Here is a 286717-nt window from a genome sequence, read left to right as displayed (position 1 = left end):
CTTTAATCCCAGCACTCAGGAGGCAGAGCCAGGTGGATCTCTGTGAGTTCGAGGCCAGCCTGGGCTACCAAGTGAGTTCCAGGAAAGGCGCAAAGCTACACAGAGAAACCCTGTCTCGAAAAACCAAAAAAAAAGAGTTGCCTTGGTCATGGTGTCTCTTCACAAGCAACAGAACACAGAATAGCCTTGGAGAGCACTCTACCATTGGTGATATTGTACGGCACACAGGAGAAAGCTGCTACCTTCAAGATAATGAAATGAATTGAAAAAGGCTGGAATTCGATGGAAATCTGGGGAAAGGATGGGAGAAATTTCTTCTTCCAAAAGGGAAGCACGCCCAGGAGGCCGGGTCATCCTCTTCTTTGATAGCTTACAAGAATTGAAGTGAGGTGGGGAGGACCAACAAAATGAAATATGTATGGAAACCTATTGGGTTTCGACTTTGAAACATAGAATTAAAAACAATAGAGAGGGCTGGAGAGATGACTCAGAGGTTAAGAGCACTGACTGCTCTTCCAGAGGTCCTGAGTTCAATTCCCAGCAACCACATGGTGGCTCACAACCATCTGTAATGATGCCCTCTTCCGGCCTGCAGGGACACATGCAGGCAGAACACTGTATACATGTAAATAAATAAATAAATAAATAAATAATAATAATAATAATAATAATTTTAAAAAATAGAGAAAACAGAGGAAGAACATTTTCTAATCCATTCTAAGAGGCCAGTACTACCCTAATTGCAAAATCTGGGATGAAGCCTCCATCTTTCTATGCTAAGACAGGGAAGGGAGACAGGAAGGGCTAGACCTGGCCTGGTCTTCAGAGTCTCCATCAGTGAGTCCTCAGGTTTTTGGGGGCTTGCTGAAGGCAAGCTTGTTGAAGAAAGACCCCAAGTTCAATGTGAGGAAGATTGCCGTGTGGGACAGGGCTTGCCTTTTTCTGCAGTTTCTCTCAGGCTGTTGCTGCCACCACCACACTAGCCCAATCAGGGGCAAAATCCCCTCCCTTCTCTTCCACTCCGTGTCTCAGGTCTTGGTTTCCTTAGATCTATCTAGTTCTTCTCAAGATCCTGAAGTAGCTCCACAGGGTCACACAAGTGCTCCACAGCTCTGCAGACCCTTTGCCCGCTGCCTTAATTTCTGTTTTGCCTGTGAAAAGAGGCAACACAACACTTCATCCATCACTTAGGAACAGCCTCAAAGTCATCTTGACCTCCTCAGGTTGCTATGGCATCCAGTGGGGAGTTAGAAAAAGGCCTCTTTATCTGGTGATAGGAGAGAGCACACTTTCCTGTCCTCCAGTGCAGCCCCACCACAGTGTGCCTACACCCAACACAACCACAATCCATGACCTAAACTCCAGCATCCCAGTTACATGGGTCAGATGTCCCACGAGGCCTCTTGCTGACTTGTGCTAAGCAGGCCTTGCTAGGAGCAGAATGGCACAGTATAGGAATTTTGAACCCACTTTGTTCTAAAGGGGGGAAAAAACTAAGCATTTGCTTACTATCTGTTTCTGTTTTGTTTATTTGTTGTAGTTGATTGAGTTTTGTTTTGTTTTGAGACAGGGTCTCACATAGCCCAGGCTTGCTTGGAATTCGATGTATAGCCAAGGATGGCCTTGAACTTCTGAACCTCCTACCTCTACTTCTCAAGTGCTAACATCATACCCAGTTTATATAGTACTGGGGATAGAACTCAGGGTTTCATGCATGTAAGGGGAGCATTCTACCAACTTAGCTACAACCCCCTCATCCCCTCATTATATATTCTTATTCTGTTCTTCAATGAATATGTTTTTAAAGCCAAGCATGATGGGACACATTTGTAATCCTCCCACTTGGGAGGAGAGGCAAGCGGATCAGGAGTTCAAGGTCATGACAGATACTTAAGGAGTTCAAGGCCAATCTGGACTACATGAGACCCTGTCTTAACTCATTTCCAAATAGAAATACTATATATATATTTTGATGAAAGCCGACTCAATGAGCCTGACTTTCAACTAGATTAATAAAGGCAGGGCCCCACCCATTTCCAAGACAAGAAAGAGAGGAGTATAAAGGTCAAAGTCCAATCAGCCTGGGTATAAATCAAAGGGAAAAAAACCACTCAGATTATACTTAGATTATAATTGGGCTATTAAAGTCCATGTGTTTTTGTCAATGCCCTGCACCACACCCTCCTCTCAGCAGCCTTTTAAATTTGAATATATTTCTCTGGCTTTCTCACTTGTACCTTGGGACTAAATTAACATCTTCTTCATAGAAAGCAATGAGCAATCAAGACAGAGAGCTGGCACATAGTAGATGCTCAACAAACAGTACCTACTGTTGCTGGTAGAGTGCGGTGCAGTGCAGACGTTCCAAGGAGCCAGGGCTTTGTTGACACAAAGGTTGGAGCCACATACAGTGCAACAAGGGAGAGAGGGAATGACCAGGAAGAGAGAGACCTCTTCCTGTGGAGAATGTTATCATTCCTCTCTCACTGCTAGGTAGGCCATTGTTGTCTCTTTGAGTGGAGAACTAGGAAATTGTGAGACTTTTCCCATTCTTCCAGTGTCTATTCTTTCCATGAATGAACAACCTTTGAATCTTTCAGCCTCTACGCTTGATATGTCTGGTCCCTGGAGCTAGGTGCGCCTGTCTGTTCTCATGGTCTGACACTCAGTATGGACAGAGGTGGGTCCTGTGAGACTCATTATTAGCAAATGCCACACCTGGGGACAAGGAGTCTAAGGGCTCCATAGAACCCTGTCCACAGGTGATGGCGAAGGGTGTACGTCTATCTTCTACTCAGCACTGGGGACAAGGAGACTAAGGGCTCCATAGAACCCTGTCCACAGGTGATGGCGAAGGGTGTAGGTGTATCTTCTGCTCAGCACTGTAAGGAAAAGCCAGATAGATGTCACTCCTAGACTTTCCCTCGCAGATGGGCCCCAAGTGGGACCAGATGTTGCCGCTGGTCACAGTGTTTGTAAGTTTATAGGTTTTAAAAGGTCAGGATCTTTGGCAGTGAAAGTTTTACAGACCAGTAAAGTTTTACTATGGAAGATGGAAAAAACACAGCTGCAAGGGAAAATGCTGGGCCAGGAGCCTGGAGAGCCTGGAGGAACTTAGCTCTATCCTAAACCAGCTGTGGGGATTGAGGCAAGTGCACATGCCTCATCTAAGTTCTGTTTCAACCAGAGAAATGGGTGCAAGCACATGCCTCACCTAAGTTCTGTTTCAACCAGAGAAATGGGTGCAAGCACAGTGATCAGTGGTCTGAGGGTACATGACGGCATCTCTGGGTGGGTGACAACATTCTCCAAGCACGTATGCGAGTCTGGTCCTCTTCCTCCAGTGCCGGGAATATTGGACACAAAAAGTCAGCCCAGGCCTGTGGGTCCTGCACTCTTAGAGCTTTTCATTAAGCAGACTGGCTCCCTGCCATAGGCCATCTGCGTGTCTGCTCCCATTCCCTGGGAGGAGCCTGACAGTCTGAAACAGAGCTCAGGAATCAAATTAGCCAGGCCTCTGCTGTTCCCTCGTCCCCACTGGCCAAGGCAAGTTCATCAAGGCCTCACGCTAATTCTTATCTTGTTTAAAAGGGGCAAAAGTGACTCCACAGTTTCATCTGAGGCAATTTACACCCTGCCACTGGCCGCGGCTCCAAGTTCCCTCTGTGTGTTGTGCCATCAAATCCATTATTAGGACATTTCTTCAGGGGAAACTTGATTGCTGCTCCATCAGAGAGGCTCCCGGGCAATCCATCTCCATCTGAGGCCTTGGCCTGCCTGGCTCCCTCTAATCCTGTTACCTAAGGATTAATTCTCTAATGCACACGCTGCATACGATACATCCTCTTTCCTCCTAACCCAATTGGATGCCCCAGAGGATTCCAGTACTGAACACAGAAATGAAGGCTTAGGACCCATGGGACTGGGTCTCCAGGTTTTTTTCATGATATTCTTTTTTCTTTTTTATTTTTTTAAAACTTATTTTATTTGCCTTGGTGTTTTGTCCATATGTATGTCTGTGTGAGAGCATTGGATCTCCTAGAACTGGAGTTTTAGACAGTTGAGAGCTGCCATGACGGTGCTGGGAATCGAACCTGAATCCTCTAGAAGAGCAAGCAGCCAGTGCTCTTAACCACTGAGCCATCTCTCCAGCCATTCATGATATTCTTTAATTCTCAATGTTGAAGATCAAACCTAGAGCAACAGTTCTCAACCTGTGGGTCATGACCCCTTTGGGGGGATCAACTATCAAATATCCTGCATATTAGATATTTACATTATGATTCATAACAGTAGCAAATTCATAGCTATGAAGTAGCAATGAAATAATTTTTGGTTGGGGGTCAGCACAACATTAGGAACTGTATTAAAGGGTCACAGCCTTAGGAAGGTTGAGAGCCACTGACCTAGAACCTGACCCATGCTACCCACGCCCTCTTCTACTGAGCTATGTTCTTAGCCTTCCTAAGGCTCTAAATATTTTTAATTTAATTTATAGTTTGGAGGGGTTTTCTTTGAGACATAATCTTATGTAGCTCAGGCTAGCCTCAGATTCTCATGTAGATTGATCTGGCCTTGAACTCTTTTTTTTTTTTTTTAGTAATTTATTTAACTTTATTTCATGTGCATTGATATTTTTGCCTGCATTCATGTCTGTGTGAGGGTGTCAGACCCCCTGGAACCAAAGTTACAGATAACTGTGACCTGTCATGAGGGTGCCGGGAATTGAACCTGGGTCCTCTCTCTGGAAGAGCAGCCAGTGCTCTTAACCACTGAGCCATCTCTCTGGCCCCCAGCCTTGAACTCTTGCTCCTGTTGCCTCCACTTCCCTCACACTGGGATCACAGGCATACACTCCTACATCTGGAGGGTTGTTGTTGTTGTTGTTTTAGTAGTTTTTAATTTTGAGATATGGTTTCACTAAGGTTCCCAAGCTAATCTTAAACTTTTTGCATGCCTGCATGTTTGTTTGTTTGAGACAGGGTCTTGTGTATCTCAGGTTGGTCTTGAACTCACGATGTCATCGAAGGTGACCTTAAAGTTCTGATCTCCCTGCTCCCCGGTGCTGACATTACAAGCGTGCACCCCCATGCCTGGTTTTGTGAAGTGCTGAGGACAGAACCTGGAGCTTCTTGCGTGCTAGGCAAGCTCGTTATGAACTGAGCTATTTATCCTCAGCCATGCTTGAACCTTGGTCCCCTCCCTCAGCCTCCCAGCTGGGATTACAGGTGTGTGCTACCATGGCCTCCCTCCTCCCTCTTAACAGGTCCTGATGCACATACACAGTGGGTACCCCACTTTACGGTGTGGAAGGCCCACTTCCCAGAGGAGGGTGATGGGAAGGGGCAGTCCACACTCCACCTCCAGCTGCTTCCTATGCCCCCTCTTCCTTCCTTCTCTCCCTCTCTCTCTCTCTCTCTCTCTCTCTCTCTCTCTCTCTCTCTCTCTCTCTCTCTCTCTCTTTCCCTCTCTCCCTCTCTCCCTCTCTCCCTCTCTCCCTCTCTCCCTCTCTCTTTCCTCCTCCTTGCCTGGCTCCCCTCAGTCTCCAGCCCAGCTTCCCTTCTTATCTTCTCTCCCTTTTCTTCTTTTTCTTTCTTTCTCTTTTCATTTTTTAAATCTTCCTCTTCTTCTCTAGATCTCCCAGTAGCTTCCATTTCTTCTCTTCTCACTCCCACTGTGGTGCGGCCCCTTTTAGACAACAGGGGGCTCTTGATGCTTCCTCCTGACCTTCTGTCTTCAGATGGCTGCCATGGCTTGGGTGTGCACTGGAGCCCCACGGCGGAGCATCTAAGCAGGGTGATGAGGCTGTGGGAGTTGTCTGCTCCTTACTGATGAAACAGCTTCAGCAGTGACCCCAAATTCCTATGTCTGCTGAAGGCCCAGCCCTGGCTTATTGCCCAGTGAGGAGATGCCATCAGTGAGAGGCAGCATGCTGTCTGCAGACCTCACCATGCACAGGAGTGAGAGGAGAGATCCTGCAGCCATCTGCAGCAATTTTGCAGATGCAATGGTTCCCAAGCAGAGGTCAGAGGTAACCTAGGAGTTTTAGCTGGCCTCGGGGGAGGGCTTGCTTCCCTGCATCATGGCGTTTTTTTGAGTCCTCGGACTGGAAACCCAGGAGGCACCCTGGATCTTCCTGTCTTGAATTACCTTTCTGTGAACCACCAAGTCTGAGAACATTCACTCTGGGATTGTCTGCCTTGACACATTACTTACAATTTTGGGGTCCCCTATTTACCAAGTGTTCTTTTCTGCCACTTGGTCCCACTGCCACTCTCTCAAGACAAAATAAAATCTGTAGGTTGATTTTCCTTGTGTTTCTGAACGGTTACTTTGAAGCAAATGAATTTACAGAAGAGTAGCAAGAGCTCTGTAAGCTTGATGGACCCTTTTAGAACCAAATCCTGGTTTAGCACCCCTAGGAAGAGATTCTGCCAAGCAGTGTCACAGTGCAGTGTGCAGAGTTCATAGTGCATGAGAATGAGGAGAGGATTCAGCCCGACCAAGGCTTGTGTTTGTCTTTTAAGTATAATTTAGAGCCCCAGGGATGAAGCTCAGTTGGTAGAGTGTTTGCCTAACATGCATAAGGTATTGGGCTTGACCCCCAGTACCACGTAAACCAGGTTTGGTGGTATATGCCTATAGTCCCAGCACTTGGAAAGAGGAGACGGGAGTACCAGAAGTTCAAGGTCAGCCTCAGCTACAAGAGATCCTACCTTTAAAAAGTATGTTAAATTATTCTTGGGGCTAGGGATGTGACTTGGTTGGTAAATGCTGGCCTAGCATGCACGAAGCCCCGGGTTCCATCCTCAGCACTGTATGTAGCGGGTATGGGGGTATACACTTGTAATCCCAGAATCTGGGAAGTAGAGGCAAGAGGATCAGGAGTTTGTCATCATTGTTGTTAGCTACAGAGAGTGTTCTAGGCAAGCTTGGGCTAGATGAGACCCTATATAAAAAATAAAATAAGATAAAACAAAAAAGAAAGGAAAGACACTACAATTCAGAAGCCGTTTCCTTCTTACAATCCAGTCCACACTTGTATCCAATTTAAAAAGGAATTACAAAGAACACAAGTGTTTCGTTGTTAAAGTTTACCATGATGGATATAAGAAAACTTTGCCTTTAGTACAAAACAGGCAGGCGAGTTTTCACTTGCATCAGATTGGGGTGGGCCTCCTCCCAGCTGAAAGTTATACAACCTTTTACTCGGACAACTTTTGGGGAACATGGCTGTGTCTCCGAGAAGTAGATGTTTACCGGTTTAATTCATAAAGAGAAAAGAAACGTTTCTTTCAAGAAAACCGAATTTAGACAAAGGTATTGAAAATGTCTACAAAAGGATATTAAGCAAAAAAGGGAAGGGGGCTGGAGGGATGGTTCAGCAGCCAAGATCATGTACTATTCTTGCAGAGGACTTGAGTTCAGCTCCCAGCTCCCACTGGTGAGCAGCTCACAACCACCTGTTACTCCAGCTCCAGGGCACCCAACACCTCTGGCCTCTATAGGCGCCTGTACTCCCCACACATACATATACATACACATACAAATACACACAATTAAAAATAAAGTCTTTAAAAAATAAAAACACATTTGTAAAAGAAGGGAGGAAGGCTATGAAATTATATGTAGTATGGTTTGTTTATTTATTTATTTATTTAATTTTATGTGGATGTGTGTGTGCTTGAGTGTATGTCTGGACCACATGAAGCAGGAGCCTAAGGATGTGGGAAGAGGCATTAGACATCCTGGAACTGGAGTTACAGACAGTTGTAAGCTACCATGTGGGTGCTGGGAATTGAACCCAGGACTTCTAGAAGAGCAGCCAGTGCTCTTAACCACCAAGGTATCCTTCCAACCTCCTATTTTCTTAACTATACACTTTCTGGAAGGGACTCACAGAAGAACATACACCAAGATAATAACAGTGACTCTCTCTGGGGCAGTAAGCCTATGGATGTTTGCAATTGTTCTTCATAATTTTCTATAATTAATACTACATGCATTTATTATATCTAACAAAAATGTATAAAAATGAATATACATGACATTAAAAATATTTTTTTTACCAGGGTTGGGGTTTTAGCTCAGGGGTAGAGCACTTGCCTAGCAATGCAAGGTTCTGGGTTCGGTCCTCAGCTCCAAGGGAAAAAACGAAACAAAACAAAACAAAAACAACAAAAAATATTTTTTACAAGGCTGGAGAAATGGCTCACAGGTTAAGTATATATTGCTCTTGCAGAGGACCCAAATTCAGTTCCTAAGCACCTATGACAGGCATCCTGCAACTGCCTGGAACTCTGATTCCAGGGGACCCAATATCCTCTTCTAGACTCTAAGGGCACCTGCGCTCATATATGTACATACCCACCCACCCTCTCACACTCCCACCCATATATACATCATTGAAAGTAAAAGAGATCTTTAAAATATATGTACATTACTATTTTTAACTCTGTGTATATGAGAGGGAGAGAGAGGGAGGAAGGGAGGGAGGGAGAGAGAGGTCATGCTCTATGTGCATCCTGGGTAGACTGGCCTCAACCTTCCACGAGCTGAGGTTACATATGTGGATGGCAGTGTTTGATCCTTTTGCTTATTTTTTTTTATTTTTTATTTTTTTTGGTTTTTCGAGACAGAGTTTCTCTGTGTAGCTTTGCACCTTTCCTGGAACTCGCTTTAGAGACCAGGCTGGCCTCGAACTCACAGAGATCCGCCTGCCTCTGCCTCCCGAGTGCTGGGATTAAAGGCGTGCGCCACCACCACCCTGCTCCTTTTGCTTATTTAACTTTTGATTTATTTCTTATTTGTTGTCTCTTGAGACAGGGTCTCATGTAACCCAAAGTGCTCTGGAACCAACTGCAGAGCTCAGAGTAGCCTGAAACTTCCAATCCTCCTGCCTCTACCTTCCTGGGATTATAGGTGAGCGTCCCCTAGCCTAAGGCAAGTTTTTGTTTTCCTGTGTGGCCCTAGAGACTGAACTAGGCTTTGGGCATGCCAGGCCAGCACCATACCACCCAGCCATGTTCCCGACTTACGATGAGAATGTAATCACCAAAGGTCAGACACTTCATGATATTTGTTGAAGCTCAGAAGATCAGGCAAAGATCTGTAAAACGTATTTCGTTTTCTTCAATTCTTGGTGGCACTTGCCTTACGTCATCCTTCGTCACTCAGGAGGTGAAGTCAGGAGGATGGAAAGTCCAAAGCCATTCTCAGCTCCCTAGTGAGTTCAAGGACAGCCTGGGCTGCATGAGACCCTGACTCAAAAAACAAAGCAAAACAAATCAAAACGAAATTTAAAAAGTTTTTATTGAATGAGGATGAAGGAGCAGACCTTTAGTTGACTGCCCCCCCAATCCTCTCTGTTTGCAGAAAATGCCCAGTCACCTGCTTCACTAGGGGCATTATGTCACCTTGGGGAATCAAAGTGCCTGCTGCTGCTCCTGCTGAAGCCACCCCGACCCTCCCCTTGCTATACTTGTAAAGGGACACTAGTGACAGTGACAGCCCAGTGTACAGTCCCAAAGCTGTCAATCTGAATCTTTATTCCACAGATCCTGTAGGCCCTTTCCCCAAAACATTTCCTGGACAAGATGTGGCCAAGCCACCTACTTGAACGGGTGGGCTGAGCTCCCTCTCCTGACATCAGCTAGCAGACTCCCCTCCCCTTCCTCCCGCCCTGAAACCTGATCCAGCTGAAAAGCTGCTTGCTAGAAAACTTGGCGGCTCCCCAACTCTGGTGGCCCGGGAGTGCCAGGCTGCAGCCTCACAAGGTGCAGACAGCAGTTGGAAAAGCAGGCTGCCTGGGACATGAGGTTGGCAGAGGGTGTGCAGGCTGGCAGTCAGGGGGACTCACCCTGAGTGGCTGCTCCGAGGCCCTCCCACGCTTGGGAAGCTTGCCATGCTGCTCTGCATGCCGCAGGTGCTGTTGGCCCTGGTCCTCTCCCTGCTTCTGGCCCAGGCCGAAGGTAAGGAGTTTGGTGGGGAGGGGAATAACAAGCTGGGGTGGGGGATGGCCTTAGGTCTCCAAGGGCTGAAAGTAGGAGAGGCTGAAGCCACAGGAGGGCTGGAGGAGGGTTGGCTATCTCACTGCTGATGAGGGAGAAAGAGAAAGCGTTCTAAGGTATGAGGTCAGATTAAGTGGTTTGAGAAGTTGAGCTCAAGTGAGTCCTCTGCTGAGAAAGGGGTGGGGTGGTTTCTGTCTGTAAGAAATAAATAGGTGCTGAGAGGTTCCCATTCTCTTTGCCTTGCTTTTCAACTTATCAAATGGAAGCAGCTATGGACCTGTGAGCTCATTTAGTCCACTTTTTCTTCTTATAGCTACAGTCCAGAGTGGGAGAATAATGCACTCAGGGTCGCCCAGCTGGTCAGCAACAGAGTGGGTAGCAGGACCACTTTACGTTTTCTTTCTTCTGCTGGTTTTGTTGCTTGGGTCCTGTAGGCTTTCTCCTCCTCTAGGCTCCTCCAAGGCTCACCTCCAGTAATATTAAACTTCCCTGCCTTTCCTACCCAATCCTCTCCTGTCTGCCTCAGAAACAGGGTGTTTGGCCACATGGGTCCTGGGTCCTTCTATTGCCGACCACATTCAGCCCCACAGAAAGGTTCCTTTCTACACAGCTGTGTTGCAGCACCCTGGGGGACAGTGAGAAGGATGCCACCAAGGGGTGGGACTGAAAGCTAGGGGTAGGATGCTCTTTTCTGCAAGCTGGCGTTGGGAGAAGCAGGGTGCGTGGATCAGAAGCAAGCCGCATGTGGTAAGTGCTTTGGGTTGCCTTTCCTGAGTTGTTCTGTCCTTTCAGCTGATCTTGCTCTGAGGCCTGACTGCATTAGCTAGACACCCTCCAAACCCCCAAGAGTTTCCCAAAGCCCATCAGACCCTCCTACAAGCCTTGCAGAATCTCAGATAGTGGTATGGAATCTGGTTTGAATCTCAGTTTCTTAGCTAGCAGTGTACGCTCTTAACCCTCCTGAGCCTTGGGGATTCCTGTCTGTATAATGGTCTGTCTTGTTAGCTACTTTGGCAGGCTATCCTGAGATTGAATGGAAGACTTGTGTAGATGCTATTCCATTATTCCAAATAAGACTCAAAGGAAAAAAAAAAGAAAGAAAGAAAAGAAAGTCTCTTGGGACTGGCAATGTAGCTCTGTTGGTAGAGGCCTGCCTACATATCATTCATGCACACAGCCTTGGCTCCAATCCCCAGCACCATATAAACAAGGAGTGGAGGTATAAGCCTGTAATACCAGAATTTAGAAAGTGGAGGGAGGGGGATCAGAAGTTCAAGGTCCATCCTTGGTCACATAACAAGGTTCTAGGTGAGCCTCAGCTATGTGAGATCCTGCCTGAAAAGCAAAACACAATAAAACAAACTTAAAAGTAGTCTCTTGTCTTCCACTTCTCTTTGCTTGCCTCTGTCCTTCCAGACAGGAGGGGAGTTTATGGGGTAGGTAGATGACACACCAGAGAGGAATCTGCAGGAATGCCTTGTTGTCTGGTGACAAGCTTGTGGGAAGAATATGACACAGTATTATTTAATAGTAACCAGCCTTGTGGCTCCTGGTTTGCAAAGGACTGGTCCACTCTGGGCTGTGCCCTCTCTACCCAATGCATGCTGACTTTTATTTTGTTTAATGAAATACGGACTGCTTCACAAGTCTGCATGTCATCCTTGAGCAGGATCTTCCATAAGCTCTACGTCATTCCAATCTTAGTACATGTGCTGCTGAAGTGAGTAGGGCTTTCACATGTCACTCCTGCTTTCTGAGTTACTACTGCTGTTTTCCAGAGGGAATCTGAGGAATACTCAAAATTCCCAGAATAGGGCCAGGGCCTGGTGCTAGGTTCTTCTTATTTTTAAAATTACATTTTATTTATTTATTTATTATTATGATTGTTAGTATTGTATTAGTATTAGTAGTGTGTGTGTGTGTGTGTGTGTGTGTGTGTGTGTGTGTGTGTGTGTAGTCACACATATGCCTTGGCATGTATGTGGAGGTCAGAAGACAACTTGCAAAAGTCCGTTCTCTCAGGTCACAAGGGTTGATGGCCAGTGTCTTTACTCACTAAGCCATTTTACCTGCCCAGAGGATGAAATTCTATAATGGATTCTAAGCTGGGGCAAGAGAACCAGGGCTCCAGCTCCTTTGTTGAACTGTTCTCCTTTCCAGCCAGTCGGAGGGCGGCCACCCGGGCCCGCAACACCACCCTTCCCGCTCTGCTCAGGCTGTCTGATCACCTCCTGGTCAACTATAGGAAGGGGGTGCGGCCCGTGCGGGACTGGAGGAAGCCTACTACCGTGTCCATCGATGTCATCATGTATGCCATCCTCAACGTGGTGAGCTGCCCTCAACCTGTTGGGGGGGAGGTCAGAGAAGTCATGTGAGGCCAAAGCATCTACTGGGCCGTACAATGGGCATCAAGGACCCTAGTGCCTATGGCCTGGCATCATGACGGGGGACAGACTGAAGCTGCATCTGCACAGCTGCCCAAACCACAAACTTGGACCACCTATGTGCACCCTCTCCTAGATGTGGTCATCTCTTGCATGACGGACCCTGTCTCCCCATATCGTCTTTACACCCTTAGTTAGTGCCTTATGCAAGTCCCTTGAGTGGCAGGTGTCACTGAATTGGCAACAGTAGATAAAATGTCAACTAATAGATCATCAATTAACTAGTCAATAACTAGAGTGAAGTGGGGTGCACTGTTGAGCAAGTGAGGCTAAGCAGTGCATGGAGATTGACAAAAAGGTGATCGAAGAGCTGTTGGCTCTCTGCCTTGCAATGGGGAGGTGGGAACTGATTTCAAGGCTGCTTGGGCCACATGACACCCACCCCAATCACAACATTCAGAACATCTCTGGAAAGAACAGCTAAAGGCAGGTTGGTGTGCTGCTTCAGAAAGGAAGACCTGCAATTAGATGGGGGAGAGGAGACTAATCCCTTTTTTTATTATGTAGTTTTGAGTCTCTTAGCTTCATAACACAGCAGGCCATATATGCATTATATATATATATTATATATAATATATATATAGATAGATAGATATAATAAACAATGACAACAGAAAACATGCATAATTTACATATCTTTAGGGTGTTTTTTTTAAAAGTGTTTCATTGAGAGAGAGAGTTTTACCAGATTCCCAGGCTGGCCTCAAGTTCACATCAATATGCCTGCCTCAGCCCCGAGTATTGGATTATAGGCATGTACCACCACACTACACTATGTACCTTTGAACTTGAAAAGAAACCATTGCATTTCACTCTAGTTGTGTCTTCTTAACAGACCAGCTTCTCCTGGATGCCCAGTAGCCAGTTCATCCCCTTCCCCAGTCCATTCCTACCTCCTGCCTTCCCAGAAGACCAGCTCCTGTTGGGTGGTGTGGGTGGGACCACCTGTCAGCTCCCTTTCCTTTCCTAGGATGAGAAGAACCAGGTGCTGACCACCTACATCTGGTACCGGCAGGTGAGCAGACTACCTCTCACCACCTCGCTTTTTTGAGATGAGACTTCTCTACCAAGAAGGACATCCCCCTCTCAAGGAGTCAGAAATCTCAGCAGCCCCAGTGGAGGTTCAAAGGAATGGTAGACAGATAAAAGATCTAGGGGTCTGAAACGTTGTCATCTCAGGGCCAGGGCAAAATGGGTGCGGGACATCTTCCCAGCCCTCACCCCTGGTTTCTCAGATTCTTTGGAACATCCTAGACAAGGCTTCACTTCACTTTCATGTGAACAACTTCAATTGCTAGAAAGTTCTTCTACGCTAATTTGGATAACAATCAAAACTGAGAGATGGAGACAGGAAGAAGCCATCCACTTAAACCTGAGGACTCTGCCCTGGTGCCACATGTTCAGTTTTGACAGGTGCTGGTCACATTGGTACACAGATGTCTCAGGCTTTGACTGAGCTCTGGGGTTGGAGGTAAACCAGAGAGGCCTCCCTCCAGAGGCTCTGTAGACACAGCAGCATACACAGGTCTCTGTGGAATCCCTTCCCACGGCCATAGCCATGCTCTATCACCATGATACCCGTATGGAACAGAGAATGTAGCAGAAAATGCTGATCCTTTCAGACAGCTCCATTTCTGTCTCACTGAAGGATCCTTTAATTCAGAACACACCCTGTCTCGTGGGCAAGGAGCCAAACAAGAACAGGCTGCATGCTTCCCCAGAAGAGGCTGCAGCAGTCTGTGCTGTTATACATGCAGATGATGGAGAGCTGTAGAGGTGGGGGTCTCTCAGCCACCAGTGAGTGATGCGGGTCAATGCCCAGATTTCCCCCTGGAAGATGCCCACCTACTGCCTGAGCATAAGGGGTAGGGATATGTCTGATTTGCAGGTGACCCTCACCAAAGAGAGGGAGCTGCCCAGGACTGTTTCTGCTTCTCCCACAGTTCTGGACTGATGAGTTTCTGCAGTGGACTCCTGAGGACTTTGACAATATCACCAAACTGTCCATCCCCACAGACAGCATCTGGGTCCCTGACATTCTCATCAATGAGTTGTGAGTACTTTCATCAGAGTCGAGGGAGCTGGGAGGCTGGGACTAGAGAAAGCCAGGCACGGTGACAACTTCCTCTCTGCAGCCTCCAAATTGTCCCAGCCAAGCTTGCAGGCTGTAAGTCTAGTTAGCATTTGCTCAAGCTCTCCTTTACCCAATTTTCTCTTCTTTGATAACCCCCCCATCCCTTTCTTTTTCTACTGGATGCTACAACCTTATACTTCTTAGTTCAGGGGCCCCTATCATAGGAACAGAAGCCAGCAAGTGATGTCACACTGAGTTCTAATAACTAAATGGAGACAGCTGCATTTGTCAGAGGGGACTGTTACATTTTTTGAAAGGAGTGAAACACTGATGGCAGTCAATGCTCCTGGTCACAAAAGAGATTGGGAGCCAAGGAACATGTTCAAACCTCCCAAGCCACACATGTGCTGAACAGGCCACAATTGGCACCTCCGGTATGAAGTGGGTCCCATTAGCTTTTGTTCCCAGCAGCCCAACATGGTCCCATCGCCTTCAGCCAGCTGACTTTCTCCCCACCCTGCAGGTTCATCCAGGGTCCACCAACTGGACCTCTGAGTTCAAAGGCAAGGAAAATACGTGGGGGAAATACAGATAGAAAGGGGAAGGGAGGCTGGGGCTGTGACTCAATTGGTGGAGTATCTGGCTTGCATGCAAAGTGCCTGGGTTCCATGCCTAGTGTCAATAAACCCGATGTGGTGGCACAGGCCTACAATCCCAGCACTTGGGAGATGGAGGCAAGATTATCAGAAGTTCAAGCCCATTCCTGAGTACATAGAAAGTCTGAGGCCAGCCTGGACTACATGAGACCTTATCTAAAAAAAATTAATAATAATAGTAAGGGGAGGCACCAGAGGGATTCATGCAGTATCAACTGCACTCTCCAACTCCGTGGCATTCTCCTAAAGAAGGTCATTGAATTTGACTCTACCCTTGAATGCTCCAAATGGCACAAGTGGCAAGTGTTCTAGAAATTTCCTTCTGCCGTTTATCTTAGCTTCTCATCTTTCAGGCAACCCCACAGAAGGATAAAGACTAACCTTGGAGTCCAGGTTCAGTCAAGAGAATGGGCTGATTTCTTGTTGGATTTTCCCAGGCTCCCCTATTCTTACTTACGATCTCTGTTCTCTTCCCTCCTGAGATGACTGCTTTCACTTTGGGGGCTTCTAAAAATGGGAATCAAAGCAAAATCAGAGTCAGGGAACATATGATGCTGCCCTCCTATCCAATCACTGGCCATTCTGAAGTCAGCTCTATTCTATCTGGCGTGGGGTGGGTGTACAGCCTGGAGACAATTGGCTAGCTCCCTACAGCCAGTGGCTTATAGATTCATGGATTCCTTCTCTTCCTTTGAGAGCTAGGGGAGTTAAAGAGAAGCACCCTTTATTGTTCGGAGCATCACTTGGTAACAGTGGGTCGGAAAGCTGAGATGGCTAACCCCGGAAAATTAAGGCCAGACAAAATTTCTGGATTATCTTGCTGTCCAGACCCTCCCTGAATTTCTTTTCCTACTGGCCTACTCAAAGGATCTTTAGCCTCCAAGGGCAAGGGTCTGTCTCTTCAGCCCACAAATGGATTCCTCTTCCCTGACCAGTGTGGACGTGGGGAAGTCTCCGAGCATCCCTTATGTGTACGTGCATCATCAAGGTGAAGTCCAAAACTACAAGCCCCTCCAGGTGGTGACCGCCTGTAGCCTGGACATCTATAACTTCCCCTTTGATGTACAGAACTGCTCTCTGACCTTCACCAGCTGGCTGCATACCAGTGAGTACATGGGCTTGTGGGTGGGGCAGACGTTGGGGCTCTCAGGCACTTGGGGCCAGGAGCATTCTCTATGATACAGCCTCCCTCAATCAAGACACCACTTACTTTCTCCCTCCTTCTCTTCCCTTCAGCAGTCTCTTGCATTTGTCTTATTCCCTTGTGGTTCTGGGGATCTGACCTACGACCGTGCACATGCTAGGCAAGCACCCCACCACTGAGCAATATATCCTGCCACTTGTCTTTTTAACGCCAATGAGCCTCTGTTTCCTGTTCCTCCAGCTGGAGCCAATATTGCTGTTCTCACTGCCTCCCCTAGTTGTTACAAGGATTCATGTGACACTCAGCAAGGGACAGTTCTTACCCAGTATCTCAAAGTAGATCTGGCAGGAAATGTATCTCAGACCCACCCACTCCTCTTCACCCCTGAATTAAGCCAACACCTCCTGCCCAGGTGTCCTTATTCCCCTCCTCCCCTGGTCTTCCCCATGTACCACCCCCACCGTGGTTCAGGCTCCCCACAACAGCCAGTGAGCTCTTATTAAAATGCAAATCTGATCATGTTATTTAAACCCCTGAATGGCTTCCCAGTAGTCCTGGGACCCAATCCAAATCCTTGACCTGGTCCTGCCCACAGTGTACCACACCAGCTTCATCTGGTTTGTGCCAGCCCAGCTGCCTTCTTCTGGAGGCCTAGAGGTCTTGCCTGTTCTCTTTATCACAGGCTGTTCCCTCTCCTAAGCTACCCACCCATCTTCCTTCTCCTACTCTCAGCACCCCAAACACAGCCTGATCAACCCCTCCACTCACCGGATTATCCCTAGGTATCACCAGTGCCTGGGAGGACTTCCTCTAGCCCCCTAGACTAGCTATTTCTCGTGCAGTTTTTAAGAACCCTGGTTTTTCTTACTAACTTCATCGCTTGACAATACTTGTTCAGTCCATGTCTAATTTTCTCATGGGCATGATTTCAGAGAGTGGGAACATGGTTTCTGATCCACTCTTAGGCTCTCCAGCACAGTGTCTGGTCCTGAGAATTTTTATTGAGTGTGTGGGTGCCAGGTATTCAGCGGAGGGCTGGTGAAGACACACCGCTGGACTATAGGAAAACAGTCTGTCCCTTTCTGACCTGTTCGTTACATTAAACTTCAATTATGGGGGCTGGAAAGATGACTCAGCAGTTAAGAGTACTTGTTGCCCTTCCAGAGGACCCAGGTTCTGTTCCCAGCACCCACATGATCGCTCACAACAGTAACTTCAGTTCCAGGGAATCCAATGCCCTCTTCTGGCCTCCACAGACACTGCACACACACAGAGTACACAAATACACATGTCAGTGAAAACTCTCATACAAACAAAAATTGTCTCTAAATACAACATGACATGATAGAATCTTCCATTTACTTCTCTATGCATTTCAACCCACAGGTGTGTGCATGCACACACACACATGTGCTATCTATGGAGAGCACATATTGCATATCCTATCATATACTGCTACTTAATTCTTTTTATCAACCATGAATCCTGATCTTTCTCAAAATCAGTGTGTATGAGATCTTCCTCATAAATTTTAACGGCAATAGACTCATCTAGGTGTATCATTGTTTATTAAGTATTTTCTTGATGGATGGACATTTAGATAGTTTCCTTTATTTCCTTGGATGTGTGTGTGTGTGTGTGTGTGTGTATGTGTGTGTGTGTGTGTGTGTGTGTGTTGCTCACATATGTGGAGGTCAGAGACCAACTCAAGGTATCTTCCACAGTTGTTCCCCATCTTGTCTTTTTGAGGCGGGGTTCTCTCCCTGTTCCCTGTACTTGGCAGTTAAGCTAGGCTGGCCAGTGAGCCCAGGGATTCCACTATCTTTACCTCTCCCGAGCTGAGATGGCAAGTGTCACCCCCACACCCAGATTTCTTATGTGGCTTCTGAGGATCCAACTGAGGTCTTTGTGCTTGAACAGCAAGCTCTCCACTCACTGAGCCATTTCCTCAGCCCTTTTGCCACCTAAAAAATTGTTTTATATTTATTTTATTTTGTGTATAAGAATGTTTTGCTTGCATATATGTGTGTGCATCATGTGTGTACCTGGTGTCCACGGAGATCAGAAAAGGGCATTGGATCCTCTAGAACTGGAGTTACAGAGAGATGTGAGCTGCCATGTGGGTGTGGGGAACCAAACCTGGGTCCTCTGGAAGATAGATAGATAGATAGATAGATAGATAGATAGATAGATAGATAGATGATAGATAGATAGATAGATGGGGAATATCTGCGGTATGGTGTAATTGAGGATTTATTTTCTTTTCTTAATTCTTCCTCAAAGACAGGCAGTTCTATGGAATACAGAAGTAAAAATGTTGTGTTTAATACATTTCCTAGATGAGAAACTCTAACAAAGAAACATAGAAGACTGTTCGGAAGGGGTTTGTGAGTGTGTGTGGGTGGGGGGTGTGTGTGTAAGTGAGAGACAGAGACAGAGACAGAGACAGAAAGCTTTTTAATGGATGCTCCCTGTGTTGTTTTGCATGGTGCCCTCACTATAGGCTTGTGAGATAAACAAAATGTGTTCTATCACCGCACTTTGTACAGCTGAAGAAACCAGGGCTGAAGGTTAAGGGCAGAAGTCTGGCGTCTAGAGATCTGACAAGAAGGTTCCTTGGGTGTTGTCTGCACGATGCCTCATCTTTTATGCTTGAAGGTTCTATGCTTGAGATTCCAAAGCTTCTTTTGACCCTTTGTCTTCTCTTAGTCCAGGACATCAACATTTCCCTGTGGCGATCACCAGAAGAAGTGAGGTCAGACAAGAGCGTCTTCATGAATCAGGGCGAGTGGGAGTTGCTGGGAGTGCTGACCCAGTTTCAGGAGTTTAGCATGGAAACCAGTAGCAGCTATGCCGAAATGAAGTTCTATGTGAGTGGGCGTGGCTGTGGCTGGAGTGGCGACAAAGATGACTCGACCTCCACAATTGGGGTGGCATAAAGAGGCAACTGGGAAGGGCAGAGCAGCCCTGTTGCCAGCTCCAGATCCATACACATCCCGTGTAACTTCAGCAAAGGGAGACGGGAACACACCTGAAGCACTCCATGTTTGTCCTCAATGGCCACAAGCCTGGTGCCAGAGGAAGGATATGGGTCTGTTTCTCTCCCTCCCCAAGCCATCCAGGCTGGAAGTTCTATAAGAGAGGAGGCTGGGTAGGGGGGAGTGGTTCCTGGGTTTGCCCAGCCATCCCCAAGCTTCTATCTTGGTTCCAGGTGGTCATCCGACGGCGGCCTTTGTTCTACGCAGTCAGTCTCTTGCTGCCCAGTATCTTCCTCATGGTTGTAGACATTGTGGGCTTTTGCCTGCCCCCAGACAGTGGCGAGAGAGTCTCCTTCAAGATCACACTCCTTCTGGGATACTCAGTCTTTCTCATCATCGTGTCAGACACACTGCCGGCAACGGCCATCGGCACTCCCCTCATTGGTAAGGCCTCCCCCAGGCAAGAGTTCACTGAGATGTGGACTTGCTCCTGCCCTTAGTGTATCTCTTTCTCTGGCTCAGGTGTCTACTTTGTGGTGTGCATGGCTCTGCTGGTGATAAGCCTTGCTGAGACCATCTTCATTGTGCGGCTGGTGCACAAGCAGGACCTACAGCGGCCAGTACCGGCCTGGCTAAGGCACCTGGTCCTAGAGAAAACAGCCTGGCTGCTTTGTCTAGGGGAGCAGCAGCCCATGGCCCATAGGCACCCAGCCACCTCCCAAGCCAACAAGACTGAGGACTGCTCAGGTGAGAGGGAGTAGGGACAGACTCATACATAGTCTGGAGGCTGTGATATGCCAGGGATGCAGGACAGGACCTGGGAACTGGATACAGGGTAGAAGCAGAAAGATGCTTTATCCAAAGATGTCAATCAGACTGGAACCTCATTTCCCTTTTCCCTGTTTTTAAAAGACGGGGTCTCACTATGTAACCCTGGCTGGCCTGGAACAAACTATGTAGACCAGGCTGGCTTTCACAGAGATCTTTCCTGTCTTGGAAGTGATGGGGTTAAAGGCATGCACCATCAGGCCCAGCCAGGCCCTTTTCCTTTGCTTTCAAAGCCCTCATCAGCCTAGGTGAATGTAAGGTGGGAGTCCTGGAGGCTGAGCCCCATGGGCTGAGAAGGGCTCAGAGGAGCTCGGTGTGGTGGTTCATGCCTTGAATCCCAGCACTTGGGAGACACAGGTGGGCAGATCTCTGTGAGTTTGGTCCATCCTGGCCTACATAGTGAGTTTCAGGCCAGCCAGGACTATATAGTGAGACTCTGTCTGAAAAGAGAGAGAGAGAGAGAAAGGTAGAGTGTAACTGAGGAAGACACCCAATGTTGACTTCTGGCCTCCATATCCCACCCCCTTTGCCACAGCATTAGGATATCTCACTGGTCTCCCTTTCTTACCAAGGCTCACTTCTTCTTCCAGCCATGGGAAACCACTTCAGCCATGTTGGGGGACCCCAGGACTTGGAGAAGACCCTGAGGGGCAGAAGTAGCCCTCCTCCACCACCTAGAGAGGCCTCGCTGGCTGTGCGTGGGCTCCTGCAAGAGCTGTCCTCCATCCGCCACTTCCTGGAGAAGCGGGATGAGATGCGGGAGGTGGCTCGGGACTGGCTGAGAGTGGGACACGTGCTGGACAGGCTGCTCTTCCGAATCTACCTGCTGGCTGTGCTGGCCTACAGCATCACCCTGGTCACACTCTGGTCCATTTGGCATTATTCTTGAGTGAGCACAACCCGGCATGGTACATGGGACTGGTTAGGCTAAGGATGGAGGATTTCCCCTTATGTCCTTCATTCTGTTTCCAACACCAATTAGTCTGAGCAATCCCAAACCAGTGTCTGAACCCTTGGCCCCAAAATTTAGTGCTGAAAACCCATTCTGCCTCCCCCCCACTTTATTCCCAACCTCCCCACTATGGCTTTAAAGCATGATATCCTAGTTCAAGAGAAACCAAGTACCCTCTAACTTTACCCATCAACGCATTGGGCCTCGGTTTTCTTTGCAGTACTTCCTTGATTAAAGCCCTTGGAACTGCTCATTTCCACAAAATTTGGTTTTTGCTCAAAGAAAAACTAATCCTCTATCATAGGTGCCTGAAATTTCTGCATTCATTTTATCCAGCCCCTAATGCCTCTCTTTTCAGCTCACCTGTGGCCACTTCCCTAGCACTCAGCTTTGTCAGCCAATGGGGAAAGGAGGATAATAAAGCACAGTGATATCTTACTATCTGTCCATGGCCATTTGTATTCAGCTTTGGGAAAAGGCTGGATGATGGAATCACATGTAGTTTCAGTTGACAGATGCTTTCTGGACCAGGGAACTAGAGGGTGACACCAGAGTCACCATGATGAAACAGTAGGAGGTGGATCAGTTTGAAGGTCAAGACCGACCATTTATCAAATGAGAAGAGAGAGAAGAAGGCTTTCTGCAACCCACTGGAAAAATGCTGGAAGGATCCATGTGGGCCAACTCTTCTGGATTCATGGTCTCTAGGGAACAAGCTCACCCTGCCTGCAACAGAGCGCTACCGGGGAGATAAGACTTCAGCACCACGGCCAGCACCCTCTGGCTTGGTGCTTAGGAAACGCAGAAAGCAAGGCATGGACTGAGGCAGCTCCTCAGAACTCTTACTAGCCAGTGCCTGGCGCCCCTAACCAGGAAGTAGGACTCGGAGGGAGGCAGAGCTGGGATAATGCTCTTGGACATAACTTATCCTGGTCACCTGTCCTAGGCATCAGGGCTTAAGACACGCTAAGCAATACCCCCAACTCCACTCCACCCTAACAGGCATCTGTGGTGATATTATGTTCCCTAAAATTTTGTGCACCCTAATAAACTTAACTGGGGTCAGAGAACAGAACAGCCACTGGATATAGAGGCCAGAAAATGGTGGCAGTCACACCTTTAATCCTATCACTTGGGAGGCAGAGATCCATTCGGATCTCTGTGAGTTTAAACCACACTGGAAACAGCCAGGCATGGTGACTTACACCTTTAATCCCAGGAAGCGAGCCTTTAACCCCAGAAAGTGATGGCAGAATGCAGAAGGGTACACAAGGCATGAGGACCAGGAACTAGAACTGGTTAAGCTTTTAGGCTTTTGAGCAGCAGTTCAGCTGAGATCCATTCGGATGAGGACACAGAGGCTTCCAACCTGAGGAAACAGGATCAGCTGAGGAATTGGCAAGGTGAGGTGGCTGTGGCTTGTTCTGCTTCTCTGATCTTCCAGCATTCACCCCAATACCTAGCTCCAGGTTTCTTTTTACTAATAAGACCATTTAAGATTCGTACTACAGGCATCTAGGGAAAAGAATATTCTGTCTTAGTCTCAAGGTTCCCTCTGACACTTTAGCACATTCCTATCTTATCTGACACTCAAAGTAAAGCAAGGCAGAGGGGGACTAGACAACAAACGGCCAGGCTACAGGGACAGGACCCACCAAAAATGTCTGGGATGAGATCAAACAGTTCCATTACTTCTTAAGCTGCTCCATGGCAGCTAACAATGAGAGTCAATACAAACACTGGGAATGGTATATTCTCAAACCTCTAAACTGCAATTTCAGTTCATAAATCACCTAGGAGGCTGAGCAGAGGACAGAAATATGGGGCCTTGGGTTTTGTCACATCTGAAAGAGCCTAAGGCTGAAGAAGGGCTCACTGGTTTACCTTTTGTTAGCTGCCTCTCATCCTAGGATCCCCGTCATACAGAGTTCCTGGATTCTAACTAGCTGCTAGCTCCTCGGGTGAACTGGGATTGAGGTCTCATCATCACCTCTACCCTAGACACATGAGCTTTTGATATGACTTCAGAATTTCACTTTGATTTTTGTTTTGCTTGTGTGGGGATCAGGCTCTGTTACTGAATAGGAGAGTGTAGGACCTGGAGTTGCCTTTGGCTGAGCAAGAATGGGCAAGAGGTGGGGACAGTTCTTATTCAGAATAGGTCCTGCAATTCTTCACTTGGAGCCTGGTTTTAGAATCAAAATCTACCCCACCTACTAGGACTGCTGAGCCTAGTCACACACTATCAGAAGGTTCTCATGTCCCAAGCCACAAGGCTAGAAAGATGGACAGTCAATGCACCACTGGCCATTAAGTGGGTAGCTATTGACAAAGTGTTCAACCAGAGAGCTAGTAAGACACTCATCAGCCTATTGATTCCCCATCTCCCCCTTCTCCCCCTTCATTCGTAATCAATGGGGCGACAGAGCCCAGTACTGAGGCGGCCAATTATCCACCTCAGGAATGAGCTGCTGCATGTAACCTCTTCTGGTCCACTGGCCACATCCAATAGGAACATCGATCTGGCACCTACGCCATGATTCCCAGGGATGGGAAACTGAGGCCCAGTACTGGAGACTGTCTCCAGTGCACCAACTTCTCTTCATCAAAGCTAATCTTGGACTATGCCATAGGAGGTCCTTACTGGGTTTGGGGGACACCCCCAGTCATTTGCTTACTCCCTTCCTTTCATAACTAAAGTTTAGAGTGAGATAGCCCAAAGAGGCTAGGCTAGCCTCCAGTCCCTAATGTGCAGACTAAAGAGACAAGTAACCCAGGAATGGTGGCTTGCACCTGTACTCCTGGCACTTGTGAGGCTGAGGCAGAAGGATTACTGTTAGTTCAAGATCAGCCAGGCATATAGGAGATCCAGGTGAACCCAAGGGCAGTGAAGTTTAGTACAGAGAGGTTTATGCAATGTAGCCATGTTGGAATAAATCAGATAAGAGGGTACAGTGACCCTAAATTCAGGTTTGGGGTACTGACATGAGCTTTAGGAGTAAATGAAGGAAGATTTGTGGCAAGTGGCAGGAGGTATGAATAATTAACCAATCTTGGTCTAGAGAAGGACCTGCCTACTGCCACCCATCATTGCCTCATCTGCCAGGTCCTTTGCTTGAGGGGTCAAGGTGGCTCTCAGAAAATAATGGCTTCTCCCCCAGACGTGTCATCATCTAGGGTGGGAGTAATCTGAAGTAGAAAGACAAGTTAGACACTTCTTGAGTGACTACAGCCACAGAGGAAAGCTCTGGGCTCTAGGTAAGAAAGACCATAACAGAGTGAGGGCAGAGAACCAGCCTTTGGTTAGCTGTGAGGAATCAAGACCTTTTAGCACCAGCTTCTACAGGCCTGCTTTAGTCTACGTGGCTCCTGCCTCTGACCCTGTCCTAGGCAAACGGATAGGGTTCTGGTCTCCATGCCCCTCAGGCACTTCCTCGTCTCACCTCCCAAGTGCTCCTCCGCCTTTCCCCATCCACCTTGCTTTGTACAGTCTCCCCCAAACTCCATCAGAGACCGGGGAAGCGCTCCACAGCCCGCAGCCCGCAGCCCGCAGCCCGCAGCCCGCAGCCCGCAGCCCGCAGCCCGCAAGCCTTGGTGGATTGCCACTGGCTCCTAGGAAGGGAGTTGCTTTTGTTCCTGAAGTTGGCCACCTGTGCTCAACGACCTCCAAGGCATGCCCTAGAGTGGACACCTGGTAGCTTTCAGGAGAGCTGGGACAGGGAGGCTGAGCTTAGCAGCCAATGCAGGGGGGTTGTGGTGAGGGTGGAGGTGGGAAGGGGGTCGACAATGACGACGAAACTGTGAGTTCCCCCAAGCTAGCTTAGAGGGAAAGTTTCCTGGTGATGGAGCGAGCGGGAGTGCAGCTCAGTGTTCGCCAGCCAGCTTCTCCTCCCTCCTCCTCCTCCCCCAGCCTCCGAATCAATACGTTCTGAATCTAATCTAATAACAGAGATTTAACGAGGGGATAATGCGCGTGGAGCCGCCAGGCGCTTTGTGTCTCCTTTCAGGAGGCAGCTGGGGCCCATTATCTGGGGACAATGCCCCATGCTAATCACTCCCTCTGCCTCCCTCCGCGTGTTTGGGGGAGGGGGATGTTGGGCAAGAAGGGGCAGCTCCACTGACTGCACCGGAGGCAGTCCCACTGGTCCAGCCCACCCCACACAATTGCCCTGGCCTAACACCAACTCCTTGGCCTTCTGCAGCCAGCCGCACTGGGTACCCTGACCTGTGAGAGGTGGAGGGTACCCCACCAAGGCAAGCACGCGGCCACTAACCAGGCACCAGCTGGGACTTGGGTGGGTTTTTTTGGGTTTTGTCTTTCCATTTTTCTAACTTAGTCCTCTATAATTTAAAGCTGTTCCACTGAGGCTTGTGATGGCCAGCCCTGAGTGTCACAGTGTCCGGGTTAGAGATTTCAACTCTAGTTTTAGGGAATAAGAATACCCTGTCCTGAAATAGAAGCCTTGCTTCTCTCTCTCCCTCTCTCGGCCTCCTCCCCTCTCTCCCCCTCTCCCCCTCCTCCCTCCCTCCTCTCCCCCCCCCTCCCATTATATCTGGAAGTGCAGAGGTTAGACAGGAGGAAGGACTTCCTGGCAAGGCCGATGCTAACAATGAGTAGTAAATCAGGAGTCTGGAAAAGAACAAATCGCATCTCGTTTCCTATTAGCCTTTCAAAAATAGGACCTTTAGCTCTGTAGCTCCGGAGAGGGCAATCAAGGCAGAGAGGTCTACATCAGTTTTCTATTGGAGCTTTTGGGAGGAGGGAGCCCAGAGCTGTACTTGGGCACCCCACTGCTTACTGAAACATGTTTACTGAGAACAATATGCGCGTGTTGTGGAGTGTCAGACCCCAGGTATAAAATCTTTCACATCCTGGGTCTCCTTGTGTGTCCACCTACCCATCTGTGAAGTGGGGCTCACACAGTTGCCACATCATAGGTGTTAGGGGTTCTGTGATCCCAGTGAAGAAATGTTCAGGGAATCTACAAGGCTGTAGCAGAGTCGCCTGACTAGCATCATGCTGGCCCTTCTTGATTGGGTCAGGTCACATTTGGAACCAGTGAGCATTGATCCTGGCAAGTGGTGGATGGGGACCTTTGTCCTGCTTGTCCCATCTTAAGGACAGGGCTAGGCACTTACCTTAAGGCCAGGGAACTAAAGAGCCAGCCTGTGCCAAACACTGGTGTCCTTTCTGTCCCTTTGTCGTGTCTCACACTCACCCGCACACCTTCAGCTTCCTAACGGAGTTCCTCCACAAAACTTCAGCTCTGAGTTCCTGCACTGAGACTATGTGAGAGCCTTGCACACTCTAGGATCCCCTCCTGAGCCTGGCCGTGTCCCTTTGTAATGAGCTCTAAATCCACAGAAGAAAGAGCTTTGTGAGCATGGCATGTGGGACTTACAGGAACCCAGGAACTCACTTCCCCGAAGCTAGAGGAACTTCCCCAACTAAGGGTTCAGAAAGAGAAATATCCAGCAAGCTATTTGGCCAAGACCACTACAACCATGATTTCTAGATTCTGTCCACCAGGTGGCAGCAAAGCCCAGAAATTCTATGGAAAGTCAGGCACAAAGCATTTTATTGCCCCCTTTCCTCCTGCGCCTCCCAAATAAAGACCCCTACCCCTCACTAGTGGTGTCTGCAGCCCCCTTCCTTCAAGATCAGCCCTATCCTTTGGGCCAGCAATGAGGACAACATTCCTGAGCTCCAAGTATTCAGGCGGAGGCAGCTCCACTAACCACTCAGTCACAGATGTGCCCATGCTGAGCCCCATGCTCTGAGGTTCCTGCCTAGGCTCTGGCCATGCTCATCCTCTCATCCACAAAGATGGCTCTTCTAGTTCTCCCCCTTTCTGCACAGGTGATGAAGATGCTGGTGGCTGGTGATGTGTAAACACTGTTTGGCTCAAAGCTCTCTCAGCATAAGCCCTCGGAAGATTCTGTTTCTCTCTTCTGCCCAACTCCAGCCCATGCTGTACCAACTCGGAACCACTCCTCACAATCCTGGGGGAAAGGGGCTGGGGGGGTTGATGGGCACAAGTACTTGGAACAGGTCAGCGGGTGGGTAGACAGGACAAGTGCCTGGGAGACATTTATTTACCCCAGGCTTGGCTCAGGGAAGGACTGAGGAAGACATGGCTGTCCTAAGCAGGCCTTTCAAGAATCCATTCCTTTACTTATCAGGACAACAAATACAATGTCCACAGTGTGGCTACTGCCATGCCCTCCAATCATACCCCCCAACCCCCGACAAATCATCAACTTACTGCACCTGCGTGTAGTCAGTCCTTGTGAACTGAAGTTCCCTGAAAAGGCCACATCTGTGTTGAAGATTTTGCATATTAATTGACCGATTAGAACATCCATGAATGTGGAGACTTGGAATGTTACAGATCCAAAGCTAAAATTACCATGGGCTATCTTTAGTACCCATTAGTAGGCATTGATTACCCATGTCTGCATCGAACCTAACAGCCTTCTGACTATTAGGTAAAACCAGTGGAGTACCTTAACAGCCCACGCATGGGCTTCCAGTATCCAAAGCTAAGCCGGTCATCAGATCACACAGTACCTTTAGCCCTATAGCAAAGACGTCCCTGCTTTACTGGAACCCACCTACCTGCTACTCCCACAGCGTAGTTGGTAAATGCACTAAGCGGCATTCGTGCTGTGGCTGGAACTATTTCCACAGTGGAGCAGGTCACCCAGGACAGCCTGAATCCATATTGCTGGCCACAGCCTCTCATATGTGGCTCAGAATAAACCATCTATTTCCACTGCAATGAAAACTGTCTTTTGTCGTTGTTGCTGCTGCTCTTGTTTTGCGGGAGGGGGTTCATTTGTCTGAAAAGTCCAAAATGGAGCCACGGGGCTGAGTGCCTTCTGGAAGACGTAGGAAAGAATCTGCTTCCTCACCTTTCCCAGACTTGGGCCACCAGTGCTGACTGTGGGACGTTCTTTCCCACCTTCAAAGCCAAGCTCCAAATGTCTCAGCTCAGCTGATATTGATATTCACCTCCCCAGCTCCCCCCCCCTCCCTATATCTCTACCTCCCCCTCGGTCTTACCCTTCCTGAGTTTTCCTGTTTCGAATCATCTTAGTGAAAGAGTTCGATTTTTAATTATGTGCATGCATCTGTTTCTGTAGGGGAGCATGTACATGTGTGTGCAGGTGCCTGAAGAAGTCAGCGCCATCAGATGCCCCTGGAGCTGGAGTTCTAGGCAATTGTGAGCTGCTGGGTAGGGTACTGGGAACCAAACTCAGGTCCTCAGGTATAGCAGAAAGTGCTTTTAATCACTGAGCCCTCTCTCTAGCCCCAACACATTATCCTTTTTTCTTTCTTCTCTCTCTCTTTCTCTCTCTCTCTCTCTCTCTCTCTCTCTCTCTCTCTCTCTGTGCATGTGTGTGCAAGTGCATGTGCAGAGGCCACGGGTCGACACTGGGTATCTTCCTTAGCTTCTCCCTGAACCTGGACCTCATGGATTTGGCTAGGCTACTGGCCAACAAGGCCCAAGGGATCCCCTTGCCTCTGCCTCCCTCCAGCATTAGGGTTACAGGCCCATGACACCCAGCTTTTTATGTGAGTGCCAGGGATTTGAACTCAGATCCTCATGCTTGCACATCAAGCACTTTATAGACCATGCCATCTTCTGACCCCTCTTTCCCATAGACCGCTGTGGCTATAGCCTGTCCATACTGGTTATCTAGAACCTGATCATCTTGAGAAGTCTCGACTCAGCACTCAAGGCCTTCTGTTTCACAGCGTGTCACACTCACAAGCCTTAGAGGTCACAAGGCAGACATCCTTGGTGGGGTCATCATCATTCCTACCCTGAGACCTTGGGCAATCTTCCATGGGTCTCCATCTTCCTGTCTGTAAAAAAATCAACATAATAAAGCACCCATCTTATGAGCTTGTTGTGAGGATGTAGTAGATGGTGGCTGAGTTCCATTCATGGTTTATTCTTGCTTTTTTTGTTAATCTGTCTGCCTCCAGCACAGGAGAGTTGTGAAGCAGGGCATCACAGACACACTGAGGTAACACAGAAAAAGAAATCATGCTTTGTGTCAGGCAACACGGGCGGTGTGTTTACATGATAAATATGGCTCAGCTCTATAAGCTCAGGAGAAGGGGACAGGAAAGCAGACTGGAGGCCAGGATGCCAGCATGGCAAGAGACAGAGAACCTGGCTTGTCTTTCACCCTTAGGACAGCCTCCTGAGTTGAGATGGTGCCAAGGGCTTCCTGACCTAGAGGTCCTACCCTAGAATGGGGCTCAGACTTACTCCCTGCAGACTTTCTGCAATACCGGCAACTTCCCGGTCCAGCTTCTCTGTCCAGGACAGTGGATACAGGAGACGGTGTGGTGACTTCAACAGGACCTTCCAGCCCAGATCCGGGGAATAATGCCATTCCCTCTGGGTGATACTTCGCTAGGGGTTCCGGCTCCATGAGTGTCCCGCCCTTTCCTCTTGACTGACGTGTTCAGGTCCCCTCTTTTGCTCCTGAGACCTAGTCTTGGTGATGCAACTCAAACCCGCCAAGCATCAGGCTGACACTTCTCACAGGGGTCACTCTTGGTTGTGTGATAGCTGTTTTGGGGCTGTGTTTGCCCCAATCATGAGTACACACAGCATAGGCTTCACTGTTGTTTACCCAGAGAGGTATCCAGAGCTGAGCACTGTGCCTAGCATGGGGTGGAGGCTCAATACTGTCCAGTTAACAAAGGAGTGTGGTTCCTACTGGACTTCTTTTCTGTTAAGATGACCACCAAACCAGGGCCTTTCTGTCCTGAAAAAAACCACTGCACATGCAGCATGCCATTAAGTGGGGTCATCTGGGGCAAGTGAGGTGCTCCTGCAGCCCTGGGCTCTCTCCAGACCTTTCAGCAGCCACAGCCCCAGAGTCAAGAGAATCTCCAGGTTCTTCTGCCAATCTCTTCTCCCCAAGTCAAGAGAAGTCAGGCTAGTGGCTGGGGAGGGGAGCCTCCCACTTTGCCCAGTGTAGAGGGGCCATGGCTTCCTCCTGACACAGACCCAGGAGTCGGAAGGGTTTTCTGTGGGGGTCACATGACTCAGCAGAGCTCATAGAGACTGGTGATCCCAAGACACCTCCCACCATTCCTCTGAGAGAGGATCCTCTAGGTGAAGTGAGGCATGGTGGGTGTGGTTTGAAGAGGGCACTGCCACTGCCCACAGAGGGACTTTCACTGTGGGGCTGAAAGTTGACTCAGCAGGACTAAATTGACAAGAAAACTCTGATAAACTATTGTTTTAAAAACCCATTTTCTGCTAGGCAGTGGTGGTGCATGCCTTTAATCCCAGCACTTGGGAGGCAGAGCCCGGCGGATCTCCATGAGTTCAAGGCCAGCCTGGTCTACATCGCAAGATCCAGGACAGGTACCAAAACTACACAGAGAAACCCTGTCTCAAAAAAACAAAAACAAAAACAAAAAGAAAACAACAACAACAAAAACCCTGTTTTCTATGTGGGGCGTAATGGCACATATCCTTAATCCCAGCATTTGAGAGGCAGAGGCAAGCCAATTCCTATGAGTTCAAGGCCAGTCTGTCTATATAATGAGTCCTAGGCCAATCAGAGCTACATAGGGAGATCTTGTATTAAAAAAAACAACAGGTGGTGGCGCACGCCTTTAATCCCAGCACTTGGGAGGCAGAGCCAGGCGGATCTCTGTGAGTTCGAGGCCAGCCTGGGCTACCAAGTGAGTTCCAGGAAAGGCACAAAGCTACACAGAGAAACCCTGTCTCAAAAAACAAACAAAAAAAAAAATCCTCAAAAAACAAAAAACAAAACAACAAAAAAAATTTAAAAAAAAACAAAAAAAAACCCCACCAAACAAACAACAACAACAACAACAAAAAAACCCCCAAAAACTCTGTTTTCCAATAATGCTACCTTTGTGCAGAAGGAATCTGTAAACTCCCCCAGCAAATGTGCTTTTTTTTTTTTTTTTTCTGAAAGGGGAAATGGATTTGTTGCCACACTCCCCCAAGCCTCCTAACATCTCCTTGGGGCTCTCCAGGTTGGGAGTGGAGTAGAAATCACCCTGTAGCCAAGAAGAGACAAGTAGCTCCCTCCCATCTGACCTCCAGTCCTGGATATCAGAAATGGGAAGACAAGAAGACCTGCTGTGGTGCATGTTGGGTCTGGGGCTCTGCCTCATGCTCCTCATGTGCATCGGACACCCCAGCTTTACAGGATGTTTGTGCTGCTCACACATGTTGTACACTGTAGGGTAGAGGGGGTGGTTCTCTGGAATGCTTGACACAAAGCCTTACAAAATCTGCATATTAACAAAAAAAGCAAGATAGCTTAGTGGGTAACGGTGCTTGCTCTACAAGGCTGACGACCTGAGTTCTATGCTCTCACATATGTGTGTATACATGCTCACACTCCACACAAAGACCAAATAAAGACGAAGGGAAAAAAAAAAGTGGTAAAGATAATCCCAATGGCCCCTGGCACAGGCACAGAGGCACTGTACAGTGTCTGAAGGTCACCTGACCTCCTTATCGTATTAGAACACACCCCTGTGTGGATTTGAATATGCTAATGAGGCATGTGATGTGTGAAGTTGTAGGTAGCACTCCATGTAGTGGATGGAGCAAGGGCAGAAAAGCTTGCACTATGCAAAGGAGTCCCAAAGCTGTCTCTTAAGTGCTGCAAGGCTCTGACCTTGTGTGGTTGCTGAACTCTCTCTACTCTAAGCCACTTCCTCCTTTGGAAGGTGTGCTGGCTTGATTGGGGATGTTCCCCCAGGCTTGGAGATCTGAATGCTTCCTTCCCTATTGGAGGTGCTGTTTAGGGAGGCTATGGTGAGGTGCAGCCTCGCTGAAGGAAGAAGCTCACTGAAGGAATACAGTGTGGTCCCAATCCCAGTTCTCCATGGCTTCATGTTTGCTGTTGAACATGGGATCTGGCTGGGCGATGGTGGCACATGCCTTTAATCCCAGCACTCAGGGAGGCAGAGCCAGGCAGATCTCTGTGAGTTCAAGGTCAGCCTTGTCTACAGAACAAGTTCCAGGACAGCCAGGGCTACACGGAGAAACCCTGTTTCGAAAACAAACAAACAAACAAACAAACAAACAAACAAAGTAAGGGGACCTGACAGATTCCTTTTCTAGCCACCTGCTACCAGGCCATACTCGCCATTATAGACTGACTGTCCCTCTGAATCTGGAAGCCCAAATAAACTTTTTTTTTCTTTAGGTCACTTCTGGTCACAGTGTTTTATCAAAGTAAAAGAAAAGGAACTAATACAGAAGACTCTCCCCCTCTCTCTCTCTCTCTCTCTCTCTCTCTCTCTCTCTCTCTCTCTCTCTCTCTCTCTCTCTCTCTCTCTTTCTGTGTGTGTGTGTGTGTGTGTGTCTGTGTGTGTTTGTGTGTTCCTATGTAACTGGGTATGTCTGAACCTCAGTGTGAAGGCCAAAGGTCAAGCATGAGTGCTATCCATCTTGTTTTTTAAGACATGGTCAGTCATTGGTCTGGAGTTCTCTGATTGGGCTAGGTTGGCTGCCAGCCCTAGGTTCTGTCAGTCTCTGCTTCCCCAGCATGGAGATTACAAAGGTTTACAACCACATCTGGCCTTTCTCATCCATCTATCTATCTATCTATCTATCTATCTATCTATCTATCTATCTATCTATCCTGTGTGTGTGTGAATACCACAGTATATATGTAGAGGTCAAAGAACAGACTACGGGAGTCAGCTCTCTCCCTCCACCCTGTGGGTCCCACAGACGGAGCTCAGGTCATCAGGTGTCAAAGGCAAGTCCACCCTCCTGCTGAGCCATCTTGTTGGCTCCACTGTCTCGGCCCTTGAAGTATGTATATCTTCTCCTAATAAACTGCTTCTGCTGTAACTGTACATCTCTGCTCAATTCCTACTTCAGGGACACAAGAACCTAGAACCCCTGTGGAGGTACCTTCTGAACCCTGCTGCCGTCGGCTGCTACAGCACCATTTACAAGGATGTAGTGTGAATGGACCCTTGGAAGTTACCTCACTCAGAGCCCTCACACTATTCCCTTGCACAGGAGGGTTCGTCTAGTTACAATACCGTTCTGGAAAGTTCTTGCCCTGCCGCCAACACCCAACTCAGGTCAGCTCCCTTCTGTGAAACCTTGTGTCCTCTCTGGGTACCTGTCCACTGTCTTCCTCCATCACCTCTGGATGCCTGTGATCTGCTTGGCTTTACTGTTGCCCATGCACTCTCTTCCATCCCAGCTGCTAGCACAGTGCCAGGCCGATGGAGGCACGGGGGTTGAACACGAGCTGAGTATTGGGGTGGGAGGGTTAAGGATGCTTTTGTGCCCTGTCACTGGACATAAAACACTACTGTCTGGGGAGAAATGTCCAGGATGGGAAATGCAAGACAGACTTGGGTAGTGATTAGTCACCAGGATAGGACACGTCCAGCACTTTTGAACAGCAATGTTCTCTCTTCTAGAACATGACTCAAATCTTTCTAACAGGTCATCCCTCCCTGTCTCTTTTTCTACCTCCCTTCACTTTGCAGTGTGGGGTTTTTAAAGCCTGTTTTGACTCTCCCCGTTGTAATAAGAAACTAGCAATTAACTATTATAAGGCTGTTTTACAATCGCGTGGAAACCCCTTTTATCCACTTTGCCTTAAATGGTTATATCTTTTATCCCTAGTTTTCAGGAATATAAAACTTTACAGCGCTCGCTGCAAACCTTCATACTTTGCTTTCTGGTTTATTGTTCCCTCTGCAGATATAGCTTTCCCATAAATAACACTTTCATCGGTACAGTATCGGGGCTGCTGGGGCTGGTTCCATCAGTGGACTTGGTGGTGGAACGTAAGGTGATTCCCACGGTCAATGTCCTGGTTGGCCACCATCAGTCAGTCCCTTTGCCTCTGATCAAGGCTGGACCCGCAGACCTTGAAGAAAGTTATGAACCCCAGTGGAAAAAGATTTAAGGGGTCGGCACCTCCCTTCCCCCTTATGGTGTTCCCAGCTGTCAAGCAAAGAATGTTCTGCTATTCCCATTCTTGTGTAGGGAAAGTTTCCCCCAAAGTTTCTAGAGAGTAGCAGTCCTGAGCTTAGCCAGACCTCCCCGTGACAGGCCTGGGACCGAGCTCAAGTCATGCTCTATGTGAGACACCAGACTTGAGGACAGTCTAAGCGGAAGCACAGCACGGCACAGCCACAGGGAGGGGGTCCTCAGCTGGAGTCTCTTGAATTTGAGTTTCTGTCATTTAATCTGTAGCTTTGTGTTTTCATTAAGCACAAAAATAGATGATGCCTCGTATGACAGCCGAAAGAATCTGTGCCCCATCCAAACTACAGCCCGAGCTCCAGACTGGCTTTGACATCTCACATGGGCTGACGGAGGCCAGAGATTGAATGGGACAAAGGCACTAACAGACGTTCCCTCCTGGTAGGAGATGAGGCTCAGCTAGTAGAGTGCTTGCCTAGCCCACACAAAGCCTGGTACCTGAGCCCCAGAACAGCAAGAAACCGGTCGTGGTGGCACATGCCTGTGATAGAGCACTCAGGAGGTGGAGGCAAGAGAGTCAGAAACTCAGGGTTTCTACATAGAGATTTCAAACTGGATGCCAGCCTGAGATACAGGAGATCCTATCTTAAAGAAGTGGGGGAGGGAGAGGGATGGGAGAAGGAGGAGGAGGATGGCCACATTGTGCTGGAAGGCAGGGAACTCCTTTAGCGTCTGACCAGCCAGAGGACTCTGCAGTGGCTTTGCCAGATCTTCACTGCACTGCACAGCAGCTCAGGAAGATGTCCCTCAAACTTCCTTTCCTGCTTCCTTGACTCAGGTCAGCCTTGCTCTGCAGCCTCGCAGCATGGTCCTCATTTGCCCTTTATTAGACATTCCCTCTAATAAATTCCTTGCACATTTAATCCCTTCTTGACATCTGAGTTCATGAGACCTGGAATAATGCACCTTTCATTTACATAAGGAGAGGGGAGGATACACAAGCATCATTCACATCTCACTCCTGTAGATAGCTTCTAGAAAGAACCACAGCCAGGAAGACAGGCACGCAAATGTTTGTATGAAATGCTGGGAGCCAAGGTATATATCCCTAGGTATAGATTTATGTAGGCGAGTAGATGTCAATAGCTATAAATACCGTTCTAAAATGATAATCATCCAACACCTGGGAATCAATCTGTAATTAGTGGTGATGCTGTGCGTGGGGAGAGCACTGGATGTGTAGCCACAACAACAATTATCTTAATACACATCTTTATTTATACACGTGGTTTTTCTTAATCCTCACAGCTATTCCACGAGGGGTACAATTACTATCTCTGCATCACAGATGCCGAAAGGGAGACCAGGAAAAGCGTTCCAGAGTGAGGCAGAAGCTTGACTTGGCTATAGATAATTTCATATAGATGTAAAGCTAGACAATGAGTAAGTAGGGAGGAGATGGGGACAGAGGGCTCAGCGTGCATAAATATACATTGATGTGAGGACCTCAAATAAATGAGCAAGCCTTCTCCCACAATCATGACTTTTCATCTATAACAGGACTGGGAAAGGAGCTGTGTTCACTGCTGAATTCACAACACAGTACTGGCTAATCAAATTCATCTCACTGTTCAACAGTGATAAAAGCCCCATTACTTCCTTTTTAAATTTTATCTATCTATCTATCTATCTATCTATCTATCTATCTATCTATCTATCTATTTTGGTCTACTCTCACTATGTAACCTAGGCTGTCCTGGAACTCATAGAGATACAACTGCCTTTCCCTCCCAGTTGTTGGGATAGAAAGCATGGGCCACCACATCTAACATGACATCCTCTTATTCATCTTGCTACAGGTACATCCAATCTAGTTTACAGGACATGTGGTAAGGTAACAGAAATAGAGGCAGCTGACTAAGAAAGAGAAAGTCCATCCCAAGAACGGGAGCAGCTAAGAGTAAGGAAAGGCATAGGTTCAAAGGCTCTGTGCTTCTGGTCTCACAGCCCTTATTAGCCACCCACTAACACCTTCATAGATCATTTCCATAGAGCTCACTTTTCCCATGCTTGTATGTGGCTGGCTTTTCTCACACACGCTGTTTGTTGCACACAGCCCAGGTGGGGAAGGTTCCAATCCTCTGCCAACTGGCTTCTTTCATCTGTGACTTGGTACTGCTCTCTCCAGGCCCTACTCTCCTGCTGCAATCTGATTCCATGACCACCAGCCCTGACTCTGGAAATAAACTCTAGTACTTGGCAGGTAACAAATATAAATAACTCTGTACTTTATTATTATTATTTATTATGGTTGTTGTTATTTATTGGCTTGTCACAAAAAAAATAGGGTCTCACATTGTTTCCAAGACTGACCTGGAATTCACTATGTAGCCTAGGCTAATTTTGAACTTGTAGAAACCAATTCTGCCTCAGCCTTCAGAATGCTGGGATTACGGTTGTAAAATATAAGCCACTTCACCCGTCTTATAACTTTCTATTTTCTGTAACTAGGCTTCTGTTTGTTTTCAGAATGAGAAGCAAGGTCAGGGAAGCCTTCCCAGTTGTCCAACCCAATGATGACACTGTCAAGCTCATCCTCCCGGCCCTCTGTGACACTAATGGTGTTGCCCACATGCACCATTCTGAATCTCCTCTTGACCTGCTCAGTGCTTCCCACCTTCCACCTTGTTCCTTTCTGGTGGACATCCTGATCTGGGTCAGGCATCCTCCTGTGAGTGGTATGCACTTCCCAAGAGTTGAGCTCCATCTTTTGAGATGAATCCTGATTGGCCTAAACCACTAGTCTCAAAGAGTGCTCCAAGACCAGTGGCCCCAAGCTCTGGGCTGGCAAAATGGCTCAGTGGGTAAAGCACTTGCCCTACAAGCTTGACCACCTGCATTTGAATCCTGGAACCGACTCCTGAAAGTTGCCCTCTGACCTCTACAGAAACACTGGCATTCATGAGCCCACCCCACCTTCAGCCCCTACACCCAATAATCACACACACAAGAATAAATAAAATCAAATTAAAAAATTCAAATTCAGGGGCTAAGGATGTAGGGTGCTTGTTTTTCGTACTTAAGCCCTGGGTTCAATCCCAGCACTTAAACCAGGTGTGTCGGCACATATCTGTAACCCCAGTACTTAGGAGTGATAGATAAGAGGATCAGAAGTTCAAAGTCATCCTTGACCACATAGTGAGCTTGAATTCAGACTGGAATATCTGTAACTCCATCTCAAAACAACAACAAAAACCAAAACAGCCTAAATTCTGGAAGAGCCTGGGGGATGTCGCAGTGTGTGAAACAAGCCTGTCACAGAAAGACAGATATGGCAAGAGCTCATTCACATGTGGAAGAGGAGGTAGTGGATACGATAGAGGATAGAATCGTGGTTAGCAGAGGCTGAGAAGAGGATGTGGGAGGCTGTACAACAGGTTCAAAGTCTCAGTTCAGAGCAAGTTCAGATGTTTTATTAACAGTGGGGTGACTGTGAACAGAAAAGTACCATCAATTTCACAACAGCTTCAAAAGAAGATGTGGAATGTTCTCAGGCAAGAATGATACATGTTTGTAGTGACAGATATGATAATAACACTGAATTAATTATTCCTGCAAAGCATACATGTATCAAAAATCACATTGTATCCCATGAACATGCACAACTACTATATGTCAATTAAAATAAGATGAAGCTTAAGAAAAAGTACAAATTCACAAGCCTCATTTCCAATACAGAGCTGCTGAATTGGAAACTGGAGCTAAATAGGGCCTTATAATCTGTTGGGGTTTGGGTTTTCTTGTTGTTGTTATTTGTTTTTCTGTTGCTAGGGATCAAATCCAGGGCCTTGCCCATTCTGGGAAGGGATCTTCCACTGAGTCACACCCCCAGCTCACAACCTGTGTTATAACAAGCCCTCTAAGTGCTCAAATTTGAACCCACTGGTCTCAGCCAATAGTGATGAGTGGCCCTGTTTCCTTCCCAGTGATTGGGTTAGATATAGGCATGAGATAAAATCATGTTGATTGTCCATGAGAAATGAGAGGAAGTCTGCTGGTCAAGGAGTCCTGGAAAGGCAGGTGGGAGAGGAGGTCCCTTTTTGTTTACTTGACATAATCCTAACACATGACTCAGGGACCATGACAGCCAGATCTGAGGAAGCCAAAAAGGCAAGCCATGAGTTGACAATAGCAGAGAAGGAAAAAAGAAAAGAAGGGTTCTTAGGGGTTAATTGAGTCCCCCACTAAGATAGACTAAAGTCTCCACTCCCAGTGCCTTACTCAGAAAAAAAGGCATTTGCAGGTATAATTGGCTATGTTAATGTCAAATTAGAATAGGGTGAACACTGAGACCAACCAACTAGTGTCCTTGTGAGGGAAGGAGAGAGTCACCCAAGAAAAAGAGATTCATGCATCTCAGTGCTATATCTGTGAGCCAAGCCTATGCGGTCACCAAGACAGCCTCCTAGCCTAAGGGAAGAGACATTCCCACGTGACCAGCCATCTAGAGGCCAGCCCTCTGCCCACCTGGGGACAGGCTTCTCTGGCTGTTGATGTGTGTGGAGGGCAGGGGTGGCAGAGTTGTGGCCTGGCAGTCTCTTCAGCCGAGGTGCATTGGTCGGAACTAACTCAGGTGACTCATGGATGTGGGTGGAGACTTTCTAAGACACCCGGAGTTCTTGGGGAAGAAGGCTATGAGGACCTGTAGGTGAGAGTTTTGTTCCAGTAAGATCTGTATTTTATGGCCACCAGGATAACCGTTGTTCCTGCGGTCCCAGTGAGGCTAAGGGACAACTGGAAGACACTGTAACAACAAGAGGAGCTGTTTCTGTTCCATTTATGTTGCTGTGATGAAATACCTTAACCAAAAGCAACCTAGGGGAGAAAAGGGTATATTTTCACTCCAGGTCCAGGTTACAGTCCATCTGAAAATGGAAATCATGATGACAGGGGCTTGAAGCAGTTAGTGGTCACACTCACAGTCAAGAGCAGCGAGAAATGAGCCATGCACACTCCCTTGCTTGCTTTCTAGTGCTCAGTTCAATTTTGCCACTCTTACATAGTTCAGGTCCCTCTGCCTAGGGAATGGCACCACCCACACTGGCCTGGATCTTCCTACATGATTAACTTATTAAGACAACCCCCACAAGCTGGGCGGTTGTGGTGCATACCTTTAATCCCAACACTGGGAGGCAGATCTCTGAGTTTGAGGCCAGCCTGGTCCACAAAGCGAGTTCCAGGAGAGTCAGGGGTACAGAGATAAACCCTGTCTCAGAAAAAAAAGGAGAAGAAGAAGCAGAAGAAGCAGAAGAAGAGGCAGAAGAAGAAGTAGAAGAAGAAGAAGAAGAAGAAGAAGAAGAAGAAGAAGAAGAAGAAGAAGAAGAAGAAGGAAGAAGAAGAAGAAGAAGAAGAAGAAGAAGAAGAAAGAAGAAGCAGAAGAAGAAGAAGAAGAAGAAGAAGAAGAAGAAGAAGAAGAAGAAGAAGGAAGAAGAAGAAGAAGAAGAAGAAGAAGAAGAAGAAGAAGAAGAAGAAGAAGAAGAAGTAGAAGCAGGAGCAGAGGCAGAGCTCCTGCCTAGCACATGCAAGGGCACTGAGTTTGGTTCCCCAACACTACGAGACACCACACACACACACACACACACACACACACACACACACACACACACAGACAAGCCCACAAGCCAGCCCAATATAGACTCACTTCCCAAATGATTTTAGGCTGTGTCAACTTGACAACTAAAGCTAATCATCACAGGACCACATTTCACTTAACTGCAAACCCAAGTCAGGGTTAACTCAGGCTCCTTCTTCTTTCAAAGTAGATTGGTCACCAACTCCTACTTCCTAACTGTTTTGTCATCTACCATCGTTGCTTTCCTGGGGCTGCTGCTTTCCTGGCAGCCACTATTTGGTCCTCCCTTTGTGTGGCTGGGCCATGGGGTGCCCAGATAATCGGCCAAACATTATCCTGTTGTTGTTCTTACCCCCAGAGGATGTTTTAGAAAATGCTAACATGTGAATGAATAAGCTGAGTGAAGTAGTTTTCCCACTGTTACTACCTTGTTTGTCCTGGGTACTCTGCTAAAGGGAACGGGGAGGCTCAGGAAACACACAAGAAACAAGACTCATCTTCCTGAGGTTCTACAGGCCGTGAGCAGTGTCTCAGGAAGAGGAGACTCTTTAGTGAAGCTGCCTATAAATTGCACAGGAAATGGTGATGCAGCCTTTGTGAGTGGTCACACAATTCCATGATACAGCTGCCCAAGTCACTCAGAGGCTTGTAAGTAACCAATCCTAGCTCCCGTCTGTTGCTGTGATAAAACACTCTGACCAGACACAACTTAGGGGCGGAAAGGGTTGATTGGGATGACACTCCCAGGTCACAGTCCCTTGTTGAGGGAAGTCGGGCGGAGAACTTGAAGCAGAAGGAACAGTTTGCAGGCTTGCTTCTTGGTTCATGCTCAGCTGACTTCCTTGTACTGCCCAGGACCTCCTCCCTAGGGATGGTGCCACCAACAGTGGGCAGAGCCCTCCTGCACCAATGAACAATCAAGATAATCCCCCACAGACATGTCCACAGGGCAATCTGATCTGAGCAATTCTTCAAAACTCTTCACAGGTGACTCTAGGCTGTGTCCAGTTGACAAAGCCAACTAGGATATAACCCCTCACCCATGTTCCTGTAAGTAGCCCCAATAAACCCATTAATTTGGTTTCTCTTATCTTGTCATCAGTGCCTTATCTGGGATAAATAATGTTAGTTCACATCTTCTCAGGGAAAGTCACAGGATACTCACCATAATATGTATGAGCCTCATACAGTCAAGTTGAAGGTCTGAACAAAGCAAAAAGCTGACCCCTGCTTCCATAAGAGAATTCCTCCAGCCCGAATGCTGTGAGTTATGACAAATGTTTTTGTTTCCTTGGCTTTTGGTTTTAAACTGAAATATCAGCTCTTCCTTGATCCTGCCTGTCTTTAGCCTGAGCCTACATCATGAGCTCTCCTGAGTCTCTGGCCTTCAGGATTAAACAAGAACTACATCATAGCATCTCCTGGATCTCCAGGTTGCTGCTTTCAGGTCTTGGGACTTGATTTTTCTGCGTCTTTCTATCCACTCTACCTCATTCTTTGGTTTCTATTTCTCGGGAGATTACCAACTCACCTAGACTACTACAGTAGCTTCCAGAAGGATCCCTCACCTTGCTGAGGCCCTTCAGCTTCTTCCACTTTGCTTTCAGAGTGGTCTTCCCCAAACACGCCCTGAACGTGTCTCTGTATTTGAAACGGTTGCACTCACTTCCTGTTCAGTGCTTCAGTATCTGTGATTTCTCTGCTCCTCCGTACGTCTCCATCCTTCTCCTCTTGCTTCTTTACCCATGTGCATAAATTCCAGCATCACTGGCATAACTCTTCAAAAGGCCTGGCTACCTCCTGCCTCCAGGACTCTGTACAACCATTCTCCCTACTAGGATGCCTGGGCATCACATCTGGTCTTGATAGCTTGACTCAGAGTCTGCTGCTAATGAACATTTGCTCCAGTTCCACGCACAGAGTTCAGGACTGTGTAAGGCTGGGTAAAAATTCTGTCTGAATGTACTGTGTGCAAACAGAGGCCCACATTCTCCAAGATGACCATCCATTTAATGACCTCTAGGGAGAAGCCTCTGGCAAGAACACCGCATAGGTCATGTGCTGGCCTGGTGTCTAGGCATGGATATGTGTTTACTTGTGCAAGCAGAAGCAGATTTATGGACATCTAAGCTCCGTGACACTTTATTCCAACAAATTCCTTCCAAGGACCTAGAAAATAAATATGTTCTAGGATTTTTTTTTGTGACCTTTAAAAATGTGCCATTTGCTCTAATATTCTCTTTCTCCTCTCTCTCTCTCTCTCTCTCTCTCTCTCTCTCTCTCTCTCTCTCTCTCTCTCCCTCTCTCTCTCTCCTTGAACTTTTGATTCTTCTGCCTCCGAAGTATGGGATCACAGACTTATGCTGGTTATGCAGTACTGGGAAATCAATCCTGGGGCTTCATATATACTGGGCAAGAATTCTACTCACTAAGCTATATCTCTGCCCCTTTATTTTATTATTGTTTGTGTCTCACTTTGTAGCCCAGGCTGGCCCCAAGCTTGCAGTAATCCTTCGACCTCCGCCTTCTGAGTGCTGGGATCACTGGAGTGAGCCACCTACCGTTAGTGTGTTCTGGTTTTGTAGATAAGAAAATGGTTCTTAGGAGTTAAGTAGTTTTCCCATGGTCACTCAGGTAGGAGGCTGAGGGATTCTTTCATCTGATCCTAGTTCCCAACGCTGTCTGCCACCTCAGTCTCTAGGGACACAGACAACCCTCTAAGAGCCCTCTGCCTTCACTGCCATTTCCTCAGCATTTCATTCTTGCAAAGTAACGTATCTGTGTGTGCCACATGAACACTGGTGACCACGGCTGTATGATTGGCAGGCACGAGACTGGAAGCGTCTAAGCCATCCCTGGCAGCTGCAGGCATCAGGGTGGGGATGGGAAGCAGTACAAAGGAGGGGTCAAGGGTGTTGGCCTGAACCACATAGATACAAATCCTGCCTCACTCTCTGGCTATGTGCTCTTGGCAAAGTTACTGAAGCCCTAAGCGCCTCAGTTTCTCTCTATAAAACAGAGCTGAGGACATACCCAGATCCCTGTTCACTGTGTTGGTTAAATGAAGCATTGTGTAAATAGCCAGTTCCCAGGACTGAGGAGCCCCAAGCAAAGGATAGCAGTAATGGCTATGACTAGCATTCTCTCTCTGCCCGTTTCCACCTGGAGTTCGGGACAATGCTCTGAGGTAGAGGTGAGAGGGGCCACATCAGGAAAAGGGCAGATGTCCGGATTGGGCCGAGAGGAGGGCCAAAGGTACTTGCCTTCACTTCCCAGCACTGAGGGTTGACAAGATGCAGTCACCCAGGATTCTGTGGCCATCCCCCTACCTCTCTCTAGGCAGCCCTGGTAATATGGGACCCTGAAGAGCAGTGACAACTTGTAGCGTCACAGAGCTTTATGGTGTTGAAAGCTAGCTCTGGCTTCTATTTCGGGACCTAGAAAGGTCACAGTCAGTCCCTGCCTGTGGGAATGGCAGGAGAGACTCATGGCAGCAGCTGGGGTTCCCAGCCTCCTGGGTCCCACAAACCAGGAGACATGATCTTCAGACCCATCAAAGTGCAGCGCTAACACAGACTTCCTGCTGAGCCCCACGGAGCTGCTCTGTACAGAATCCCCAGTGAGCTAAATGCAGGAGAAATATAAAGTCTCTCAGCCTCTCAGCCCATTCCTGGCATTTTCTGTCTCGCCCTTTGTCCATGACCACACCAACAGCCCAACTAACTAGTAACTACAGTAGCAATTAAAAGCTGCCCTGCGGTGGGTGGGGGAGGTGTCTTCAATGGCTGGGCAGAGCACTGTTGACTCTGGAGGGCTGAAACCTTCACCCCACCCCAGCGCCAGCATTGAAAACTCCCCTATGAAACACCCTGTCAAATCAGCAAGCTGGAGAACGTAGCTCAGCTATGACAGTGCTTGCCTAGTGCATGGAGCTCCTGGGTTTGATCTCCAGTCCTGCATAAACCAGGCCTGGTAGTGCATGTCTGTAATCCCAGCACACAGGAGATGGAGCCAGGAAGACCAGGAATTCTAGGTCATCCTAGGCTTCATAGCAAGTTCAAGTTCAAGTCTAGGGTACAGGAGACCCTGTCTCAAGGGGGAGGAGGAACAGAGGAGGAGCAGGAGGAGGCACAGTAGCAGCAGCCACCCTGGCTAGGAGCCATGCCTGTGGTCCAAGCCTCCATCCTCACACCTTCTCTCTCATGGGACCAGAGCTCAGGGCACTCATTCTTTACTCCATTCACCACATGCTATTGCTAGGTCAACAAATTTCAAGGCATCGACAGTGATCTTAGGCAGGTACTCTACAGAAGGAAGCCATCTGTGGGGAGGGGCCAGATTTGGGGTCTGAAGTGTCCATTTTAATTCTCCCATTCCACTTACAGCTGTGACCCTAAAGTCAGTGGTCCTCAAAACAGCATCCCCCACACTTACAAACTTGTTGAACACTAGTTCTCGGGCTCCACCTCAGACCTACTGACTCCAGCCTTGCACTCCATTATGTTGAATTAGCCTCCAGGTGTGCCTGATGCACTCAAGGCTAGACAGACACTGTTGGCCACTCCTCTGGACAGAGACTTTCTTTCTTCCAGAAAAGAGGGGGAAATCTGCTTTGCAGGGTTTTGCTCTAGATAAGACTATGGTGTATGACAGTGCATGGCTCGTCCCCTCATCTGGTTGGGTGGCCTTTGTTGTGTTGGAGACCCAGCACTTCAGACCCCACTCACAGTCCATGGAGGACCATGGTCTGCACCATGCATGAGGTTATACCACACAATGCTGAGGCACACTGCCTGAAATACCTCAGCTCAGATTTCATACTGCTATAGACTGTGAATTTAATGTGTTCCACACACATAGTAAATTTTCTGTTATTTTTCTTTAAAAAGAGTTTATTTTTATTTTATGTGTATGAGTGTTTTGCTTACATGTATGTATGTGAACCACATGCATGCAGTGCCTGTAGAGGCCAGAAGAGGGCACTGGACTGGAGTTACAGGCCATCATGAGCTACCGTATGGTTGCTGAGAACCAAATCCAGGTCCTCTGCAAGAATAACAAGTGATCTTAACTCCTGAGCCATGGCTCCAGACCCTGTCTCTGACCATCTAAAACAATCATAAAATAGTTATTTTCTTTTTAATTCTTCTCTCATACATTACATCCCAACTGCAGTTCCCCATCTCCACTCCTCCCAGTACCCCCCTCTACCTCCCATCTCTCCCAGATCCACCCCTCCTCCTCCATTTCCCTTCAGAAAAGATCAGGCCTCCCAGGGATATTAATCAAACACAGCTTAACAAGATACAATAAGACTAGGCATAAACCCTCATGTCAAGGCTGGATGAGGCAACTCAGTAGGAGGAAAAGGGTCCCAGGATCAGGCAAAAGAGTCAGAGACAGCCCCTGCTCCTATTGTTAGGAGTTCTACAAGAACAGCAAACTACACAACCATAACATACATGCAGAGGACCTAGCTCAGACCCATACAGGCTTCATGATTGTCCCTTCAGTCTCTGTGAGCCCCTATGAGACCTGCTTCGTCGATTCAGAGGGCTGTGTTCTGTGTCCTGGACCCCTCTAGCTCCTACAATTCTTCCTCTCCCTCTTCCACTGGGTTCCTGGAGCCCCGCCTAATATTTGGCTGTGGGTCTCTTCATCTGCTCCCCTCGGTTGCTGCTTGTAGCCTTTCTGAGGACAGTTAAGCTAGGCATCTGGGCTACCTAGGTCTCTAGGCTATCCAGCCTCTGGCTCCAGACCATCCAGGCACTGTCAGGAGTGGGCTGGGCCTCAAGCTGGACCAGTCATTGGTTGGCCACTCCCACAAATTCTGCGCCACCATTACCCCAGCACATCTTGCAGGCAGGACAAATTGTAGGTGGAAGAGTTTGTGACTGGATTGATGTCCCAATCCCCCACTGGAAGCTTTGCCTGGTTATAGAAGCTGGCCTGTTCAGGCTCCATATTCCCCATGACTAGGAGACTTCGCTAGGATCACAGCTGCAGATTGCAGAGAGTTTGTGCTGCATTTGTTTTCCACATCGCCCTGGAATGTCCCTCAATTCCAGTCGTTTCTCCTAGGACTCTCTCCCTCCATCCTCCCTCTCCAAGCTACTTTTATTATCTATCTCATTCAGGCATTGTGCTCTGCAGTAGTTGAGCACATTGATTGTCTAATTCCCGCCAAGCACTGAAGAAGGGAGCTATTCACTTTTGCTGTTGTTTGTTTCAGAGACAAGGTCTCACAGACCAGGCTGGCCTCAAACTTGTTATGTAGATGAAGACAACCTGAACTTCTGATCCTCCTGCCTCTGCTTCTGCCGCCTTGTGTTGATAGTAGGCTTTCCCCATCCACAACATCCCTACCAACCTCCCGGACACACACACACACACACACACACACACACACACACACACACACACACACACGCATCTTATTCTGAGATTACCAAAGAGTTCCAACAAGGAGCATCTGTACTGACTTGGAGTCACTGGTCCATTTATCAGCAGCAGAAGGATGCAGGCCTGAGACACAGCCCCACACTGCCATCTGCAGCAGCCTGAAGAGTTATCAGAGACCTCCGTTCAGGTGAAGATGGGATTCTTGGCTGCACCACAGAAAAGAATTTCAGGATCAGCCAATATGAAATAGAGTTGGAGTTTATTGGGAAGAAAGTATAATATAGGTTTTAGCCCAGGGTGTAGGGGGGGTGGGGGGTAATTTAACAGAGTGAGACCACAGTGGCACTCAGGGAAAGAATGAGAAGTATCCAAGTGTGGGTGTGGTCTCCTCAAAAGAGTGTCCATTTACTGTCTTTGTGGTGGCTCCTGGATACACTCAAAAAGCTGCTACAAAACTTGACAGAGGTCACAGGGCTGTTCTGTGTGCACCGGGGGAGATCACAGCCGATAATGTAAAACCTAGGTCTCAAGATGTTTTTACTATCAAGTTTATTCTTATTTGTGAGATTTCCAGGAAATATCTGGGAAAGGAGTAGGCACACTTGAAGCAAGAATGAATCATTGCTATTTTAATACTCTTAGTTGAAAGTTTCTCTGTTTGATAGAAATGCTGTCTCTATTCCAGCAACCTTCACAGCAGACGTGGTTAATTGCACTGCTTTTTTTGACTCTCTGCTGGTGATCGACGTCAGCCAGAGTCTTTCCCCCTTTCTTTCTAGCCCGCCCCAGTTTGGTGACAGGGACATGCCATCGCTTTGCCCCTTTGCCCTGACATCTGATTCAAATCGGGGTTTCAGATTCCTTCCCTCTGGCACTACCCACTTAAGGGTCATGACTGGCCTTCAGTAAACACCAGTCTTCCTAGTCACTAGGGTGACCATCACAACTCAGAAAGGGACGACACCGTGGATTTCTCTCCCTTTGTGAAACAAAGAACAGCAGAAAGGAACTGTAGTGGAGACGTTTCTCATGGCTGCAAACAAATGCCAGATGAACAACTTCAGTGGGGAAGGACTGACTTTAGCTCATTGTTTGAGAAGTTCATCACATGCAGACGGAATAAGAGGCACACAGGAGACAGGAAGCCGGACTGTGCTATAACCTAAAGATACATCCTACAAATATCCACTTCCTCCAATGTGGTACCATCTCTAAAGGGCCCACAACCTTTCAAAATAGGCCAGCGCTGGGGGTCAGGTGCTCAATCCATAAAGGGGAAAAAAATCAAGTGTGGTGGTACATGCCTTTAATCCCAGCATTCAAGAGGCAAAGGCAGACAGATCTGAGACCTTACCTGAAATAGTAATTTAAAAAAAGCCAGTGGGAAGAATTTTATATCCAAAACATAACAGAATCGTCAAACATGTCACAGTTATGTGTCACTGTTATGAAGAAAGCAGGCTGGCCTAGTCATGCTGCAATTTTGTAGGCTTTGGAATTAGTCTCAGAAGGCATATGGGGAGCCATGTTTGGGCCACTATCAGAGGCCAGCCCCAACCTGTCAAAGGGTTCTTGGGGGGAGGAGAAAGGAATGAGGAAGTATTAGAAATATGGCCAGAGACAATGAGAAAAACAGAGACACAGGATAGCTTTGGGAGGGTCCCTGGGTCAATACCCAGTTGCCCTGACTTTATTCATAACGGGCCTTTTATCCATCAGAAAGGGGAGGGACAAAAGACCTCCCTCTTCCAAGGTCGAGGTATAAAGTACCAACAAGTGTAGACCCTTTAAAACGCTTGGTAATCGTGCCCTTGGCCAAATCATCCCATTATGCAGCCCTGCCAGGCAAGGCAAGCTCAGACTTTCTGACCTTGAGTAAGGCCTTACTAGGGATCCTCTGTGGGCCTCCACAGGTCACTATTTCTACACTTACCCTCCATTGGGATGGAACACTCCATGTCAGATGGCCCCAGGAGTGGAGAAGCTAATGTACCCACTCTCTCGAGATTACCTTGTACACACACGTGCACACACTCACACACACAAATGCACACATGCAGTCACATTCTTACACATATTCACAGATTCATGCATTTACACATTCTCACACACATGCACACACTCACACACAAGAAGGCACACACACAGGTCACATTCTCACACATTCATACACACACACACACACACACACACACACACACACACACACGCAAGAGGAAGGGGTCTGACATAGCAGCTTAGTCAAGACACTGGATGGGATACGAAGCCATAAATTAGGAAGTTAATCCTGTTGGTCCCACCCTTCCTTGGGTCTGTACTTGCTAGGAGTTTACCAGTTTAGGGAACCTACTAGACAAGGTCTACCATGTGGCTGATTCCATCTACAGGGGTAGCTTCTGTGATCATGATCACATGGTATGTTAGTCTTGGGGGAAGCTGGGCAAGTGGCGGAGAAGCGGGGGAGGGTTTCTCTGTACTATTTTGTCAATGTTCTGTGTGTCTAAAATTAGCTCCAAATAGGTTAAAAAAAAAAAAAAAACCAAAAAACCCCTGAAGACTGTCATCTTTCTCAGTGCCTGTGCCTGGCTGTCATTTTTCAGCATCTCTTGCCCCTCATTTCTGCTCCTTCCCCCTTTTATTCTACCCCTGTCCCTTGTTTCTCCTTTCCACAAAAATCTAAACCCTCCCTCCCCCAGTTAACCTCCCCCACAAACATCCACTGTTGGCACATTCTGTTGACTAAACATCCCAAAGAGCCCCTAGCTCTGGCCTCCATTCAGTGCCACTTTCCCAGCCCTGGGTCACATCCCCTTCTCCTTTGCTTTACCACCACCTGATTCTTTTGGGGGGTCCCTTTACCACAGGTATGGATACGGTCAGTTCATTCTCCACCCACCTGCAGCTTTATCTAGGCATCCCCCCCCCCATGAATACCATCACTGGTTCTAAGAGCAGCACCACCAAACTTCATTGTAACCTGGCCCCCACACCCCTATCAGTGGCATAAAGGCTTCAAGTGGATCTCTAAACAAAGTCTAACAGGGGCTTCTTCACATAGCACAAAGAATTGTGGTTTGGGCTGGTTGGTTTTTAACTCTCCACTTAACAAAAATAGAATCACCTGGGAAGAGCATCTTAATGAGGAATCATCTAGATCAGGTTGGCTCTGGACCATGTCTATGGGGGATTGTCTTAACTGTTAATTGATGTAGAAAGACTTAGCCCATTGTGGGTAGCACCCTTCCATAGGCATTGGGTCCCGAACAGTGTAAGAGAGGGAAAAAGCTACTTGAGAGCAAACAAGCAAGCAGTATGCATTTGATCATTTCTCTCTGCTCTTGACTATGGATGTGCAAATTCCTGCCATCAAGGGATTCCCCAGAATGAGGGGCTATCACATAGACTTGTGAGCCAAAGGAAACCCTTACTCACTCAAGCAGCTTATCAGGATATGTTATCACAGCAATGAAAGTAGAACAAGCCAGCGTGGTGACACACACCTGTAATCCCAGAACTCGGTAGGTAGAGATAGAAAGATTGGGAGTTTAAGGTCATCTTTGGCTATATGGGGAGTTTGAGGCCAACCTGGGCTAAGTGAGACTACCAAAACAAAAACAAAATTAGCTGAGATGGGCGTCTCTTCTTGGACTGGGTATGAAGATAAGGCAAGGAAGAGGGAGAGGGCAGGTTTGCAAGCCAGTATCTGTTGGGTGTGACTTCTAAAGAAGAGAAGGGAGGGGTTCCAAGCTGTCTTAGTGGCTTTCATGGTTCTGGTCACTGCTAAGCAGGGACTCCAGGTGATATCAGAGCCACCTGCACCTTCCAACACAACTGGACAACAGACTGAGGTTAGAGCAGAGCCCATGACCTCATCCTGTCATACTGGCACTTCGTTTGTCCCTCTCATTGTGAAATACCCTCTTTAGCCTGGTCCTTGGGATGAGTTCAGTGCATACCTCTACAAGACCCCCTACCCTCCAAACAGTGTGCTCCTAGTTTGACAACTGCCTATCCTAGCCTCAATATTTTATGTTGCAACAATAATAAACACATCATAATATTATAGCCACTGGGAGCCCGTGCACTGAGGTGGAGATAGGTTTATAAGAATCAGTCATTGAGCCAGGTGGTGGTGGTGCATGTCTTTAATCCCAGCACTCAGGAGGCAGAACCAGGCAGATCTGAGTTCAAGGCCAGCCTGGTCTACAAAGTGAGTTCCAGGACAGCCAGGGCTTTATAGAGAAACGCTGTCTCGAAAACAAACAAACAAACAAAATTGGCTAATGACTATACCAAGAGGGTAGGAACTAAGCTATGCATTTCCAGGTACTTCCAGTAACTTCCAACACAGTAACTTTTAGCAATTTGAAGACTGGCCTCAAAGAGACCTAGGTACCGGCATTGGTAATGTACACAGCTGGGAGTCTGTGGGAAAAAAAAATTTAAAAGGAACACTGGCATACTGGCAGGGCAGAATGACATATTACAAAATGCAGATGTTGCAATATTAGATAAGGGGGCCAGGGAAAAACCTTCTTGAGAAGATGAGATTTGAATAAGAACCTGCAGGAAGTACAGCAAGTGTGAGCACTTAGGCAGTTAGCCTTCATTTCTACCAGTGCCCCCCAACCAGCTATGATCCCGTTTTGTTTTAACTAGCAGAATGAATGGATGAGCCATGAGGGTATTCCCACCCCCTTCCCACAGAGGTGTATGTATGTGCAATACCACCTGCATGTTTGCATGCATGCAGAGGCCAGAGGACACCTTCAAGAGTCATTCCTCAGGTGCCATTTACCTTGTTTTCTGAGACAGGGTCTCCCTGGCCTAGAGCTCTATGAGTAGGCTACAGTAACTGGCCACCAAGCCCCAGGGATCCAGCTATCTCCATCCATCTCCTAAGCACTGGGTAACAAAAGTACACGATGCTTCCAGACCTGGCTTTTTAAATTCAGGTACTGGAGAGCAAACTCAGGTCTTCATGCTTGTGGAAAGCACCTTACCAGTGACACTGTCTCCCCAGCTCTCCCTGTGCCCTTCCACCTGCCTAGGAAGGAATCCAGGCCACTGTTCCTAACCTCAAGCTCCAGATGGAATGCTGTGGTCCATGACACATGCCAACCAGAAGGTCCAATTGCAGGACTCCCCTGGCTTGAGCACAGGGAGCCAGAAGAGAAATCACATATCAAGTCCTACAGCATCCCAGCGAAGAAAACACTCCCAAGTGCTGGGGACTTGCAACTTGCTGGGTGCGCGTGGGCTGCCTCAGGAGCAACAAATGAGCCTGTGCAGATGGTACCGAGATAAACGACACCATCTTTTTACTGTAGCAGTACAATTGTAAATTTCTGGAGACATTTATTAGGTGGCGTCTCCCTTCTGCGGGACTGTGCCCGGGCTGGCGCACAGAGCCGCTGTGAGCAAGGTGGAGAGCGGAAACCCAGCTCTAATGGCATGGTGGGCACCCGGATCTCTCCCGTCCTTCTCCTCCCGTTCTCGCTTCTGACAATTTATAGTTCAGTTTGATGTGTGAATAGCTGTGTCTCTCCAGTAATATGTATTCTCTGTAAGTATTCCCTGCTGTGGCGGATCCTAAGAGAACTCCATCAAATAATTATCTTCCCTTTTTATTTATCCTCCGTCTTTTCACTTGATCTGCACCACTATAAAATATTCCCATGGCCTCTTCTGAGTAGAAAGCCTTTCTCATGATTGTAAAGTTTATTTATATACAGTATTAACTCTACACTCTGTGGTCGTTCATCTCAGCACTTGCCCAATTTGACAGAGCTCTGGGCCTAAGAGAGTGTTCTCCACCTCCCACTAGAACAGGGAGAGTTGGGGTCTTGGGGGTCACTGCCTTGTCCACAGGTCCGAGTGGCATGGAATAGCTAGCTCAGGAGTTTCTGTCAGGCTTTTTCTCCATGATCCTGACCTTGAGAAAGTAGCCCCCATCCCAGGGCCTTGGTGATCACCCCTGAGGCCTCCTTGGCCATGGTGCATTTTTATCTCCAATAATCCAATTTCTACTTCCCAGAATCTAGAGAAACTGAAGGTCCTCAGTGGGAGACCACAGGTCTAGGTTTCATACCCTCAGGCCCAGTGAGCTACCTCATACAGCATCCTCAGGTCCTTTCACATCCTGTGAACTAGGTGCTACTAGACTAGACTGATTGCACCCTGTGAACAGGTGCTACTTCTTCTGCCTTCCTGATTTTGCCCAAAGTGTGTGGCATGAGGCTGAGTGTTGAGCTCACATCAAGTTGGAAGTAGTTAGCATTTCTAGGGAGTCATGGTCTTTCTAGGATCTTCATCTGAGCACCTCTATATTCATATTAAGTTGTATATTTAATGTACTGCTCTATCATTTCGGTGGCATTCTCTCCTGCCAGATGACAAGAAGTATCTCTCCAGGGTTCCACTGTCCTCCTCACATCCAGTGTATGGCCCTGGGTCCTGGGTTCTTTCTTCCTCCAAGATAGTGTGTCCAGAGAGAAGAAAACACAAAACACTCCAGAAAAGAATATATTTGATGTCAGGTCCATTCTGACATTGCCCTTCTGAGAATTGTAAGACTTTTTTGCCCTTTATGTTCCTCGCGTATAAAATATAAAGAAAACTAGCCAAGCATGGCAGCACACTCTTTTAATCCCATCAGCTGGGGAGCAGAAACAGGTGAATCTTTGTGAATTCGAGGTCAGCTTGTTGTTCATACTGGGTTCCAGGCCAGCCAGGGATTCATAGTGAGAGCCCATCTCAAAAGCAATGGTGGTAGTGGTGATGCTGATGCTGATGATGCTGATGGTGATGATGGTGATGATGTTGATGGTGATGATGGTGGCGATAATGATGATGATGACGATGATAATGGTGATGATGATGATAGAACATTTGCAAGGTTTCGAAAGCTAAAGACTTAAAGGTTTCTCAGTGTCACTGTCCAGATGCCCTATGGAGATGGTGACAAGTAAAATCCTGTGGCTTCCTGGCCAGCCAAATCCATGAGCTACAGACAAATGAGAGGCCCTATCTCAAAAACCAGAGTGCAGAACTCTTGAGGAGGGACACTTGAGGTTGACCTCTGGCTTACACACACACACACACACACACACACACACACACACACACACACCCCTATACATATACAAAAATAAAGGAAACACAGAAAAGAAATTTAACCAATATGTACATTAGAAAAAGGAAAAGATAAAAGAGTCCTACAACCTCCACATTTGTTTTTGGGTACTGACATGATCTTTAGGTGTAGAGGAAGAATTAGGTCAGGAAGTATGCATGATCAAGCTATTCAAGTCCAAGTGTGGTTGACCATCATTTCAAGTCTGTTTCTGCAAGGTGACCTGAAGGAGAATTTATTGTTGAGTAGATAAGCTAGTTCCCAGGAGACAATCACTCCCTATTTCAGGGTACAGCCTAGCTCCACTGACCATTGCCTTCATCTGGAGATAGCGTGTCCTGAGATGCTGCGCTGTTCCTAGAATCCAAGATGACTGCAGGTTTAGGACAATGACTAGTGCCCTGTCTGGAACATTTAGGACATTGTAAAAGCTGATAATAAGATGTCTCAGTTACTCTCTGTGCTTTCAGCCTTGAAGGGGAAAGAGCCAGGGGAGGTGTCGCCAGTTTCTAGACAGACATCCCTTGAGTGACTAACATGCTACCCACACGCCTAGGTAAGCAGGAGACTGGAAGCAAAGGAAGCAGATGCAAAAGGAAGGCAGAGGTGCCAGGCTCCATCCTGCTTTGAAAGGTGTTGATGGCCCAAGTGAGAAGACAAAAGCGTGCTCTAAATGCTGGTCTAGATTCATCGGGATTCGAGGGACCAAGGGAGACTGTGGTCCTTCTTCCTTCTCTCTTTCCCCATAGACAGGGCTGGCATTAGGGCTGGGGTTAGTCTTAGGATCTTTGAAGTTTCAGTTGAGACAAACTAGAAAGACTGAGAAAGAGGAGGCCATGGAAGGGAAAGGGGCCCCTCCCCACAGAGTCTGGCTGAAGTCTTTCTTTTTTCAGTCATTTATTTATTTATTTTGGTTGATTGAAACCTTTACTTTTCTGAGAGTCAAGAATTTCCACAGAACTAAAACAAAACAAAACAAAAAACAAAAAAAACCCCACAAACAACAACAACAAAGCCCAAACAAACAAAAATCTGCTATGGGAATTGCCAACATAGAGACAATATCCCTTTTATATAGAGATGTTAAAAAATAGCCGGGCGTTGGTGGCGCACACCTTTAATCCCAGCACGTGGAAGGCAGAGGCAGGTGAAACTCTGTGAGTTCGAGGCCAGCCTGGGCTACAGAGTGAGTTCCAGGAAAGGTGCCAAAGCTACATAGAGAAACCTTGTCTTGAAAAACCAACCAACCAAACAAACAAAAACAGTGAACCATGCTTATGGCCTAAGTATATATGATCAAATATGGCCTTTCTCCTTTCCTAGTTGTAAATCTCCCAGGACTCTCACAAAGAACTCCATTTATAGTGAAAGATAGATATGGCCTAAGCAGTGCTGTGGTTCTCAACCAGTGGGTCATGACCCCTTTGGAAAACCTCTGTCTCCAAAAATATTTGCATTGCAATTCACAACAGTAGCAAAATTACAGTTATAAAATAGCAACGAAAATAATGTTATGGTTGGGGGTCACCACAGCTTGAGGAACTGTATTACAGGGTCACAGCATTAGGGAGGTAGAGAAGCAGTGCTCTAGTGCAAATGTAAAGATTGACCCATGGTTTTACTTTATCAGCTGGTGAGCTTTTCCAAGCTACCCCGGTACCACCCTGTCATCCCACTCACCAAAACAAGTGGGGACAGTGGTTCCTAGTGTGGTGATTTGAACGAGGAATATCCTCAACAGGCTCACATATGTGAACGCTGGTCCCTGGTTGGTGGTCCTGTTTGAGAAGGTCATAGTACCTTCAGGTGGTGGAGCCTTGCTGGAGGAAGTCCATCACTCGGGAAGGGCTTTGAGAGTTTATAGCCTTGCTCTCTGCTTCATGCTTGTGGTTGAAGACGTGAACTCCTAGCTCCCTGTTTTAGCCACCTACAAACATGTCCCTCCACCATTTTGAATTGTCCCTCTGGAACCATAAGCCAAAAATAAACTTTTTCTTTGATAAGTTGATTCTGGTCACGGTATTTTTATCATGCAACAAAAAAGTAACTAATACACCTAGCCACCCTTTGGTATGTGACTTCAGAAGCCACTAGAATCATACATCTGGCTCTTGGTAAGAAACTTAATTAAGTGTCACTCTTCGGAGAAGCCTACACCTATACTTGGCATGTGCTATGCTTTCCTAAACATCTCTCTTTCTTTTTTTTTTTTTTTTTTTTTTTTTTTTTTGGTTTTTCGAGACAGGGTTTCTCTGTGTAGCTTTGCGCCTTTCCTGGGACTCACTTGGTAGCCCAGGCTGGCCTCGAACTCACAGAGATCCGCCTGGCTCTGCCTCCCGAGTGCTGGGATTAAAGGCGTGCGCCACCACCGCCCGGCTCATCTCTCTTTCTTAATGCCCATGTTTAAATCAAAATTTCTTCTTAAACTTCAATTCTGCAGATGGGTGTAATGGCAAACACCTTTAATGGAGACAGAAGCATGCAGATCTCTGAGTTTGAGGCTAACCTGGTCTACAGAACAAGTTCCAGGATAGCCCCCCCCCCCAACCCAATTCCAACACTCTGCTTCATACTGACTTGTCCTGGCGTTCTTTGCAGCACACTCAAGAATCCTAGCTTTATCTGAGCACGGGCTTCTGAGAAGAATTTCTTGGTCTCCTATTCCTCCAGTCCCCACCCTTCTGCGGATGACAAGTTTCTCCCGTCACTGGGTTCCAGTGACAGGGCTTATAAACAAAGCTCTTGGTAGCATTGCTTTTGGTCTGCAGCAGTGGCTGAGCACACAGACTTGAGATGAGCCCAGGTTAGTAATGGCGAACTGGTACCAACAGTGAGGTTGAGGCTAGGTGTGGCAGAGACTGTTCCCTCCATGCCTAGCAGAATTCTGTGATCCATTCTGTCCACACTGCCGGGAGGACCTTCCATCTCTGTTGCCTGACTGGCATCTTGGACTGATACAGGTCCTTCCCCACTCTTCTCATGCCTGTCTTGCTCTTTATAGTAGATGGCTGCTAAAATCAGACCTCCACCTAACATCAGCAATTATGCCCCTTCCCCCATTCCCCCTGAGCCTCAAACTTGTATATATGTATGTGTACTGAACTTCTTAGCGGCAAAGTTTCCTATTTCAAAGGTGGGTTTTGAGACAAGGTCTCTCTATTATGTAGACCTAGCAGTCCTGGAACTTGCCAGGTAGCTCAGACCAGCCTTGAACTCATAGAGACCTGCCTGCCTCTGCTTCTGCCTCCTGAGTGCTAAGATTAAAAGCATGTACCACCGTGCTCAGCTACGTCAAAGGTTCTGAGGACTCTCTCCCATAAATCCTACTGCTAAGCTTCCAGACCCTAACTGGGACCTCCGTCTTTATCCACTGATGAAGCTAAACAATCCTTTATCTACAGTAGGAATGGGGCTCCTTTTGGGAAGGAGCCATGTGACCACACATTTCAGGATCTCACTCTGCTGGTCCAGACCCTTCTTCTTCTATACCTGCCTCTACCAGCTCCCTGGTTTCCGTGAACTCACCGACTTTCCTTCCATATGCTTCTGCCTTGACTGGCTTCCGCAGAGTCAGCTCTCTCCACATCTTCTGGACTCGTATGAAGACTCTTTATTTCTAACACCCACTCTCCCTCTCTCAGGTTGCCCACCCGTCCCTCTCTGCACGCAGGGAAGTTGAGCACAGGGTTCTATCCCTGAAAGCTGCTCTTGTTTTATGCTGGGGATTGAACCTGGGGTCTCACCCATGTCAGGCTCTTCTTTCATGAACTTCACATCCAGTCCAGGTGATCTCCTGCAAAAGACATTTCAGAACTAGGCCTGATGACATACATGGGCTCCTTGAGAGACCAAGGCAAGAGAATTACAAATTCAGGCCTACTGGAACTAGAGAGTGAGTTGAAGGCCAATCTGGTCAACTTAGACCCTGTTTCAAAACAAAACCTTAAATGGTGTGTGTGTGTGTGTGTGTGTGTGTGTGTGTGTGTGTATGTGTGATAATATACCAGGAGTAGAGTGCTTGCCTACAAAGCAAGGGATCCTGGTTTTAATCCCTATGACCAGGAGGAGGAGGAACAAAAGGAGGAGGAAGAAGAGGAGGAAAAACATTTCTAAGCTCTTCAAGGTCCAAGGCTGAGACATCACCATTCGACGCTGTCTTGTAGAAGAGGCACACAGAGATCCACAGTCTGGAAGCTTCCTCTCCTCTCAGAGTCACACCCTGCTCTCTGTAATCCCAGGAGCCTCCTTTTGTGCTGCTGACCACTTCCCTCGGCTTCCACGGGGATGGGAGGGGAACAGGGTGTGCTGCAAACCCCAAAACTGAGCTAGGAAGAAGGACATTTGCCCCAGTTCCTTTCCCTGGCAGCAGTGAGCTCTGCTCTCTCAGGGACCCTTGGAGATGCCTGGAAAGTTCAGTAGCAGCTGCGCAGCATTTACGTCTTACACAAAGCAAGGTTACAACATGATCTTCTCTAGTTAATAACCTTGACTTATGGAATAATAGAAGGGATGGCTCTGTTCTTTTCCTGCAAGGGACTCTGGTTGCTTAGGAGTGGTGAGTGAGCATGGACTGCTTTTCCAAGACCCCGTGTCTTCGTGCCCCATAAACCAGGATTAGAGAGGTCCAGAGGGCTATGATGGTGATCAAATCTCCTCTCACCCCACTCCTACTTCCATTCTTGGCTTAATAAACCACCCTGACCATGGCACACCTTTCCTGACTCTGCCTCTTGGACCAGAGCCACCAATAGCAGAGGCTGCAGTTCCGATGCCTCTCTGCTCCAGGAGCGTTCCTGGCAAGGGTTAACTGTGTGTATAAAATTGATTGCGATTTTAGTAATTCGGTATAATCACAGTCTACCAGCAGGTTGCTTTTCCAGCAGGAGGGTTTGGAATTATTTTCTGGAGTTTGCAATATAGAACTTAAATTAAGCCTCAGAAGTCAGGGGAGCTCGGCAGCATCCCTAATGCGGTGCTAAATTCTCAGCAGCACAGTCTCTGTGTTAAAGCCTTCGCTGGCAATTAGGTTCATTAACTATCACAATACCTTATTTATTACTCTCCGTGCCATATGGTTTCCCAGCTAAAGAATGGCGCCCGTTCTCCTCCAGACCATTTGGCATCATAAAAATGTTAACAAATAATATTATGGCTCTCGGGGGCACAGGGCCTTGCTGGGTTCTGGGTCTGAGCGGCAGGAGAGAATATGAAAACATTTTTCTTCTATAGTGAAATAAAAACTTCCTCGAGACAGAAGTATTCAGAGAGTATCTCATTGCATAACGTAAACCACAGTTTTATTTACCCTCATAATGGTTATGTCGATATTTGCATCAGTTGGGTCTTTTACTCATCTTCCTCCCAACTCTTTCTGGAGTGTTTTCCCCATTCTTGCTTCTTGACGCCCATGGTACGAGAGCAACTACAGGCAGACCCACCCCAAGGCTTGTGGGGTGAGTTGCTGATACACCAATAGCAGGTCACCCTCTGTATCAGTCAACTTTCCATCATTTGAACAAAGTACCTGAGACCATCAGCTTATAAAGAGAAAAGGGCAGGTTGAACTCAGTGTTGGAGATTCCTGTTGCTTTTAGGATGTGATGGTGTGGCACGTTGTGGTGGGAGCACCTGGCAGAGCAAAATAGCCAATAAGCAAAGGAGAGGATGAACCAAGAGCCAAGGTCTCACAACAAACTCCAAAGACATGCCTCTGATAACCTTTCTCCCACGAGGTCTCATTTCTCAAAGGCTCCCCCATCCATCAGTAGCACCAGTTGGAGTCAGCCCTTTAGCACACGGATCTTGGAAGGACATACAATTCAAACTTCAGCAGCTACCTAGCCTCAGTTGTGTGCTTTGGTCATCCCATCTCAGGGATTGTTTCCTGCTCCTTCTGCTAGTGTGTCGGTGAAAATGGAAAGTGTTGCATGAGCTGGTGTTGCCCCAGTGTGAACAGGTGTGTTTGGACACCCAGACTGGGCAGCTTCCGCTGTGGAGGAGAGATTGAAGAGAAAAGATATAAGAGAGAAGGGAGAAATGACATCATGGGGGGGGGGATGCATCTCAAATCACCCATTTAAGAAAGCCACCCAGAGAGGACAAAGCATGGCCCACTTCTCATCCCCAGATGGCAGAATGAGAGGCATTTGTCTTAGAGCTATAGTGAAGGACCACACAGAATCTGCCCTTCAGCAAGCAGGTTCCGGTGCTCTGCGGGGCTCTTGCTGTGGTTTGAATATGAACTGTCTTCCATTGGCTCGTGGGTTTAAGCATCTGGTCCCACTGTTTGGGGAGGAAATGAGTAGCTGGGTGGAGTGGGGCTTGAGGATTATCACCTTACCCAACTTTCAGCCCTAGCTTCTGGTCCCTGAAGTGAGATACAGCATAACTAGCTTCTTCATGCTTCTGCTGCTCCAGTCTGGAGTTGCGCTTGCCCTATGCCTTCCATATCATGATGAACCGCTCCCCCCCACCCCCACCCCCCACCCTCCCACCCCTCACCTCCTGCCCAAGCAGTGAGCTCAAAGAAACATTTCCTCAAACAACCTCTTTGGGCTGGCTGAAAAAAAGCAGCACAATGCAATGGTTAACATTGTAACTTAAGGCAAGAGTCCACACACTGTAACTAGTTAGTTGGATAATGTGTCTATGGCTAGGTGCTTCCATCTGTAAAATGAGAATAATGATGACAAGACCCATTGCCATATGGTCGGTCCAAAGACTAAACAAATTAGACTCTCTAGGGACCTAGGACAGTAGCTAGCACAAAGCAAGTACCATACAGGGGAGAGCTGTGATGACAAAGATTCTGTTGGGCCACCTCTTTCTTAACCTGAAGTTTCCCTTCGTCTCTGCAATTATTGAGATTTAGGAAGTCATTAAAGACCCATGTGCTAAGAGCATGGTCCCTGGCCATTAACACTCTTGCAAAGTTATGCCATCTTTAAGATTTGGGGCCTAGTGGAAGGGAGCTGGGTCATTTGGATATGTCTTTGAAAAGGACATTGAGATCCTGGCTCCATCTACTATTTTGCTTCCAGGCTGTTATGAGGTGAGTGACTTACTCTGCCACATGCTCCTCCTGTGATGTGCTCCCTCATAACATGTGCAGAAACAATAGGCCAGCTGGCCATGGGCAAACGGATGGTTATGATAAACGGCACTGGTGGCGGCACTGGTTACCGGTGGAAAAGTCACAGGCCACGGTCACAACTACCAGAGTTATAAAGAGCTTTATTAGAAAGAAAGAGGGGATAGGAGGGAGGAGAGCCAGGCTTGGACAGAAAAAAAGATGGCGGGAGCAGAGAGAGAACACACAGAGAGAGAGAGAGAGTGTGGGGGTCCACATCCAGCTTTTTAAGGCGGGGATTGCATGACCACACAGTGGGTACGTAGTCGTCAGTGCTCACTGCTGATGTCAGACGTAAGACACAGGACCCTGAGCTGTGCATGTACAGAATCCTAACACAAACACCTACAGAACTGAGCTCTCACTCTCCTCTCTAAGGTGAACCCATCAGGTGTTTGTTACCATAGTAAAAAAACTGATGAGCACAGTCCCTCTGGGGCGTTTAGAAGAATGGACTAATCCCAACTCCCCAGTTACAGCATTCCATCCCAAGTCTGGTTCTGATGCCGAGCTGTACGAGCCGGGGCAGTGGCAGGTGACATTTGTTTCCATTCCCATGTCGTTTCCTCTATGTGCCATGTATTCCCAAACTGCAGTGAGTTCCCCCAACCCCAAACTGAGGTGACACAGGGTGACAGGGACCTGCTAGGAATCAGAGTCAAAACATTAAACTGGATGACACCTTGGAGGTAATCAGAGGAGGTGGTGCGGCCATAGTCAAACATCTATGACAGGGTGGAAGAGAGTCCCTACTCAAATCCCTGCCTCCCCAGCTCCACTCAGTAGAATGAGGGAGGGAACAGTATGTTGTGAGGAAAAACTCAAGCTACTCAGGTCCCACTGTTGGAACTGAGTTAACCCAGGCCCTTTATCAGCTCAGGGTCCTTAGAAAGAAGAGCAAAGGAAAGCCTGTCCCTAAGCTGGGCCTGGTGACACAGGCCTGGAATACCGGCTGCTAGGAAGTTGGGGAAGAAGAATGGTAAATTCAAGGCCAGCCTGGCAGCATAGTGAAACCCTGGTTCAAAACAATACAAGTTCATTTAAAATTTTTTTTAACCTAGTCATTCTCAGGAGCAAGTGTCACAATGTGAGGTGTAGGGATGGACTGCCCTGCCCCGCCATTAGCCTAGCAGCTCCTCAGGATTCCTTCTTTCTCTTCAAGCTGCCTACCTCCCTTCCTGTTCTTTTCCTGCCATGATTCCAGATAACTACAGTGTTTCTTCTGTCTTTCCCAAAGGGGGGAAAGTCTTCTAGGAGAATTGTAGGCATGAACCACCATACCTGGCTTCTTTGCCTGATTTATTTTCATTGGGCAGTCCCCTTAATTTTTTTTTTTAAGATTTGTTTTGTGTATATGAATTCTCTGCACTGTATGTCTGTGTACCACCTGTGTGCAGTGCCTGTGGAGGCCAGAAGAGGGTGGAGGGTGTTGGAAAATCCCCTGGAGTTACCCATGGTGAGCCACAGGGATTCTCTAGAAGAGCAACAAGTGATCTTTTTGTTTTCTTTTGTTTTGTTTTGTTGAGACAGGGTTTCTCTGTGTAGCTTTGGAGCCTGTCCTGAAACTCACTTTGTAGACTAGGCTGGCCTCAAACTCACAGAGATTCACCTGGCTCTGCTCCCTGAGTGCTGGGATTAAAGGCGTGGGCCACCACTGCCTGGCTTGCAACAAGTGCTCTTAAGCACTAAGATATCTCTCCAGTAGACTAGGCACTTTTTTTTCTTTGAGACAAGATCTTACTATGTAGCCCTGTCTAGGAACTCACAGAGATCTGCTTCTGCCTCCTGAGTGCTGGGATTAAAGGTTTGTACCACCATGCCCACATGAATAGGCTATTTTTCAGCTTTGGGTTTTATTTGTTTGTTTTGGTGAGTGTGTGTGTGTGTGTGTGTGTGTGTGTGTGTGTGTGTGCCTGTGTGCATGCTCACACAGATGTTCTTGCTTTTACAGAGTCTAGAGGAGAACATCAGGTGTTTTCTTCCACCTCTTTTTGACTTGGTCCCTTGAGACAGTATCTCTTACTGAACCTGGACCCTCACTTTTCAGCTAGCCAGTAAGTCCCAACAATTCTCCTACCTCTGTACCCACCCAATGTGTGTGTATGGCCATGCTAGACTTTTCACCTGGGTGCTGAGGACCTGGACTTCGGTCCTTGTCATAGTTTGAATGTAAATGGCCCCCATAATCTCATAGGGAGAGGCAATATTAGGATGTATGACTTTGCTGGAGTGGGTGTGGCCTTGTTGGAGGAAGTGTGTCACTGTGAGGGTGGGCTTTGAGGTTTCCTATGTTCAGTATACCACCCACCCAGTGTGTCAGTTGACTTCCTGTTGCCTGCAAGATGTAGCACTCTCAGCTACTACTCCAGCACCACATCTGCCTGCATGCCACCATGCTCCCCACCATAATGATAATGGACTGATCCTCTGAAATTGTAAGAAAGCTACCTCAATTAAATGTTTTTTTTTTTATAAGAGTTGCCATGGTCATGGTGTCTCTTCACAGCAATAGAAACCTTAACTAAGACAATCCTCATGGTTGGTTACTCAGCAAGTGTTCTTTCCTACTGAGCCATCTCCATAGCCCTGTTCTGTTTTTTAAGGAACCTTCATACTGATTTCCAAAGCTGCTGCCCTAGTTTACACTCTCATCTGCAGGGTTTCAGGCTTCTCTTTCCCCACATCCTCACCAACATTTGTTATGGTTTCATTCATTGATGACTCGGCAGAGATTACTAAACAATGCGTATAAAAAGCTCTAACATCATTAATGGTTATCTGCCATGAGCCGGCCTCTACCATTATTATAGAAGTATACTTCTATACATTATCTCTCTTGTCTTTCACAAAAGCCCATAAGGCAGCCATTCCCTTCTCTTTGTTAGAGAAGGAGAGAGTAGGTGAGTTAGTTAACACGGAGCCCACGTGCTCACTCTAACATCCAGGATGCGGCTCATCTGCTCCCTGAAAGAACAGTTGAGGAGAGTCCAACATTTCACTTCCTAGGACCTCTAAGAGTGTTGAAGTACTATTGACAGATGGTTCCATCCTCCTAGGAGTCCCACTGTCCCCCGATGTCACCTTAGCCCAGCACCCACAATATTTGGGTAGGAGAATATTAGGCTCACCAGCCTGTCTGCCTCCAGCCTTGCAGGAGGAAGGGCAGCTTGGGATGGAAAAGTAATCAGAAGTGAGTACACCCAAAGCTGTGACCCAGAGGAAAAGCAAAGAAAAGGCCAGGATCAGGACATTGTTTCCAGGAACATTACATAGAGACCAGAGAAGAGAAGTGGGTGATTTTAATCCCGCGCAGCTGCTGGGAATTAATTTAATGGTGCTGGCGCTGGCTCTTCTCCCTTCCAACCCATTTCATCCAGAGCCTGATGGAGTGGTGTGGCTGACAGGCAGCTCAGTGTGCCATGTAGCCTTGGGTCCACAGCTCCACACCAGACTTCTGTCTCTATGGCTGCTGCCAAAGCTGGTGGGGAGAGCTGTCATGGGGCATGCCTGCCTTTGTGTGTGTGTGTGTGTTGTATGTGTATGTGTGTTGTATGGTGTGTGTGTATTGTGTTTATGTGTTGTTTGTGGGTTGTATGGTGTGTGGTGTGTGTGATGTATTGTGTATGTTGTGTGTGTATTGTGTGTGTGTTGTGTGTGTGATGTGGTGTGGTGTGTGTGTGTATGATGTGTCTGTGGTGTGTGTATGATGTGTGTGTATTGTGTTTATGCATGTGTGGTGTAGAGGTGTGTGTGTATGTTGTATATGTGTGTTGTATAGTGTGTGGTGTATGTGTGTGTGTTGTGTGTGTGATGTGGTGTGGTGTGTGTGTATGATGTATCTGTGGTGTGTGTATGATGTGTATTGTGTTTATGCGTGTGTGGTGTAGAGGTGTGTGTGTGTGTTGTATGTGTATGTGTGTTGTATGGTGTGTGTGTATTGTGTTTATGTGTTGTTTGTGGGTTATATGGTGTGCAGTGTATGTGTGTGTGATGTATTGTGTGTGTTGTGTGTGTATTATGTGTTGTGTGTGTATTGTGTGTGTGATGTGGGGGGTGTGTGTTGTATGATGTGTCTGTGGTGTGTGTATGATGTGTGTGTATTGTGTTTACGTGTGTGTGGTGTAGAGGTGTGTGTGTGTGTGTGTGTGTCCAAAGGTCAAACTCAGGTGTCTTTCTCAGGACATCCACCTTGTTTTTTTTGAGGCAGAGTCTCTCATTGATCTGGAAACTTGCCAACTAAACTGGGCTAACTAGCCAGTGAGACCAAGGATCCTCCTGTCCCTCGCTTCCCGTATTGGGGTAACAAATCCATATAACCATGATCTTTTAGTTATGTGGCTTCTGGGTTCTGGAGTTCAAACTTGGATCCTTATGCTTGCATAGCAAGCATTTTACTGACCAAGCAACCCCTCCAACTCTTGTTCTTTTCTTTTGATCTTGACTTTTCTCCTCTTGAGATGGGTCCAGGGTGAGAGAGTAAGAAGAACTTCACAACAGCAAAAAGGGAAGGCAACTGCAAACCGTCTTTTGTTTTGTTTTATTTTGAAACAAGATCTTACCATATGGCTTGGGCTGACCTTGACCTTGATGTGTGGCCCATGCTAGCCTCTGTGTGCCTTGACCTCTCAAATGCTAGGATTGCAGATGGGCACCACCTTCCCTACGAAACCCCAAGGCCCAGATTCACCCTCCTTAGCTGTTCAGGACAGATCTGTGCCAGGAGTTCTCCCCTCCTTCAGCCTGAGCAGCCTGCACCAAGGCTCACTGTCCCACGCGTAGGCAGACGCCAGCCTCAAAACAGCTGCAGGGCAGGCACAAAGACCACACTGGTGTTCAGACAGTCCACTCAGAGAGCCACTAATTCAAGGAGACATGGCCCTCTGCAGGTTGGTGACATCGCAACCCACCAAGAGAGGTGTTGACTTAATAATTACCTGGATTGTGGGAGTGTCCAAAACTCCCAGGTAACTCTGAAGTGGACACCAAGACTGAGAACCAAGGATGGAGAGGAACCTGCTTGACCATCTGGTGTCCTAGTCAGTTCTGCCTTATGGCCACTAGAGGTCAGCAGGGTTTGGCAGACGGGGCAGCAGGTGGCCTTGCAGAACTCTAGGGGAAGCTGATCGCACAGCCAACCTCTCCTTGTCTGGCCTCCAGCAGGCGCAGGTCAGGCGCTCCGCTTTGGGCAGAGGGGTCCTGGGGATACCGCAAGGGGGCGAAGGCAACCTCACTTTAAAGATTTTTAAAAGCTTTTCTGGTTTAAAACATCTCAGTCCTGATCTCTCTGCTCCACACCAGGGCTGTGGGTGAGACCTGGTTGTTCCAGGACTCTGTGCACAGATGAGTCAACCCGGGCAGTGAATCTTCTTCGTGCAGGGGCATGCAGAAGAGCCCAGTGAACAGAGAGGCTGCCCATAGGATGAGCCAGTGCCTGCACTCCGAAGGCTGTTTATCTTGACTCACTGCTGTGCTGTTTTGTGGCAGGAGAGTAGCACCGAAAGTTCCTTTACCCTGGCTCAGAGGTCACACCTCGGATTTCACCCTCACCGAACCCAGGTTTCAGATGAGCTGGGGGAGCAGGCCAGGGGCTGGGGCTTCATTCACCCATCTCCAAGAATATCCAGAGCGGGGAGAAAAGAGGCTTCCCCATCTGGCAGCTTAGGAGATGAAAGGAAAGCTGGAAATGTCTGACCTCAGCATTCAGACCTGGGAAGGCCCCCCCTGCTAATTCCTGGTCCTCTTCCCCAGTATGGTGTCTGGATCGCCTGGTTGGCCATTGCAAATGGCTGTTTCCTTTCTGTGGGGCCCACATGTCCCTAAACCCCAAGGCTGCTTCGTGGTAGAATAGGTTGCTATACAGAAAACTGATCAAGCCAAAATGTTTAATGTTGTCAATCTTGTTTCAATATAACTTGCATAATATTTAAAATCAATCCAAAGAGCAATTTTCTAGCTCTTTCTCGATCTAGCCCCCAAATCCCCATTTTTAATCTGTGTATGTGTGTATATATTTGTGTATGTGTCTGAATGTATGTGCTGTGTTTGTATGTGTATGTATATTTTGTGTGTGTTTGTGTGTGTCTGTGTATGTGTGTGTATATATTTGTGTATGTGTCTGAATGTATGTGCTGTGTTTGTATGTGTGTGTATATTTTGTGTGTGTATGTGTGTGTGTCTGTGTATGTGTGTATATATTTGTGTATGTATGTCTTTATGTATGTGTCTGTGTATATGTATGTGTATGTGTGTGTTTATCTGTGTGTGTGTCTGTATATGTATATATTTGTGTATGTGTCTGTGTCTGTATGTATGTGTCTGTGTGTATGTATGTGTATGTGTGTGTATATTTTGTGTGTGTGTGTGTGTGTGTGTGTGTGTTGTAGAGGTTGTTGTATAGAGTATAGTGCTAAAAGAGGTCAGAAGAGGGCATTGGATCCCCTGGAGCTGGAGTTATAGGCAGCTGTGAGTGGCCACATGGATGCTTTGGACCAAACTTGAGTTATAGGACTCAAGTTGAAGAAGGGGTATGTGTGGAGTGTGTGCATATTTTGGCAAGCTGCAAAGGGTGAGCATATCCTGTTCCCAAACCTTCCCAACTCCATGTTGTCCTCTGCCCAAGGCCCTCAACAGAACCATGAAGGATAGCTGGAGAAATACATCTCCCTGGAAGATAGGGATAGTATTTTTGGTCCCACCTGACTCCCAAAGCAGATGTGAGGCTCAATTTTCACCCTTTTTTCTTCTCTTAGCTTTTTTTATGTATAGGTCTTCACTGTGCAGTCCTGGTTGACTGGAACTGCGATGTAGACCAGACTAGCTTCAAACTTACATAGATTTGACTGCTTCTGCTTCCAGAGTAGTAGGATAAAGGGGATAACAGGGGTGTGCCACCAAGCCCAGCTACTACCTTTTGAAAAAGCAGGAAATCTGACAGTGTGTTCAAAGAGCCTGGATTGTGAAGGATGACAATCTTTCAAAATAGAAATTTCAAATCAAATTAAGGAAACATGCCAGTGATTTTATACATGCTTTATGGTTTGTGTCCTATTCCAGATCCCCCGAGACGTGGTGGTTTGAATAAGAAACATCTCCCCATAAGCACATGCATTTGAACACTGGGACCACAGGTGGTGGTATTGTTTGGGGAGTTGTGGAACTTTTGGGAGGTGGGAACTGGTGGGAGGAAGAGCTTCTAGAGGGAGGACTGTGAGAGTTTTTGTCTCTCCTCACTTCCAGTTCACTCACTCTGCTTCCTTCATGTGGTGGACACATGATATCTCAGCTTCCTGTCCCTGCCACTTGCTGCCTAGCCTCCCCGCCATGATGGATTCTCCCTCTGGAAACAGAAGTCAAAACAAACCTTCTCTTCCACATGCTGCTTTTGGTCATGGTATTTTATTATAGCAAGTAACTAATATAAGGGGTTTCTGACTTCAAAGAATCCTTATGTATGCTAGCAGAGCACTTTATATCCCTTGCTTCATGCAACTGTTCTGTTTTATAAAGTTAAGTGCAGTCCTCTCTGCCTGAGATAACGGAATCTACCAAGAGGAAGTGACTTGTGCTAGACCCCACCAGCTAGGGCCATGACACTTGGGAGGCAAAGGCAGGCAGATCTCTGTGAGTTTAAGGCTAGCCTGATCCACTCAAGGACACCATGCCTTTTTGTCTTATTTTTCAGGTGTGTGACCTTAAACTGATTTCCCCTGTGGAAATAAATGTGATACTGTTTCTAGTGTGCTGATACAACACAATAGCAAAAAGTACATGATTTACGCATTGATACATTTTACAAGTTGGCAAGTTGGTCAGTTCTATAGGTGGTAAGGACCCTGCTGTGGTTTGGATCTGTTGGGTGAGTGTGTGCGCGCGTGTGTGTGTGTGTGTGTGTGTGTGTGTGTGTGTGTAACATACTTTTAGTCCCAGCATTTGAGAAGTAGAGGCATATAGGCCTACCTGGCCTATATAGTGAGTTCCAGACAACCTGTGGCATAGTGAGACCTTATCTAAATAAACAAATAAAGCAAGAAGGTAGGGGTGGGGCTTAGTGGAAGGAAGCTAAATACTAAGTGGTGAGCAGGGGCACCTTCGAAGGGGATATCACGGTGCTGCTCTTCTGTCTTTTGTCTCTTCCTGGCCACAACGATGTGGGCATGCTTGCGCCATACACACTCCTTCCCATGATGCTCTGTGTCACCACAGGCCCAAAGGGACCTGGGCAAGTGACCCTGGATGGAAACCTCTGAAACACTGAGCCAGAAGAATAAACCTTTCTTCCTTCAAAGTGCGTTTCCTCACGGTGATGGAACATGGCCATCAAAGGCCTACTTCCTGGTTCCCAATGACTTCTTCTCCCTGAGGCCACTCATGGGGGGAGGGGCAATAATGCTCTTTAGGACTTTCTTGGTTTTTGTTTTGTTTCCAATGCTCAGGGTTGAACCCAAGACCATGTACACGTTAGGCAGATCATCCTGCTTCAGTCCTCTAAATGCTGAGATTCTAGGCCCTCATCACTAAGCCTGGATTCTGGGCCTCCTGTTATGGGTGCTAATCCCACCCTGGAAAGCTCTACTCTCACCTTCCAATGGCCCCACCTCTGGATACCCAATCACAACGGTGATTTGGTCTTAGCCCTATCGATTCTGTAAATACAAACATTTGTTTATAGCAAATGCCCTGTTTAACATGTACATCTACTAGTTGCCCAGATCTTTCAGCGTCTGCCTTAAATGCACTAGGCCCTAGGTGAGATCCCTAACCCTGCATAAACCAGACGTGGTCAACTAGGCCCTAGGTGAGATCCCTAACCCTGCATAAACCAGACATGGTCAAGCATGCTTGTAATCCCAGTACTGGGGAGATAGAGGTAGGAGAATCAGAAGTTTAGATCATCCTCGGCTACATAGTAAGTGCAATAGCAGCCTGGGCTACAGGAAACCCGCTTTAAAAAAATGAGGAAGCCGGGTGGTGGTGGCACACACCTTTAATCCCAGCACTTGAGAGGCAGAGGCAGGCAGATCTCTGTGAGTTCGAGGCTAGCCTGGTCTACAGAGTGAGTTCCAGGACAGCCAGGGCCACACAGACAAACCCTGTTTCAACACCCCCCCACCACCAAAAAAAAAAAGGAGGAAAGGGGAGAAGGAGGAAGGGAGGGAAGAAGCAGGGAGGGAGGGAGAGAGAGAAGGAGTGGGGAAAGCCAGAGAACAGTTACTGTGTGGTTGGTGAAGCCTGTCTTCAACCAATACACACATAAACTTTCTCTCCAGGAACGCAGACTGGAACTCCTTCGGGACACCAGACCAAAATGTCAGCCTGACTTTGACTTCATTGTCAAGATCACACAAGGAAGGTAGGAAAGTTAAACACAAGGGAAGAAAGAAAATAAATTGCTGGCAATTTAGACAAAAAGTGAGGTGACAGAGCGCCACCCCAAAGGCTGGGACTATGTGTGAAGCCTGCAAGCCAGGTACAGTACCCTGACCTGGAGGCTTGGCCTGAAAGCTCAAAGCGTAGACATGAGCCCAGAGCCCCAGGCTGATGGGGGAGCCTCAGGACATTTGAGAACCTGGCCTCATCTCATGACCGACATCCGGGACCCGCATTGTCACAGGAAAAGATACACAAGGGAGTTCAAAGGTTTATTCACACTTCGCTGGATTGTAAAGTCAGCACTGCAGACCATTTCTGGAGAGTATTCTCTACCCCCTTCTGTGCAGGGAAAGTGGGGTACAGCTTTGGGAGGCCCGAGTTAACGGCCTGTTAGGTTGTTAGCCCCGTGCCTAACACTGGTGTTCAGACCTAACTACTCCTTTGGCCTCTAGTGGTGACTAGGGTTTTATAAGATTTGTTCCAATTTGGAGACAAATTAGGGAGAGGAGGAACCCAAAGAGGGATGGAGGACTATGGTGATTTGAATGAGAAATGTCCCTCAAAGACTCATGTCTTTGGACACTTGGCCCACGGCTGGTGACTGTTTAGAGAGGTTATGGAACTTTCAGAAGTGGAGCCTTGCTGGAGGAAACACTTCACCAGCGATGAGCTTTTTAGAGTCCCCCCACTTCCTGTTCTTCCTTTTTGCTTCCTCTGTATGTGGTTGAAAATATGATCAGCCAGTTTCCTGTTCCTGCCACCATGATTTCCCTATCTATTGCCACGGCCTCTCTGCCATGATGGATGCTGTCCCTCTAAAACCATAAGCCAGAATCAGGCCTTTTTATTTTTTAAGTTGACTTCTGTCAAGGTATTTGATCACAGTAAGGGAAAAGTAACTAATAAAGTAGATTCCCAGAGTCTTGGTCAGATAAAATTTCACGGTACACATATGTGAAGTTTCCAGAACTAAAGAGGACAGGGGTCCTCTGATGTTGTCTGACCATGTGAATGTCCACATGGATCTGAAGATGTATGCATGGAGGTATACACACAAGGACTTGTCCTTCCTCCTTCTCTTAACTACATACCCCCATCTTCCTCCTCAGCATTCAGGTGGCTCCCTGCTTTCGGAAGTCTGATAGGCTGCAAAAACCTCAGCATCTCCATAGCTTGTCTGAGGCTCGGCCTCCTCCTCCCGTCCCCTCGCCTGAGTGTTCATTAGAACTACTGGTGGGGCTGTGAGTCGGGTGCGGTGACCTTGGAGTATGATGCTGTGGGAGAAATGATTTAAGTTTAGACAAAAGGGTGGCTCCAGTACAAGGCACAGCATGTTCAGAGTCAAGGGGGTGTGACAATGCCAGCGTGTTTAGGGCGTAGAGAGTGAGGGCTGGAGACTGGTGCCAGCATGTAAAGGCCTTCAGGGCTGTACTAAGCAGCTTACTACAGCCAGCATAGTTCTGGGAGGTTTGTTGTTTTAAGGGTTTTTTTTTTTTAAATTTTATGTGTATGGATGTTTTGGCTTCACGCATCTCTACACACCACCAGTGCCGGGTGTCCCTGGCAACCAGAAGAGGGCACTAGATCCTGAGAATGGAGTTACAGACAATTGTGAACTGCCATGTGGATGCTGGGAATCCAGCCTGGTCCTCCGGAAGAGCAGCCAGTGTTCTTAACCACTGAGCCAACTCTCCAGCCCCTCTGGAAGGTTTTAAGAAAGAGACTGAAGTATCTGTTCCTTAGAAAAATAATTCCAGCAGCTGTTTAAAGAAGAGCTTGTCAAGAGATGGGCAGAGGCAAGCCAGCAAAGTGGGCCACACCTTTCCCCAGCAAAGGGCTTAACATGAATCCAGCTGTTTCTATACAAAGACGTTATCTGATGACCCCATAGCGAAGGCAACTTGCTAAGAGCAGGACCAGAATGAGGGAGGGAAGCGGGGGTGTGCTTGGCCCAAAACGCTAAGAGACATCACTCTTTGAAGTTGGGCAAGTGCTTGAGAGTGATGTCTCATAGGGTTGGGGTGTGGCTCAGTTGTCAGAGTGCTTGCCTGGCATGCACAAAGCCCTGGGTTCAATCTCCAGCATTACATAGACTTGGCTCAGTGGCACATACCCATAATAACAAATAATTAAGAGGTGAAGGCAGAAGATTCAGAAATTTAAGGTTATCCTCAGGTACACAGTGAGTTGGAAGCCAACCTGAGCTACTTATGACCTGGTCTCAAAAAAAAAAAAAAAAAAATGGACCTTCTGAATTCTGCATCCTAGCCACCTTGCTTGCCTCATTCTTTCCTGGTCCTGATGATAAGCCTATCAACTGCAGATCCAGTTTCAATCTCTCCAAGGGGAGGGCCACAGAGAGCCAGTAAGTCTGTGCTCACTTGTTAGGCGCTCACACATAAATGTAAGAAGGCTGACTGGTGTTGTGACAGACTCTGGTCCACTTTTCAGCTTTCTACTTTGGGCCTCAGTCAGGTGGAACAGCTTCAGAAGCCTCGGGTTTCCTCTTGTAAAATGTTAAATGCGAGTCTGAGATGGGACGGCGCTGAGAACAGGACTCCACATCTATCAGACACCGTCACTCAGTTTACCCTCTCTTTGAAGGGTGCTGGTGTACCCTTAAAGAGCAGGGACACGGGGATGCTTGAGGGCCATTTCTTTGTGTAGCAGTACAAGCAAAAACAAAACAAAACAACAACAACAACAAAAAACAAAAAACAACTGCAGCGTGCAAATGGCCCATGGAAAGACATACTCCTCTCCCTTCTCTGGCTGTTAATTATGTGGGCCTGGATTTCACCCTCTCAAAAACATGTTGCTTATTTGTGTAAGCTTTCCTGGAAGGGGAGAGGAAAGAATAAATAGAACAAACTTCTCCCTTTCCTCCTTCTTTGTACAGCTACCTATTGTGTGCCTACTATGTGCTAAATATCGTCCTAATGCAGCTGAGTGCCCTGCACAAGCCGTAGTCTAGGCCTCTGGTCTCAGCAGCACAGGTGAAGTCGAAGGGCAGTCTGAGCAGGCTCCAGGGAGGCTAGCCAGGAAATGAACCAACAGTCAAATAAAACAAGGCAAACGAGCTCTAAAAAGAGCACGTGCCAGGCAAGCAGGCCAGACAGTGCTGCCTGGGAAAGGCGCGGCAAGGGAGTAGGGATCAGTGGAAACGAGAGTACACAGCACTGTGAGCTGGAAGGAGACCTGTGCACCCGGAGAACGAGGCCCCGAGGCAGGAGTTGGTGATCCACAAGAATATGAGCTTGGGGTCCGGTGTGTGGCACCAGGGCCTGCTTTCTGGTAAGGCAGAGTAGGTGTGTTTCTGGAGCTCGTGCACACTAGACCTCCAGCTTCATCCCCACTCCTTCACCTTATTTGGGTCACTGTTAGTCTTCTCTGACCTGGCCATAGATACTTCCTTTTCGTTCTGTAACCACAGACCATGGTTGACAGAGGCATCCTACGACCGTTTCCTGCCTTTACTGAAGCCCTTGCTCGCTCGCTCGCTCGCTTGCTCGCTTGCTTGCTCTAACTCTTTCCACTTCATGTGTTCCCCTGGGTGAGGGTCCCCCAGCACCTGGGCTATCACATGATGCAGGTCAAAGTCGGAATCCAGAATCGTTGCTTTAAAGACACCTACAGCACACCTCTCTAGCTGAAGAACCGGGCTTCATTTCAGAGAATCTGATACAGTTCACAGAATACTAGAGGATTTCATAGTTAGGGGTAGAGCCAGCTGAACGTTTTGTGTTATCCTAACTTGAGGGGAAATACCTTGCTCAGACAGAAAGTGACTTAGAGATAGGCCAAAGGGCACTTCTAAAGAATAAAGCAACTAGCTTAAATAATTAAAGACACACCTGAGAGGTGGAGGCAAGAATATCGCTGTGAGATTGAGGCCAGTCTGGGATACATGTTGAGTTCCAGGCCAGCCTGGGTTACACAGTGAGTTCCAGGCCAGGCTGAATTACAGTGTGAGGACCATGTCTCAAAACAAACAAAAGACCCCAACAAAACAAAGCAACACCCACAAAAGTCTAACAAAAGTCTAAGGCATTTCCATACACCATCTCCAGGATGTTTTTTTCCATTTATTTTATTCTGCGGCACTGTGGCTAAACCCAGGATCTCATGAATGGCAGTATAGCACTCTCCCACTGAGCTAGTGCACAAACTCAGACTTCTAAAATTACACACATCTATTTACCTACCTATTTATTTGCATGTCTTTTTGCGGGGGCCATACACACCGCGGTGGAAGTCTGGCGGTCAGAGGACGACTTGAGGGAGTCCGTTCTGCTTTCATTTTTGGAGTCTGGGGATCAAAACCAGGTCATTGGGCTTAGCAGCAAGCACCTTTATCCATTGAACCATCTCACCAGCCTAGCTGTTTTAAATTGCATTTTGAAACAGGGTTTATTAGTTGAGCCTGGCCTTGAACTTGTAACCCTGTTGCCTCAGCTTCCAGAACGCTTCGAATTATAGGCATGCACTACCATACTTGGCTTTATGCTAAAAGGAATTGAAGCCCAGAGATATCAAGTGACTGGCCAGGGGTTACACAGGAAACATTTGATAGAGCTGGACATGAATCCTAATCTTCTAACTAGAAATGTTCACAACATTGCATGATGCTCATTCTGTGCCTAATGGGACAAAAAAAACCTTACTAGTCCTCTATTATTATTTTCTTTTCCTTGTCATTAATGACAAACTCAATAGAACGAAAACTCTTTCTGGAAAGAGTCGACAGTAAGTCAGTCTTTCTTGGGAAAAAAAGTCACCAGTGTAAAGACAGCTACTGGGATAGCTTGTTTGAATATGTCCCCCTAGAAACACAGTCTCCTTTAATGATGGAGCTTTGCAGAATTGGGTCTCCATAAACCGGAACCACCACATCTTGCAATAGACTGTAGTCAATTTATAGTTTTTCCTGCTTTTCATTACATTTCTCTCCCAGGTAATATTTTTGGCATCTTATTTTTAGATATGGGTGAGGGGGTAGAAGAAGATTATTTTTAAAAACTGAAATCTAACATATATATCACTAGAGCCATATGTAATATTAACCTACATGCAATTGTAAATGATTCTTTCAGGCAGCCTCTACATGATAGCTTTAAAAAGACTGGACTGGGCCGGGCGGTGGTGGTGCACGCCTTTAATCCCAGCACTCGGGAGGCAGAGGCAGGTGGATCTCTGTGAGTTCGAGGCCAGCCTGGGCTACCAAGTGAGCTCCAGGAAAGGCACAAAGTTACACAGAGAAACCCTGTCTCGAAAAACCAAAAAAAAAAAAAAGACTGGACTGGGCAGGCTATGCAGCACCTGTGGTCCTGATGGTGACATCCCATCGAAGATGATCCTCCTTGGCTTTCCTTTATACAGATGCAAGAGGGGTGCCCAGGAGGGAACCAGGATTGGGACTCTGACAGCCCTCGACTTACTTCCAGTGTTGTCCTTTACCCATGCGGAATCTCAGCCGCGCTTCTTCACTTCTTGGAGGTTACACAGACTCTTGGTGTGTTAGTTACTTTTCTTGTTTTGAGACAAAATCCCCTACAAACGCAGCTTAAGGGAGGAAGGTGTATCTGGCTTCCGGTGTTGGGAGATACAGTCAGGGAGTGTGCGGCAGTAACAGCAGCTCCAGCTGTGGCGGTAGTCACACGGCCTTTGCAGTCAGGAGACAGAGAGAGGGGAGTGCTGGCACTACCCTCGCCCCTTATTTTCCATCCAGGACCCCAGACCATGGAATAGTGCTGTCCCCATTCAGGTTGGGTGTTCGCTCTTTCTACACCCAAAGGTGTGTCTCCTAAGTGATCCGGGACCCTGTCAAGTGGATGATGGGGATGGACCCTCACACCAGGTATGCCTACTTTAGAGGGGAGGAGACTGAAGCTTGAGTTTTAAATCTGCCAAACTTTATGTAGCTGTTAAATAGCAGTTCTGTGTTTTAGACCATGAGTGTAATTCCCACACACACACACATCCCGCCCCCTTTTAAAAAAAAAATTTCAAGACAGGGTTTCTCTGTGTAGCCCTGGCTGTCCTAGAACTCATTTGTAGAACAGTCTGGCCTGGAACTCACAGAGATCTGCCTGGCTCTGCCTCCTAAGTGCTGGGATTAAAGACATGTGCCACCGCTGCCTGGTGAATGTGATTCCTCTGCTTCTCCATGGGACTGTCACCCTTGCTAACTACTAAAGGCACACATTCATTAACTGTGCCTGCAAGAATCATGATTATCAAGTTAACTGGAGAGATGGCTCAGCAGCTGAGTCCATAGTGCTCTACCGTAGGGACTCGAGTTCAGATCGAAGCACAGATCACAAACACCTGTAACTCCAGCTCCAAGGGATCTAAGGGCCTCTTCTGGCCTACTTGGGCACCTGTGCACACAGACTCACACAGACATACATAGACACAGAAATAATGATTTTTTAAAATTAAAATATATCCACTTTAAATGAAGATGTCAAAATGACTGTCCCTGGGTATGTGTGTGTATATATGCATACGTACACACACATACACTAAAGAATATACATACAGGACAAATAATAGAAATCTCCAAGTGTAGATGATTTGCTTCTACCTGGTCACACTAAGGACACGGACAGATTTTTTTTCTTTAGGACAGATTTCTTACAACACAACGGCCATCAGCGCTGGATTATGAGTCACAGGAGACTTTCAGCCTCACTCCTCCCCAGCTCCACTTGTTTGTGAGCTCACATTTGGTCACCTAGTTTCATCACCCTCTATGATGACTATCTCAGTTGTCAACTGGGTAAGCTCTGCAATCTATGTGTGAGATGGGCCTCTGGGCATACCTGTCATAGGTTATGTTAGCTAGCTTAATTGAGATGGAAGGACCCACTCACCATGGGTGGCACCAGCCCTAAGTAAGGGATGCTGGACAGTATTGGTGGAAGTATTAAGGCAACTCTACATAGTTAAAAGGAAGGTTTATTTTGTGGGGTAACTTACAAGTAAAGGGATAGGTTACAGAGTCCAGGAGAGGTGTGGTCCAGCGGTGTTCTCTGGAGAACTCTGCTCGGTCTACCTCCAGCGTCCAGGATCCAGGAACCAAGAGAGCCAGCACATCCGGATCTCAGGTCTTAAGGGCTCCTGTCTCGTCCCCACCTCGTAGGTGTGACAGTTACCAGAAGCCTCGATGGGGGTAGTACTTTCAGGTCAAAGCTGGAACAGCTACCCACTACAGGACAGTATGAAAAGAGAAAGGGCATTCCTGTGCTCTGCTTCCTGACTACAGATGCAATGTGAGCAGCTGCTTCAAGCTCTAGGCTGCTTGACTTTCCCACCATGCAAGTATCCTTAGGATAAACTCCCCCTTTAGAGTATTTTATCACAGCAACCAAAAAGAAGCTAGGTCATCCTCTGAGCTGGCTTTGAACACCAATTCCATATACCAGAACCAAAGACTTCCAAAAGGTTCATGCTGTGTGCCAGGAAAACAATTTCCAAGAATGACTGAATGCCTTCTGTGAATTCTCATGGTAGCCCCAGGCTGGCTTTGGTCCCATGTCCTGACTTTGACTAGCCTTGTGGCTTTGGGGATATTGTAGCACTTCTCTGATTGGCTTCCTCTCTATAAAAATCATCCGGTTGAATCAGGGTAGGTGTAAAGTCCCTTTCTGCAGCACTGCCAAGCCAGAGGACCCTGAAGAGGTACGAAGAGAAAGACAGAAGCTACTTTCTCCTTGGTCTGCTTGCATGGCTTTCAGTCCATTCTTCACGGTGCCTGCGCTCACCCTTCCAAATCCATGTAGTGTCATAACGGACACCATGGCCATCAGTCCCAGGGTCTATCAGTCCAGAAGTGGCCCCTGGAGAAGCTCTTCCTCCACTTTACCTCTCGAGTTTCCTTGTGGGGTTGACTGGGAAACCGTTTTCTTCACCACGTGCAGAAGACTAGAGGAACTTGGGTCATAGCAAACGGCATTTACTACCCACACTTCTGCTTGAAGGCAACCTGGCGAGGCTCCCAGTGTTCCATTCCCAAGAAAGAGAGCCTCTAACCTGCTTAGGACGGCCTAAGATTTGAAAAGTCCAGTGGGTTTGAAGTCAGCCTCACTCCACCTCTTTTCCTTCCACTAAAGAAGGCTCAAACACCTCTGCCAAGAGCGGGACAAGATAGTTCAAATGGGGAGAATGAAGGGCTGGGGAGCTGGCTCACTGATAGAGTGCTTGATGTGCAAGCTGAGGACTTGAGTGTGGATCTCCAGCACGCATGTAAAAGCCAGGTGTGGTGGTAAATGCCTACAACCTCAGCTTTGGGGGCAACAAGATGGGTGGGTCCTGGGGGCTTGCTGGCCAGTCGGTCTAGCCTAAAGAACATGCTCCAGGTTCAGTGAGAGATAAGAAGATACCTGGAGTTGATCTCTGGCTTCTATGTGTGCCTGCACAAGTGACTATACCCACACGTGTGCATACCACACACATGGCGTGCATATTGTGGTGGTTTGAATAAGAATAGCCTCCATAGTCATATACTTGAATGTGTGGTACCTAGGTGGTGGAACTGTTTGGGGAAGATTAGGAGGTGTGGTCTTGTTAGAGAAGGTGTGCCACAAGGGGTGGGATTTGAGGTTTCTAAAGCCTAAGCCAGGTCCAGTCTCTCTCTCTGCATCCTGCTTGGGGATCAGGTGTAAGCTCTCAGATACTGCTTCAGCACTATGCCTGACCTCTGTCCACGCTCCCTGCTATGATGATCATGGACTCACAGTCTAAAACTGTAAGCAAGGCCCCAATTAAATGCTTTCTTTTGTAAGTTGCCTTGGTCATGGTGTCTCTTCACACTAATACAAAAGTAACTAAGACACACAAAGATACAGAAGAAGGAGAAGACTAATAAGGAGGGTAAAGGGGCTCTAAGTGCTGGGTCTGCAGCAACAGGCTGCCTGCTGGCTGTGTGTCCTTTTGGGAAGGTTGCCTTGCCTCTCCGGCTCAGCCTCTTCCTTCCTCTGTGAAATGGGAATGGCAAAAGAATCCACCTCCTGGGACTATCTGCAGGAATAAGTAAGTAACTCACGACGAGGGCCAGCGCTCACTACAACGTCAGCTGTGATTACTACAATGTGAGCACTGTTTAATAAAGGTCATGATGGGAATAAATGACAGTCATGCTAAAGTGTTTTTAAAAGAGCCTATCAAATCCATAGGCATTCCACATAAGCTACAAGATCCTGTAGGCAGAGTCCTCTCCACGACACTGTGTGTGGATAGGAGTTGAGCAAAGTAAGAGTAGAACAGATGGAGAAGGCAGAACCCAGCTCCATCGGTTACAACGTATCCCTCTCCCTAGCCTCCCACCGGTCCTTCCTGTTTCTAGTCCTTGTTTATCAGACAGTAAGCTTCCTGAGGGGCGGAATCTTGACTCATTAGCTTTCTCAGTGGCTGTGGCACAGCAGGCTTTTGAACAGGGAAGTGGCGCAGCGACCCATCCCACCCCATCCCCCACCATGCCAGGGGCTGTTGGGAGGGTGGCCTCTTTTCTTCTCACATTTTGCAGAGACCAAACTGTTCAGCAAATCAAAACAAGCTGCCCACACGAGGAACTGCGGTCCTGCCAATTTGTGATTACACCACAAGGAGGAAGGAGAAGATGAACGGATGACAGAACCAAGAACCACCACGGATCTAGGGCAGAGAGGCGCTTATGTGACACTTTCTCCTGTCCCTGTAGGCCTGGGTGCCTAGTTCCTGAAGTGACCGTCATAAATATATATAATCTCCGTGACCTAGCTACACTTAGGAAGTGGCCATTGACCTGGCAGATTTCAGCTGCTCAGCTCAGCATTCTGCTAATACATAGATGACAAAGAGAAGAAATTCTGGCTGACAAATTATTTCTGATTATCAAGGCATCCATAGAAGATCTCTTTCTCAGATATAATACCCAGTTTAAGATTTAGTGAACATGAACGGAGAGTGCTGGATACCTTTAAATTTTTCTTTTATTTAAAAATGTTTAAATTTTTTTCTGCCTTAGTCACTGTTCTATTGCTATGAAGAAAGAGACACCATGACCAAGGCAACACTAATAAAAGAAGGCATTTAACTGAGGCTGGCTTACAGTTTCAGAGGCTTAGGCCATTATCAACATGGCAGGGAGCGTGGTAGCTCACAGGGTGCTGGAGCAGCAGCTGAGAGCTACATCCTGATCAGAGGAGCAGGCAGAGAGAGAGAGAGAGAGAGAGAGAGAGAGAGAGAGAGAGAGAGAGAGAGAGAGACTGGGCTTGGCATGGCCTTTTAAAACCTCAAAGTCCACCCCCAGGAACACACTTCCTCCATAAGTACACACCTCCTAATCCTTCTAATGCTTTCAAATAGTCCCACTCCCTTGTGACTAAGCATTCAAATATATGAACCTACGGAGGCCATTCCTATTCAAACTACATTACACTCCCTGGCCCCCATAGGCTTGTAGCCATAACATAAGCCCCAAACACATTGAGTACGACTTCAAAAGTCCTCACAGTCTATTACAGTATCAATGACGTTTTAAAGTCCAAAGTTCAAAGTCTCTGAGACCCATGGCAATCTCTTCACTATGACCCCTATAAAATAAAAAAGCAGCTCACATGCCTGGAACATACAATGGCACAGAGTATACATTACCACTCCAAAAGGGAGGAAAGGGAGCAGAGTGAGGAAATAAATACTGGACCAAAGCAGGACCAAACCAGCATGAAAACCTCACAATTCTGCGTCTCTATGTTTGATGTCAAAGTGCTTTTCAGATCTCCAACTCCTTCTAGCTTTGTTGACTGCAACATCCTTCTCTCTCTTGGACTGGCTCTGTACCTACGCAGGGCTCCCACAACTCCGGCATCTCTAAGACTTTGGAGTCTTCCATGTAATCCAGGCTTCACCTCCACAGTTTCATGTGTCGCTTCTCCAGGTCTCCATGCAGGAGCACACCGACACACACCTGGCTTCACAGCTCTCCTTAGTCATAGAGATTCCACACGCCCTGTCTCGTATCCTTATCTCTACAGCTAGAATCACACAGTGAAGCTGCCGAGTTCTGTGGGGTCCTGCCCCACCGGGAACTTAGGTCTCCGGAGAAGGGATGACCTGAAACCACCGAGGAAAGGTAAGTGCACCGCTCCTGGTTCCCCAGCCTCCCTTTTTCCCAGGAGACAATCAGAGGCAGCGGGGAGCCAAGTCAGGCAAGGACTCATTTATTTAAAAACAGCAAGCTCTTTTAAAGCATAAAGAAAACAAGGCTGGGGGGGGGAGGGGCGGTGGTAAATGCCCAGTTGAGCCAATCAGCTTAAAGGTTACCCAGTCATGTGCCTAGTCTACAGTATTTACAGTGTTGTCCATGAGGGAATCCTGTACTGACATCATCTTTCTTGACCTGAAGCTCTAATCATATCTTTTTGTAAACAACTTGGGTTCCACGCTCTACACTCTCCTTGGGGGGGGCATCTTTACTAGCACCTGGCTCCATAACCCCCCCCCAAAAAGTTCTGCTGCTTGATGGAACTGGGACTTGACCTCCTCATTTAATTACATATTCCTCCAAACAAAAACATGCTCAGGTCTGTCACTTCGGTTCCCTAATATCAACTTCTGTCTTAGCCACTGCCCTGTTGCTGTGAAGAGACACCATGACCATGACAACTCTTATAAAAGAAAGCATTTAATTGGGGGCTTGCTTACAGTCTCAGAAATCTAGTCCATTATCATCAAGGCTGGGAGCACGTTGGCACACAGGGTGCTGGAGCAGTAGCTGAGAGCTACATCCTGACCCACAGGCCAAGAGAGAGACACTGGACCTGGCGTGGGCTTTTGAAACCTCAAAGCCCCACCCCCAGTGACACACTTCCTCCAACAAGGCCACACCTCCTAATCCTTCTAATCCTTTCAAACAGTGCCACTCCCTGGTAACTAAGCATTCAAACACGTGAGCCTGTGGAGGCCACTCTTATTCAAACCTCCACAGCCATTGTCTCAGGGAGTCTCAGCTGCTCAGCTCAGCATTCTGCTAATAAATAGATGGCAAAGAGAAGAAATTCTGGCTGACAAAGTATTTCTAAATATTTTGGCATCCATAGAAGATCTCTTTTCCAGATTTCCCATAATGCCCAGTTTAAGATCTTGTGACTATGAACAGAGAGCACTGGATACCCTTAAAAATATTTTTTATTTAAAAAGTTTATTTATTTATTTATTTTTTTGAGACAGCATCTCTCTATGTCGCCCTGGTTGTTCTGGAACTCATTAAACTAGACTTGAACTCACAGAGATCTGCCTGCCTCTACCAACCAAGTACTGGCATTAGCCTGATGACATCTTTTCCCCCCAAAGACTTAATTTTAATTTTTATCATTATTTCTTTTTTTAAATCAAGTGTGTCTGTGTGTATGTGCACACGAGTGCATGTACCCTCAGAGTCTAGAAGAGTCTAGATCAGATCCTTGGAGCTGGAGTTACAGGAGACTGTGAACCACTTGGCAGGGGTGCTGGTACCCAAACTCTAATGCTCCGTAAGAGCAGTATACACTCTTAACCTCCAAGTCATCTCTCTCTAGCCTCTGGACATGGTTGTTTATTTGTTTATTTCTGAAGATAAGATCTCATGTAGTCCAGGCTGGCCTTGAACACCCAGTCCTCCTCACTCTGCCTTCCCTGTACTTGACAGGTGTGTTCCCTCATGCTCCACATTTCTCCACTCGCCCAGCACAGTGACCTCTCACCACAGGCTGATAGGACGAGCCTCTTTGCTAGGCTAAAGGGAACACTCACGTGCCTGCTTCCCTGTGAAGAGAGGCCGAGTGGGCACAGTGGGCAGATGGGAGCCAGCAGCTCCTTGGCGGCCCCCTGGTCCTATGAACATAACGCTAAAGGTTAATAATAATCACAACAGGCAGCCTATCATTGCCTCCCTGTCTGGCTGAGAGGTTTACAACTTAAACTCACGGCGGAGGGAAAAATTGGCTCAATCACTTGGAGTAATGGTACATGAAGAGCCAGTTGGGCATGACTGCTACTTAACTCAGGGAAACCAGGCTGCTGCATTTACCGTCCGTACACACTAATAAACATGGAATGCTACAAGGTGAAAATTAACACCACCCCCTGCCCACCTGGCCTTGCTTTCCATTTACCAGCTTGCTCTTTACTAAATAAAGGGGACCAGACTGGGAGAACAGGGCCACAAACCACTGAGCTTAACCACAAGTAGAATCCAAGAATTAAAGGCTACTCTTTTTTTTTTTTTTTTTTTTCTGAGTCAGGGTCTCCTGTAGCCTAGGTTGGCCTAGAACTTGCTATGAACTGAGGATGATCTTAAACTTTTGATCCTCCTGCCTCTAATGAGGCCATAAGCAAGCCCCATTTATACAATGCTGGGGATGAGGCCCAGGGCTTCATGCATGCCAGGCAAGCACTGTTAGCTGAGCTACATCTCCAATCTACTTCATTCTTGTAAAAAATAGTTATGCTAATAGTATCTAATGCTTCACTTCCATCAGTGCTAGGCTGGAACCCAGACCCTCACCTGTGCAGGCAAATGCTTCTCCACTGAGCCATCTCCAAAGCCCTTATTTTGTTTTCGGAATGAGGTCTCACTAAGTGGTCCAGGGTGGTTTTAAACGCCTCCACTCCAGACATCCTTCTATCTCAGCATGGAACTATAGACATACAATACCTGGATGGATGGCTTTCAAATCTTTGTGCATTTTCCCAGTGACCTGAGTGAAGTGGACACCATGATGGCCCACAGTTTCCAGGTGAGGATTTCGCAATTCAGGGCTCACTCAGATCCTGTGTGGTAGACACAGTACTCACTCAGTCCCTCTGATTAGAATGGATCCTAAAGGTTCAGATTCCTCTCATCCTCACAGCTCTGCTTCCAAAATATCTGTGCCGTGGGGGTCAGGTCACAGGTAGGAAGAGGCAATGGAGGGCTGTAGGCAGAAGTCTTTCATGAACCAGTTCTGCATATATGCATGAATTCACTTGGTCTGTCTTCAAATATGTCTACCCAACTTGAGAGCCAGGCTCTGGGACTGGAAGAGAGAATGCCACACAGAACAGGACCGAGGCCTGGCTCTCTGGAAGCTCCCAATGGAGGGGGTGGTCAGAACATGCAACGTTCAGTCAGATGCAAGGCAGATGGCGGCATGATGATAAATGTCCAAACAGTGCAAAGGGACTCATGGAGGAGGGAGAGATTAATTCTGACAGAGGGTGGAGTGGGGAAAATTACTCAAAGATCTAGCAATGGCTCTCAAAAGAGGAAAAAGAACTGGACTGGTAAGGAAGGCAGCATACCAAGAGTCTGGCTTGGAGTCCAGAGCAGCCTCTACTCTGGGGCGTTTTCCAGACTCCCACCCACTCAACACAGAGGGCAATAGAGCGAACTGTTCTCCAGGGAAAAGCCCTGGGCAATCTTTCTTGTTATCTTAAAAACTGACATAAATTTTAAATTCCAATCTATAGGATATTAGCATCTGTTTTGTTCTAATTTTAAGGTCTCTGCCTTAAACTACCAGTCACTGAAAAACATAACTCCATCTTGTGATTTGTGAAAGCCTGACATATAATTCCTTTAATTTTTTTTCAGCCAGGCATGGTGGCTCACACCTTTAGTCCTAGCACTCAGGAGCTCAGGAGACAGAGGTAAGCAGATCTCCATGAGACTGAGGCCAGTCTGGTCTACATAACAAGTTCCAGGCCAGACAAGGCTACAGAGTGAGTCCCTGTCTCAAAAAAAAAAAAAAAAAAAAAAAAAAAAAAGCTAAAAAAGAAAATCTGTATTTTATTTTGAGACAGGTTCTTCCTGAGTAGAGACCAGGCTGACCCTGGACTTGCAGAAATCACCTGCCTCTGCCTCCAGAGTTCTGGAGTTAAAGGTGTGCATGCCTGCGTGAGGCCCCCACATACACATACAATGTGTCAGGATGTATGTTTGCTTGCGTGGGGAAGTAGAAGTCAGAGGGCAATGTGGGAAAGTCCGTTTTCTCCTCCGACCATGTGGAGCCTGGAGATGGAACTCAGGTCCTCAGCTTGCCAGCAAGTGCCTTTGCCCACTGAGCCAGCCCTTGGACCCTGACAATTTCTCTTTGAAGACTAACTCCAGACCCTCAGTAGCTAGAAGGGTGGCTGGAAGCAGAGCGTTCACTTCCTCTACTGGCTTGCCTTCTCTCCCTGGGTCAGGGTAGAGGAAGGTGTGTGCTGAGAAACGATAGGGATCCATTCTGAACATCCCGGGAGTTGATTTTGTCATTGTGTGAGTGTGCACATACAGACTAAGACAAGGCTGGTAATGTCAGCTGACATCATCAGGTGATTACAGCTTCACAGACACTGTCTTATGGGGACACTGTCATATTTGTGGCCACATATTGACCAAAACGTAGTGATAATGTGCCTAAGCATATTCTGCTTTTAGGACCCACAGAGGCCAGACCTTGTTTTGCACACAGACAATGGCAAGTGTAGGTGCAGTAGTGGGGGAATAAAGTGGTTTTTATAAATTTCTTTATTATCAGGAAGAAATGTCTCAATTATATAGCTTGGCAGAGCATCTCCAAGAATTGTGACCTTATACTCTTCCAGGTTTTGTCCAAAGCTATGGCATTCTTACTCACTGGAAAACAGTGGCCTTGGCATTCTCTGTCTCTCTGTCTCTGTCTCTATTTCTCTCTCTCTCTGTCTCTCTCTCTCTGTCTCTCTCTCTCTCTGTGTGTGTGTGTGTGTGTGTGTGTGTGTGTGTGTGTGTGTGTGTGTGTGTTTAGAGCTTTTGGCATGGAAATAGCCAAGTAAACCAGGCTGGCCTCAATCTCATAGATCATCCATCTTCCCAATGTCAGATTAAAGGCATGTGCCACCATGTCTGGCTTTATTTATTTCTTTGAGACAATGTCAATGTCTCACTACGTAGCTCTAGCTGGCCTGAAACTTGCTTTGCAGATCAGGCTGGCCTCAAACTTACAGAAAACTGCCTGCCTCTGACTCCCAAGTGCTGGGATTGAAGGTGTACATCACCACACCTGGTCCCTGCTATATATATATTTTTGAAAGTTTTATTTTTAATTATGTATATATGTGTGCCCATGTGAGTGTGGGTGCCCGAAGAGGTAAGAAGAGGGCATTGGCTTTCCTGGAAGTAGATTATTGGTAGTTGTGAGCTGCCCATCATGAGTGTTTGGAATGGAATTCTGTTCCTCTGTAAGAGTAGCATGAGAGAATAGGAAGCTGAGTGAGAGAGTGGCCATACAGTTTGTAACCAATATAAGTCTCTGTGTTTACTTGGTCGGGTCTCAGAGGCTGTGGGACTGGCAGGTGAGAGAGATTTGTCCTGACTATGGGCCAGGCAGGAAAACTCTAGCTACAGTAGCAAGCATGTTTTCTTTAAAAAAAAAAAAATGATTTATTCATTTTTGCATTATGTATGTAAACGTTTTGCTTGCACGTATGTCTGTGCACCATGTGTGTGCCTGATGCCCACAGAGGCCAAAGAATAAGGTGCCGGATTCCCTAGGACCTGAGATTGGAGTTACAGGCAGTTGCAAGATGCCCTGTGAGTGCTGGGAACCAAACCCAGGAGCTCTGGTTGACCAGCCAGTCTCTAGCCCCCAAAGCAGCCTTGGAATCAAAATCTGTAAGGATAGACCAGAGAGTTAAATGACTGCCTCGTATAAGTTGAACACCTAAAAAAAAAAAAAAAAAAAAAAAAAAATGGCACGCTTCCCTTCTTCCCTGGCTCCCAACAAAGAAACATGTAGTTTCATTTGTTTTAAAGGCCCCATTGTTTCCCCAGTGAAAACTTGGGGGTTAATTTTCAGCATGGTGTCTGGGGACTTAGCTGTGGGACTATCATTACCTATAATGGGAGTCATGCCGACTCCCTCCATGCATACTATATGGAAAATGCACCCCTCGATAGCTACAAAAGTTTAGTTTTGAAATTGAGGCTGTCTTTCTCAGCACAAAGCAGATTTCCAGAAACACCCAGAGCTATCCGGTGTTGGCCTGAGGCCTGTGTGAGTTTGTGTGTAAGGCAGAAAATGCTTGTGTGTGTATGTGTGTGTGTGTGTGTGTGTACACAGCCCCTCTCCAAACAGGAACATTAAAATGATGTACCTCTGTAGCCGATAACAGTAGTTGCTGTATCTCACTCCAAAGCTTTGTTGGGAACCCTATACAACCTTTCACATGGTTAGTGACACCCAGTGAAATGCTGCACTTTCCCATAATAACCTGAGCCCTGCTGCCTGCCATTAAGGGACCTCTCTTATTAGGCATCTCTTTTTTAAATGGCTGCCATCATCTGGTCCCAGTGTACATTAAATCCCATTATAATTATAAACACACTTCCCCATAACATCCCTTGCAGATCTCATCCACACGGCCTACCCCCTCAGGGCATCTTTGCACTAATAACAACTCAGATTTGCCATTTGAGTTGACAACATTAGGTCCCAACGCCATTTGCAATATGCTGGGTAGAGAAAGAGGAAAGAAAACACTTTCTTGTCCTCAATCACAAATATCTTGGGGTCACAGTGACCCCAAGGCTGCTGGGGCTAAAAAAAAAATCCCTCCTTCGTCTGTCTTTGAAAAGTTGTTCTCTAGCAAGGTGTATTGGTATGCAGAGGTTATATAAGTGGGACCTTGTTTCAACCAACCAATAGTTACTGTAGATGCCAGCAAGGGTGTCCTCTGTGTCTAGAAGAGATGCCCAAGTTGTGGTCCCCATTGTTCAGTACCTCATGGTGGAAAAAGGATGGTGGAAACGATCATCTAAGCAGCATCTTCTGACTGGGTGTTCTGAGACCATGCACTTTACCTCAGTACTTCCCCCACTGCTATTTGGAAGACGTGTCTCATGAAGTTGTTGCACTTAATTCACTTATGGAATACAGAACATGGGGACATGCACACCACATCAGTGTATTCAGTACTGGGGAATCGAACCTAGGACTTGCTGTTTGCTAGTCAAGAACTCTATGGATTAAACTGTATCCTCAACCCAAAGAATTAAGACTTTACATTCATATGCAAGCAAAATACTCGAGCACTGAGTGTCTACTGGATGTTGTGTTGTCACTCAAAACTCCCTTCCAGCAGTCTGGGATTCTGGGCCAGGAAGGCAAGTGCAGAAAGCCTTACACGATAAGAAAGAGTCACTGGGTCACTGGGTCCTCAGCTCAGTGAGCTACCAACCTCGCCCTGTCCTCAGCAGAGAAAGAGAGGAAATTAAAAGCCTTGCTTGTTTCGTTGCCTCCTCTCAATAAAGGCTGGCTAATCTAGGCTTGAGCTGTGCAGTCACACAGCACGATTCAAATCATGTCAGACTCTAGGATTCAGCTTCCCCTTCTCGCCAAATGAGGATGGTCATAGAATGCCAACAGGGAGGACCAACTGAAACAATACAGGCAACCTGTTAAGATTCACAGGGATGCTCTGAGTGAATCAGTACTCCTACCATCTCCTTCCGGTATGTTTCCCTCAGACCAGTTGTACTCTTCCACTAGCTGAGCTTGGAAAGGCTACATGGCTGGGGCTCTACAGGGAGATGGGGAGGTGAAGGAATGAGGGGATTTTATAGTGGAATCCTCTCTCAGGGTTAGCTCATCTCCATCTCTGCTTCTAGCATGACTGAGACTGGGGCCTCTTGCATTTTGTCAGAAAACCTTGAATCCAGGTTCCATGCTTTGTTTTGTTTCTGAAGCAAGGTCTCACTTAAGTGCCTGGGGCTGGCCTCAAAGACACAGAGTTCGACCTGTCTGTCTCCAGAGTGCTGGGATAAAAGGCATGCACCACCATGCCCCATGGTTTTTTGCCTTTTTAGGAGCTGGTTTTCCAGTTTCTCTTACCACATCTTTGAAGGAAAACACACACACACACACACACACACACACACACACACACACACAGAGAGAGAGAGAGAGAGAGAGAGAGAGAGAGAGAGATTGTTCCCATGATTTTATAATTTTTTCCAGTCAGCTTGGTTTTAGGCGTTACCGTATGACATCTCTCAACTGGGGACTCTCATCAGCCTTCCAGGACCCAAGGACACAGCTCCTGCTATAAATGGTGGTGCTTTGCGGGTGGGGGCTGCTGCTGCTTTATCTGGGCCCAATAAACCTTATCAAACTGCCGAGCGGCCAGCCTTCATCGCTAAGTGGAAATGCTTGGGAGCCCAACACTGGCACTCAGCCCACAGCCTCGCTTGCCTTACCCCCTTTCTGTTACCTTCTCCACCTCTTAAATCCAGGCATTACTCTCTCTTTAACACTTACTAACAAGGGCTGGGCTCTTTAATGGGCAGAGTTTATGAAGCAAGGGAGATTTTCACATAGAGTGACTATGGTGGGGTGTGTGTGTTGGGGGTGGTGGTGGTGGAGGCCAGAGCCAGGCAGGAATCATTCTTTCTTTCTCATTGTGTCCACAGATTCTTTTTCTCTGATTTGAGGATTAATGGGAGAATAGGATCAGAGGTTAATTGTGTGCTTCTCCGGTGACTGCTGGAGAGAGGCTGGTAGGTGGATGTGGACCAGAGACAGCAAGCTTTCCTTAGGCAGGAACTCAACAAGTGCGGTGGTTCCATTTCTCTAGCAAGGCATCCATAGAGCAGCGGTAGGGGGTGGGGGAGTGGGGGTAGGCTGTGGGGGGGGGGTGTTCCTGCCCCCTTATGCTCATCCACTCTTGCTTTTTTTCTTTTATGGCAGTTCCTTCTTTTCCTCAAATCCCTCGTCTTACAGAGGGTTGGCCTTAGCTTGAAAAATCAGGTAGCCTTTAAATAGGGTTGCTTTTTGTTGTATACCAAATGACTTCGGGGTGGGGTGGAGGGTCTCCCCTTGCCTGGTCCATGTGATGTTGCCTATTAGAGGGTAACTCAATCGCTGCTTTCTTCCTTCACTTTCCTAGTGCGCCCTTCTGCTGACTCCTCTCTCCCACTGCTAGGCTGAGAACTGGAGTGTCCCTTGCTGAGATAGAATGAATACCTGGTCGTGATGAACACCTCACTAGCAACCCCGTGCAGACCGTGTGTAAACTTAGCCCATCTGGTCTTCGTGGGTTTTTGTTCCCATTCACCGCCCTTACCTTCCTCCTTCCCTAGCTCGTGGGGCACCAAAATGCGATTCGGTAAGTCCTGTGGGAGATGCGAAGCCCTTGCCAGTCAAGGACACAGCACCCCCCTCACTGAAGCCTGGAACTACGAAGACCTCAGGACTTCAGGATAGGGCTGTGTGGGTGACTTTTCTGAGACCCCTGGGTGGCGCTCTCCACCACACCCCCAACATCAATGCTCTGGGGCTTTGGCCAGAGGCCAGGGCTCAAAAAAATACCTTCCCCCTCACCCCACCCCCGGCTCAGCTTACCGCAGCTGGAGGAAGGATACATTTTTCTTTGGTCTCTCTCTACCCTACCGTTGGTCATCTCAATCCCCTTTAAAAATGGGGGAGAAAGTATTTTGGAGAGGCCCAACGCTTTTCCAAGCTTCCACTCGCATGGAAAGGCTGATCCTGAGCTGAGCGCAGGATCTTCAGAACTTTGCATCCAGATTCCTGGGGCCGGGGAAGTTGCGGGGAGGATGCCCGAGATTTAAGAGTGAAAAAGTTTTACTCAGGCCTTGACCTCAGCTTGCAACTATCCAGATAGCAAAACCGAGACGCCGCCCCCTTACCAGATCTCCACTGGCCCCTCTGGATCTGACTGGCCAAATCCCGCTAACTCAAACGCTCACCCCCTAAGGGCAGGCATGAGAGGCCTGGTTGGGGACTGGGAAAACAACCCATTTAAAACCAATGTCTAGGGTAAGGCAGGATGCAACCCGAATCCGGAGTGAAAGTGAAAGGCTAGATGCCACACACTGAACTGGTGCAAATACTAGAAAACCGTACAAAACTCCGCTCTTGAGCACGGGAGTTAGGGGCGCGGGATACACCACATGCCCATTGGAAATGAGAAACCTGAGGCTAAAATGGGGACTGCTCCTCCCTCTCATCCTTCTGCCCCATTAGGAGTTGACAGGTCCTCTGCTGCCCCTCTGCCTTGCAACCTTTTGCCCTCTCCGCCTAGCTACGAGCAACGGCCGCGGGCGACCGGGCAGCAGCTAGATGTCAGGCGAAGCCCGGAGCGCCGAGCGCTGGGAGGGGAGGGGAGCGCCCGGGAAGGGAGGGCCGGGCTAGGAAAGCGCACGGGCTCCTCCAGGGCGGGGGTGGGGCGGGGTGGGCGGGCCGAGGCCGGACAGGGGGAGGGGAGGGGGCAGCTGTGGGCAGGGAGCCGGGCTCGGCCGCCAGCACTAAAGATGGAGAGGCGCCGGGGCCTCGCAGGGGAGGGGGCTCGGCGTTGACGTGGGACGCGGCGGAGGCGCCGCAGCCGGTGGTGATTTGCTAACCTAGCGGCAGAGAGGAGTTAAGGGTGATGAGAGCGGGTACTGCGAACTGCCGGGCGATGCCGCCGCTGCCGCCGTGAGATCCGGAGCAACAGTTCCCCAGCAACACCCCTTCCCCGATCCAGGCACACCCCTCACCCCCCAGGCACGCACACCCACCCCAAGCTCCAGGCTCGGCAAGCGGTGAGTGTGTGTGTGTGTGTGTGTGTGTGTGTGTGTGTGTAGGGAACCCGGGAAGGACACGCACCGCCCAGCGATCGCCTCCCGCCAGGGCGCCCTGGGGCGGGAGAGGTTTAGGCGGGTGGCGCTAGCTCTGGCCACTCGGCCGCTGGGCTCCTGCGGGGCTCTCTGGTTGCTGCTGCTGCAACGATCGCCTGCGCCGGTTGGGGGTCAGCTAGAAAACGGAGCCCAGGCTGTCAGCTTGGGCGCAGCTGCCTCCCCAACCTTCCTCCTCGGGGCACGGTCCGGGTGAGAGGTGGCAAGCGGGGAGGTCTGCCGGGGCTGCGGGCGCGTGTGATCGGGATTGGGTGGCTTTGTACAGCCAAGGGCTGGCGGAAGAGCAGAGAGCCTGTGGGTGCTCATATGTATGCGGACCGGTGCGCTTAGCGTGAGATAGGATTGTGCCTTATTTATTTGTGTTTATTCGCTGCTCCGCTGGGGAGCTAGAACCGAAGGAGCCAAGGAGTGGACGTGGGGGGCGGAGGGGAGGGGACTGGTACCGCTTGGGTTTTGTTTTCTTTAGAGAAAAACGTGGTGGGATCTTTCTTTTTTCTTGATTGGACTTGATGCCCCTTTTTAAGGAGAGAGGGAAGCTTAGAAGAGACTCCGGTGCTCCGGGTCCTCCTCGGCTCTCGGTGGGAGCAGCCGTGGCGCCGGAGCTCGCTGTGCGCTCCCGGCCGCGCACGGTGGGTTCCCGGGCTCTGCACCTGATGCGTTCGGGATGTCTTTCCCACCCTGGCGCTCGGGCTGCAAGCTTGCCTAGCCCCTCGCACGCTCCCGCACGCGCTCGAAATGCGCACGATTCTGCCAGCCTGCTGACCCACCGGAATGCCTAGACGCGCTTCGCAGCGACCAGCTCGCCTCCTCCCCGCCACGCTCCTAGCGTGTCTAACTCGGGCACGCCGGCAGCTGGTGCGGGAGGCCGGGGACCTTGGCTGATGGCTTTCCCGGGGATCCTGATCTTGCTTGGGTGGGAGACGGAGGACCCGGAGATCTCTTCTTGCTTGGCCTCCCACCATTCGCCGCAGGGCTTTTGTGCTTCCCCTTCTCCTGCGGGTTGCGCCGCCTGGCCGGCCTAGCAACGCCGTCCAGCCGCTTAGGACCTTCTCCTTTCCCCGGTCTCTTTCGCTTTCCCTCTTTTCTTAGCTCGGTTCCCTTTTTTCCAAGCCCTGACTCGCGGGGAAAAGTTGCTTTACCAAGTTTGCCAAAGTCCTCTGCAAGTCTCGGCGGGGGTCGCTGGGAACGAGGGGTGTGTTGGAAGCGCGATCGATCCTCGGAGCTCTGGCGAGTTAGCGCTTTGCCCAGCGCCGCCTGGCTGATCGCTGCAGCTAGCGACGGTCCGATCGCGGGTGCCCAGCCGCGGGTGAGGGAGAGGGCACCTTGATTTGCCTCAAGGCCCAAAAAGCTCCTTTGGGGGAAGATATTCAGGCAGCGAACCTTCTTTATTTTGGTTCTCCCTCTTAGTCCTCTGAAACTCTGATCTCTGCTGAATGCACACCATGTTCATGAAGCCTTTGATGAACGGATGTCTCACCCTTGTTGATACCCTGCGTTTCCACTTTGGGGTGGGCAGTAAGAGTGGCCAGCCAGTGCTGTTAACCTTTTCTGCATGAGTTTGTGCCTAAGAGTCCTTAAGACTCCTGTTGAGGGTGAAGGCCAGCTCCGTGCAGAGTGGGTGAGAAGCCTAGCTCTCTCCAGCCTCTTCGGAGCCAGGCCATTGGCTGTGTGAGGTGTTGGCCACAGCTAGGCAGAAGCTGGGACCTGGGCCCGTTAGGTCTTTCTGTCCATGTCCCAGTGGCTGTTCAGAATGGGGAGCCACTCAGTGATCCAGAACAGGCTCCGGGAGAGGCCTTTGTGTTACAACCCTGTCTTCCCCACCTTCTGGACTTAACCAGAGATGCTGGTGCCAATGTCACTTCTAGAGCCATGTCCCATGTCAGTTTTTCTCCTTGTCACTGGGCTTGCAACACCTGGGAGGCATCCAGTCCGTCATGAGCCCTCAAAGCTGTTGGGAACACACCTTTCTATGGTGTCTCTCTGCTTTCCCATTTTAGAGCATTCTGTCCATTGGGCGTTTGTGGGCAGAAGGGAAAGGAGGAGGCTGTACCATCTTGTATAATTGTATGCAGGCATGTTATACTCTTTGGCTAGTACATACACACACACACACACACACACACACACACACCACCCCACACACCTTGGACATACGCAGTAACTTTGAGGAACTTGTAGGTAGAAATGACAAGCTAGAATGTGAATTGTGTGTGCATGTGTGTTCTTTTTACTGCCTAAAAATGGGTAGGCCAGTCCTTTGCAGCCCAGATTCCAGAGTGCAAGGACAGAGGCCATAGAAGACACTGGATGATGGACAGAGGGCATGGCTAGCAGAGGACAGCCCCATTGCTCGTAGATAACAGGGCACCACCACATCTAGCGCCCTGGCTAGATTTGGCTTGTCTCCTAAGGCCGTCTCAGGGAAGTAGAACTAGACAAGCATTGAAGATGAGAGTTTGCTTATAGGGGGTCAGCAGTAAAGCTGAATGCTTCAGTTGACTAAAGGAAAGGGTTAAAAACTCGTTAATTTTAAGCATGTTTGTAAGCCTCCTGGTGGACACTGGTCTTACATGGAAAAATCTCTACTCTCAGGCTTAAAGAATGCCTAGGACTCATTGTGATCTTCATTTCACTTCATCCAGCAGATGCTACAGAGCAGTTGATTAAACATATGGGGAAGCATAACCTTCTTTTTACTCTCAGAACCCTGGGCTTGTTGCAAAGGCTGATTCATAGATTTCTAGGAAGCCCAAGCCCCTTCCATTAAAACCCCCAAGAGCGTCATGCCAGAGTGGAGGCATATTGTAATGTTTGAATTCTTATTTCTAGGGACACTGGGGACGTTGTCACTTGCTCATCTCTTTTCCCTCTTCTCTTCTTCCCTTCCTCAGTCCCCTCCGCTCGCCCAGGAAGCCTACCCTGCCCCACCACGCAGAGCAAAGAAGGAAAGAGAGCCCCATGCCTGAGCCAAGGGGAGCATCATGGATCTGACAAAGATGGGTATGATCCAGCTGCAGAACCCTAGCCACCCTACGGGGCTGCTGTGCAAGGCCAATCAGATGCGACTGGCCGGGACTTTGTGCGATGTGGTCATCATGGTGGACAGCCAGGAGTTCCATGCCCACCGGACGGTGCTGGCCTGCACCAGCAAGATGTTTGAGATTCTCTTCCACCGAAACAGCCAGCACTATACTCTGGACTTCCTCTCGCCAAAGACCTTCCAGCAGATTCTGGAGTATGCCTACACAGCCACACTGCAAGCTAAGGCAGAGGACCTGGATGACCTGCTGTATGCAGCTGAAATCCTGGAAATTGAGTACCTGGAGGAGCAGTGCCTGAAGATCCTGGAGACCATCCAGGCATCCGATGACAATGACACAGAGGCCACCATGGCTGATGGTGGGGGCGAAGAAGAAGAGGACCGCAAGGCTCGATACCTCAAGAACATCTTCATCTCGAAGCATTCCAGCGAGGAGAGTGGGTATGCCAGCGTGGCTGGACAGAGCCTCCCCGGGCCTATGGTGGACCAGAGCCCTTCGGTCTCCACCTCTTTTGGTCTTTCAGCCATGAGTCCTACCAAGGCAGCAGTGGACAGTTTGATGACCATAGGACAGTCTCTCCTGCAAGGAACTCTTCAGCCACCTGCAGGGCCTGAAGAGTCCACACTGGTAGGGGGTGGGCGGCACCCCGGGGTGGCTGAGGTGAAGACAGAGATGATGCAGGTCGATGAAGTCCCTGGCCAGGACAGCCCTGGGGCAGCTGAGTCCAGCATCTCAGGAGGGATGGGGGACAAGCTTGAAGAAAGGAACAAAGAGGGGCCTGGGACTCCCACTAGAAGCAGCGTCATCACCAGCGCCAGGGAGCTTCATTATGGGCGAGAAGAGAGTGGTGAGCAGCTGTCTCCTCCTGTTGAAGCTGGTCAGGGACCCCCCGGGCGACAGGAGCCCCTGGTACCCCCAGTGGAGAAGCATTTGGGCATCTACTCAGTGTTGCCCAACCACAAGGCCGATGCTGTGTTGAGCATGCCCTCTTCAGGGACCTCTGGTCTCCATGTGCAACCTGCCCTGGCCGTCTCCATGGACTTCAGCACCTATGGGGGCCTGCTGCCTCAGGGCTTCATCCAGAGGGAGCTGTTCAGCAAGCTGGGAGAGCTGGCTGTGGGCATGAAGACCGAGAGCCGTCCTCTGGGGGAGCAGTGCAGCGTGTGTGGGGTCGAGCTTCCGGACAACGAGGCCGTAGAGCAGCACAGGTAATCCCCTGCCCCAGCCTTGCACATCTCCTGTCCCTGGTGGCGTTCCTTTATGCCTGGCCCATCCTGAATCTGGGGACCGGACTCCTCTGTGTTAAAAAACAAAAGCAAAACCAAACCATTCTTTCCCATATTGAGGCATAGGAGGGCACATAGTTAATTTTAGAGGATGGTGAGAGGAAATGGTGTCTGTCCAAAGCATTAGGGAACCCATGGACCCAGCTTCTAGGTCTTCTTTTCTGTTTTGCTTTTGGGGCTTCCATCTGGTTTTCCTGTGATTTGATCTATGCTTTTGTTTTGCCCAGAGTGACTAACTGGTGAGTGCAAGAAAAAGGGCAGGAAGTGGGGATTCAGGCTGAGGGTCTCCTGTGGCCAGGGATCGAGGGTTATCAGGCTTCAGCTTTTCCTACCCCTACTGGCCAGAGTTGTGTAATAGCAGGCCATTGTCCTCAGCCTAGGACAGTAGCATGCCTTGGATGTTGTTTAAGTCCTACACATACCCGGAGGACCCAAACATCTGTTCTGGGAGACACATTGTGAGGCAGAGGAGGTTTTAGTTCAAGTCAAGGAGAAGGACATATGTAAGAGTTTTGGTCTTACAGTTTGTTTAGTCTCTTATCCCCTCTGCGATCACAAGGGCTAGCCTTGGCTGCCCTCTGGCTCTCTGCACAATGACCCCCCCCTTTTGAATTCTTATGACATACTTGGTTCAGGACCAGTACTTTACCTGGAATTGCACTTTTTTTACAACGTCCTTAAGAGGTAGGTAGTATTTCTTTTACTAATACACAAGAAAATGCTGAGACTAATTCCTAGCAAGGCAGAGAGATTCCAACTAAGACTTAACCTCTCGTGCATTGTGGTTCCTTGTAGCCAGCCATCCAGTGAAGAAGAGGATCTGCACCTTCCCGCAGAACAGGTGGGGGAGCATTGACCAGTGCTCATCAGAGAGGGAGGCAATAGTAGCTTTGTCTTTTCTGTTTGCCATAAACTATACGCCCATCGTTCTCATCCCTCATCCCTGGGTCTGATGAATTGTGCCCACAAATCCGGTTTTCTGTCGTCATGGATGCTAACCTTTTTGCACAACTTCCGGCTGGCTGTTTTGCTGATCTTGGGCGGATTTTCCACTTTCGTACGCACTCTCCCCTTCCTCCATTCCTGTTGCTCATTTAGGGGACCTGAGGTGGGTGGGGAACTGATACAATCACCTCTAGCCGCAGCTTGCTCCGAAGTTGCCTGATTGGCCGCTGTGGGCTGTACCTTTATGGAAAGTGGCATTCAGCTAAAAGTAGCCATTTCCCCCCCCCCCAGTGATACATAAAATAACAATTGCGGATATGTGTCTTCTTGGTACTTGGTCTGCTCAGAAATAGACTGACGAAATTGTGCTTGTTTTTGCTTACATTTTCCTTAAGAGGAAACCCCGTCCCCAACCTGACCGGATAAGCCTTATCATCTTCTCCAGATGAGAACATGCTGTGGAAAGTGGGGTATGATAGAAAGTCACTTTTTAAGGTCACTCTTGGGGTGGGGGTGAGGCTGGAGAGATGGTTCGGTTGGGAAAGTGCTCGCTCTGCAAACCTGAGACCCGAGTTTGGATCCCTGTGTAAAAAGCCGTGCACACCACCAAAAAGCCAAGCTCAGCAAAATGCGTCTGTAATCCTAGCCCTGGGGAGGTGGAGATAGACAGACCCTGGGTCTCTCCAGCCAGTCAGCCTCATCTACAAGTTCCATGTTCAACGAGAGGATTGGAGTGGAGAACAATTGAAGAAGATGCCTAATGTGACTTCTGGCCCCCGTGAGCCCACTCATGCATAGCAGTGTGCACACACAAATAAAAGGCTTTCTTTTCAGATTTGTTTTTTTAGAAAATTTAACTTATTTGTTTTTGAGACAAGATCTTACTGCAGTAACCATAGATAGCTTGGAACTAGCTCTGGAGACCAGGCTGGACTTGAACTCACAGAGCCCTACTTGTTTCTGCCCCTGGTCAGCAGTGTTGGGATTAAGGTTGTGTACCAAATGCCTGGCCTTTTTTCTAGTTTTGTGTCTCCCAAGCCTTCCTTCCAGAACCAAGAGTTCTCAATGAGTCTGTGTACATAGTTTTCTTTCTACTAGAGAAGGCCGAAAAAGATGGAATTGTCCCGAGAGTTGTGGGTTCTCAGGTGATGGGACCCTGATGGGAAGAAATGATGGTTGGCTGAGCTGTATCTCAAAGGGCTGGGAGGAGTAAACCAGCCATGTGCAGGGGAAGCATCTTCAGTAGTTCTTCCAGCTTTCTGAGGTTGGCTTTAGGGTTGATGCTGATTGAAGTGACATCCAAAGTCACTGGAGCTGTGGCCACCATGTAGTCACCATGAAAGCGAAGAACTCACCCTTCTGTCTTCAAGGCAGTCCTAGCCTCCTTTTTGCGTCCTCCTGTTGGCTCTGAGCTCTAATGTGTGGGGTTCCAAACAGTCTCGTCTACTGGAGCCTGTGTGAGGTGGTGTAGACTATGTCCCTGTCCTCATAACCTTGTAACCATGTGGCTCGAATCTGGAGTCCTTGGTGCTGCACTGTGGGCTGCTGAAAGGAAAAATGAGCTTTTGACTGAGGGTTGAAATGAGATGGTCATCCCAAGCAGCTAGATCTGGGGCCAGACCCCTCTATGCTAAGGTGTGAGATCTGAGGAACTCAAGGGAGGGAGAAGATACTCCTCTGTGTGTGTGTGTGTGTGTGTGTGTGTGTGTGTGTGTGTGTGTGTGTTGTGTGCACTCGCGGCCCTGGCTACCCCTGGCTAGATGCACTTTATGGGAGGCCTTTCCTCTCCTCCCTCCAGGCACCAGGATTAATGCACCACCTCCCCATTCCCCGCTGCTCTCTGTGCATTGCCCTCTTCCCACCTATCAGCAATCTGAGGAATGTTCAGTGGAAGAAAAATCATCACAGCTACCAGTGCAAACAGAAAGGCAAGATAGAAAAATCAGATGCCAGGAAACTGTGGGAATTGGCTGGGATCCTAACAGGGTTGGCTATGATAGGGTAGAGGCCACAAGGCTTATTTTATTTTAAGCTAGCAGGTTAGAGTGTTGGTACAGATGAAGTATTTGGCATTTATTCTTGCTTTGGGGATAAAGAAAGGGCAGAGTTGTGGAGAAGCAAGGCATAGGTTTCCCCATAACTTGATCCCAACCTGGGGGTGGCATGATGGGAGCACCTCTTAGCTGGACAGAGAATGGTAATGAAACATAGTGGGATTGTGTGTCATGATTCCTGTACCAGATGGGAGGGTATCAAGGAAATAGCAGATGGAAGAAGGATGGATGGATGGATGGATGGATGGATGGATGGAAAGATCAGACAGGAGCATCACTTGGATAAACCAGGTGGCCTTATCTAACTAACAGAAACCGAGGGAAGCTAGCCAGTGAGAAGACACGATAGATGGGCAGTCTTCTCCAAATTCTGTACCCAACAGGTCCCCAATACAAAGGACAGTGTCTGTGGGAGAGGGGACCCTATCAGGCTTCTGGAGTCTGGAGTCTCCTGGTTGATGCTCACCTGTCTTCTTCTGAGAAACTGCTGCAGTTCTGTCTGTGAGTTGGTCTGGATGTGGTCTCGGATCCAGCTCACCTGGGTCAGATGCTCCTTTTCATCCCCAACTTTATGCCGTGGTCAGTAACATTACAGGAGCAGCGTGGTTGACTGTGTGAGGACACAGTCCTCATTTACGGCTGTGTCTACCCAACACCCAAGGCAGTTTTTATTGTACTTCTGACCCTAGTGCTGCCGAATGAGAGTGGGGTTTAGACCTTCTATAGGAGCCTCTACCAGATCAAATACTGAGCAGCCCTCAGGTCAGATCAGCAGCTCTGACACATAGTGGGAACTCTTACTTAGTTCTGCAAGGGAGGCACAGGCACCAAGGAATGATCTTGGCTGTCTCCCCGAACTCACCTGTGTAGAGCTCTTCCCCAAGCTTCCTGGGGCTGGCTAGAGGACACATGAACCATGTAGCTGGGATGCTGGAGCTCTGTCTGCTCAGCTAGTCTCTCTCTCACAGACTCTGTTTTCAGTGAGGGACCATGCAGAGGTCGGATGGCTTGTTTTGACACAGGATCTAGTGTACCCCAGGTAGCTTCGAACTTACTATACAACTAGGGGTGGCCTTCTTTGGACTTTTGATCCTCCTGCTCCCACCCCCTGAAATTCTGGGAACCACCACACCTAGTGCTTGTGGTGCTGAGGAGCTAGAGCTTTGTGTATGCTAGGAAAACACTCTACCAACTCAGTACACACACCCTATCAACTGAGCATATGCACCCTACCAACTGAGTACACACACCCTACTAACTGAGCACACACACCCTACCAACTGAGGCTTCTCTAGCTAGATTTCTTTCTTTCCTTCCTTCCTTCCTTCCTTCCCTCCTCCTCCTCCTCCTCCTCCTCCTCCTCCTCCTCCTCCTCCTTCTTCTCCTTCTCCTCCTCCTCCTCCTCCTCCTCCTCCTCCTCCTCCTCCTCTTCCCCCCAACCCCCATCTCTCTCTCAATTCACACTATAGCCCAGACTAGCCTTGAACTCCCCTTGGCCCCCCTGCCACAACATCCCAGATGCTGAGATTGTATGTCTGAGCTGCCATGTTTGGCTTCTAGGCACCTCTGAGGTCACACCAAGTTCTTATAGAACAAGGTAAATTGTGGAGTAATGAGAGCCCCAGCAGCCACATTAATAATGCCCACTTTCTGCTGTGATGCTCTATCTTCTTGTAAAACACGTCTCTCTCTTAACTCACAGCATTCTGAGGGAGCGTGTGTGTGTGTGTGTGTGTGTGTGTGTGTGTGTGTGTGTGTGTGTGTGTGTGACAATCCTAGCTCTGTGATTACGAAGTCAGAGAAGCTCTGAAAGCTAAAAGGTTTTGTGTAAGTTTGCAGCAAACTCACTTAGCGGCAAAAGCTGATGCGAGGCTATATTTATCCTGCTTTATTTTGAATATTCATATGTTTTGCTGCAAAAATATTAATGTGTTTGATTACAGAGTGCTGCCCTAGATGCCACTGGAGCTGTTAAACACAGGTCCCAATGAGCCTACCATCTGCGCAGTTCTGATTTCTGAAGCACCTAGCGGGTTTGGATAAGTGGTCTTGAGGTAGTATCAAGCCCTCCAACTTAGAGATAAAGAAAGGATTTTAAAGCAAGTAAATGACTTGCTGATGGTCACACAGCTATAAATGATTAGGGCCAGTCACTCTGCTTGCCTTCTAGCTCATGAGCCTTGGGCACACTACAGCAGGCCTTATAAGAACATGGACAGTGCTGTTCTGGCTCAGCTCCATCTGACCTCGTCTTTAGGTACCAGCACCATCCCTAAACTGCCAGACTTGGAGGCTTCAGCCATCTTCCTTGACGTCAGTTCTAAAGGTCAGGTGTATCCAGGCTTTACTTAGTAGCTATTTACAGCTACTATGTCATTCACAGATTTGCTCCAATCCTATTCAAACCCATTGCTGTTTCCTGTAAGTATTCTTTCGGGGGTGATGAATGATTCTGTCCCTAACCTCCTGGGCTCATGGGAACCTGGTCTTTTGGAGAGGTCTGTGGCTGTGAAGAGAAGTGAGATGGCCAAGGCTTTGCCAGTGGTGTGTCCTCATGTCCAGCTGCTTTGGAGGCTAAGGCTCTGAGTTATCTGCGTTGCTGCCCCCTTTCCATCCTGAGCTTTCTTTTCTGACTTCAATGAGCACTTGCTGGGTTGTTGGTTCATTGTGTTTTGGAATTTGCATTGTGGGATCTGACAGCCGAGATGAAGATCAGTTTGATTTCCTCCTGTCTGCACTCAGCTGTATTTGGGGATTTTTTTGAGACTGGGTCTCACTCTATAGCCCTGGCTGTCCTGGAACTCACTATGTAGACCCGGCGGGCCTTGAACTCACAGAGATATGCTTGCCTCTGCCTTCCAAGTTCTGGGATTAAAGGTGTACTCCACCATGCCCAGCTTGTGTTGACTACTACTACTACTATTACTACTACTACTACTACTACTTCTTCTCCTTCTCCTTCTCCTTCTCCTTCTCCTTCTCCTTCTCCTTCTCCTTCTCCTTCTCCTTCTCCTTCTCCTTCTTCTTCTTCTTCTTCTTCTTCTTCTTCTTCTTATTATTATTATTATTATTACTTTCTTAACCTGCCAGGGGTTACTGAGCCATATGAGATCTAGAATGAACTCTTGAAACTTACATAAACCTACCAAATGGTTTAGGAAATGCTAGAGTTTTTAAAATGTTCTTAACCCAAATGGCTAGACTCAAATTCCACTTTTGATTTCTAGTTAATTCAGTGTGTGTGTGTGTGTGTGTGTGTGTGTGTGTGTGTGTGTGATGACTTTAAAACACATACAACTGAAAGTTCAAGTGTAAGACTTGCAAAATGAAGATAAGAGGTGACAAGAGGGTTCTTGAATGTTCCATGATAACTAAAAGTTATGTTTGGCATCTTAGGTGGAAGAGGTGACTCTTCCATAGTTACTCTGATAGACAGAAAGATTGTCACAGTGCCCTTTACCACCTCCAACCCCATGTTTTATATATAGTGAATGTGCTCCTATTGACTCTGGTCAGAATGCTGATTTTATCACTTACCAGCTGTGTGATTGGGGTTGTGATAGTTAACCTCTACAGGCTGTCTGTTCATTTATAAAGTGGGATAATAATAACCATACCTACCCAAGGGGTCATTATAAGGAGCGAGCAACCTGTAAGTATTTGCCACACATGGAAATGCATAGTGCATAGGTTCCGTAGGTGGATGCCATTTAGTAGCCATCACTGTTGTGCAGAAGGCCATGCCCACAGCACAGGCCCATGTGCTCCTCTGTCTTCCCTGGGAAGTGGACCAGTGCACTCTGGTGTCCGGGGTATGCCTTGTCCCATTGGCCCAGGGTCTGTCGAATCATTCCAGGTCTTTAAATTTAGCTGGACAGTGTTGCTGCTCTCTGGTCCAAACACAGAGCACAGATGTGGTGTCCACTCTTCATTCACAGGGCTCAGTGTGTGTGTGGGGGCATTTTGGTGGAGGTGATATGGGGTACACATGTACCACCTTACTGCGGGCGGTCTTGGGCGGGGCTCACATGAATGATAGGGGCTGAGAACTCTCCCTAGGGATCCTTCCCAGAGTGGTTCAGGGACAGTATTCAGTGCTTGTTACATGTCAGTTTCTGGGCTGAGTGCACTCATGAGATCTGCTTAATTCTTAGCTGGCCTGTAAGGAAGGTGTTAGTTTCTCATTTCTGATGGCCAAGGAAAGTCCAAGAGGTTAGTTGACTTTATGGAAAGCAGGAGAGGGCACCAGGATTAGCGCTTTAGTCTTCTGATTTGTTTTCCTTGAAGCTAAGGGACCAGTTCTGGTCTCTCATTTCTCCTAGTGGCTTCAGAAGAGGTCAGTCACCTGCACATGGCATAGTGGACAGGTGTTTATGGGCCCAGACCACACAGATCTGGGAAATCTGGTGTCACATCTTACTGACGGAGTGACCAGCTTCTAGAGGTACAAGCTTTTATGCTGACTAGAAAACAGAAAAACAGATAAAGGGAGAGAAAAAAAGGCCCGTTTTCAAAAATAAAAACTCCGCGTTGTTAATTCCATGCCAGCATAATCAGAAATCCCCCTTTCTACTGTTTCCCCTTAAAAGCCCCTGTGTCCTTATTATGCTGGCTCAGTCTGAAAAAACTATGGTTGAGTTTTGCCTATTCGAGGCTTAACTCTGCAGCTGTGGGGAGGGGCTCCAGCCCTTTCTTGTCAGCATGGAAACTTTGCCTAAAACTCCCCCAAATCCTGTTTGAGTCTCAGTTCTGAACTCACTTTCCACTCTGACCCTGAGACCTGATTTTCTTCAGTGTGAACAGATTGTGTTCAGGGTTACTACGGGAGGAAGGAGCCGAGTTAGGTAAGAGAAGGGACTTCCTGAGACAGCATGGCAGTGCTGAGGAAACTACGGAAAGACCCTGTCACAGATATGTTGATGAAGAGGAAAAAGAAAATTGCTAGTTTTGTCTAAGTTCTTTACAGCCAACAGGAGTCCTCAGAAAGTAAAGACGTACGGCTCACCGGGGCTTGAGCCGTCAGATGAGCTAAAAATAAGATCCGCACTCCATCAGACCATCACCTTTGCAGCGGACGGGTGGTGGTATATGCGGAAGCAAAACCAAGTTAACTGGTAGCGGCAGGGATGGGTAAGAAGTTGCCTACCTACCTTCCACTTCCTTTGTGACCCCAGCCTGATAGGGGAGGCACTGAGCCCCTGTCATCCTCTCCTGGCCTAAGTGGATTAGCTGAGGGTTGTGATCTTAATACCATTAGGTCTGTTGGCATGACACTCCTTGCTGTCATGGGAAGCAGATCTGGCCTAACGTAATGGCCCTCTGGGTAATCCATCAAGCCTGGAGTACTGGGGAAACATTACTAGTGTTAATTTGGGGGAGTCTTTTATGGTGACTGGGAAAGATGTGCAAGGATGCTTAGGAATTTATTTATTTAAGCTATTCAGCAGGTTAGCGGCTGCCAGGGGTCTACCGAGGCCACCCCCCACCCCCCACCTCCCGTTTCTTCAAGGAAGGCCCCTCCCTAATCCCTGAAGCCCAGGCCTGATTACTTCCAGAGTCGGAGCCAGGACTTAGCAGGCTCTTGTTTCTCACTGAGGTGCCTTATTAGGAGCACCTGGCATCATAAGCCTCTAATGGGAACCAGCGCTCTCCTCCTGCGTGACCAGTGACAAGTCACCCTGTCAGCCGGAGCTCGCCGTGCGAGGAAGTTCTTATTAGCTTTATGGTCAGGAGGGCTTGTCCTGTTCAGGAAATGAATGTTGCCGCTAAAGGTCCTCGGCCCTGACCCCGGCGGTATAACCTGTGCGGGCTGGGGAGACTCACTCAGGATGCTTAGGATTGCAACCCTCTCTGGTTCTCGTCATATGTAAAGAGGGGATCATTGTGGTGTGGTGCAGCCTTGAACTTTTGATTTATGCGGTGAGGGTAACTTAACCCTTTCTGAGCCTGCAGGGCTATGCAGTAATAGGGCCCAGGGTGTGCATCCATGCATGTGTGAGCCCTTGTGAGTGTGTGCATGCATGTTTATATGTGAGTGGGTGCATGCATGTCTGTGCATCTGTGTGCACATATGAGGGAAAGAAGACACACAACTTACCAATGGGCTGTTAATGGGAGGGAGCATTTAAGGGTCTCTTTCTCTCCCCCCTCCACCCTTCTCTCCTGAATTCCCTACAGTGGTTGGCTGCAGAGTGGTGAGTGGAGAGAACATGGTGTCTGGAAGTGAGGTTGGGCTTGAATCCATGCTCTTCTAGAAGCTGGTGGACAGGGCAGGGTTCCTAGGCACTTGCATCTGGGTCAGCGGGAGGAAATTAGGAGCATGCCATTTGGCACGGTGCTATCCTAGTCGGTGGGATCATGGTGCACACAGCAGAAACAGTTAGCCAATGCTGGGTGCTCACATGGCCCTGGATTGCCGATATGAAGAGGACATGTGACCCTCTTTAATGTCTTCTTCATGAAGTCAGATTTACAGAGTTAAAGAATAGTGTGTGTGTGTGTGTGTGTGTGTGTGTGTGTGTGTGTGTGTCTTTCACTATATCAAATGCCTCCCCAACCTTATCATAGCTCCAAGTCCTCAAAGCATTGCTTCTCTGGTTGTCATACTACTCTCCCCATGCCTGAGGGAGTGTTTCTAAATGTGATTTTTGCTGAGAACAGTGGCATCTGACCTCATTCTTAAGGGAAACTTCTGTCTGCCTCTTTTTGAGAAAAGATGTTTGTGAGTTGTCCAGTCAATGGATGCTCTACTTGGTTGCTGCTGGCTGAGTCCCCTGGTGACAAAGGAATGAACTGCATCTTGAGGGGGAGTGTGTGTCCTGTGGCCTAGAAAAGAGGGGTCAGTGTGGGCGAATGTGGGAACTTTACAGATCTGTGTCTGTGTTTGTAGCATCGTTGACAGCGGCTCACAGAAAAATACAAATAAGTGTTTTACAAATTGTGGGGCTGGGGACAAAGAGAAATGACAGGCTAGTCAGCCAGGTTGAGGCTATTGAGCCCAGAGTTTCGGAGACCAAGACATGGACCTGTTTCAGGGTGCCCACACTGGAGGCCAACTGTGGCTTCCTCCCAGACCTTTCTTCTTCTTTGCATAGCAAAACTGCGCATGTCTCAAGTGAGTGGTTCCTGAGGAGCTCAGAGCAGGTGAGAGCTGCTTTGAAGGCACTGGCCACATTAGGAATTGGAAATACTCAGTGCAAATCGTGACAGTTGTCCTCCAAAATGATCTGCTAAATCAAGGCTCAGCTAACAGTTGTGAATCTACCTCCCTGCATCCCCCCGCCCCCGCTCCCTTGGCAGAAGGGCTGAAGATGGTACCTAAATGCAATGGGAAGCTAAATCGAGTGAGTCTAAAAACACTGCTTTCCTTGGAGTTCCGAGTGGGAAAACAGACGGGGCCAGCAAGGGCTACAGATTCTGGGGGGCTTCCAGCACTGTGGATTTCAGGGCCACGTTCACTTTTTTATAATTCTCTTCTATTTTACTTTCTGTGTCCTGACAGCTATAAGAGCGTGTTTTTTTTTTTTTTTTTTCCCTGTTTGCCAAGTCACAGATAAATACCACCTCCCCCAAGCCAGATTCAGTGGTGTGTGTGGGGTGCAGACCAGAACACATCTTGGCATTCCTTGTTGCAAAAGTGAAAAATATCTCTGTTTGCAGTTAATTTTAGTGGCAAGCAGATCATGTTAACTGGGTGTAATTACTTCCAGATATGGCCGAGGGTTTTGTGTGTTGAGATGAAGGGCCTGGTAAGTGCTCACTTCCTGTGTAAATTAGCCTCTTCCATTCTGTCTTTCATTCTGGCCAGCCCTGGATTGTGTCATTCTCCTGTTCCCCCCTCCCAGCCTGCAGCCCAGGGGTTGAGACTGCTTGCTCTGCCCCTCCGCGTGCAGTTCTTCTGTCACCTAGAGACACTCTTCTCTCTGCGTTTGCACTTGGAATAAGAAGTGTTTGAAAGGGCACTGACTGCTGTTCTGGCTGCCTCTGTCCCACAGATCCGGCCTGAGAGCATCTCCCAGTCATGAGGGCTACACCTTAGAAATCAGAACTTGTGTGTGTGTGTGTGTGTGTGTGTGTGTGTACACGTACATGTGTCTATGGGTTCACACATGTCTGTGTGTGCACGTGTGTGTACATGTGTCTATGGATGTGTATATGTGTATGTGGATACATATCAGGTGTTATTTTGGGTTCCCCAAAGGTTCCTCCACTTTTATTTTATTTTATTTTTGAGACAGAATCTAAATGGCATGGAAACTGCTGTTTATGTAGTTGGAATGGCTGTCCAGCAAGCCCAAGGGCTTGGTCTGAGCCCACCTCCCCAGTGCTGGGATTATAAGGGTCCATCACCACATCCAGCTTTTTACTTGGGTGCTTGTGATAGAGCTCAAATCTTCATGCTTTCTGGCTGAGGAATCACCCTGCCCCTTATTTTTAATGGATTTTTTGGTGTGTGTGTCATCCACAATCTTCTCCATAACCCACTTTGTAGATCCATCCCCCGTCTGTCTGTCTAGCAGGGTCTCACTGTGTATCTCCGGCTGCCCTGGGACTCACTATGTAGACCAGGATGACTTAGAACTCATACCTGCTTCTGTCTCTTGAGTGGTTGAATTAAAGGTGTGTGCTATCATGCCCAGTGGAACCTGAATCCTTTTACTTTTCTACCTCAGCAAACAGGGCATGTGACAATGGTCAAGGGTCTCAGAAAAATGACCTGGTTATTGGCTATAGTCATAGAGAGAACTTATGTAAGTCCCATGCGAAGCCACAATCTTGACAAAGTGGGGGGACCCAGATATGCACAGATCTCTGCCAGAAAAGGAGGAGAAAAACTACCTGAGCAGTTTCTGCCAAGTTGTCTGGGTCCCCCGAACTGGAATGGAGGAAAAGAACATTCGATTCAAACTCTCCTAAACACAGCTTCTGCTCTGTGGCCAACATTCTTGGTGCTATTTGCATAAGAGGTGACTGTTTATCATCCTGCATCGGCTCTACTGATAACCCTTGTGGTCAGTGGAACAATCTACTAGGCGTAGATGGCTTGATAAGGGCCACCTTTCTCAGTCTGTGAAGATAAACTGTAGGGGTCAGGTGAGGGGTGGTGAGTTGGGCAGCAGGGACCAGTGGAGGCCGTCAGGTGGGGTGCAGTTGCAGGGAAGAGCTTGGAGGACGAGATGGCGGCTGCATTGGGCAGCTGCCTTGATCTCATGATGTCCCAGCTTCCTGCCCTCACGCCCTGTCCGCCGGCTTCAAGGAAACATTTAGGGACTCAGGTTCATGCTCATATGGGAGTGGGGTGGTATTTACAGTAAGTCCTACTTTTTTCACCTGGTCTTCAAAGTTGGGGCTTACTGAAGAGGTCAGCCTGAGCCCCTGTACCTACCCCCAATATGCCGCTCTGAAACAAAGTATCTAGGTAAAGAAAAAACTTCTGACCCTAACCCTGGTCAATAAGCTGCCTGATACTCAAACAAAAGAGTTTGGACTGGCTGCTAAAGGCAGGTACCCAGCTGATAGCTTTGTTTTGATGTCCTCACAGTGTTTGCAGATCACGGAGTGGGCTATTTAGAGCAGGGGGTATCCACGGGGCAGACTTACTGGGAAGCACAAAGTCCAAGAGATGCTGAGATAGAGCAGTTGGGCATCGGGCATGTGTGGGGGGCTGGGTTCCTCACTCAAAAGAGAGGTTTTCTGGAAGGTGGAGGTGGTGGCAGTGTTAATTTTTAGTCACCGTTGAGTTAGTGACAAGATTGTAGGCTTTAGAATGAGGCACAATGGATGGCTGGGATAGCCAGGCCATCATAAGATGGCTACGATTCGCCAGGCCATCATAAGATGGCTACGATTCGCCAGCTGTGCGTGCCTTGGACAAGCTGCACGGCCTCTCTTTGTCTGTGGCCCTGAGGATGTGTGACGTTTCAGATGCTCAGTGCACTGAAGGTGCTCTGGAGTTAGGGAGCTGGGCTCTTTGAATGCTGCTGTTTGGGCCCAAGGGAGAAGCTGCGATAGGAAGTCCTGTGTTCGCAGCTAGCAAGTGAGATCATAGGGGATCATGCAAGTGCATCAGGAATATAAAGGCCCCTGCTTGGGCTGGGGCTGGAGCTCCGTGGACAGAGTGATTGTCTAGCATATATGAGGTCCTGGGTTCGATTCCCAGCATTCCATAAACCCGAGTACAGTGGTGCCTGGCTGCAGTCCTGGCAGGTGGGAGATTGAGAGAGGGAGATGAGAAGCTCACACTCAGCTTCAGGTTACATAGCGAGTTTGAGGCCAGCCTGGGCTACGTTAGATCTTGCCTCAGAATAACAACAAAACCCTAAAACCAAACCAAAACAAACAAACAAACAAACAAAAAGCCAAAACAACAAAACCCCCATCTTTAGGACTTTTCAGAAGTCTACAATGCCTTCTGCTGCCTTGCCTTTGGGAGGGTAGCTTAGACATGGGGAATTGATGAGCCTTGGAAATTTTGTGAGTGATGAGTGGTGAGGGTGGGAGGGGGCTGCCTGGGAAGGCAGGATCTAAAAGGAGCTCAGCCCCTGTGAGTACTGACTTGCTTCTCAGCTAGGAAGTGACTGAGTCCAAAGGGCCTATGACTTCAACTGCTGTGGCTGGAATCCCAGTGAGGCATTCTCCGTGATGACCTGGCCTGGCCAAGACCCCTCTGACTACTGACTACTGTGTTTCTGCATTTGTGGTGCAGCCTCCTATGAGTTTGGGTTCCTGGGAAGTCACATTAAATCAACAGCGCGCACGCACGCACGCATGCACGCGCGCGCGCGCGCGCGCGCGCGCACACACACACACACACACACACACACCGCACACCTGCAACTTGGGCATCACCAAATAATTAAAAGTCAGAGTGGGACAGCATGGATTAAGATTTGACTAAGATATCTTAAGGGAAGCCAGGTGGTGGTGGCGGTGGCGGCAGCGCAGGCCTTTAATCCCAGCACCTGGGAGGCAGAGCCAGGCAGATCTCTGTGAGTTTGAGGCCAGCCTGGGCTACAGAGCAAGATCCCGGACAGACACCAAAACTACACAGAGAAACCCTGCCCCAAAAAACCACACGCACACAAAAATATCCTAAGGGAGGTGCAGAGCCTGCTTTGGAATCCAGATTGCACCTTTTCAGAAGGTTCCAGAAGACTAAGAAGCACATGTGTTCAGATTCTCGGCTGGTACCCGGCACAAACACTATGGTCTCAGTTCCCGTTCCTAACAGGGTTATTTTCCTGAGCCCTTGAGGTCAGGGTGGGGGCAGGGGCTGTTTGCTTCCTCTCTGTCCTGGAGCAGGGTGGAAAGCAGTCCTTCTGAACACACCTTAGAGCTGCTCAGTTGTCCTGCCGAGCTCTGCAGTGGCCCAGGAGCCCGGCTGGGCAGGGCCTGTGCTCAGCTTGTGTGCAACCCCCCCTTGCATTATTTATAGTAAACCCATGAGCACAGAGTGCTAAAGAGGAAGGGTGAGTCACCCATTGAAACCATCGATGACATAAAAACAAGCAAAATGCTTACTGTGTGTTTTATGCAGTATTTCAGGGCAGGTTGTGCTAATTCGAACACTCCCAAACTGGATCTGTGAAAGTGTACATGTATGGGGGGAAGTTAAAGTTCAAGCCAGTTATTGAAGATCTGCTTCTGCGTCTGCCCTCTGTCCTCTGCTGCCCTCAGATCCCTCTTCGTGCCCCAGCAGGAGTGCTGGCTCCCTTGGTGGGGGTCACCTGTATTTTGGGAAGGCTAAGGAATAGCGTGGGGGCATTAGATTGCACCTCATTTCTGTCCCTGTTCTTACCTCCTGCTGAGGAAGATACCCCACCTGGTTTCTGCATCGGGTGTTCGGGTGTTTGGGGTGACAGAATCATGACAGAATGTTAGGGTTGGCAGAGCCTTGAGGAGCCTCTATTTCAAAACGTTCACTTAGGGAGGGGTTACTGGAGTTCTGGGGAGGTTCTGTGATTTACCCAAGACCACACAGCCAGCTAGTAGCCAAACTGATACTAGAAAGTGGGGCTGTCACTCTCCATCTACTTTAATTACTTCTTTACAACCCTGCCAAGGACTGCCCAGACCTGCTCCCCACTTCCTCCACACTGGAATCTGACTTGGGAATTATTTCAAACTTTTGTCACTGAGCGGGGGTCAGGTGAGTTTTGGCACAGGGACTTGAGTTTGCTCCCGTCCCCCACACCTCTTTTCTGTCAGCCTGGGTTGTCAGATGTCCATCAAGTCTTTAGGATGTGAGGGTAATGTCTGTGTTAGGGGGATTGAGATGCAAAGACTGCTAAATTATGGGCCATGCCCTTGATCTTAGAATTTGAGCAGAGTTAAAACGACTTGGAGAGTATGTGTTGGTGTCTGTGATTGAGTGGAAGGTAACGGGACAAGGACACAGGAGAGGCATGTATTGTCAGATAGATGACTTGGCTTCCCACTGGAGGCGCTTCCTTCAAAATGTCCTGAGTTCATTCGTGATTGGTACTGAGGTGGACCTTGCTAGTGGGTGAGAGAGATTCACATAGTAGCCCTGTAACTGTTGTATGGTGAAGATAGACAGGATCCTGAACAGAGTGTCATTTGAGTGGGCCATTGAAGGACAAGTTGGGTTTTGGGCATGGTGGCTCTCACCTGTGATCACAGTGGGAGGAGACCTAGGCTATCAAGTGCAACCCTGTCTCAACCACCTCTTCAAACCCCAAAGTAAGATTTGTTTTGTTTTGAGGCAGGGTTTCTCTGGATAGCCCTGGCTGTCCTGGAACTCGATGTGTAGACCAGGTTGTCCTTGAACTCAGAGCTCTGCCTGCCTCTGCCTCCCCAGTGCTGGATTAAAGGAGTATAGCACCACGTCTGGCATCTGAAAGTAGGATTTGAAGACAAAGACACAAAGTGGGAACATGTGGTCAGACCCAGGAGACAGAGTCAGAAGTCACTCACCTGCCAGGGCTGGGGGTCATCCGTGCCGGGATGGTGGATTGGCATTCCCTGGGGCTGCCCTAAAGGTTGGAATGGGCCTAGAGAAGGCAGAGTATGGCTGGAAGCTCAGCAAAGCCTGAGTTCAGATTCTGACCTTTGCAGACATAGTGGCCAGCTTGTCTCCTCAGTGAAGGATTCTGAGGATTTCTGGGTATGCACTTAGCATCCACTGCACAGTATAGGGAGCAATAATTGTTCAATAAACATAACTGTTGCTCAGTTTGGGGCTGTATCTTGGGATAACGGGGAACCTAGGAAGGTGTTTTGAGAAGGAGTCAGGCCAGAACCCCACACCGATGTCACTTCCACTAAGTGTGTCTTTTACTGTCCCCAGACTCTTTCCTGACTTCTAGCAATGGTCTGAAAAGGTGCTTTGAGGGTGGTTGACTGTCCCTAAAGAGACTTCCTCCCCAAGTCTCCTATCTGTCGCTCCACCACCGAGAGATGAAATAGACCCTCATCACCTCATGTCTGTGGGCAGAGAGCCAAGAAGAGGAGCTCTGGGGAAGAGGGGCTTCAACCTGCAGGATCAGAGAAATGGCACCATGACACTGGTCCCCCGGAGTGTTACCCGTCTCTCTTTTAATAGCAATGTGAGGGCCCAAAGTTAGGCTAACGGTCCAGCCTCTCTTCTTGCCTACACTGACAGCCGGGGGCAGAGCGGGAGGCTATCTCTCACGGGCCATTCTGGGCTGTGGTTGTCACACCATGCAATGTCTGCAAACCGACAGTGGCCAGGGGAGATAAGGGCCCCCGTTGTGTAATGAGGGCCGTGGGCTGTTTGCCCGATGGATCTGGCCCCTGGGTAACTGCTAACCTCAACTGAGGGGCGGCTGGCTTGGCAGCGCCCAGGCCCCTCGCCGACTTGCTGGGGCCTTTTTGTGGTTGGATAAAGGAAGCTCATGTAGGCCGCCTGCAGTGTGGAGGCCTGGCCCACAGGGCTGGCATGCCTGGCTTTTCTCTCTTCTTTGTCTTTTTTGTTGTTGATGATGTTGAGAGAGAGAGAGAAAGAGAGAGAAAGAGAGAAAGAGCGCGAGCCAAAGAGGGACACAGTCTGACAGTCTGTCTGGGCATCTCCCACTTCATTTTTGCGTGAAGTAAAATGAATGATGCAAGCTGGGAGCCCCCGGGCCCTGAGTCCTTGAAACTTGGGAACCCTGGCTGGAAAAGAAGCATGCCTGAAGTTTCTAGAAGCCAGCAGATGCTTGCAGGAGCAGCAGAGGGGGCTGTGTTGCTGTTTCCTCTCTCTTTCCATCTTTAGATGCATAGGTGGGCTCCAGCATGTGTCCTTTGGCTTTTAAAAGTGACAGGGCCCAGACCCTTGGCTTCTGGTGTCTCCTGGTTGTCCACGATGGGCAACAGCTGAACAGAGCCATGTGGCACCCATTTCTCAGTCTATACCCTGCTCCATATCCCCCGTCAGAGAAGTTCTAAGCAACTTGTTCTATGTTCTTAATGCCCTCTAGTAATTCTTCCTGGGGAGGGGACCACAGAGATTCAGACAAAGCCTCTGGCTGTGTTTTGTAAGCTTTGTGTCTTTTCTATGGGGGCAGTGGTTTCCCTTAAACCATGGTTTTAGTTCCTATTGTTATTCTTACAACCCTCTTCCAAATATCTGAATTTGTAGAACTTTTTCTGATTGCATCAGGGTGGTTATATTCAGTGACATAACCAGGTGGATTGGCCCGGTTTAGAAATGAACGAGGCTCTTGCCTCCATTGTTTAACATGTTAGGCTTACATTAATATGCTCTGCCCTGAGTGTTTCTTTCCTGTTGTTGCTGCTGTGTGCTCTTGGTTATCTCTGGGCTGTTTGATTGATCCCTAAGGCTGAGATGATATTTTTTCCCTCAGAGAGGGTAGGCATGTGTTGTCCTTTGCCGTTGGCTTGAATGGATAGTCCCTCTAGTTGGAGGTTGTTCTGTACCAACTGGAGGGTTCTGGCTCAGGGATGGGCAGGAACAGGGAAGCGGTGATTTAAAGGATTCAGAGGCAGTGACTCATATTGATTTTTAGCTTATCTGACCCTTTAGCTTGAGGCTGCCCTTCCCTCAAAGTGTCCAGCTTGGCTGTGAGTTAGAGCAACTGAGAAATGTAACGTATGCCATCCTTTCCTTGCATTAATTAGGGTGGAGAAATCCATTATTTAGAGGGATCCCAGCACCCGGAGGAAGGCTCTCGAGCTTGCTATATAGAGATCTGCAGCTGGAATCTGGGGCCAGCTGGAAGATTCCCAGGTAGCAGTTGAACAGGGGAATGGGTGCTGGGAAGCAGTAGATGGGGCAGGTGCCCCCTGAGGCAGGCAGAGAGCCCCCCTGTTCTTCCCCTTCACACTGTACTGTTTTCACTTTTTACTGTCTCCCTAATTTCAAATACTCATCAAGGCTCACTGCGGTGGTGCATGCCTTTAATCCCTGTACTGGGGAGACAGAGGCAGGCGGATCTTTGTGAGTTCTAGATCTATCTGGTCTAAAAAAGTAAGATCCAGGACAGCCAGGATTACATAGAGAAACTCTGTCTGGAAAAACAAAAACAACAATAACAACAACAACAACCCCCCCCCCCAAAAAAAAAACCAAACAAACATATCCACTCATGGATGGCCACTCTTGGTTTGGAGAACTCACCAAGACAGGGAGGACTAAGCCATGGATAGTCAAATCAGAAACCATTTATTGAGCACTTACTGTGTGCGAAGTGGTTGCTCGTGCTGTGGAAACCTAAAGAGACCTAAACTAGAGCCCAGAGCAAGACAGAAAAGGCAGCTGTTTGTATCCGTTGTGTGTGTTCATGTATCTGGGCCCCACACTCAGCTATCATATGAGTGAGGCTGAGGAGAACAGAGGAAGGGGAGAGGAGCACAGTGCTGATGGAAGACTCGGGGTGGAGGCGTCATGGAACAGGAGCACCTGACTGGCCCTTGGAGGATAGTTAGGTTTTGGTCAAGCCCTTCCATTCAGTAACTGCTGTTTGTAGTTAGAGGGGAGCAGAGGTGTGGCCATGTGAGAGCGGAGCTAGGGCCTCTGTACGAGTCATGTGCTGGAGTGGAGGGTGAGTGTGGGGTCTGGGAGCCTCAGGAGGGAGAATGAGTTAGGGTCCAGCCTGGATGCTTTGGGTGCTAGGCTAGCAGTCAGGTTGTTTGCAAGGCTTGAGTGGTTGGGATTGGATGGCAGATATCAGCAGAGGGCATATGTGACGAGATAGATAGATGCTTGCTCAGGATGCTAGGTCCTCTCTGGTCACCCATCTTCCCTGAAGGTCTAGTGGCAGGGCTGGGTGATGAAAAGGAGTCTTATGGGAGACCTGGACTCCAGGTACTGGCTTTCTCTGAAGTTCTTACCTCTCCTTATTCCTCCAGAAGCTCTGAACGATACTGAATGGGGACATTACTATTACATATATATGTGTGTTTATGTATATGTATATATGTATGTTTGTTTTTTGTTTTGTTTTTGTTTTTTGGGCTTTTTGAGACTGTGTAACAGTCCTTACTGTTCTGGAACCCACTTTGTAGACCAGGTTAGCCTTGAACTCGCAGAGATCCACCTGCCTCTGCCTCCCGAGTGCTGGGATTAAATATGTGTGCCACCATCGCCCGGTGCTATTATAATTTTTTTGAGGCCTAATTTCATGTAGCACAGGCTAGTTTTGAAATTGTTATGTAGCCAAGGATAACCTTGAACTCCTGATCCTCCCATTTCCATCTTTCAAATGCCAAGATTTTTGGTGTGACCCAACACACTCAGTTTATGTGGTGAACCCAGGATTTCATGCATGCTAGGCATGTACGGTTTTTCAACTGAACCACATTCTTAGCCCTAAATGGAGATGTTAAATTGGCTGCACACGTCCCTTTCCTTGTTTTTTTTTCTTTCTTTTTTAATTTTTATATACGTTGATGTTTGATCTGCACGTCTTTGTGAGGGAGTCAGATCCACTAGAACTTGAATGACAGACAGTTGTAAGCTGCCATGTAGGTGCTGGGCGTCGAACCCGGGTCCTCTGGAAGAGAGGCCAGTGCTCATCTCTCAGCCATCTCTCCAGCCCCACATGTCCCTTTTCATAATCACTCTATAAAAATTTTCCACAGCACTGTAAACTCAGTCCTAGGCCTCTGGAGAGCAGGATTTGGATTGAAAGTCTTTTGTGAGTAATATTCATTTCCCTTTACCAACGTGTGGCCACCTGGATCACCCCCTCTCTGTATCTGTCCCATTTGGCTTTCAAAACCTGTTCCAGGCAGGCTCTTCTGAGCAGTGTCACCAGCCTGCAGCTAGGGGTATTTCTCTTCTCTGTTTCTGGCAGCAGCTGGACCTTACAGTATCTGTTTGTGAGCTTGGCCTAGTAACCTGTCAGAGTAACCTGTTCTCTGCACAGGAACACATGTCTGTGAAGACAGCAATCAAGGTTGGTTCCCCTCCCCCGACTTACGCTCCCTGGTGATAGCACGTAGAACTTGGAATAAACACTCGGCAAACAGCAATGCTTGGACCTAACTTTACCCATGATTTCTTCTTTGCAAATTCAGATTTCTAGGATCACGTGGTGCAGCACTTCATCAACTGACGATGTTGATGCTGTGCTTTCAAAGGTGGCTGCTGACCTCTGCTGTGACTTCCAGCCCCTGCCTCTACTTCCCTGGTATTCCTGTAAACTCTCTCCCTAGGTACAGGGCAGCCTCATACAGGGAACTCTGGCGTCTGTGGCACTCCCAGATTGTCTCCTTTCTAAGCGGCCATCTCTGTGGTCCTTAGAATCCATTCCTCCAGGCATGAAATGCCTGTGCAGGCTGAACATCCCTAATCTGGAAACCTGAAACTTTGTAAACTCCCGAAAGCAAAGGCTCTCAGATTTCAGATCAAGGATGCTCAGCCTGTGGGGCTCAGTGCACCTGTTTCAGATCCTAAAGAGCTTTGGGTTCCAGAACGGTGAAGTGTCTCTGTGGGTAAATGTGCTTTCTACCAAGCCGGAAAAACTGAGTTCAGTCGCTGGGACCCACATGATGGAAGGAGAAAACCAACTCCTTGCAAGTTGTCCTTGGATCCCCTCCACGTACATACTGTGGCACACAAACTCCCACAAAAAAAGAATGAATGAAGGAACGTAGAACTCTTCAGAATTTGAAACACTCTGGTCCCAAGCATTTCTTGGGAGGAGGAAGGTGGTGTGCTCTCAGTGTGTCAGGAGGTGCTGAAGGAGACCAGACCCTCTTCCTCAGAATGAGGGTGCATCCCCAGGGACTGCCTCTGTGTCTCCTTTTCTCTCCAAATCTCTTTCTTGGCAGTCCCGGGGTTTCTGTGAGTGGCTCTCTAATGCTTACTGCTGGAAATCTTCTCCTAGTATTCGTTGTTGTTGTTCTCTGTGTAGGGCGTGTGTGTGTGTGTGTGTGTGTGTGTGTGTGTGTGTGTGTGTGTGTTCCATTCCCCTTGCCTGCTGGGTATAGCAATCCTGCCAGGAAAACAGAACTCAGTGTCTCTCAAAATTGCTTTAACACCGTTTCTCTAGAACCTTCGCAGGGACTTTGTTTGTGTGGGAGGCTCTGCCCTGTCCTAGGCACTTATCTTCAGGCTTTGGTGTTTCTTGTCCAACTGTTTTGCTTTCCATATCCACCATTGCCCTCTTGAAGCCATTTCCTCACCTCCAGGTGATCACCCAGGTTTGTTCTGGTCTAATTCCCAGCTGCACGAGTTCTGCTCCTCCTCTCTTTCTCAGCCTGTATTGTAGGATGGCCACCTCTCAGGGAAGAGGCCATCTTTTTTTTTTTGCATTTGTGCTACCATCTCAAAGTCCACTGTCCATGTTCTTTGTCTCACCTGCTTGTCCTTCTTCATGCCCCACTGTGGGCTGCAGGCCTCAAAGCCCAACATGCAGGATTGCATGCTGCCGCCTCCTTCAGCAGCCCCTGTCTAATGGTATTCCTGCCCTCCACTTCCAATTGGAAACCAAACCCTGCTTGGAACTTCTCTGTAAGACACAGTTCTGGAGGACCGGCCTTGACCTCCAGGGTGAGCCAGGATGGAGGGGTAGGTGCTGACTGTTCCCTTGCTTGTGAATTTCCTGGGGCTCATTTTTCTGGGCATTTTTGGAAGGCAAGGACTTGGGTTCAGCACCTGCTGGTGTGTTTAACCCTATTACTGTACTCTTACCTCTCATTTTTTCATTCCTTCCTTGGAGCAAGCTTGACGGCTATTTTTTCTCCTCTCTCTCTCTCTCTCTCTCTCTCTCTCTCTCTCTCTCTCTCTCTCTCTCTCTCTGGAGACAAGGTCTCATGTAGCCCAGGGTGGCGTCACACTTTTTATGCCAGCCAGGGATGACCTTGAGTTTTGGCTCCTTCTGCCTTTACTTTCCAAGAGGGGTTATGGGCGTGACTGGTGGAGATGGGAGAGTTCTAGAGTAGAGGACAAGTACTGTGGTTTTTGCTCTGCTCCAACACTGGTTAGGGAGGGCATAGATTCGTGACCTGTGATGTATCAGGTAGGTTACCTCGGGGAGCAACCTCTGATTCCAAAGGTCCCAGGAAGCAGTAAGTCTTGTCGGTGATGCCTAGAGACCTTCCCTGCCCACCTCAGGCCGGAACAGTGGGAGACCAAGACTGTAAAATGTTAGGGAAGCAGGGGGTAGAAGCTCTCGATGCAGTCCCAGTGTGCCCACTGGGGACTTGTCCACTAGGGATGAGTCTGTGCACCTACGCTTGCCGAAGGCCATTTGGAACCGGCGGCTTGTGACCCCAGTGTACGTGTGAACTAGAGACAGCCATGAGAGGAAACGGGGTGGGGAGTGTGAGGGGCCTAGTCACTCCTCCTCCTTTCTTTCCACACCCACATGGAAGGTGCTTGGGGGCGCCCTGGGGTGACCAGCAAGTCTTTAGGAAGGAAGCTGGGGACTCTGGGACACTTCGCTACTCTTGTTCCCTGCTGAGATTTTTCCTGTAATTAAGATGGGCGGTTCAGAAGGGGACACTTGGAACTCAGCCGGTCCATGGCCATCAAGGCAAGACGAGTAGCATTACTGCTTTGAGGCCCATTTTATGGATGAGTGACCTGCGGCCCCCACCCCACGCAGCACAGTACCGTCATTCTAGGTGACTTCCTAACTCCGCGGTGCTGTCCTCTGCTTTCACATGCTGCTGGTGGCCTAAAGGGACAGGAGAGGGCTCTTTCCTGAGCTGTAGATTCATCTTGTCACACCAGCATCTGAGTCCCGAGAGTGTGGGAAATATTCCTGTTTTTTTTTTCTCAGCATCCTAGCGCAGGGAGTGTGGCCTCTTGGATTTTCAGTTTCCCTGAGCTGAAGCATCATCACTGGCCCGACCCTGGAGGGTTTTGGTGAATAGGAGGTGTCTGTTTTAGCCATAGGAGCTTCATCAGTCCTTGGCCAAGATCTTCTGTGGTGGTAGTGCCTGGTTTTCTGCTAGTGAGAAGGTGGTTTGGAGACCTATGTGGCTTAGGCCATGTCTCGGCAGAGCTTCTGAATTTTTGACTCCGAGTCCCAGCCTATTGGGCCTTGGATTCTAGGAATCCCAAGGGCTCATTTCTTGGTCTGTATGGGCCAGGCCTGTTCTACTTTCCTGGTCATGCCCATCTGCTGAACCCTTTGGCATCTCAGATACCCATTTCCTGTAAGATATAAATGGCCAGATTAGGCCCTTATTTTTTGTTTGTTTGTTTGATCTTTTTTTGTTTTTGTTTTTGTTTTGTTTTCCCTGCAACATTTTATCATCATTGAAAAGTTAGAGAAATGTATTAATAACTTTTTATTAAGTTCCCCTCCCATCTCCTCCTTTCCTTTGGTGGAGCTGGTTATGAAACCGAGAGCCATGTACATGCTAAGCACGTGTTCTTTTATTGAGCTGCACACGTAGCCCAGTTTAAAAAAATTATGAACTCGGAGATGGTTCATTTGGTATAGTGCTTGGCTGCAGCCGGTGTGAGGACCGGATGTTAGATCCTAAACACAAAGGTTTGTGCCTTTAATCCCAGCACTGGGGAAGTGGAGATAGGCAGATTCCTGAAGCTTATTGTCCTAGCCATAGCGAAATCAGTAAGCTACATGTTCAGTGAGAGACCTTGTCTCAAAAAAAAAAAAAAAGTGTGTCAAGAATTGAGGAAGATACTCAGTGTTGACCTGTGGTCTTCATATGAATGAGCACACGTATGTACTACCACATGAACTACCATAGAAATATATATATGCATATATGTATTTTTAAATATATTTTGTTTTGAGATAGGGTCTCATTAAATTGCCTAGGTTGGCCTTGAACTCATGATCTTCTGCCTCAGCCTTATGTGTAGATAGCATCACAGGCCTGTGCCACCAGACCCAGCCTGCTTCTCTCTCACTTGAAGATTTTTGTCTGTCTTCTCCCTGCCCCTTCCCCGTGCACAACTTGTGACTGTTGGGGTGATACAGGGGGAACTAGGGGCTGTGTGTCCTCCCTCCTGGCCATAGACACAAGAGCCTTCTACCGCCTTCTCTAGTCTTTGCCTGTCTGCCTGCCCACTCTGGCCGTGAACTTTCAACTCTTTGCCTGTGTGGTCAGGTTCTGTAAAGGTGATGCTGGTGGCCATAGTAGAGGTGGATGGCTGAGCTACAGGGTGGATGTAGAGAGGCTTCCTCTGTGTTTACTGACACTGGTTGCTGCTTCCTTATCATCCTTTTCACCCCAAATTCTAGCTCTCTGGGACATGTCATGTACAAGGGCTGTTTCTAAATGGTGTCGTCGAGACTCCCCCCCCCCCCCCCCCGTATTTATGGGTTTGGAATAGTATTGACGTCAGTAGTTTAGCCATTGTGTCTTTCTCTGGTTAGCTCTTCAGCGTAGGCACTCATAAATATTGCTGTTTGGATCTTGTGGTAAAACAAAACCCCAGTGAGTCCACTTATCTAATCTGAGATGTGGGTTCACTCAAACACTTCAGAAGGTTTACACTTATGGTTAATGAGGAACATAGGCCATTCCTGTGGGTTACAGAGCTGTGGCTGTTTGGATGGTACCCATATCTAGGGGTCAGTGGGAAATCTGGACTCCTAGACAATAGGTTGAAGCCCTCCAGATGGGGCCCTCACGGCTCAGGAAGTTTCCGTGTGGGCTCAGGCACCGTTGCTGGTAGGCCTCTCGGTGCTTTTGTGTGAATTAGAAAAGGCGCCCAACTTGTGGGAGGATGTGGTTCTTAGGGTCTGTGACGTGGTAAGCTGGACCTAGCTAGATCATCTATCTTCTTGCCCACCCTACCATCAGATGCCTGGGTTCCCAGGCCCAAGAGTCTTTTGCAGCTGCAGGGGTCCCCAAATAAAAGCTGTTCTATAAAGAACAGTGAGATGTTTTGAACTCTCGGTTCACTGAGTTTCTGAAGATCATGGCCTTCAGAATCGGTTTTGTCAATCCCTCAGCCAGGCTGGGCCCTCAGGTAAGCAAGCAGCTTCTCTAGAGCACACGGCACCAGGCTGCAGGTCACCGTAGCTAGATGTGGACAAATGTGGGGCATCTCTGGCTGCTCCGGTGTCCTGAAGCCAGCCTGGGAATGTGACATGGAGTTGGTGGTGTCCTTTCAGCATGACTGTCTCTCGTGACCAGGGCCAAGAAAAATAGCACAGAGGTAGGAGTGGTGAGGAACGAAGACATGCCCACGTCTCACAGCCACCGTTGCCACAGTCCTTGGGCTCAGCTCGGGAGAGCGCAGGTCTTACGTAATCAGTTTCTCACACATTGATAATCAACAATGGCCTGGAGACCTGTTCACGGGGCAAATTTTGGGTCTTTGCAAGGAGATCCATTTTCTTTTCATATTTAATTCGTCTCATCAAGTCTGGGTCTTACACACGTGTGTGTGTGTGTGTGTGTGTGTGTGTGTGTGTGTGTGTGTGTGTGGTGTGTGTGTGTGGAGAGAGAGAGAGAGAGAGAGATTGCACAAATGTGTACACATATGTGTGGAGGCCAGAGGCTGACATTAGGTGACTTCTCCAATTGTTCTCCATGTTACTTTTTGAGATAGTATCTCGCACTGGGCTTGGAGCTTGCCAATTTGTCTAGGTTGTCTATCTAGCAAACTCCTGGGATTCTCCCTTCTCAACCTCCCCCATTCCCCCCCTCCCCCTCCCTCCCCCACCCCTGCCCAGTGCTGGGATCTCAGGTGCAGCCCCCACATCTGGCTTTTTTTCTTTTTTGTGGGTGCAGGTCTTCCATGTTTATATATCAGGTGCCTTACTGACTGGGCCATCTCCCCAGCCTCACATTTGGGTCTCGGTCGGTCGGTCGGTCTCTCTCTCTCTCTCTCTCTCTCTCTCTCTCTCTCTCTCTCTCTGTTTGGTTTTTCAAGACAGGGTTTCACTGTGTGGACCTAGCTGTCCTGGAACTCACTCTGAGACCAGGCTGGCCTTGAACTCAGAGATCCTTCGTCCTCTGCTTGCCAAGTACTAGGCCACCACCACCCGGCCATTTGGGTTTTTTTTTTAAAAGCTATTGCTGGGCCTAGTCTGGGGAGGGGGGTGGACACAGCCTAAACCTTTGGTCTCTATGCCACAGCATGCGTGGGCACTAAGCTGACAAGCTACTGAAGAGCCCATGGGAAGTAGACCAAACCCCGAGAATAATTTCCATTTAACTAATTATTATTCTTACTCCAATAGATTTGAAATCTATTTAACTTTTCAGGGTCCCCTAGCCTTTTAAGTGTTTCAAGTGTACTCTCTCTGATAGGTTACCTTTTCTCTCCCTGGAGGCTATAATTAGTGTCCTTTACACAAAATTGGCTTAGAATTGGATTTGGAGAAGATAAGAATCAAATTACCAGTATTTATCTTGTAAATTCCAAAAGATCTACTTAAGACACTGTATTAAAAAAAAGAGAGAAAAAGAGAGAGAAAGAGAGAGAGAGAGAGAAAATAGCCATAAAAGATAATTTCATTCTGTGGCTTGAGCAATCCACGGGCATTTTAATGTTATATTTCCAAAATTCCCATGCAGAAATCTAAAACTGCCACTTCCCATGCCTGTTTTTTTGTCCCCCTCCAGTTGAGCATCTGAAATATGTTGCCGGGCTTTGAACAGTGGAGAGATGTGGGCTCAGCTTTCATTAAAATTCGGGGAGCTTGGCTGATCTATTATCTCTGACTTGTGGTGAGAGGTATAAACCTCATAACGAATCTTAAAGAGATAGGCACTCTCTTTAAATAAAAAAATTGTGTGTGTGTGTGTGTGTGTGTGTGTGTGTGTGTGTGTGTGTGTGTAGGTCAGAGGACAAGCTTGGGCGTTGGACCTTGCCTTTGACCTTAATTGAGATGTCTCTCCTTTTTTGTCCTTTGCTGCTGTGTATGCCAGGCTAGCTGGCCTGAAAGCAACCAGGGATTCTCAGGTGTCCAGGTCCCATCTCTCCACAGGAGTTCTGAGACTCGGGATGCACAGCACCACCTCGTGCAGGCCTTCACACTTGTTTGGCAAGTGCTTTACCCACTAAGAAAACGGACACATGTTTTACATTGGCAACTGAAGTTAAAGCTGGTGGAAGGACCTTATCTTGGGGGTCTCCTGTGTGCCCATTCATCCTGTGAACATCACCATGCCCCTCTGCATAAGCTGTGGAGTTTGAGGAAGACTGTGTTAGAAAACACGGCAGTGTTGTTAGTGCTTTCTCAGAAAGGTACTAGGCAGTGAGGGCCTGTGGAAAGTGTCCATTAACTGGCTTGCTTATATTCCCGTGCTCTACAAAGCTTTTATTAAATTGGCCTGCTGGTGTGAACTCTGAAGTTTTCTTCTGTCAAGTCAGGTAGGGTGAGGCTTCAGTGGATGTCCCCATCATATGGCCGTCATGGCGCTTCTGTGACCACCTACGTCCTGCGTGGCTTTCTGAGTTAGTAACGTCATCGAGTTTCCTAGCCTAGTTCTGTCCTTTTTTGGTTCTGATGAGAGTGTTGGATACCAAAGGGAGCAGGGAGAGAAATTCTTTAAAAGGAACCAAAATATGTTTTGTGAGCAATTCTACCCAGAAGAACTCAGAAAGGCAGGCATTTGAATAGCTGCTTGCACGCCCCTGTTCACCTCAGTGCTATTCACAATAGCCAGAAGGTGGAAGCAGCCCACGCACGCTCACTGCCACATGGCCGCACAGACAGACGGTGTGGAATACTATTCAGCTTTAAAAAGGAAGGACATTCTCGCACATCCTCTAACACAGATGGTCCTTGAAGGCGTGATACTAAGTGGAATAAGCCAGACACAAAAGGACACATCTTGTATGGATCCCTGTATCTCAGATACCAACGCTGCATGACGTCAACTCATAGAGACCCAAAGTAGAATCAAGAGAGGAGAGGAGTGCGTGTTTAGTGGGGACAGAACTTCAGCTGAAAGCTTCTGCTCAAGGGTTCAGAGTTTTATGTATGCACCAAATGGCATCAAACTGTGCCCTTTAAAGCAGTTCAGAAAAACTCCTGATTTTATGTTGTGTGTATTTTTACTATCATAAAAATGTGTTTGATGCTAATTGCTACACCTGGTGCTTGAGGGAAAAATTTCTTAGAAAATACTTAGGGCATCATGCTGTTAAAAACAACAACAACAAAAAAAAAAGAGCAAAAAACAAAACACCTCTTGCTAATTCACACTACACACGCGCGCGCACACACACATGCACGCACACTCCACACTTCCTATTAGTACTGTCCCCTAATCATCATTGTTATGAACACATTATTTCCCTCTGGTGATTTTTGTTTTTTAAGTCAGGGTCTTGCCATGTAGGCTGACCCTGACTTAGCTGTGATCCTTATTGCCTCCATCTCCTAAATGCTGGGATTATAGAAATGCCTTGCCAGGTCTAGCAAATTTAAAACACTTGTTTATGGTATTATATTGAACCTAGGGCCTTGTGCATGATAAGCAAATGTGCTACCACAGAGCTATACCCACCCCCTCCAAGAACATGGGAAGCGTTTTTAGTTGTTGATGTTGTGGGGTGCTGGGTATTGAACCTCTGGCCTTGCACATGCTAGACAAGTATATTACCACCGCTGCACCCCCAACCCTTATTTTTCTTTTTGCCAGTTTTTTCAGATATGTTGGGTGCAGCATTTTAATGATCATATGTGTGTATGTATAGCAAACATTCAAGTTCACTCCATAGTAAAGTGCATGCTAAATATGTACTTGGCCTCTAGCGGAATTCTAAGTGGACTTCTGTGCTGACTCCTTGTTTGGTGTTGTTTTGTTTGGTTTGAATGAAACGTTTTTGTTTTTCTTTGCTTCGTTTTGTTTTTTGAGACAAAGTCTCACTGTGCAGCCCAGGCTGGCCTGGAACTCATAGAGATCCGCCTGCTTCTTCCTAGTGCTGGGATTAAAGGCGTGCTGCACCGCCAGGCCAGCCTTTTTTTTTTTTTTTTTTTTTTTCCTCCTCCTTGATAATTAAAAAAATATCTATGACTTAGAAAGGAAATTCAACCTAGTTTGCAAAGCGTTTACCAGAGAGGCTTCGGAGAGTTTTAGACTTGGCCCCTTTGTGAGCAGGCTTTGGGAGGGTTTACCTTCCCCTCCTGTGATAGGCCTCACCTGTCCCACAACCTGTTGCAAATTTGGCCTGAGATTTTGAGTAGCCTCAGATCAGAATCAACTTTCCCCTCCCCTGCTCCGTTCCCTTTCTTCCCCATTTGATTTCCACTTAAATGAAAATGTAGAAACTCCCAGAGAAATGCAAAGCAAACAACAACAAAACTCCCTATGCCCCAAAAGGTTAGAACAGGCAAGATGGAAACTCAAGAGTCCCCTCCTCAGCCCCTGACATAGGCAGGGAGCAGGGGCAGCCTTATTCTGGAATGCTAGAGGCTTAATGGCCGGCATGTGTAGGTATGGGGCTCACCATATATATAGTACCAGGCGTGTGGGCGCACTTGTGGGGAATCTGAAAAAACATCATTTGGCATTTCTGGGTTTATTTTAATCTTACAACCTTTAACGCCAGACACATAGCTGCTTTCCCACTTAATGTAACTATACATTGATTGCTTTTAATTAGTGTTGGATCTTTCTTGGTGTTTCACAGCTTGGGATATATAAAAAGTCTGACTTAAATTAAAAGAGGAAGAAAAAGAAGCAGCTAACTCCTGACAGTCTCTTGAGTCTTCACAGAAGCCAGCACCGGAGTCTGCAAAGCCCTCCATGCCTCTTCTGCTCATCTTGAGCTGTGTGGGCAGCCGAGCAAGCGAAGAGGGCAGAGGGCATTTCCTCTTCAGAACTTAATTAAGCACCTGTACTGCCCCGAAGGAGGAGAAGAGCCCTGTTTTCACAGCATGGCTGGTTGATGATCCATCATACCAGAGAAATGGGGTCTCGACCAGAAGAAAGGGGTGGGGACGCCTCCTTCAACACTCAGGGACCGCTAAGGCTCCTTTGTGGTTTCCGAGGCAGGATTCTCCATGTTTGCTTGCAAGCCTCTGTGGCCCTGGCGAATTCTACAGTAAATATTTCAGACATCCTCAGCTCTGCTCTCCTCTCCCTGCAGTAAATTACATATTAAAGTAGCCTGGTAACTGAGCACTGGTTGCTGTGAGATAAGGCCTGGGAAATCAATATGTTTGCCATGTGGCTGCTTGTTTATGACACCTGCCTCTAGAACAGTTGAGCAATGTTCTGTTTGTTAAGGCTGCATTTCAGAAGCCCGCGTCCTCCTAAAACACCCAAGATCTTAACGGGGAGAGAGAGGTGCTGCACAGATATCGATTTTAGTTTTTTTTTTTTTTTTTTCCAAGAGTGGAATTACGCTTGGAAGCAGTGCTCACAGCCCATGAGCTCCCTGGCATTGCCAATACAGAGGGAGGTAGATCCTCTATCCTCTGTGTCTGTCTGTCTGTCTGTCTGTCTGTCTCTCTCTCTCTCTCTCTCTGTGTGTGTGTGTGTGTGTGTGTGTGTGTGTGTGTGTAAAAGCTATTTGTATATAAGCCGTTTTATGATGGTATAATGTGGTCAGTTAAAGGAAGTTTGTGCAGGAGGATATGGAAGTGCAGGTGTTGCTTAGATTTCTCTCTTCCGCTTCTGTTATCTCCAAACCCCTAATCTTCCCATTTTTACAAAAGAAAATAGCAACAAGAAAACACAGCCATTGGGAAATGAGCATGCCAACCTGTCGCTAGGGGGGTTTCTTTTCTTTTCTTTCTTTCTTTTTAAGGCAGGGTCTCGTGGAGGTCAAACTGGTCTCAAAATTGATATGTATACCAAGGATGACCTTGAACTCCTCCTGATCTTCCAGCTTCTACCCACTAAGTGCTGAGATTACGGCTGTGCACCGCCTCATCTGATTTCTAGGGTGCTGGGGATTGAACCTTCATGCATGCTAGACAAGCATGCCACTTTAACTCAGCCAAATTCCAGATCCCCTCTCCAGTGTCCCTCTCCCTGCCTTTCCTTCCCTCCCTCCCTCCCTCTCCCCCTCCCTCCCTCTCTTTCCCTTCTCTTCTCCTCTCTTCTCTTTTCTTCTTCTTCTTCTTCTTCTCCTTCTCCTCCTCCTCCTCCTCCTCCTCCTCCTCCTCCTCCTCTTCCTCCTCCTCCTCCTCGCTCTCTGTCTCTGGCTCTGTCTCTGTCTCTGTCTCTCTTTCTTGAGACAGGATCTCACATGATGTAAGTCTGGCTGTCCTGGAACTCACTATGTAGATCAGGCTGGCCTCAAACTCACAAGAGATCTTCCTGCCTCTACCTCCAAAGTACTGGGATTGAAGGTGTGCCTGGCTCTAGTGGGTTTTTAACAATAGATAAGACTAGTTTTGTGACTAAACCTACTGGTGGGCAGTAGTTTTTTTTGCTTGTTTCTTTTGTTTTTGAAATAAAGTCTTGCTCTCTTGCTATGGCTGTCCTGGAAGTTGTGTAGTCTAGGCTGGCCCTCAAAAACACCTCAGATTCATTGTATTCCTCCGGCCTCAACCTTCTATTACAAGGGTGAGCCATCATGCTCCCACCAGGCAATGCTTCTTGAAGCTATTGAATAACACCCCAAGTGAGCAGAGCATTAGTACAAGTGTACAAGCACGGCTGTGCATGTATCGGAGGGTGAGAGTGCATGAGGCTGACAGCCCGGGAGAGAGGGAGATGACAGCCTGGGTCCTTGCCTCGGAGCCTTCCATTTTGTGAAAGAGTAACATCAATACAGCCCCCTGCCTTCTTTATCCAAGTGATTCAGTAGAAGCAAACGTGTGTGTAAACATACTGCTCAGGAGCCACTGGATGCCAGGCATGAACCCTGTATTGTGTTGGTGTGCTTGGGTGTGCCGGTTGCACACACCCCACCGTGTTCTGCACCCCGCTTTCTGTGTCCTGTCACTCCAGTGAACGGACAGCCCTCCCTGCATTGCCTTGCCAAAAAGTGAGTTAAAGGTTTAAAAAGAAACATGACCTCCTCACAGAGCACCCCAGCGGCAGCTGCAGCCCGGGCAGACGCCCTGTGTATGCAGTCTCTTGGACAGGGGACATGATCTCCTAATGACACTAATGTATTCTGAGGTCTCATGGTTATGTTTGTGTGTTTTTAAATCCAGATTGGCAGGTTCTCCTTAATCAATAGTGGCAAAACGTCTCTTTTCTTTCTACTTTCCACGTGATGGGAGATGGCTTATCCAGTCACCCTGCTGCTTATGCAGGGTCCAAGATGATACTAAAAATAGGACGGAGATGGCTTAAGGTAGGAGAGCTTGGTGAGTTGAGCAGCAGCTGGGGAGCCAGGACTTAAGGAAAGAAAACTCCTTCTTCCTTAACTACTGTATCCATCCCTGTTCCTCCGTAAGACAGCAGGCATGGTAGTTGACTTATTTTGAGAAGGTTAGTATATACTTAATATTTTGTCTAAATTTTGTAGCTCTAGTCTAGCTGGAAGACAAAGGTGTTTAAAGTAAGATTGAGCTGAACAAGTGTTACATACTCCATTTCAGGGGAATGTAGTCATAGCGTGATGTGGGAGTGTTGGGGTGTCGGCAAGCTGGCCCCTTCTTGAGTTTACTCGGAAAACGCTGTAAACATATGAAACTCCATGAGGATCCTCGTAGTTCTTTAGGCGTTTGGGGGAGATTTGTAGTTGTTGAAATTACTGAGAACTGAGGAGGTGCTACCTCCTCCTGAGCTCTTCCTTCCTTGTCACCTTTCTTTCTGTGTTGGGGATCAAACTTGGGACCTCATGCATCCAGTGCAAGCACTCTGTCAATTAAGCGACGTCCCGAGCCCACACTGACCTTTCTGATAGACCCTTTTAGGAGATGTGACACACTGTGCTTCATGGAATTATTAACATTTCATGAAACTGGGATAATGATCAACTCAGAGTGAGGCCAGATGATGTCACATTCCCTGCTTTCAGAAGGGCTGGCTTGGGAGCCCAGATAAATCCCTGGAGGGTGGGCCATTCTGGAGTCCTTTTTAATGACATACTCACATGGTCCACCACCTCGGGGACTCCGGGGACACCAACAATAAGAAACACTATGAATTGGGTTTGTTGTTGTAGTTTGGGTTTTGGATGGTCTCCTCCTGTGCAGGGATTTAGAACACTTGGCTATGATCCAGCCTACCCTACATCCTCCATTGTAGCCATGATACTTTGTTGCGGAGTCTAAGATTGACTGGTTCATCTGTTTAACCAAATTTGTTTTAGAGGTGTAACAGAAATCTGTTTGTCGGTAGAGCAACGCCATGCTACAGGATTCCAAATTTTGGAGTCAAGATGGGTTTCTGTCAAGAGCTCTTGGCTACTTTTGAAACTGCACCTCATGTATCTTAAGGTCACATTCTCCTTGAATGAGACTCTGCCCCTGTAAGAAGGGCATGGTACTGCCTAATCCGTGAGGTCATTGTGAAGATCACATTTAAAAAATATGTATACATGGGCTGGAGAGATAGCTCATTGATTAAGAGCACTTACTGCTATTTCAGAGAAGGCCCTAGCACCTACACCAGGCAGCTTACAGACACCTGTAGCCTGGTTTCATTGGATCCAATGCCCACTAGCCTCCATAGGTACCAGGCACACATGTGCTATACAGAAACCCATGCAAATACACATATACACAGACACACACACACACAGAGACACACACACAAATAAATAGACAAATCTAAAAAAAATACACGTGTGTTTATATGCCTCTGTTATTGTAATATACAGTAAATGTTAGTTTTCCAAATCTTATCAACAGTAGAGGATCTGAATTTATTTCTTGATACTTTTCATGCCACAGCACTAATGGAGATATATTTGTTTATTTGTTTCCTAGTTGGTTTTTTTATACGTATCTTATGGTAATGAAGGAGGAATTGTTGATGCCCTTGGGAGTAGGAACAAGGTAAGGTGGTCTGCCTCCCCATGCAGAGCCTTTTCTTCATGAAGCTGGTGATGCTCTACAGACTAGAAGTCTCTTGGGCTGACTCATTTTCCCTGTCTACAGCCTCAACATGGAAGACTTCCTTCTGCTGGGATGGTCCTCTGGGTTCCAGCATCTGTAGTGGATTCAAAGTGAAGGCTAGGAGGGGCGCAGTCACCGACTTCTGGGACAAGACCCCAGCTGCTCTGCCCTGCAGACTCTCAGTGGCTTTTCAACAGGGGAAAAAAATTCTTAAAACATACTTGGAGGGGGCTTTTCCTCCTTTGGCTGGAAGGCAGGGAGGAGTCCTGGCAGCTTTGGATTGTGGTCTTAGGAGCTGGGGAGCCGCTATTCCTAATGTGCACTTGGCTTTTTATGCATGGACTGTCCTCCAGCTCCTGGGCAAATTTCTCACTCCGGGGTTTTCAGGAGAAAGGTTTGTCATTCGTCATCACCCTTCTCATCCATCACAGCAGCCAGAGAGGCACTGCCTACGCTGGTGGGGAGGTGAGGGAAAAGGTTATATGCAGTTTTTCTTTCTTCCAAGTACAGCTCTGTCCTGCCAGCCCCCCTTCTCACCCCTGCCCCTGCCCACTTTTCTTATGGAGAGTGCAAAGGCCTGGGTTTAGGGGAAACACATTCTGGTGTGTGTAGGCAAAGGGATGTGTTTTGCTGATAGCCCCCTAGTTGGTTTTGTCATCTTGTGGTATGGTTGAGTAAGAGGTAAACAGCCATTTAATTATTTATTGGGTGCCTGGAGGATTTTATAGGCAGAAGAGCTTAGGGCAATTGCCAGGGGAGGGGAGGGGGGGGAGAAGGGCCAACCCTGGAGCTTCTTGTGTGGCTCCCTCTTTGAGACTCACACTTAAAAAAAAAAAAAAGAAGATTTATCTTTAAAATAATTGGTGTATGGGTGTCTGCAAAAGCCAGAAAAGGGTGTCAGATCCCCTGGAACTGAAGTTACAGGCATGAGCTGTCTGGTATGAGTGCTGGGAACTGAACTCTGGTCCTCTGAAGGAGTAGCCATTGCTCTCAACCTCTGAGCCATCTCCTGAGCCCAGGCTTGATGCTTTTGACTCATGCCAGCATGCCGGGTATCATGGCACGGAGTGACAGGTGAACCACCTAGAGCAGCTCCTTCCTTGTGTGTACCCGTATTTACCAATCCCACCCAAAGCAGGTGCCTCTGCCTGCCGCTAGGTCTTGTTGCAGGCATGTGAATGATGCCACTTTATTGCACTGGTCATTATTCTTCCACCAAGCACGATGGTTATTGATGGTTAGAGGCAAAGAGAACCTTGAAGTCATTGAGAGCCTTCTCCCATATTGTGGGAAGCAGGGATGAGAATGGAGATGGTGTGGAGTCCAGGCCCAGCTCGGGACAGTTTACCTAAATGGGGGAGGGGGAGTGAGGAATGCTCAGTGAGTAGATGTTGCCAGACTTGGCCAGTGCCTGAACAGTCTGCTGATACTCACTTTCTCTTAAAAAAGAAAGAAAGAAAGAAGAAAAAAAAAGAAACGTTTCTTTTTTAGTGTGTACCGTCTGCTAGGACTCAAGAAGTTTGGGTGGCTGCTTTCTCCACTTTGGGCAGAAGAGGCTCAACCTGCGTGTGTGTTTTGGCGACCACATGTGACAGCCAGTGCAGCCTTTCTTGTCTCTGCTTTCTCTGAACCTTTCAGAGAGCTAGGCCCCTATCTCTTGGGGGATTAACTCTCTGTGGCTCCAGGGTCGTTGGCGCTCCCCCACAGGCAGCGTATCTAACCCTCCCTGCAAACAGGATGTTTTCTCTCTAGCTTATCAGATGGCCCAGGAGATGCGTGGTGCAGATAGAGGTAACGATTAACTCATCCTGAATTACCAACTTAACCACTGAGCAGAGGGAGGCTTTGACAGGCGCAAGTGTAGGGGGCTGGCGGTCAGGTTGCCTGCTCTGGCAGCACACCCCCCAACCCCACCCCACCGTGGGTTTCCAGCTCAGCAAATCAAAGAGAAATTGGCAAGCCGTTCTTTCCTGTGGGTGGGGGCTAAATAATTGAATTTGTGGGTTCTCCACTCTGGTTCCTTTTCTTTTCTCACTCCCCGCACTGCTTCTTAGAGTAGCATTAGGGCTAAGGGGTCGAGTTTAAGCTTGTCTTTGAAGAGGCAGAAGGAAAGAGTGGGGGCCCATTTAGACACCTCTGCCGTCACTTCTCTGAAATGCTGCATTTGGACGGCATAGGAATTTAGATTTGTTTGTTGTTTGTTTGTTTCATCCCAGGCTGAGCATGTTTAGGAAACCAGGGACTAACTTCCAATCTTGTAAAAGTTCCTACTCGGGAGGCAGAAAGGACAGAAGCAGGACAGGGAGTGGTCTAACATAGTTTCCCAAGTAGACACGGAGCATGTTTGCGCATGTAGACATGGGCTGCTGGGCTGGGGAGGACCCAGATACCTGAGGAAGCACGTCAGCCCTCACTTGGAGCCCTGTGATTTGAGCAGTTCTCACTTAGACTTAGCTAAGCCATTTCTACCTTCTCGCCACTCTCCCTACTTGTCTGGAGCAGGAAGGGGAAGAAAAGGGGTTCTGAGTTGCTGGTCGTTGGCACTGGGTCCTGTGCAGGCTCCTTCCGTTCAGTGGCTATTAGCCATTGCACTCTTTAGATAAGGCTGAAGCCACAGAGGGAGAGGTATGCCTCTTGTCATCTGGACTTAATCTCAGCCATGCCAAACGACACGTCCATCTAGGCACAGGAGAATTTCTTATTGCTGCTTCCCCTGAGATCAAGGCTGCTTACTGCCCTGGAAGCCATGCTTCCCCTCTGTAGCCTGTTTGCAGAGCAGGCCAGCATTCTAACTCAGAGCATAGCGTAGCCATCTACCCACACAGGGAAGAAACATTTGCAAGAGTTAGTTAGAGTCATTGGTGAATTTGGCACCTGCAAGGTGAACTTAGCAGCTCCTTCTGGTAATCAACCCTGGTTTAATCTTGTTATCTGGATGTATTTTAGATTCTTACAAGCGTGTGAGCCAAGGCTGGCTGGTCAGCCCAAAACTCTGAGTTAATTCCCCGGGGTTGAAACCCTGGGTGGGGCTGTACTTTGGGTGGAGGTGGTTTTAAAAAAAAAAAAGGTGTGGGATATCTGTGTAGGTTTCAATTAAGGCTGAGATCTGGCTTGTCTCTGGGTTCCTTGTTTGTTTATAAACTGTGCTTAGGTGAGGTTTTTTCCGCTCCCCCCTCCCCTGGCCATCTCTCTTCCTTTCTAACAGTCTCGTAGGTAAACTTAGAAGCAAGACAGATACTTCTCCAACTGTCACCTAGGGTGCCATAAAAGAGACATTTGGACAGCGGTTCTGCGGGGATCCTTGTCTTTGCTCAGTGTTAACACAAGGGGATTGGGGTAGCCCCATCACCAGGGGGGAAGACGGTTTTTCTTCATTTAGCTTTTAATTGCTTTCTTTCACTTTTATGTATAAAAGATTGTCCATTTAATTAACTCAAGAATGCAATTTCAAAACCACTAATGCTTTACACATGATAGCTTTTAAAATAAAAGTAGCATTCTAATATTGCATAATGTTTTCCTCTCTAACACCCCCGCCCCCACCAGCCTCCACCCCTCCTATCTGTATTAACCTTTAACAGTGGAGGATTGTTAGAGGAAAAAATGTTGCCCCTCTCCATGGTGTCTCTCTGCCTTCCCTCCTGCCAGGGGAATATTCTCAGCATGCCACGTTGGTGGTGGCATCGCTTCTGAAGTGCTTTGTCACTTCTGTGAGTAGGAGGGTACTCCATGTCTCTCCTCCTGTGGCCCATTCCAGTTCAGAATTTGTCATCTCTGCGGGGAGGTCATTGTGGCCCCTAGTCCTTCTGCTGCCTTTTAAGAAACATTGATGTTCTGAATGGCTGTATGGGAAAATTAAGAAGAACACTCTGACTTACGCCTGGGTTTCTCAGGCTGTGTAACTAGAAGGAGCCCGTTTGCAAACTGGCAGAGCTGAGGTGTCTCCGAGTCCATCCTCATTAAAGAAAAAAAAATCACATTTTTATTTATCTGTACGTGTGTACCTGTGGGTCGGTGCACACACCATTTTGCCACCGTGTGGGTCCAAGTACCAAAATTTCAGGTTGTCAGACTTGGTGGCCGTGCCTTTACCTGCTGAGCCGTCTCCTCTTGGCCTGGTCTCCTCTCCTGGTTTCTGATGGACTAGTAACCTGGCTCTTTTCTATCTCCCTTTGTTCCCTTATCACTTCAGAAAATGTTGGGACTGTCTCGTGCCCTGGGCATTTAAACAAACAAACATATTTTTTCGTTAGTCTGTGGTCATTGTCCTTGTTAGTCCTACCTACAACCTCTTCCTCCCGCCTTCTTCCCCCTTCTTCTTGTCTTTCCTCTTTTTCTTTCTCCTCATCTTCCTTTTCCTCCTCCTGGCCTCCCCTTTTTGGGCAAAATCTCACTCTGGTCCTGTCTGGCCTGGAACTCATAGACCAGAGCCCGCAAACCTTCCTGCCCAGAATCCGCCACCCCCACCGCTCCAGGATCACAGGTGGGTGCCGATGCCACCTTACCTCATCGGATCTCCAGTTTTGTCAAGGAGCCCAGCCCAGCCCTCCTACCTCTGTCCTCACTCAATTATTGCCTCTTGCAGCCAAGCCTAGGAAGGGGCAGGGTGCAGGGGAAGTAGGCTCTTGGACTTGTGGCAGTGATCCCAGGTCCTGAGGTGACCATTCTGGTTTGCTCGCCCTACCTATCTATCTATCTATCTATCTATCTATCTATCTATCTATCTATCTATCTATCTATCTATCTCTGTGTGTGTGATAAACCAATGGAGACCCTGAAAGGTCGGTGACTTGCTCTGAGTCGTGCTCCGTGCCACCAGGGTTCAGATGGCATCCTGTTACCTGATGGAGGTAAGCGCCGGCTAGAGCATCCAGGCCTCAGGTGGACCCAGGACTCAACAGCTCACTGGCCCGCAGCAGCAGCTGCTTGTTCTGATGACCCCGGGGGAAGGACTTTCTAGCCCTGAAGATACCCTGTGAAACCTTTTGCACCTGGGGCTGATTTAACTCTCCATGTCTCAGGCGGACCCTGTTTTCCTGTGTTCTGTTCCCCCTGTGAGGGAATCCAGTGCTGGCCGCTTTGCAAAGAGCCCCTTTCTCCTACGGTGCCTTAAAGAGCATGGCATTTCCCAGCCAGCCACCATGGTCTTTGTGCTGTGTTTTTGCAGGAAGAACAATTGACCAGCTGTAAGGATGACTACGCAGTTATTTTCTCTTGCCAGGATAGGTGTCAGGCAAACACCGGCTTTCCCTGAACTAGGAGATATGGATACACACGTGCTTTGGGAGAATCCTGTTCTCTAGATTTTGTGCTATGTTGGCAAAAAGGACCCTGAACAAATGTTTTCTGATGAAGAATTAGGGCTTTGTTGAGGGGTGATGGTTAGAGGTGACCGGCCCTTACAGCGTGTTGTTTTGTGGTCCACTTTTTGTGGAGAGTGGGTTTTCAAATTAGGCAATAGTGGATAGGGTGGGAGAGTTGAGACTCACTTCATCCGTTCCCTCTAAAGCCTGCCCTCCTTGTAATGAGATCCCCATCTTCTCCCTACCTTTATTGTTACTGCTAGTGTTGGTTTGTCCTCAGCAGACTGTCTTTGTAGGAGAAGGGAGAATTTTGCTTGTTGTCTGGGAGCAGAGGGGCTGACGGGAACCATGTGGCTTGATCATTCACCAGTTCTGAGGTTTACTCATTGAGCTGTTTAAACTTGGGTGTGTGAGACAGCAGCCCTGGTACCAGCTTTAGCTCTGAGACCCCAGGCTCTGGCAGAGAAGACACAGAGAGCAGCTGAATGTAGGAAACCTTCCCTGCTGTTAGAAAGCGATTCCCAAGTCTTGTGGCTTGGGACTTAGAACACCCATCAGCTGCAGTTTCTTAGAGTCCTTTCTTTTTGTCTTTTTCCTTTAAAAAGAAAAAAAAAAGCCCAGTGTGGATTTGTGAGTTAACATCTATGACTGTGGTGGTGGCCACAGTATCTGATTTTTATAGAATTGATGGCTACACTTCTCCACAGGTTTCTGTATCGGTCTCTGCCTTTTTATTCTGGAGGGAGTTCACTTTAATATCGTGGTGAAACTTGGCTCTCCTCCTGGGACACATAGCCATTAGGAAATTGCCAGTGTGGCTTGATGAAGGTCTGTGGCAGAGGTGGCCCCTTTCTCCCTTAGGCCTGGGGAGGTGCTTACCTACCGTGTGACTGTCCCTGCATTCAGCGATGAGACACATGGCTTCTTTCAGTCTCTAGGACAGGCCTTGACATCCTGGTGTGACAGATGAGAAACTTCATTTCCACTGATGAGAAGTTCAAAGTAGTTGGATGTTTAGCCTATGCTTTGAAGCTGGTAACTGGAATGGAGACTTGGGTTTTTCTGATTGCTTAGTCAATTTGTGCAATGGGTGCTTGTTTTTTCTCTGTTGGTCTTGCGATGGGCAGACTAGAGTAGCAAGGCAGAGCCGTCTGTATCATCAGATTGTAGTTCTTCTTTCCCCTTGTTGGTGATAGTGGGGTGCAGATTAGATACAGCTTGCTGCCGCTAAGGAGTAGCCCAAGGCATCGTTTTTTAGGGGGTCTCTGTTAATCTGGATTCTTTTTTTTTTTTTTTTTTTTTTTTTTGGTTTTTTCGAGACAGGGTTTCTCTGTGTAGCTTTGCGCCTTTCCTGGAACTCACTTGGTAGTCCAGGCTGGCCTCGAACTCACAGAGATCCGCCTGGCTCTGCCTCCCGAGTGCTGGGATTAAAGGCATGCGCCACCACCGCCCGGCTTAATCTGGATTCTTAACTTTGCTGCAGAAAAGCATTTCAGGATGGGTCAGAAGGAAGCAGAATTGAAGTTAATTAAGAACACATTTTAAGATAGATCTAAGCGTGGAAATGAGTAGAAAGGGGAATTGGGGGAAATAGTGAGACGTATCCAGCTTCTCAAGAGTTGCATTTATTTAAATGTTTTAGCAGTAGCTACGTATACATTTTGGCCTCCTCTGAAGTTACATTGTTTTTAAGGATTCCCCACCTCACCCCACACACTTTTGTAAATGAGACTGTAGATGGTCTCTAAGGTACTTGGTTAAGATTACAGCTGACAGGGTAAATCCATAGGTCACGGAGTTGAGTAAAAGAGCTAAGACATGCCTTTTACTATGAGTGAAGTTCATAGTCTTGTTCGTCAAGAGTCCCAGAAAATGTCAGGTTTACAGATGGTCATGGATAAAGGCCATACTTGACGATAAATACTTGGGCCTGAAGCATATTCATTGCTGTTTTAAAGTTTACATTTGGAATATCACTATATAAAAGTAATACTGGGAGCTGGGGAGATGGCCCAGAAGTTGAGAACACTTGCTCGCCTTGCAGAGGCTTGCAGAGGCTTGCAGTTCAGTTCCCAGCACCTACATTGGGTGGCTCACAACTGTCTAGTACTCCTCCAGCTCCAAGGGATCTGGCACCCTCTCTGGCTTCTCCAGGCACTGTACACACACACACACACACACACACACACACACACACACACACACACACACAGACCCACCCCCAGGCCCACACACATACACATAAATAAATAATAAAAAATAAGGGTCTAGAGAGAGGACTCAGTGGTTAATATCATTTGCTACTCTTGCAGAGCATCCAAGTTCAGTTCTCAGTATCTACATGATAGCTCATAACCGTCTGTAACCCTAATTCCAGAGAATCTGACATCTTTTTCTGGCTCTAATGGGCATTAGATGTCCTCATGATGCATATGCATATAATCTATACAGGCAAAACACTTACTCACATAAACAAATAAAAATAACTATCTTTAAAAATAATAAAAAAATAAAAAGAATGTTGTCTTAGGTAGGCAGCCTTCACAGTAGATTTTGTTAATTGTGCTCGAATCCTTGACTCTTAGCTAGAAAGGGATTTTAAGCAGACTCTGGGGTGTGGGGGTCCTTTCCTTTCCCGTGTCCCCTTAACTCCCCATCTTTATATCCTTTCTCACTTTGCTTCATCAGTGGACCAGTCACTGCTGGTGTGGGAAGAAGACAGCCATGTTGTCCTAACCCATCACCAGCTTAACTTAGCTAAGACCTGGCACTTTGTAAGGGTGGGCTCAGATGGAGGAAGGAGAAGAGATTAAGCACCCTCCCCCCATCCTTGGCATGTCTGTTTTCTCCTTCAGTAGAGTTCTCTTGGTGCTGTCAGTAGCTCCCCATCTAAGTGTGACCACTATCCGAGGAACCTTGTTCTTCCTCTCCTGGGTTTCTTTTGCCCTGTGGAAAATGGCTTTGTAGATAGAAGTCATGGCTGGCCTGTGGTGAGGTCGGGCTGTTGTGCCTTGAGGTGTAACATCATTGACTTAGCCAGTTCTTTGGGTAGATAAGATAGGTCTCTTTCTTTCTCTGGCATTTCAGACCCTCTGACCCAGCCCATCCCTCATGACTAGTGATGCTCATTTGGAGAGACTTGGGGCTTGAGGGTGATGGAGTTGCCTGAGGCCGGGGTTGGGGAGCGCAGGGATACCCAGATGTTTTGCATAGTTTTTTTTCCATTGCCCTGATTAGGAATGTGTCCCCTCAGGATGGGTTATGGCCTGGAAGTGAGCCTAAGATAAACATCCTTGCCCAGACTGTTTCGCATTGGAATGACATGGACATGGTCGGAGAGAATGACTTAAGAGTCAGGAAGAGAGGAAGGGCAGAGGAGGGGGAGGGGGAGGCAGAAGGACTGGCTTCTGAGACACGGCTGTCCAGGGCCCACATCTTCCACCGGTTTCTCCCGGAAATGGGCTTCACAGAGACAGTGCAGTGTGAGCTGGGCTGCTTCTCCCTGGGAGTGGCGCTCAGGCAGTGAGATGTGTCGGGATAAAATATGGAAATCATGGTTTAGTTGGCTTACTGATTAGAATCTTGAGGGAAATTGGCATGTCTTTGAAAAGCTAGTGTATGTGTGTGTGTGTGTGTGTGTGTGTGAGAGAGAGAGGGGGGGGGAATTATGTGCTTGCGTAAGAGCCATACATGAGTACTTCTGCAAAGCACTCAGGGACTTCAAAGGCCTTCAGCATTATTTCCTCATAATAAACGCTTTTTTAAAAAAATGACCATTTTGGACTCTCAGAAAAAAGGGGCATGATGAGTATTGGGGAATTGTGGAAGGCATATGTGAGTGCTGGGGAGATGCTTGGGGCTCTTGGTAGGGACCTCCAATACCATGGAAAACTAGGCTGTCTCTCTCTGTCTGGATGGCTTTCATCCTTTTTTCTTCCTAGGCGAAGAGATCAGGCTTTCTCAGTGATTCTGAGGTACAGGATGGGGCAACCTGTGTTACACCCCCAAATACCAGGGACTTCCATTTTGGTTTTCAGCCCCCCTAGATGACATTCTCTCTCACAGGGACTCAGGGAATACTCTGGAGTTGACAGAGTCCAGGCCAGCAAACTTGAAGGGCTTTTATACAAGTCTCATTTAAAAGACTGTGCAGAGATGCCAAGGTTGCTGTGTTGATGTCACTGACACAGGTTCTAAGCAAAGGGACAGGCGACAGGAAGAGGTTGTGAGAATGTGAAGGGACGGCAGCCTTCTGTTCTTCTCTCCTGATACCTCCAGATCTTGATGCTCCAGTGTGCCAAGGAGAAGGGAGACGTAAACAATTCCAATTGCCTCCAGGACGCAGCATCTAATCTAAACATGATTAAGCTGATTTGATTTTATAGATTGGAATTTCTAAGTGATAGAAACGGATGAGGTTAATGTGAAATATTTACTTAATAAAAAGCCTCATTACCTGATGCTGAAGGGTACAGGGAAAAAAGATTCTTGGTAAGGCCTTTGATCTTTTGGAAATGAAGTTGGATTCAAGTTTTCTTGGTAAAAACTGAATTCTGTGATCTTGTTTTTACACATGCTGTGCTTAAATATTAACACCAATTGAGCAAATTGCCTTTTAACTGCCTTTATTTGCTTTCATTAACAGTATAATTTAAAAGCTCAAGAATTTGCATGGAACCTGTTGTGCATGTTGGGGGGGAAACTATTCATAAATTAATTAATTGTGAGAACATTATCTTTAAGGAAGGTCATGAGACACTAGGCCAGTTTTGGAGAAGCAATGGTGTGTGTTTTGCTATTTCTTAGAGACATGATGTACTTTTGGTTTAGCGATCTGTGTGTGTGTGTGTGTGTGTGTGTGTGTGTGTGTGTGTGTGTGTGTGTGTTAACTTGGCTGGATCAAGAAAAATTTTAATGACTGGGCATGTTTTAAGTTAAGTTGACTGAACCTAATTACACTGTAGTTTCAGAGAGCTAAAGGCAATATCATTGCTGTTTAAGCACCAGTTTCAAAATGAAAGCCAACCTATATAATTGGCTGAGCTCCCTAAATTCTTGGTCTCTGTCTCTTAACTCCCTTCGCACCCTTTTCTCGATCTCGCACCAATGGGAAGAGAGAGACCCTGTCCAACACTGCCAGTCATGACGTGGTCCTCCCATTGGGGAGAGCCTGTTCGACTGTTCTTGCATGAAATGACTCTAAATATCTTGAAGTCTGCACAGTTCCCTGACCTCGGTTGCTTCCTTCTGGACAGATGTTCCTGTGGTTGAGAATGTTGGCCAAGACAAACGTTATGAATGGGATGAGGAGACCACTGTGTCCTCGGGAAGCTGGAGCTCTGCCTCGGTTCCCCTGGGGGTTATCTGACATACGCTGTTCTGACACCCCTGTTTTGACAGCATGTCCCTGTTTCAACCTCTTCTCACATGCATTCCTTCTCCTGGTGCTGTTGGTGGTTTTCATAATTCATTTAATCTGTAGACTACCTTTCCTGGGTCTGCAGATCCCAGAATGCTGAATTTATTTATCTTGAATGTTTTCATTGGCTGCTGCCGAGACACATCCTTCCTTCCCCTCCACCCCCCTCAGTGCTCCTAGATCCTCTTCAAGAAAGAGTCTCTTGTGTTCATCTGTCAGATGTGTGTTACTTTCGGGGAAGGAGGTGAAAAGATTTTAGATAGTATATATTTTAAAAGCCATATATGAAACCCAAGGAATACAAAGGGGAAAATGGGTAAAATTGACATCAAAATTGAAAAAGTTCTGCATGATTTTTCTATTGTGTTTTTCTTTTTCCTTATATATTTGTTGGCTTTCTTCCCTCCCTTCCTCTCTCCCTCCCTTCCTTCCTTTCTTGCTTTTGTTCTCTTCTGCGTTTTTAAGGGACTTGCCCTGTAGCCTAGGCTGGCCTTGAACTCACTCTGTAGCCCAATCTGGCCTCAAACTCACAGGAATCCTTCTGCTTAAGCTTTCTGAGTGTCAGGGTTACATACCTGAGCCTCTGTGCCTACTGTTTCTTTGTATAAATAAATATTAGTCTGTCATCTGCCCACTAGAGGAAAGTATTTTCCCGGTCTGTCCCTCACTTCGCAATTTTGATTCTGAGTCCTCTTATTATGTAGCAGTTTTATTCGTTTAACTTTAAAAAGTGTTACAGTGATGGCTTCAGAGTGGGTAACGTAAAGCCTTGGATGATCACATTGTAGAATTGGAGTATGAGAAGAGTATTTGGATGAGAGGAAGGGAGGGATGAAAAATGGAGAGGGGAAAGAGAGAGCGCATGTAAGGTGAGGGCGAGAGAGCAGTATCTGAATCTGGATCTGGTGATACGATGGCTGAAGGTTGTTTTCTCCCATAAAACTGTCCAGGCTTTTGAAGACCCCAGGCCAGGGTTGACAAGCGTCTGAAGCATGTGGGTTTCCGTGTTCTGAGACCCAGTCTTGAGCTGCCTGTGTGGCAGGCCACTCTTGTCTCTGCCTCTTCTTCTACTCCCTCCTACCCTTGAGGCCTCGCTGAAATGGAGGCTCCGTGAAGTCATCACTCAGCCCACCCTTCTTATCTGCTGCTGAGGGTACCTCCTGCCTTCTGGTTCATGCCAGAAATACTGCTGCTAGTCTAGTTCTCCTCCTTAAAGGCTACTTGTTCTCTCTCTCTCTCGCCTTTGGGCTCCCCACCGTCTCTCTCAGTCAGTGTGTCCCATCCAGTCAGAAGTGACGAAGTTGCCCAACAGATCAACTCCTCCACCCTTTTTTCCTGTTCTCTCTTTTTCAGAAGTCAGCACTACAGGTATTTGGTCCCGAGATAGGTTTAGGTATTGGCTTGGAAACCAGCTGGAGTTGTGGGAAGGAGGAAGGGATGAGTATCAGGCAAGAAAGGACAGATGTGGCTAGCATTGCTCTCAACCCCTCCCCTAACTCCATCTAGGGACCCTATCATGATCATTTTCCAAAGGTGAGATCAACAGTTTATCTTGGGTACCTGCCATGTCTTTTGCCTGGAGTTTGGCCATAGGGATACAGAGTCAGAGTCTTCGCTCCTGTGAAGCTATTGTCTGGTTTGGAGCTTAGAAAAATTGTTGAGGATGAAAGATAAAATAAAATCCAGATGTCCTACAAATGTAGCACCTTTTGAGTTTCTGGCCATTCTGTTTTGCCTGCCCATTTTGTCCTTTCTTTGCTCTTGGCACGGTTATTCCCGAAGTTGACTCTGTGGCAGATAGTAAGGTGGCCGTGTTGACTAGATAGCTCTCCAGTTCATCTTGAGCTGAAACTTGGCTTTCATTCTTCTGTTTGTGTGCGTCCATCCATTCATTCAGTTAGTCAGTCACTAACCAAAAGTTGCACAATCAATAGTAGCTAGATTAAACAGGTTTTATACACACGGGATTAGTGAACTCTTACTCCTTTCTTGTTGAAAAGCTGAATTATTAATTAATGGTAATACCAGATGTAGGGATAAAATCACTATAAAAATCGTCCTGTATGTTGTCATTTCTCCTCCAGGTGATAGAAGTATTCTTTTCTTCTTTTCTGTTTTATTTTTATTCATTATCGTCATATGTTTGTGTGTGGGTGTATACGATGTCTGTATATGAGTGTGGGTGCACATGGGATCACACGTGTGTGGATGCCATAGTAGCCAGGTGTCAATCAGAGGACAGCCTGTGCAAGTCCACCATGGGTTCTGGGGATTGAAATCAAATCATCAAGATTTGGTGACAAGCGCTTTTACCCACTGAGACATCTTGCCTGCTCCTGTTGGCTTATCAGACCGAGTTTTGTATAGTTCAGGATGGCCCCTCTGTGTGTCCAAGGCTAGCCTTCAGCTCTTAACTCCTTCCTCTGCCTTCCAGGTGCTGGGATCACAGGTATGTGCCACCATGCCCGGCTAGCTAGTATTATTTCTATCTCCATAGTGTGTGTTCAGAAAATAGGTCGAATTTTTATTCTATTTACAAGTAGAGAAGTTTCAAATAACCTAGATTCTCGCAGCAGAGATACCTGTCTACTACAGAGTAAGGGACCAGTGAATGCTTGTTGGAAGATAGAATAATGGATGAAGACTGAAGGGTGTATAGTCCCAGCACTCAGGAGAGTGACAAGTTCAAAGCTAGCATGGGCTACTAAGTGAGTTCTAAGCGAGCTTTGACCCCTTAGTGAGGCCTGTCTCTAACCAAAAGTATCCGAGGTAGGTAAGTTATTTGAGGTTAAAGGGGATGGTCGCATCTGGTTGGCTAGGGACACACAGGGAGTTTCTGTGTACATGGACAATTGCTGTTCATTTTTAAACTGAAAAGGTATGTTTGTTTATTCATCTAGAGCCTGGCTTCTGACTCAGGGCACATCTGCTTCAGCCTTCCAAGTGCTGGGGTTCAGGCCTGAGTCACCATAACCAGTTTTCGCTTAGTTTCTGGACCTGTTGATTGTCTGGATTATCTTTGAAATTTCTTGTAATTTTCTTCCGTGGTGGATCTGTGCCTTGGCTGTGGTTCCGTGCTGGGGGAGCCCATGCTCATCTCAGCCACAGAGTTTCTGTGTTTGTTTTGGTTCTTCTCAGAATTCTTTCCAGGAACAGAACATACTTTCCAACACATGGAACAGAGGTCGGGGTAGAAGTCATGTGTCCCTGGAATGTTCCAGGCCAGAGCTCTCTTTCATAGAGGTTCTGTAGATATCTCTATGCAGACTGGCCTGGCTCTCAGGGTCCAGAAACACAGCGTTCAGAGAAGGCATTTTCGCCTTTCATCTCTACTTTTGTTTGGTGGGAAGTATGAAAGCAAGTTGTGTGGAAGAAATTTTGTGTTGCTCCGGCTTTTCACACTCCTTTGATTTCTCTTCCCTCACCTCAGCTCTGAAGCCTTTATGTTCATGCCTGGGAAAAGCCCTCTAGTGAATGGAACCATTACTTTTATACACAGAAGTGAGGGGAGTAGGGACAGTGTGCATGTCCTCAAACAGTTAAAGTGTTTGGGGTCTGTTGCCTCTCCAGAGGTCAAAGGTGAGACTGACTTTTTGTTGGTGGCATCCCCCCGCAAGCCCCCCTGCAACACCTCCCCCGCTTAAACTCTCTTTCCTTGTTATCTCAACTCCCAAATGTCAGCTTTGATGTCTATTGTTGGGACTTCAAGAGGACTCTTAGCACGTCGGCAGGTGTTGGTTTTAGTGAGCAGGCGGAGAGTTCCACATTCTTGGGGGCAAAGAAATGGATCCCACCACATTCCCACCCCAAGAGCAGAGGTCCCTTTGCTGGCCCTCTCCCTGGGTGCACTTGCAGAAGACCTCTGTTCCCGGTGGGTCTGGAGAGTGGGTGGTGCAGGGTCCCTTCTTCCTTTCCAAGCCTGTCCAAAAGTATCTATCTGCCTTCGGGACTCAAAGCAGCTGAAGGGAGGTCGTCTAACAACCGTGTATTAAGATTTCATTAATCAAAGACACTTCCATGGCCCCTTTACAGAAACACAACTACTTTGGCTGTCCTCTGCTGACAGCCCGATAATTTATCTTTTCCAGAGGAGGGGAGGGGAGAGGGACAGAGAAGCACTTGGGGGTCCTACTTGCAGAAGGGATCCCTATGCTAATTCCTGGCATGCACATGTGGGTTCACAAATTGATTTTAGGGAATCTGCACTCCAGCCTCACATATACCTTCGAAGCAGTGTGCAGCCAGCCACATCCCCTTCCCACACAGCCCACACAGCAGGGAATCAAAACCACTTCAACTCTAATACTCCAAACAATAGATGGGCTATGTCTTTTTTATTTGCAAGTGTTCACTTCTTATCCCTAGCCCCAATATATGCTGAATTTGGGATGACCATATGGGCGTGTGTGTGTGTGTGTGTGTGTGTGTGTGTGTGTGTGTGTGTGTCTCATAGGCAGTTGGGGTCATGGAATGGGTGATGGGGACAGTGAGGCTTAGGAGTCACTGATTTGAAATGTACAGTCTTCCTCTTCTCCTCTACGAAACTACTCACATGCAGGGTGGCATCCAACCCTCTGTAACCCTTGGTTCTGGACATGGCTATCTGGACATTTCACACCTCTCAGACCCTTCAGAGTAGGTAGTAGAATACTGCACTGGCTTCTCTCTTTCTCTTTCTCTCTTTCTCTCTTTCTCTCTCTCTCTCTCCCTCTCCCTCTCCCTCTCCCTCTCCCTCTCCCTCCTCCTCCCCCTCTCCCTCTCTCCCTCCCTCCCTCCCTTCTTCCCTTTTTATCTTTTTTGGGGGGAGTAGCTTTGAACTCACTTTGTTGAACTCATCAAATATTTCCTGAATACTCACTAGATATGTTTAGCTCTGTTGAGAGATATGCTGGTGAGCTATACGTTGTTTCTTAGCTCTTAGGGGGCTAGACCCATTGCACAGATAGAGACACAATCTTTCCCATCTGACCAAAGTGCCTTGTGAGCATTGACTTAATCTTGCCTGTGTACCAGTCAAGATCTGGAAGTCTAAAAGACTTGATCCTTGTCTTCAAGAATTTCATAATCTAGCAAGAGAGTAGACGCAGAGGCTTAGAAATCCAGGTGGAAAAGAAGTAGGAACCATGTGTGAAGGAATTGAAATGGAAATGGCGTTGTCCGTTTGGGAAGGTGCCGTAGACAAGAATATACTGGAATGATAATCTAACTAGGGTTTTAAAGCAAAAATGGAGGAGACTGATTACACAAGAGGGAAAGACATTTTAGAAGAGGCAGCCTGTGCAAGGGTCCTGGAGGGGGGCAGAGAATTAGAATCCTTTGTCCTCACTGTGACTCAAGAGCTAGAGAGAAATAGGGGCTGGAGGTGAAGTTGAATCTTGCCGGAAGGTCTTCCTTGCCCAGCAGAGGGAACTACACTTCATTCTGTACGTTTTTGAGAAGGCATTGAAAGGGTTTAATCAGGGAAGTAAGATGAGAGAAAGGGTGTCTTAATGGGGACCCTCTGAGAGCTGAATTGAGGATGAGTATGTGATGCCATTGGGGTATCACTGGGAAGCCAACTAGTGGTTGGGTGAGCAGGAATGAAGGCTGGATGATGGCAGAGGTGTGGAGGGGAAGATGGAGGACAGGGGTCAGATGGGAGGGTTGATGGGTACATAGGGACTGTAGGGAGTGGGCTGAGAGACAGAAGGGCTGCTAGCCGAATAACTGGAGGGTGGCAAGAATGTGGATGTTCTGGGTAGGAGATACTGGGTTTGGGTTTTGGACATAGTATTTAAGGAAGTCTTTGAAAAACTTTACATGGAGGCAGCCTGTGTACTTACAGTAGGTCTTGAGGGAAAAGTGTGTGTGTGTGTGTGTGTGTGTGTGTGTGTGTTACTTTCTCACTTGCTCTTCACTTTATTCTCTCACTGAATCTGGAGCTCACCACTTCAGTTAGACTGCCTGGATTTTCTCTGTCTCTGCCACTGCTGGGTTACAGGAGTATGCCACCACCCCTGAGTTTTACATAGGTACTGGGAATCTGGACTCAGGTCCTCGAACTTGCACGGCAAGTACTTGACCAACTGAGCTGTCTCCCCAGCCCCAGGAAAGACATTTGACAAGCAGAAGATGTCAGCCTACAAATTCAGTGGTATTCACTGACTTCAGATGATATTTTCAAGTGAATACGAATCAGATATCTTAATTCCACAGCAGAAAACGGTCTTTTGGAGTTCCTTGAATCATGAGAAGTGTTTTCATCAAAGCCCTTTATTCATGGTTGTGCTGACATCTGGGGAGCAGAGATAGATAGTTTCCGTAGGTCTGGACTCCTGAGCCATGAGCTCTTCCCTCGATCCTAATTAATCCTTTGTAGTTAGTGACTGATGAAATCACGACTCTATGAAATTTTAATCCTCAGCTGTATGCACGCAAACTGACTTTATCACAGGACCCCAGGTGTGTGTCAGAAATTAGTGTGTGGAATCTATTGCATATTTGATTGCCTTATAAAATCCACAGGATCTGGAGGAAGCAGGCTGGAGTGTCAGAAGGTTGTTTTTATTTCTGTGCCCTTGCCAAATAGTCAAATGTATATCGTGTAATCTTGGCCGATGGAGATTGTATAGTTAGCTGCAATGCTCTGCCTGAGGAAAGTATATACCCAGGGGGACAGGGTGGCTGGAACCTGGGCCTTGGCTTCGTGTGCTTCTGCCTGTGCCCCTTTGCTGGGAGAGCAGGTGGCAGAGTGAGTCTGGAGTGAGGGATTAAGAAGAGAAGGATGCTTCTGATACAAGGAGGGGTCGTGGCTCTGTGATGAGATCACATGCTCTGGCTTTCACACCGTCTCATAATGGTGCGCTACGGACTGGAGTAGCAGGAATAAGCGGTGTGCACACTGTTCAGATGGTAGCTTAGAGCTTGGATGGATAGTTCAGGTCGGCCTTTTTGACACAGCATTTAAGGGCAGTTGTACAGGTATTCACGCTTATGTGACCGATGGGCCTACCACTGCCGTTCCCCTGTGGTAACTCAGGCATTACCTGTTGGATTTCTCACCAAGGACCTCCCCCTAGGTCCCCTCTAATTCGGCATCCACTGCCACAGCGTGTGCTGTTCTAGACCTCTCATTTCGATGTGAGAAAGATAACTGAAAGGCATATGATTTTGTGCAGTGCGGGATTCCTGAAGTTTAGAGTTGGAAACCTTGGTGACAGACTCCTGGTCCCTCCTAGACAAGTGGAAAACGGTTGTAGGGTTTTTTTTTTTTTTTTTTTTTTGCAGAGCGATGAGAGGTGAGTAGCTCTCCTTGAGAACCCTATATGTCAGCCCCTGTAGAAGGGCTTTAAAAGCCAGATTCAACTGGATCTGACAAGAAGGGCAGAGTTCAGTGGGCACCGTGGAGGGCCGAGCCTGGAGGGGATATTGCTAGGTGGCCTCTTAGGACCTTCCCAGGAGGGAATTCTATAGGGGGAGAAGTGACCCATTCCATCTGAACATGTAAAAGTGGCTTCCTGGGGCCGGTGAGCATCTGCCTGTACTTTCCCAAGGATCTAGGAGGCTGTTAGAGCCACACCAGGCCTCTGGAGTGTATATAGACTCCCAAGGCAGAGTCAGTGGTCCAGATGCTATGGATAGGGAGGGACCAGGAGCAGAGCAGTAGGCCTGGACCCAATGGGGTTCAAGACCAGCTTCGATCAGATTTCTTCAGCTCTCCCCTCACCCCTTTGCCTGCTCCTAACTGCTTTCTCCCACACTGTAATGCCATTCATCATCTGACTTGAACACATTTGGTGTCTCCTCCTTGGAGGTCACAGCCTCTTGGTGTTTCTCCATTGCTGCTTCTGCTACAGGAGAGTTTCTCTTCTAATCGGTCCCATGTGCTTCAGGTTTCTCCCCATGGTGCTGGCTTTTGGTCCTTCTCCGTTCCTTCTCTGTGTATCTTTGGGTGCCTTCTTTTAAACCTGATCAAGCTGTAGGGTGGCAGTGTCATAGTCTCATGGCTGACATGAGTCGGTTGGTTACATCTGCCCATTATCTTTAGTCATAGCCATGATCCTAGAGATGAGGACTGTTCCATTTCTGTTTTATAGATGAGGAAACTGAGGCATGGGCTGGGGAAGCCACTCCTGCACAGCTGCACAGCCTTGAAGTCATAGAGTGAGGCTTTGAAATTATCACCGACCGATTCCAGATCCCAAACCATTCCCATTACGTCACATTATAGGTATCACACAGACTTATACCAATTTTAACCTTCCTCCCAAGACGAGTACGTCTAGCATGACCTTTATTCCTGTTGGCAGCTCTTAAGCTCAGACTGTCACAAAAGATTCTCTGAGGTGTGACGTGTCATAACCCCCCATCTAGGGCAAGTTTGGCTATGAGGTACTGGCTGTCCTCTAGGATGATTCCTAAGCCCCAAGTCCACAGATTTCACAGAGACTGAAATGGCTGCATTCTTCATAGACACTAGGCTTGCCTGTTCCAAAAATGGTGATTTCTATAGCAACCATTTATTCTAGCAGATGTGTGCCTGGTATGGTTGGCGAGAAGGGTGGGCCCAAAAATGGAAGCGGCCTTTTATTCTTCACTTCCTGAACGCGTGCCCTGTGTATGAGGCAAACAGGAGGAGGAGCCATGGCATCCTTTTAGCCTGTATAACATGTAGGGCCCAGCACAAAGGATCTGTTGCTTCAGGCCGATTTCTGTCTGCTGCTTAAGCTGGGCTGTTGGGTGGTGGAACTCTCTTTGGCAAGTGTTCCCGTTGGTTCCAGTTCAAAGAATGTCTGTCACTTTGGTTTCTGCAAAATATAGTCATTTATCATAAGAAGGTTAATAAATGTGGAGGGCGCAGTTGCTAAAGATCACAAAATCTACCGTACTGGATGGTACCCAGGCTCTTAGGTTGGAGGTTGAAATATATGCTGAAGCCAAATAAAAGAATTTGTTGTCATAAAACAGGAGTTTCTTGGAGCCCAAGGGCAAGAAAACAGGCCTCCTTTGAAAGGTAGGAGGAGAGAAATACCATCCAGCTCTTGGAAAGTGTTCTTTAGATCCCTGCTCAGTCTATGCAGCCAGCTTAATTTTCAACTTTTTGCTGAGTGAGTCTAAAAGTGGCCTCCCCGGGACTCCCAAGTGGACAGGTGACAGGGCTCAGCTGTTCACATCTGTATCCCAGATTTTAGGGAGGCACTCTGTCTTACGCAGCTGAGCTAAGTGTCCACACCTGCCTAGTCACTCACCGAGACTTTGCTGTGAGGACCATGGGTGTGGTCTGCTCAGACAGACACAACAATGCTGCACAGGGTGGCTTCAACAGAAATGTGCTTCTCACCGTTCTGGTGGTCGGGTTGCTGAGATTAAAGTGCTGAAGGGTTCCTGGTGAAGATGCTCTTCCTGGCTTGTCTTCTCCATGTCCTGACCTGGTGAAAAAAGAGGCAGAGAGGACTCTCTTGGTCTCTTGAGGTCTCTCCTCCCTCCCCCCGCCTCTCTCTCTCTCTAAGACAAGATCTCTCTATGTAGCCCTGGCTTGCTTGGGACTTGCCATGTAGACCAGGCTAGCCTTGAACTCAGAGACTCCCCTGCCTCTGTCTTTTAGGGGCTGAGATTATAGGTATATACCACCACACAGGCTTGGTGGCGGAGGTGGGGTGGGAGGTGTCCTCTTTTTATAAGGACACCAATCCCTATGATTAGGGCCCCACCCTTATAACCTTGTTTAACCTTAATTGCTTCCTTATAGGTAAGTCACATCCAGTGGTATTTGAGGTGAGGCTTTCAATATGCTAATTTTAAGGAGACACTGTAGTGTAGTCCATAGCAGTTCCATAGTTTAATATGGCTGCTGGGATCCACTCTTGCTTTTGGTGGGTTGGAAGGGGTTTATCATGCCCTCTGAAAGGAGTCTACCACAAATAGGAAGAATGAATGTGCTACAAGAAAATGCTGCATGCCAGACTGGAGTCTCAACTACCTTCTATTTCTTTTTCTTTTTTTGAGGTATCCTAAAGCCCTCATTGGCCCAGTAGTCACTGTGTGGTACAGCTAGCTTTGCACTTGCAGCAAGCCGCCCGACTCAGCCTCTGTGTGTCCCTACGCCTGGCTTCAGCCTCCTTCTTGGTTGTGCTGCATTTGAAGCTACTAGCTATGTTGTGTGTTTGTGTGCCTGCGTGCATGCGTGCGTGCGTGCGTGCGTGTGTGTGTGTGTGTGTGTACATATATATGTGTGTGTACATATATATGTGTATGCACATATATACATGCATATACACAATAATACATAAGCGTACATGTATACACGCATATATACATGTGTATGCATGCCTTATGTAGTACACGTATATACATATCTATTTATAGATATATTTGCAAAAATATACAACTTTCTAGAAAGAGATTGTCTGAGGATGGCTTTCCAGCCCCTGTTCCATACTGAAGCCAGCTGACCTCTTTGTTTTCACATAAAGTTTGAAATTGAGTAAAGTACGTGTTTTTCACTATCATGAGTCCCCCCTCTTTCTGAGGAATTGTTGAGAAACACCTGAATTTGCCGTTCTCGGTCTGTAAGTGCTATGTGCCAGAAGATTCCTGACAGTGGCCGTAAGACGGAGTTTTTAATGAAGTGGAGAGATGAGATCTAGGGGCCCCAGACTCCTGTCACCAAAGGCTAAATGGGAATGTGGGCACCAGGCCGTTCCAGGGAGCCTCCTGCGGCATACACTCCCGTGCCAGTGGGATACGTGCTGTGACAGAGACCAGATGATGAATATATTTTTAAACTTGGAAGCCATGAACCACTTATTATTTCTGAATTAGGAATCAAAACATATGAATAATCTCAACAGGGGTTCAGCAGATGCATTTTGCCTTTAAGGTCACTTTGCTCTGGGGAGGTGGTCGGGGGGTGATGGGAAGCCAAGTCCAGCCCGTTCTTCTTGTGACTCGTAGGACATTCACGTGGTGTTTGCTCAATTAACCAGTCTCTGTGAGTGTGATCCACGGTTATACTGTAAGTGTGATGCCGTGGGGTCAGGGCAACACTTGGAAGCAAGCGGCCATCCTTAGTTTTTGAATATGCCAGTGTCCTGGGAGAAGAAGACAGAGTCTGGTAGCTGTGATGACGGAAGAGGCAGTGGCCTGAAACAGTGGCCTGATGCAGCTTTTAGATGCATCGCACATACTCTCTTACCCTTCTCTTTGCCTCTCTCTGTACCTCCTCCCACACACCCCTGCCAAACAAAGTCTGGAACTGAGGTGTTCTGGAATTCCACCCTTGCTAAGCTCTGGGATTAAGGCCAGCCGTTTAGGAAGAAGATGGTGGACGAGAAAAACTCCCCTCCCCAGTGTTAGCCGTTGGCTCTATAGCATGGTAGAGCCTTCCCCATTCAGGCCCTGACACATCGCCTTGAAACCCGAGCGTCACGCACCAGGAGACGGTTAAGCCAAGCCTAACCGATGACAGTCTCCCTGTTCTTAATGACTGGGCAGGGTGCCCCTGTTCCAGCCTCTCACCCGCTCTCGTTGCCGCTCAGACACAGGTGCTGAATAACCAAATGCAGAGTGCTACATGAGGGAGGGTCGTCAGTGACAGAAGGCTTTTGGGAACCTTGGGAGCTTGCATTGCAGCTGGAGAGCCATGTGCAGGCCCAGCTTGCTCTCTGAAGGGAGGGGGCCCAGGGTGAGCACTTACTGGGCCTGGCCTTTCCGTATGAGTCAGGTGAATCCCGGACCCTTCATTCTCTCTCTCTACCTGTTTTCCGACAGTTTGGAATGACGCCAGTGGTCACACCCGTTTTGAAAGGCAATACAAACAAATGCTTAAAGAGTTAACAGTAGCCCCATCCCAGCCCTTCTGTAAGGTGACCGTCGCGTGTTTCATTTTTATGAAATCATTTCAGAACAACAGGAGAGTTCCGAGAAAAATCCAGAGTGCCCCCACATTTCCTCTACCAATTTGGGACATGCAGATATTGAGCTAAATTTCTTCACTGACTCCTTTCTTGGTCTCATGTTGCCATAAGCGAGCCCTCTCCAGGAGGAGGCAGGCTGTGCTGTCCGTGTCTACCTCACAGGTTAGGAGGCTTGTGGCTTGTCCTGGGGGCAAAGCGTGGACTGGCAAGAGGGACAAGGGTGTGCTGATTGTAGGCATGGCCTCCATGCTTCGGAACCTCTGCTTTGGAGAATTCAGTTCATACATGCCTCCATAAAGGAAATCACCCCCCAGACAGAGCTGCTTTCTCATCAAGTGGCAACAGGGAACCGGAGAAGCAAAGCAGCCCTTCCCTAGGAGAGGTGGGGGGCTCCCATTTGTATACCCCATCTCTTGGAACAGATGCGTCCTTATTATACAAGAGGAGGACCTGAGTGACCTGGAAATCCAGTCTTCTGTCATTTGCCCGCTAAGCACATGCTCCTAGATGGATGGCTTGGAACGAGGTACACATGGAGACGGCCATGTTGAGAATCCTTCTGGCTCGGAAACTATTGCTTCTGTAACCTCTCATTGCAAGCTAATGTCTTTGCCTAGGGACGGCTCTAGCTTTTATCTAAGGCACTTTTTGCTGCATCTGAATTAAATGAATTAAATCACCATTAAAATGAGGTGACTCTTGTGCTCCATATTGAAATATTTTAAGAGGGAACCACAAAGCTTGAGTGTGGTGGCCCATGCCTTTGATCCCAGCACTGGGGAGGCAGAGACAAGCGGGATCTCTTGAGTTGGAGATAATGCCTGGTTTACAAAGTGAGTTTCAGAATAGCCAGGGGCACAAAAAGAAATCCTGTTTCAAAAAAACCGCCAGAAAAAAAAAAATCTTCCCGTCACTACCACCATCGGAGAGCAGCAGCCACAATCCTGAGCTGTCCCAGGGCTGTGGCCTTCAAGAAGGGCCGTGAGGTGACTAAGAACTTCAGAGGGACAGCCGGCACCACAGGTGCCTCAGCAAACATATCGAATTCTTGCGGGACATGTGTACCCTATGAGCATCATGCCAAGGAGCTGCTCAGGATGTCAAGGACAAGCGGGTGCTCAAGTTCATCAAAGAGAGGATGGGCACACACATCCCTGCCAAGAAGAAGCAGAGGGAAATAAGCAGCGTGTTGGCAGCTGTGAGGAAGTCCCTGCCATACCCTCCTCCATAAAAATTTATGCTGGGTGAGGGCTGGGGGAGGCAACCACAGAACAGGAGTTTGAGGACTCCCTTCTCTTGGTTTTGTTGCCCCTGGGTTGGTTGCAGGGAGTGTGATGTTTTGTAAAGAGCTGATCTGTTGTGGAGTACAGTGGGTCCTCAGAAGCCTTTGGGAGGGAGCTTAGTGTGGCTGTTGGGAGTGGCCTGGCATTGTCTTCATCTAGGGGTGCAGTCAGGGACCTGGGCTGCTGTGTGACAGTGGCTAGATGAGAGCCTGGCAGAGTTGCTTAGGTGGCTGAGGGCTCAGGGATGGGCTCACTCTGACATTGATGAGGCCTGAAGCCTCCACTCGTTTGGCCAGCCCCTAGACCTCTGATTCCGTGCAGGAATCCTGTGCTCTTAGCAGTCAGGAAGCAGGGCTTTGGGAAGGGTTATGGCTTTACGCAGGGCTTTGGGAAGGGTTATGGCTTTACTCTTGTGTCCCAGAGAATGTGAGTAAGCATAGGTGGTTAGAGTAGAGTTGGAGAATGTTGTAGTGCTCCTGCAAAGCAAGCAGGGCCTTACTCTACATTGCCAACCTGACACTCTCTAGACTCACCAGAAACAACGTGTGTGGTGAAGGAGTTGCTAGATTAATTAGGTGGAACACCCACCCTTTAGGGTAGCCCTCTACATATGGGTTGGGGTCTCAGACTGAATAAAAAGGAAGAAGTGAGTTAGCACTAGCATCCATCCCTCTCTGCTTTTCGACTGTGGCTGCCACAGGGTCAGCTACTTCATATTCCTGCTGCCGTGACTTCCTTGCGTGATGAACTGAGCCCTCAAAGTGTAAGCCAAAATAAACTCTAGGTGCTCTTGTTAGGTCGTTCATTGCAGCAATGAGAAAAGGAAGTTAATACAGTGAGGGTCTGGGCCCTGAATGGAGGGAAGTCTTCCTCCCTCCACCCAGACCCCAGACATCATTATCGGTGTGGGTGAGTTCATGAAGACCTGACTGGCTGAGAGAGAGTGGAGTTCCTCTGCAGGAGGTTAAGTTTGCCTGGGTTTTAGACTTTCTTGCTCCAATAGGTAGTTGGAAAACCATTTTTTTTTGGGGGGGAACTTGAGTCCCTTTTTGTCATTGTCCCATCTGACTGCTCCAGCGAGGTATGAGAAACCAGGAGAACGGCCTTAGGAAAGCTTGGAATCTCCAGATGTTGGTGATAGGGAGGGGCAGACCCTGAGAGATACTGCAAGCTTTTCATACACTCTTCCCATTCCTGCCTGAGCATCTGGAACTAACTCTTCCAGAGAACCTCTCCCAGCTTGAGGCAGAGGCATGAGCAACTTGGCCTGCGGTTGGCTTTACCAGTGGGACACCACCAAGCTACTCCTGCTGCAGTGGCCATATGAAAGGCAAAGAGAGCAGTCATGGTTCTGGAGAGCGTGTGCCACCCACGTAGTCACAATGGGGCAGGAGGATGGTTCCTGCTCTGTCTTCCATGCTGGGTTTAAGTATGTGCACATGTGTGCCTCATGCCTGCAGAGGCCAGAGGAGTGTAGATCATCTGGAACTAGGGTTACAGACAGTTGCAGGCCACCATGTGGGTGCTGGAAAATGAACCCCAGTCCCCCAGAGATCAGCTGGGGCTCTTAACCGCTGAGCCATCTCTTGAGCCTCATTGTGATCTTTCTGAGTGAAGTTAAGGTTCTCAAAGACAGAGCTGTGTTGTGTCTTAATTCTGGCCAGGGAGATCCTAGGCTAGTTTAGAATGTGAATTAGTCCAGTCAATTTACCTTTCCCAGAAGTGGTGTTCGTGTGCCTGTAACCTGCTCCCCTTTCCATGTGCTATTAAATTTTTGTAGATTCTCTTCCTGGGGCACTGGAGAAGTCTTGGGTGGAGTTGGGAGCAGACTGCCAATGGGAAACATGCATAGTGTCTTCAGTCTCTAGAGCAAGAAATGACAGTGGGGAATTGGCCTCGGTGTGGGAGCAGGTCACGTCTCTGTGAGTGTCTAGATGTCCGGAACCTTGGTGACATGGGACACCTCTTTATTGTTACCTTGGTCTGGGTGGGTAGTGCTCAGTAGCCCACTCAGCCCCCGGTATAGTTTTGTCCTTTACTTCCTGAGGCTATTTTCCTCTTCTTTTCTTCATTTGAAAAATAATCAGCAAAATCCTTATTTCCATAGCATTTTTTTTCCTGGCTGTAAAAAGCTGAATCCTAAACCCATTATTATAGCTGTTCGTGCTATTTTAATCTACTCTGTTTAGAGGTGAGAGGGTAGCAGTGAATCTGCAATTACTGAGTACATTTGATCCATGGCACAGCCACCGGAGCTGGAGGAGAACCCTCCCGAGTAGGGTGGTGCCATGCGTGGCAAATCACTTTCAAATTTACTAAAAATATGCCCCTCTGCAGCCATGTAGATATCATAATTTTCCTCCCTAAGCCTTCTTGAAATTTCTGTTCGCTTCCTGCCTGATGCTGGCTCTCAGCACACACTCCTTGGCTCGCCCGCTTGCTCCTTTTCATTCTTTCTCTTGGCCTTCCTGCCCACACAGTCTGGCCTCTGTTGCCCTCCGCCCCGTGCCTTGTTTCTTTCCCCTCATTTTTTTTCATCTCCTGCTCAGAAATGTTGTCTTTCTACTCTCCCCGGCATGGTAGTGGAAACCATGTTTGGTTTGCCACGGTCAAGAAGGAGAATACTTAGAATTTTAAATCCCCTAGCTATTTCACATTTAAACAAGCTGGCAAGCTGGAGCGGTGCCGCGCCTCCTACATACAGTAATTGTTGCATCCCTAGGCTCCCTGTTCTATCTCTGTTCCTATTTCATTCATTTTTCTATTTGCAGCCAGTGCAGAATATGGGCTGCCCCCCCTTCCCTAGCTCCCGAATCCCGCTCTCCATCCAGTGACCTTGGCTTCCTCGAGTGCCGCACTGTAAATGAAATGTGGCATTGCCACATGGATCTTGATAAAATATATCAGTGCATGAATTGATTTTCATATTGATTTCCTTGGACCGGCAAGGTGTGTGTATGTGGAAAGCAAGCGTCTTGCAATGACAGTCCTAGAGACTGGTAGAGATGCCTGGGGAGCAGCAGGCTTTGTTTTTGTTGCACCTAAGAAAACTTTCTGCTTGTTAGCACCAGGGAGAGGCCGTTGAGCTCTGTACATTCACTCTTCGAGGGAGCAAAGTGCCAAGGTTGTAAGGGCATGTCGCCTGACCCAGGAGAGAGAAATATACCAAATCTGTGTTCCATGACCCGGGCTTTGGGAGAAATATGATCTCAATGCATCCAGCTGCTTTGCTGTTCGACCTAGGAAACTGTCAGGTTAGATACTGAAGGCCATGTGCACAGAGCAGCATGGGGGGTCTGGGTTGAGGAGATGTGCTGGCTCCCTCCCCCTGGTCATTTCCTCTTTCCTTTTTCAGGCTAGTTGAGATGTGGCACTTGTGAATTTAGGACTCATGCTCTGCCCTAAGGGAACGTGTATAATTCATGATGTGTCAACATTGATGGCTGGGTGTGCTTTGGAATGTGTGCTTGCAGCTGCACGCACATGCAGGCCTGTGTGTGCCGAGTTTACAGGATGTGAATGTGACAATGGTCTCCTGCCTTAGTGGCTTTTATTACAGAGCAATGGACAACCGAAAGAAGAGTGTCAAGACATGATCCAAGCTTTATTTTTCCTCCCCCGCCATCACTATCACAGTCCTTCTCTCGACGTCTGTATAGACGCTATCAGCAGCAGTTCAGCCGATAGGTGGTGAGATTTAGTAGGCATGGCTTCACATGATCCTGTGTGCATGTCTGTATTCATATAAAGAGAGTAAGTCCGTTGAAATAGCTGTGGTAATTCATTGCATTTTCTAGCTTAACTTGAAAAGCCCAACTAGAAAACCTTGTTGGTTGTGAGCTCTGCTGAAATGCCTTGCAGCACGGAGTAGTAGTGTAACTCCTGCTTTGGTAAGTATCAGGAGGCGAAGTCATGGAGCGCTTTGACATCCTGTGATCTTGTGGCACTGGAGACTAGTATCTTGATTCTCAGTAACTGCATAGTGGCATCGGAAAACAGAGAGAGCTGGCTTGGATTAATATAGTCAGTGGTTCTTAGCCAGGGACGGCCTTATGCTCAAGGGTGCATTTAGTAAAATCTGGAGACAGTTTTGGTTGCCACAATGTATGTAGGAGAGTTGTGGCTGGTATATACTGGGTAGGGCTGGGAGTATTTCTCAACTCACAGTCTGCACACTCCTTTCCCCCGACCCACTATCAAAATGTACTTGGTCCAAGATGACAGTAGTACTGGGCTGGAGATTCCTTGCCCGGAGACAGGGTTTTAAATATTTTTGTTTTTGTTTTTGTTCAAAAGTTTGTATTAAATTCTTACATGTAAAAGTAATTTTTTCTCCCAAAGGCCTAGTTTTTCTTGAGTCAGGTGTTGGAAATGCTCTGACATAATTGAAGTTCCTAATTCACTGGCATTTATTGTTCTAGAGAACAAACAAGGAAGCCTGCCAGTGTGCAGATCAGCAGGCCTGTCCCCAGATGGCCCACCCAGTGAATGCCCAAATTCATTGACTCATGTAGAGCTATTCAAAACCACAAGGATCACATGAGCTTTAAGTTGGATTTTGAGAGCTCATGCTCCCACAAGGGGACATAGTGCACCCTTGTTTTCTTTACAACTTATACCAAATTTTCAGAGGCTTCTGATAGAACTTTCCAGAGATGCCAGGCTCATGGGACTGACTGTGCAGCAGAGGCAGTTTGGCAGTGTGTGTAAAACATCGTCTGTGTATGGAGACCAGGCAGGGCTTCTTGACTGGCCTGCTGTGGGTCCTTGGCAGAATGCTTTGGTCTTGGTGAGACAAGTAGGCAGCAGCAAGAGGGCCAAGGTGGGGAGCTTGTGTGTTTTGGTTGTTGGACCATGTCATGGGAAGTCACTGATTTCCATATGATCTGTCTAGTTAAGTAGAACCTCATCAGGTGAGATAGGGGTTAGGGAAGATAAAGGACCTCCTTTATTGGAGTAAAGGAAGAGTTTTTCCTTGGGGATGGAATCACAAGTGAAGCTTCAGCATTGAATGTTCTGGAACCATTGCATACTGTTGTACTGACCTTCTCCTCTGCCCTCTCGCCTGCTGTAAAGGACAAGTGAAGCCCCTGTGTCTGTCTGCGCTCCCGGTGAGCACAAGGAAGATAGTTAAGAGATGGCGTGTCCTGTTTTTTTTTTATTTCGTGTGCCAACCATCTGTCATGGCGACCTCTAGAAGGGCCTCACTGTTTCATACACACTGAAAAGGGAAAGAAAGTGCCCCTGGACGGTTGGTTTCCCGAATCTCTTTCAAAGGGCAGAGTCATGCTGCGGAAGCGTGGCTTGTCTCCCATGCCGTATTTTCTCATTGTCTTGCCTTCTGGTTTCTGCCAGCAGGAGCAACAGGGAGAGAGGGCTGTTGGTGGACTTGGGGTGGGACTCTGCCCTGGCTCTGCAGCCTTCTGGCAGTGTGACCTTGTGCAAATTTCTCACCCTTGCTGAGCCTCATGGAGACCACAGCATACTCTCTAGACCCTCCACAGACATGCTTCCTCAACTAAAGAATGGAAAAGCATGGTAGCTTGCCCAAAGCTGTGCATACATCAGGCACTCTGGATGACGCTTGATTGTTTTATGGGATGGATACCAGGCTGTGACACAGGTTTGGGGTACGTCCTAAGGGTTGTTCCTGAGGGGCGATAGAGCTTCTCCTCAGTCACTCCTGTCATTGTAGCTTGTCTCGGGTCACCTAACCTGCTGTTAGCTAGCTTGCATGCTTAATAGAATTGGAGGCATATCTGGGGTCTCCCTTGGTATTGTAGACCCGGGGTGGATGTGTCTCCCATCCTTTCTCTTGATGGGAGAGTATTTATAGCTGGGTACAAGTACAGTCAGAAGGTTCTTATAAAACGCTGTTGTTACTGCAGTACAAAGTTAGAAATGCTTGAGGTTTCGGCTTCTTGGCTCTTCCACGCGGCCATGAATATTTTATGGGAAAGGAAATACTTAGTGTCTGACTCTTTTTATAGTGCAGCTACTCACAGGGCTGGGAACCTTCCAGATCTCGCCAAAATCAAAATCACTGCCTGTCCACCCGTCCCTCTACTTCCTTTTCAGAATCCACCGGAGCCCCACCTCACAGAGGTGTCTGGTTCTCTAGGTGAATGGCCTCATTTGTAAAACGTAGAGTGTAGTGTGCAGGCCAGTAAATGCCCTAAGATGGAGGACTACCCAGTCCTGTTGGCCTTGGTTGTACTGGTCAGTACCAGGTTGGCTTGCAGGTGGAGTGCCCACCACTTCTAGGTGCCTGTCAGCATTTTCTGCCAGAGTCTTCTCTGCTTGGGAAGAGGTGACTGGAATCACCAAAGTCCACTCTGCTCTTGGAACATAAAAATCACCAGCTTAATCTGGATATGGTGGGGTCCCTCTTTTATGCCAGCACTTGGGAGGCTGAGGCAAGAAGATACTGAGTTTCAGGATTGTCTCTAAAAACAACACACACGCATGCACGCACTACAGCAACGGATTAAGTTTAAAGTCTAACAGGCCCCCAGGGACTTCTCCTTTCACAGTTCAAGGTGGGTGAAATACTGTTCCTGGGCTTTCTTTCTGTTCCCTTTGGCGCCCCACACGTAATGCAGGAAAATAGGGCCTTGGTGGTTTCAGCTGTGGCTGGCTTAGTGGGGACTCAGTGAAGAGGAAAACAGGTCCCCTGGCAGGTGAACACAGTGGGAGTTCTTCATTGCTGGCCTCAGTGGGGACCCCCAGAAGCAGGTACTCATCTGGCTTGGACTCACAGTCCTAAGACACCTATCATGACTGCCCCAGACCAGGTGGCAGGTCAGATCACAGCATCTAGGAACACTCGACCTCAGGTAACTTGCCCAGTGGGACTTCTCAGAGGCACACACAGACGGTAAATGTTTCCTGGGGAGGTGAACTAAGTGACCTCATCCTTTTAACAGCATCCCCAGATTCCCAAGTGTGAAGCATGGCTTCTGATGTGCCCAGGGGCACAGCTAGTTGTCCCTTGTGCCAGCTCAAGACATATATCTTTTACAGATTTATTTTAATTTTGATTATGTGTATGTCCACACAAGTCAGGTACCAGAGGAAGCCAGATGCTTCTGGAGCTACTACTGTAGGTGGTTTGAACTGCCTGATGTGGGTGCTGAGAACTGAATTCTAGTCCTCTGGATGAGCATTATGCACTTATAACCACAGAGCCATTTCTTCAGCCTTCCAGGACAGATTCTCTTAGCAAAAGGGGGCTGGGGAGCAGGGAGGGGAGTTGAATATAGTCTGAATCTCAGTTTCACTTTTATCAGCTGGGCTCTGGGAGCTCAGGCTTCCACTGTGTCTGCTGCCTGTACTGCCCTTGGCGTTTGCCTTGGCTTCTGAGCAGGTACTAGGGAAACCGTGTTTTGCACACCCTCAGTGGTTATCTTACTATGAAGCAGAGCTCTGATTGCTCATGATAGCTCTGTGCTTCTCCCAACCCTTTACTTCCTGGTCTTCAAACTCAGCAGTAGCAAAAGGCAAGGTGGGAATAGAAAGCTTATGGGATTGTGGGTTTAGTGGCTTGCTTTCCCTAATGTTGTGAAGGTCAAGGAGGAGGAGCCATGCCTCCCCCAACCGTGTTTATTATTCTTAATAGGATTTGGCAGAGTATTTTATACCTAGGGTTAACCTCAGAGTCCGAGTATTTAGCTGAATGTTGATATTCAGTGTCCACGTAACTACCAGTTCGATGCATGTGATAGACGTCAGACTTAATGACCTGAGATTCTAGACTGGGGCTGTAGTTCAGTTTAGTGGGGTGTATGTATGGCATGTACAAAGTCTGGGGTTTAGACCCTGGCACTGCATAAACCAGGCATTGTGGTCCATGCTTGTAATCCCAGGACTTGGGAAGTGGAGGCAGGAAGATCAGAAGTTCAAAATAATCTTTGGCAACCTGCAGATTCTGAGGCCAGCCTAGGCTACATGAGATCTGTCTCAACAAAGAGAACAAAACAATAACAACAACAAAAAAGAATAGAATGCTCAAATGTTGTGAATCTTCATTATTATTGGCCCTTTTCATTGGAAGTCATCCCCCCCACACACCTACCCAAGACAGGGTGTCGCTGTGCAGCCCTGGCTGTCCTGGAACTCACTCTATAGACCAGGCTGGCCTCGAACTCAGAGATCCACCTGCCACTGCTTCACAAGTGTTGGGATTAAAGGCGTGAGACCACCATCTTTTAAACAATGTAGACAAGTTAAAAAAATGGAGACAGAAAAAGGAGAGAGCAAACACTTTGATCAGTACTTGTTATATGACAGACAATGCTCTGCATTTTTAAACATCGGCCTTTCAGGATAACAGCAAAGCAATGCTTAGCTGTAGCAATCACCTGGCTCTAGGAAATGATGCCAGGGGAGGGGTGATTGTTGGTGAATTGTGAGGCAACTCCAGCCATCATCTCACAGTGGGTCCTCCCCGTCCAGAAGATGAAGGACACTGACGGTCAGGCAGAGGTGTTGGTTTGTAAGCCCTCATTCTCCACTACAGAACCCAGGGATTGTGTCCATTGAAGACTTTGTCTTGCATAGTGTAATCTTGAAAAGGTAAATATAGTTTTGACTGAAGAGAGCATCTCTTCCCTTAGAGGTTGCTGCTCTTGGGAATCTCTGGGGGTTTATGTCGTAGCTTTTCCTGGACGAGCATGTCCTAAACTGAAACTTATTGTTCCATTCTCCCACATCCCAGATATCTGCCTCTGTTACTCATTCTGTATGGAATTTCTTTCCTGGAAGTTGTAAAATACATTTAAAAGAGATCTGCCTGGAATGCTTGAGTTCATAATACTCTGTGGTGCCTAGAAGTACCTTTAGGCTTTCTGAACTGTCCAAGGTTTAGAAGGTTGTGTCTTCTCGTTTTCCTGTATTCAGGAGTTGTCCCCCTTGGGGTACATTGTTCTGGAGACTACTAGGATTTACCTTTTGAAGTCAGTTACCTAGCCACCAAAAGAGAAACTCAGCCAACTATATTGTCCTAATGATTAAGGTCACTGCTAATAGCCATTAGAGATGCCATTGTGCTTCTGGCCTCTTTGCAGCTCTTTGGACAAAGAGCCCTCCAGATGGAAGTGCCTTGGGAGAGTACACTAGAGATGAATAGTCTGCATAAGGTTCTTTGCGCTTCTCAGCCTCGCTGGGCAGGAACTTGGTGGAATGCTCGTTGGGTACACAGAAGTGACATGGAGAGGATGTTGAGATGGCAATTAAGTATTTATATGATGAGCCTGGAGGATTTCCGGGCTTCTAAATCCTTCCAGCTCGCTTGTGGAGAGAGGCCTGGAGGCTTCCAACAAGGTAAACACTGTGAGTTAGATTGTGTCTCTTGGAAGGGAGATGTGGTTCCCTGGCCACCGTTACTTTGTTTCCCTGAGGTTGACTATGTTCCTCTCCTTGGTCAGAGAGAACAGGGTAGGTTCTGAGGAGCAGACAGTAAGCAATGGCGTTGGAGGACTGTGTTCTGAGTCCTAGCCCCGGGAAACCTGGAAGAGTGAGGTTGAGGTGCTGTTCGGCTGCTGCGAACACATCCTCTTGTTCTGGTGGTCAACGTGGTCAGTGTTCCTCTCTGCACTGGTGAGAGGCGGGAAAAGGACCACTTAGGTAAACATGGTTCTTCAGGTGGGTTCCGGGAGAAGGTAGCAAGCAAGGTGTGGTTTGTTGAGAACTCAGTGAGGAGCCTGAAGTTTCGGGACCAAAATAAAAGGATGCGTGGCAGCTGCTGGCTGGCACGGTTCCTCAGGCCTAGGCTCCTAAGGAGGAGAGAAACCAGTGGTGTGGGAGGGCAGGAGGTGGCTTCTCGGACCAGGTATGGATTTTAACTGTGGGAGTAGGGGAGAGACCATGTGAGTAAGGAGTGGGTAGGATTTACTATTTCAGTCTTGGTAGACTTTAGAATTTTGCAACAGAGGCCAAGGAAGGATGTAAGAGCTGAAAGAAGGATGGGTAGAGGTTTGGAGGTGGGTGTGACCCCAGATGGCAATAATCGTTACATAGAGAAAACAGGCTATTTTTTGCATAAGTTGCTTGGAGCTTCCACGCAAAACTTCTGGTACTCTCTGTGCAGCCCTGAGCCTTGGATCTCCCTTTTCTTGTCACTTCTCCCTGGTTCCTGTTGCATTACCAGTGTGTGTGTGTGTGTGTGTGTGTGTGTGTGTGTATTAGTATTTGATACACAATGTCTTGCATTCTCTACTTGATTATAGACTCTTAGTAGGCACAGCCAGTATATCACGTTTTCTTGTTTGAAGCTCTTTACTGTGACGGCCATATGCCTTGCATTATTAGACAGTATTATTAGACATATGCCTTGCATTATTAGACAGTATTATTAGACATATGCCTTGCATTATTAGACAGTAAGCTCGAATGCATGGAAAGACCATTGCTTAAGTCTTTTCTTCTCAGAGAGCTGCTCACTCATTCTCACTGTCTTCTTACCTGTCCCAGGCCAGTTTTAATCTCAAAATGTAGCATGAATCTTAAAGGGTCTTATTAATAAAATCAAACCTGAAGCCAGGTATTGAGGTGAATGCTGGAAGATCAGAGAAGCAGAACAAGCCACAGCTACCTCACCTCGACAACTCCTCAGCTGATCCTGTTTCTTCAGACTGGAAGCCTCTGAGTCCTTATCCAGAATGAATCTCAGCTGAACTGCTGCTCCAAAGCCTGAAACCTTAACCAGCTAAAAGCTTCTAGTTCCTGGTTTTCACGCCTTATATATCTTTCTGCTTTCTGCCTCACTCCATGGCATTAAAGGTGTGAGTCACCATGCCTGGCTGTTTCCAATGTGGCCTTGAACTCACAGAGATCCAGAGGGATTTCTGCCTCTGGAATGCTAGGATTAAAGGCGTGTGCTACCACTGCCTATCCTCTATATTTAATATTGTGGCTGTCCTGTTCTCTGACCCCAGATAAGTTTATTAGCGTGCACAATATTTTGGGGAACACAATACCACCACATCAAGAGAGAGAGAGAGAGAGAGAGAGAGAGAAAGAGAGAGAGAGAGAGAGAGAGAGAGAGAGAGAGAGAGAGACTTCTTCCAGAAGTGATTCTGTGAGGATTTATGACATATACATTGTGAGACATTGATGGATGTGTAGAAATGGAGAAGTCGTTAGAACATGGAAGACCACACTCCAAATACCAGTGGAGAACCTTCTAGGCTGACACTTAAAAAAAAAAAAAAAAAGGAGTGTGTGTGTGTGTGTGTGTGTGTGTGTGTGTTTGTGTGTATGTACACACGTGTACATGTTTGTTTTCATACACACATGCAGGTACCTTAAGAAACCAGAAGGAGCTGTAACTTCTCAGGACTGGACTTACAGGTTGTTGATAAGCGCGCTGGGGATGAAACCCAGACTTCTGGAAGAGCAGCAAGCATTCTTAACCATTGAGCCATCTCTCCAGACTCTGGGATGGCCCTTTTTGCTTCATGGTCTTCTGTAGCTGCTGGTCAAGATAACTCCGCAGCCCTGAAAACGAAGGGCTAGCTCTAATTCCCTGGCGTTTCCCGGTTTCCTCTTTCCTGCTGGTTCTTCTTATTGCCCTTCTGTCCTGCCTCTTCCTTTGTGAGCGCTCCTGGTTTGTTCAGGTGCTCCTGGTTTGTTCAGGTGCTCCTTTTGGCTTCCTTCAGAAATGGGAAAGCCTAGTTTTACCATAATAGTTCCTTAATGATTCTCTCAATGGAACTTGCTTACTTCCTCTGCTCCCCCACTTTTCAGATGTTAAACAGCTGTCTCCAAGATCTTTCCTTCTTCCCCTCTCAGACCAGCAGTTTGCTCGGCCAGGTGGTAAGAGATGGTGTGTAGGGGTGGGTGGGAGATGCTCATTTGTCTGCACATGTATGGTAAGGGTTCTAGGGAGGATGCCCATTTCTGTAAATTTTTTTTTGACTTGTTAGGTTCCAATCACAGAACAAGACTGAGCATGTTGGCGAGTGGCCAAGCACAGAGTGACTGGCAGGAAGGGCCCGTCACTTCAATATTCTTGCAGGAAATCCAGTTTTCCATGAATGGGAGGCCGTGGAGGAGGTTGGAGGAGCAAATGCCTGGCTGGTCTCCAAGGCCAGATGTTCTGTAGTGCCATATGTCAAGATAGGAAGGCTAGCATTGAAGCTTATAGAGCGTGTCAGACCTGTGCTCTTGAGCTACCACACTCATGGTGTCTCCCTTCCACAGCTCTCTTTCTGCTTTCCAGGCCTGTCTCTCTCCACAGCTTTGTGGTTTGATCCATTTGTACCACTCTACCGTGCTCATAATCTGCTCAAGTTGGCTTGTGTCCACGGTGCTTCTCCTTAGCCAAGAGTGATGCTCTGCTCTGGGCAATACCTGCTGTATCCTTGGTTTCTGCTCAGACCAGTCTTAGCCCATCTCAGCAAGGAGGCCTTTGAGGTTTTGTTCATTTTTTTTTTTCAGTCTGTGTCTTGTGGTCATTAGGACATGACATCTGATAGGTGTGTGAGTCTTGTTTTCAATTTTACATCATGTCTTTATACCTCAGCCAAAATTCTATTTTTCTCTTCTTCCTTTCTTCAGTGTGTGGTGCATGCATCCCCCCCGCCCGTGTGTGTGTGTGTGTGTGTGTGTGTGTGTGTGTGTGTGTGTGTGCGTGCACGCACGTGTGTATGAAGGCACATATGAAGGCCTGAAGCTGACATCCAAAGTCTTCCTCAGTCACTCTTTACCTTGTATTTTGAGACAGGGTCTCTCACTGAACTAGAACCTGGAACTCACTGTTTATCTAGACTGGATGACCAGTGAGCCCCTAGGATCCTCCTGTCTCCCCTCAACCCTAACACTAAGATTTAAGGCACACAACTTTTGTGTGAGTGCTGTGGATTTGAACCCGGGTCTTGTTCTTGGGTTTGTTCCAGAAGTACTTTACTCATCCAGCTCCCCAATTCCTTATATTTTCATTTTATCTTTCACTTTGCCAATGGATTCTCAAGCTTTGTAGGAGAGAGAGAGAGAGAGAGAGAGAGAGAGAGAGAGGGGGGGGGGGAGAGATGGAGAGAGAGGGGGAGACTCTGAGTCAACTTGCTTCTCAGCCGTATTGAATTGGTGGCCAGTTCACCTGCTTAAGGGAAGAAAGTAACATGTCACAGCCTCTCTACTGCACATTCTGCTGCCATCTGTGTCCTGTGGTGGTGATGGCATGTTTAACTGAATGGAGGTAACAAAGGGTAGCAATTGCTCTTTCGGGTTTCCTAACCCGTGGAGCCAGGGACTTTTACCAGGCAGTAGAAGCAGTTTGCTTCACCCGCCCCCCCACCACCGCCCTTCATCCTCCTAGAAGCATCATCTTGTTCTGGAAGGCTGACCTAATGACTATCTTTGGAAATATCGTCACTCTTGATTTAGAATTTGGGTACTTCATCTCTTTCTGTGCCTCCGTGGTCTCTTCCCACACCGAGCCTTCTGCTCCCAGCTAACTCCATTGTTCCATGGAAGGTTTTGGTGGCTCTTCAGTGGCTGCAGCAGGGGGAACAAAGTCCCTATCCTCGTTGCTAGGATTCTGCGTAATCTAGGCCAGGTTACCACCTCTGGTTCTACTTTTCCATGAGACCAGTTGGGGTGAGTCAGGCCAATCTCTGGAAAGCTTGTCCAACTTGGCTTTCTCATCCTAACATTGGTCTTAGACGTGCACAGCTTTTCCATTTTTGACACTGGCACGTAAAAACCCCTGAAAAACAAGCTCAGCTTTGCCCTGTCCTCACACCATCTTCAGCTACAGCACCCACAGTTTCTCTGTTCCTCTTTTGTACCCCCATAACAACTGGGACATATTTGGATATTTTTGGACAGATCAGCACATCACCACTTCCTCCTTTTTGGATTTCTTCTGTCGTTTTCCCCTGTTCTCCATCTTTTCTTCCAGGTCTGTGCCTTGGAACTACATTATAGACTGGCCAGGGAACACAGGGGTCTCTCTGTTCTTCAGTCCACTTACTCTACATGTGTTCTCATCACTGAACCTGCTCCTCTGCAGGTCTCCTTCAACAGTCTAGTGAAGTAATGCTGTCATGACTGCCACTTTTGACAGGTGAGCAAACTGAGAATCCCAATCCACTGTAGACCTGGGATTTGAACGTGTGGCTAGCACCACAATCTGGCTCCTTAAGCTCATTTGGCTGTCCTAATCATCCCAGGCTCTCTCACCTGACGATCTATCTGCACCACTGTGGGACAGTTTGTTTGGTTTTTTTTTTTTTTTTTTTTTGTCCTGTGTTTCTGTTTTCTTCTCATCAAAACATAAATAAAAATCATCTGTGCCTCATAGGATTGTTCCAAGGACAGAATGGGAAAAAACCACAAAAAACGTACAGAATAGGGCCATTGTAAGTACTTAGCTGTGTGTTGTACAACTTTCTCTTGCCTCTCCGCTACTGGTATTGTCTAAATATTATCATTTGCCCTCTTTATTTAAAATCACCTCTTGTGTGTCTCTAGCCTCTTTATGATCTTCTGGGTGGGACAGCTCAGGCCTTTGCACAGGCTAGACGAAGTCTCTCTGACTGAGCTCTGCCGTCAGCCTCCCTGCATCATCTTAGCACCCAAGACAGTGTTGTGCTCCTGGCTTGTGTCCAGAAAATGCTTCATGAGGGAGTGTAAAGGGGCTGGGGCTTCTCGAGGTGCCCTGGAGACAAACCCGCAGTGTGGTGTTGTCTTAGCAATAGATGTCGATCACAAGCTTGTCTTTGCCAGTGTTCAGCCTCGGCAGGCCCTTAGGGTAGCAGTGGCTGGGGGTAAAAATGGCAGGGTTGGGTGGAGGTTGCAGTCCACGGCCCTCTTGTTGACTGCAAACTTTTTCCTTCCCACCCCCTTCCTGATAGCTCTGTGCCCTGCCAAGCCTGTGCACAAGCCTTGAAATGACAAAGTACCCTTTAGTTAATTGCACAACGGATTGCCTAGAGTTAAAAGTTCTGATTTATATGACTATAGCTCTAACTGCTCAATAACACAGGCCTGTAATCTACTTTCATTTCAAACAGAACGGTGATTTATAGGGCAGCATGCCGCTTTAGCTCAGAAATGAGGTGTTCAACATATGCTCTGTTGACATAAATTTGGAATTTATCGCTGTTGTCAAAACTGCCTGTTGGACAAAGGTGGGTATTAAGGCAATAAATGGCTCAGAATAGTTTTCTGTCACATTTCCTAACCATTGTATTCAGTCTATTTGAGGGAAAAATATATACTTAAAAGTAATCAAATGTCCAAAATCCATGCATCTTGTTTTGAATGGAGAGAAAAGAGAAGATTCAGGGGGTGGTGATGGTGGGGAGGACACAGAGGCATGGGGAGGGGCAGATGTGGGGGATGGTGGAGAAAGCGCTTTCTGAAGTTATGGTCCATTTAAGAGATGCTTCCTCTCCCCATCCCCATTAGGAGGTAGGCTTTCCTTTCTCATTTACAAAAAGGGGGGAAGAAAAATGAAAGCTCATTAAATAAAAATAGTAAAGGACATTTTTATGGGTGGGCTTAAAGCCAGCAATGTCAGCGACGAGTTAGTGAGTGGGGCTCAGAGGGAGGCAGGGAGGGATTTTGTTTATGGGGAAATAAAGCCAGCAGCTGGGGTTCGGTTCTTTGCTAGGTTGGTGAGCATAGCCTTTCCCCCAAATGCCCTCTTCAAGCTGGTGGTTCCTGTGGACTGGGTGAATATTGGATTGGCTGACTGATACTGCTAAGGAGCTGGTGGGCATCGTACCCCAATCAGGTTCTGATTAATTTATTATCCACCATGTGACCAACCAAACACTCATCCATCCACTCAACAATGCATCTTTTCAGTAGCTGTGGTTCCTATTCCCTTTGTTGGACTCGAGAATTCAGATAAACAAGGCAAAGCTGTCTCCTGGGGTTGCCCATCTAGAAGGAGAGACAGAGAAGCAAGTAAGTGGAAGTTTCCAGTGCCTCTTATGAAACCATAGACACACGGGCCAAGGCAGGGTATGTGCTTTAGGAAGGGAGGCACCAGGGAAGGTGATACTGGCCCACGTGGCCCTTTGAAAGCATCAGGTCTCTCCTGGGAGGAAATGGGGTTTTGAGAATTACACTACCACAATAGGACTTCGTTTGTTGAGACAGGGTCTCACTGTGTAGCCCTGGCTGGTTTGGAACTTAGTATTCAAACCAGGCTGGCTTTGAACTCACAGAGAGCCACCTACCTTTACCTCCTGAGTGTTAGCATTAACATCATTTACCACCATGCCCAGTGACTCTGTATTTTGTTGATGTATGATATGCTGTTGACATACAGGTGACTACTGACATATGTCACTGGGTTTTCTGTATTGTGTTTATTATTGTTATTATTATTATTATTATTATTATTATCATCATCATTATTTATAGTGCTATGAATTGAACCTAGGGCCTTGTCCTGCTATTGCGGCACATCCTCAGATCTGTCAGATGTTATAAAAAGCAGAGCCCCAGTATCACACCATCTCAACTCAGAGTACCAAGACAGGCAGTAGGCAGGACAGGGGACTTACTGAATGCTGTCAGAGTCGAGGTTAAGAATCTATCTCCTTTCTTCATCCCGTTTCAAGATAACAACCTGCAGTAACTTGTGGGCCAGTGAGCACCAGGCTGAGATTGAGAGCATTGAAGGCAGATTCAGGGAGCCGCAGCCTGGACTGGGCCACAGCTGCTCCTTGGGCCCTAGCAGTGGATATTATGCATGGCCTGTGAGCTCCCTGGAAAGTCAGGAGGCAGAGGAGCATGTGAGCTGCCTGGCCCAGCGGGGAAGAGGACACGTATTTGTCGCCTTTATTTTATTTTTCCTTTTATCTCTGCCCACGTGCTTGGACCGTCTCAGCATTGATAAATGTGCCCCGTCTCTCTCTCTCTCTCTCTCTCTCTCTCTCTCTCTCTCTCTCTCTCTCTCTCTCTCTCTCTCTCTCTCACACACACACACACACACACACACACACACACATGCACACACACACACACACATGCACACACACACACACACACACACACACACACACACACACACACGTTGCCTCCATCCTCTGGCTCATGTGTGTATTGCACACATACATAGTCTTGTGCCCCCGGAGTATGGACACCAATTGTAAACCCCCCTCGGTGTGGCTCAACACCCCCCTCCCCCGCCTTTGCCACCAACTCCTGTCCTTTTCACACAAAGTTCCCCGTTGGGAAAACTCATAATTTTTACACCACACAGTCTTGACCGGCCATTGCTGGAATTACTGGCTCTTTGAAGTGCTTTCTGTTGGGGCTTTTACAGGCTGTTTTAATTACCTGCAGCTTACAAAGGGCCCTGCTTGGACCACGCCTTTGTTTGTTTGTTCTTTGGAAGGAGTCTGTGCAGAAGGGGAACCTGCAGGCTTCCTCTACAAAGAGAGAAAAAGGAGACCAGAAGTTTGGGACCTGTGCACAGAGTTTCTCTGAGATGCCTGCTTCAGGACTCTCTGCCCTTCCAAGCAAGCTCAGGCAGGGAGGGCAAGCTTTGCTCGCCAGACTTGCCCGGCTGCCGACTCTGTGGGCCCCTCTCTTAGAATTTGCCAGGGATGTGGGTTTTTGTTTGTTTGTCTCATTTGTACATTTTTGAGATGTCTGTACATGTGTGTAGGCCATGACTCAGGGATTGAGTGCAGGACCTTGCACATGCTAAGCAAATGTCCTGCTGCTAAATTACACACAGCCACCACCACCCCTCCGTCCGGCCCCATGCGTTTTCATTTTAAAGCCTTAAGCCTATTTTCAGACCTCCCAGCTGAGACAGCCGGGCTGTGAAATCACACGAACTACTGTTGACCAAATCAAAGTTGGTTGTGCTTGAGCCAGGAACCCTTTCCTATTTTTCAGCTCAATCTGTTTAAGGAGTGGCATCATTAGATTATTGCATCTGGACTGGGGATGTGAGGAAGGGTTTGAAATAATTGGTTTGAGCCATCTGGTGTGGTGTGGTGTTGTTGGGGTTGTTGTTGTTGTTGTTTTCCTTTTCTTCATGTGTTTTTCTATTTGATGTTTTTCAAAAGGACTCTTTCAGGGCCTGGAGAGATGGTTCAGTAGTTAAGAGTACTTGTTGATCTTGCAGAGGACCCAGGTTTAGTTCCTAGCACCCACATGGTAGCTCCCAACCACCTGTAACTCCAGCTTCAGGAAATTCAACCACTTTTTTCTGACCCCTGTGGGTACCAGGCAGACAAACATGTGATGCACATATGTACATGTAGGAAAATGCTCATACACGTAAAATAAAAATCTCAAAAGCCTTTAACAGAAATTAAAGTGACTCTTCGGGGTTCCCGTTGAGCCTTCGTCTGGCCTGTCCCCTGTGCAGGTGAAGAACTAGTGTGTCCTGGGAGCGTGGGACTCGGTCTTCTTCCCTGCTACCTTCCCAGGAGAAGGATTCTTTGTTCATTTAGTCTAAAACTGTAGTGTGCAACTGGAAGCTGCCTGCATTGCTGGTGGAAATGGAGAATGGTGCAGCTTCTTTGGGAGACAGTGTGGTGGTTCCTCAACATGATAAGCATGGATAATGCCCTATGACCCCCACCATTCCATCCCTAGGTACATACCAAACAGAAGTGAAATCATTTGATCGCGGTTAAGACTTGGACACTGATGCTCATAGCAACAGTGTTTGTGACAGTCACAAGGTTGAAACATCTGCATGTCCTGCAGATGATGAATGGGTGCGCACGGTGTGGAATAGCTGTACGGTAGCGTATTATTCCTCAGTAGAGAAGATGGGGTAGCTAACACAGATACGCTGTGGATAAAACTTGAAGAAATGTGTTCTGTGAGAGAAGTGAGATCTAAGAAGGCCCATGTTGTATGATTTCCACATCCATGAAATGTTCAAATTAAGTGAATCCACCCAGGAAGGTAGATTAGGGGTTGCTAGAGGTTGGGCTTGAGCCGAAAAGGAATGAGGCAGTTGTTGTTAGTGTAGGGAAAATATTATAGGATTAGATAGTGGTGATGGTTGCATAATTCTGTGAATGTACTAAAAACAAGCCCTCTCAATAGCACACTTTAAAAGGGTAAATTGTAGGGTATGTGGATAATATCTCAATAAAGTTCTATTTAGAAATACCCACTGACTGTGCCCCAGGCACCCTGCCAGATTCTGACAGTGCCTTGACGGAGCTCACCGTCTAGGTGAGATAAAGAATAGTAAAAGCCCGTTGTGTACCTGCAGGTCGTGTACCTTAGGTGGGAAGGAGACTAAGAAAGTGTGGTAACGGATACTGTTGGCATAGAAGCTACCCCGGCCGACTGCGGCTCAAGTGCAGTCAGGCTTACGTGGGAGCCGGCACACAGGTGCATACCAGGTACAGAGTGGACATCGCTAGGGAATGAGTCAACACGTCCTTCCTGTGGGAGGTTCTGATGCTTCTGTGAGACTAAGCCTGCGAGTGGAGTGTGGGAGTCTCTGTTCTGCTTCTTTGCCTTGAGGCTTCTTTATGCTTCTGTCTCGCTCAGGTGGGGAAGTCTAGGCAGGTTGCCAGTGTGTCTTTTCTGGCTGGTGGTTTTCAGGAGGCTCCTTCAATGTGAAATGGGGTGTACTCTACCTTTGGAATTGTACAACCTGAGGTTGTACAATTTTTCCTCTCTCTCTCTCTCTCTCTCTCTCTCTCTCTCTCTCTCTCTCTCTCTCTCTCCCCCCCCCCGTGTGTGTGTGTGTGTATGTGTGCGTGTGTCTGTATATCTCTCTGTCTCTGTGTGTGTCTCTGTCTGCCTGGTCTGTCTCTGTCTGTCTGTCTGTATGTATGTATGTGTGTCCTTCCTTCCTTTCTTCCTTCCTTCCTTCCTTCCTTCCTTCCTTCCTTCCTTCCTTCCTTCCTTCCTTCCTTCCTTCTTTCCTTTCTTAAGATTGGGTTACACTATGCAGCCCTGGCTCACCTGCAGCTCTCTGTATAGATCACACTGGCCTCAAACTCAAGAGATCAGCCTGCCTCTGCCTCCTCTGCCTCCTAGGTGTTAGGATTAAAGGGTTTTTGTTTGTTTGTTTGTTTGTTTTGTTTCCCTCGGTCTTTTAGAAGAAAGGGATGGGGTGAACCACCAGGTTCTGTATTTTTATTTGTTTGTTTTTAAGCAAAAATCTGTCTCAAAACTGAAAAAACCCTGTCTCAAAAACTGGGGGAAAAAAGGTAAAACTCTCTGCCCCCCCTTCCGCCTTCATTAAAATGACAATAATTTCCCACTGTGGTTTGTAGTCCATACAGATAATCTGCACAGCTCATCTCTGATGTTCATAACTGATGTGGAGAGCCCCAGCACTCAAGCTCAGAATCCTCATAGAAAAGTAATTTAATTTTCAGTGTAGTAAAGCAAGAAGAACGAGGCAGTATACATTAAAAGGATTTTCATAGTGCTTTAATTCCAAAGGCATGGGCTTGCGGGGGCTTTGAGAGATCTCTGTTCTTCTCTACAAAGGTCCAAGTTTCTGGGCAGGTCCCTGGGATTTAAAGACAGCTCTCTGACTCCCTGGCTGAAGTGGAATCCTAAGAAACAATTCCTGATAACCAAGAGGCAAAGACGTCTCCCATACCCAGGCAACACGGGGAGATCATGAAAATGTAGATTTTTTGAAAGCTGTTTTCTTAGAAACTGGCTATTTGTGCTGGAGAAAAACCTTGTATGGGAGACAGAGAGAAAGATTTAAAAAAAATCAACCTCTGCTCATCCATAACCATAGTCTGATTCCCTTATAGGGCCTGTGAGGATCTGGAGAGAACGCTTTGGATTTATTTCTGTTTCCCCTGGGCTGACATCATCTAGTGTGCATCATGGTACCCTGTTTTGGGTTTGGAAAACGCTCAGGAAAGCTATAAATCTTGAAGCTTTTTACTATTTTTCTTTTCTCTTGTTCTCTTTAAAACACATGCACGCACACATACACACACAAAACTTTTCTTCTTTGTTAAAAGAAAAACTACAAACGTGTGTATTGATTCTTGCCTTCAGATCTTAACTGCCTTGGCTGTAATACCTTGCTTACATCTGCTGGGTTTTTGTGCAGTCTTGCAACATCTCCTTAATCCAGTGAGCATAAATAGAACATTTCAGTCATATTTGGCTACCAGCAACTTCACAGATAAGCATGCTAAGACCTTGTTGAAAGAAACTGTATGTGATTGTGCGCGATACCATCAGCCTACAGCCCAGAGCCCAAATGAAAAACTTTTCTTCTTGGTGAAATTTGTTGATAGAGATATTTGAAATAAATGACTTCAGAGAACTGATATTTTTAAAACAAGGGATAGGTTATGTAACAGCCAGGAGCCCAGGCCACCCAATGCTCAGAGGCCCTGAGGGTCCATCTTAGAATCCCTCCTTAAGGAGATCTCTCAGCATGGTCCTTTGTCATTTCCTGTATTGCCCTTCCTCCCAGATTCCCCATCTCTTCCTTCAGTTTCCTTTCTTTTCTTGAGAAAGGCTCTCATTACATGTAGTTATGACTGACTGACTGGAACTCCCTATGTAGACCAGGTTGTCCTTGAACTCACAGAGACCCACCTGCTTCTACCTCCCAAATGCTGGGATTAAAGGCATGGGTGTGCCATCACTCCTGGCCTCCTTTGATTTTCTCTTTGGAGACAGGGTCTTCCCCCACTTCCCGCACAGGTCAGCTGCATACTCACTGGAATCCTTTTGCTTCAGCCTGCCAGGAGCTGGAATTCAGTGAACCAGCACCCTTGGCTCCTAACACACTTCAGTACTTAGAAGCCATCTTATCTGGAAGCAGTATACTTGGTGTAGTGGGGATACAGAAAATGCTCTTGTTTTTCCTATTTTTCGTGTGTGTGTGTGTGTGTGTGTGTGTGTGTGTGTGTGTATGTGTGTGTGTGTGTGTGTGTGTGTAGTATATGTGTGTGTGATGCATTCAGGTGTGCATATACATGTATGTGCATGTGTGTGGAGACCAGAGTCTGACAGTAGGTGTCTTCCACTCTCAATTCCCACATTATCATTTAAAACAGGGTCTCACTGAATCCAGGACTCATCAACTGCTTAGACTGACTGACCAGTGATCTCTAGGGATGGGCCCATCTTTTCTGCCTTCCCCAAACCAGGGTCACAGCTATACAAGGCCACGCCCCTCTTTCATGGAGGAGCTGGAGATATGAACTTGGGGGTCCTCATGCTTGCATAGCAAGTACTTTACCTCCAGAGCCACCTCTCCAGCCCTCTGGTGTTTTTTGAAACATAGGACTGTCCTGTCCAGTCATTCGTCGCCCAGATTGGCCTGGATCCCAGGCCCGTGATGTATGGCTTTCTTTCTGAGAGCCCATAATGGAACAGGAGTAGTTTCTTTCTTGGGGAACAGGTACAGTTATCCTTGCACTGAAGTATGTGGATGTGTATAGAGCCAAGGCGGGTTCCTCCATCTCCCACATTTTCTCTGCAAGCTCCCTTTTTTGGTTTGTTTCTATTATTTAATGAGAGAGAGGCATTATGCATTACATGGAATCTCCTGTATGTTCTGGGCTCAGTAATAAAGACAAAGAGGATGAGTGTGGTGTGGATCCTTTACAAAGGATGGAGACAGCCAGTGTAGACAGAAGCTGACAAGCAGGAACCTAAGAGATTGTCTTGATCTAGCCTTGCCTGGCTGCAAAGATGTGAAGGCAAAGGCTGGAGAGACGAGATGTCTGGCCAAGGCTGTCTGCTGACTGCGAGCAGATCTGGACTGAAAACTGCATCTGCTGCACCCAGCCCGGTAGACACACATGACTGGTCAACGCGTCCCTCCTATCTGGATGATTCTTGAGAAAGCACTGCTTGGCATTCCTTCTCCTTCCCTTACAAAGACTCCAACCAAAATGGCTGCCTGTTTCTCATCCTCTGTGGTCTCTGCATCCCCAGATCCCACCCAAACCTGCAGCAGGGAAGGTGTTAACTAACATTGTTAGTTCTCAGTTGTTTTTTAAATCGCTTCTTTGAAATCCTTAGCTTTTATTAGTATATTTACTTTATGGCGTACATAAAGAGCTATATTAAAAAATAAATTGTGTTGTAAAAGCATTGGGTAATGTTTATTAATATTGACTAGTCAGGGAGCCACGAACTATATTGCTGGAAGGATAATTTGTAGTAATACCAGTTACACATTTGAAGCATGTCAAATGACTGTGTCGTCTCCACATTTTTAAAAAGAAGTGGGTAAAAGGACAGTTTCCCTTCTGTCTTGAGAAAATGAAAGTGACCTGTTCCTAACTGAGATTGGAACTGTCCTTTCTCTCTCTCTCTCTGGGGCTTAAGCATGGGGCTACATGGCCATGGCAAGGTGTGTCCCTCTGTCTTAGAGCAGCTAGAGATCACCTCGCTGGAAATATCTTCTCTTCCATGTCTCTGCCTTCTTGAGTCTGCGCTGAAGGTGTTGAAGGCAGAGATGGAGGCTTGATTCCTGTCCTTGAAGAGCTTGGACTTCTGAGGAACTTACAAACAGCTTAGACTTGAATGATGTGTATAGCACAGTGACACTAGGGATGACTGATGATGACATATTTTTGCCCAGCCTGGAATATGACACTGTTGGTGGCATTAAGAGACATTCTCTGAGAAGATCTAATGTCACCCCTAGATGGTAGGGAACATTCATCAAGTGTCCTCGGGCTGTGTGAAGAGCTCGCTTTGGTTTAGGGTGGAGGCCTGTGGTAGCATTCACTGTTCAACGGTTTTCTTTCCCAGGAAGAGCCACATAGAAGGTTGAGTATGTTGGTCCATGCTGTAATCCCAGCATTGGAGAGACTGAGGCAGGGGGATCATGGGTATGAGGCCAGCCTGGGCTACAGAAGGAGTTCAAGGTGAGTCAGGGTTATATAGGTAGACCTTGTGTCAGAAACAAAACAAACCAAGGAAAAAGAGGCACCAAACCTACAGACAGTGAAGGAAGCTGGACTGGATAGTCTAAATAGCCTCCATCTCCCTGGAAGCTGGCTTTGGGGAGGAAATCTCCAGTGGTCTCATTTTTGTGTCAGCACTTTCTTAGACTACCATTGACTGGTTGACCTTTGCCGTGTCATTTGAAATAAGGGTCTGTGGGCCTCAGAGGTAGGACCTTTTTTTTAAATCAACAGCAGTCTTAAGGTGAGATAGCCCAATATTGAACTCTCCACTCACTGTTTAGTTTCTGTTTAGAAAGATGAGAACCAAGCTAGATGGTTTTATAACTGAGCTGGAAGCCTGTCTCTTTTGAGTCTAGAGGCTGTGACCTAGCTCATGTTGTCCCCACAGGGAGAGATTGGCTGGATGTCAGCGTCCGTTGACATAGTCTGTCTCCAGAGAGGCCCAGAGGTTTGCATGGGGCTCACTTCCCGAGTAAGTAGAGGACCTTCGAGAGGCTTGTTGCTTAAATGGGCTGCAGGCCTTTGAGAATGCATTTAGACCTTGGTCTGGATTTTATTCACAGAAGCTCCTGTCTCCTTCTGAAGGTGCCTTAGAAGCACCGAGTAGGTCAGATCCGTGGGGGTGATGCATAGCTTTAAATATCAACTTGACATAACCTAAAATCACCTGACGAAGGAGTCTCAGTGAGGGATCATCTACACTGGTTTGGCTAGTGTGCATGTTTGTGCTTGGCTGTCTTAATTTATGTGAGAAGGCCCTTCTGAGTGAATGGCATCATTCGCTAGGCAGGAGAGCCTGAACTATTTAAGAGTAAAAAAATAGAGCTGAGCATAGGCAAGTAAGCATGCATGTATGGTTCATTTCTCCCCGCTCTGCTCTTGACTGTAGATGTGAACAGTTGCTTCCAGCTCCTGCCTCGGTGACTTCTCCCTTATGATGGATTATAGCCTGGAATTTTAAGCTGAAATAAACTACTTTCTCTCCTAATATGCTTTTTGTCAGAGTATTTTTGTCATACTAACAAAAATGAAACTAGAACATGGTCATGAGATTAGAAGGCAAAAGCCCTACCTGAGGTTGGGATGCAGGCCTGTAATCCCACCTGCTCTGGAGGCTGAGGCCCTAGGAGGATTATAATAAGTTCAAAGCTTACTTGGGTTGCAGAGGGAGTTCAAGGCAAATTGGTGACCTAGAGAGAGCCCGTGTCACAATGAAAAAAACTAAGGAGGATGCATTGCCTGATCAGCACGCTTAAGGTTTTTAGTTCGGAGTACCAACAAAACAAACAAGAAGAGAGTAAAATCGCCAACGTCAGGGAGCTGCCATATGCGAATCAGCCTCTGTTTAGGCACCAGGTGAGTTGGAAGGACCTTCGGGACCTCATTGGCCTAGCCTGAATGTCAGCTCAGGGGATACATCGGTTAACTGAGAATGGGTAAAACCTTATCCAAGGTCCATTCTCTCCCACTGGTTTTTCCCAGTTAACAGGTCCTGGTTCCCTGTACTAGTCTCTCCCCCAGAACTCCCAGGTCAGGTCATTTCTGCTTCCTGTTAGCAAAGTCAGGGAGTACAGGCATTGGGCTGTTGGAACCAAGAGCTTTTCTCTCAACCTTTCTCACTTCTGAGTAGGTCCCATCATTGCCGTCTGTTCCTATATGGAACAGGAGAAGACAGGAGGTGTGGGCAGTTCTGGCCTTGGACCCCCTCAAGCTCCCACTCCGGAAGTCAGAGCCTCTAGTCTTTTTCTCTTAGTGATGCTGTGAGCCCTCCTCCTCATCCTACCTCCTTGGTCCTTGGCAAGTGGATGAAATGGACTGCTTCTATAGAGGGCATGCATGCAGGGCTCCCTGAAGGTTAGGGCCATCTACCTGTAGGGACGGAGGTAGAGAAGACGGGAGAAGTCGTTCATGGTCTTGCGCTGTCCCTTTTGAGCTGCTGTTGATGAAGGCCTATCCTGGAGGTGTGAGGTTGTTCCAAAGCTCAACATTTATCATTCCAAGAAATTGCCATTAGCCTTCCTTGTGTGGACTCCAGGAGCCACAAGATAAAGTCTGGTTCTGGAATGGAGGCTGCCAAGGTGGCTGTTGTACTCAGAGTATTTCTAGGACAAGCAGAGGAGCACCCTGTACTTCCTTTGCCTGGAGGGGTTTCTTTAGTCTTGAACAGTCACTTTAGAATGGGCCTTATGAAGCAAAGGCAAGATCGAAATAGCATCTGTCACTGAACAGCTCTCAGTCCAAACCAGAGTCTTCATGAGGGTCACCTTCAGTGAGCACAGGCGCGTCCCAGTGACAACCTGGCCACAGTGGTTTTGTTAGTGAGAGTTGCATGGGTGAGAACTGATGAGAAAAAAAAGATTCCTTCTCTTGTGTTGCTAAAAGGTTCAGATTTGCTTACATCTAATTTCTCATAATGGTTTGGCTTCCTTGAGAATATAGGTAAAAATAGTCAGGAATTAACCTTTTATCTTCTGAGACATAAGCGAACATCTGTTTAGTGCACAGTGAAGTTAGCTGTTAGGTCAGGCATTTGTCTGAGATGGACCACCGTAAAGGGTGGGGAAGAACATGGGGCCACTCTTTAGGAATAAGTAAGGACCTGAAGCATCTCCTCTACTGAGAAGAGTATAGAGTGAATTGCATCTCTCCAGGACCAGGTGGCTTTCAAAATGGTGGCCATCTGTGGCTTCCTCTTGGAGAATGGTGTGTGGGGACTCCATCTTCTTCAGAGGCAGCACAAAGGAAAATGAGAACTTAGGCTTCGTGAAAAGACAGGACCAGACCAGGGAGGTGTGCTGAACGTGGAGAGGAGAAGGGCCTGTGATTGGCATTTTGGTCTACATCTCTGCAGAGTGGTGACAGTGACTCATTCAGAGTTGTCATTCTGCTTTAGCTGGGATTCTGTTGCCATGGGGGCTCTCCTGAAGACTGGACCAGAACCTGCTGGTTGCCGGGTCTGTAGGATGCACTCATTTCTTGCACTCGCCTTTTCTTGGAAGTGGGAGAATCCCCCGCTTCAGACCTTCTTCCTTGATATGTAAACAATCATTTTTAAGATTTTTTTTTTAAATGAACAAACTCCTGGTATAGGGCTCCCTCGAAGTCCCAGGCAGGCCTGTGAGGTTGTCCTTCTTTCTGTATTGAACTTTGTGTGCTTGGCCTTGCTCTCCCTGCCAGGGAAGCATGACCTTTGTCCTTGCTACATGTGGACTCACACGGATGCCATGCTGGTCTCTGGGAACCTGTGTGGGGCACTGAGTTAGTAGGTCAATTTCAGGGCAGTGTGCTTCCCCTGAGAATTGGGTAAGACACAGCACCAGTACCCCGAAGACTAGAAAACTCACGGTGACTTAAATAGTTCTGAGGAAAGGCTCCTGATGACTTCTAGAAGTTTCTTTCACTAAAAGAAAGAGAAAATACAGGTCCTCTGGATTGAAAGGTTTTAAAATGAACAGATTGCTGGGTTCAGTCTAGAGTTTTGTTTGCTATATTATAGCCTGATGGTTTGGATGTCACAGTACATCACAATACACAATGACAAGCAGATCATGGCCCAGAAAAATAATAATGCCCCTTACAGGAACTCCTTGGAGGGTAGGTCAAAAGGATATGGGTAAATACTCTTGAATAATAAAGCTTGTCTCTACCTAAAATTTTAGTTAATGAGCTGTATAATTTTACCAATGAGGAAGAATGTGATAGCTGGGCATGGTGGTGCACACCTTTGATCCCGGTGCTTGAGAGACAGAGGCAGGCAAATCTCTGAGAGTTCAAGTTACAAGATCTGTCAGGGCTACATAGTGAGACCTTATCTCAATAATACAATAAACTTGAAGTGATTATGACAACATGAGTTGTTCAGTGTCTCAAACCAGCCTGGGCTGAGTCAGGATGAGAGTGTGGGTCTTGGGTTTGTGTGCTGGGCATTCCTCCCTGTGCTCTGGTACACCTAGCAGGAAGCAGGCTGAAATCCATCACCTTCCACACGGAACCAGGCTGGTTGGCAGCTGGAAGAAAAGCCACTTTCAGCGATTGCCCGAGCAGATCTACTCATATCCAGGGAAAAGGCAATGGTGTCACTTAAGAGTGTTCATCGGGGTGAGAGATTTGATCTGGAGCCCTTGTAGGCTGGTGGGGAGTGCCTCCTAGATCTGAAGACTGACCATCCCACAGTCCTTTGGGAAAACAAATCCACATGGAGGTCTGGCCTCCCATGCTCCCAGGCATGGACACCCTTGGAAGCTAAAAAAATAATCACAAACAATTAAAAGGATGAAAATCAGCTGGACACAATTCATAGCCAACTCTCAGGAAAGTACCTGGGAATCCACCCTTGAAGAGAGTTTGTGCTGTGTAGATATCTCATAAAGGCAAACAATTATCATGCCCAGGCAAGGGACAGGAGTGTGTGCCACTGTGCTTGATCCCAACCCTCCCCCTCCTCTGTCTCCCCCCGCCCCGTCTCTCTCTCCCCCCCCCTCTTTGTGTGTGTGTGTGTGTGTGTGTGTGTGTGTGTGTGTGTGTGTGTGTGTGTATGTGGCATTCCTGGGTACCTATTTAAAAACATACTTTGCCCCAAACACTATTAGGACATGCCCCAGTACCCTGACATTGTGAAATATAATCAGAGTAAAGAATGTTCAGTTAAAATGTTCTGTACTCTTTCTCAATTTGGATAGATCAGCCACAGCCAAGAGTGAGATAACGCGTGGGGGATGGGTGGGGCGCCCTACAGTGTTGTGGGAGACCGTGTGTGTTTATGTGTTTGTGCTTGGGAAATCATTTGTCTTTGGCAATGGGGAAGAGGAAGGCAGCAAACAGAACAATGTGATTGAGAAAGAGTTCTGCAAAGAGAACTGTCTGTGATCCCTATCAGAAGGTTGCACACATGGTGTTGGGTGCTATCCTCATGTTACGGTGGCCCATTGCTTGGCATGCTGCAGAGACTCCCCTGAGGAGCATTGAATGGTTTAGGCACAGTTCTGGGATCTGTAAGTTGGTAGCAGTGTCTGGTTGGGTGCCATTGTGATGCGGGCAGTGCCAGTCTTGAGTACACGCTACCCAGTTTCCTCTAACATGGGCAGCACCAGCTCCGAAGCCCACTGTGGTTTTAGCACATGATCATTCTGGACTCTCAGAGAACTCCAGTCTACCCACCTACCCCACTGTCCCCAGATCCTGTCTCTGGCTGCCACTCTCTGCCCTGGTCCTTAGTGAGAAGGAAGAAACAGACACTGGGGTAGATGTAGCTGGATCCTGGACCCAGCAGTGGACATTGGGGCTTGAGAATAGGAGTGTGGTAGGGAGGAGAGTCAGCATTTGAGACCAGCTCACATAGTAGCTCAGACCCCTTCCTGGTGCTCAGCCCTCTACCTGCTGGTCCACTGGGTTCCTTGCAGCTGACCAGCCCCATTGCAAAGGGTCTGGGTAGAAACACCCCAGCAAGAAGCTAGGCTAAGGGTAGCATTGTCTCCGCACCTGTGACCAGTTGTTGCCAGGGTGATAATGTGCCACTTCCTAGAATCTTAATGGTGGTGAATGGGATGGCATGCATGGAAGAACCTCGAGAGGGTAAAGAACCTTGTTCTAGATTGAAAGTATCCACTGTCTCCAAATTCTTCTGCCTGTTGGGGGTGGGAGGTAGGTCACAGCTACTCAAGGGACATCTGCGTACTGAGAGAGGGAAGCAACCATGTCCATGGAACCTGTTCCTTACACTGCTTTGGAAAGACCCTGTCCTGGACATTGGGGATGGGGAGAAAGACAAGACACTGGTGCAGTCTTCCAAGTCCAGCAGGTGGCAGGAGCTTGAATCAGTCAGGCACAGTTTAGTGTGTGTGTGTGTGTGTGTGTGTAGTGTGTGTGTGTGTGTGTGTAGTGTGTGTGTGTAGTGTGTGTATGTGTGTGTTGTGTGTGTGTAGTGTGTGTATAGTGTGTGTATGTGTGTATAGTATGTGTGTGTAGTGTGTGTATGTGTGTGTGTGGTGTGTATATGTGTGGTGTGTGTATAGTGTGTATGTGTTGTGTGTGTGTAGTGTGTATGTGTGTGTGTGGTGTGTATATGTGTGGTGTGTGTATAGTGTGTATGTGTTGTGTGTGTGTAGTGTGTGTGTATATGTGTGTATAGTGTGTGTATGTGTGTGTAGTGTGTGTATGTATGTGTGTGTGTTGTGTATGTGTGTATCGTGTGTGTAGTGTGTATGTGTAGTATGTGTATAGTGTGTGTATGTGTGTGTAGTGTGTGTATGTTTGTGTATGTGTGTGTGTAGTGTGTGTGTATGTTTGTGTGTGTGTGTGTGTGTGTGTGTGTGTGTGTGTGTGTGTGTGTTGGGGGGGTGAGTTAGTACTGTCTGGAGGTAGACAAAGACCAGAAGGGCTCCATTCATGATAGGTGCTAGTTTGGCAGTGAGCCCTCTGAACTTAGATCTGATTTCTGAGTCTGAGTACCAGTGTTTAAAGTGATTAGAAGTACCTGTGTACTTCTAGGAATGAGATTAGGAATGGATACAGCAGTCCATGGACACTGGGGGCACATGGAGACTGTCCCAGAATCAGGGTGGGATGAGACTCTTATCAGTCCCTCGCCATCTCCTTCTCCTTGTTCCCGCCGCTGGGAATGGCTGTGCACGCCTGCAGGTGTGTGAGGGGGTGGGGCACTGCCTTCTGTCCGGCTGGAGCCTTGGCAACCTGTCTTCTCTTCTCCTCTACAGGAAGCTGCACAGTGGGATGAAGACATACGGGTGTGAGCTCTGTGGAAAGCGGTTCCTGGATAGTTTGCGACTGAGAATGCATTTACTGGCTCATTCAGGTAGGCAAGGCCTCCTTCGCTGGCCCCATGTTGGTACAGACACCCACCTCCTGCCCATTTTTCTCTCTCAACTCGGAGCTGGCCACAGTCTGATTGTCTTCACTGCCAGCCAGGGCTTTGGTCCACCTTGTCCCTTGGCTCCTCCTTCCAGTTTCACGGAGCAGAAAAGGCACCCTGAGAGTGTGCCCATCAAAGGAACCCATCCTCATGCTCTCCCCTGAGGTTCCCAAGCCATCACTGGTACCCATGCCCTGTGCGATCTACCTTCCAAAGTAGACTGCGGTTTCATTAGCAGAAACAGTTGTGGAATTAGGTTCTTGCTGTCTAATGAATCTGACTATTGGGCTCACATTATACAAGAGCCTTTAATTAAATAGATATAGAAAGGTTGGAACTCAAAGCTAGTTATAGCGTGTTGTCTTTTGCAAGTTAATTTTATGCAATTCTAGTGGGGTTGAGTGTGCGGCTGCTAGGAATTTTGCTCATGTTTGGGCAAAGTTGTTCTGCCCCAAGAGCTGTGTGGAAAGGGGAGAAGCCCTTGACACCCTGCCTTCCTGCTGTCGTGGGTTCAGGGAAGGGTCCTGCAGATCTGATGCTGCAGCCTTTGAGCTGAGCGCACAGCCTGCCTTTTAGTGTAAAAGCTGTAACTTCCCTGCCAGGTCATAGTCTTCTCTCTCTATAGCTTTGCCTTTAAACCTTGCACTCATACTTTAGGGGAGAAGAGCAGGTGTCTGTCTTCTTTGGTCTTGCTTTTCTTATGTGGGTGAGTACCAATGTCTGCCTCTGCTTTGGCCATATTGCCTCCGCAATATGTCCTCTGGGAGTTTAACAAGTGATCCATCCCTTCCCATGACAGACACTCTATGTGACTATAGCCAAATTCATTCCGTCTCTATATCTGCCAGTGCAGGTGCTGCCCCCACATCGAAGTGATTTTTTTTTCTGTTTGGGGAATGGGGTGACAGAATTCTTGATGTATCCACAGCAAGTTCCCTGGCCTGCAGTCAGTGATCCACAGATATCATGGCTCCTACCTAGACCTCCTTCCCTATTCCCTATCCTGAAGCTGTTACCCTGGGGCATGCCATATCACTTCACTCCAGATGCTTCCTGCCTGGTGGGCTGTCTGTGTACTATCCTTCCTCCACCTTGTTGTGTGGATGATGGTGTAAGCTCTCCCCAGCAGCTTTGTGGTACCCACTGAAACTTCGTAGGCCACGTGACCTCACTCACTCATTGCTTATCAGGTGCTTTGTTCTGTTCATCCCATTCTGTCTGCACGACAGAACACTTCTCCTACCTTTCCAGGTTTTTCCAGATGCTTTTCAAAATAAGAACACCTTTAACCATTCCCCACTTGTAGTCAGAAATAATCATGACTTCCTCTGGTGCCTGTGTATGTTTCTGTACCTGATGCTGACTTTAAGCACATCTTTCTTCCTCGTGTTACTGTTATTTCTGGGCTTGCCTTATCTCCCCCTCTTGAGAGGCAGGATGATGCAGTGGAAGAAACTTGGTCACCTACCTCCCCATAAGGTGACGTGGCCTTTCTGAGCCTCCGCATCCTTGTCCATAAAGCAGGAATGTTTAACTCACACTCAGAGAACTTGTAAGGCTCACATAACCTCTTTCCCACTGTGCCCACTGTGTGGCTGGTACTTGGTAAGTATAATCCCCTTCTTTCTCCTTAACAGAAAGTGAAGTATTAGGGCACAGGATTGGGCCTATGTTATGTCTAACACACTGCCTGCCATCAGCAAATGCTTATTGAATGAATGAATATAGCCTGGGCATCTGACAAGCCACTCAAGAGGACTCTAAGGTCCTGGCTGGTCTCGCCGGCAGCAGAAATCCTTTCATGGCTGAGGGGCTTGATGGAATGGGGACACACTGGACCTCCTGGCCCTCTTCCAGGCAGTGGGAGCAGGCGTGACTTGGCTACCATCTCTGCTGTAAAAACCATGTCTGCAGTGTTGGTGGGTGTGGCTGAGATACACTCAGGGCTGCTGAGCTCTTCTTACTGTTAGGTGGATTTGGTGTCCCAATTCTGACAAGATAGTGACTTTGTATCACTTCACTGTAAGCCGGTGGGTCCCTGGGGGGAGTCCACTTCGGTCCTATCTGAGGTATCACCTTAGGGTCCTGTAGTCTTATCTGTATGCTTCACAAGCTTCAGGAGGAGGGCATGTTTTCTTAGTTTTCCATTTCAGTGCTGATGTATCGGCGGCCACTGAAGGCTGACTGTATTCTATGATTGGCCCCTCTGAAATCCATTTGCCAGTGCCCTTGTGAAGGAGGACTTGGTTGTGATTCACCATTTTCTTTTATTCACCTTAGCACACAGCTCATAGCCTGCAGAGTCTGAGACTTCCAGTCTTCGCCTTTTCATCCTGTTGCCCTGCAGACCCCTCACTCCTGTACAGATGTGTCTTGACATTCAAGTAGCGCCACAGGACATAGAGGCTAGACCACTTCCTGAACCTTTGCTTCCTGCAGAGAGAGACCTGAATTTGCTGCAGGTTAGGGTCCGGGCTTCTCGCAGCCCCTCCACCAGATCGGAGAACTCGGTTGCTATAGAGGATTATTTGTTTTTTTGCTGAGCTTGGTGATCTATACCTATAATCTCATTTGGGAAGTAGAGGGAAGGGGCTCAGGAATTCAAGGCCAGCCTGGGCTACATGATACCTTGTCTTAAAAAACAACAGACAACCTTCATTTATTTATTTATTTTTGAGACACATCATGGCTGGCCTGGAAGACGCTATAGACAGCATCTATTTCTTGCTTCTCTAGTGGGGAGGCTCTGTGCTAGGAGCTGACAGTGAGACCAGCCTGGGGATCTTATAGTATACACCCACTTTTTCAGAGGGTAAAGGGTTGGAATTGGGAAGGTAAATAGTTGCCCAGGGCCCTGGGGAATGTTTTTTTTTTTTTTTGTCTTTTTCTTGTATTTTTAAGAACATGCGGTGGAGAAATGAAGCCCAGCCTGAGCAGGGGTCCTGGTTGCTCCCTCAGCGTGGCTCTGCCCTTGCCAGGCTGATCCTGGCTGTCTCTTCTGCTCCACCGAGCCGCTGCTGCGTGCCTCTCCCTTCCTCCCTCGCTCGCTGGTGCTGGCCGCCCCACCCCCTCTTGGCTAGCACAGCCTGTGTTTGTTATTGTAGCCCTGGCGCTGAGCCAGGCCTGGCTGTGAGCCAGACTTGTGGGTACAGTATGTACAGTGAGTGCTCAGCCAAGTTTGTCATCATACTCGATTTTTTTTTTTTTTTTTCTAATCTGGAAGGGGTGGGGTGGAAACAAGAGTTTCTGGGATGCTGGAGGAGAGAATGCACTGGATTCCATGGTGTTGTTTCTATAAGGAAGGCGCTCCAGTCTGGCTTGCTTGCTTTATCCTTTCGGTGTCTTCCCTTCCCTCCAGTCGCCTTCCTCTCCCCTGCACTTCCCTGTCAGATGAAATCAGCCTGTAGGAGATCGACAAGGCAAGCTCTTATTTGCAGTGACTAGAATACTAAATTTACACTCTTAAATCAGTTTTCATTGTGTTGAAATTGACAATTTGTTTAATTAGAAGTTTGCCCTGTAGGAGGCCCTTCTGAGAGGCTGCTGTTTCTCCCCTCCCCTCTCTTACTTTCTCTTTTTTAGTTGTGTGTGTGTGTTTTTTTAAGACCCTAAATGGTGGTAGTGAACGTTCAGTTTAATTGAAGTTTTTATTCCGATTTGAATGCGTTAACTACCCAAGTGTTTATGAGATATACCTGATGATAACAATAAGTTTAAATTAACCACCAACAACCTAACTCATTCATTAATGAGTGATCTGGCTGAGTTCTGCGTTTTAGGGATGGTTTTGGGGATCAGAAGGGCTTGAGGACTAGGGGTGTGGCTCATAGAGGGAAGAGCAATGACTTCATTCAAGTTTCTGCCAAATATGGGATAGGGTTGTGGCAGGGAGCAGAAGAGTATCCCCCCAGCCCACCATCCATGTCCAGAGATGACTCTAAGGCCTCATTTATTGCCTTGTTCCCATGGGAATCGGGCCCGGAAGCATTTATGGGTCCCCAACTCTTTGCCTTTGCTTTTCTAAAGAGGTGATTTCCAGCTGGGAAGTGGGGCTTGACAGACCACAGACAGCAAGCTGTGGCTCAGAAGATTCTGAACTTGCCCAGAATAAGCCTTCCCATTAGGCTTATATGAACTTGCCATACCTTGGCTTGACATACTGCAGGCTTATAAGCACACTACAGCTATTTGCTCTGTTTTGGACACAGCTATTTACTAGGAGGGGTCTGTGGTTGGATCCCATTCCGGGGGTATCATTCACTTTTGGAATGAGTGCATGCTTAATATGCACTAATTATAAGTGGGGTTGTGTGCATTTAACAGTGACGGATGCCAGAGCATCTTTCCCCTCCAGGAACTTGGTCTACTAGGAGACATCAGGTTGGTTATAAAGCAGTGGTGAACGAATAGTACTAGCTGTCAAGAAAGACGTACAGGAGAGATTCAGAAGATGTGGTCCCCGAATAGAAGGTGAGAACAGTGTTCTGGAGGATCGCAGGAGGCCTGAGTGTGAGGATGAACAGTACTGTTTGGAGTGGAGTATGTGGGTACAGTGTGTGAAGGACAGAGAAAAGTGTGCAGGGCCTAGAGCAGGGATGGGACAAGATTGTAGAAGGCCTTGAGGGACAAAATGACTTGTAACTCCCCAGCCCTGGAAAACCACTAACATATCGAAAAGGGAGTGACATTGTTTCCCCTTCAGATGAGACTATTGAACTTTGGCAATCTATTGGCCCGGAGTATACGATAAGTGAGACCCCCTCAATGGTCAAGGCAGGTAATCTACATTGGCCATGGCTGCAGTGTGGAATTCCAAACTTCGGACACTAGGGTAAGCTGTCAGGATGGGGATGCCCCACACATTTGTTCCCTGATTGCTCTTGCTGGTGCTTAGGTGACGCCCGCCATGCTGGTTGAGAGCCCACCCCTGCGACTAGGCTTGTCTCTATTCTCAGAGCCACAACAGAGGAATGAAGGCTTGGGGGGATGGGTTTTGCAATTCCAGCAAGAGTGTGGGGTAGCCCTGGTATACTCTCTGAGACCTGAGTCACCCGTGGAGCAGGTGAAAGTGCTGGAGAAGTTGGGTCCAGAAGCAGGATTGGTTTTCTTCGGCTCCTGGGATCAGGGGGAAAAAATACAAGTTGGCAAAGATCAGTGAGTTAACCTGGTTCCCTCCCTCCTTCCCTCCCTCTTCCTCCCTCCCTCCCTCTCCCTCCCTCCCTCCCTCCCTCCCTCCCTTCCAGCACTTAGCTTTTGGCTTCAGGGTTCTTAAAGACAGAGGAGGGAGGAAAACATGGCAGCTAACAAGTCCCTGTGACTGCTAAATGAGGGGTCCCCACAGTAATCATCAGAAAGGCTGCCTTAGAGTTCAAAGATGGCTTCTCGGGACTGCAGCTTGGAGTTGGCCAGGCAGAGGAGAGTCTGTAACCAGTCCTTTCTCCTGTCTCCCCTCCAGGGGATACCAACTTCCCTTTCTGCTATCGGGGTAAAACTGGAGACTCCTGGAAATACCCTCTCCTTGGGGGGGCTCTTTACAGTCCCTCCCCAGGTCTTGAGAGGTGCCCACCCACTGAGCATTCCTGTTGGCAATGGGGCAGCAGAGGCTCCGAGGTCCACACACTGGGGTAGCAGAGAGGAAAGAGCTCGGAAGGCACTTTCTCCTGTCTCTCTCTTGAACACACGTTTCGCTCTTCCTCTCCCTCCTCTGAATTTGGCCAGCTTCCTGAACTTTTTCCCAGAGTGGTGTCGTCACTGGCCTGCCGGCAGGTCTGGATGTTCTGCCAGCATTCCAGAGAGTTTATGATCGCTTGCAGATGCGTCTCCAAGAACACACTGTACCCAAAGCAGAAATTAATGCAGGCCTGACTGCGGGCCAAGCCCCTACACGGGAGAGAGCAGAGAGAAAACAAAAACTGTTTAATGCTGTTTATAAATTATACACTGGCTGATGAAAAATACATTTCTTTCCTGCCCCCTTCCATGCTCCCTCTTCCCTCTAGCCCCCTCCCCACCTCCCTCCCTTTCTCCATTTCTGCCTCAAGAGCCTCAGCTGAGAGCAGGAGAGTATGGTTTTGCTTTTTAGCTCCTGTTTTGGCTGGAATCCGAAACCCTGACGCTGATTCCTAGCCAGAGTGTTTTTCCCCTTTACCTGATGGAATACACTGATTTTTCCAGCCCACATGGGCTGTTTTTGGTTTTGTTGTTTGGGTGGGTGGGATTTTTTTTTTAACTTGGGGTTTTGTTTACAGCAAGTGTCATGTGTGGTGCAGGGTGCCATGCCAGGAGGCTGAATCCCCCACATCTGCCCATCTTAGTGTCACTGAGTATATACTCTGAGGTCCCAAAGCCTTCAAGGCTTCACCTCAGGTTAACTGAACTGAGAAAGTTGAGGAAATTCTTTGCGGGTCATTGTATTAAACAATATTATCCACCACTTCTAGCCCTTCACCTATAACCTGTGTGAAGAGGGGGTTCATATACCCCCCCCCCCCCAGGACACGCATATCTGCCTTATGGTACTGTAGCAGGATCAGGGAACTCATTCTGTCTAGCCCTCTGGATCCCACCCAGCTTCTTCCCACACCCCACAAGCCCCCCTATCCCAATTTATTCTATAAATTCGTTTCTACATTATGTCTATCCATTTACATGGCTTTTGTGTTTTTTAATACTGCTAATGTTTATCATTTGCCCAACAGGCTCGACAGATTTTGCTTCCTGTAGAGCATTGAGGCTTTAGAGCCCCCTCGTTGCTAAGTAGCAGTCTCTCTGTACTGTAATGGGCTGATTTTGTATTCCGTTCAGCGCTGTATCTTATTTTTGTATGCAAGACAAAGTGTTTTGATGGAGGACGATTGCAGCAGTGTCTGGAGGCTGTTTGGAGTTTTATGGGCTGTACAGTACACTGTGTGCTCTCCGAACAGAACACAGGCTGTTGAATTTTGGATTGGATTTGTCATTTTTCCCCGCTCAGAGAGGAGCCTGTCAGATAGAACATGACTTTAAGGGTGGAAGAAGGAAAGTGGGGATTATGTAATATCCCTTTCCTCTCTCCCTCTTTCTGTCTCTCACTCTCTCTCAGTGATCTTTCCATCCCCAAATAGGGTGGCACACCCCCTTTTCCACTGCAGCATGATTTTGCACAGCTAGGTGGTGACGTTCCTATTTGGAATGAATGGTGCCCTGGAGGAGAGGATGGGACATCTGTCTGTCTGCTGTTCACTGGAGTCTTCTCTCCTTCGCTTCTTCCATCCTGCCTAGGTTGTGGACGCCTTTACGAGCCCTTGATTTTGTCTGAGGAGCAGAATGGGGCTGCAGGGCAGGGATGTTTTTATGGGATGGACCCGAAAGCAACAGTGTTTTGTTATTCTCAGTCTCGATACCTTCTTTGGGCTTCCTAGACACAACCCCTGACAGAAGTGTGTTCCTGGGTGGGCTCCCATGGCTGTCTTTCCCTCTAGCCTCTGTTCCCAAGTTCTTGAGCCAAGCGGGGCCCATGTGGTGTGGAGTCCAGGTCTGCACCTGCAGACTGTGTCCTGTCGTATCCATCACGCTACTGTCTTCCCCCCCCCCAGCGCTGCCCCCGCAGGGCAGGTGTTTACTCCACAGCTCTTCTCTCCTCTGCTTCCACTCCCCCCCCAGTCTCCTCCTGTCTCACTTCATCTCTTTGTCACAGTGTCTGTGTCAGCCGTTGTTGACACTGCTGTGTGTTTTCTGTCTTCCGTCCCATGTCTTCATCTGTCTCTGTCACCGTCTTCCTTAGCCTGTCTTCTCTCATCTGTCTGTCGGTCTGTCTGTCTCCTTCGGTACCACCCTCAGTGTTCCTTAGCCTAGAAGTTGGGCAGCAGTCGGAATGGGGAGCTTAGATCACTCTAGCCCAGAGGCCTAGCGAGGACTCTTGGGCACATGACTGGAGAAAGCTTGAAGCACATGGAAGCTTACATGGGCTGGTCCTTTACCTTGAAAGGACCAGAGAGGGTTCACTGTGGCCTGGCTTCTGTTCTTCCTGGGTCCTCGTGTACACTGTTTTTAAGTGGAGTTGGTAGATAGAAGAACAGGATGAGGTTTTGCAAGGCCCTTAGTAGACACTGCTCCTCAGAATCCCTTCACCAGACCCCATGCTCACACAGGTGTGCACCGTATACCCACCAGAGCATGGAATCCTCTAGACCACCCTTGCCAATCATTTTCTTATACCCATGATCTGGTAAAATGTTTGGTGCACAGAAAGCTTGGATCGGTATTTTTGAAGCAGTGAATGTCCTGTAACTAACATGAGGTCGCTCCATGGGTAAAAGTGCGTGCTGCACACGCCTGGTGACCTGAGCTTAACCCCTGAACCCACGTAAAGGTAGAACAGGAGGACCTACTTCACAGAGTTGTTCTCTGATGCACACTCGCGCACGCGCGTGCTTGCACACATACACACACCTCTACCACTGCCACCAACGGTAATAATACATACGTAAAACAGTCTTTGTACTACTAAGGGAGACCTGAAGCTTACGTGGATTTGGGTGCTTCCTTCAGGAAAGGATTCTGAATACACAGTGTTTGTGATTTGCTAGGTGAGTGGTGGGTGCCAGAGAGGGGGGGGGAAAGCTGCAACACCAGTCCATTCCAAGAGGCAGACCTCTGTAGATCCAGCACTCGGAGCAGCTGATTGAAGACCCCACCCCAGATGTAATAGCTCAGCTGGTAGCAGATAGTGGCATCTGAGAACCTGCAGGGCACAGGGTAGCTGTACCTGTTGGCCTCGGGTTTCTCGTCTTCAGGGCTTGGGCCAAGTCTCCCTCTTGTCTTTGGTAAACCATCGCTGGCCACAGGAGCCTGCAAGCTTCTTAGTACTTCATGCTCTGTTCTCAGCCAGCAGGGCTGGTTGTTGGCAGGTAGGTCCTGCGTTCTGTCATGCCCTGAGCCTTTAGATAGTCATGGTAGCTACTAACTTAACAAACCATGGGTAAGATCCCTGTCCCAAGGGATCTTCCTGCCTAGGTCAGTGGCTTTGGCTCTTTGGGGGGCAGAATCTAAGTCTGGCTAAGGTAGAGGACTAGACCTCTTGCAGAGTGTGTGTTGAGTGTCTGTGAGAGGGAATCTGGAGGTGATGGGAGGTGCCTGCAGAGGTCTAAGTCTGCTCTGTGGAGTTCACAGATTCATGGGGTCAGGCTAGGGGTGGGTAGGCTTGGACAGATGTGTGGTTCCGAAGGTAGCTGCTCGTTGGAAGGTCTGCAGAAACAAGCAAAAATGAGGGGCAGTATTTTCACCAGATACTGTGTGTGCACGTGTGTTTGTGTGCACGAGTATGAGGGAAAAAAAGATATTGAGACGAAGTGTTTACATGAAATACTCAGAATTCTTCCTCTACTGTAGTGGGCCCACACCGGCCATTACCTTGAAGATTTCAAAACAAAATGAGCTCATGATATCTGGTGACTGCCGCCGACATTCATGCTTGGTTGCGAAGCTGTCCTTACCTTTCATTTCATTGTTGATTGCTAATTTTTGGATGTTGGTGGCACACACACACCCCCACCCCTTGGTTTCCTTCAGGAACAAGTTGATTGATGGATGGATAGGAGTGCTTCTCAACAGGACCCCAGTGAAGAATCTCCTTTTCATTTTCAAAATAGCCTCTGACCTTTCAGGCCAATAGAGCAGAGTTTCTCTGAGGAATCCAGAGGGCTGAGGCTGAGACTCCAGGTTGACTTTGGCGGGGGGTAGAAGTTTGCATTTTTTTAAATCTAATAATTTGGGTTTCCTGTGAATGGTTCTGCATGGTGTGCAATAGTATGCATTTTCATAACTGTCTCTTCCACTTTGGGTAAAGGAAGGGAGGGAAAAAATAACAGCAGCAGCATTCTGTGGGCAAAGGAAGGAAACAAGAGAATGGGGCAGAGAACAGGCTAAATTTAAAATTGTAATTGGCTGACTTCCACTGGCTTGCGGGTGTTTTAATGACTCATAATAACTTCATTTAAAACCAGCTGAGCAGAAAATAGATTGGAGAGGAGCCTCGGGCCATTATGGATTTGTTTTTTTTGACAAGCTCGGTTTTCAGCAGCCAGGAAGGCTCTCAGAGAGGGCTTGGCTGTTTCTCTCTCTCTCTCTCTCTCTCTCTCTCTCTCTCTCTCTCTCTCAACTGGGAGAGATTGTATGAAAAAAAACAGAGATAGTTTCTTTTTTCTTTTTAACTCTCCCCCCACCCCTTTTAATTTTTTTTTAAAAAATTGATTAAAATAGATGCCTTAGGGTATTATTTTAGCGTTTTAAGATCCCCCCCTCCGCCCACATACACTTTTGATGTGGTAAACAGAATATAAATAAAATTGTTTTGGAAATGACTGAATTAATTAGGTAGTAAACCAACTCCAATGAATAAATTCCCTGTGCTGGTCTGCTCTCGCCGTCATACATATTTTCAGCAACCCCTTCCTCTCTCCCCCAGTCCCTCCTTCCTCCTCAGGAGGAGACCCTCCCTTTTAAATGGCAAGGCTCTTGTGTCACAGGGGCATCTGTTTAGTTATTCACCTGCCCCACATGCTGGTCACTGGGATTTCCATAGGACTAGCTCTGTCCAGGAAGTTTTAGGGATTGCCAGAAGAGGCTCTGACCTGCCTCTAGTCATTTCTAAATAAAATCCTGCCTGTTTCCCATGCTAGGAACGATGCCAGAACCAGAGACAGGTCCCTTCTTCCCTATCTTTTGAAAGTCAGCCCACTCAGCCCCCGGGGTGCAACTGGCTGGGAAGCACGGGAGGCCTTCTCCATCTGATTGCTCTCAGCCATCAGCCACCCATTCGGCTGTCTGCTCTTATGGCACCTGTCACCTTCTTTGTTAAGGAGGGTTTTTTTGTGTTTGTGTTTGTTTTGTTTTGTTTTAATTCAATTGTCTCCTTCCATGTGCTAGGTTGTAGGCTCTTGGGAACATAGGATTCATGTATTTCTGTGTTCCCCCATACTACCTAGCATAGGAACCTGAATGGTGGTTAGAACTCTACTGTCTTTTGTGTAAATGGGTGGAGGTGGGGCAGGAAATGGACTGGAGGCTCTCCTGTGCTGCCTCAAGCCCTGGGTCCAGCTGTCTGCACCAGGAGAGAGGCGGGACCTCAGCAGTAGCCTGTTTCCTTGCCTCCCTACAGCCGAGCACATAGTAGGCAATCAGTAAATATCTGTTGAATAGGCGGATGACTTTGGGTGCGTGGTAATGGATCGGGACAGGGAGAAAGGCACACACTTACTGGGTGCCTGCTGTGTTCCAGGCACAGTGGAGTGCTGGCATTCTGACAGCTTTGACACGCTGGTACTCTTTTATAGATGAGGACACTGAGGCTGAACGTATCCACTGCTCAGCCCGTTTGAGAGCAGAAAGCCAAGAGGCGGCAGAGCTAGGTTCCTACCTAGATCTCTCCCTGTGCCTGACCCCGGTTCCACACCGTTGAATGTCACAATTCCTGCTCTTCTGTGTGTTTACCTACTAATGCCTTACAGATCAGGGAGGTCAGATAGGAGAGCGAAGGCCGGGAAGGCCTTGTCTGAGACTCTGAGGTGGGAAGCGCCATATTGGACGCTGCTCCAGAGCCTTGCCCTAGTCCAGCCACTAGGAACAGGAGTGGTTTATTACCCTTTCCTGCTGGGCCAGGGCAGCGTGTGTTCAGTGATTGCCTGACACATACACAACTGTCACTCCTCTGCATTGCTTTGGAGGGCTGGAGCAAGACGGTTCTGGAAACATCACTAGAGGGTTCAAGGCCAGTCAGTATGCAGCATCACCTTCAGGGAAAGCTTGGCAGCGCCATGCCCTTCGCGCCTCTGCATCACCATGCCCCACCGAGAGAAGGGACAGAGACAGCTGCCTGTGGTCTCCTGTCTTCTCCTGGGGGGAGGCACCCTCAGCTCAGGAGTAAAAGGGATAGTTGCCTTGTTCTGTCCCTCTGAAAGGAGGGAGCGTGTGGGGTGGGACTAGCCCTGTAGGCGTCCAGCATCTTGTAGTATGACCTGTTGTGAGGTTGTGGTCCCCCTGGCCTTTCAGACCTTGTCCAGTGGAGTTGTATCCTGTAACGTGAGACCAGTTTGGTCTGCTGTAGAATAGCTTCGTTGTCTCCAGGCACACACTGGGGATGCTGGAACTTTCTGCGGGGAGGGGGAAGTCTTCACCTAGTGGGAACCAGATTGTGAAGGTTGGGCAGAAGAGGCACTTCAGTGGCTGTGCTGGATCCCACCCACATGTGGCTCTGTTTAAAGCGAGGAGCACATCATCGTGTATGAACTCAGCCATTAGCAGCTGAACTGAGGGTCAGCAGTGTGCAAGCCCAGATGAGAGTTGGCACTACCGCCTTTACACGACATTTGCTAGTGACTTAGATAAAGGGACGACATGAGCCTGGAAAAGGAAGGGTGTGTACTGTCCCCACAAGGGAACAAGTGGTTGTTATGGGAGTTTGGAGCTGTGAGGATATCCTTGGGGTGGGGGTGGAGGGGTGAAGAAAGTAGTCCAGAAGAGGGTAGGTAGTGTTTAAATGGGGGGGGGGTTCTCTGGCTGTAGTGTCCAGGAGGAGCTAAGGCTGGGATGCAGGGGGGAGGGAGGTGTCTCTTACTTTTCCAGGTGAGAGGAAGCCAGAACAGCTGTGAGCTAGTACCAGCCAGGCAGGCACCTCTCCTCCCCTGTCTCTGGTGTCCATAGTGACCATCAAGGCCTTAGAACCCGGTATCTTGCATCTGAAGGGCCCTCAGGTACCCAAGGGTATTGTGGTCCTCTTTATTAGCAGGTTGAGAAGCACTCCAAGGAAAATGGAAACTGCTGTTGGGCATGATGTGGGTGAGTGGGTGCCTGGCATCCCAGCACTTGGAAGGCAGAATCAGGAGGATTGAGAATTACAGGCCAGCTTGGGCTACATTGGAAGACTGAGGATGATTGGGGGTATAGCTGAGTGGTAAGAGTGCAGCAGGCACAAGGACCTATGGGCAATCTCAAGCAAACCAAGAGAGAAAGAGATGGGTAGATAGATACATACGGGAGAGGGTTCTGCAAGCCTCAGCCTGTGAATACAGTGTTTAGAGCATTGCTTTTGGGTGAACTGAAGCTACTGAGACACCCTGAGGACCAATGGAGGAGCTTTGAGGATTTATCCCAGCTGAACGTCACCCCAAGCCCCAGCCTATCTCCTTAGATCACAAGGCAAATGCCCCTATGTGTGCATCAGAAAGAGTGGGTTGGCTTCCCTGGGTTGAAGGCAGGACCAAGGGCTGCTGTAGGGATGTGCCTGTGTCTGGGATTCAGTGTGGCATAAACGCCTCTTGTGGACTCAACCCCCTTACCATGGCCCCCACTAGTTGGCACACTCCTTTCTCTTTTCCCCCAGCCAAGCCCATTTGGAACAAAATTCTTTCACTTGCCAGAGAAAAAGAAAAAAAAAAAAACCCAAGTTCTAAACTTTTCATTAGGTAGTTGGGATAAAAAGCCTTCTGGGGTAGGCGGATTAAACCTCGTAGCTCTCTCGCTGGCTATTAGAAGCTAATTGAGCACCTAGAGCTCATTGGCACTGAGTTCTGCTGGCGTAATTATGCAAGGCCACAGTCATTTGAGTAACAAGGTAACTCCAGGTAAAGAGAGAATGCCTGGAACTTTTGATTTCCTGGAGTCTTCCTCAGTTGCTTTCTTTAAATGAGCCCTGGACAGACAAAAGCCTGGAGGTGAGACTTTGGGGACAAGCTGTTGTCCTGGGTGATTACTGCCTCCCTAGCCTGAGTCTTCCCATGGAAACAGCCCAGTATGTCTGGTAGAGCCCTGCTGTGAGCTAGTTTGGTCTTGATTGAGGTTTAGGGTCTGGAGTCACACGTTGTGGAGTGGAGGATGCAGAGGAGCAGGTGGAAGCTGGAGGGTTGCCCCAGGAGTAAGAAGGCTGAATGAGGAACAAGGAGACTCGGAGGGCAGTGTCTTCCACAGGCATGGAGGGCAGGGGCCTGACCCAGGTGATAAGGGAGACTCACAGTCTCTGTCTGTCTGCCTCGAGGTCTGTCCAGTGTGGGTGGGCAAGGTGTGAATCTAAAACACCGGGACTAACTAGGCATTTAACAACGACCAGATACTGTAGGCTTATTTATGGTGACGTTTTCTCTGCCACAACATCTTTCCACTGAACTCCATCTCTACCCCAAATCATAATCAGGAGGTATGAGTGGGGGCTGCTTCCCTCAGGGCTTGGGCTTAGTAGGTGCCAACTGGACCTTGAGTGTGTTTTGGAAGGAGCTCCAGGGCATGGCCAAGCGGATCGTGTCCTCTGGGTGGCCCTGCCTGGCCTCTGGCCTGCCACCCATCAGCATTGAATCATGCCCCTAGGAGGACAGCATGTAACTTGGCTTCCCAATATAGCCCCTGCCCTGCAAGGTGACAGGAAGAGTCATTGTCACTCAGGCACTCCATCTTCCTGACACCATGTGGCTGACCTGGCTTTCTTCCCTCGCTTCTTAGCCTTGCCCAGCCTTGAGTTCTGCTCCAGGGGCCTCTGTGGAGCTGGGTTTATTTTAGTTTTTAAGCGTCCCATCTCCTGGTGCTGTTTTCTAGCCCCTGCCTTCAGTCTCCAGCCTGGACTGGATCGTTCACAGCGTCCCCACAATAATAAGTTTGTCACAGCCAGAGCCGAATGGAGGCAGAAATGTGGTGTTTGGTTAAATTGTAAAATTAGCTAGGGAAGTTAATGAGGCATTTCTGCCTCTGCTTTTCAAAAAGCAGGAATCTTACGGAGGTGCTTCAGGTACCTTGCCTAAGAAGGAGAAGGGGTGGGGGTGGGGTCCAGGCAAGGTGGCACATGCTTATAATCCCAGCACTTGGACGTTGAGACAGGAGGATTACCACGAGTTTGAGGCCAGCCTACACCGCATAATGAGTATCAAGTTTGCCAGGACTACCTAGCAACGAGACTGTGTCTTAACAACAACAACAACAACAGCAAATAAAGAGGGAAGGAGGGGAAGGAGCCGGTCAGACTTGCCTAAGACCTGTTTTGAGTCCATATTCCTGTGTCCATTTTACGGATGATGCCATGCTTATTACCTGTCTGAGCCTTCCCAGCTACCACTTCTCTGGCTTGACGTTCACGCGGCGCTGCTTGCCCGTTCGCAAATGATGACCCTCGCGCTCCGGAAGTCACAGTCTCGGAGGTGCGTGCAGAGGCTTTGCCAACAGTCTATTTTCTGCGCACACCAAATTCGCAGGGCCTCTAATTACACCAAACAAACCGCTCTGTTTTCAGGCAGCAATCCGATGTCATTTCAGTTGTCAGGAGCACTTTAATAGCGAACGCTCCGGGCTTCATCGTGGACAGAGTCCCCTGCACCCCCTGGACCTTTTGTGTAGAGTGACCCAGAGACAGCCAGCCGGTCATGTTTTCCCCCAGCCGGGGAGATGGGCATTCATGGTGACAGGCAATATTTTTGTTTTGAGAAGTGTGGCGCCTTGAGCCTTCTGAGTTTTGAGCCTGAAGCTGGCAGTGCTGGGATTGTAATGTAACACCTCAATTATGGTGCAGGGGGTCAGGGAGCCAGGCTCTGCAACCCACAAGGTTCCTTAGATCCGTGGCTGGAACCACAATTAAGGTTTCAGAAACACCAAAGGCAAGCCAATGAGTGTCGTTTTTAACCAGTTTGAACATTTTACTACTTCCGAACATCAGAAGCACCCGGGCTGGAGAGCTCACTTCTTGTCCTCAATAAAGCGATTAAGCTGAATGGGTGCTGGGGAGTATTATTAGGCTGAGAAGGGCTAAAAATAGGCCCGCTCTGTTTTCTGAAAGCCACAGCAGGCCTGGAGAGGCTGGCAGCCTTGAGGTGCCACTGAGGGGGTCGGAGGAAGGGAGAGGGATCGTGGCAGGCCCTTGGGCATGGGGTCTGAGACGGGGTGGTGGGAGTAGATGCAAGGAAATCAGGTGGAGGGACTTCTCAGCTGTCATCAAAAGTGGCATCACAACAGATAAGGTGGCTTTGTTGCTTCTCTGTGTATTTGAAGAGTCTTCCAGGAGAGAGGAGGTGGGGAAAGAGAATGAAGGTATTAATTCTAAATGATTAGTAGGTCCAGATTTTAGGATGGATTCCTGGGCCTAATTTTTACCTATTTAGTCCTTACCCTGTTGTAACCTTCTGCTGTTCTAGGTAAAGGGGTTCAGTTAGGGCAGTGAGCAAATGGGAGTGTTTTCAGAGGGATACTCAGAGGAAGTTGGTGGGGGGGGGGAGCAAGAGGAAAGATGCTCTCAGCAAAACCTTAATGTACCAAGGATGCCCAGGAGGAGTGAAACAAAAGGACTTTTGGGTAGCTGAAGGTCAGCCAAGAAAAGCGTGTCTGTCTTAGTCTTTTGAGAGTGCTGTCATTTGTTACTGTGAGGGTCCATTTCTCTACTTTGAGTGAATACTGTTGTTTCTTGTGACAGGGCAGTTTGCTTCCATGGTTGCCAGAAGGGGACTGTCAGAGGAGACAGCCTAGCCTGGCCACCTGGAAGAGCTGGGTATTGCTTCCTGGTGGCATTTCTAGATGAGAAGCCCCATCTTTGGGAGCTTGTATAGTTCACACTCAAGGGAATGATGCAGAATTGGCCTGCTGAGCCCTGGCAAATGGCTTCTCTATACATGCTGTAGTGGTCACACTTGTTACAGTGTTTGAAGTCCTCAGAAAGGCTGTCTTGTCATTGAAATAACATTACTACTTAATGGAAATTTAACACACATGCACGCGCGCGCGCACGCGCACACACACACAGAGTTGCGAGTGGCATTGAAGAGAGGTGGCAGGGTAGGGAGAGAATGGGAATTCTAGGAATCAAGGAAAGGAGAGAATTACCTGTATGACAATCCCAAAGAGATCTACACATTTTGAAAAGACTGGGCATTCTCCTTGGTGAGAAAAGAAGGAACTGCCTGAAGGAAAGGGGGATCAGAATGTTCTTGATGGAGGGAGGCTTCCCACCCCCAGAAGATAAACCCAAACTCAGTAGGAGTGTCATGGGATGATGAGACCATGGCAATGGCAAGCACAAGCTTGAAGTTTGACAGGGTAGGCACAACCCCAATCCTGGCATGGCATCTTGGTAGTAACTCTGTTTTGTCCCCCCCCCCCCCCACACACACACACTTGACAGGGTTTCACTATATAGACCAGGCTGGCCTCAAACACACAGAGATTCTTCAAATGCCTCTCACTCCAAGTGCTGAGATTAAAGGCGTGTACCACCACACCTGACTGATTTTCTTTTTTCTACTGTCCAAGAAGCCCTGTGAGGCTTACCCTGGGAAGTATGGACCGTGTGTGCAGGTGTATTCATGTGCTTGCGTGTATGCATCTAGGATGTCAGCCTGGGACCAAGCCATCTGAGGATGCGTCAGGAGTGTGGAATTTAAAGATAAGAGGAGGTCCAAGGCTCAGGTGACACACAGAGCTTTGAGGTTGCTTGGTGCCAGGAGAAATCCCTTTTATTTTTCTGAACATCCCAAAGTGAGGTCAGCAAGGAAGATGTCTAGAGTTTGAGTTCTTGTATCCCATAAATGGCTGAAATTCCCATTGTTACTTCCCTGGCTTTGAAAAAGAACCTAGCCAAGATGGCAATGCCAATTCCCATAGAACAAACCACTCTGATCACCCAGTAGTCTAGTGTCCCTGGAGCTTAGGGCTCAGGCTCTGGTGTGGCCTTTTTGGTGCATCGTGGACCCTGGCTAATGATGCCTCCAGCACCGGACTCTGCTCCCTCGGTCCACCTGATAGAACAGGGTATTTCCACGAGAGAGATTTTCCTGCTGAAAGGAGGCACCCATCCCTTGCTGGATGCAGCCAGAGCCGGCCTTCCCAGTATCAAGGCTGTGAGCAGTCACGTTCCCTTTTGTAAGCATGTAAGCTTTCTTTGCCATGACCTTCCAGATGCTTCTCTGCCTGCCCTACTCCATTCAGTGTTTTCTCTCTTAAACTTTAAAACCTGTCATTTACAGAGGGATAGGCAAGGCTCACCCATGGCCACACAGCTCAGGTGGTGACAGTCAAAGACCCTGAGTGTACTTCCTTTGTTGCTTTTGGGGACATCTTAGTTGTTCTTGAGCTGGTAATTTACCATACTTGGTACAAGTGTGGCCTTGCCTTCCTTCCCAAGCAGTAGGATGTGTATCCAAGAGCATCAAGGTGGTGTCTCATCTACCCAGGCCATTCACTTTTTGTAATGTGCCTTTCCCTCGGGAGCTGGGGATATAAGGGGAGGCACCAACCTGAGGGCTGTTACTCATCAGCTTGAGGACTTGAAATCAGTCTGTAGCCACCCCACTGATGATGACTTGGGCACCTACTGTGTACCACGTTCATCACACAGTTTGTTATTTAAACTGTCGTGTGAAGGTGAACAGTGCCCTTAAGAGGTGCGAGGCCCGAGGTCATACTGTACCACTAACAATAAGAGGAACCCAGCACCACAGCACTGTAGAACTTCCCCAGGCTTGATCATTAGCCTTGGTCCCCATCAGTATAATGTGTGTAGAAGGAAGTCTCTTCCTTCACAGCCATCATAGTAGGAGGCATTTATGGGCTCTTGTACTGTTCACTGTGGTGCTTTGATTGCCCAGTCATGGAAGTTGCTAGAGGGGAAGTGGGGCCAGTGACTGTAGGTCAAGTAAGACCCTTCAAATCATTACTCTTAGATTTGAGGATGGTGTGTGTGTGTGTGTGTAATCTATTTTCCATCAGACTTGGATTTTCTTTGAAATAATTCAACGGCAATGGATGTGCATGTTACCTTCAGGGTGGCTGGTAGACGATAATGATGCTGTTAAAAATTGCCCGTGAGTGATCATGAGAATGGACTGGAGAGGCACCTTGCCTTGACCTCCCAGACCTGGTCTGACCTTGTAACTGTTGCTTTGTACTGGGATCCCCTGAGAGGCACCCTGCCTAGTGGCCCCTGTCTTTCCCTAACTTCTGCTGAATGAAGAATTATCAGAGTGAACGACTTTTCTCCTTTCTCTTTCTTCTCACTTTTCTGGGGGGTGGAAAACATATCCTAATTGTTATAATGTGTCCATTTTGTACACTTGTTTATTTTGTGCATCTCATATATTAACTTTGAGGAATCTAATGGCAGATATATTGATGTTGAGGACATCTAACATTTATCGTATAGTTACTGTATGCATGTGTGGGGGATAAAGACTTTACATGTATAATTTAAATTAACCGTCGCTTAATCACTCGGGAAACAACTCACTCATTCAGGGAGATGGCCAGGAATGGTAGAGTTGAGACTTGAACTTAGGTTTCTTTGATCCTAGAATGCATGTTTTAATGACATGACTCTTCATCTTTCCACTGTGTGTGTGGTGGGGGCTATGTTTCTAAGCCTCATACAGGGTCTTAGGTAGCTAAAGTCAGCCTTGAACTCCTGATCATCTTGTCTCTACTTCCAAAGTGCTGAGATTATGGCGTGCACCATCGGGCCAGACTCTAGTGTTAAGAGCTGGGGCAGAAGTTCTTTCAAAGCCTTTCTGGTTCAAGTGGGAAGAATTCAGAACAGAGTGTTGTTCTTCCTATGGGACCTGGGATAGAAACTATAGGATTCCTGTGAAATCTGAGGGCACTGGGCACCATGCTGCTCATCCAACTGCTGTAGTACATTAGTTGAGTGTTGTTCTCTCAGATCTAGCAATGCCTTGCTGTTTCCATCAACCCATCCCAAGGTCTCCTCACCTTGTGCAGAGTGGACCCTGAGCCATACACAAGGTACCAGCCTTTTCCCAAGTCAACAGTTGGACCTACACATGGCCACCCTCGGCTCACACGACACCTCCCGTGCCCATACATCTCTGGCTTTCTGCACCCTCCCTTTGATCTGGAACAGTGCATCCCTGGCTTCTCTGCCTCCTGTTCTACAGTGAGTGAGGCCAGTGTCCCCAACCCAGTGTCAGCTGTAGCTCCTTAGAGCTACATCCTGGGCCACCCCTGAGACTGCCGGGCTTCCATTCAGTGGCATCTGCCCACCTGTTCCCCTTTTCCTGTCCTGTGTCCCTTACAGGAACTGATCCTTTCCAGTGTTTCATTTTGTCGATAAAGGAGAAAAACTAGAGCTAGGGAGAGCCAAAGAGGGCCTGAGGCTGCAGGCAGCTCTCTCCGGGAGTACACAGCTCCTTGAGGGAAGGAACACGCAGTGCTGGCCTTTGGAACTGGCAGCCAGTGTGCTGTTCTCTGTCTGATAAGAGGTACTGTAAATAAAACTGTACACCGTGGCCTGTTGTAAAATGCCCAAGTCTGTACTCATTGTTCTGACAGCTTATGCTTTTTTTGGGGCTGCTGTTTTGGTACACTCTGTACTTCCTTATGTAAGCAGGCATGCATATCTCATCAGAACATTCAAGATGTTTATTTTAAAATCGCGAGGAATTAAAAAAAAAAAAAAAAGGACACACCACTCAACATCAGATGCTGGTAAGGCACTAGGTGTCCCCGCCCCCCCCCCCCAGCAGTTCCTTTTTTATTATTATTAGCTTGGGGGTTGGGAAGGCTTTGAAGAGGGAGGGATCTTTGATTTTTTTCCCCCCCTTTCTTTTGGCTTCTGCCTTGCTTTCCTAGAGAGACATCCCTCTCATCCGATTGTGTGTCGTTTCTTTTATTAATTTCTATATGCTTAGGACCCCATCCCTACTCCCAGTCCCATTTCTGGTTAGGAAGACAAGGGAGGAGCTTCTGTACTTTGTCAAGAAGACTAGGCCAGAGGAGAAGGCCACTGTGTGTGTGTGTGTGTGGCAGGGGTGGGGGTGGGGGTGGGGGTGGGTGGGGGTGTGGGGTGTGTGTGTGTGGCATGGCTCCCACTGGCCCTCGGCTCTGTTGTCATTGGAATCCTGACATTTAGATACAGCTTTATGTTTCGGCTAGTGTCTCTGGCTGGTTTTGGTTTGAGTTCTGTGAGCCAGGGAGTTGGGGGGTGAGATCCCCCGACCCTTGCTGGAACCTTAGACGAGTTCTAGCCTCAGCCAGGCTGCAGTATCTGCATCTTTTCTTCTCACTGAACCTTTACCTGATTGCATCCATCCGCATGTGGCCTCTGTCTAACCTATGGATAGCACCAGGAAGTCAGGGCACAGTGGGAGAAAGTGGCTCTGTTCAGGCAACTCTCTGTACCTCAGTGTGAGACTGAGAGCTTCCTCAGGCTCTGGGATGGGAGGGTCCCTGGGAATCTGGCAGGAGCAAGGATGTCTGTCTGTCTTTCTCCAACAATCAGGCTTATTGACCCTCAGGTAAACTTAGAGGTGAGGGTGTCCCACAAAGAAAACCATGGCCGGCCGGTGTTATGACCATCCTGGCCCCCTGAGGGAAGCCTGCCTGGAGATGGGAGGCTCAGAGTATGCTAAAGAGAAGGGGGTTGCTGCTGTGGGGTACAGAGTGGGTCAAGAGGAATGGGACACTTTTCTAACCTCTTCTCCTTTTCCTGTGAGCTTCCTGAGCCCCCGAGAGAAAGCACATCCTGTAGTTTCTACAGAGGGGCCGTAGAGAACCCCGAAGGTGTAGTCAGGACTCTGCCACCTCCCCAGGCAACAGCGTGGCAGCGCTCTGAATGCCCACTGTTTCCTTCCCAGGCCAGTTTTATATACCAGTCTACTCCCCTAGAGCATCCAGTGTGCTGGGGAAGACGGGACAGGACCCGGAAGCAGGCCCATTGCAGGGGCCTCCAGGGACTCGTCCCCGGAAGATTTAAGATCTGGGTAACTGAATTGTTGTTGATGCTGACATATTGGTCCTATGGCAGATTTTTCGGTTCCCCTCAACAAAACAATCACTCATTTTTAAATCAACAGGATGAGGGAGGTATGTGTTTGTGTGTGTGTGTGTGTGTGTGTGTGGTTTTGAAATATGTCTTTACGAACGGGAGACTCACTTTATACAAGATAAATGGCCCTCAAATAACAGTGCATCGAATCTCAGTAAAATCAATCATACTTTAATTGCACAAAGGCAGTGTTTTAAAGGAATACTGGGTGGCAGTGATGGGGGAGCTACTGTTTACTGGCCCTCTATCTCCACCCACAATCAGGAGGGTGTCACTTGACTCACTTGTTAGCTCTCTGGGGGACCTACTCTCCCAGATCCCATTTTACAGATGAGATGGCATGCTCATGGTTAGATAGCCTCCTGAGTGTCAGAGCTAGTGAGTTCCTCTGCTAAGATCTGGGCTACTCTGTTGGACCCAGCTCCTAAGCCCTTAACCACAACGCAGCCACCTTGGGTGGCATTAATAGCATCGGTGATCTCCCAGTAACAAAGAGTTTCATATTGATTAATATTTGGTGCTGACTCAAAGAAACAACAGAGGGGCAGTGAGATGGCACACTGGATAAAGGGACTTGCCACCAAACCTGAGGACCTGAGTTCTATCCCTGGGACCCACATGGTGGAAGGAGAGAACTGCCTCCACATTCCTGCCGGAGCATGCCCCACCTCACATAAATAAATTAAAATGTAAAGAGTATTAGACAGATAATGGCCAATCCCATTTTAGAGCCAGGGAGCCGTAGGTTCATTTAGGTGAGAGGACTTAAGTCTTGTGTGATATCTACAGCCTCAAGTGTCTGACTCAGGCCTGGGTCCCAGTTCTCCTTGGTTTGCTGTGATGAATAGAAAGGATTGGATGGGGCCAGCTCCCCATCCTTCCTATTCCGCCCCCTCTTCTGTTTATCATCTCTGTCTCCAAGTGGTCCCTTTCTCAACTCTCACCGACCACTCCTCTCACTGACCCCCTTTCTGTCGTTCCCCCCCCCCCCCCCGGTCTCCTTGTTCTTGCTTTGCCAAGAGGCTATTCCATGACAGTGGTCTTGTTTCTTCCTGACTCCTCTCCTCCATTTTCCCCAAAAAGATGCCAGCTCATCTGAGGCTGCTGTTCTGATGCCCCACCTAAAACAGCAGTCCTGCCCTTTATCCCTCCTCGCCCAGCTTGTCTCTATCACGCACTACTACCCAGCTTGTTTTTCTTTTGGTTTAAAAAAACAACAGCTGCATTTACATCTTGATTATAAGCTCCATGAGGACACTGTCCTCACCTTCTGGCTTTATTGGTGGGTACCATGAAACCGCCTCATGCGGGAAGGATCTGACAATCACGACCCTCTTGGAGCTGGGTCCCTGGAATTTTTATGTCTCTGTGATGACCCCCTGGACGTTTTGTGTGGGTAACTGTTGCTGCTAGGTCCATATACACCCACCCTCTTTCAGCTCTCATGACCACCTTTGACACCTTCCCCTCAGCCTTCCCATGGATGCTTTCTACATGTATCACGGCTGGGTGATGTCACTGTATTGTACTTCAGGAGTAGCCGTGTGCTTTATACCCATTTGGATGCAAACCTGACTTCGTACCGAAGGCGGCAGTGAACAACATATGCACAGTAAACAGGCAGAGACTGTCTTATTGATTAACAGATGAGGCCTCTATTATCGATCAAAGCTTGGCGAGGGAATTTATCACTTTTAATTTCAGGGCTGCCAAATATTTCTGCCTCTGAGCCAGCCATTCCAGAGACAATTTAATGTACAGCCTTCTTGGGAGAGGGGATTTCATCTGGTGTCTGCCCCACTCTTAGTTCCTCACCCTGCAGAGTCTGAGGATGCGAGTGTCTCTGCGCAGGCGTGGAAGGAATACTCGGGCTTCGTGAATGGGAACCAGCACTGGGAGCGGTCTTCTGTGGCATCCAAGTGGAACATGGAGGCTGATCCCCGAGTCCTTGGGGGAGAGGGACTTTTCACACACTGAGCTTAATACCGTGACTTCAGCAAGTGTGGAGTGAAGTGACATTGAAGGCCACCAGATGTGGTCAGGCTGGGACTGAGGAAGCAGTCCTTTAGTAGATGGTGTGTGCTGGTCTGTTTTTATCTTCCTCTAAACCCTGGGTGATGGTGCACGGTTGCCCTTCATTTCCTCCCTCCCCCTTCCCTTTCTCTGCTCATCTGCCATGAAAGTGAGCCGCTACTCACAGCCCCATTGATGGCTGTTTCTAAGAACCTCTCCACACCACATCCCTTTGAAGCTCACAGCTCTATTGGGTTCCTAACTTGATTGCGATTACAGGGCTCCAAAGCAATGGCCGAGCCCATGAGGTGCCTGCCCCTCCCAGTGTTCTTTGGGGAGCTGTGAGAACAGATAGAACCAAAGAGAATCAGATCCCTCGCAAATCCACCGAAAATCATTGATGGTTAATGATTCAGGCCGAGGGGAAGTTGCTCATTGTGAGGGAGCTGGAATTGCATCCAGCCAAGCTCCCCCATCCTGACCCTCTCTGCTTTTTGAAGCGTGTCCTGTGTGCCCCCTCCACTGAACGTGGATGAAAGTGGTCCTAGCTGTCACCTCCAAACACACAGACACTGCTTTGCCACCGTCCCTGTAGAATTTTTCTTGGCTTCATTTTCAAAGCTCTGTAAGCCATGGCCAGGTGCTTGGCCTGAGGATATCCTGTGGCCTTCAGGGACCCCCAGAGGTTGTCCTAGGCTTCCTCGTGCCTTTAGGTGAAACTCAGCCACAGTCACCCGAGGCAGATGACTCTAATTATTTTGAAGTCTCTTCAGGAAAAGCAATTTCATATCTGCCCTGGAGTGCTTTCTCTCACATTTAGTCAGCCAACTCCTGTGCTGAACACATACTAGGGTAGGTATAGCCTGTTCATCACTGGAAATATAGGTGTCAATGAGACTGGGGTTGTCATGCTCTCCAGTTCTTATACTCTTCATTGACAAAAACTGTCCTTTGGTGTTTAAGTCTTTGTATTTTGATCTGTATTCCTTGAGGCATGGATTTTCAAACTTTTTTTGAGGCAAGGTCTTTGTAGCCCAGGCTGACCTGGAACCCACCATGTAGCCTAGGCTGGTCTTGAACTTGTGATCCTTATGTTTTGTTTTCCTGGGTGCTGGGCTTATAGATGTGCACAATCATGTCCATCCTCAATTTTTTTTTAAAAACAAATCCTGGACTGATTTTTGCAATCTGACATGAAGGCCTGATACATCAAATGGGTAACTGGATTTGGTCTTGTTGAGTTGTTAGAAGGGAGAGAGGAGCTTGCCTAGTTATCCATAAGGCATCTTTGCAGATGGAACCCCGAAAAAGCTGAAAATAAGGAGGATTAAGAGTTCTGAAGTCAGGCTGTTGATATTTACATCTGTGTCTACCCTCTGTTCTGTGTGACAGCTGGCACATCCGTAACCTCTCTGAGCTTGTGGTTATCCATCTGCTAAATGGAGGGTGGTAGGGGTGTGAACTCCAAATGGTATTGTTAGGACTTGATGAAGTAATGCATGTTCAGCATTTAGCATTGTGCCTGATGTAGAGTAAATCCGTGGGCAATCCTAGGTGGATTGAAAATAGCAGTAGGGCTACAAATATGCAAAAGATTTGTCTGACACTTCCCAGGCTGTAAGGTAAGACCCTCAGACACACATAAGGAAGAGCTCAGACTCGTTGAATGGCACAGAGCAGGTTAGAAGGGGCAGAGCAGTGAGGGCTGGAGGGCATGCCCTTGGTGCATGGTCTTGAACATGAAATGGCATGGAATAAATGAGACTCATGCCTAAAGAAGATGCTAAGGGACAGTCTGGCTATGCAGTTGTGTGGCTCACTGGGTCAAGTTATGGAAAACCCAGAGGTGAAATGAAGGAATTAAGTACAGACTGGCACCATCTTACCTAAAGACAGATGAAGAATTATATGGCCTTTAAAGGAGGATCAGACAACCTAAATCCAACCTTGAGTGTTCCAGGAATGATACTGCAAAGGTCAGGATAAGCGAGGATTTTCCCTTCACTACAGAGAGGTGCATAGTGAAGACATTTTGAAGAAAAAGCACCAAGACTTGAGACCAGTGACCCTTAGATGAGATGCAGAAGACTACTGAGACAGTGGTATGATGGTGTTTTACACGGACATGGTGACGCTGTTGCTTTGAGCTTTGTAAGTGTGGCTCATGCTGGCTGGCCCTAAGAATATTGATGGAGGTTAGGTTGTTGTAGGCTCCCACCAGGAGTTAGGCAGATAACGCTGTAGGCAAGATGATAATGGTTTCTCAGAGAGTCAGGCTCGCAGGATGTTGTGGCAAAAGAAAGATAAGTCATCTTGCCCAAACGTAAGGGCACGGCTATCAAAGCAGAGGCCTCAGTGATGACCAGGGATTGAGGGTGTAAGGGATGCAAAGAGGCAGAGGAGGTGTAGAAGAATGGGCAGTAATGAGGAAGAAGGCAGCCCCTTCAGGGAGCCACTGCAGCCTACTCTGGCTAGAAGGGAGTGAGGTGTGGAAAATGAAGCATGAAAGACGGTACCCCAACAAGAGCTGTGTCCATCCTAGGAAAGGGTTTGGCCATAATCCTCACAATACTGGGAAATTTTGCAGGGATATTAAGTGGCCAGATACAAGGAACAGTTAGGGGGTCACCAATGAGTTAATTTTGTGCATACTGAGCCAGAGGGTGTGTAGATCTAGGTAGTGTGTACTTTTCTATGAGACACAAGGCAACAGTGATGTCTCTCCTTGTTGGTATCTTTCGCTCCTATCCATCCACCTAGCAGAGCCAGCCTTTCGTCTTCATGAGACATCTTACCCAGACTCTCTCTTAGTTTGTCTTAGTCATGCTGATTTTAGTTCTTCTCTTCCAGGAGACCTGGGTGAGTGGTCACCTGTCCAAGGCAGATCTTGACTAGCTACTGGGGCTATGGATTATCTCCAAGTCACTTGTATCTCAGCCACTCCCCTAGTACCCAGGATGCTTCCCACCCTCTGGACTATGGTTCTAACGTTAGCCATTTCTTTCTTTCAGCGGGTGCCAAAGCCTTTGTGTGTGATCAGTGTGGTGCCCAGTTCTCAAAGGAGGATGCTCTGGAGACACACAGACAGACCCACACTGGTGAGTGTCCCTGACTCCATTCCCCAAACTACCCAGTATTATAGTACAAAGGAGATCCGGGGATTTGGTGACATAGTATCATCATGTCTAGGGTCTTTGTGGATGGGAATGGGCTTGTGTAGACTCCTGTCCGTGGGGCTGGCCAATGGTTACAGATAGGAGAGTCCCCCATGAGAACAGCTGTTCAGAGTTAGGCTAAGATTCTGTCCGTAACAAGCCAGTGAGCCTCCGTCTTCCCCAGGTGTCTTTGTGTGCTCTTGCTGGGGCCCTAAGGAGTCTGCGGTGTTGCCTAAGCATCCATTCCCCTAGCTAGTGGTCAGAAACCTCTCTACACTCTCCCTGGTGAAATTGAGAAATCCTGGTGTAGCCACGGTGTCTGATCCTCCCTGCTGTATCAGGTTGAGTCATCATCCCCAACACATCCATCTACATGCAGGGATGTATTTGAACAGTATTAACTGACAGAGATAGAGCTCTGCTGGATTCCACAATGCTGACTGCACAGCATCAGCATCATCTCATCATCATGACTGACAGCCCTGTTGCCATCGTGGTTAGGGTTCACACTGGTTGGTTGCTCACCATGTGCCAGGTACTATTCTCTTTGCTTTCCGTGACTCCTTTTGACTAGTCTTTCAGGAACCCTGTAAGCTACTCTTTAAGTCACAAGTTACAAAAAAGAGTCTTAAAAGAGGGCAGGCGCTTGCTGAAGTCAGGAGCAGGGACATGTGTGACAGTTCAGAGGTTGGACTGCCTGAGTTTCATGGTGACCGGGGCAGTTTCTAAACGGAACCGTGGATTAATTCCTTAACCTCTTCTCATTTGGGTTTCCCCATCGCTTAGGAAAGTGGAGCAGTGACAGTATGGATCTGTCAAACAGTGCTTTGTGGGGATTAAATAAAATATTTTCCCGGAAGTGCCTCACAGAGTGGCTCATAGTAAGTAGTTAATGAATAGTAGTTGATTGATACAATTTAACAGATATTTATTCCATTCCTGCAGTGTGTCCAGGCTGCTGGGGGCATTTAGGATACAGTAACATGTGAGACTGAGAATCCTGACTCTCATGGAACTGAGGTGGTTGCAGGGACAGAGTTTGGGCCACAGCCTGTGATACAATGTCAAGTTAAAGTGGGTGCAGCCAAGGAAAAGGAAAGCAGGTGAGCGGGAGAACATGAGAGGAAGAAAGTGGGATTTCAGATAAAAATCGTCATGGAAGAAGGCTTTGAGAAGGTGACAGCTGAGCAGAAGCCTGAAGTGAAGGGGGAGCTACTCAGATGCCCCTGGGGGGTGCCTGGGCAGAGAGAGGGACCTGCCTCTGGGAAGGTCTTGAGACCAGGTGGGGCCTCTTAAGTTCAGAAGAGCAGTGGGCAGAACAGAGAGCAGAGTGGCCAGTGAGCATGGAAACAAGGCAGATCGCTCAACCAACGCTAGAATTTGGGCTTTGTTTTGGATTTGCTATCGGCCCTTCTGAGGGGCATGTTAGTTAGTTGTTTCATTTGGACACTGTGACAAAGTGTCTAACAAAAGCAGCTTAAGAAGATGGAAGGGTTGACTTTAGCTCACTGTTTGAGGTTATGTGCCCGTCATGTCCCTCCTCAGTTAAACCTCTTTGGACACACCTTCTCAGACACGCCCGGAGGTGTGTCTCCCAGGTGATTGCAAATCCAGTCGTGTTGACACAGAAGATTAACTATCACCAGGGGAGGGGAGATGTTTGCAAATCACATGTTAAACTTATAGCTAGAAAACAGAAAGAGCTCTTACAAGCTGAAAATGCAATACAGATAACCAAAACAGAAAATAAGTAAAGGGAGTGTCACATAACTCCAGAGACAGACATAGCCAAAGAGCACATACAAGGATGCTCTATGCCATTAGCCAGCAGGGAGATGCAGAACAAACCACAGTGAGATACCACTCACCCACCAGGATGTGACTCTCCAAAAAGAGAGATAGTGGCAAGTGCTGCTGAGGATGCTGAAAACCCACAACCCCCATACGTTACCGGTGGGAAGGTGGAGGCGGGGCACACCCACTTTGGAGAACCACCTGGAAGCTCTTAAGACGTTTAAACATAGAATCACCAGATGACAACAGTTTTACTTCTTCCTGTCTACCGAGAGGGATGAAAATGTGTGTCCATACAGAAACTTGAATGTGAATATCCATCGTGCCAGTCAAGTGGAAGTAACCCAGTGTTAATCAATTAACTGACAAGCAAAACACTAGGTATACATGCGCAATGAATAGGGTTTGGTTGCAAAAAGGATTGAAGTATTGATAAGTGCTATAGCACGGTTAAAGCTTAAAAAACATTCGTTGAAAGAAACCAGACACAGAAGTCCATATGTTATGTGGCCTCCATTCATATGCAATGTCCAGAATGGGCAAATTTGTACAGACTTGGAGTACATTAACAGATGCCAGAGGCTGCAGATACTGGGAATGCATAGGAATTGACAGCTGAGGGATACAAAGTTTCTTTTGGGGGAGACAAACATGTTCTAGATTTGACTGTGATGATTACACAATATATTAAAATCCATTAAACTGTATACTTTTCAAGTAAAGGTAGATATGTTGCATGTCATGTGCATCATAGTTTTTAAAGCTGAATGAATATGTATGTGCGTGCATATGTAATCTGTCGCTGTCAGGAAAACTAACTGGTAGTCCACACATGCCACCTCATGTATTTTCATAAATAGATAAATATAGATCTACAAATACATGTAGGTCTATCCACACACGAACTTGTATAGAGAAGGGGAAGATAACCCATTGGGGAGTCTTAGGGGGAACTCTGGAGATTAATTCCAGGGCCCTGTGCTTGCTACATGTGCACTCCAGCACCGAGCTACATCCCTAAGCTCCATTGAAGGACTTTGAGTGTTAGTAACCTGTCTTGATTTATGTGTGTGGAAGAGCACTTGTGTTGGGAGTTGACCATAGAGAATGTCTCAGCTGTTAGCTGCTGTGTGAGACATCACTCCAGCAGCCCCTTAGAAAAACCAAGTGTTCTGAAGGTTGTTGGTTGGGCTCAGCTGGGTGGTTTTCACTTGGACCCTCTGGTGGCTGCCATTGGCTGATAGCTGGGGTTGGCACCCTCTGAGTAGTCCACTGCGGTGTGTGTCACGGTGACTTCTCTACTCACATATCTGACTTAGAACTCCTCCGACATGGCCCGTCAGCAGTAGAGCAACCTCTGCCTGTTTCTACGGAAGACAATACCTCAGGCTACAGGAGGCAGGAAGCACGTGAAGCCGGCCTTATTACGAGCTAGGAGAACAACTAGAAACATCCAGCCTCATCTCTGCTCTGTTTTACTGTTTAAAATGGTCACAGGTCAGCCCCAGAGGTAAAGGATAAACACCTAGACTTCCCTTCTCAGTGGCGAACCTATGGGGAAATGGAAATCGGTGGCAGCCATCTTGGAGACAAGCAGTTGTAGTGCCTAGAGGATCCAAGGAAGACTGGGTTGGGTTCTGGCACCATTTCCTTATTGCTAGACCACACAGACTCAGGAATCCCACTCTGGGAATTCTGACCTGGGGTGCCTGAGGGGAATCCAGCTTTGTCAGGTCCTTCAGGTCCTTCTAAGCCGGAGGGAGGCTGGGGAGGCAGAGTCCTGAGGGGAAGAAGCATCGGGTGGGTTGCTCTCAGACAGACCCAGGTGCTCACTGATTACCTGCTGTGTCTTTGGCATGTGTCTGGGGGGTGGGAGCAGCATAGCCATGTTCCAAGAACACTGGGGACCCAAGCGTGGCCTGTGAACTTCGCTTTCTCCCGGAGACCTTGTGGCTTTCTGCCAACAGAGATTCTGTCTGAGAGAAGTCAGCTCTCTAGTGTCCGCTTGTGTGGCGATAAAGTGATGGCTGTTTAGTAAACCACATGTGACTTTCTCAGCAAAGATTGAGAAAACTAAGCTCTGGCAAGGGTGAAGAGTGGAAAATTGGGATGAAAGGCCAGGGTAGAAGCTGGGTGTAGGCTGTGGGAAAACTACCCCCCAAGAGCATCAGCTACCTACTAGGACAGAGCAGGCACTCCGTGAGGCAGCGTATGTCAGTCACTCCAGAGCATCGTCTTCCTGATGCATGGCGGGGCTCCCTTATCACTGGTGGTAGTGCTTCCTGCCAGACTCTGCTGTACCTCTCAGGCTGCCCTGATGTCAACAAAAGAACATGTGAACTCCATTCACCATCTCTGTTTTAGAAAGGAGGCCTTGGGAGCCAGAGCTGGGGCTCAGTTGCTAGAGTGTTTACTGGCACCGTGAATCCCTGGTTGCCATCCCCACCCAACACCGCCTACGTGGAACATGGTGGTACGTGCCTGTAATTCCAGCATCTCCAGAGGTGGAAGCAGGTGGGTCAGAAGTTCAAGATCATTTCCAACTACTTACTAAATTTGAGGCCAGCCTGGAGTACATGAGCCCCACACCCCCACACATGCACGCACTCACATGTATGCATGTACACACACATACACGCATGCACATATTCACACACGAGGACCCAGAAGAAGGGTTTCAAGGGAATATTGAAAATAATGCTGGCCAAGTGTGGTGGCACACACCTTTAATCCCAGCATGTCAGAGGCAGAGGTTGGCAGATCTCTGTGAGTTCAAGGCTAGCCTGGTCTACCCAGTGAGTCTAAGGACAGCTTAGAGAGAACTTGTTATTAATAATAATAATTAATATAATAAAAATAATTAATAATAATAGGAATTCATAGAGAGAACTTGTTATTAATAATAATAATGATGATGATAATGATACTACTACTACTACTACTAATAATAATAATAATAATAATAATAATGCCACCGGAGACAGACAAGCCAAGTGGGGTAGCAGGTGTCACCAGAGAGCTCATAGGAGAGCAGAGAAGAGATCTGAAGAGGAGAAAGAATGGAGGCCCTGGGTAGAGTAGAATACTGCTGGTGTCACTTGATACTTTTGATAACATCAGTCTGTCCCTGCTCCAGCAGACCCCTTTTACAGATAAGAAGATGGAGACCTAGAAGGTACCCATCAGGAAGTCCAGAGATGAAACCTGACCCAACTCCAACCTCAGTGCTTTCCCGACAACTCTTCAGCTGCCCATACTGTGACACACCACACTGTCTGTGAGCCTGTGGCCTGAACAGGTCAGGGAGGGTCTGTGCTGTCACTTAAATCGTGGCCCTGTCCTGGCGATCCTCATGACCCACTTAACTAAAGAATTCCCAACACTCCGATGCCCACATCCTCATCTCGGAAGGATATAATTTCCCTGATTCAGATTGGCCTAAGCATTCCCTGGCCAAGAACTCCACTGCGGGGGGAGAACAGCTAACACAGGTTACTGCATAGGATGCGAGATTCGATGTCTTGCAGGTTATTATTGAGCCCCAAACTGAATCTGGTAGAAAATAGCTGTAATTCCAGTGTCAGCTAAGCAGATGGTACCATCACCTCTCCCCCTTTTGACTCCACTTAGTCTGGATTTCTATCCTGGTGCACATGACACCCCCTCCCCGCGCCCCCCACCCGCCATCCCTCCCCGAGATCTCCATGGGCTCAGGCTGGCGTTTCAGGGAGGCCATCCTTATGGCGGGGCTGGGCTTTGTTGTCACATTCTGGTTTTCTGTTTGGGTACAGCAAAGACTTTGAGGAGATAAACAGAGATCATTTTACACCTTTTATATTATGACAGATACATACTGCAAAACACTGCTGCTTCCAAAATGTTTGGGTTGCAGAGCAGCGAAGAATTAACAGCTAGGCAGCTCCCTAGAGGCTCGTACTTCATTTACACATCAGAAGTTTTTTTTTTCTTTTCTTTTTTTACCCTGTTCAGTCAAACCAGAGTGAGAAAACACATGCGTGTGTGCATACATTCATATGCACACCCAGGGCACCTCCTGGGTTCAGTAGCAGGACCATCTTAAATTAATAAGTAGTTCTTTACGTCCAGATAAACTGATAAATACCGTTAATGGCTTAATTTATACTCCGGGTTTGAAATTTGACACACGGACACTATCTTGGCTGAAGACACACAAGTGGTTTTGTGCCCGAGGTTTTAATGACCGATCCGTAATATAAATTGCTATATCACTGAGCAGAAATAGCCTCTCCTTGTCATTTGATCTGGAAACTTCTCCGGCCAGGCAGCAGTTAATAAATTTAAAAATAATTACCCTCTTTATTCAAAGTCAAACTAATTAGGAGTGGGTTTTACAAATCATAATGTTGTTCAGGCCACTGTACACTTCCTCTTGAGACTTGAACAGGCCTAGGGGTAACAGACAACACTGGATGGTGGCAGTAAGAGGGCAGAGGAGCTGTCTTGGCTGCGGGGCTCAAGGGGAGTGGTTGGGACAGTCTTCACCATGTCTCAGGCAGAAGGCAGGCCCTATCAGAGAGGAGCCCATGACGATTCCCATGTTGGAACCTTCAGTTCTGGCCTTCCGTATGGAACTCTGGGCAGCTGCCTATTTTGGTGTGAATATGGGAGAACTGGAGTCAAGGCTGGTCTGTGTGGCAGCCCGGCTGAGAGACGGCGTCAAGGAGCAGAAGGGGTAGAAACAGGTGTAAATGCTCAAGAGCATTGAGGGAGAATCAATATATTAGAAGCAGAAGGGTGAGTAGGATGACCTCTGGGAAAAAAAAAAATGACTCTCTTAGAAAGTGTGGGTCCTAGTGGAGTGGCTTAGGTTTACATAGCAAACTAGAGAGGAAAGGGATCCTCTGAACTACATGAGCCTTACGTCTTAAGTGTAGAGTTCCGGGTACCGGTGCATGGTGGCCCAGAACTTGGGATCTGGTGTCACACAGTTTTAGCTTTGTCTATAAATTTTATTATTTTGGTTGGATTGTTTAACTTCTTTCAGTCAGTTTGCTCGCCACAGTACCAGAAACATGTGGTGATTGGTCTGTCTGGGGTATCCTAAGGATCTGACCTGATAACCGAAGCGCTCAGCATAGGCCTTGTGTGAAGCATGCGTTCAGGGAATAGTAGTCGTGGATACCGTTAGTGCGTCATCCAGGTCTTATTAGAGATGGAGAGCCCTCATCCCTTCACTAGGTAGGTGGAGAGCGGAGGGGCCATGTCTAGAGTGATAGTGATATGGAAACTACATCCAACTACTTTCCCAAATTGGGGGTCAGGACCTCTCGGATTCTACTTACGTCCTCCAGCCAAGACATCACCTCTAATATGTCTGTCAAGTCCTCAGACACTACAGCCCTTCGCGTGCACTTGAGAGAAGTAAGAGCGCAAGAGGTTCTCTACTCTGAACAAACTCATGGGGTGGATTTCATAGATACGAAGAACCCAGAGCCTGGCATGTCCGATGCTTCCATTGTCCTGCCCTAGCTAAACAAGGCTGGACCAATGCAGAACTGGGGCCCGGATTAAGCAAGTGTTCCAGCCACAAGCAGTGCCAGGTGTGCCCCCATGACATCTTAGGGCAGGCCAGGGTAGTGCCATTGAGGACTCAGGACAAGAGTTTCCTGGTGAGATCTCACGTCTTCCATCACCAGACACTTAGATGTTCTGAATCTCCTGCCTTCTCATCAGACTTTCTACCCCTTCCTACCCTTTCTCCATAATGAAAGAGAGAAACACAGACAAAAGACAACTAGAGATCATTCCTGGGTTTTGCCTCTGTGGGTTACATGGAACTAGACCATAAGCTTGCCCCTGAAAAGTTTTAGTCTCTTCTCCTGCCACAGCCTGCTCCAGAAGACCCTCCATGTTGACAGTCTCATTTGCTGTCAATCAGAAGAGGTTATCCAGCTGTTTTTGTCCCATTATTCCTTCATTCACTCTCTGAGTTTTGGAGTGTCATACTGGGTATGCCAGATCTGTGTGGATGTAACTCATAATGGTGAATAAAACTTGGTTCCTACCTTCCTGAAGGTCACAGTGCTGGAAAGACATGAGCGAGCAAGTTGAACTTGGCCTTAGATATGGACACTTGAAGAGCTGGCCTTCATGGGTACTTGGCAACTCTTCAGTACTAAGGCAGCATTATTCCTCCCTCATCTTTGGTGGAGAACACAGAGACCTAGAGGGTTGGGAAACACTAGTCCAGGACAGAGCTAGGATCGGTGTCTCATGGTTCTCCCATAGTCCCTTCTTTAAACATTATTTTCTCTTCCTGTGGGGTGTGGACATTGAATCTGATATGCATGGCAGGGACGTAAAGCCCATGTTTGGAAAAGGCAGTCAGTTAAGAACAAAAAAATTTGAACTAGAATTAGGACTCACATGATTTCATTTTCTATCCAGGCTTCTCTCCTCTCTGACTACATAACAAGAACTTTTCTTTTGCTGGCCTAGGGGGAAAAAAATTGGCCGCGTGGCGGTGGTACATGCCTTTAAGCCCAGCACTCAGGAGGCAGTCAGGTGGATCTCTGTGAGTTCAAGGCCAGCCTGGTCTACAGAGCAAGATCCAGGACAGGCACCAAAACAATACAGAGAAACCCTGTCTCGAAAAAAAAAATTGTTTAGTTTCCACATTGCCGTGTGATAGGGGAAGCCACTCAACCAGACTCAAATGTTTAGACACTGCTTTTCATGGGCTTAAAACTGGCTTCAAGCAGGTCTCTCTCAATCCTGAGGCCCTGGATTGAGACACACTGACAGCGAGGGCTGTGCTATGGACTCTACCTTTTCGCTTCCAACAGGGAATGGGCATTGGAGGACAGTTGCTCAAGTGACCCTTCCTGTTTTAGGGAAAAGGAGACTAGAAGGTTCTATTGGTTACTTTTCTCGTTGTTGTGACCAAATAAATACCTAACAGGAAGCACCGTAAGTGGCAGGAAGGGCTGATTCTGGCTCACAGTTTAAGGGTAAACAGTCCGTCAAGGTCAAGGCATGGTAGCAGGTAGCTTCATGTTGGCAGGAATGTATAGCTGGGACTCTTCCCTTCCTGGCATCTTGGTGAAATAGGAAGCAGAAATATGGGGAAGAGGTATTCATCTGCTTTTCACCTTCTCCTCCTCTTTGTTTTCAGTCTGAGACTCTAGCTTAGAGGCTGATGTTGCCCACATTCAGGGTGGATCTTCCTTCTTCAGCTGCTCCTCTTTTGAGATGCCATCACACACATACCCAGAGGTGTGTCTCTTGAGTTATTCCAAGTCCGTTCAAGTTGACAATTGACATTAACCATCCCAGAGGTGTAGATGTGCCCAGCAGCTGTTGGACCCCTTGGGCAATGCAAACTATGTCTCTAGCTCTGTGTTGGCATCCTGCCTTCCTAGGTCTTACCTTGGATATGTCAGTGACACTTAAAAGAGAGCGAGGCATGCCCTTGACTGACCTTCAGCTGGGAGCAGGGAGCCCTTGTTTGAAGGGCTCCTCATGGAAGCTGGCTCGGGGAGGAATGCAGGAATATGTAGAGGCAGAGTCAAGGGTTTAAAGGGTAAAACCAACATTCCTCCCCTCAGGGTCACTGCCAGCCAGCCTTGTCTATCTGCTGACCTGAGCCTGGCTAGAAGGATAGGTTGGACACTTAGAAGCCATGTCAGGGAGGCAGGATCCAGGCCTCAAGCTCTGTCTCTGTCTCCCAGGGCCCAGCCCCGGAGGAGACAGGAGAGAGAGGAGCGTGGGGATGATGAGAAAGAATCTTTATCTCCCTGATACTTCACATGAAATAAAAAAGGAAGAAAGGGCCTCAGGCCCCTGCCCAAGGTAGAAGGTAGTGGGGAGGGCAGGACAGTGAGTCATCAGACGGACAGGCAGACTCCATGTTGGTTGGCAGGTCCTCACCATTGAAAGCATAATAGCATTTGACTTTTATAAATATCAGAGGTGATTCGTATAGCATTTCACATGCCGTGCCAAGGAATTTAACACGAGGAAGCTCAAACCCCAGAATGGCCACAGAACGTCATAGGCACTTTGGGAGGGAGGGTCATGTGCTGCTGTTTGTACAGTCAGCGCTCCAGCATAGATTTACTCTTGACCTAATTTCATGCTGTTACTATAAAGGCATGCTTGATGCCTAATATAGAGTTTTATTTTCCAAGCACAGATCTCTCAGCTCTGTGGAAGCTGCCTGCGGTAGAGTCGGGAGGGGCCACCCAGCTGTCACTTGCTGGTCTATACAAACTGCCTTTTGCCGTGTGTGTTCCCAGGGTCCCTCTGGCCACCTCCTGGAGGTACCCCCTATTAGCTGATTTTTAAACTAGCATTCATGCTCATTTTTTAGAGAAATTTTAGGCTTGAAGCAAAATTGCCTAAAAGGAATAGACTTTCCAGGAAGCCCTTGTCCTCACACACCACAGCCTTCGCTGCTGTCCGCATCCTATAGTGCCGTGGCTCATTTGTTACCCCACCCCCACCCCAGTGGACCTATATGACTAAGCATGTGAATAGTTGGTATTCAGTTCAGTCTTGGTATGGGTCATGTTGTAGGCTTAGAGCAGTATATAATGACACATGTCCACCATACGGGGTGGCTTTGCTGCCCTGAAAATGCTTTTGTCCCCCCTCTCCTCCCCCCAATACTTTTAAAGAGTTACCTTATTTTATATCATGTAAGTGAAAAATGATGTGGGTATTCTGGGGGTGGGTATCACATATGAGTGCATGTGTCTGAAGAGGCCAGAATATGCGTCAGATCCTCTGAAACTGGGGTAAAAGGCCGATGTGGGTGCTGAGAACTGAGGTCAGGTCTGCTGCAGGAGCAAGACACGCTCTTGACTGCTGAGCCAACTCTCTAGCCCCACCCCCGATGCTTTTCTTTTTCTGTCTCTTCTTTTTAAAGATTGGGTTTTGTTTGCATGACTCTGGACGCTGGGCCTAAGGCCTTGTGCGTGCTAAGCAAGCGCTCTACCACTGAACTACATTCCCAGACCCTGGTCCTGGAAACTGGGGTTGTCAGGCTTGTACAGCAAGTGCTTCTACCTGACACGCCATCTTAACAGCCTCAGTTTTTCTTTTTCTCCTTCCTTTCTCTCCCTCCTTTGTCCCCCTCCCTCTGTTCCCTCCCTCATTTAATCCACGCTGATCTCAAATCCCTATGTTAGCTGAGGCTGGCTGGCCTTCAGCTTCTGATCCCTCCCGCCTCCCTCTCCCGGGTACTAGCCTTGCAGGTATTGACCTCCACATTTGGATCCTCATGATGTTCTGTGAAGCATTACTGCCCTAGGTAGTGTTTTGAGCACATCAGTGGTGTTTGATTATCTGGGCATTGGTAAAAAGACTTGACCCAAGACGGGTTAGAGAAGACTCAGCTTCCAGACTCAAGGCTTACCTTGAACAACTACTTCATGCTGACATTCTGCTTGGGGTCCTGGGGTAGCAGTGGGCAGGGCCTGCATGAGCCTCGTTGTCCCTCAACTCCTACCATGACAGGAATGATACTGGACACTGTTGTTGGCATAGAGGGAGAGAGCATTGTACTTGAAAGAGACAATAACTTAGGAGAAAGGAGAACTCGGTTTTTATCCTATTTCTGCCGCAGATAAGCTTTATGACACAGGAAAAAAAATGGCTTCATTTCTTTGACTCTCACATGTAGGGTGTGGGAACTGGGCAAGAAAAAATGGCCGTTTAGGGACTGTGTGATTCATGGCAGAGCCTAAGATCTGATTGTATTGACAGTATGAATTTCTGTCAGCCTGTCTTCGTATTTGAAAACTTATGTTTAGAAATATGTCTGATGCAAAATGCCTGGGTTCAATCCCCAACATTGGACAACCCGGGTTCAGTCCTCAACATGGCATAAATTGTGCATGGTAGTACATGTCTGTAATCTCAGCACTCAAATGGAGGCAGAAAGATCAGAATGTCAAGGTCACCGTCAGCTATATAGTGAGTTTGGAACCAGCCTGGGCTACATAATATATAATATGTAATATAATATATATATGTGTTTATATATATATATACATATATATATTAATAGACCTCTGTTGTGAGTAATAAGACAGTATCAGGAAAACACTTAGCTCCGGACTGCTGGAGAACAGTGTGTCTTAGTGGTGGCTGCTGCTGTTGTTTCTGCTCTGAGGTCTGCAGCTCCCTTCCCTCTACTCTAGACAGTGTTTGTTTTATTTTGTAGCCTTGCATTAAATACGTACTGTGTCTGCAGAGGAGACTAAAGTGAAGACCTTCTGCCATTAAAAACTGCTCCAGGAGCCAAAGGAAAAGGGAAGCATAGGCCACTGCGTGGGTTTTTAGTCTTCGGCACTTCCGCATCACCGGGATGGGGGCGAGCACAGGTCCTGAGAAGTTTAAATAATGTGACTGGTCAGGTGGTAGAGCCAGATGCAGGTGGATTCCCAACAGTGAGTAAAATGGTATTAGAGACTTCCCATGTCCTTTCTGCCCGGAGTTCCCACTCAGACTGCCCCACCGTCAGAGGTCTTGTGGCTAGCCTGAGTCCCCCACGCCTCCCCTCTGTCCCTTCCCATTGCCACTTTCTGATCTGGTTCTTTCCTTTCCGACTCCCGCCCTTTCCCCTGGTGTCACCTCTGCGGCCTGCTGACAGAAAGGAGTTAATAAAAACCTATGTGTAACTGAAACTTGAAAAGCCATAAATCGCCTTGTTTTTTCTAGAATGTTGGTAGCATTTTGATTTAATAGTTGGACAAACACAAGGGCCTATTTTATTCAGAGTTTACAGGCCTCAAGGCTGTTATTCCTCCAAATTTAATAGCATCGAAATTGCAGGGTTCGCTATAATTTGCCTATCGCTTGCTGCTCCACCATTGGTCTTTATTGTCAGCGGGATGGAATCTCAATCCGACTCACTTAGATAACATGTCTGTTAAACATTTAGATAATTGTACAATCATTAACTTGTCACATTATTTTAGAGATTCAAAACAGAGGCAGGGTAAGTAGAGGTACCCGAGGGGAGTGGAGGTGGGGGGAGGAGGAGGAAGAGGGAACCTCTTTGGAGTTAGATAACTGGAGATGAGAGAATTGATGGCATGCGCCGCTGTGTCACCCACGGTGTCTGAGTTAGGGAGGTGTGTGTGCGCAGATAGGCCTGTGGTTTCTCCCTTTGAGTTGCCTTCTTAACCACACGGCCGTGGCAGTCGGGTCTGCTGTTCGCTGACCCCTGGGAAGTGGGGGGAGCGTGCAAATGCTCAGAAGTCTTTGGTGCTTCGTCCCCAACTTTGGCATTTATGGACCGTGGACTGATTTTTCCAGCGTTGTCAGGAAATCTGAATGTGAGATTCCTTGTCGCTAAAAAGCATCGTGAAGGAATGAAATGGCCGTAGAATCTGTTAACTGTGATATTGACCTGAAAGGACGTCTGTGATGTTTTGAAGGTCTTTTTTTTTTTTTTAAAGGCTGATTATAAGATAAATTTTGAAGAGGGCTGGGAGGATGGCTCCCTCTGTAAAGTGCTCGCTGCGTAAGTGTCAGGGTTTGAGTCTGGGGATTCCAAACACTCCCACCATGAAAACCTGGCATAATATAAACAGAAGCTACCCTGGAATAGTCCGGAATGCTCTGTTTATATTAACAGAGACTATTTTTAGAAACAGGATTAGAGGGTATTTTATTTTCTGTTTTGTCTATGTTTTAGTAATTATTGTGATTAGACATTTGCCACCTAGATAATGCTGAAACCCCAAAGTCACTTTATGTTTTAGGAAAACTTCACATTTACGTCTCATTCTTCCCGTGGAGGGAGATTTCTAGGAGAAGCTTTTGAGAGAGATCAAGGCTGTTCACACCCTGGTCACCTTGACAGATGCCTCAGTAGTTCCCCGCCTGCAGATACAGATGCCAATGGAGAACTCAGCACCCTGGCCTGGGCCTGTGCTAGAGGTCAGGGGCTGTGCGAACAACCACAGCAATAATAGTAGGACAGTGAGACGGGAATGTAGAAGAAACCCTCGGAAATAATGGGGTGCACACCTTCTGGTCCAGAAGGACCGAGGCAGGGAAGTTGTGACTGTATGTTTATCTAGCTTTGAATGGCCTGTGTCCCTGGAGTCTATACTGTGACTGGGGCAAGAGGAGCCCCACCATCACCTGGAACAGCCTGTGTGTGCACAGGTGACAGAAGAAGAGAGGAAAATACAAGTTCCAAACAAAACCAAACCCACAGCTTACTGTTTCCCCAACTGTAGTGTAGATAATGCAGGTATTTGGGGGTAAGAGGATAAACAATATAAATATCTTATAGATTGTCAACTGAATAATGCATATGTTTAGAAAAACAACTTAAATATTTCATATGATGCAGTGTAGATTCCTGCCTAAATGATGAAGCTGGCTACTGAGGCCTGCAGGGTGAGGGTGAGACTTCTGTGGAGGCCAGAATGGAGGGCAGCAAGGATTCGGTAAAAGAGTGAGAGACTGGAGCTTGGTGAAAGATAGCCAACTATCAGTTACCTGCTTCCCAAGTAAGTTGGGAGTTTTGAATTTCTTTTTCCAACTGTCTCTTAAACATCCAACACTATTAGTTTCTAATATGGAAGAGAAGCAGATGATGGGATAATAACAAGAATTTATTTTCTAAGATGTGTGTGTGTGTGTGTGTGTGTGTGTGTGAGAGAGAGAGAGAGAGAGAGAGAGAGAGAGAGAGAGAGAGAGAAAGAATGAATGAATGCCATGTGTTCTGTGTGTCTGTGGAGGCCAGAAGAGACGAGTGGAGCTGCTGGACCTGGGCTTACAGGCCGTTGCGAGCTTCCTGACACAGGAGCTGGGAACCAGACTCTAGCCTCCTGAAGAGCAGCAAGCACTCTTAACTGCCAAGCCCTCCTTCCTGTCACTAAGAATGTATTCTCAAAAAGCAACTTCAGCCAAGGGGCATTGGAAAACAGGTACTCAGGGGCTGGAGAGATGGCTTGGCAGTTGAGAGCACTGGCTGCTCTTCCAGAGGACCCGGTTCAAGTCCCAGTACCCACATGGCAGCTCATGACTGTCTGTAACTCCAGTTCCAGGACATCTGTCACCATCACACAGACATAGATGCAGGCAAAACACCAATGCACATAAAATAAAAATAAATAAATTACTTTTAAAAAAAGCAGAAAAGAAAAACACATACTCACACAAAAACTTACAAGTGACTTCATAACAGCAGCCTCATCGTGCAGAGGTGGGAATGATCCAGTTTTCATCAGGTGATGAGTGGATAAATACATTATGGTATATCCATGAAACATAATATGATTCACCCATAAAAAAGTGAAGTACTCCTACATGCTACATGAAAGAGGTCCAAACGGAAGAATGCACATGGAAATGCACATGCCATGTGATTCCATTTATTTGAAATGTGCAGAATAGGGAAGGCCCCGGACAGAGCAGATAACTGGTTGCCGAGGGTTGGAATGAAGAGAGACATAGGGCTGAGGGATTACTGAGTGGCTATGAGTTTGCTCTGGGAGAGGACGAAAACATTCTAGAATTAGTGGTGGCGATGGTTTCAGCTTTGCTGGATTCATTAAGAACCATTAATAGGGCAAAATTTGGGTGCGTGTGAATTACATCTCAACTAAGGGCAGATATTTTGGGGTGTGTGAATTACATCGGAACTAAAATAAAAGTCAGCCTCAAGTGTGCCTTTTAAAGAGACAGCTTACCCCCACATTCCTACTGTATCACAGGACTGTCTAGACAGGTAGCACTTGACATATAGTGACAGGTAGGGAATGCAGGAGACTGTGATCAAAAAGACTGTCTGTTTGGAGAGAGTGGTGGGAGAGCAAGATGACTCAGGATGCCTCTTTGCTGCCCCCATTCCTCAATTTCAGAAGGAAGAAGAAGCCATACCTTTGTATGGGTACAATATCCACAAAGTCAGAAGTCCGGGGTCTTCCCTATTCTGCACATTTCAAATAAGTGGAATCACATGGCATGTGCATTTCCATGTGCATTCTTCTATTTGGACCTCTTTTCATGTAGCATGTAGGAGTACTTCACTTTTTTATGGGTGAATCATATTGTGTGCTGGGAAAATCTGGAGCAGAAAAGCCAGTCCACATCTGGCCTTGGAGGAGTCACTTGCCAAGGACAGGACATGGCATTATTGACCCAGCCATTTATACAGAGAATGAATCCCATCAATAATATGGGTTCAGTGTGAGAGAAATAAGAAAACACACTGAAACCAGGTGTATGCCCCCGAGTCCCACCTGCTTCTTCTCATCCTTCTTTTAAGTGCCAATGAGGTGGTGAGAGGCAAGGCATGCTGTTTTGTAACCAACCTGTGCCTTAATGGCCGTTTGAATGGCTTCCTCGTGTTCACCCTGCCCGTTCATTTTCTCCTGTAAGCCCAGTGTGCCTTACTTGAGCAGCGAGGGGCCAGATTCCCATCCAAATGCTCTTTCTGGAAGGGTGGAAGCAATAGGTAGCAGAAACCAGGATATCACCTCTTACCTATCTTGGCCGCTGTCAACAAGACAAGCTGGACAAGCTGGGCCCTGCTGTGCTGCCGTCCATCGGCCATTCCAGACAGGTTCAGGATGCTGGGGACACATCTCATCCTCACCTTCAATCTTTCTTGAAGCTGTTTCCTTCCATTTTCTTCAGCCTTGCAAATGGCCACTCGCCCTGGGCAGGATGTAGGCAGGTGATTTATGTCTGTTCCTCACGTAACAAATGACCCTGCCCAAGGCTGGGCAAGTGGAGGAAAACCCAAGCATCAATTTATTTGCCAGCTTAAAATCTGTACTTAAGTAGCAAAATTAAACATTTCCATACGTACTCAAGACACAACCAGGGGAAAAATCGTATAGAATTGTTGAACCCCCGGCAGGTGGTAAGGGGTTGGGGGGAAGGGCAGCAAAAAGCTTTTGTTCTCGAATGTTTTCTTGGGAGCCTTAGGAAAAGTTACTTCACAGAGGGATTGTGGGTTTGGGTCAGATGAAATGTTCCCTGTCCCTACCAGGAGGAGATCCATTACAGATTGGAAATGACTTTGTCTCTAAGAGCCTGTTGTCAGATGGGCTGTGCCTTCCCTTCAGCCAAACAAATATAAAATGCTTCCAGCCTGTGCCTCGATTTTCTATTACTGTTTCACGGGACTCCAGAGAGTTTGAAGATAGCAATTTGATTAAGCTTATGGGGAAGATTCTATCAGATAGCATTCTTTTTCTGCAGGTGGAGAGAATGTGTTCGAGTATTAAGTATGTTTTAAAGGTAATTATCCTTTCCATATTCATTTTAGTTACAGGAATTGAAAAGGGGGAGCCCTGCCATCTGTAAGTTGCCCCTTGGGCCCTGGAGTCCCTGTGACATCTCTCTGGGGAACGCGGTGAAATGTTTTTGACAAAAGAATAAGCACCAAGTGTTTCTGAATTTGAAATGACTCAGAGGTTCCCACCTCCAGCCTCCAGAGAGTTGGTCTCAAAGGTGAGGGTTTGGGGCTGACCTTGTCTGACTCCCCAGTTTACATTCCTTGTTCTGGAATGCTCTTGGATGTCCAGAGGGGGCTTGGCTTGGGTGACACAAGACTTTGATCCCAGCATTCAGGAGGCAGAGGCAGGCGGATCTCTATGATTTCAAGGCCAGCCTGGTCTACAGAGTGAGTTCTAGGACAGCCAGGGCTGCACAGAGAAACTCTGTCTGGAAAAACAAAACAAAAGGTGGAGAGCAGTTGAGGAAGATACCCCATGTTGACTTCTGAAATCCCTGTGCGTGTGTACATACACACACACACACACACACACACACACACACACACACGCACGCACGCACACACACACGAGCATACATACATACACAAATACATACATACACAAATAGGATACCATACTTGGAGCACATTCACTTAAACCTCAAAGAGAATGATGTGAGGACCAAAATTACCCCAGAACAAAGCAGACTGTTTGTAGGTGATAAAACACAGCTCCGATTTGAAGTGGCAACCACGATATCTCTTCTCAGGATCCATGGGGGCTTGGGTTTCAGAATGCTCTGTGGCGTTAGTGCCCTCCATGTGCCCTCCCATCCCAACTCTCTGGTCCTTTCTTTCCTGCGGCTTGCTTCCTGCACCTGCCACGCTCTGCCCCTGGACATGGGATGAATGCTTTAAAAAGCCAGATCCAACCTCTATTATGTCCTGAATGGTGAAGAAAATAATGAAGGGAATAGGCTGAGCCATTCAGGACTGAAGAACCCAGTGTCAGGTGGTGGGCAGAAGTTAGGAGAAGAGGTTTCCAAGGCTTGTGACCCTTTGTCCTCTGAATGGGTGCGCGTTCTCTGCTAGGTTGAGTGCTTAAAGAGATTGCTCACACCTGCGAGTCTTCCCCCTATCAGATGTGGTTTGAGCTCCGAACATTGGCATCTCGCTGGCCTTCCAGGAGCTGGCAAGTGTGATGAAAGGCTGAGCCAGAGGTGCCCTCTGGGTGGCTGCACAAGGTGGGTGCACAAAGGGTGGGCACCGAACCCTGATGGGACAAGCAGGCAGGACTGATAATAGGCTATGCTCAAATTGAATTTTTTTCCCCCTCTTTTCTGTCCCTCCTGCTTAGAATAGACTTATTTTACTGGCCATCACTTGGGGTGTGGACCTTTGTGTGTGTGCCTGTGTGTGCAGGCTTTTACTAATCCCCTTCCTTGGTTTTTGAGGTTAGGAGTGTCTGGGATTTGCGGAGGGAGGAAGGGTGTAAAAGGGTATGGCAGGAGACCCTGGTGCCTGGATTCAGCCTCCCACATTCCGGAGTTCCCCAGAGGCCCCTCTCCCCAGACCCTTCAGCTCCAAAAGCCATTGTGTTCCCTTCTGGCCTCTGACCCCGAGGCTCTGGGAAGCAGCAGGTTGTTGACACATGGACAATCATTTCTTGCAAAGCACAGGCCTCCCCTCTCTCCCTCCCTCCCCAGTGTTCTCTCTCTCTCTCTCTCTCTCTCTCTCTCTCTCTCTCTCTCTCTCTCTCTCTCTCTCTCTCTCTCTGGTGACTTTCACCAAAGAAGGAAGGCAAAAGAAGCTGAAAAGGAAGGAAATTAGCTCTCCGTCAGAGAGGGAAAGAAGGGGAGGACCCTCTATTTTGGGTCCCCGGGAGGAGCTCTCCAGTTTTCTCGGGGCTAGGGAGGGAGGGAAGGGGTTCCTTCTGTCATCTACCAGTGCAGAAGCATGAGTCCCCTCCACAGCCACTTGGGTCCCAATAGTATATGACAGGGAGATGGCTCAGGAGGAACCTGTCTTTGGTGAATCTCACTTGTGTGAGGAACCCCACATTTCTTCCTGAAGGATCTCTGTGCCTGTGCTCTGTCTCACAGGAACAAAGAGCTGCCTAGCCCTGTGGCTGCTACTTGTGAGGAATAAGTCTTCAGGGAAGTCATGTGTCCTTTCAGAGGTTTGGTTTGCTCTTTGGCAGAAGAGGGTCAAATAAGCTACTTGCCTAATGGGCCCACTGTGAAGCACAAACAGAAGTTTGTGTCAGGGAGGGCTTGGCGCGCTGCAGAGTGCTCAGCAAACGCGCACGTGGATTATTGATGGCTTCCCTTATAGCCAAGGCCAGTATTTTGTGAGTATTATTCTTACTGGGAGGATGGGGCTCCCAAGCCCTTTCCTCCTCCTGTCTCATCTAGGCCTTTTTAAAAGCATTATTCAAAAACAGGTGGGGTGGGAAAGAGAGCCCTTTACATTTTCAAGCACCACTTTGCATGCCTTTCACCTTGGTCTTAGTAACTCTAACCTCACAGCTAGCCAGGAGCCAGTTTGCCCAAATAACTCAAGACTGTCTTGCCAGCCGCCAGGCAGCCCCATTCATTGGGCTGGGTCAGTACCGTTTCTCCAGGAAAGAGAAAAAAAAAAAAAAAATAGCTTGTTAACTACAGAAATACCTCTCCCTAGTGCTCACATTCTGAAAGAAGTGGATCAGTGTGGCCATATTTAACCTTTGACCCCGAGACAAAGGCATTATCAAAATTAGTTACTAGGAGAGTCCGTCTTCTCCTCTCTGCCCCCACTTCCCTGTTTGCAGGGCTTGGCTAGTATCTTGGTAAACTTCAGAGCCAGAGCAAAGGTTTCAAAGGCCATGGTTGCCGTGGAGACGTTCAGGGTCTTCCGTTCACAGCCTGGGCTCTGGAGATAGTCTAAGGTAGACTAAAGGACCGAGCGGGGATCCTGTACTCATGCATGGACCGGGCTAAAACTTTGCTCTGAAACCAGCCTTGTTTCTGATGTTGCCGAAGACTGGCCCTATTAAGATGATCTATTGGATTTTTAGAGCCATATTTTCAGAATTTTTAACAGCTGTGTGCACTCAGCTGCCATTTGAGCTCAAATCATGAGTTGGTCTTAAGGACTGGTATCCAGGACCTTCTCCCTCCCTCCCTCGGTCCATCCTGGAGTCCAGTATAGTAGGTATAGGTATAGTTAGACCTAACAGCGCTGGGTTCAAACGGTCATCATTGCCTGGGCTAGTTGAACCTTTCTGTCTTCCTGTCCGGAATCACCAAGTACAGTAACAGCGCCCGGAGCCTTGTCAGAGGTCAGATAACCAAGGGGACTTTTTCAGTGCTTGGGGACTATTATCTGTCTCCGTCAGCATTATTGTCTTCGGCATCAGTATCCTGGCCACAGCTTCTAAGTTCCCGATGGCTCCTCCTCAGATCGTCCCTGCTATACTGGTTTTTTTTTTTTTTGTTTTTTGATTTTTTTTTTTTTTGGCCTGAACTTCTCGCTTCTTATTTATCCTCCCCCCTTCACTCTTTTTTGGGGAGGGAGAGCTGTTTACAGACACCCCTCCTAGCCTTCCTAGATGGAGTTTTAAAGTTTGACTTTCTTTCATACTAGGAAGTCCAACTGGCCTGGCAGGATTGCGAGGGGAAAGCGCTTTCTTTATAAGCTCGTGATGAAAGCTGTAAAGCAAGGTGGTCAAGGGTCTGGCCGTCCTGGCTCAGGATTAAGGCCAGCCCTGGAATGCCGAGGGGCCTCTCTCGAGAAGCGAGTATCTATTTACAGTGTATGTCTCATAAACCCCAACGCCAGGGCGAGGGCAGGGGGCTTACCCTCCTGGCATGTGATTGATTATCTGGTATTTATGCCATTGAGGACTTGTCAGCGGTCTGGGGTCACGGGGTCATCTCGTGTGTCTTGCCGCCATCCCACCCCCTTTTGTACAGTGTGGGCCGGGTGCACTGGGCACAAAACAGCTTTTTCTTTTCCTTGGGAAAAGGGGGAGGGGAGCGGGGGTGGGGGTGGGGAGTGTCAGTGAAAAAAATTTTTTCAACCTCTTCTGAATGTGCCCTTTTAATTCTGAAGAACATTTAATTAAAAGTAGCAGGAAAATTCATCTTAGAAGGGTTTAACTTACCTTAACAGATACTTTTGTGTCCCAAGAAGCTGAGTGACAAAAATAAAAAATAAAAAATAAAAAAAAGAAGAAGAAGCACACTGAGTAAGAGGTTTTGTGTCTTCCTCCTCCAAACATCTTCAGGGTCCTCTGAAGCCACTTGCTGGGGAGTATGGTCCTGGCTTATGCAAGAAGATCTTTATCCACACTGGCAAGCAGGGCTATGTTGGTGTCTGTTGTCTATAGGCTTTTCCTTGTTTTGGACGGAGACCCTGAGCTGGATATGTGAGCCAGGCCCTGGGGTCTCCTCCTGACTCCCTTCCAGGCCCTGGGGTCTCCTCCTGACTCCCTTCCAGACCCTGGGGTCTCCTCCTGACTCCCTTCCAGACCCTGGGGTCTCCACCTGACTCCCTTCCCCAGGCTTTCTCATCACTCAGAGCTTTGGGCCACCTGGAGATACACATCCTGTCAGGGCTGTTGTTTTTCAGTTCAGGTATCTGGATCTTGGAAACCACTCTCTTCTTCCTTGTGTTGGAGGGGTCCCTAGGGGCTCCTGCTTCCCCTCTGTGCCTCTGAACCAGCAGTCTGTGCTTGCAGCTCAGAGGAATTTTCCCAGCTTTGTAGGAGGTACTAGTCCCCTTCCCAGCCTTGGTCATTAGAAAAGTCTGGACACCCTTTGACTAGCTAGCTTCCTCTGCTGAAGTTCAGGAATGGCCACAGAGGAATTAAATTAGTCTCTATTATCCCTATACTCGTAGGGGACCTTCCAGAGTTGTGACAGGCCAGAACACTAGTGTGGAGTACTGTTCCACAGTGATCTTGCTGCTGGGAGGAAGTGTCAGCTTCTGAGACCCAGCCAGGCTCCTGGCTTTGGGACAGCCATGATGGGGAAGTATGAGGCCTTCCTGGGATGTTCTCTGCCTCTCTAAATCACCACGCAAAAGCTGAGCGGAGGGATTCTGTGCATAGAGTTATCTAGGTATTTGCTGTAAAACTTGATGTCCCCATGTTGCAGGGTTGTGTCCTTCCTCTCCCACCCACACACCATCCTCCACAACAAAGAATTGTTGTCTACCGAATAGCTTTCGAAATCCCAATTCCTTTCTATTTCCTCTGTTCCCATTCAAGTTAAATTAGTGAATGCTAATTTGGGTTGATGGGACACACTGTGAGGAAGCTGGGGTTCTGGCTCCTGCTCAGGAAAGGACCAGCATGGCGGTCTACATCCTCACTAGAGTCACCCAGTGCCCTATGCCGTGTGCCATGTGAGCGCCTGCCTTGGATTATTTTCTTAGTCTCATATCAACTGTGCAAGGTAAACATTGTTGTGTCTAATCACCAAAATCTCAGACTGAATGAAAGTAGACTTCCTTGGGGTCATATAATAACCTGCATAGCTATTGAAATTTGCTTTAAGCTAAGCCGTGACAAACATTTCCAACACACTTTCTCCTTGGAGTTCCTTGAAATCCCCATAAGACAGTTACTGTTATTGTCGTTTTTTTTCTGAATGAGACAGGCTCAGAGGAGTCAGACAACTTCCTCCAGGTCACACAATAACAGCAAGGGTTAGAGCAGGGGGATGGACATGGGGGGTGGAAGGAGTGGAGGGTGGGGGTGGGGTCTGATTCACAGTGAGTGACCCAAACAAGATGGGAACCCAGAGCTTTCTGAGGACCATGCTCAGCTGTAGCTGTGTTTTTTCTCACTATCCTGACATCCGTTTGCTGGGAGACACTATACAGAGACACATATAAATCAGCCAGAGACCAGCAAAAGGTCACTGTGAAATCACACACCAACCTGGGTGGTGTGTGGAGAGGAATCTGGGGGAAGACCAGGTATTCAGGCTTTTCTCTGGACTTCCATAGTAAGAAGCCTGTGTCTTCTTTTTATAATATGGGTCTTAATATCTTCAAGGTAAACTGAGGCTTAAGAGAGGTGTCTATATCTTGCTAAAGAAGTCAAAACCTTTGGGCTTATCAAAAATTTATTATTATTTTTGTTGTTGTTTTTTGAGACAGGGTTTCTCTGTATAGCTTTGGAGCCTGTCCTGGATCTAGCTCTGTAGATCAGGCTGGCCTCGAACTCACAGAGATCCTCCTGGCTCTGCCTCCCGAGTGCTGAGATTAAAGGCGTGCACCACCACCACCCTGCCAGAAAAATTATTTTTATATTTTTTTAAAAAAAGATGGGCTAGGGGAATGGTTCAGCAGGTAAAGGCATTTACCACTGAGCCTGATGACCTGGGTTTGATCCCTGGCACCTACATGGTAGGACAGAATTGACTCCTGGACATTGTCCTTTGACCTCTACATGCATGCCATGGAGCCAGCACAGCTATATAGCTACACACACACACACACACACACACACACACACACACACACACAGAGAGAGAGAGAGAGAGAGAGAGAGAGAGAGAGAGAGAGAGAGAGAGAGAGAATAAATTAAAGAAAATAAAAATATGTATATTTTTCTGATTACAAAATGCTCTCCTTTTCCTGAAATGACAAAGAGCTGGAGTAGAGGGACAAATGCAGAAGTAAGTGGGGTCCTTGGGCACAGGGTATACAAGTTGACTGCATGAGCTGGTCTTTCATGCTCCTAGCTGGGAGTCGCCTCTTTGATATAAGGATTTCTGGATCTATGAAGTTAACTGTGCCCAGCTGATTGAATTGATAATTCAGCCCCCAAATGTTAGAAAGAACAGCCTTTTATGTCCCTTAATGAGTGCTATAAAAATAAGTGGTGAATCTAATTTTATGAATGATCCTTTATGACTTACCTGATAACTAGCACTCGTTCAGCACAAAGAACACATAACTCAGCCTGGCCCTGTGCTGGCTGCCGGAAGCCACCTATGTTAGGAGTCGCCGCCGTAGCACTGGACTTGAAAGACCTGGACTCAGGTGTTCCAACACGGCTCTCTCTGGTGGATCATAAAGCTGGGGTTCCTCATTTTTGGGAGCTGGTGTTATTAATCTCATTGATGCAACGAAGTACTTATTAAGAGCAACTTAAGGAAGGAAGGATGTCTTTGGTTCAAGGTTTAGGAAGGGATAGAGTCCATAATGGAGAGGAACGCGTGGTGTCAACCATCAGGAAGCAGAGAGAGGTGAATGCTGGTGCTCACCTGGCTTCCTCCTGTTCTCTGCTTTATTCATACTCATGGGGTGGCCCCACCCACTTGCAGGGTGGCTCTTCCCTGCTCAGTTAAGTCTCTCTAGAAACACTCTCACAGACGCGATCAGATGTGTCTCCTAGGGGACTCCAAGCCTAGTCAAGCTGACAGTGAAGACTGACCTTAGTGGGGCCAGTGAAGAAGGAGCCACTTGGCCTGACAACACATGTGACCGAGAACCTGAGGCTCAGAAATTGCTTCTTACTGAGAAGGGGTTGAAAGGGGGAAATGAATGCAGTGGAATATCAGATGTCTAGTGAAGGGTATTGATTCTACGAATTGTCTGGTGTGCTAAGCAGGAGGCTAGAAATTGAGAGAATGACTCCTTTTATCTTTATCCGACAATGAGAAGAAAACCAGAGGGAGGGGAGAGAGGGAAGGGGCAGATGGGGGGAAAGGGGAGAGGGAGGGAAAGAGAGAACAGGAGCAGCAGCTTAGGTGAGACACTGGTGAGAACTTTCTGAGTTGCAAAGATGTCCCTGCTTATGCTGTGTGGGCACACATATGTCCTTGACTTCTTAGAGTGTCTTATCAGCCTGTCTGTTTTGAAAGTTCACTTGGAATTGCTTTTTTAAAGATTCTATTTTTAAATTATGTGTATAGGTGTGTAGATTTGTGCATGTGACTGCAGAGCCTGGGGGGGGCATTCGAACCCCCTCCCCCCACCAACTGGAGTTCCAGGTGGTTGTAAGCTCTTGATGTGGGTGGTGGGAGCTGAATCTGGGTCCTCTGAGCTTTTAACCACTGAGCCATCTCTCTAGACTCAGGATCACAAAATCTTTAAAAAATAGCACATGTTGGCTTTAAGAATTCCAGCCATGTCCAGGAATGCCATTTAAGACGGGCTGGCTACTTCTATGTTACATAATCAGAGGCAGGGGCCTGGATCCAGTGGGTCCATGGTGCTGACTTGGAAGCAGATAGGCAGGCTGTGGACAGACAGAAGCCCTTGTTTAGAGTGTCCAGGTTTATAGGTTGGGAGTGCTGGTGAAGGCAGGGTCGGGGCAAAGCTGTGGTCACTGTTTGTCCGTTTCTCCACTTGTGAGAACAGGCCCTGTGGCCTGAGTGGACCTTTCCCCAGGCTGTAGAGCTGTGAAAACATCAATACAGCTTTAGGGGCTCTAACCCCTCTCTTCCTGGCGCCCATTGTCTCTTATGTGCCTAAGGTCCTCTGGAGGCTGCTGGATGGGGCAGGTTCCCCCTCCCCATCTCAATGCATAGGTGTGGGGTGGGGATGGGCCTCTATTCTTATGCCTAGCCTGCCTGCTGGTCTACTTTCCCTTGCTCCTCCCTCCCCAGGCTGTGAGCTGCTGTTGGGGTAAGAATGAAACTTGGGGACAAAGAGAGGGAGGGCTGCTGCTGAATCTTGGCATGTGGAGACTGATAACCTTTGCCAGAGGAATGCTCAACCAACTAGTCAGGGGCCTGAAGAGACCATCTGTCAAGACTTCCGGTCATCAGCTCAGAATTCCCATAGGGGAGGCAGCCTGAGCCTCGTACACAGTTCATCTGGCTGTTGCAAGGCTGGGGACCATGGGAAACAAGCTACCCCCCTACCACCACCACACAAGATTTTCAGTGAGTCAGCATGTCACCGAATGAGCCCCGTTCCCTAGCATTTTTAGAAGACCCATGTCTTTATTGCTTCTCCGTTCCAAGTTTTCCTGGGGTAGGCGACGTAACTGCTAACTACACCTGGTCTCCGGATCCAGAGCTCTCTGCTGTGGGGGTGACAGAAGTGAGGACAGGTGGCACTCATGCCAAGTGCCGAATTCTGAGGTAGAGATGCACAGGAGACTGTGGGGGCCAGAGGAAGGAAGGGTGCAAACACCCAAGGGACAGATGCAGCTCAATAAAAAGGAGAGGCCACGGGGTTATAAAGAACCAGGGGGGCCCTAACTGGGATCAAGGAAGTGAGAGGGAGAACTACATGGAATCACGTATATTTGAAAATCGTTGCCAGAAGGGGGGCTTCAGTGTCATAGCAGAAACCACGTTTGACTAGAGGCTACAGGGCCAAACCATAGAAGTCCCCAGAAACCCTTTCCCAGGGTGTGCTCTTTACCCTGGCTCCCTCTGGTGCTGATGTACAGACAGACACTCGGACACTCAGCACTAGATGTCTCAGAGTGGCTGTTAGCGCCACCAACTCAGGCGAAGATCAGAGAGACAAAGGTTGAATATGTTGACCATAGATGAGGGACCATGCAGGGAGCACTTGGATTTGAGGATTTTTGTTCTCAAAAGAGAAGTCTAGGCTGCAGTTATTAGCTTCCCAGTGTTCAGAGACCATGAGAGTTGAGTTCTCCTGAGACAAATATGGGGATGAAACTTATGAGTCAAAAACCAAACACAGTATGGATGAGCCTGGGGGTGAAGGACAATGCTCATCAGAGATGGGATGCCTTGGGCTTCAGGAAGGTGAAGAAGCTTCTAGAAGGCTGGAGGGGCCTGGAGGAGTGAACTGGTGCTGGAATCCTCAGGGCCAGGCTAGAAAGGCTGTAAGAGAGAGGAGGCCCCCTGCTGGCCCAGTTCATGCCTGGGTGTCTGTCTACTGGAGCTAGGGGGAGAAGATACTGGAAATCACTGGTGAGCTGTCAGAAGCACTGGGACCTCTAGGGATTTCAGGTCCATCCTTGTGGTGGCAAGGGATTGGATGCTCTGTCCTCCATGCTGCAGTTGGCAAATTCTCTGAGAAGGACCTGCCTACCTACCTTATTGCTCTTGCCTTCTCGGGCAGTCTGGTCCAGGTGAAGCCTCACACTGGTTCCTTTGTCTCAACCCTGTACACATGTGCCTCTGTTCTTGGATGTGCTGGGCTTGATTCCATCTCATCGTTGGGAGAGGTTGTAAGCACTCAGGTTCCTCCCAAAGGAAGCAGAGAAACAGGGTCCCTGGGGCCCCTCATGTTCTGAGATCCCCACTTCCCACACCAGATCCTAAGATGAGCGCTTCATTTGGGATGTGTGTCCTGGCTTCCTTTCCAGACCCTTCCCTCAGTGGTGTGGCACTTGGGGACCAGCTGCCAGAGTGATTGACATAAAGCCAATCTATAAATAAAGTCTTTTTCTTTTCTCATAAAGACTTTGTGGTTGAGTTTGCCTTCAAGGTCAAGATCAGACCTTTCTAAATCAACACATATCAAAGGATCATTAGCAAAGCAGCACTGTTAAATTGAGATATTAACTTCTGTCAACCGCTTGTTTCTTTTTTGTTCTGTAACTCATGACTGCAGTAGGTTTTTATTATTTTGTCCTTAGGCGGTAGCATCTGGCTTCTGTAGAGACTGTAAAAATTAAAAAGCAACACAAATCATTGCGAGAGAAAAAGCAGTAAATTCAATGATAAGAATTTAAAATTAAAATGTTGCAAAGCTTTTATGTGCTGCAAAACACGAAACGAATGAGTCTGGTGCCTGTTGCCGTAAACCTAGCCCGGCTGATCGTCTGCCCCAGTGTTTGCCTGCCTCCTTTGCTCATCACCATCAACTCTGGAGAGCTCGAGGGGTGTGTGTGTGTGTGTGTGTGTGTGTGTGTGTGTATGTATGTGTTTTTGCTTGTGCATGTGTACGTGTGCGTTCATGCATGATTGTGTGTGTTTGTGTATGCGTGCATCCATGTATGTATGCAATTGAGAAGCCGCATCTTCTGGCTTCCCTAGCCAGAAGATTGAGTCTCTTTATCAGAGTCATTCATTCTTACTGCAAAACAGATTTGTGATTCTGGGCCTAGCTATGTTCTGGGCAGTAAGGAAGATTAAAAGTAGACACTTTCTCTCATGCCTGCTCTGGACTCTCGTGTATGTGTGTGTGTGTGGGGGGGGTGCATGTGCATGCATGCATGCATGCATGGTAATGAGGGGCTAAAGAGATGGCTCAGTGATTAAGACTACCTGCTGCATTTGCAGAAGGCCTGGATTCAGTTCCCAGCACCCATATTAGGCACTTCACAGTCACCTGTATGTAACTCTGAGGAGTCTGATACTCTATTCTGGCCTCTGTGAGCAAACACACATATATACAAACACACACAAATAATAAAATACATATTTTAATTAAAAATACTGTTCTCCATTAACTAGACAGAAGACAGTTTAGGGTGACTGTTCATAGGGCTGGGTTGATATTATCTGAGCTGTATGCGGTATTGCCAGAAGCTGGCCGTGGCTTTCCTCAGAACCTGGGTTGCCTTGAGCTATTTGCACCATCCATCTGGCTTGGGACTTGGAAGCCCTGGTCCGTTTCAGATGAGCATTTGCTGAAGTGAGTTTTTCCCCCCATGTCCAAACAGGACTGTGGGGCTGGAAGAGTGAAGTGGGGACCATGCAGGTCCGTTTCATGGACCCACAGGCATGAGGCTAGAGCGTTTTGTTCATGACAAGTTTCTCTAGTCCAGGGAGAGGGCGGGAAGGAGTGGGCCTTGGCCTCCATCAAAGCAGTGAGGGAAAGTGTGAAGATTAGGGGACAGAGAGGTCGAGTAAAGAGGGTATGACTAACTCGGGGTCATTGAGAGAGGAGAATACATTGTTCTCTGGGCCCAGATGGTCCTCGGAATAAATCAGCCCAGGCAGAAGCAGACTTCCAGTACAAGGAAGTTGGAGCAAAGGCTTGCCTGCCATTGCTCAGTGACACAACCCAGGCCCCTGGCCCTGAATGGCAGCCATTCATTTCTCTGCTGAGGGTGTCAGAAAGAGGGGATGTGTGTGCGCACGCACGTGCATGCATATGGTGCGTATAAACATGTCCTTTTATAGCCTCTGATTCTCACAGGCAAGTGTGGGTGTTTATGGGGTGAGGAACATAGGGAGGTTTTTAACTTGGAACCCAATACTGAGAGGTTTATAAGCAGCCGTTGTTTCCCTTTGTCTCCGTCAGTGGAAGGAGAGCCCTCCGAGGGCAGGGCCTGCATGGGTCTCCCTCGTCAGTGTGTTCCCAGTCACCACCCAGGAGGGGCAGCTCCCAGGAGGTGCCAGACCCAGACGAGTGGAAATGGTCAAAACCCGGGTGTTGGTCTTCCCTCCTCCACCAGTCCACTTGTCCATAAGCAAATGAGTGGATTAATGATGTGCTGTTTCTCACACGGCTCCCACCTTAAGACAGGGTTGAGGACTGGGCGAGGAAGGGTAGGGATGCTCACCACAGCCATCACGTAGATGGGCGTCACTGTTATGCACGTTTCCTGGTAGGTGTCTTCACTAGGGTCCCTGCTTGGAGACGTGCGGGTGTATGCAGGACACAAGCTGGGTGTGAGCGTAACGTCCTGTGTCAATGTTGTTGGCACAGAAATCAAGAGGCAGAGCGAGAGTGTCTGTCTCCCCTTGTGTGCCTGCGGTGTCCCTCCAAAGGCTGTGGCATTTCCTTTTCCTTTGCACGCAGGCTTCTTAGGAGTGAGGCTAGGGCACAGCTGAGCGGTGAGAGCACTGAGTAAATACCAGTGATCAAACAGATTCTCCCTTGAGAGGGTTTGCTTCCCATGAAGATGTTAATTAATATAAACGTACTATCCTCACATTCTAAGGCATCCGTTCTGTACAGACTGCATACAGCTGAGAAGTCAGCGCTGCCCAAGCTGCATTCTTGGACTCTTCATCCATTGGAATGTAGCTCCTTAAGAGAGTCAAGCCAGATCTTGCCTGGTGAGAGGTCAAGTAAGTGGCTTTGTCTTAGAGTGCAAAACTAAGTGCATGGTGAAGTAGATGAAGACATCTCAGGCTGACTTGCAAGTGAGATACATTTTTGCCCGTACTCCATGGGCACCCCTCACGCCACCCACCGACCCCTGCCTTCATCACTCACCTTCTTCCACTCCATTCTGGTTTCCACCAGCCTCGTGGTATCCAGAAGACCCAAAGCTTAGGTTGCCATCATGTCTAGTGGGGTGTTGTTTCTCTCCCATTCGTATCTAAGACCTTTCGGAGCCCTCGTGGCTGTCTCACGAATTCTTTCTTCACGAGTCCCCTTGGAGTGGGGGGTGGGGGGGCGGGGAGGGTGAAGGTGGTAGTCATTAGCATTCTCTGACTCCTGGTCTTCTCTCACCAAGCCACTTGTTCAGTTAGCAACTGCAACTGAAGAGCACAAGGCTGTAGAACGAAAGGGGGTGGAGGTGGGTGTGCTATACATCCTAGGAGTGTTTGGAAGTGGAGGTGCCAGGGAGTGATGAAGGACGGGTAGCCGTGACTCATGGTTTGATTCTTGTACTAAATACTTTGTCTTTGTGACCAGATACCTGAGAGAACAACTTAAGGTGGAGGAAATATTCATTCTGGCTCCTGGTGGTAAAGGTTCAGCCTGTGGTCACTTTGCCCCATGTGTTAGGACAAAGCATTATGGAGGCAGGAACGGACGGTGGAGGCTTGAGGCTGATCTTCCCTTCTAGATGGATGGAAAGCAGAGGAAAGTTCAGGCCAGCGCTCTCACTTGCTGTCTCCTTTTCCCTTCCACTCTGTCAGTGTCCTCAGTCCATGGAGTGACTCCTATTATCTGGGTGAATTCTTCCCCCTCTCTTTGCTGAAAACTTCCATGGAGTGCGCCTAACCAGTCTCCCAGGTGACTCTTCAGTCCAATCAAGGTGACAGGAAAGATCGCCAACTACAACGCTGTTGTTTCCTTCATAAAATACACCTCATGAAACAAATCAGTCTTGGATGAGAGCTATGTGAATGGATTTCTCATAGAGGCATCTTTGGAATGGTGGGTTCCTCCTTTCTTGCTTTTCCTGTGGATCTGGGGACTTGGAAAACTTTGGAGGAGGACCCCCATCTAGGCTCAAATGGGGAGATTTTGAATGTTTATCATATGCATGCCTTTCAGTGATCATTACCCAGATCATCCAAATTCATAATTACTCCAGCCTGATTGAACAGCCATTTATGTTTTCTGGTTCTCAGTGAGTCGTCGTCGTCGTCGTCTTCTTCTTCTTCTTCTTCTTCTTCTTCTTCTTCTTCTTCTTCTTCTTCTTCTTCTTCTTCTTCTTCTTCTTTTGAAAACAAACAGAAGAAAGCTTTTTATCCCCACTCCTTCTCTGAAAGGGCTGGAAATGTTAGGAAATAGGAATAAAGATGATAGAATATATATACTTCCTTGCCTCACTTTTAAGAGTTCTTTGAACTTGGGTGGTGGGAAAATCAGGAAGTAGCAGTGAACACAGTGTCTGGACAGAGGACGGAAGCTGGAAGGTATGGCCACACCTTACCTGGGAGCTGGGACATCTCTGGAGGCTACTCAGCTTGTCACATTTGCTCCCAAGCATAGCTGGCACTGTGTTCACAGCTGACAGGTCTCTCAATCCACAGGGAGCTTTGTGGAGTCTTCAGCCAAAGCAAGAACAACTCAAATCTGACAAAAGCTTGAGCAGCTCTTTAAAATACATGTATCAATCTTTATTCCCCCAGCAGGATGGTATTGGAGGTTATAATTTATGTGCATGTTAATTACATGGTTTTTGGCGTTTCCATTAACCAGCCTTGTTTCTTGTTTCTGCAGTAGAAACTGAATTTTAGAAACTATATATTTTACATAATCACCATGTGAGGAGGGATGAAAACCACCAAAGATGGGACTTGGAAGTTTAATGCCCTAGTTCAGTGGATTCGGACATTTAGGCCCAGGGTGTGTCTGAGGGTAGCTCAAGACAGCTCGATCAGGAAGAAAAAAGCCGTTAAGACCATGCCGCAAGGACAGATACAGCTTCTGGTCCTTGTCTACCAGGGGCCAAGAGGATAATTACCAGGTTTGATGTCTGGTCCCAAAGTATGCTGCTCGTTCACTGCGTCTTGCAGCTGTGACTGTGGATAACCCTCCGAGGCTGTCTGTCCAGCAGCTGTGCTTCCCCACTCTCTGCTGTCACACTGGTGTCAGTGATTACCGCGGGGCATCACCTGGGTAGTTCAGCGCCAGCAAATGCTTCTGGGATGGAAGGAGAAACGGAGCCCACCTGAGGCTAATCTTTACTTCTAGATGGATGGAAGGCAGGAAGACAGGCAGGCCGGTCCTCCCACTTGCTGACTCCTTTCCACGCTTTACTCTGTCAGTGTCCTTGGTCCGTAGGAGTATGACGCCTGTTGTCAGTGTGGATTCTTCCCCTCTCCATTAAACCTTTACTGGAAACTCCTACAGAGTGTGCCTAACCAGTCTCCTAGGTGACTCTAAATCCAGTCAAGGTGACAGTGCAGACTGCCCACGATAGCTCTGCTGTTTCCTTTATAAAAGATACTTCATGAGACAAAGCAGTCCGGGGTGTGGATGGATTTTTCATAGAGGCGTCTCTGGAGTGGTGGGTTCCTTCATTCTTGTTTTTCCCATGGATCTGGGGATTTGGAAAACTTTGGAGGACTCCTGTCCAGGCTCAAATGAGCCTGGGCTGTAATGTCTTGCTATAGGCAGATGAATACAAGTCAAATGGGTTAAGGGATACTCAAAGAGTGTATGGGCTCAGAAGCTTACAACTCACAGGAAATCAGGCTAAGTAACTAGAAATGGTAGGAAGACATGTTTTCTTGAGAATAGTAAAAGTCAAATACTAGCCAGGTGGTGGCTTATGCCTTTAATCCCAGCACTTGGGAGGTAGAGGCAGGTGGATCTGTGTGATTTCAAGCAGCCTGGTCTACAAATTGAGATCCAGGACAGCCAGAGCTATACTCAAAGAAACCCTGTCTGAAAAAAAAAAAAAGAAGAAGAAGAAGAGTCAAATATTAGTATCTTGGGCTCCGGAAATTATTACTAGCAAACTCTGGCTCACGCTCACAGAGAGGTAGCACTAGGTTCATTTGTTCATGCATCCGCTTGTCTGTGAATCCCCTCAATAAATATTGAGTACGCACGATGTAGCAAGTCGTTTATTAGGTTCTGGGAATTTGGTGACACAAAAACAAGAGTCCCTGTCTTCATCAGTCTCATGCCTTCTATGCAAACAGATAAGCAGTCGGTCAAACCCTGTGAATACTGTCACACTGTGATGCCGAACGTCAAAGATGATGTTTGAGGGGCCCTCTGCTTGTGGGTAGGGCTTTGGGAGGTCTACTGGGGTGGTTTCATCAGAAGAATGAGAGGGTGTTTAGTTAAGACAGTTGGGTAGTGGGAGAAGGGGAAAAGGGTGGGTCGAGGGCCAACATGGGCAAATGTCCAAGGGTGAGAGAGTTAAGGTAAGTTCGTGGAGCTGGAAATGGATGTGGGGAGAGAGCTGAGATTCACGATTAGAGAGGAAAATGAGCACCCCATGGTGAAAGCCCCCCAAAACCATTGTACGTGTGCTGATCTCTTCCTAGGGACAGTAGAGAGCTGTTAGGAATCATAATCAAGGGTAGGACTTTAAATGATAGCAAAGACAATTACTTTAAGGGCCAGGTGTGAGCACGTTGGGGGGCTTTTGCCAGGGGCAGAGAGATGATGTAGGATGAGATTGCCATCATCTAAGGGAAACAAATGATAACAAGCCTGAGCTCAGGTAGTCACAGCAGGGGTGGATAGGAGTGGCTAAGAAGACAGTAGAAAGCTGAAGAAATCTGGCTGACACGCAATGAGAGGTAAGAGAAAACCTGAGACGGGGCTTGATTTATTTATTTATTTTTCTTGCATCATTGAACGATGATGGAGTTGGAAACGGAAATGGGGGGTATAAGGGGAATTTGTTACTAAGATAATGAAGTGTTGGTATTATAATAGCAAGATTGGAGCCACTGGGAGGTGGGGAGGTTGGCAAAAGAATGGGTTGGCTATTCTGGACTCATCAGCATATGTCGCTGGTTGTTTTTACTCTTTACTCTTTTGGCTCTTTGGGGGGCCACCACCCAGCTCCCAAATAAAGACACGGAGGCTTGTTTTTACTTATGAATGCCTAGCCTTAGCTTGGCTTATTTCTAGCCAGCTTTTTTTTTTTTTTTTTACCTAAATTATCCTGTCTACCTTTTGCCTGTGGGCTTTTGTCTTTCTCTATTCGATATACCTTTCTTTACTTCTTACTTCATAGCTTGCTGTGTAGCTGGGTGGCTGGGCCCTGATGTCCTCCTCCTCCTTCTTTTTCTTCTCGATCCCCTTTTTCTAGATTTCTCCTCTTATTTATTCTCTCTGCCTGGTAGCCCCACCTATCCTTTCTCCTCCCTACCTACTAGCCATTCAGCTCTTTTTTAGACCAATCAGGTGTTTTAGATAGGCAAAGTAACACAGCTTCACAGAGTTAAACAAATGCAGCATAAAGAATGCAATACATCTTTGCATCATGAAACGAATGTTCTGCAAGGTAAACAAATGTAACACATCTTAAAATAATATTCTACAACAAGCATATAAATGATTTCCAGAGCCCTGGAAGTGGGAAATTTTACATAATGAGACTATAGAAAGAGCCAAGAACTAGAATCTAGTAGGGCCCTATACATTAGCCCATCCAAGGCAAGCAAAACTAGATATGGTGTCAGGAGTTAAAAAAGGAGTCTCAGGGGGAAAAGAACACAAAAGGGTAGAAATCCTCACTGTAAGAGATACTGTTGATGGTGATGTAAGAGATTGCCAGTTTTAATGCTGCCGAGAAGCCTCCTAAGAGGAAGATGAGATATGTCTGTTGAATGTAGCGGCATGGCGGCTACTGGTTATTGGAGGTGGGCAGTTTTGGTGTTGGTGGAATGATGGAGGCAGGAAGGTAATGATGCTGGACTGAGGGTGTGTGGGCACTTGGGAGGTAGGGGTAGCATGTGTGGGTGGGTCTAGGGTAAAGGGGGTTAAACTGATAGACGTCAGGGTGATGGGGTGAGCATGAGAGAAGGCTAGGGGACAGGGAAGCCCAAGGATTGGCCAGCAGTTGGAGGATAACTGTTCCACAGACTTGAAGTGTGGACCAAACAAGAAACAAGGAAACAAAGGGGGAGGTATTGGAAAGACAAAGAGCCATTCTCGTGGGAGGAAGTGGACTGGAGAACTTGCAAGGCATGTAACTAGATTTGAATTGAACAAAGGAGAAGCTGCCCTTTTCATGATGGGGAGGCTGGAATGTTCCTTTAAGTACGTCCTGGGCCACTGTGACTAATTCAGTGCAGTACACCTAAGTCTGTGGTGCATCTACAGCAGTGTTCCTGAGACTGGGTCTCTGATAAAAACCCACAAATTTGTTTCCTCACAGTTTGGGAGGCTGGGAAAGCCCACACTAAAGTGCCAACATCTGTTGAAGGCTTTCTCACTGGGTTATCCCATGGCATAAACAGTAAGGATAGTGAGTGGTGTGGAGGAAGTAAGACCAAGAAGGACAGCTCATCTTTTACAAAGGAACACACCTCATCTATTAGGCCCAACCTCCTAACACAGCATTAAAACTGACGACCTCTTCCATTACCATCAGCAGTATCTCTTACAGTGCATATTTCTCACTGTAAGAGAGAGGGCGCATTCAGATTATTGCACTACCTAAGTTAGAACATCACAATCTATGATGTACCTAATTGCCCGCCTCTCCGTAACACCCTCATGCAACCCACTGGATCTCTGATCTGAACAGCTACTGTTCCACCCTTACCATATGTCATCTCGATAGATGCTTCCAGATGTGGTCTGACTCAGCAGCCTTGTCTGGTGGGTTTTGTGACCAACACTAGCAAAGAAGAAGCTAACGTTCAGAGGTACCAGGTCACTTACACACTAAGTAAATGGCGGGTGTGGAAGCTGAGCCTAGGCTTGTTCTACCTGAAGAGCATAGCCTCTATGCTCTGTTTTTCTCAGCCCGCAAGCTTCTTGGGGACAAGGAGTGCTTTATTGGTATTGTGATCTCAGAGCTTGATGCTCACACTGCCTTTTGATTGTTTTTGTTTTGTTTGAGAAAATGTCTCACTATGTAACCCAGACTAGGCTAGAACTTATTGTACAGTTCAGTTAGGATCTGAGACTAAGTTCCCTCCAGGTCTTTCTTTATAGCATCCCGGGTGTGCCGGCGACAGAGTGTGGTATCAAGGAGCATATTACACTCCAGTTGTCTGCAGAATATGCTTGTCCATCCGACTTCCGTTTCCTGGAATAGGTTTAGATAATCAGGAAAGTTGTAAGGGACAGTATGGTGTGTGTGCCCGCTCGTGTGTGTGTGTGTGTGTGTGTGTGTGTGTGTGTGTGTGTGTATGTGTGTGTGTGTGTGTGTGTGTGTTTCTTGTTCATGTTCCTCTCTTACCCTTCTAAATAACAGGATAGTCTCTTCTTCACAGGATTTAAAGTCCATGTCATGCTCCAGACACTGCATTCAAGCCTCTTGCTCAGGCTTCCAAAGCTACCTCCCCGTTGTTCTGCACAGCAGACTTTTAGACTGCTGTCCTCTGACTCCCCACCATCCTCGCCCACCCCCATCAGCCCTGCTCAGTTCCTCACTAGGACAGGAGGCCAAGTGAGAGCCCTTGGAATCCTCCAAACATAACAGCAGGGCATGTCCACAGCACAGGGCAGGACTGAAGTACACAGGGAAGTCCTGGGGCCCCAGAGAGCCATGGCCTGCCACCGCTAGCATCTCACACCAGATGTGCCCTTCCTAACTCTTCATATTGACTGTGCACGAGCACACACATACCCATCTACTTCTGCCGCTTCACATACGGCAGAGGGATGGAGAGAGTGAGGTCGGCAGTCAGGAAGATGTCATGAGGCCCCATAGGAGAGAAGGAGCTTTACAGGGTCGCAGCCTACTTTCTTTATTTTGTAGAGTGGAAGTCCAGAGAGAGAAAATTCACTTGGTTAGTCTTTCATCCAACTGCTCGGCCTGCTTTCCCATCCAGTAAAATTTCATTGATCATTTGTTAGGACCAAGTGATACGCCGATGTGTAAGAGAAACGGACGCACTCTCAAGTAGCAGTCATTCTGACAGGGAGGTGGGGAAAAAGCCTTCAGCTTGAAGGACTCACTGGTGTCAGAGCTGAGAAGCAAACTTAGCCCTCACCCAGTGTTGATGAAGGACCCTCGTGCTGAGCTCTCCTGGTCGGTAAGCTGAGAATCTCTTCTGTTCTTGGTGGCAGGTGAGAACGTTTAAAGAAAGGAACCCAGATTTGGGTCTGAATATTTCTTGGCAGTAGAGAGGTTGGAGAGTATAGGGAACTTTAAACAAGCCTAGACCATGGGTTTGAACTGTTATTATTTTAATTTTGATAAGTTGGTAATACTTGAACCGTTTTTTAAGACTACCTTGTAGTGGTACTAACACATCTTCGTTGTTACATAATCACCACTGGTATCCATCTCCAGGACTCTGGTCATCCTGTAGAACTGAAACTGTGTACAGTAAACCCTACATCCACATCCCCTCCATTTCCAACCCCTTGAGCAATGATGGATGATTTTTCTTATGCCCTAGACTCCTCAGAAAGGCAAAAGCCTCTGCACACATCTTCGGAATACTGTCTGTGTGAAGTGGAGGTATAGCAGAATACTTAGTGCTTGCCTAGCATACGTGAGGCCCTAGGCTCAACCCTGAGTACTGTTAGAAAAAAGAATGGAAGAACAATATCTATGAATGCATAAAGTAAAATACATCAGACTTTAATAGAGACCTAAATTATAGGTGTCAAATACTTTTTGAAAAATCATTTGTAGACTGGGTGCAGTAGCAAACATTATTAAATCCTCCATACAGGACTAACTGATTGCTAGTCCAGGGCTACCCTGGGATATACATAATGAGTTTGGAGGCTAGCCTGGGCTACATAATGAGTTTGAGGCAAGGCTGGACAATTTATCGAGACCTTATCTGGAAAAAAAAAACATGTTTAATACAATAACATTTGTTATTCATTGTTATCCTGTGAACTAACAAGACGTGGTTAAATAACCATCAAGTTTTTGTAGGTGTGGCTTTCATAAATGACATTGCCAACGTGTCGTGAAAATAGCCATCCATGACAAAGGTGCTCCAGGCACCATGAATCCAGCTGCTTTGATGTTAGCATCCCCAGTCCAAAGCACTGCAACATTTCTCCATGAAAATCAAGATGCTCTGTTTCCCCATCCAAGTTTACCGACACCCTGAATTCTAGCCCTGACAGTTGGGGAGTTTCACAGGCTTCTGCCTAAGAAGGCTTGTGAGACTTGACTTTGCCCTGCCTGCAGGGGCAGAACGGAGAGTGGGAGCATGCTGATGAGCAGGCTGTGGCAATGAAGCCCTCTTCAGGCCCAGCATCACAGGAACCCAGCCAACAGGAAAAGTTCCCCATTCTTCCCCGGAGGCAGCCAGCCTGCTGTCTGAGAGGGGTGGGGCCAGTGCCCTCTAGAAGTGTGCCTTCTGGCAGCTTCTCCGCCCCCCTCCCACCCCCTTGTCCAAAGGCCTCATGCAGAAGGGAGCCATATGGCCCTTTGTGGACACATTTTCCCTGGGTACAGTACCTTCCTGGTGTGAATGTGGGACCTAGTGCCCCAGAGTCAGCTGCCTGTCTCCTTCCTCACTGCCCCCTCCCCACACCAGCCTAGGGGAGAATCAAGTTTTTTTGGGGGGGCAAGCTCACAGAATCGGGGAGCCCTTTGGAGTCAGGATGAGTGAGAAGTGTCTTGGTAGCACCCACACCCACGCCCACACAGAAAACAGTTGAAGTGAAGTCAAATGTCTCAAAGTCAGATCCTTTTTAGTATGAATTTGCTGTGTCTCATTCCGAGCACTAATTCCAATTTAATTGCAAGTGGCCTGAAGCCTCTTCAATAGGAGTAACAAATGGTTTGATTTTGTAAACTTCATCAGACTGCATTTTAAATGCGACACAGTAGCCCAACTCGAATGCCAATGAAGCACTGGAGTAGCTCTCTGTTTACTAATTATCCGTTTTTACTCCAAGCCACGCTGGCTGGCTTGTCTGATTAAATCGGATTTGTGGGATAGAGAGCAGCTAGCTGAGTTTTCTCTATAGTAAACGAGATTGAAACTATGGGCCGCCTGGCTGCACACTGTAAATTATATTTCCTTTTAAAGGGGACGTGTCTCTTTTATTTCAACGTTATCCCCCTGCATATTAAACTTTCACAGCACAGAAATGGAGCCGGCAGCTTCTAGATGTGGCCTCTTATTCTCTACCCCGTAGCCCCACTCCTGTCTGAGATGAGACGAAAATACTGGGAGCTACAGTCTGTGGTCCCTCACCCTGTGCCTGCTTTCCCTTTTAATCCCTTTCTCTCACCCCTTTATACTAGAGTTGAATTTTCTTCTATATTTTTTTCTTCCATTATTTTCAAAGGTCCTTGAGATGATATGGGTTCTTAGAAATGGTACTGATTTAGCTGAGAGAGTTCTACAAGAAGACTCTGCAGTGGAGTGATGTCAGTATCGGTCGCAGTGAGCTGGAGTGGGCAGAGGTTGGCAGTACATTTGGTTACCATGGGTGAAGTGGCAATGGAGGAGATTTTCTGAAAATGTAAATGATTTATTTTGGCCCATGCTGCAATGACAGACATCCTTCACTCTGAACAAAGTGAAATAAGGAAAACCAGGCATCTAGTACCTGTGGTCCATCAGATCAGGACATGCTGCAGTTACAAGTGGGGTGGGTGTGGTAAAGGTTCTGCCCACCTATTGGCTGGTTCTAGGGTCTGTCTGCCCAAGTGTTCTGAAACCTATTTCATTCTTTCTTTGTTTTTAAGATAGCAAATCAGTGTCTGTCTCTGGGTCTTCCATGCACACATGCATGTACACACACACACATTCATACAAACACACACATTCACACACACTAATAACTCACTCCATGCACTCCACATACACTCACACAGACACGCACAAAAGAGGGGGGGCACGTGCTTGTGCGCCACAAGAAATAAATGCCGGGCATGTTGAGTGGGGTGTAATCAGACTATACTTAAACTCTGCCATTTCTGAGACGTTTGTCCTGAGTTTCATCCATTCTGCCATCCATTCTGCCCTCGCTCTTGGTGTCTGTCTTTGTGCCCGGAGCTTTTTATGTGTTAATTTGCTTTTGAATGTCCTGCAACATTAACACATACCCTCTTCCCTTCTGGCCCATTGTGTGCTGTACAGTACGGGCAGCCTCGCGGTGTCTCTGATAGCCTGGTTACCGTGGGAATGAATGGCCTGCCGTGCTCTTGGGCCTACAGTCCTCTTTTTAATTGTTGACAGTAAAAAGCATTTAAATGCTGCTTAATTTGTAATCATCTTCTAGGGAGAAGGAGAGGAACCATTAAAATGTCAGTAAAATGAATACATCTTCTCTTTCTCTCTCTCTCTCTTTTTTTTTTTTTTTTGGTTTTGTTTTGTTTATTTACAGGGGATTCTTTTTTCTTTTCCTTGCCAGTGTTTGTCAGATATTGTGAATGCTCTGAACCAATCAGTACTTCACTGATTTCTAGTTTCTGTCTCCCCCTCCCCACTCTGTCTCTCTGGGCCTTTCTTTTGTCTTGTCCCTTTCCTGTACCCCTTTCTTCTACTTGGCTTTTGTGCCCAGGTAAGTTTTTTCCCCCCACAGATTCCACTTCTGGGCCCCATTCCTTTCTGGAGGCCTCAGGTTACTCTATGGGTACTGGAGGAATAGCATCCATGGAAAATGTCTCATGTACTTGAAGAACTACCTGAAAATCATTTTTTTTGTGCTGGGATGGAAGCTAGTCCCATCGTTAGCTGGAAGTTCCATACTCTGCCACGCTCTGGGTGTTCTCCTGAGAATGTAGGGCCTGCTGTGCATTGGGAGCTGGTTAAGAACCCGAGGCCACTGTCTTCAGAGGGGCCCATTGACCCTGTCCTTGGTGTGTTCTCTGTGCACTTTGCTATCATCCTGATGCTGGGATGTGGGACTTTCTGTTCCTTCTTTGTTGCATCCTCACCCAATCTGCCAAGGCCTTGCCTGACTCAGAAAGGGCTCAGGGATCCTGGGGCTGGCTCATCACATGTATGACCAGTCCAGGAGTAGCTCACTAGGTCTCTGAGAGTGGTTTCCTCAGGCCTTGCTTCCTTCTCTTGCTAGGAACTCTCATCTTACAGGGTCCTTGGGGATGCTTAAGACCTGACTTGTCACCTAGCACTACCTAGTCAATGTCAGGTCCTTTCTCTGCCTTGCCTGTGACTCTGTCAACCTGTGACAATGATTCCCATGGAAGCCTACTGAATATCGCTAAGTAAAATGTTGCTGTGTCAGTTTGGGAAAGGAAAAAAAATTACTGAAAAGCACTCAGTACTTTTATTAGAGATGGACAGATCCTTCAAAGATCTTTCATTTTTACCCTCATTTTCCCAAGAGCCTTCAGCATCCAGCCGGGAGCACACCGTGTGTCCTTGAACCAGGCAGGCCTTCTAGCCGAAGCTGCCCCTCTGCTCACTTCTGTCTCGCCTCTTCAATGGCGAGTCTTCTGTGAAGGTCACAGAAGGTCTGATATGGCAAGAGGACAAAGGCCGACCTGTCTCACGCCATCCTGACTCCTCATCGCCGCACACTTCTGCAGCCCCTTCCCAGAAAAGCCCAAGACCAGATGAACTGGATTCCAAGACATCCGTTTTCTTAGTCCCCAGGCAGCCTTGCAAAGAGTATCAGGTCACACTGTCCATAGAGGTCACAGACCCGAAGACCAGCGAGGGAGATGGACTTAGGGAGGAACTTAGTTGCCCTAGGTGAGGGCTATAAGAGCTCTCAGGTTCTGAAAACCCAGAGAGATGACAGGATCTCTCACCTTGAAGCTTTACTCCAGTAGAAGGAGCCCAGTAGGGAAACAAAAAGACGGCTGTTCCTCTAGGCCTGGGGAGAAGTTGGCATGCCATCCACCAGTACCAGGCTCCACACCATCCTTCCCTCAGACTGACTAGGTCATCAAGGCACCTCCCTGACAGGATGAAGTCCCCTAAAGGCCCTTGCTTCACACCCACAGGGCTGGGCCAGAGTGGGGCTAGGTGAGGCTCTTGTGGGCGTCTGCTTTTCCTTCCCGGACTGTTGAAGTTGGTCCAATTTTTCAATCGTGGGCCAATTAGTTTCACAAATGGGGGCCCCCGTGGTGCCAGGGCACATTTGTTCCGGGCCTGCGCACTGGCCAGGCCCCATTGTCCTGTTTCCCACCCCCATGTGAGCCCATTGTCCCCGTCTCCAGCAGGCCCTGCTTACTGTTGATTTATATGGGCAGGCGTCCTGCGGGCTCCAGGCTTCCCTGCCACAGCTGGCTGAGGTGCTTAAGGCCTTGGACTCCCTGACCTTTGCCCTAGTCCTGCTGTCATTTTGAAAGTTACAGACCAGAGGACTGCATACTTCTCCGGATTTACTTTCCATCCCGACCCCCCTTTCCACACCCCCCTTCCCACTTCCCTTCTAGCTCCCCCTGCTCTGAGTGTAGAGGTTTTAAGTTCATTTTGGAATGTCTGAAAGGGTCCATCAAGTAGCCTGGGAAGCCAAGAGGACAGAGGCTGCTGGAGCGGGTGGAGAGACCCCAAGGGGCAACTCCTCCTTCCTGAGGTTGCCGCTTCTCTGGAGGTGCGTTCTGATCCTCAAGTTCATGAGTCCTGAGTCTTATGTGCAGTTGGGAGATACAAAGTAACTCACAGGGAACCAGAATGTGTGATGTCATTCTCCCTTGGCACCTTTTTTGTCAGGGCCCCTGCACCCTAGGAAAGGTGACTTGGGGTATGTGAAGTGGGCTGTTCATGGTGGCGGACATCAAAGAGCAGTTCTGGTCCCACTGTTACCCCTTTATTCTCTCCTGTAAACCAACACCTCCTCGTACCTTTCCTCTCCCCCTCCTTCTCTTTTCCACCCTCTTTCCATAGTCCCCTCCCACATTTTCTCCCCCTCTTGGGCTGGTTTGTTGGAGTGATTGATAAAATTAGTAAATCCATTCATGTTACTTTTATTGTGCAGGTCTCAATAAATCCCGAGTGTCCGGGGCACACCTTAATGAGCTAGTGAGCTGACAAATTTGTTTACTGTAGCTGGAGGTGCCGGGTAATGAAATGCGCCTGTGTCTGGGCTCACTGCTAAACAAATACACAGTTTCCGGGAGGCAGCAAGTTCTGCTAGCTGCCACAGCCCGGGAAGCAGCCGCATTCCCCAAGAGGCTGAAACTGGGGTGTGTGCTTGTGTGTTTTGAAAAATGCAGCCACTCACCCATCCGTTGCTTAGTTTTAAAGCAAATTTCAATCAGCTCTCTGAACTCTCCTCCCTTTTATGTTATTCATTGAGGAATTTCTACGTCTTTGACAGTTCCAAACCCTAACATCCCTCCTTCCTGTCATAGGAACAATGGAAGGTTAGAGAAATGTGTAGGTACCTCCCGGGGTTCGAAGACGATAAAAAGAAAAGGAGGAGGAGGGAGGAAGGACTGGAGGAGACTGAAGATGGACAGGGTTGAAAGGGACAAGAAGGCTGGCGGGGAGAGTTTGGGCTTCCGGAGTAGGTTGGAGACCAGGTGAGCAGCAGTACGTGACTGTGTAGGAGACAGACACCTATGCCAATTTAGCTTGATGCTAATTTGGCTGGAGGCAACACTTCCAAGGTGTTCCTGGGTGAGCAGTCATAGGCAGAAAGTGGTTGAGTGGGACTTAGCTAGGCTTTAGTGGCAGGTGACGTTACTGGAGGGTCAAGCGGACTGCGATGGGCTGCAGCTGGGTGGACTGGATTCTTGTGACGTAGCGTCCTGCCACTCAGCACCCAAAGAGAAATCAGAGGCGATGTGAATGGACAGCTTGTGGTCCCTCCTCTGGTGGCTCTTTAAGTCCTCAGTGTTGGCTCAGGGGAAGTCGAAGAGGAGTTCTGCAGATGTGAGGGTCTGGACATTTGTCTCCATTCTGTCTGCCCCCTGCGTCCCTTATAAGGCCTTTTCGGTCTCTTGAGATGCAGACAGAGCCTCCTGCCTTTTAGTGTGTGTGTGTGTGTGTGTGTGTGTGTGTGTGTGTGTGTGTGTGTGTGCGCGCGTGCGTCTGTTGTGCCGCCTGTATCTGTCTCTGGCCCAGTGGGTGATGCATCTCTGTACCTTCTTCAACAACAACCTGGAGGCACATACATGGAGGAGAAAGCTGGGGGAGGGAAGGGGAGAGGTAATGATTTCACTGATGGCTCTGACATCTCAGGAAAGCTCATCCCCGGGGGTCAGCAGTGGCGGTAAAACCTCCTTACAGGGTTAGAGGAAAGGAATGGAGGTAGAAGTGTTTCCAGTTTAAACCGAGGTTTTTACTTAGCCCCAATTTGATATTCCTTCCCATCCGAGGAAGCAGCTGCTTCGGAGTAGCAGGAGAGATGGCTCTGCCTTGCTGAGTGGGATTGGACACCAGAAACCCATCTCTGTCTGTCTGTCTGTCTGTCTCTCTCTCTCTCTCTTTCACACACACACACACACACACACACACACACACACACTCCCCCCAAAAAACTGCATGTACACCCCACATGGAGCCGTCTCAGCTTGCTTACCAAAAGGAATGGAAGTATATTTGGCTTCCTCTGCTCCTTTGATTAAGGAACGGCTTGTCGAGGGAGATAATAAGAGCCTTGCTCCAAGAAAGTGTAGCACCTGAGCGCCTTCCCCAGCTGCATGCCCTCTGATCATGTTCCTTCCTTTCCATTCAAAAGCTAATTGGCATGGAGGTGGCACAGGTGTAAACATGAGGCTTTTGTGTCTCATGGTTTCAGACCCCATCATCACCTGGACAAGATAAAGGCCCAAGACCCATGCCATCCCTCCTGCCTCCTGTTCCACCCCGGCCTGGCTTTCTCCCAATTTTTGCTAAAATTAAACTTGTCTTTAAATCAGGAACCTGTACGCTGTACCTGCGTTGTACCCCAGATTGGCTGTGCTGCTCGGGGGGACATGGTGTGGCTCACTTTCTCCCGTGATAGCGGCTTGGCATAGTTCCAGGCTGCTGTCTGCAGCATCCAGGGTCCCTCTCAGAGACCTCGACTCAGCTGAAGCCAAGAGTTTCAACTGTGCTTCAGGAAAGAATTTCAGGCTAAGTCAGTGTGAAGCAGAGTTGGAGGTTTTTTTAAGAAAAGGTTTTAACACAGATTTAAGTATGAGGGTTAACGGGAAGAGAAACGCTTCATTCAAGAAAGGGACCTACCACCCAAGTGTGGGTGTGAGCATCTCAAGAGGGAATTGAACTTAGATGTTTTAATGGTAGCCAGTATGTGATTCTGGTGTCTTCTGAGGTTGTATCTCAAAGGGTTGCTATGGCAATGCCCCACACATGAGATCGTAGGGTGGTTTCTGGGGTGCGCTGGACAGGATTGCAACCTGGTAAGATGAAACCGTCAGTCATACAGGCGTAACAAGGGAGTTTGACGTGTCTTTCACTGTGAGTTTCTAGTTTTGCTTGAAGGACTCCTAGAAAATCCCTGGTTTGTAGTTGGGGAAGGAGAAATGCCGTGGCTGGTCACACTTAAACATGGTTCTTATTTGAAACACATCATATAAAACGAATATTGACACCATTCACAGCAAATTGTGCTGGAATTTCTCTTTAAATAAAATTTTACATGTGTGTTTGCCTGCATGTGTGTCTAGCACCTAGAGAGGCTAGAAAAGGTTGTCAAATCTCCTGGAATTGGAGTTACAGATGGTTGTGAACCGCCATGGGGTGCTAAGAACCAAATCTGGGTCCCCTACAAGATCAAGTAGTGTTCCTAACCACAGAGCTGTCTTTCCAACTCCTGAACTACTGACCTTCAGCCAGCAAGAGACTGTAGCTAGATACATGAGTTGAGGGACTCCTGTCTCTTCCCATAGCCCCTTAATTCCCCCTTCTTTCCAGACTCAGTAGGATTTATGCACAAAGGTCCCAGGCATTTACTTGGTGCCTACCCATGTTGCCTCAGTCCACATTCCTAATTTATCCTTGCTGTCCCTCTTCTTAGTTCAAATCCCCTTTGGGAAAGTACTTAGGGAGTCTAGACTAAGCCACATCTCCTCACTCTCCAGAAATATGGGGGGGAGGGGGTTGTTGGGTCCTTTTTCTGGTGAAGTAATTCTCTTTAGGCCAAAGCTGATTTGTATCTGATTCATACTGGAATTCCCACGTTGGTAGAAAACAATGCATTTGTGGCATATACTCAGCGGTGTTTGTCGGTTGCCTCATGGCCACACTAGGAAATGAGTGTTGGAAGCGGCGGGTTGGCCATGAATTTTGTCTTTAGTGCAGAGGCTCAGGTCCAGGGCTGTGTTGCTCTGCTTTCTATGACCGCAGCAAACAACAGGGACAGAACTTGTGGATGGGAAAGGTTTATTTTGCTTTACAGTTTCAAAAGCTCTAGCTCACAATCCCTTATGATCCTCGGGCCTGTGATGAGGCAACATAGCCTGGCGCGGAGTATGAGAAACACCAAAGCCTTACCACCACCACCACCACCACCACCACCACCACCACCACCACCACCACTACCACCACCACCACCACCACCACCACCACCTCCTGCCAGGAAGTGAGAGAGACAACAGGAGAGATGGAAGCTCCATCTCCTCACTTTCAATGGCTCTCTACAGAGACCTGAAGACCTCCTTCCTAGAGTTTCCACCACTTCCCATTAGCACCAGGTTGGGCAATAAGCCTTTGGCCCGTGTCACTGGGGGGGGGGGGGGGGACATTTCTGATCTAGTCTACAGTTAGAGCAAGGACAGCAGTGCCTGCCCCAGGATCGCAAAGCTGAGAACAGCCACACTTCCTGGTTAGAAGTGGGGTCTTTTTATGGAGTGACTGGTCCTTCAGTGGTCAGAGTTTTTGCTTCTGAGCAGCAAAGCTCAGTAGTGTAGTCTGACAGACATGGTAGGGGATGTCTTAATCAGGATCACTATTGCTGTGATGAAACACCATAACCAAAAGCAACTTGGGGAGGAAAGGGTTTATTTCACTCACCGTTCCATATAATAGCTCATTATCAAAAGCAGGGAGGGCAGGAACTCAAACCAGGCAGGAACCTGGAGGTAGAAGCTGATGCAGAGCCCATAGAGGGGTGCTGCTTACTGGCTTGCCCCCATGGCTTGTTCAGCCCGCTTTCTTACAGCACCCAGGACCACCAGCCCAGGGGTGGCACCACCCACAGTAGGTTGCCTTTGCCCTCCACATCAATCACTAATTAAGAAAATGCTCTACAGTCTTGCCTACAGTCAGAGGCATTTTCCCATTGAGTTTCCCTCTTCTCTAATGACTCTAACTTGTATCAAGTTGACACAAAACTATCCCGCCCAGGAAGCCAGTGAGTTTGGCACCTGTGTATTGCCTGGCGTTAGTGATTGCCATGGAGATAGGATAGGATTGTGTGGGAGGCTCTTGGTAGTGGCCTTGCTTAAAGACTTAGTTATTGAGATCTCACCAGCCCAAGCTGTCTATCTCTGTACCGTGACCTACTAACCACCCACCCCCCGCTGCATGCACATACTTTTGTCTTCATCCCAAAGGCCCTCTGTACTGTCATCACAACGTACATTTATCCAGGGCCTACTTGCATTAGCCCTGTGCTGTGTGTTGGGGGAGTTAAAGATGGCTCTTCTGGTTCCTGCTTTGGCAGCTTAGTCTCGTAGGCAGAACTGAAAGTCAAAAGTAAATGCAATAAAGGGTTTTATGTGTTGTACCGATGAGTGCTCAGAGGAAGACCGTATCCTTGGCACCAAGTCTTAAATAGTACAAGTCATCCAAGATGCCGTTTCTAGGGTCAGCTTCTTAGAAGAGGCAACCCAGAGTCAATAAAGCAACATATGCTTGTTATTGTGCAGGGCTTCCATGAGTCACCATCCAGGTTGTTCACTGCACAAGGTGTCCAGCTGACGAAGAGGTGGAGATTAAAATCTAGCTCTCTCTTCCTAGCCAACAATGAAATCTGTTGTCTACCCAGAGGAAGGAGACAGGCTTTTCTAGTTTAGTGAAAGGCACCATTTGGGCTGGCATTAGCTCTACAACTAACCTCTTTGTAAAGATTTTTCAAGTGGGTATCTCATCTATTGTTCTTAGCAACCACAGCAGTGTGGAAAGGATGGACACACACCAGTCCAGGGAAGTGAAATGGCTTGCGTGGGATCACCAGGCACCAGAAATGGCAGAACCAGAATTCTTGCTCCTTTTTCCTCTCTCCATCTCATGGCCCAGGATTTCTGAAGACCACCTTCAGACAGCCAGAGTCCACCTCCTTCCTGACGGGACTTCCTCTGGTCCTGATCATTGCTTCAGTGGAGGATGGAACTCTGGCACTGCAGAGAGCAGAGTATGCTAACGCAGCGGGTCCCTTGCCCTGCCACACATCTCACCGCAGCTAATGAATTGCTAATACAATTTTCTAGATAATTTTATTTCCATAGTCCCACATTTTAATGTGTTTCCAAAAGCTAGCATTTATTTGCTTAATCTCCCGGCGTAATAGACACGGCCCTGACTCATCATACATGCAAACAATCGGCTAGGCAGAAACGACGACAGCAAATTGTTTAATAACTCCCATCTAGTCTTTAGATTTTTAACTTGCACGCACCAGTAATTTCTCTTGTGTCTCATTCACTCCTCAGCCCTTCCCTGATTTTCGTTTTCTTTCAAGTCCTTTTCTCTGACCGTGAATGTTGGTTTTCAAGCAGAAGAGCGGGGAAAGCAGACACAGAGCCTCAAAACCCTGGTCTCATCCCATGCCCTGAGTCTTGGTCGGTGGATAAGTGGCCAAGGAGGGATCTTACGCTTGTGTGAGGTCCCAGCAAGGAGTGAGAGACAGCTGGGGTCATAATACTATTTCTTTTTAACTGATAATCATGGAACCTTAAACCTGTCAGCGATGTGCAGAGCTGGCCACTTGGGATTTCATGGGTACCACTTCTCCTGACTAGACCACAGTGCCTATCAGTCTGCTGTCTTCCTGTCTACAAAACCTCTGGTCTCATCTGGTCCCCACCTTCTTCCTGTTGTAGCACAGAAGCCATCAATTCTCTCCCTGCTTCCAGCCATGTGGGACCATCCACACCTTGGCCACCAACAGAGACACTGTCCACTAGGCTGTTGGACACTTACACCTGTCTTCAGTCGGCTTGAGTTTCTGTACCATGTGACCATAGACTGGATGATTCATATCTAGAAATTAATTTCTCACAGTCCTGAAGGCTGGGCAGTCTGAGATATGGATTCCAGTAGGGCTGGGTTCCCAAGAGGCCCCTCTTCCCAGTTATAGACCACAGACTTCTGACTGTGTCCTGTGTTCTGACTGTGAAAAGGCATCCTTTTTATATGGGCACTAATCTTGTTGAGGAGGACTTCGATCTTGTAATCAAAGACTTTGTAAAGCCCCCACCTGCTAAAACCATCACTTGGAGGATAATGATTTTAAAATACCCATTTTTGGACTGGGTGAGGGGCGCACAAACATCTATCCTCCAGTCCTTCTACGGCCCTGTTTTGCCTGTTGGATGGCATCTGGGCTGTCTCTCCTGGCACATGTGATCCTCTGTGATCTGACCTCCCTGGTTTTCATGGCTTCTCTCCATCCTCTGTGCCACCTGCTCTGAAATGGGTCTGCAGTGTCTCCTTAGCCAGGGACGGTGCCCCATTTCCTACCTGGGCTTCTCAGGTACATCCCGTTTCTCAGAGCGGAACTTAGTCTCCTCTGAGGCTCTTGCAGGGTCACCCTTGTCTTACCCATGCTCTGGGTGGTATTTATTGGCCAGTGCCCCCCACCCCCAGACTTGGTGTCCAAAATTCTCTGCTCCATCTCAGCCGCTTTGTGGTCACTTGGTAATGGAGTGAGACAGATAAACGGACACAAAGCGAGTTTGGGCCATTCTGTAAGCTGGAGGTGACCCACCAGAGCAGCTTCCGAGCATCTTAGAAACAGCAAGTGTTCAGAATGCCACAGGAGACTCAGTCTACTTTGCTAGGTGGCACCTTTCGGGGTATCCTCTGGGGTGCCATTCATTCACCCTCTTATTCCATACTGGGGCTCTCAGAAGAGTAAGAAGTCTTGGCTGGCAAAAGGCCGGAGTGTTCAGGAAGCCTGCTCCTTCAGGCTGATTTAAAGCAGCTGTTTGAACACCTGGCCTAATTGGGGCTTTCTGTGGGGTAGAGTTCAGGGTAAAGAGAGTGCAGGTGCTGGGAGCCCTCGGCTTGAAGAAGCTGGGACTGCTGTGCTGTGTAATAGAACGTGTCCTGGGTGGACTCTGCTTTTTCTTACCGGGCTTGACAGGGTACTGAAGGACTCAACGTCAGTGCTCCCAGCAGCTTCTACCCAGACAATTTCCTTCAGCATGTCTTCCTCCATCAGATGGGGTTGAGGACTTGAGATCTCTCCCAGAGATCTTACTGGCTCCTTCCTCTTGGGCATGGGTTTGGGAAGCTTCAGACAGCTCTGCCTGTGACCAGCCTCTGTCTGTGCTTCTGGACCATTGCTGACGTGATCCCTGCATGCTTTGGTGCTTGCTCCTTATTGCCTTGACTGCATCTCTTCTGGGGGAAGTCCAGGCAGACAAGTGTTTCCAGCCCAGAGGTAAAAATGAGGTTCAGAGGCTAGGGAGGTGGATCAGTGGGTAAAGTGGTTGCTGTGTAAGCATGAGGGCCTGCATCTGGATGCCCAGCTCCCACATAACAGCTGGGCATGGCTGTGTGTGTCTATAATCTCAACACGAGTAGTGGGGACAGGCCAATCCCATGGCTCACTGGCCAGCTAGCCTAGCCAAAACTGTTCAATGAAAGATCCTGTCTTAATGAAATAAGATAAAGAGCCATAGAGGCTGTTCAGTGAAAGATCTGTCTTGATAAAATAGATGGAGAGTCATCCTGATGTCAACCTCTGGCCTTCAAACACCCCCCCCAACACACACATACACAAGGTCCCCTTTTTTCTACAGAGGTACACCAAACACACACATACTAAAAAACAAAAATTAAGTAGGTTCAATCAGTGATTTCTGGAATCAAACAGACCAAGACATTTCTAGATTTCTGGTTCTGCCTCCTTCTCGCTGTGTGACATTAGGCAAGTTATTTGATCTCTGTTTTTCTCTTTGTAAGAAGGTGGCTATGAATGCCTGCCCTGCAGGGGTGCAAGCACAGATAAATCACCCAACTAAAATGGCCTTTGTCAGCTCTCCTTCCATTCTGCTCCCAGAGCTTTGGAGGACATTTTCTTCTCCCATGCAGCCCTCCTAGTTATTGGTACCTAGACTTCAGTGTCTGCAGAGAAGGGACAGCGGGTAATTGTAGAAGAGAGTGGATGGTGGATGAATGGTGGTTCCTGCCTTTTATTCCAAACCGAGCCATGTATGGTCCTGAGGAGGCAAGAACCAGCCCTCCCATTTGCGGTCGACATTTCTAGTCAGGGAGGCAACAAGGCTCTTCATTGTCTATTCCCTTCTCTCTCACCTGCCCCTGGAAACTTGCTCATGTCACACTGAGCAGCCCACGACTTTCAGTAGCCCAAATGCTCTGACACTCCCTCCACTTTGGACTAGACTGACAGACCTGATCACCTTTGCTCTTTATGTCCCTCACACAAGGGACAGCATTTTGGGACTGAACACAGGCAATGCTGCCCAGGCACTGGCAGAGAGACAGGCAGATGGGCTTGTGTCAGGATCTAATGTTCTTGGGGAGATGAAATCCAAAATGGCAGATGAGGAGCTATGCCCTGAGACTCAGCTGGAAGGCTGTGGTCCGGTGTGGCATCAGGAAGGGGTCGATGAACAGAAAATAGCAATCTGCCTTTGTGGGGTTCCGTGGGGCACCTGGATTACTAGACCAAGTGGCAGAGACAGAACTGAATGCTATCTCATGTGACTCACTAGTTTGAAATCCTTTGACAACTTCCCATTGGTCTTATGATGAAACCTAGAGCTTGTAGCATGGCTGATCAGGACCCCACGTGATCTGCTGGCTCCAGGCTCCTCTTTAGCCCCCTTCTTGCCTTCTCCCTGCTTCCACAGTTAGGACTGGTCATCCTACTCAACTGGGTTTTGCCATCCCTGAGTGCTCACAGACTTTGTTCCATCCTCTTGAGTGTTCTCTTGATGCACTGTGTACTGGGTGGTATTGAGATCCGTACAGTTAGTGAGATGCTTTTCCATCATTACATCCCCTGCTCAGCCAGTTCACACAGTGGGGTGAAAGGATGTGTGTGAGTCAAGTAGGCAGGGCTAGTTGCCCAGTCCTAGCCTGTTCCTGCTACTACTCTACCTTTAGAGGATAAGTCACAGACTCCTTTCCATCCCCTTGAATGTTCTCTTGATGCACTGTGTGCTGGGTGGTATTAAGATTAGAACAGTTACTAGGATGCTTTTCCATCGTTACATCCCCAGAACCTCAAAGAGAGGTCCTTCTAGCAAGTATAACTATTTGTGGAATGAAGTGACTTTCAAGATTCCCGACTTCCTAAATGGGAAAGTGGTTATAAGAATGTGTTCACCAGGCGGTGGTGGCACACACCTTTAATCACAGCGCTCAGGAGGCAGTGGCAGGACGATCTGAGTTTGAAGCCAGCCTGGTCTACAGAGTGAGTTGCAGAATAGCCAGAGCTATACAAAGAAACTTTGTCTTTGAAAACAGAAGTGGTCTACAGCTAACCTCAGGAAATGAATGAATGAATCCTTCTGCTGCTCCCAACTATGAATTCCATGGAGACTGGAATAAGTTCATCTCCTATGCCTCCCTCTCCTCTTACGAAGTTTGTGGTTCTAAGAGAGTTATGAACAACAACGGCCAGCCCTTATGATCCAGGTTATTGTTGGTTCTCACAGGTTCTACCCCATCTTCCCATCGCTGCCTCAGATCCTGTAAAGCCCCTGTGATTACAGGCCCCCAGTCACCCACCTTCTTCTGCATTGGACTCAAGACACTTGCAGAAATGCGTTGGACCGTCCATGTGGTTTTGTGTCTTTCTCCCTAATGTTTAGGTCTCTTGGAGGCTGGACACCTGTTGACGTTTTTCCTCCAGAGCGACAACATTCAGGGTACTCAGTCAGCCTTGCGTGGCCTGGGCTGCCCCTGGGTTGGACCTTGAATTTGGGGGTTAGGATTTCTAGGCCCAATGCTGCCCCCTACCCCAGCTTCAGGGGTGAAGATCTGGGTCTCTGCCTTGCTGAGGCTCTCCCACTGCTGTCTCCCACAGGCACGGACATGGCTGTTTTCTGTCTGCTGTGTGGGAAGCGCTTCCAGGCTCAGAGTGCGCTCCAGCAGCACATGGAGGTCCATGCAGGCGTGCGCAGCTACATCTGCAGCGAGTGCAACCGCACCTTTCCCAGCCACACAGCACTCAAACGCCACCTTCGCTCACATACAGGTAGGCTGGTCCCAGGGGGTGGCTGGGGACATTTCTGGACCTTGTATCTGGGCTTAACGTCCAAAAATACATGGTATGTGGGGGCGGGGAGGGGCGTGTTCCAGGTTAAGGTATTTTCAGCCTTTCTCTTCTTGAAGTTGGACACAGAAGGGCTCCTGTAGAGCATTTAAATGTTGACATTTCTCCCAGTCCACCACCACCCCCGCACCTGTAGACAGTCTGTTCCCAGTCTTTCCACATACAGCACAGAAAATAGTCATTTAAAAAAGAAAAAAACAAAACAAAAACAAAAACATCATACTCTTGGGTTCTACTCTCAGAAACTTTGATTCATTGGTCCAGGGTGGGCTTTAGATCTCAACACCACTAATAAGTATTCCCAAGAGATTCTGATGCAGGAGATACCAAAGTGCATTTTGAGACTAACTGGCCTAACTCTATTACAATCCCACCACTTCCCCAGTCCACCTAAGAATAGCAATGAAGTCAGCTCAGGGCTCCAGAGGGCACATTGAAGAACTCATCCTGCCTTCATAACAGAGACAGGAGGCCTCCACTTTTGGGCTTAATGTTGTCTAGGGAAGACAATGAGAGTATTTGAACACCAAGCCATGAGATAGCCCTGCTCCTCCAGTTCACACGATGGGGTGAAAGATGGGGTATGTGTGAGTCAGGGAGGCAGGGCTACTTGCCCAGTCCTAGCGTATCCCTGCCACTACCCTCTAGCTTTAGGGGATAGGACACCCAGTGTCAGAGGGCCTTGAAGGAGCCCTTGGTCTTTTCCTAGCAGAGGAATAGATGACTTAATTCCTTTCTTTGCCCTAAAGCAAAATGAGATCATCTCTTACTGTCCCTGGGTGAAAGAATGCCAGTTTCTGAATTGTATGTCTCTGTGTGTGTATGTTTCTGATCTTTGTGGGGGAGGGGGGCTGGGATTAAGTCTCTATGTAAGAATGTGGCAGAGTACATACACAGGCCTGCTAGAGAGACCATAAATGCCCAGCATGCTTCACAGAGTGTTGGAAGAATTTCTCATTCTTCAGAGCCTTTTCCTAGCTCAGGGATGGAGGATGTGACTGGTCCTTACATGGGTGACAGGCTCGTTTTACTCTCAGGGACTGAGCTGGACTGTCCTACCATTTGCAGGCATTCTCACTGAGGACCCTGCCTTGGCTCTAGATTCTGGAGAGCATCCTAGTCGGAGGAGCACAATGCCATATCATTACCAAATGTGAATGGCTCACCAGATGCTTAGGACTGCCTAAGGCTGCTCGGTAGAAAGGAGACAGTCTTAGCGGCTAAGGTCCAGCAAAAGGAAGCAAAGAGGAAGGGGGTGTATGCTCAACTACTTCCTCTACTGTGTCCGCACAAAGATCTCCCTGTAAGATGTCTACACCATCCCATCAATGTCTCCCTCAACGGGTCCCTAAATTCTGTTTTAGGGAAGATGCCTAGCCTCCTTTAGCCACTTCCAGGTATGCCACTGGGTCAAGTCACTTGACTTCACGTGACACGATGATGCAGGCGCTCCCGAGTCCACCCAGGATGCAACTTAACTTTGCCCATGCCGCCTTCTCCGATTCAGTTAGCCCACCTCAGCCCTGCTCTACCCTGTGGCAGCTGGGCTTCAGATCCCGAGTGAGGACAGAGTTTGGGAGAAACCCTTGCTTATTCTAGAAACACAGACATGTGTGCCCCCTTGTGCACACACATTCAAGCACCCATTGATTTTCACACCAGCCCGGCACAGGCTCTGCACACACCCCCCCCCCCCCCCCGACACAATGCCTCATTAATATTCTGTTGTTCTTGGTCCATTTGCTGCTGGGGCCGGTGGTTAGCATCAGCAGCTGTGTTTGGTACGTTAGTCCAGCCGTGCTCTTGGCATTGATGGATCCTTGATTCACATGGCTCATCATATAATAAACTCTCAGCTGCGCAGAGGGGAGGGGCCGAGAGGAAGGGATCCGAGGAGTCCAGGGGCTGGAGCTGGGGTGGGGAGGATGACACGGGGCTTGGCCAGAGCTAAGAAAGCCACTAGGTAATGACAAACTGGGGAGGAAGGAGGGTCACAGGTGCCTCGGGCAGGCCAGAGGGGCTCTAATTAGTCTCGTTTGTCCTGCACTTAATGTCAAGCTCATTAACGCGTCTACAGAGTTAATCAACATACCACAAATTGGATTTTGACTTCTGTCTCCAGTTTTATGTACATTATGACCAGCCCGACGTGATTAGCTCTTGGGGTGAGGGTTGTAGGTCCGGTGGCCACTGAGCTGTAAAACCTGGGTGGGGTGAGGGTGGGTATGTGTCTTGGTGACTTGTCATTTTTTTTTTTCTTTCATTCTCTGAATGCTTTTTGTTCTTTCCCTGGGCAGACTTGAGAGAGTTCCTATTTAAACTCATTTAACATGTGATCCACTTTGTAATTAAATTCATAAAAATCTGATCAAACAAACCCCTCTGCTGTTTGTTAAACTCTTAGGGCCCCCCTCTGGAAGCAAGAGGCACACACAGGCAGCCAGCCCTCCTTCACTGCCGCCCCCTCTTCCTGGGGTGGGGGGGCGCTGGGTGACTGCCGATGTACGTTTTAATTACCGGCTTCAGCTGAAGTCTCATGTGGCCCTTGCTTTATTTATTTATTTATATCTTAATGAGGATACTGAATCTTTGATTAAAGTCGTAATCGTTGCCGATTCAGGAAGGAGGGGGAGCTGGATGTCAGGCCAGACAGGGCCACGTGTGCAGACAGAGAGAGAGGAGTGGGGAGGGAGTCTCATACATAGACCGCCCCCCCCACACACACTCTGGTAGACCTACAGCCAATTAGAACCTCTTGGCTTTGCTGGGACTGGGAACAGGTCCTTGATTTAGGTCTAGTAGTGAGAGACAACGGTTGGTTTTTTCCAGTCCAGAACTCCAGGACTCAGTCCATTCCAGATCACTGGCCAGCCAGGCCCCTGGGTCAGGACCGTGCCCCTTAGATGGTAAGGACTGGGTAGAGTGATGGTTCTCTGTGCTTCTTGATGGAGCCCACCCACCCGCTATGCCCTCCGTGGTTTTTGTACATCTTTCACCCTATAAGGGAGTTGGCCAGTGAACAGACCCCAACAACCACTCCTCCTCACAGAGTCTCAGAAACTGTTCTGAGATATCAGAGGAGGTGAGAATTTATGTGGGTGCAGGGCCTGCCTTCAGGAAGAAGGATGTTTGGCTATCGGCCCACAGAGGGGAGAAGGCAGAGAGAGTAAAATATCATTTTAAAGAGGAAGTGAACGCACAGGCATGCGAGTCTATAAGGAGAAGGACAATTTATGCCCAGGCACGAGCACAGTTTGACATGGGGATAATGAAAAAACGTAGGTCATTGTGGATGACTTAAGCCTTCAGCAGCTGAAGAGAATGTATGAAATGCAGAGGACATTATACGGTTGGCAGCCTCGCACATCTGCAGAGGAACAAGTGAAATACAGTGGGCCATTCTTTACCATAAACTGTGCTTGTTGGAGATGCAGCCCAGAGAAATTGTAATTACAGTGACATGACGAATCAGCGATATTTAAATATTCATGAACAAAGTCTGGGGTGATCAATCTATCTTTATTGTCTGTGCTTTCACTCCTGTAATAAATAAGTAGCTCAAGTCCTCACCTTTCATCCCCAAGCTTGACACCTCAGTTACGACAACGCAAGGTGGTTAACCCCACTCCCTACCCCCTCAGTCCACAGGGATTGAAGGTTGGAGTGTCCCAGGGAGAGAATGGTAAGCTAATGGACATGATTCTAGACTGAGGAAGGGCTGTTCTTCCCAGCCCAATACCCAGATTTCTCCAAGAGTCGGTTCTGAGTCATTCCTGGGCAAGCACTGAGGACATAAGGGTGGGAAAGGCTTCTTGGTGGCCCTGTTAGTCAGTACAATACAATGTGTCATTGAGCCATGTGGTAAGTGACCAGTGTCCAGACCCTGGGACCAGACCAGAGCCAAAGTCCCAACCTAGCTACTTCGAGCTAGGTGACCTTGGGGACAGTGGTTAAGTATCTCTAAGCAACTCTTCCCTCGCCCCCATCTGTGAGATAAGCCTGTCTTTCATCAGATAGTTTCCATGGCCATGTGACATGATCTCAGTGAAGTCCTCAGCATAGCGGTAAGAATACAGCAAATAGAGACCATTTAAATGGGAAAGAATTCTTTTAAAAATCGTGTTTCTGTGAATAATAAAAGACCAAACGTGTTCAGTATTCTTCTCTTTGGGGACAGAGAAGGAAATGTAGCTTCGTCTGCCTGGGAACTAAAGTAAAGCATCCAAACGGAGGTGAGGGAGGAGCTGGGCTTTGAAGGGTGGCTGGGGTTCATCAGGGAAAGAAGTGGGAATGAAGCAGAGGGAAGAAGAGTTAACTGGTGGAGTAGGAGAAAGAGCAGATGACATTTGGGCAGCAAAGAGAAGTTCTCTAAGTTGGAGGGATATTCCTGAGGGTGGGGAAGCCAGGCTGGAGTGGCCCTTGGCCCTGAACCAGAGGGAAGGGAGGAGAGGCAGTATAAGACAAGGTCTCAAAAGCCCAGCTCTGTTCCACCCTCACAGGACCTTGCTTTCCGAGGGTTGCTGCTCTATGATGAGCCAAGCAGGCTTTCTTTTCCTGGGACTGGCTGTTACCCTGTGAATGGCTCTGGGGTCACAGTAAAATCTGAATGTGAACACAGGATCCGCTGTTCATGCTGTGGGGACCAGACAAGTCACCTTTGAAGGTGGTGAACATTGTCCATCTCGGGACATCGGATGTACCCTGCTGTCCTTGAAACAGAGACAGGAGGACGCCAGGGTCTGATGCAGCCCGTTGTCCTTACAGGTGACCACCCCTATGAGTGTGAGTTCTGTGGCAGCTGCTTCCGGGATGAGAGCACACTCAAGAGCCACAAGCGCATCCACACCGGCGAGAAGCCCTATGAGTGCAATGGCTGCGGCAAGAAATTCAGCCTCAAGCACCAGTTGGAAACGCACTACAGGGTTCACACAGGTACCGAGGGCCGGGGATGGGCCCCAGGCTAGCTCTGGGACCTGGGTGGTGACTGGGAGCTAGTGGTGCTCCAGAGAAGAAGCCCAAGTAAACATGGGTCAAGGTTCAAACAGAGTGAAAAGGGATAATAAGGAGACTGGAGAGATGACTTGATGGTTTAAGGGTGCTTCCTGTTCTTCCAGAGGACCAGAGTTTGGTTCCCAGCACCCTCTTCTGGCCTCAGAGGGCACCACATTGATGCGCGCGCGCGCACACACACACACACACACACACAAATACTTAAAAAAAGAGAGAGAGAGAGAATATCGTGGTCTGAGTACCATGACCCTCCTCTCAAGGCCAAGGCAAGCATTGCTAATCAGGTGTGACAGATAATAGTTATCAACTGTAGCACATGTCTCATGGGCCCAGTCAGTCCCCTGAAGCAATCACACTGAAAAATCGTCCAGGAGTGCCAGGCAATATGATGCTTGTTCCAGATCCTAAATTAAGGTTAAGTTGGCCAGATTAGCAAAAAGTGACGTTTGAGTGGTTTCGTTTTGCTCCATTCATGATTGGAGGCAGAATCAGAGGGCATGAAGTTATGATAAGGGTCAGGAAACTGTGACATTGGTTCTGGTCTGTTCTGAAAAGGAAGGAGCCAGTGTATTTAATAGGAGAATGTTCCCTCATGTCAGAGTGCTTCCACATTCCTTTCTACATAGAAGAAATGTGAGTCTCTGTTTTCACTGGGGTCTCAGGACAGACAGACAGACAGCGTCTAGAGTTGGAAGCGGTACAGCCCTAGAGCTGGCCTCTACTTAACTGGAAAACCTATTTCTTCCCCATTACAAGTTCAATGACATCACCTTGGTTGCTTAAAATGGGCCCCAGTGGGAGTATTGACCGCATAGCAATAGAGCTATGTGTCTTTGGAGAGCTGGCTGTTAAATACCCACCCCCTGCAGTCTGCCAGCTGCGGGGAGGTAGCGTTTCCTGTGAGGCTGAGCACAGGAAGATGTCCTTTCTGATCAGTGGGGACAGCACCCAGTCCAGAGAGGGGAATGGTGACCTCAGCTGGCTTAAGGGAGGGAATAGCCTGGGAAGGGGTGGACAACCAGCCTCCTGGGAATAGAAGGCAGAGCTGTTCTCAGAACTGTCTTCTCGCCTGAGCGCTGTTTTTCTTGCCTCTGGCTTAAAGCCACAGGACGGGATGGTGTGTTCATTGTTGACAATATGAATAACCCAGGGGATATCCCAGAGTCCCGGGGTTTCCTCAGTCCCTTGTTGTGGGATGTGACCTAGTGGGCAGATCATTAAATGCATTGGCAGTGACTATTGTAAATAGCTGGTCGATAGTTAGATCACTTTGGCTGTTCATTACTTCATTATTTGCCGGGGCCTCGGCACGGAGGAGTATCGATAGCGAGATGGCTGACCAGTTAATTACTGTATTGAAACAAGGTTCCCTTACATCTCTGCTCAGCTCCAGGGGACTCTAGTGGAAGAGAGATCTGGATAGCAGACTAGGGAGTCATTGTACACTTCTAGGTTCTCTGTACTGCCCCTCCCCACCAGCCCTAGGATGGGAGCTTAAGTCCAGGGGAAGTCCTTAGAGCGTTAGTGGGTAGGTAGATGGCCCCAGATGTGATGTGTTTGAAGGAGTAGGCTCTTTGGATTTCCCACACCCCTCCTTACTATCGGTAGCTCTAAAAGGACTCCACCCATTCTCCTGTTTCCTGTGGATGAGCTTGGCTATGAAGAAGCATCCTGGCCTGGCAGTGGTGGCGCACACCTTTAATTCCAGCACTCAGGAGGCAGAGCCAGGTGGATCTCTGTGAGTAGACGAGGCCAGCCTGGTCTACGGAGCGAGATCCAGGACAGGCACCAAAACTACACGGAGAAACCTTGTCTCAAAAAAACAAAAACAAAAACAAAAGGCTGTGGTGGTATTGTGTTTCCCAAAATATTGTGCACTCTAATAAACTTATCTGGGGTCAGAGAACAGAACAACCACTAGATACAGAGGCTAGAAAATGGTGGCACACATGCCTTTAATCCTAGCATTCCAGCGGCAGAAATCCCTCTGGATCTCTGTGTGTTCAAGGCCACATTGGAAACAGCCAGGCATGGTGACACACGCCTTTAATCCCAGAGAGTGATGGCAGAAAGCAGAAAGGTATATAAGGCATGAAAACCAGGAACTAAAGGTTTTAGCTGGTTAAGGTTTCAGGCTTTGGAGCAGCAGTTCAGCTGAGATTCATTCTGGATAAGGACTCAGAGGCTTCCAGTCTGAGGAAACAGGATCAGCTGAGGAACTGGCGAGGTGAGGTGGCTGTGGCCTGTTCTGTCTCTCTGATCTTCCAGCGTTCACCCCAATACCTGGCCTCAGGTTTGATTTTATTAATAAGAACTTTTAAGATTCGTGCTACAAAAGGCAGCCTGAAGGACTTCAGAGACTTGCTACCTCCTTTCACACTACACATTCCCTTAATTAGAAGGGCAGCTCCCTGCCATAAGATAGCTCCATGGACAGTTACTAGCTACTAGTTACTAGCCACATTAGCTTACTTACAACAATAGCCACGAAATGAGAAAGAAGTGAGTACCCCAGTAGCCATACCAATAGCCCTGTGTGCTCAGTGGCTGCCGCATTGGATGGTCCAGCCGTTGCCTAAGGATGACAAATGGCCCTTCTGGTCCTCACATCCCCCTGTCCTTTCTCATCTCCTCCACAGGTGAGAAGCCCTTCGAGTGCAAGCTCTGCCACCAACGCTCGCGAGACTACTCGGCCATGATCAAGCACCTGAGAACGCACAATGGCGCCTCACCCTACCAGTGCACCATCTGCACGGAGTACTGCCCCAGCCTCTCCTCCATGCAGAAGCACATGAAGGGCCACAAGCCGGAGGAGATCCCACCCGACTGGAGGATAGAGAAGACGTACCTCTACCTGTGTTATGTGTGAAGGGGGGACCCCCGCATACACATGGTAGAACAGCGGCGGGAGCCTGCAAAGATGAGCTAGAGCGAGATAAAGTGTGCAGAGAAAAGAAAAGGGAAATAGAAAAGAAAGAGAGAGAGAGAGAGAGAGAGAGAGAGAGAGAGAGAGAGAGAGAGAGAGGAAACTTGGTAGTTACTTGGCCTTGGATTCCTTCTGGAGTTCCGGGTGATCGGGCTGGCACACCGATGCCCTTTCCCTGGGGTCTCTGCCCTCCTTGGTTCTCTTGGGTGGGTGGGGTGGTTTTGCTCATTCACACAGTGGCATATTTTTCTCCTCCCCACAACTTAGACCTTCCTCTTGTGTCCAGAAACGGAAACCAGGAATCAAGTGTGAGGTCCTCTGGTCAGAGCCACTGCCTCCGCCCTTTTTCATCCATTCTCCTCCTCTGAAGAGGGTAGGAGGGGAGCAGAGGGGGCAGCTGGAGGCAGTGAGGGGTGGTGTCTCTGGCTGATGCTCAGAGTGGCAGCTCTGGCATAACTGGGGGCAGACTGGGAGGGAAAGGCTTTCTGCTCTGCCCAGCCATACCTGGTGCCATCATGGTCTCCGAGAGCCTTCTCACCCTTCAGCTCCTGGCACCTGCTTGATAATTGTCCTCTGGTCACAAGGGGCTCATGTCCTGTGTGGATCTGGACTCTGTCTTTCTTAGGTCCCTCCTGGGGAGAGCTGTGTCAGATTCCAAAGCCCCTTCCTTCCCTCCCTCAGCTTTCAGACAACACGGAACAAAATAAATCCGCACTGTACCCTAGCCAAACCCCCTCATGAGCAAGATTCCTGCTGGTCTGCTTTCTGCTTGCAAAAAGGAAACAAAACAAAACAAAAACCAACTAAATATATTCCATCCTGCCATCCAAACAAGCACACATCGCTGCAACCCCACTTCAGCCCCTGGGGGCAGGAATGCCATCCTCCTATTGAAAGGTCCTGTTGTCCAAAAGAAGGAGTGGATGCCCTCCTGCAGGTGAACTTGACCTGCAGGTGGGAATAGATGCCCTGCCTGAGCACGGTGGGAGGACTAGCCATGGGGGAAGTTGCTATCACACTGAGGATCCTTTACCCTAGATCCGGAGATTAGCACCGAATTCCTGGCTCAAGTCCCCCCTCAGCCCCCAGGGAGTGGGGAGGAGGAGCTGATGGCGCTTTGGCCTCTTGTTACATTTGCTTTTAGCACATTGTACTTGAATTACCTCAGTTTTTATTTTTTGTGACCTCATGAGCTTTTCAATCCCCTATCTCTTTTTTTTTTAAATCCCTTTGGTTGGGGGAGGGGGTTATTGGAGGAACGGGGAGGGTGTACTTTTCTGTTGTAGCGTAAGTTAATAGTTGGCTTTGAATCTGACCTGGTAGAGGCCCTCCCCTTCTGTGGCTGGAAGCTGTCAGAAAAAGTGGACCACTCAGGATCTGAACGGAAGGCCAGGAGGGCTGGGAAGGTGGTGGGAATGGAGAGGATGCCAGTTGGGTAGGTTCTCACTGCTCCAATGGCGGCGGCGCTTACAAGTCACACGCAGCACCATCCAAGGCTCAGACCAGCAGTGCCCAGCTTTAGTTCAGCCTGAAACACTTTAGAGAAAAGTCCAACTGCTCCTAGAATTATCTGGGCTGTTGAGACTTGAGGGGGGCCTGTTATTAAGATCTATACAACCACATGGCCCCCTCCTGTGCTGTTACCACCGCTAAAATTGGTATATTTAATTCATGGCTGGTATGCATGTGAGGAGTGGACCGGCCTGGTTTTGTTGTGCTGGGTGGGGCATTGTTTTTCTAAAAGCTACCTCTTCTGTTGGTCCAGTCTTTTCGTTCCTTCGGCAGTTCTGCCTCCTCCCACCCTCCAGTCTCCCCACCCTGAATTTTGGAAAGCACATTTGCAATAATCCCTTTCGTTTGGGATGACCCCTCCCTTTCATTTCCTGCTTTATGTATAAGCTAATTGTTGTTTTCTTCCTCCTCCTCTTTCTCTGAGAGAGTTGTAGCTGTGTTTTGATCTTAAGTTTTAAAAAGTGGTTTAGGGAAGCCGTTGGCAGGGGCGAAGGACTGTGAAGAATAACAGAAAATCCGAGGGATGAGCGCTGCTGTAACCACTCCCCCTGTCCCTCGGCCAGGCCCCCATCCCCCCCCCATCTTCCCCTTCAATCTCATCCACCATATCTGAAGGCCTTAAACATTGTGTGTTGGGAGGATGTGGGTTGGTGCTCGCCTCTCCAGTGTGAACTAGGGATGATAAAGTAGAGGGCGCTATTTTGAACTATAGTTAGTGGTGACTTAGTGCATTGGGAAGGTAAAAAGGTTAAACTTGAAATATGTGACCAGAACAGCTGTCATGTTTATAATGTGAAAAGAGAATCTTGTTAGGGAAGAGCCGTCTTTAAAAATCAGTATGCACTGTGGCTTCCTCCCCAGTCCAGGGAGGTAAAGTGAGACCTGCTCGCCTTCAGGGACTCTGCAAATCCCAGAAAACAGTATTTTTTAGCAGTAAGATGTCATTCAGAATTGATGGTGAGGGGAAAAATATCCAACTATGCCATAGAACCGGCTGGTCCCTTGCTTCCCAGCCCTCCCACTCAGCTTCCACACCCTCCTCCCAGCCCCGCCCAATGATAAAATTTTGAGAGGGCCGAGCAGATCTTTGCAAATTGTAATATTTTTGTAGTATTTGTTAGTTCCTTCTTCAGTTCTGCAGGACCATGCTCTGTCCTTTTGTAATGTGAATAGGGAAAAAAAAAAAAGATTTAAAAAGAGAAAAAGTTAAAAAAAAAGTTCACCGCCATCAACAGCAAAATATCCCTTTGTACGTATGTGCGTGTGTGTGCGTGCGTATGGGCTTGTGTTGTGTGTGTGTGTGTGTGTGTGTGTGTGTGTGTGTGTGTGTGTGGCTGGAGATGAAGCCATGCTGTAGTTGTCTGTGCTGCTCTCTCAGTGTTGAATGGTACTCACTCAGCACCTGCCCTGTCTGCCCCTGAGGATTCTGGGGATCCCGGCAGAGGCAGGGACAGCTTGGAAGGGACACTTTCCTTGTTTCCCTTGCAGCCCAGACCCCAAGATGTTCCAACATGCCTCTCCCCCACTCACAAAGAGGAAATGGTTTTAAAATTGCCAGGGCCTTTTCTGCTGGGCTTGATGGCCGCCGGGCAGGTAGGGGGCTGTCGAGAAACCTTCTGGAGCACCTGGAGTTGGGGAGGCTAGAAGGGTGGAGGCGCTTTCCTTCCCAGGGAAGCCTGAACTGTATTTATTCCACTCCTCTTGGAGACTTCCTGTTTGCCACTCCTCTGCCTTTGGCTGTGTTCTTACAGAACCCCCGACTTGCTGCTGCCTTATCCCGGCTCTGTGACCTTCTCCGGCCTCACAAATCCAAGCTGCTTACTGGTCCCTCCCCTTGCCCAGCTTCTACGAATGAACCCCTTAATGCTTTGGGTGACATTGACCCTTCCCTCGGTGCCCCTTCCCCCTCACTCCTTTGCTCATTTAAAGCATTAAAATCCTATGTGTATATGGGATAGACAAATATATATATATATATATATAGAAAGAGATATAGCAAGAGAGATATAAAATAGAAAAACGTCTTTGCTGCTTGGCTGCTTTACATGAAGAAGAGGAAGGCAGATCTGGGGTACAAGGGTGGGTCGGAAGGCTGGGGGAACCCAGTGATTCAGTACAATCCAGGGATGCCACACGGGCTTATTTAAATCTCTGTGCCTGAACAGTTTTTTCATGTTGAGGAAAAAAAAAAAAAAACCTGCTGCAAATTTTGACAAGTATATGGTACGCTTCCAGATGTGATGGGTGCGACCCGGATGAGAGGGCCAGGGTCCCTCCTTGGAGGAGAGAGAGCAGGAAGCACTTTTGGTCTTGGGCCATGGGTAGGGGGAGTAGAGTGGGTAGACTTTTGGCCAATCCCCTGGCAAGCCAGACTAGGGTGGACACTGATGTGAGACAGATGCACAAAGAGCTGGGGTTCCATTGGTTTCTTTTTCCTTCTGCTTGTTTTGCGCCCCCACTTCCAACCGGTGGTCTCCTTGTCTCCTGGAACTTCCGGCTTCGTTCCTGTGGCTGCACTTACTGGAGATGCCTCTAGGAGGACTAAGAGCAAAACTAAGGAAGTGGGGCAAGAGATGCCCAAAGGAAGAGTGCAGGACAAACAGAACAGATGGGAGCAGAGGACAGGGTGAGGAGAAAGGAGGAAAAGCCCCCCAGCAAGCCTGCCTGCCAGCAGCTCTGAGTCCTCGGCTCCTGGGTGGCCCACTTTGCAGACAGGGTCCCATCTCCCCGCGTGTATCATAGTATTTGTTCACATAGTGTTATGCATGAATCCTTGTGAGGTGAAGAACCGTCATGATGCACCACGCCATTGCCCTATATATAAAGATAAAGATTATATATTATATATATATATGTATGTGTATGTAAGTTATAGCACTGAGGCCCTGTGGCCCTGCTGGACCAAGCAAAACTAAGCCTTTTGGTTTGGGTGTTACGTTTTTTTCTTTTGTTTTGTTTTGTTTTGGCTTGTCTGATGTTGTACGAGCACAAGTGCCAGTCTGATTGCTTTGTATCACAGAACAGTGTTTTTTAATTCATCGATGTTCTAGTTGATGTCTACCTCAGCGCCTCCTCTTAGCCTGATTCTAGGAGGTTGCCCAATTTGGTTTCTTCAATTGTATTGGTTCTTTTTTGTTGTTGTACAAATCAACCTCCCCACCCTTGTCTCTTTCTCCTTCTTCCTCCCCTCTCTCCCCTCACCCACCCTCTTCTCTCCTCGGGTCCCCCGCCCCCCTGGCGGCCTCCTCTCCCCACCCCCCCTTGCCTCACATCCTCCAATCCAGATCGCCAGTTCTTTCTGTCCCCTCGAAGTGCGCGCGCTCCCGATTGCCGCTTATCCACACCTGCCTTCGTTTCGTGTAGATGGATGCGTTTCTTCGTAACTTCAGTGTTTCTGACAAGATTTAAAAAAAAAAAAAAATACGGAAAAAAAAATGAATTTACTGCTGCAGGTTTTTTTCCCATGTGTCACGAAGTGAAGTTTGTGCCTTCTATAGCAAAGAGAATATTTTTTACATCCTACTAACAGTAGATTTTTTTGTAGTGAACATTTTTTGTATTTTTATTTATAAGTCTCATAAGAAAAATAGCGATGTTCAGTTGTATACCTTGAATCTGCAGTTAGAAGAGAATAAAGTTAATTTAGTTGTCTCTGGCTCCAAGTGTTCTTTTTAAAAGTGTGCCCCCCCTCCTTTTTTTTCTTTCTTTCTTGGGTGGGAACTCACTGGAGGAATGGGAATTTCTGCCTGGAGAGGAACAGAAAACTACGCGTTAACATTAAGACTTGATTTCTTTTGCATTCCTATGATTTAGTGTGTCTGGGCATGCATGCGGACATGGGTACACACATGGACATATGGTACCATGCCATGGTGCACATGGTTCTCTCCTTCCACCATATAGGACCTGGGGATCACACTCAAACCCTCAGGTGGCAAGTTCCTTTGCCACTGAGCTATCTCAGCCACCCCACCTTCAGCCTTTCCTCATGACACTTTAATGTTACATTTATAAATCACATACCCAGGGATCTAACACAGGCCACCAGGCCTGGCACCAAGTGTCTCTACCCACTGCACCATCCTACTGGCTCCCATTCTTGCCTTACAATTTTTTTTGTTATATTTTATTTGTTGTGAGTCTGTATGCACACATGCCAAGCACATGTGTAGAGGTCAGAAGACAATCTAAAAAGGTTGAAGAAATACTTTATTTCATAGTATGTATGTATGTGCACCATATATGTGTCTGGTACCTTCTGAGGTGAGAAGGGGGCGGGGGCCTCAGATCACCTGAATCCGGGGTTAGAAATGGTTGGGAGCCAACGTGGGTCCTCAGCAAGAGCAACAAGTGCTCTTAATCATTTAGCCATTTGTCCATCCCTGAATGCAACTTTTGGGAGTCAATTTTCCGTTTACCGAGTGAGTTCTGGGACTTGAATTCTGGTCATCAGGCTTAGCAGCAAGTGTCTTTACCCACTGAGCTCTCTTACCAGCTCAACCGCCTTGCTTCTTGGTGGGGTGGGGTTCAAGAAGCACTGGGAATTTAGGAAGCAGCACTCATGGAGTTTCAAAGTATGTGGTGACTGCTCAGGAACATGAACTGGTACTTGGTGATCAAACCTCATGTCCAGATCAGATACCAAAGCAGGTTGCTTTTCCAGGCTCCAGAGGCAGGATCTCCTATCTTCCTGGAAGTTAAGTGTACTTCAGAGTTGTCCCAACCCAAAGCTTCTCCCCCACCCCACCCCTGTTGAAGGTCCTCAGTTCCATTCTGTGGTAGCCAGGACCTGTTGCAAGGAGGTTTTGCTCAGTGGTATGGCGCCTGCCTGACATGTACAAAGCCTGGGGTTCCATTCCTTCCTCTGCTGCAGGTGGAAGCATCATCCAGCTCATCTTCAGCCCTACACCCAGGTCTGCTCAAGTTCTGGATGCATAGCCCAGCATGAGACCCAGATGAGACTCAGATCATGGCCACCACCATGGGTCACTGCAGGGCTAACAATGCTGAGCGTCGACCTGGCCCACAGCTGACTTTGAGTCACCAGCCCGGGTCCCTGCACTTCCACTGCCATGTGATTTAAAGAAAGCTTCTGCGCGCGTGCGCGCGTGCGTGCGTGCGTGCGTGCGTGCGTGCGTGTGTGTGTGTGTGTGTGTGTGTGTGTTCCAGCTCCTATTCTCCCAGGTCCTGCCTGGGTCTAGCTGGCTCTGGAGTTGTTGATCTGAGAGACACTTAAGTCACACTAACCCTAACCCTCCCAGGAAGAGGCCCAGCCCTGGACAGGCAGACCCCATGCTCCAGAGCCCTTCTGCCTTCTGCTCTGCTCTGTCTTCCTTCCCTCCTCTTTCTCCTCATCTTCTACCAAGGTTTGCTTCTCTCTTTTCCACCCATCTCCTTCCTTTTCCCCCCATCCCTCACTCTCTCATTTCTGGGAGATTTCTTTTGCCCTGGACCTCGGTCCCACTTCACGGTTCCCCTCTTTAGGAAAACAGTCCTTGGCCAAAGATGTGCATGTTTTGATTGGGATCTGCCCCCCTCAACCCTTGCCCCTCTTGGCCAGCCCCCGCCTCTCCCCCTCCATCCCTCCCCTCCCCCCTGCACCCCGCCCCTCCCTCAGGCCTCAGCTTTCTCTTGACAGATGGGAGGGCAGTGGGCACTCCCCTCTTTAAAACAACATTTAATCGCCGTTTTCTGTTCTTGGACATCAAAGCTGGGGCTTAGGCACTGCACTGGGGTCCTGGCGGCGTGGGCTCTAGGGGAGAGGAGGGGAGTGAATAGAGGCTGGCTGAATGGGCTTTGTGTGACTGCCGGGGTCTGCCTGCTTTACATGCTCTTTGACCCAGATATGATCTCATGGAGAGAAAGGGGCCCGGCCAGGCCAGCCTGAGAAAGCTCACTCCTCCAGGCCTGCTGAATCCCTCCTCCCTCCCTGGGCAGCGGGCCGCAGCTGCCCTCTGCCCCAGCCCGCAGCATGGGCAACCTCCTCCAGGGCAGGCCTCACCCACGGTTGGGGGTGGGGTGGGGTGGGGCACGAGGCTGAGGTCAGAAGAGGGGACAGGCAGCTGGGCTGGAGAGACACAGCTCCAGGTTGGGTGGACAGGGATCTTCTTACTTGTGTTCTCTGAGGTGGTTGGCTGGAAGTCCCCTACACACACACATACACACACACACACACACACACACACACACACACACACACACACCACCCCTGCTATCCCTTCCTGTCCAGTGCTCTCTGTCACTACTGCCTAGGTTCTGGTACACCCTTGATGGGTCTCTTTTCAGTGGCTCTGCATGTCCCCCCGGGGAGCAGAGCTGAAGCCCACAGCTAACAGAAGCCTGCAGATGCCCCACAGGAGTGTGACAGGTGAAATACAGAAGGGCAAATCCAAGGACTTCTCCATCCAGTCAGCACCCACCTTTCCACCTGGCTTTCCACAGCCACTCTCCCTCCCACCTGGCTGCCCCAAAGCCCCCTGGCCCCAGAATCCGGAAGGGGAAGAGACTGTGCATGTCTGCCTGTGTCTTCTGCATCTCCCCTTCCCCCTTCCATCCTGTACTTTGTCTGTAGTAGACGGAGCATCCCGCCCTCCATACAGGTAACATATCTTTGCTTTGAAGAGTCCCTGGTGGTCCTTCATTGCACCTAGGATAGGGTCCACGCTTCCCAGTGAGACCCTCAGTGGCAGTCCCTGCCTGACACCCCGATCTGTTCTCCAGGTCCACCCCTACCCGGCTGTAGTCAACTTGACCATCAGGACGGCTTTAGGGTCTTGTGCCCTGTGGCCTTTATTGTGCTGTCTCACCAGCTGAGAACAGCACAGAGCAAGCTCCCCGCTCCCCACCTCGTCCTCTCGGCTTCCCCAAGTTCTTCTTTCATCTCAAACACTCTGTAACTCAGGAAATCTTCCCTAGCTGCCCGAGACTGAATTAGGTGCCCTGTTATGCAGACACACACCCCCCCCACACACACACATCCTGCCATTTGTCATAACGATTACAGTCACCTAAGCTCTCCATTGTCCCCGTCTTCACATATCCACTTCCTTGAGGTTAGGAACCATGTGTTCTGGATCTTGGTGTTCCTGGAGCCTAACACTGCACTTGGCAGGTGCCCAATAAATCTCCGTTGAATACATGGATGGAAAAAGGATGGAGGGAAGAAGAGAGGCAATTAGCTCTCTGGAACTGAGGACGCAGTTGTCAAGGATGAGGGGGAAGAGCTAAGTAGAAAGAAGCCCCTCACGTGCCCATCTAGGCACCTCCCCACGACATCAAGGACCAGTATGTATGCTAGGTGGGGCTGGGTGTGGGCTCCTGTTTCCCTGATTTTTGTGCCTGTATTTGTTCCTAAGGTCACCAGAAAACAAGAAGGTGTGGCAAACTCAGGATGATGGCATTTTATAGCCAGGGACTACCTGGCTTGGGCCTGTCTAGGGTGGATGTGTTCTCATGCAGACACCAGCTCTTTGCCCCATTGGGAGGCCCCCAGCGCTTGCTTGCTCTCTCTCTCTCTCTCTCTCTCTCTCTCTCTCTCTCTCTCTCTCTCTCTGCCTTCAGGCCCAGAACAGAAGCTCCCCCACTTCCAGTTCCAGCCACTCCCCACCCAGAGGGCCGACTCCCCTGGGTTGCTTTTTTTGCGCCCCAGGGGGTGCCTCAGTGAAAGTGAACTCACTCATTTAAACCTGACTCTGCAGCCCTGCAGCCCCCTGCAGAGCTAATTACCCCGTAGTTCCAAACTGATTGCTGTACACTAAGCTTAAGCCCTCCTTTATTTATTTACTGACTACATTAATAGCAAAGGCAGGCGGCTTTCAGCTGCTCCTGACTGTACACGGCAGGCCGTTCCCTGCTGGCCTGCTTCTCTCGGCCTGACATAGAGCCGTCAAACTCACCACCCGAAGCCAAGCCTCTAGGCCAGACTGGAACGAGAAATCATGGTTTTGCCCATACCCGACTCCTGACATGCTGGGCTCCTTCTCTGTCTGACTCTCGGGCAGTGGGAGAGACAACAGCCAGAGGTCTCCAGCTGGAGGGGTGAGTGGGGCAGGGTGGGGGGCATCTTTCGTTTACAGGACCTGTAATAAATATATGCTTCCCTTCAGCCTCACAGCGCTCGTGAAGAGGTACCTGCCGTTGGTTTCCTTTTTACAGGGGACGCTTTTCCTCTCTTTTTTCCAGTGTGCCCTGTTAAGGGCGTAGCCTCCTCTCTAGCCTCACTCTCTCAGGGTTGACAATCTTCACTCTGTTGCCTGTTCCCACAGCACCCACCCCTTGTCACCAGGAAGGAATTCCTCCGTGTATTGAATCAAAAGCCACAGACTCTCAGTGTTTGCTGCCTCGTTCATGTACTTGGCCAGAATTTGCTGGAAACCGGGGAACACTCCCAGGAGACGTTCCAGGGCAGGCCTGAGTCAGGTCTCACTACCCCAACGACTCACATGCCTGCGGAGGTCCAGCAAAGACGGTCAGCTGCAGTCCCTGTGACGGGATGCCTTGCCTCTTTCCCGTTCTGTGGCCCAGAGGGCCCACAGCTGTGCCACGGGCCCTGCCAGCTTCTCTGGTGGCCCCCCAGGTCCTCAAGGCAATGCCAGGCCCCACTCATGAGCCACAGCAGTAGTCTGAAGAGCAGAGTGGCCCCAACAGGACCTATGGGACCAAAACCTCCAGCCTTCACTTGATCCAGACTCGCTTGGTGGCTGTCACACTGGGCACCTCTGAGGAAAAGAGACAGCTGGGGGTTGGCAAGAAGAACCTGGGATTCAGAGTCAAAAGGACCCCGTGATTCAGGCCAGCTCTGCCATGCACTGTATAGCTTTGATGGAGTATGAAGACTCCCCAAGGTCCCCTCTTTTCAACTGTGGGGTGTGGGACAGCAAGTTTTAGCCCATCTACCCTCAGGGCACTCACTCATTATGTCAACTGGAGTGAGACACCCAGATTAGCTTTCTAAAGACACCTATGACAGTGTTAGCTATAAGGGGACAGGGAAGACATGGGATGGCCTGGGAGAGGGGCTGGAGGCCTTGGTGTTCCTTCCTAGACCAGAAGTCCCTGGCGCTGAGTGGCCTGAAACCCACACCTGGCTAGAGGTATAACCAAGACTCTGTCTCCACCTAGTGGAGGGTGTCTGAAGTGGCTTCTCCTGCTCAGGCAATCTGGAAAGTAACTGGGGTGTTATTGAACCTGTCCTGATTTCTATGGGTCTCCTAATATACAGGCCATGAGGGAGGATGGGTAAGCAGGAACTATGATTCACACTCATGCCAGGGAAGGAACATAAATAGGTAAAGGGTGGTCAGAGGGATCTTCCTGGAAGTCATCCTGAGCCACAATTTCTTCACTCTTGACTCCCCCCCCCCCCCCGCCGCCTCCGTCACGCGCCCCCCCCCCCCATCTTTCCTCCCATTGACCTCTTGGTCATTTAGATCCCACTTTTCTCATGCCTCAAACATTAATTCATATTTAACCCTCACAGAAGGGGAGACCAGACTCAGATGGACTTTAGCTTCTTAAAGCTTTCCTACCAAGAAAAGCCCAGGCTGGCCACCGGAACTGAGCACCTCTAGGCTAGCTGATAAGAAGTGATGACAGGAGACCGTGTATGGGCACAGCAACCTATGTCCTGTGTTCCAGAGCCTTCAGAAAACACAGAATAAAAATGAAGTGGCTGCCTCCTTGACAGAACTGTCCTTCCAGGGCAGTGGGTAAGCCTGGTGCATTACCCCTTCCTTCCCCTGCCCATCTCTGGCTGGGTAGACCTCAGTTCTCCAGGACAGTGTCTCTCCCTCACGTGGATACCTGAATCCTCAGATGATGGGCCATCATGTCTCTTTCCTTTTGTCCCTTGGCACCTCTGGCCACCTCAAGTAATTGCATTAGAATGGGTTAGACGCCTCCCAACACCACATTTCTAACATCCTAAGGCTCTGGTTAGCTCTACACAGCTTCAGAGAAAAATCACTAGCTCCATATCACCTGTTAGCTTCCCCCCTTTTTTTAAGGAAAAAACAAACAAAAAAACAAACAAAAAAACAAAAAAACAAACAGCAATTGGATTTTTAACTCGCTAGCTGATGGTAATGTCTTCAGGATACAGTGAGCTTGTAGCGACACCAGGTGGACAGAGTGGGGAACTGTACCCGTGGCTGTCAGGCTAATGAGAAGGCTTTCCCTAACCACTAGCCTCTTGGGAAGGAAGGGAGTCAGACCATGGCAGAGGTGGAAGGGCACACGGGACCTCCCAAGCCTGGCCTGAAGAACGCTGCCCTGGCCCTCAGAACTCTCTTAACAAGTAGCCTCCCCGCTTCGCCCCCATCTCACACACCAGCACTGATCTTCCCTTTAATTCTCTCCGGAACAGCCGGGGCCAGGCTGGGCTGTCTAAACTAGATTTCTCTGGTCCCAAGAAGCACAAGAACAGCCTGGCATGGTGGGTCACAGGTCCCCGAGGGTCACAGTACTCCTCCCCACAGGTTCCATCTGCCTTCGGGGACTTGGGGCTACCACTAGTTCCCACCACAAACGAACTCTACGAGGGAAGCGCCCTGAGTGCTGTGGGATTCCAGGGTACGGGAAGTATGGCAGGCGAGGTGTCTATGCCCTGTCCAGGGTCAGCTCCTCCTCTTGGGCTCTTTCTCTATGGTCTTCCTAAGCTCCTGGCTTGTGTACTTCTTTCTAGGGGCACCACATTCCCATAACTGTGTAAACCAGTCTTTCTGCAGCTTGGGATCAAGGATCAGTTAGTTCTTTTATATCTAAGAGAATCGAAACATCTGGATTTTCTTTCTTCTTGGGAAATTGTTAGACCCTGAGAATTCATGTCTTAATGGCAACGGCTACACACACTGATCTTGGGTTTCTCCACTTTACCTGTACTCCTGTAGGCTAGGTCTGGACTGAGCGTGGCCTGCCTTTCTTGTCACCCCATGCAAGAGTAATACTGAATGTTTTAGCTCCTGGCTGCCACAGGACTGCATCTTTCTCATCTTGGAAGATGTTCCAATGCCAAGTGCCCCTCCCAGACTCACGTGCTTGAACACTGGGTCGCCAGCTGGTGGCGCTGTTTTAGAAGGTTGTGGAACCTTTAGGAAGTGGAGCCTTGCTGAAGGAAGTGAGTCACTAAGAAGGCTTTGAGATATCATATTCCAGCCCCACTGCCCATCCACTCTCCACTTCTTGACTGCAGCCTTAATGTAAACCGTTGCTTCCTGTCCCCACCCCTTGCGATGACGATTATAGCCTTTCTTAAACCATGCATAGGATGCTGGGAAAGACCCTAAACAACGTGGCCATGGTCTACCTCTCTGAAACACTTCCTTCCCTTGTCACCTTGGTGCCCCGCTCCACTGCCACCCACCTGTTATGAGGACAGGGCAAGCCTTTGTGTGAAGACCTCTTTTTTTTTTTTTTCTTTGCCCTTTGCCAAGATTTCCTTGGCCCCACAGACCTGTGTATGGCTCCCTCCTTCATTTCAATTCAGGTCTCAGCTCACCTATGCCTGATCATACCATCTTAAACTTGCTCTTCATAGCATGTACAACCACTTGGCACAATCTTCTTGTACGTGTTTGCAGCCCTTCTGGCTTATTTGCCACCATATGCTTAGTTACAAAATGTGCTTGCCACATAGTTGTTATTAGAACCAATGCTAATATTTATTTTAGACCATTGTGTGTCATATGCTGTCTTAGGTCTTTGAATGTTTCTCATCAGAGTACTATATGTTAATTGTTAATTGTACAAAGTGGGGGCAGAGAGAGAGAGAGAGAGAGAGAGAGAGAGAGAGAGTGTTTATCAGACTAAGGTGCCTGCTGCCAAGCCTGATTACCTGAGTTCAGTCCCTTGGACCCACATGGTGAAAAAAGAGAACCTACTCCCACAAGACGCTCTTTGACTCCATCCCCCACACTAAGTACACAAATAAATAAATGGAAAAAAAAGTAATTATACAAAACAACGGGTTTTCCTAGGACAGTTCTACTGCATATTATAGTTTGTGTTAGTTACTTTTCTTGCTGTGACAAAATGCCCAACAAAAGCAACTTTAAAAAAAAAAAAAAAAAAGGAAGAGTTTATTTTGGG

General features: G+C 48.1%; 2 protein-coding genes across 6 annotated transcripts; both read left to right on the top strand.

Annotated features, from left to right (window-relative positions):
* Positions 1-9904: 9904 nt before the first annotated feature.
* Positions 9905-21023, top strand: Htr3a (5-hydroxytryptamine receptor 3A). Of its 3 annotated transcripts, none has more exons than XM_059266894.1 (9): positions 9905-9971; positions 12171-12337; positions 13425-13469; positions 14398-14507; positions 16120-16289; positions 19038-19198; positions 19540-19750; positions 19829-20053; positions 20725-21023. In XM_059266894.1, the coding sequence occupies exons 1-9, from the start codon at positions 9905-9907 to the stop codon at positions 21021-21023; spliced, it is 1455 nt and encodes a 484-aa protein (XP_059122877.1). The 3 variants fall into 3 exon arrangements, with proteins under 3 accessions (XP_059122877.1, XP_059122876.1, XP_059122878.1); XM_059266893.1 differs by having other exon boundaries at positions 20707-21023; XM_059266895.1 differs by having other exon boundaries at positions 9905-9978; positions 12181-12337.
* A 39631-nt stretch (positions 21024-60654) lies between these two features.
* Positions 60655-273158, top strand: Zbtb16 (zinc finger and BTB domain containing 16). 3 transcript variants are annotated; one of them, XM_059267813.1, is made up of 9 exons: positions 60655-60745; positions 62319-62421; positions 69634-69716; positions 94280-95637; positions 184528-184625; positions 211482-211568; positions 264937-265107; positions 269950-270117; positions 272835-273158. In XM_059267813.1, the coding sequence occupies exons 4-9, from the start codon at positions 94370-94372 to the stop codon at positions 273062-273064; spliced, it is 2022 nt and encodes a 673-aa protein (XP_059123796.1). In that variant the 5' UTR covers positions 60655-60745; positions 62319-62421; positions 69634-69716; positions 94280-94369; the 3' UTR covers positions 273065-273158. The 3 variants fall into 3 exon arrangements, with proteins under 3 accessions (XP_059123796.1, XP_059123797.1, XP_059123798.1); XM_059267814.1 differs by lacking the exon at positions 62319-62421 and having other exon boundaries at positions 60693-60745; XM_059267815.1 differs by lacking the exons at positions 60655-60745; positions 62319-62421; positions 69634-69716 and adding an exon at positions 91069-91295.
* Positions 273159-286717: the final 13559 nt, after the last annotated feature.

This window comes from Peromyscus eremicus, chromosome 7, assembly GCF_949786415.1.
Source record: "Peromyscus eremicus chromosome 7, PerEre_H2_v1, whole genome shotgun sequence".
Taxonomy (NCBI): Eukaryota; Metazoa; Chordata; class Mammalia; order Rodentia; family Cricetidae; genus Peromyscus; species Peromyscus eremicus.
The sequence above is the reverse complement of the archived record's forward strand: the minus strand, read 5'-3'. Positions and strand labels throughout refer to the sequence as shown.

Coding starts and splice junctions, on each gene's coding strand:
- Htr3a (XM_059266893.1), top strand. CDS start 9,905: ATGCTGCTCTGCATGCCGCAGGTGCTGTTGGCCCTGGTCCTCTCCCTG. Junction 9,972..12,170: donor GCTTCTGGCCCAGGCCGAAG/GTAAGGAGTTTG, acceptor TCTCCTTTCCAG/CCAGTCGGAGGGCGGCCACC. Junction 12,338..13,424: donor TGTATGCCATCCTCAACGTG/GTGAGCTGCCCT, acceptor TTCCTTTCCTAG/GATGAGAAGAACCAGGTGCT.
- Zbtb16 (XM_059267813.1), top strand. CDS start 94,370: ATGGATCTGACAAAGATGGGTATGATCCAGCTGCAGAACCCTAGCCAC. Junction 184,626..211,481: donor GCATTTACTGGCTCATTCAG/GTAGGCAAGGCC, acceptor TCTTTCTTTCAG/CGGGTGCCAAAGCCTTTGTG. Junction 270,118..272,834: donor GCACTACAGGGTTCACACAG/GTACCGAGGGCC, acceptor TCTCCTCCACAG/GTGAGAAGCCCTTCGAGTGC.